The sequence below is a fragment of the Lepidochelys olivacea genome, assembly GCF_965140295.1.
Source record: "Lepidochelys olivacea isolate rLepOli2 genome assembly, chromosome: 24".
In the NCBI taxonomy this organism is placed as follows: Eukaryota; Metazoa; Chordata; order Testudines; family Cheloniidae; genus Lepidochelys; species Lepidochelys olivacea.
In genome coordinates, this window is record NC_140434.1 from 189,786 (window position 1) to 453,005 (window position 263,220).

General features: G+C 47.1%; 6 protein-coding genes and 1 long non-coding RNA gene across 13 annotated transcripts; 2 read left to right on the top strand and 5 right to left on the bottom strand.

Moving 5' to 3' along the window:
- Positions 1-3,074: 3,074 nt before the first annotated feature.
- Positions 3,075-33,179, bottom strand: DAP3 (death associated protein 3). Of its 2 annotated transcripts, none has more exons than XM_084613307.1 (14): positions 33,049-33,179; positions 30,423-30,484; positions 29,111-29,157; positions 19,939-20,061; positions 18,497-18,598; positions 15,604-15,712; positions 15,264-15,356; positions 14,649-14,779; positions 13,901-13,981; positions 13,295-13,453; positions 11,000-11,059; positions 8,280-8,369; positions 7,585-7,702; positions 3,075-3,477 (listed from the first exon to the last, which is right to left on the bottom strand). In XM_084613307.1, exons 3-14 carry the CDS (start codon positions 29,150-29,152, stop codon positions 3,392-3,394), a joined length of 1,194 nt encoding a protein of 397 aa, XP_084469433.1. In that variant the 5' UTR covers positions 29,153-29,157; positions 30,423-30,484; positions 33,049-33,179; the 3' UTR covers positions 3,075-3,391. The 2 variants fall into 2 exon arrangements, with proteins under 2 accessions (XP_084469433.1, XP_084469432.1); XM_084613306.1 differs by having other exon boundaries at positions 33,021-33,176.
- A 230-nt stretch (positions 33,180-33,409) lies between these two features.
- Positions 33,410-189,276, top strand: ASH1L (ASH1 like histone lysine methyltransferase). The gene is made up of 28 exons (XM_084613398.1): positions 33,410-33,577; positions 60,366-60,888; positions 94,312-99,007; positions 119,860-119,961; positions 124,812-125,550; positions 129,314-129,493; positions 152,229-152,323; positions 158,218-158,291; positions 159,876-159,921; positions 160,173-160,281; positions 163,960-164,166; positions 164,822-164,968; positions 166,058-166,166; positions 166,348-166,509; positions 166,705-166,799; positions 170,323-170,480; positions 171,602-171,754; positions 172,212-172,266; positions 172,370-172,502; positions 173,083-173,331; positions 173,767-173,853; positions 174,491-174,581; positions 181,832-181,970; positions 182,301-182,473; positions 182,853-183,019; positions 184,309-184,349; positions 185,130-185,431; positions 187,029-189,276. Exons 2-28 carry the CDS (start codon positions 60,466-60,468, stop codon positions 187,118-187,120), a joined length of 9,024 nt encoding a protein of 3,007 aa, XP_084469524.1. The 5' UTR covers positions 33,410-33,577; positions 60,366-60,465; the 3' UTR covers positions 187,121-189,276.
- Positions 138,763-153,260, bottom strand: LOC311512266. 5 transcript variants are annotated; one of them, XR_014709434.1, is made up of 6 exons: positions 152,989-153,260; positions 147,308-147,481; positions 143,324-143,479; positions 142,319-142,765; positions 139,470-139,544; positions 138,763-139,255 (listed from the first exon to the last, which is right to left on the bottom strand). It is a non-coding gene; the product is annotated as an uncharacterized lncRNA (long non-coding RNA). The 5 variants fall into 5 exon arrangements; XR_014709433.1 differs by lacking the exon at positions 143,324-143,479; XR_014709435.1 differs by having other exon boundaries at positions 142,319-143,479.
- A 7,220-nt stretch (positions 189,277-196,496) lies between the features above and the next one.
- RUSC1 (RUN and SH3 domain containing 1) lies at positions 196,497-219,736 on the bottom strand. Of its 2 annotated transcripts, XM_084613967.1 has the most exons (11): positions 219,650-219,736; positions 214,988-216,628; positions 212,283-212,876; positions 208,912-209,010; positions 201,918-201,994; positions 201,417-201,591; positions 200,964-201,069; positions 200,308-200,354; positions 198,771-199,830; positions 197,984-198,112; positions 196,497-197,242 (listed from the first exon to the last, which is right to left on the bottom strand). In XM_084613967.1, the coding sequence occupies exons 2-11, from the start codon at positions 216,543-216,545 to the stop codon at positions 197,074-197,076; spliced, it is 4,014 nt and encodes a 1,337-aa protein (XP_084470093.1). In that variant the 5' UTR covers positions 216,546-216,628; positions 219,650-219,736; the 3' UTR covers positions 196,497-197,073. The 2 variants fall into 2 exon arrangements, with proteins under 2 accessions (XP_084470093.1, XP_084470092.1); XM_084613966.1 differs by lacking the exon at positions 212,283-212,876.
- An 840-nt stretch (positions 219,737-220,576) lies between these two features.
- Positions 220,577-224,269, bottom strand: FDPS (farnesyl diphosphate synthase; the record flags this gene model as incomplete). Its single annotated transcript, XM_084614030.1, is given in 10 exon segments — positions 220,577-221,064; positions 221,442-221,576; positions 221,663-221,740; positions 221,979-222,051; positions 222,428-222,516; positions 222,877-222,999; positions 223,152-223,232; positions 223,380-223,520; positions 223,960-224,118; positions 224,120-224,269. Coding segments are annotated over 10 exon segments (1,230 nt in total). The 3' UTR covers positions 220,577-220,863.
- A 2,582-nt stretch (positions 224,270-226,851) lies between these two features.
- Positions 226,852-232,461, top strand: PKLR (pyruvate kinase L/R). The gene is given in 12 exon segments (XM_084613057.1): positions 226,852-227,105; positions 227,431-227,610; positions 228,159-228,250; positions 228,706-228,837; positions 229,095-229,281; positions 229,547-229,817; positions 230,494-230,644; positions 230,909-231,061; positions 231,261-231,427; positions 231,763-231,797; positions 231,800-231,943; positions 232,210-232,461. Coding segments are annotated over 12 exon segments (1,626 nt in total). The 5' UTR covers positions 226,852-227,098; the 3' UTR covers positions 232,317-232,461.
- A 3,630-nt stretch (positions 232,462-236,091) lies between these two features.
- HCN3 (hyperpolarization activated cyclic nucleotide gated potassium channel 3) lies at positions 236,092-261,997 on the bottom strand. The gene is made up of 8 exons (XM_084613241.1): positions 261,151-261,997; positions 246,023-246,452; positions 245,639-245,800; positions 244,101-244,319; positions 243,563-243,709; positions 243,202-243,442; positions 241,362-241,526; positions 236,092-240,737 (listed from the first exon to the last, which is right to left on the bottom strand). Exons 1-8 carry the CDS (start codon positions 261,552-261,554, stop codon positions 239,593-239,595), a joined length of 2,913 nt encoding a protein of 970 aa, XP_084469367.1. The 5' UTR covers positions 261,555-261,997; the 3' UTR covers positions 236,092-239,592.
- Between the last annotated feature and the right edge of the window lie 1,223 nt (positions 261,998-263,220).

Below are 263,220 nucleotides of genomic sequence, written 5' to 3' on the forward strand. Positions count from 1 at the left end.
ACATCTCCTCCCTCCAGGCCGCCTACAGCGCCAGCCCCTGACACCCCCGCCCGCCCCGCCTGAGACATCTCCTCCCTCCAGGCCGCCTATAGCGCCAGCCCCGTGACACCCCCGCCCGCCCCGCCTGAGACATCTCCTCCCTCCAGGCCGCCTATAACGCCAGCCCCGTGACACCCCCGCCCGCCCCGCCTGAGACATCTCCTCCCTCCAGGCCGCCTATAGCGCCAGCCCCTGACACCCCCGCCCACCCCGCCTGAGACATTCCCTCCCTCCAGGCCGCCTATAGCGCCAGCCCCTGACACCCCCGCCCGCCCCGCCTGAGACATCTCCTCCCTCCAGGCCGCCTATAGCGCCAGCCCCTGACACCCCCGCCCACCCCGCCTGAGACATCTCCTCCCTCCAGGCCGCCTATAGCGCCAGCCCCTGACACCCCCGCCCGCCCCGCCTGAGACATCTCCTCCCTCCAGGCCGCCTATAGCGCCAGCCCCTGACACCCCCGCCCGCCCCGCCTGGCCTGAGACATCTCCTCCCTCCAGGCCGCCTATAGCGCCAGCCCCTGACACCCCCGCCCACCCCGCCTGAGACATTCCCTCCCTCCAGGCCGCCTATAGCGCCAGCCCCTGACACCCCCGCCCGCCCCGCCTGGCCTGAGACATCTCCTCCCTCCAGGCCGCCTATAACGCCAGCCCCTGACACCCCCGCCCGCCCCGCCTGGCCTGAGACATCTCCTCCCTCCAGGCCGCCTACAGCGCCAGCCCCTGACACCCCCGCCCGCCCCGCCCCGCCTGAGACATCTCCTCCCTCCAGGCCGCCTACAGCGCCAGCCCCTGACACCCCCGCCCACCCCGCCTGGCCTGAGACATTCCCTCCCTCCAGGCCGCCTATAGCGCCAGCCCCTGACACCCCCGCCCGCCCCGCCCCGCCTGAGACATCTCCTCCCTCCAGGCCGCCTATAGCGCCAGCCCCTGACACCCCCGCCCGCCCCGCCTGAGACATTCCCTCCCTCCAGGCCGCCTGTAGCGCCAGCCCCTGACACCCCCGCCCGCCCCGCCTGAGACATCTCCTCCCTCCAGGCCGCCTATAGCGCCAGCCCCTGACACCCCCGCCCGCCCCGCCTGAGACATCTCCTCCCTCCAGGCCGCCTATAGCGCCAGCCCCTGACACCCCCGCCCACCCCGCCTGAGACATCTCCTCCCTCCAGGCCGCCTATAGCGCCAGCCCCTGACACCCCCGCCCGCCCCGCCTGAGACATCTCCTCCCTCCAGGCCGCCTATAGCGCCAGCCCCTGACACCCCCGCCCGCCCCGCCTGGCCTGAGACATCTCCTCCCTCCAGGCCGCCTATAGCGCCAGCCCCTGACACCCCCGCCCACCCCGCCTGAGACATTCCCTCCCTCCAGGCCGCCTATAGCGCCAGCCCCTGACACCCCCGCCCGCCCCGCCTGAGACATCTCCTCCCTCCAGGCCGCCTATAGCGCCAGCCCCTGACACCCCCGCCCGCCCCGCCTGAGACATCTCCTCCCTCCAGGCCGCCTATAGCGCCAGCCCCTGACACCCCCGCCCACCCCGCCTGAGACATCTCCTCCCTCCAGGCCGCCTATAGCGCCAGCCCCTGACACCCCCGCCCGCCCCGCCTGAGACATCTCCTCCCTCCAGGCCGCCTATAGCGCCAGCCCCTGACACCCCCGCCCGCCCCGCCTGGCCTGAGACATCTCCTCCCTCCAGGCCGCCTATAGCGCCAGCCCCTGACACCCCCGCCCACCCCGCCTGAGACATTCCCTCCCTCCAGGCCGCCTATAGCGCCAGCCCCGTGACACCCCCGCCCGCCCCGCCTGAGACATCTCCTCCCTCCAGGCCGCCTATAGCGCCAGCCCCTGACACCCCCGCCCGCCCCGCCTGAGACATCTCCTCCCTCCAGGCCGCCTATAGCGCCAGCCCCTGACACCCCCGCCCGCCCCGCCTGAGACATCTCCTCCCTCCAGGCCGCCTATAGCGCCAGCCCCGTGACACCCCCGCCCACCCCGCCCCGCCTGAGACATTCCCTCCCTCCAGGCCGCCTACAGCGCCAGCCCCTGACACCCCCGCCCGCCCCGCCTGAGACATCTCCTCCCTCCAGGCCGCCTATAGCGCCAGCCCCTGACACCCCCGCCCACCCCGCCTGAGACATCTCCTCCCTCCAGGCCGCCTATAGCGCCAGCCCCTGACACCCCCGCCCGCCCCGCCTGGCCTGAGACATCTCCTCCCTCCAGGCCGCCTATAACGCCAGCCCCGTGACACCCCCGCCCACCCCGCCTGAGACATCTCCTCCCTCCAGGCCGCCTGTAGCGCCAGCCCCTGACACCCCCGCCCGCCCCGCCTGGCCTGAGACATCTCCTCCCTCCAGGCCGCCTATAGCGCCAGCCCCTGACACCCCCGCCCGCCCCGCCTGAGACATCTCCTCCCTCCAGGCCGCCTGTAGCGCCAGCCCCTGACACCCCCGCCCGCCCCGCCTGAGACATCTCCTCCCTCCAGGCCGCCTATAGCGCCAGCCCCTGACACCCCCGCCCGCCCCGCCTGAGACATTCCCTCCCTCCAGGCCGCCTATAGCGCCAGCCCCTGACACCCCCGCCCGCCCCGCCTGGCCTGAGACATTCCCTCCCTCCAGGCCGCCTATAGCGCCAGCCCCGTGACACCCCCGCCCGCCCCGCCTGAGACATTCCCTCCCTCCAGGCCGCCTATAGCGCCAGCCCCTGACACCCCCGCCCGCCCCGCCTGAGACATTCCCTCCCTCCAGGCCGCCTATAGCGCCAGCCCCTGACACCCCCGCCCGCCCCGCCTGAGACATTCCCTCCCTCCAGGCCGCCTATAGCGCCAGCCCCTGACACCCCCGCCCGCCCCGCCTGGCCTGAGACATCTCCTCCCTCCAGGCCGCCTATAACGCCAGCCCCGTGACACCCCCGCCCACCCCACCTGGCCTGAGATATCTCCTCCCTCCAGGGCCGCCGCAACCCGCCAGTACCACAGAACATGTAGCCAGGAGAGCGAACAGCTGGAGACTGCCCGCAAGGCCCCTGCTCATTCAACATCAGACAGCACAGACCTACACCGCTCTCCATTTATGGTTGGTGCAGCCTCATCACAGCTTCTCCTAGAGAAACCCTGACAGGGTCAGTTGCAGAAGCCCTGCCCCAGCCCTGTTCTTTCCCCCTCTATCCCTGCAGCCTCTCCTCGGCTGGTGCAGAGCTCTCCTCCTCACCCAGCTTTTCCACAAAGTCTTTCCCTGTCAGGGCTGGGAAAGACAGCTCAGTTCTTTCTGCATAGTGAAGCAGCCAAGGGGACATATGATAGAGCAGGAAGAAGAGCTGGTTATCTTATTAAAAGCCAGCAGTGGCTGCCAGCAAAGATGCCTTAGTGTTAGAGATAAGCAGAGATCCGTTCCAGCTGCCAGGGGTTGGAGTTGCTGAGAAACAGCAGTTCCTTTCTCCCTTCTTCTGTTCTGGCTGAAACAAACAGAGAAAAGGAACCCTGTCAACACCACATCATCAAGTTCTTCAATTGTGTTAGCATTCCAATGTACTGGCCTTGAAAGCTTTATTAAAAAATCATAGATTCAAAGGCAAGAAGGGACCACTGTGATCATTGATGCCCTGTATAACACAGCCCCATCCAACTTCCCCACAAGAATTCCTAGAGCATTTCTTTTTCAAAAACATCCAATCTTCATTTTTAAATGGTCAGTTATGGAGGCTCCACCCCAACCATTGTTGGTACAGTGTTTCAAATTATCCTCACTATCCACTATTTGCTCCTCATATCTGGTTTGAATTTGCCTAGCTTTTACTTCTAGTCATTAGCTCATGTTATACTTTTCTCTGCTAAGATTGAAGAGTCCATTATCAAATATCTGTAGATACTTACAAACTAATCAAGTCACCCCTTAACCTTCTCTTTCATAACCAAATAGATTGAGCACCTAGAGTCTATCATTATAAGTCACATTTTGTAATCTTTTAATTGTTCTCATGGCCCATCTCTGAATCCTCTCCAATTCATCAACATCCTTGTTGGATTGTGGACAGCAAAACTGGATGCAATAGTTCATCAGTGGTTCCACTAGTGCCAAACACAGAGGTAAAATAACATTGCTACTCCCACCTGAGAGCAACTCCCCCTCTTTATGCAATCAAGGACTGTAATGGCCCTGTTACTCACAGCATCACAATGTGAGCTCATGTTCAGCTGACTATCCACTACAAGGCCCAAATCTTTTTCAGTCACTGCTTTCTAAGATTGAGTCCTCCATCCTGAAAGTATAGTGTACATTCTTGGTTGCTAGATGCTTACATTTAGCCATCCTCAAACACAGTTTGCACCTAGTTTACCAATTGATCTAGATCTGTCAGCAACCTGTTACAGGCCTTTGTCGCCCCCATCACTCCCACTTAGTCCTAATAGTTAGCAATTGGCTTAAAACCTGAAGCAGGTGGTTTTATATCCCTTCCAAAATTTGGCAATATTAACCATAACAAGAATATCCAAAAGTTATCAGTGTTCAATCCCTCTTTGACTCTTGCTAATTCTTGAATTCCACAGCTAGTTCTGAATTTGTCACCCTTCACTTTTACTGAATAGCTGCTGTTATGAAACAACAGAAGCTCCCACTCTACTGTTGACTATTTTTTATTAAAATACACTCCCTCTCCCCCTTATTTATCTCCATTCTAAGATAAGTGATCCCCATCTTTTAAATCTGCCTCACGTGTATTTTTCCAGGCCCTTGATATAATCAATTACCCTTCTTTCAAAACCATCTAATTCTACAGTATCCTTTTTGTGTTGGGATGATTAGTACCACTCACAGTATTCCAGAAGAGACAAACCATTGACTTATAACATATTTTCTGAATTAATCTCCAGCCTATTCCTTATGCATTGTAACAGTTTGCTTTTTAGAGCACAGCTGCAGTTAGCCAAGCTCTTCATTAACTACCCCAGAATGGTGTCCAGTCCAATTTTTTTTGAGTTGATACTGTTCATTTAGAATGCTGAAGGTATCTGAGTAGTTCAACATTCTGCCTACTGTAATTTATGTTCCTAATGAAGCTAATAAACAGGGTTAGATTTCCAAGTTTTGAACCTTGTTGTAGCGGTGTTGGTCCCAGGATATTAGAGACACAAGGTGGGTGAGGGAAGGTGGTTCAATAAAAGATTTTACCTCACCCACTTTGTCTCTCTAAGTTTTCAACCTTGTCATTGAGCCACACTGGTTTATTTCAGGCCTTATATTGTTTTAAGTAGCATCCATGCCATATCTAAGAATTTCACTTCCTTTGCTTTTGACTTTAGGACCTTTTGTCTAGTTTCCTCATTTTAGTGCAGTCTCCCTTTCTAAAGTTTAGTGTAGCTGTGTTACTTTGTTATCCTACATCCCCATAGGATGGTAGCCCTCAGCTTGACTGTTTTTCTTGAACCCACAGTCCAGGTCGATGACTCCTGTGTCTGACCAGGAGTTGGGAGGAACCCGGGCCCACCCTCTACTCTGGGTTCCAGCCCAGGACCCTGTGGAATGCAGCTGTCTAGAGTGCCTCTTGGAACAGCTGTGTGACAGCTACAACTAACTCCCTGGGCTACTTCCCCACAGCCTCCTCCCAACACCTTCATCCTCACCATAGGACCTTCCTCCTGGTGTCTGATAATGCTTGTACATCTCAGTCCTCCAACAGTTTGCGTTCTTACTCTCAGCTCCTAGTGCCTCTTGCTCCCAGCTCCTCACACACACACACACACACACATCACAAACTGAAATGAGCTCCTTTTTAAAACCCAGGTGCCCTGATTAGCTTGCCTTAATTGATTCTAGTAGCTTCTTGATTGGCTGCAGGTATTCTAATCAGCATGTGTGTCTTAATTGTCTCCAGAAGGTTCCTGATTGTTCTGGAACCTTCCCTGTTACCTTACCCAGGGAAAAGGGACCTACTTAGCCTGGGGCTAATATATCTGCCTTCTATTACTCTCCTGTAGCCCGACCCTGTCACATATTCCTCCTTCCCCCCCCAACACTATGGGGTTGGGCAACTTGGGACATCAGGCAGTGTACTCAAGACAAGCCATCTGCATTGTCACGGTGGCTTCCAGCCTGGTGTTGTATGGTGAATTGGAAAGGTTGTAGGGTCAGGAACTCTCTTTATTTCGCTGCATCCACTGGAGGGGTGCATGGTTGGTCACAAGGATAAACCGTCATCCCAGAAGGTAATAACGTAGTGAAATGGGCCATGGAAACACAACTAGGCACAATTTGGATATCTCATTCAGCCAGCGAAAGTCATTACAAAACCTAGTGGTGCCATCAGGTTTGGGAATCAACACAATCAGGCTTGACCACTGACTGTGGGACTCTTCAATGACTCCCAGCTCCAACATCCTTTTTACCTCTGCTTTGATCTCTTCCCTTTTTGCTGCTGGAACCCAATAGGGCCTTAAAGTGACCTTTGCCCCAGGGTCTGTGATAATGTGGTGATATGCTTTGATGGTCCAGCCTGGTTTGGTTGAAAACATGTCCTGGTATCGGTTGATGCCAAGAACCTCTAGCATCTCCTCCAGACTCGGGGACCCAGTTCGTAACCACTTTCGTGCGAGATGGATGAGGTCATATAATTGGGAGCGCAGAGTTTTGTTTTCCTGGTACCTCCACTCATGATATTGCTGGGCCTGCACTGCGGTCGTTACCCCAGATCTGGCCAGGATCTCTGCTTTCAGCTGGGGTAGTCTGCCGCAGCCTCTTCAGGCAAATCATAATAGGCTTTCTAGGCCTCCCCACACAGGAATGAAGCGAGGATGCCAGACCACTGTTCTTGGGGCCAAGCCTCCCGCAGGGCTGTCCTCTCAAAGGCCAGGAGGTGTGCCTCTACATCATCCTCCCGTGTCATTTTCTGTAGCAAATTGCTGGCCCGCACTACCTCCTCCATTGTGGTGAAAAAAAATAAAAATAGACACCCCCCCACACACACCCTCCTTCTTCCACCACGCTGTGTGCACCAAATCCCACTTCTTACACCAGTTGTGACAAAGTTCCTCCTCTACCTTGGTGAGTCTTCCGCTTTTTGGTGGATTTGCTCGCCTTGGCAGCAGGGAAAGGGGACCTACTTAGCCTGGGGTTAATATATCTGCCTCCTATTACTCTCCTGTAGCCATCTGGCCCGACCCTGTCACAATTGCAAGACACAGCAATGCTATTTTCTATTTAATTATAACCCACAAAAGATTACCTTCATTTCAGGATCTAAATATGACCTTTTAAAAAAATCCATTGGGAAGAGAAGGTTTATCTTTGATAAAATGTGCATTTCTTTATGCTTGGTGATAATGTGTATGTTTATTATGAGGGCAATGTAAGATCTAGATTGTCCCTTTTCCTTTAAATTCTTAGATTTTTTAAATACAATAGGTAGCTTTATTATTAGCACTTAAACCAAGAAACTTGTTTTTAAAGCTAACAGCTGGAATAATGGTATGAAGGGCACAGAGCTCATCTTTCTCTGTGATGGAGATGGAAGTTGAAATACTATAGCTGTCTTCATTCCTTTGCATGGGAGGGGGGCGGAACTCACCTCTGTCATGTTGAAGCCACTTGCGGTCAAGGTAATATTGATAACAGCTCTCAAACTCTCGCTGACTATAGTTGGAAACCCGGATGGGAATGAAAGGGTCCAGTGTGTCGAAACCCTCCTGGAAGGGAAAAGTGAAACTGTGAGGCAGACAGAATGGTCTGAGCTGCGGAAGGATAAGGCACAGCCTAGCCATGAGGAAGCTCAGGTAGAACTGCTTCGAAAAAGAATAGCTCTATGGTTCATGTAACCCAGGAAAGCAATTAAAACACAGAGAATAAGTGAACTCTGAGATACTCTGGTTATTTGTGCAAAAGGGGGCTAGTGAAAGAGCAAAAAGGTGAGAATGAGAAGTCAAAAAGCAGGAGCACTGGGGCAGACTGGGCTGGACAACCTGTTTCACTATGTTCGGAGGAAAGTTCCCCCCATCCCTTTCACACACAGGCCAAGCTGAAGAATGAGACTATGACAAAGTTAGATAAAGAGTGTAAGGAAAAATTTGAGAGATATGGCGGTTGGTAGCCACACTGTAATAGGGAGTCTGAGCCAAGCATAAGGGACAGCATGCAAGAATGACTGAACAGAGCAAGAATGATTCAGCTCATCATATCTACTGGGGAAGTAGGTCCCAAACCAGTATTCTTATTTCTGTTGCTTTACATGTACCAATGCAGAGGAAGACAGAGGCCATAACTCACCTTTCCCAGCAACTCGTGGGGCAAATAAGCAGAACGTGGTTTGAAGAGAGAGCCCGTCTGGCTAAGAGTGGTCACAATGGCACCTCCATTCTGAAACACAGAGCTGGATTAGAAGGAGTCTTAGGTATAGGACATACACCTCACCTGTCTAGAATCATTATCCTGCATTTTCCTTCTGGATCCTGTAATTACCTTCAATCCCAGCTTCTCCTAGGCAATGTGTGGAACAGAACAGAAGTACTGGCTGTGAAGAGCACCCACCTACTCTTGTCCCAGCAGGATGCAGTGCAGAGAGCAAGGAAGAAGCACTGTTTCCTGTGCAGCTCTTCCCAGGAGATAGTGCTGAATGGGACAGAAGCACTGATTACAGAGACTTCAGGATGGGAGTGAAGTAACTATAGGATCTCCACACTACTCAGTGGTTTGAGCATTGGCCTGCTAAACCCAGGGTTGTGAGTTCAATCCTTGAGGGGGCCATTCTGCCTCAGGCTGCTCTCCCAGCCAGCAGCACCATCTGCTACCAACCTACCCCTCCCTCCGTGAAAGCAACGGCCGACAAAGTTTCGGACCTCTACTGGGAGAAGCTGGAACTGAAATAGCTTTTTCACTGAGTGGCACTGTACAGAATCTGAGAAGAGGCTATGATGGTTTCCCAGTCATTCCAGGCCTGGCCACTATGAGCAGACATTCAGCACAAAAGAAAAAGGTAACTGGAGGCGATAAAGCAAGGGTGGGCAAACTACAGCCCAGCCCATGAGCTGCACCATGCGGCTCAGCCCCATTCTAGCACTCTGGCCAGGGCACCGGGTTGGGGGCTGGACCACGCGGCTCGGCCCAGCTCCAGTGCTCCAGCCCGGGAGCTCGGTTGGGGCCACACCACATGGGTCGGCCCCGCTCTGGTGCTCCAGCCGGGGCGCTGGGTTGGGGCTGCACCACGCAGCTCGGCCCTGCTCCAACACTCCTGCTGGGCCGCAGGGTCAGGGCCAAACCACGCGGCTCCCAGAAGCCGCGGCATGGCCCTGCTCTGGCTCCTACGCCCTCCAATGGGAGCTGCAGGGGCAGTGCCTGCAGATGGCAGAGCGTACAGAGCCGCCTGGCTATGTCCCTTCTCCAGCTCCTACACGGAGGCATGCCACTGCTTCTGGTAGCCACTTGAGGTAAGCACCTCTCAGAGCCTGCATCCCCTGAGCCTCTCCCCATGCCCCAATCCCCTGCCCCAGTCCTGATCCCCCTCCCACTCTCCAAGCCCCTCGATCCCAGCCTGGAGCACCCTCCTGCACCCCAAACCTCTCATTCCCAGCCCCATCCCAGAGCCCACACCCCCAGCCAGAATCTGCACCCCTTCCTGCACCCCTGCCCCAGCCCTGATCTCCCTCCAGCCCTCCGAACCCCTCGGTCCCAGCCCAGAACACCCTCCTACACCCCAAACTCCTCATCCCCAACCCCTATTTTGTGAGCATTCATGGCCCGCCATACAATTTCAATTCCCCTATGTGGCCCGAGGGGCACAAAGTTTGCCCATCCCTTCGATAAAGTGAGGCATCTGTTATGCAGTCAAGATTGTTTAAACAGCTTTCAATTGAAACATCTCTCCACCACACTCTTTAAAAGCTTTTCCTGTAATACATCTGTCAATGAAAGGAAGAAATGGAATAAATGTAAAACTACTAAACAGAGGTAACTCCCCCAAGTGGATTGCACTCTCAGCAAATTTGCGGATGATACTAAACTGGGAGGAGTGGTAGATACGCTGGAGGGGAGGGATAGGATACAGAAGGACCTAGACAAATTGGAGGATTGGGCCAAAAGAAATCTGATGAGGTTCAATAAGGATAAGTGCAGGGTCCTGCACTTAGGACGGAAGAACCCAATGCACAGCTACAGACTAGGGACCGAATGGCTAGGCAGCAGTTCTGCGGAAAAGGACCTAGGGGTGACAGTGGACGAGAAGCTGGATATGAGTCAGCAGTGTGCCTTTGTTGCCAAGAAGGCCAATGGCATTTTGGGATGTATAAGTAGGGGCATAGCGAGCAGATCGAGGGACGTGATCGTTCCCCTCTATTCGACATTGGTGAGGCCTCATCTGGAGTACTGTGTCCAGTTTTGGGCCCCACACTACAAGAAGGATGTGGATAAACTGGAGAGAGTCCAGCGAAGGGCAACAAAAATGATTAGGGGTCTGGAACACACGACTTATGAGGAGAGGCTGAGGGAGCTGGGATTGTTTAGCCTGCAGAAGAGAAGAATGAGGGGGGATTTGATAGCTGCTTTCAACTACCTGAAAGGGGGTTCCAAAGAGGATGGCTCTAGACTGTTCTCAATGGTAGCAGATGACAGAACGAGGAGTAATGGTCTCAAGTTGCAGTGGGGGAGGTTTAGATTGGATATTAGGAAAAACTTTTTCACTAAGAGGGTGGTGAAACACTGGAATGCATTACCTAGGGAGGTGGTAGAATCTCCTTCCTTAGAGGTTTTTAAGGTCAGGCTTGACAAAGCCCTGGCTGGGATGATTTAACTGGGAATTGGTCCTGCTTCGAGCAGGGGTTGGACTAGATGACCTTCTGGGGTCCCTTCCAACCCTGATATTCTATGATTCTAAGTCACACAGCTCTGTAAATTCCCAGTAGGAAGCCCCTCAGAAGGTCTCACTGCTCTGGACATCAGCATTTAGCTCTGAACATCGTGCAGTGACTTGCCAGCAAGCCCACAAATGCACTCACCCAGTCATTCACCACCATCTTCCTCAGATTGTGGACTAGCGTCAGTTCCTCTGGAGAAACCTAATGATGACAGAATGTCAGGTATAGCTGGCTAGAGAAATCACTGTCTCCCAGCTCCTCTGCCACCCATGAGGTTCCTTTGGATGCTTAAACAAGCAAAAAACCCCAGAGCACAACAGCAGCTTAACAGTGACTGCAGTGAAAGAACTATTTGGAGCTTCCTTCAGAGATGCCATTGAGATTTTTAGAGGCTGTCCGAAACACAAGCATGCACAAGAAGAAGGCAGAAGCTTTTCCACAGGCAGCCATCTGCCATGAGATCAGTTTCTGGGAATGGGATACTGGTAAGCTGATCCATTCCATGCCATACAGGCACTACTAAATTTGAATTCATTAGCCACATGGCAAACACAACATGAATTAATTTGATTAAGGCAATTATGTCACCCTTCTATGGGAAAAGTTACAACGGAGCACAATATTCCACCTATCAAGAACCTCAAAGAGCAGTTCTGAAGTCTCAACAGTCTACCACTATTAGTTACTCTTAGCCCTTCTCAACTCAGGACTTCCACTTGCTTTCCCTCTCTGTAGGCCTGGCATCATCCTTGATACCAGTCTCTTCTTCCACATCTCCTGTGTCAGCAGATCTAGTCATGTGCTAGACCCCACCCAGGCCCTAATCCCCTCTCACCTGGACTATTAAAATTCTTAACGTAAGAAGTCATACTGGATCACACCAAAGGTTCATCTAGCCCAGTATCCTGTCTTCTGACAGTGGCCAATGCCACATGCTTCAGAGGAAATGAACAGGGCAATTATCAAGTTATCCATCTCCAGTTGTCCAGTCCCAGCTTCATGCTAGTCACAGGTTTAGGGATATCTGGAGCATGGGGTTGCATCCCTGACCATCTTGGCTAATAGCCATTGATGGACTTATCCTTCACAAACTTTTCTAATTCTTTTCTGAACCCAGTTATACTTTTGTCCTTCACAACATTCCCTGGCAATGAGTTCCATAAGTTGACTGTGCATTCTATTAAGAAGTTTGTTTTAAATCTGCTGCCTATTAATTTCATTGGGTGACCCCGATTCTTGTGCTACGTGAAGAGGTAAACAACACTTCCCTATTCACTTTCTCCAAACCATTCACAATTTTATAGATCTCTATCATATCGCCACCCACCTTACTCATCTCTTTTCTAAAATGAACAGTCATGGTATTTTTAATCTCTCCTCATACCAAAGCTGATCCATATTCCTAATAACTTTTGTTTTTCTTTGTACCTTTTCCAATTCTAATATATATCTTTTTTGAGATGGGGCGACCAGAACTGCCTGCAGTATTCAAGATGTGTGCATACCATGGATTTATATAGTGACATTAGGATATTTTCTGTTTTATTTCCTAATAGTTCCTATCTTTTTGTTAGTTTTGTTTTTGTTTTTTTAACTGCCACTGCACACAGAACAGAGGTTTTCAGAGAGCGATCCATGACAACTCCAAGATCTTTTTCTTGAGTGGGAGCAGCTAATTTAGACCCATCATTTTGCATTTATAGTTGGGATTATTTTTTCCAATGTGCATTATTCTACATTTATCAACATTGATAAGGCCTCTCCAAATCAATGAGGCTACTACCCCCATCCCACCTTCTTCCTCATACTGACCTGGGTTCCTTTGCATTTCAGGATCCAATTCAAAATTGCCCTCCCTGTTTTTGAACCCTTATAGAATGTGACTCTCCTCACATCTTCTCACCTAGCATTGGTCCCCGTTCCCCCCTCCACCATGCCTTCACACTCTCAGCAGTGTAGTGTGAGAACATTTTCCTCTGCAGCACCTTCCACCTGAACCATGCTCCTTGCATATTTCTGCCTCAGTGACTCTCCAATTCCTTCAAAATCCAGCTTGGAAGCCTCTTGTTTGCTTATATCATGTAAATGCCTTCTTCCTTTGCTATTATTTAACATTGTCATTGTATTTAATCTCAAGAATTTTGGAGGAGCAGATTTATGAAAATAACTACACAAAATAAAGCTGTATATTGGCAAGGGTGTTGAGCAAAATGAATGCCCTCCTGTTCTTTATTGTGTGAAGTCATTCACTTTCATATTCTGCACTGCAGAATCCTCATTGGAGAGCTACAGTTTGCAGAATCCTCTGAGTTAGAGGAAGCTTTATAACTGCTAGAACTTAATAGCCCCGGAAACAATCATCCAAAGGTGGAACCAAACCCTCCCCTTAGGTTTCTCCATTTGTGTTAGCCACAAGAAAGGAAGGTAATTTCCTACAGCACTTTTGTCTTTCTTCCTCAGTGTTGTCCGTCCCCAGAGAGCATTGATTCCATCCACTGCCACCAGAAGTCTAAATGCACCAAGAGGACACTGCTGCTTTAACTCTTTCAGCACAACCCCCACAGCATCACTGGCATTCTTCACTCGCGTTAAACCCTACAAATAGATTGGTATACAACATTAGCAAAGGGAGAGAATGCAGGCCATGTGCAATCAGGAAGCCTTGGCACCAACTTCTCTATGAGGATCTAAAAGATGGGACAGAAGAGACCTAAGACTCTGTCCTCCCCTCCCAAAGGGGCAGCATGGTCTAATAAATAGATTGAGCATAGGGATAGGTGTCAGCAACTCATGAGTTCTAATCCCAGCTCTGACACAGACTGTTTGTGTGTCCTCCTTGAGAGGTCTAGTTCCATGCTTTGGTCTTCCCATCTACAAGGTGGAGATAACAACCCTTCCAACTTCCCAGGACTAATGTCTGCACAATGCTTTAGAAGCACTAAATATAGTTCTTCTCCCCCATTCCCTTCACTGGGCATCATGTCTCATTTTCATATTACTGACAGGTTCCAACAATACCATAGGCAATTGTCATTCCCTCACCTGTTCTACCACTTCACCCAGTGGTCTGCCCTTCTCAGTGCTTTCCCGTTTGCTCCACATATATGTCTGTTGTGTTTTTATCTGTAATAAAAGGAGAATTGGGGCAGGGGGTAGGGTAATTGAACGTAGATGGAGAGTGTGAACTGCCAAGCTCCCACTTCAGGGGCACCTCAACAAACCTGGGCAGTAGGAGCCCCCACTCCGCTCCAGAGGTACTGGGAAAGAGCTACAGAATGGCATTTCTTGGTGCAGCATCCCTCAGTGATATAATGACCAAAATCTCAGACTTCCCCCAGTGGTGGGACCCCTTTGCAAACACAGGGATCTTTAATGCATTTCCAACCCCACTGAAACCTACCTCCAAATAAACTACGTGATAAATGAAAAAAGAAAAGGAGTTCTTGTGGTACCTTAGAGACTAACAAATTTATTTGAGCATAAGCTTTCATGAGCTACAGCTCACTTCATCGGATGCATTCAGTGCCACAAGTACTCCTTTTCTTTTTGCGAATACAGACTAACATGGCTGCTACTCTGATATGTGATTAATAGTAAGTTATCCGATGTGAATGCTTATTCACTACCAACACAGGAAATGCTTCTCAAAAAAAATGAACAGATCCGTAGACCCCATTCCACTGGATAGACATTCCAAGTGAGGGAGCAATCCCCATGAAATTTCCAGGAGAAGCTGTTCTTGTAGGTTTTCCCTGGTTCCTAATCCAGGGACTCAGTAGAATTTACTGACCTCTTTTAAGAAGTGGTCATTTGAAGTTTTGAAATTCTTAAGCCAGGTAGATGCTTCCAGAGGCTGGTCAAACCGCTCTTTGTTATAGGAGGACTGCATAAGCTCCCTGCAATTCTTCACCCAGACGTGAGCTGTGAAGCAGAAACAAAACGAGACAAACAATTGTCCTGTTTAGTTAAGGGTAACTGCACGCTTTTTTTCTGGTCCTTTTTCCTAATTCTTCTCTATTCACCACAGAAAGCCACTATGCCATATAATGAGCATACCCCACCCTTGGGGAAATAGCCACTCAGCAAACACGCACCATGATTTATCAACAGCCTCCAAATGTAGCAGGATCCGTAACTCAGGGCACCCATACCAGATTGACTAGTTTGTAGTGACAGAGCATGAGGCTGATGTGCATGTGTGCACAGGGGAAAACACTATTCAACGCCTCTGTTTTCTTCTTTATGTTTTGCTCTTAATTTAATAACTTTTTGTATCCCAATCATGGGAAAACCATGATGAACAAAATCTCCCACTCTATAATGTCTTTAGCTGCTTTGCCTTCCCAGTAGGTTAGTTACAGCGCACAGAACATTACGCATTCAGAGGTATCACCAGGGTACTTACCATCTGGAATGTGTAAAACCAGCCAGTCCTGTTTTGCACAATAATGAATAGCATGGCACAGCGTCATTGTTTTTCCTGTTCCCTTCTCCCCATCTCCAGCATAAACTGTCAAGGAAAACCTCAGATAGAGTGTCTCCAGGCTATGGTTTTTTTGGGGGGTGCAGAAAAGCCTCTTTTTCCCATCTAACTATGTGAGGAAAAGGCATTGGTGGGGAAGGTGGGAGGCTGACCCATGCCACCCAACATGAGGTCAGAATCCCATCTCCCTCTCAGTGTGCAGGAAGCGCAGCTGCCCTTATTTAACCCACATTCTAGAGCACGGCAAATGAAGAAAGGATACAGATAACATATCGGATAGCCGGGTGGGCCAAGTTGGTGCTTTTCAGATAACCAAGGAGTTCTAGAGCTGGTTTCCGAACCATCAGGCAGCTTTCATTGAACGTCTTCATCTGACAGGAGACAGAATAGGAACAAGGAGCCGCATATAAGTGCGCATCAGCAGCTCCTACCCTGATTATGTCTGAATTATACAATAGTCTTTCAGGGCTGCAGTAACACCAGCCCTAACAAAACCAGTGGACTGCGCTATGTGTCACAACCCCTCCAGCTTGTATGATGACCTTCCTTGACTTTTTCTTCTCTGTCTTATTCAGAAGCACTTTCCTGATAAGTAACCTACAAAGTAGATGATCAAAATGGTTCCTTCTGGCCTTGGAATCTATGAATTACTTCCACATTAACATGTTACAGAGATTAGTTTAAAATTCAAACTTACTACTAATGCTATAGTAGAACTAACCAGCCTGAAAGTCCCAATCTCATAGGATCTGCCAAGATTGGAACAGACCAACTTATTTTGATATACAATATATTCAAAAGAGCACCTATCAAGGGCTATAGGCATCTTTGCCAAAAATTAAACAATCTACTCCCTGTCTGAGGTCAGAAAATTACCAGCTACGCTAAACAATACCTCTGTCTACCTGCCTCCCCAATGCCTGAGTAACCAGACGGAACTTGCAACATGCCCTCAAGTCCAGTATCCAGTGGCCAATACCCAAAGCTTCAAAGGAAGAAGATAACCACCCCAGTCCTCAAGTCCTCCTGCCTTAATGCTCCTAAGGCAGTCATGCAATGCTGCACATGGTAGGAAACATTTCCTTACAACCCTTGAAGTGATCAGAGGATGTCTTGAGGCCCAAGATATTCATACTCCCTAGCCATGGCCCTGTATAGCTCACAGCTTAAATTCAGCAGCACTCTGCTATGGCAGACTGGAAATTCTGCAATAGCTGCATTTAAATTTCAAAATTAACATTTTAAAATAATTAAATATGAAATATATGCAAAACTCCCACTGAATTCAGTGGGGCCAGGATTTTACCCCCAATTCCATGTTATACAGAAGTGTAGTTTGTTTTGATGTGTCAGATGTTTTTTCTTGACAGTGCATAAATTCATATCAGAAGGTTGGGGAACAGAGAAGGGAAGCTTGAGATTTTGGCCACCTGACAGTGCCATTTGCATCTTTTGGCAGCAGAGAAGGCATGAGAAGCACTTTGGAATTGTGGGCTATGCTAGTTTATAGTGAATGTTTGTGTGGTCATCTTTAAGTTTCACAGTCAGCATCTCATTAAGATGTATGGGACAGTTTGCACCTTTCCAAGGTATTGTTTCAGGCAGTTGGCACACTCAGGAAGACAACATTGCTTTGGTTACATTTGGTTCCCATTTCTAAGGTTTCCTTCATAACCACAAGCACTGGAAATTTTTATTTTAAATAAACACTTAGATTATGGAGCACAATTCTGCAGTAAAGGACGACTTGACAGCAAATTTTGCAATCCTGGAGTATATGGGACCCTGTTGCAATCTTAATGTTATCCTATCACAACATTTATACCAGTTGCTGAAAGTAAAATGATCAGTGAACTCAAAGTTTTCCCACTTCAGACTACTGTGGTCTCTATTTCATTTTTTATTTTTCCTTGTAACACATCAGCACTATGACTAGTGGCAGATGTCCCTTGACAAGCACACAAACGTAATTCAGCTGCATGTATGTTGTTATAAGCTACATTATCTGGGGAAGAACCATTTGCCTGAAAATATTTTGAGAGGATAAATATCAAGTGAAGCTCACAACACTGCCTCAGTCTAGCAGAATAATTTCCTTAAAAAAATTATGTTTATGTTGCATGATTAGAAAAAAAAAAGTTACCCAGTTGGAGACTTTTCTCTGCATTTATTTAATTAAAAAGCTTGAATTTAAATTTAATTCTAAATAACCAAGACAAACATAAATGGCAGTCTATAATGAGCTTTAATTACTACTGGTTTTCTGAAAAGAAAAGAAACCTGCCCAGATATTTAACTTAGCCTTTAAAAGGCCACAGTATGTAGTTTACATAAACCATAAGGTTTGTAAGGTACTAGGTTGCTGTATGATGTTGGGAGCACATACATTATTGTCTGCACTCAGATACAATCAGGAACAAGAAGGGCTCAACAAATAAACCAAAGCCAAGAAACTGATATTGAAGCACATTACAGCACAGCGTGAAGAGAAAAGCCATGGAAGTGTTAAGGGGAGGAGCCCCACTGTGCTCAAGCATAAGATGTTTCACTGAATTTCTTGGAATATTTTAACAGGTGGCGTTAGATGCCTCATTTCCTTGTCATTGGTTCATTTACATTAATAATCCACAGATCATTTCTGAGTCCAGAAATGCATTTTAAACAGCATGCTATAGCTGCAGAGTAAACCCCACCAGTCAGAGTGAGATCTGTGTCAGAGATGGAAAGAAAGAGCAAGGTATTTTTTGCTGATCTAAAGCCATTTTATAAGCAAGTCTATTTTACACAGAAATGACACCATTCAAGTCCCCAGGAGGGGTTGTGCTCAGACAGTCTGGACCCATAGCACATTATAGACTCAGAAGTTAGAGACTGAGGAAACTTAAATCACATCTCAGTAATCTCCACTCCCCAGATCTCTTCCACTATGCAAAGCAAGATCAATCTTCTCTCAACCCAGCCCCCTCCCACAGAAGGATCACTCATGGCTGTGTGCCATCACTGCCAAAAGAAAATCCAGCTTTCTATTGACCCAAAACAACTGTATTCGACTCAGTGAAGGTGCCTCAGGAATGTGGCTCCCTGCTGATCCTCACATCACAGTCTACACATCCAGTCCTTCCCACATCTCCCCAACCAGTGCTGAAACAGAGTACCTGCATTTGGAAGCGGTAGGGCAGTCCATGTGGAAACACCACCTTCACCTCTTGGAGGGGGATGCTGTAATGCTGACCCTCATGTTGCTCTGCATGGTTGGCCTGTGAAGTTAAAATACAATTGTAACAACCATGGGAGGCTGAACTCTAGATGAGCCATCTCATCTGTCTGTGTACAGAGGTTCCCTTAAGAGTGAGGCAGTAAAGTACCACCCAGGCAGAATAATCATCAAATTACTCAGAGTCAGAATACACCTGCTTCTAGGTTTTATTTATTTAGCACAGTGGTGGTCCACAAAATGGTTTCTTTTACAGTGGTGAAGCATACACAAGTCTGGAAGCAGCAGTGCTTCCTACTAGCTATAGCATAGTCCAGGGTGTCTCCTGGATTTCCAATTTTTTTTTAAATTAGTTTTGATCTAGACAGGTCAATCATACCTCCACCCCATCAAGATATTATCTGGGGATACATATAGGGACCAGGGCTGTTAAGTAAGAAGATGCCATTTTTACAGTCTCTTTTGAGAGTTTAGCTTTCCTGTTGTCACCTCAGTGCTGTTTAGTGAAATTTCCCTGTAACCAAGTATTTTAACTTCTAGAGGAAAGTTGTGGAATAAGGTGCGGAGATGAACCACAGGAGAATCTGTAGCTTAAGAAGTGATCCACAATATGGACAAGCTTGAGGAACATGGATTTGATTAATTAAGAAGCATCGGCTGCTGTTGCCAAATATATATCAGGCATGTGCAACCGGAATGCTGAAGCCAGTTGCTTGGCAACATAAATCCTAGACCTAGGACAGAGCAGACAATTCTTGCCATCTGGGCTCTTCTGTGCAGTCTATAGAGATGCTCTGATCACATGACTGGATCATCTGCATGCTGCTGTTTCCATAGAGACCTCAAAGGAATCAGCAGTGCAAGAGACTCCAATTACAGAGGCAGTGGAAAAGCTCCTCAAAGGCTTATTTCATTCATTCATTTCACTTCATCTTGTGCTTGAGAGAGAGAGAGAGACACTACAGCTGGAATTATAAAGCCGGTGGGGTGTGCTTAGTTATTTTTTCCCTTAATAACCAATCTGGGGAAGTTAGTCAGAAAAGAATGACCCTGAAGTTGAAATTAATAGTGTCTGATGCCAAGTTTTCACCCACATCTAAGCTGCTACAATACATGGCCCATTTCATTTCTACAGCTGCAGAGAAAGAATCAATACATGTTCAAAGGGGATTTCAGAAAGGGTCTTGGCCCTGTTTTGAAGGTTTGTTATTCACACCCTACAGGAGCAGGGCATGGTTATTATGAAAAACTACCTACTCCCTTCATTTCCACTCATAAGTAGCATGTGATCTCAGTCAGTGGGTCCAGGGTGCCCAAGAACAGACTCTGACGCACTTAGGGTACTGGCTAGTTGACATAATAGTAAATATGGTAGTAACTCACCGGGTTGCTCTCATTGGTGCGGAATACTGCTCTGGGTTTCTCTGCTGGGATTTGGGCATCCTGATTAACTGCAGCACTTAACCAAGCCCTGGCACTGGCATGGAGAAAATATCCAGAATCCAACTACAGAGGAAAAACATTTCTCAGCAATTGAAAGATCATAATTACATGCAAAAATCCAGTTATCAGTTGTAGCTTTACACACGTACTAGACACATCAGGGAAGAGTCAATGTAACATGCCCTACTCTGGAAGTAGGGGTCACAGCAATTAGAATACATAGGAAATTCATTGTGTAAAGCTCAATGTTATGTATAGCTGTACTGCAAGTTCAATTGCATCTTTCTAAACCCCTTCAATTCACTTAAGTCCATCTGCCACCCTTACAGAGCTGAGCTCTCTACCTAAATGAGTTATCCCATTAAGTATCACAGGGGTAGCCATGTTAGTCTGTATCCACAAAAACAACGAGGAGTCCAGTGGCACCTTAAAGACTAAACAGATTTATTTGGGCATAAACTTTCGTGGGTAAAAAACCCACTTCTTCAGATGCATGGAGTGAAAATTATAGATACAGGCATAAATATATACTGGCACATGAAGAGAAGGGAATAACCTTACAAGTGGAGAACCAATGTTGAAGGCCAATTCAGTCAGGATGGATGTGGTCCACTCCCAATAATTGATGAAGAGGTGTCAATACCAAGAGAGGGAAAATTGCTTTTGTAGTGAGTCAGCCACTCCCAGTCCCTATTCAAGCCAAAACTGATGGTGTTAAGTTTGCAAATGAATTGTAGTTCTACAAAAAGAAAAGGAGTACTTGTGGCACCTTAGAGACTAAAAAATTTATTTGAGCATAAGCTTTCATGAGCTACAGCTCACTTCATCGGATACATTCAGGGTACAGATGTGGGGACCTGCATGAAAACCTCCTAAGCTTACTTTTACCAGCTTAGGTTAAAACTTCCCCAAGGTACAAACTATTTTACCTTTTGCCCTTGGACTTTCGCTGCCACCACCAAACATCTAACACCGGTTACTGGGAAAGAGTTAGTTTGGAAACGTCTTTCCCCGCAAAATCCTCCCAAATCTTACCCCCCTTTTCCTGGGGAAGGTTTGATAAAAATCCTCACCAGTTTGCATAGGTGACCACAGACCCAAACCCTTGGATCTTAAGAACAATGAAAAAGCATTCAGTTTCTTAAAAGAAGAATTTTAATAGAAGTAAAAAGAATCACCTCTGTAAAATCAGGATGGTAAATACCTTACAGGGTAATTAGATTCAAAACATAGAGAATCCCTCTAGGCAAAACCTTAAGTTACAAAAAGACACAAAACAGGAATATCCATTCCATTCAGCACAGCTTATTTTCTCAGCCATTTGAAGAAAACAGAATCTAATGCATATCTAGCTAGATTACTTATTAAGTTCTAAGACTCCATTCCTGTTCATTCACTGAATGCATCTGATGAAGTGAGCTGTAGCTCACGAAAGCTTATGCTCAAATAAATTTGTTAGTCTCTAAGGTGCCACAAGTCCTCCTTTTCTTTTTGCGAATACAGACTAACACGGCTGTTACTCTGAAACCCATAGTTCTACAGTTTTTCTTTGAAGTCTGTTTTTGAAGTTTTTTTTGTTGAAGAATGGCTACTTTTAAATAGGTTATTGAATGCCCAGGGAGATTGAAGTGTTCTCCTACTGGCTTTTGTATGTTACCATTCCTGATGTCTGATTTGTCCATTTATCCTTTTACATAGAGACTGTCCAGTTTGGACCATGTACATGGCAGAGCGGCATTGCTGGCATATATCACATTAGTAGATGTGCAGGTGAATGAGCCCCTGATGGTGTGGCTGGTGTGTTTGGGTCCTATGATGACGTCGCTAGAGTAGATATGGGGACAGAGAAGGCAACAGGGTTTGTTACAAGGATTGATTCCTGGGTTAGTGTTTCTGTGGTGTGGTGTGTAGTTGCTGGTGAGTATTTGCTTCAGGTTGGGGGGCTGTCTGTAAGCGAGGATTGGCCTGCCTCCCAAGGCCTGTGAGAGTCGGTGATCGTGTTCCAGGATAGGTTGTAGATCGTGGATGATGAGCTGGAGAGGTTTTAGCTGGGGGCTCTACGTGATGGCCAGTGGTGTTCTGTTATTTTCCTTGTTGGGCCTGTCCTGTTTTAAGTGACTTCTGGGTACCCATCTCGCTCTGTCAATCTGCTTCCTCACTTCTCCCAGGTGGGTATTGTAGTTTTAAGAATGCTTGATAGAGATCTTGTAAGTGTGTGTCTCTGTCTGAGGAATTAGAGCAAATGCGGTTGTATCTTAGGACTTGGCTGTAGACAATGGATCATGTGATGTGTCCTGGATGGAAGCTGGAGGCATGTAGGTAAGTATAGCGGTCAGTAGGTTTCCGGTATAGGATGGTGTTTATGTGACACCACTTATTCGCACTGTAGTGTCCAGGAAGTGGATCTCTTGTGTGGACTGGTCCAGGCTGAGGTTGATGGTGGGGTGGAAATTGTTGAAATCCAGGTGGAACTCTTCAAGGGCCTCCTTCCCGTGGGTCCATGATGATGAAGAAGATGTCAATGTAGCGTAAGTAGAGTAGGGGCATTAGGGGACGAGAGCTGAGGAAGCATTGTTCTAAGTCAGCCATAAAAACGTTGACATACTGTGGGGTCATGTGGGTACCCAGAGTAGTGTGCTGACTTGAAGGTATAAGTTGTCTCCAAAACTGAAATGGTTGTGGGTGAGGACAAAGTCACAAAGCTCAGCCACCAAGTGTGCTGTGGCCACATCAGGGATACTGTTCCTGACAGCTTGTAGACCATCCTCGTGTGGAATATTCGTGTAAAGAGCTTCTACAACCATGGTGGCCAGGATGGTGTTTTCAGGAAGATCACCAATGCATTGTAGTTTCCTCAGGAAGTCAGTGGTGTCTCGAAGATAGCTAGGAGTGCTGGTAGCATAGGGTCTGAGGAGAGAGTCCAAATAGCCAGATATAGATAATAGCGGTCCTTAATGGGAGCGGACTACATCCATTCTGACTGAATTACCTTACAAATGGAGAACCAATGTTGAAGGTCAACTCCCTTCTCTTCATGTGCCAATATCTATCTATGCCTGTATCTGTAATTTTCTCTCCATGCATTTTTTACCCATGAAAGCTTATGCCCAAATATATCTGTTAGTCTTTAAAGTGCCACCGGACTCCTGGTTGTTTTTATCTCATTAAGGACAGCTCAAGAGCACAGTGCAGCCATTAAAGTCTTATAGCTGAGAAGTTCCTGCAAGGTTTCTGCCTACAGTGATGAATGGCAGCTAGTACCTTGCAAATTCAAGCTGCCTAGTAATCCATAATCGCTTCAATTACTGTGGGATTAATGCAGCACTGCCCACTATTTGGTATTTATAATTGAACTCATTGCATTGATTTCCTGGATAACTGTGTCCCAGCATACAGAATTTTTCATTAAAACAGAACTATGAAGGAGAAACAAACAGCCAGCTGAGCGAATACAAGCTACTCTATAGGAAACTCATGAAGCGTGCCTGTAAATCCTAACCAGAGAGGGCAGGGGATTAAGGGTAGCAAGGAATAAAAAGAAGAGATTTTAGTAGAGATTTAGATTTAGAAGAGATTTTCTGCGGAAAAGGACCTAGGGGTGACAGTGGACGAGAAGCTGGATATGAGTCAGCAGTGTGCCCTTGTTGCCAAGAAGGCCAATGGCATTTTGGGATGTATAAGTAGGGGCACAGCGAGCAGATCGAGGGACGTGATCGTCCCCCTCTGTTCGACATTGGTGAGGCCTCATCTGGAGTACTGTGTCCAGTTTTGGGCTCCATACTACAAGAAGGATATGGATAAATTGGAGAGAGTCCAGCGAAGGGCAACAAAAATGATTAGGGGTCTGGAACACATGACTTATGAGGAGAGGCTGAGAGAACTGGGATTGTTTAGTCTGCAGAAGAGAAGAATGAGGGGGGATTTGATAGCTGCTTTCAACTACCTGAGAGGTAGTTCCAGAGAGGATGGTTCTAGACTATTCTCAGTGGTGGAAGAGGACAGGACAAGGAGTAATGGTCTCAAGTTGCAGTGCGGGAGGTTTAGGTTGGATATTAGGAAAAACTTTTTCACTAGGAGGGTGGTGAAACACTGGAATGCATTGCCTAGGGAGGTGGTGGAATCTCCTTCCTTAGAAGTTTTTAAGGTCAGGCTTGACAAAGCCTTGGCTGGGATGATTTAATTGGGGATGGGTCCTGCTTTTGAGCAAGGGGTTGGACTAGATGACCTCCTGAGGTCCCTTCCAACCCTGATATTCTATGATTCGAGTAGGCCAAGGTGAAAGAAAATGTTGAAGGTGAATGTAGAAGCTGAGCTCAGAGATAACACAGTGAATAAATTGTCCCACACACTCAGGGCAGAGAGGCTGAGGAGAGGCCAAAACAAAGAGAAATGAAAACCTGCTTAAGTATTACAGACAGCAACAGTTGCTGTCTCCAACTCAAGACACAAAGAAAGCAGTTTCCTGCTTTGCATTCCTGTACAGTCCATTTGTTCCCCAGCACAGATGAGAGCAGCACTATGTAAAGCCAAAACACCAAGATTTAGACACAGAACAGCTGCTTTAATTCCACATTGTTTCATGCAGCTTTTCTGACATCAGCATTTGAGAGTCTTACGTGGGGTCACCTGAAAGGCATCACAGGGCTTAGAAGAAAGCAGAACACTCAGATTAACCCACATCCAAATTAAATATGACTGTGCTCCTGATTCAGCATTTCAGGTCTCTCTGCTTAGGGAAGGAACAAAACCAGTTTGTATTCTCCACTCTACATATTTAACTAACCTTAGTAATAGCGGGCATTATGCAGGTAAGCACCTCCATGTTTATACCATCAATCTTCAGGTTTATCATCATATGGCTGGTGGTCTCTATTTGCCCCAAGGGTGCCCTTTTCTCCTTAGCATCACACAATTTGGAGAGATGTCTCATTTGGCCATTATTTACTTATTTATTAATTTTAAAAGATTTTCTTTTCATCTAAAGATGTATGACTTATTTTAGTGCTTGTGAGAGCAAGGAACTAAGAGCACTCACTTGAGTTAAGCAGTGTCAACAACTGGGGCTGTGAAAGTACCTTTCCCTGCTCTGCTAGTACACCTCAGGCATGACCTGGTATAACCCCTGCAGTTCTAGTCCTTCCCATCCCCACAACCTCCCAGTCTCTGCCAACGGTACCTCAGTTTCAACTATCTACCGCTCATGCTGTTTCGGTCCTGACTCCCTCCCTCACAGCCCTGCCAATGCAGCTCAAGCCTGCCCTGCAACATCCCCTGCTTCTCAAATATGCATCTCTCCTGCTGAGACTTCAAAGAGCTTCACAATGTGTGGCTGATCAGTGATGTAGACAAGTCAGGACTTAGTAAACTGGGTTCAAATCTTGGCCTGGGTCACAGAAATGAAAAAAGTTATTGCACTAGCCTGCTATTGACTCCCTCCCCGAAAGCACCACAGATTCCCCCTCCCCCACATCCATCATTGCTTGAATGAAAGCCAAATTCTAAGCTCTCTATAGACAAGCCAGGATAACCAAGACCTTTTGGCAGACTTCCTGCTCCCCATCCCACTCCTCCCAATGCCTGCCCACATAAGTCTTCCAGTAAACAGGATAAGATATATAGCTCATCTCAGGAATTTGGTTCCATTTTTACACAGCTTTGAGACCAGGACTGCTAATTCCACTTTTCCTAAAGCGAAATCCCACGGCCTCAGTAAAGCTTGGATACTACATGAAGTGAAGACAATTCTCTTTGTCCCAAAGACACATGATCCAAAAGGCATGAGATAGCATGATGTATTTCTTAGGATCACCTGCACAACATTCCTCGTTCGTCACACTGCTTTGGCAGTTTCCATTTAGGGACTCCTTTCTGCACCATCCCATAGATGCAATTTTTAATATACCTGGACACAAAGTCCATCTAAATATGTTAGAATGGATAGACAACCAAACTACAAGCCCCTTGAGTGATGGGTACCAATCTACCCCAAAACATAATGCAACAGCTCTAACTACTGTCCTAGAACTTTAAGGATACACATCTGCATTTTCTGAGTTCACTGCAGTTTATTGGTCAATTCGATTTTGCAAAACACTTAAGTGATTAAACTAAAACATGCCCAATATTCTACAATAATTCAACATCAACAAAATCAAGTCTTCAAACTGTCACTTTGTTCCACGTGAAAATAAACATTTTCAGTCTCATGTTCAGAAGGAGTTACCATTGGCGAAGAGAGAAAATCAACAGTAACTCACTAGGCATTGGACTACCAAGGGTTCCTTTTCCCCCAATCTACATGTAATGATGCTCCTGTATGGGAGCAACAAATGTCACTCAGTCCTTGGAACTGACAGATTCTTATGTCACAGACAGCAAACGAGCCAAGAAGAGGGACTGAAAGATTGCCAGTTATTGTTTGTATTTTCCACAGCATGCATCTGATGAGGTGAGCTGTAGCTCACAAAAGCTTATGCTCAAATAAATTTGTCTCTAAGGTGCCACAAGTACTCCTTTTCTTTTTGCGAATACAGACCAACACAGCTGCTACTCTGAAACCAGTTATTGTTAGGGGAATTTTAAAGCTTTATTTTTATTTTGTACCATAAAAGGTTTACTCCTAGACCACCGTTAATATACACACTACATGCCTTGACTTTTTAAAACAACAAGGCACAGCTTGGCCCCTTATAGTGGGGGCAAGAACGATGATAGCTCACAACTTCACCCTCAAGGCTGTAAAGCTATTCACATGGAATACTTGTGTATTCATATCTTCAGTTCATCATAGGATCTCATTTAATTAATTTTGAAAAGCAGGTATGTAAATTGAACAAGCTGTTCAAACACGATCTCAACATAATTTATCTCAGTCCTAGCAAGTGGCATTTATATTAAATTGCTGTCTGCCAGAAGACAGTAATCTAACTCAAACCTCTTAAATGGCAAGCCACCTACAACCATGCTAAATCAAGAAGCCAAAAGCCATAAGGTGGAGCTGTTTCTATATGAATCCCTGCATCTCACTTGCCATGCACTTATTCAATAAATCACCATAAAAGCGATTCCCTACATTCTATGCAGGTCTCAGTGATAAATATTGCACTGCACAACAGGAATCTTGTCTCCGGAAACAGTTTGTATATTCTCCCTCTGCAGCACAGGAATGATACAGTTCTTGACAAAAGAGCATTTAGAAGTCATCTCAAAAGAGGTCACCCTGATATAAACAGAACAAACAACTAGAAGACCCTCTTCACGATTCACCCCAGATGGGCAAAGCTAATGCATTAGTATTGTGTTCACAAAACTGTAGATTTTACATTTTGAGGTAGTGCACTAGGTCTTTAAATCCTGCTCATTGTTTGTATCCCCAGACTAGTGTACTGACACACATGCTGAGTGTGCAAGTGTAATCTTTGAGCTAGTGATGCAATGGAGTATTTAGTGCAAAACAGACAGACTCTGGACTCTATCCATAAATAGGCAGGGCTGTGGCACTAAGCCCCCTCCTTACTTCCCAGAAAGGCAGAGATAGCAGTAAGGAGGACCCCTAGCAACTTGGATGAATCTTCTTGGGTAGGGTTGGTGGGCCCACTGCACTCTTCTCCTCCTGCTACACAGAGTCCTTTTCTGGGGTGGCATTGGCATTTCCTTAACCACCCAGCACTGGGTCTTGGAGTTAGCACCTAGTTGAGATGCACAGAGCAGTTCATACCTCATTTTTTCATGCTGTCTGTACTCTGGAAGGAATTGTTGTCTTGGTTTTATTTGGTTCACATATTCAGGCTTTTCTTTGCCATCACAAGGGCTAGAAACTTAGACCCGGTATTTTTTCCATATAGTTGTGTACAGTTTGGTGTAGTACCAAACTTCACCTTTTCGGCTAGGGACAGTACTTTTTACCAAAAGTTAAAGCACCTAAGCAATATAACCACCTAATATGGATGAGTTCTATTGGTATGAAGGTACCTTTATACCAGTGTAACTGCATCCACGCAAGGAGGGGTATTGCTTGCTTTAACTATACTGGTTTCAAGCAGTTCAATTGGTACAAAAACTTCATGTAGACAAACCCTTACTTTTTTTCAAAAAACAGCTTAGAGTCTGATGTAACTTGGCTCCAGGAGATGGGGACCTTGATATGGGCCTAAAGTGTCTATGCTTCAGTCCAGCCCTGACTTTTAAATTCCTAGTCTACACACAAGCAGGTAAAAATCCTACAATTAAACCATAAATTCACAAAACTTTACAGCTTGAAAACAGGCAAGATGAACTGCCGTTATAATCCATTTGCATTCAGAAGCTGGGAGCCTGCTTCCTGGCCACTTGGAACAATTTAGGGTTGCAGGTTTGCTGACAGATGAAGTTACATTCCTCAGTCACAGAACATTTGAGATTTAAAGGCCATAAGAGCTGCTGGAAGGTAGTCACATGACTAGACTGACATGCAAAAGGCTGTTATTCTGAGGGTTAAATCTTTCTGAAGACAAAGGCCCTCACAACTGTGCTGCTGTTTGCCATAAAAGGGCCACAGAACCAATTTAATTGGCCCCCAGGGACAAAACGCAGAACAGAAAGTCCCCAGGGACAAAACCCTAGCAAACGTAAGGTCATTAAGATGACCCCATGATTCTACTTCTGACAGTGACCCAAGGATAGGGGCATGCCAGGCCAGAGCAGGACCACATTACTCTGCACTTCAGCTACTTTAGGCAAGAGCATGACCCATAAGTGGCCCCCTAGAGTTGTTCTGAGTCACACAGGGGGCAGATAGGCTTGCAGCCAAGCCCAGAGGTGTAAAGAGCATACAAAAGCCATCTTTGCCCCATCTTTACCCGCCTTCTTGGGCCATACCTCCTCGGGAGGCACAGTAAAGAATCAAGGCCATCATCAGTAGTGGATCTTCTTACCAAGGGTAGTGCTGCTCAATGTTCTTGAGAAAGGATGACTTTAGTGCAAATCCAGCAGATTTTCTGTTTTCAAAATGACTTATATTATGCAGTATAATGTGAAAAATAGCATTCTGGACCCTTTATAGTGATAATCATTCCAGATCTCAAGACGGAGATCCAGCAAAGGATATGCTTCACAGAGCCAGTGCAGGACTCACCTTGGGCCCCTGGCAGATCACTCCTTTCACACTTCTCAGCATTATCCCTGCAGAGACAAGAGTGGAGTTTACTCACAGCAACTCACAATATCTGATCTCTCCTATCAAGTTGTCAAATGCGTGTCTTAGGAACTGTAATCAGCCATGGTGTCTACAGTGTTATTGTAGCCCTGCTGGTCCCAGGATATGAGAGAGAGAGAGAGAAAGTGGGTGAGGAAATATCTTTTATTGAACCAACTTCTGCTGGTGAGAGAAACAAGCTTTCGAGCTTACAGAGAGCTCTTCTTCCGTCTTCTCTCTAATCAGTCATGCTGTGAGCCTGTTCCATGAAGAGAGAATCCTAGTGAGCTCCCAAGAGAATAAATGAAGTCAGGTTAACCATGTATCCAGTTGGGCATAAATTATTTCTTATGTCAATGAGAATGAAGAAAAACTTTGCACTGTCTCCTTCTGGCTTTAGAACTATTTGCAAGCAATTGATTTTCCTTTACTCAGAATCCTATGTCCACGCTCTTCAAAAAGTTAGCTAAAAATGTCAAATATCACACAAAAACTTGATATGTAAGCATCTCCCAAATCCCAAGGTGAAGGACTTTGGGAAATATATGATTTTTGTTTAGTGTCAACTATACCCAACATAGAGGACAAACTGTTTCTGCCCAACGAGCTTACCATCTAAATAGATAAATAGGATTCTGACAAAGCATCAGGTGGTGTGTATGTGCTTCACAGCAGTAAAGGAGGTTATTAAAACAGCAGCACTGCCTTGGGGGACAGCATAACAGTTACATCTAATGAAGAAGGATATTTTGCAGAAACATTTGCAATAAGCACCATACTTGATAAGTAGCTTTAAAGACTGAAAGCCTAGGTCTTGCGCTCAGCTATCTTGAAGGATGGATATTCCCATTTCCTTATGATTTTAACAGGCAGACTCAAAAGATGATCCCCTTTCTGAATAAGGGAAGTCAGTTTAATATTACTAGATAGTATGAAGCAGAAATCGTGCAAGACAACACTAGGAGACATAGAAAGCTTCTCAATTCGCTCCTGCTCCTCCATCTGTCAGAGTTTGTTTCTCAACAGCTAGCTTTGGTTACCATGACAGAAGGAAAAGCAGCAAAATGCACAATAGACAGATTGAGGAAAGAACAGAGGGTCCCAAAAATCAATCAGGATATTTGTGCTCAAGGCTGTCTTCATAGCACTATCCTAAAGGGCATGTGAGAACACAACACAAAATGTAACAGATTTAAAAAACCCTGCACTTGTGAGAAGTTATTATATAATACATTCAAAGCAAGACACCAACCTCTCAGGAGTGGATGACTTTCAGGAACCAATAGCTGCTGATCTTCCTGTGGTTAACAGCTTCTGCACAGAGGAAACACAAAAGCTAATTTATGAAGGAAGACAAAGGTTACTAACTGGGTGGAATCGTATCTGGAATTCTCATTATGCTGAGGAGGAAGGAAAATAACTGAACACTTAAGGAAGGATGACATTAGCCTTGTAAAGAGGCGCTCTGATCTCACACTGAACAATCAGCAAGAAACAAATTTAAAAGAGCAAGTTTTTGTTTTGCCACATAAAACTTGCTGAAATTCTTAGCTCATTCTACTCTCCAGCACATAGAATGATAACAAGACATTGGTGAGGAACAGAAAGGAGTAATTCAACTTTTTCACAAGAGTTTAACCCCTTTGTCGAGGAGTCATGAACTTCTCTACTATAAACAGCTATTTCACGGACTTGTGCCTGGTCTTATTAAAATAAGGACTAAGTTCAAAAACAACCCAGGATGCTACTCGCATTCTGCCACTGAAGAAACCTGAATTCAGTCTTTTGAGACTACTTTCAGAGCAGCAGCATTAACTGTGCTACTTGGAAGCCTCCTCAAGTCATAGAGAATCCATCTCAAATCGGGCATAGTTTTGAACCACCATATATGTGAGTGAGTTTGTGGGGGGGCGTGTCACAGAAGATCATTACAAGGCCCTACACCAACTACTGCTGGTTCTGGAGAGCAAGAGGCAGCTCACTGAGACATAGAATTCAAGGCCAGAAGGGACCATTCTGACTATCTAGTTTGCCCTCCTGAATAAGATAAGCCAAAGAACCTCACCCAATAATTTCTGCATCAAACAACTTTTATTTGAGCTATTACATATCTTTTAGACAGATATCTAATCTTGATTTAAAGACTTCAAGTGATGGAGAATCCACCATGTTAGTAGGTAAATTGTTCCTACGGTAGTTACCCTCACTGTTAAAGTTTGCACCTTATTTTGAAATTGCTTGTGAATAGTAATTTTAAAAAGTAAACAGCAAGAAATTTTGGAGGCATCTCAGCCACACAATTAATTTATCAGTGAAAACTCTCTCTATGAAGTAGCCTGAAGGTTACATATACAAGCATCTTCACCTCAGAGAAATCCTAATCTGGTGTCTCCCTCCCTACATTAATCTGAAAAACAAGATTCTTTAGAAGCTTTAAAAACTGGATGTTTAGTACTGGTGTATTTACATTTACCATGGGGATTCAAGAACCCCAAAAGGAAATGATATGGCAGGAGAAGCACAGTGACTTTCCTTCACACACCCTCCATGGCAGATTCACATAGTGAATCTCCTCTCTCCCTACACTATATTCTCTACCCCACTCACATCTGCTCTCCCTCTGCTCCTCCCCAAATATCTCTTTACCATACTCTTCTAATGTGTCCCATCAATCTCTCCCTCTCACACTACCCAACATGCACACACAAAGGTTTCAGATATCTCACAGGCAAAGAATAAAAAATAGCAGTCTCAGACTGTTGTAAAAAATGGTGGCTGCAATCTACCCAGAGGGCAAGGAAAGTGAAAATGCCGACAGTTCTGCCAAGGTACCGTTCCCAGATCCTACTATAGCTTCACCTTTCTCCAGTGACTAGCTCCAGTGTTTAGTCTATTCAGAGCTTTCACAGGTTGCAGCACAGAGTGATCAGACTATCAGTGTCACTGCTGCCCATAGAGGTCCCAAAAGCAGCAGCAAGAACTGAAGATACTGGTTAATTTTCAATCAGTGGCCACTTGGGAATCATTGAGCATATCCACTGCTGTGTCTGTTATGAATAGGAACATTGAGTCAGCCAAATTGCAAAGGTTCTTCAAAACACCAAAATCTGAGGCTTTCAGATTTGTTGGGGGTGAAGGCCCTTTCAGAAGAGTGGCAAAGGGATACTGGGACCCGAAGGTTCATAGCATTTGGAGGGAAAAGGTGGAAATTACTGAGAGGGCAACAAGGAAGACACATTAGGAGCCAAATATAACTGACAAGTGGCAGGTGTGCCAGAGTTCACACTGTGAGTCAAAGCAACAGCATGGGTGGACCAAGCTGGGATCCAGTGAGACTCCAAAGGGCAACACTACTGGGTGGGGGAAGATAGAGAAGAGGTCATAGCAAAGGGAAGATCCTGTAGAGAGTGAACAAATATAAATGGGGGGTAAAAGCAAAAGACACCATGAGTGAGGGCCGGGGTAGAGGGCGTTAAACTTGGCGCCCTGCCCCCCAAAGCCACTAGCCCTCAGGTTGGGGTCCCAGCTCCATTGTACCGATGGGTGTTTCTGGCTCGCTCTCCCCGGAACTTTCGGGAGCCCGTAGCTGAGGCCTCTGAAAACTCTTGAGACCCAGCACTGCCCCGCCACGCCGGAGCGGTGCTGCGGGCTGGGCGGCTGCCTCCCTGGGCCCCTGACAACCGAGCCGTCTTAGGACCCCATTCGCGTCGCCACGGGTTCCGCAGGGGCAAGTACACGCTTCATCACCGTCCCGCGAGCGTCCCCAGCCGGGGTGGTGGCAGCCCCTCCCCAAACGCGGGGGAACCGCGGGATACAGCTGCCCGCGTGCCGGAGGGCCTCTCTCGCTCACCCAAGCACAGGACCCCGCGAGGCCTCACCGGCAGATGGGGACCCCGCACAAGCCACTAGACCGCTCACAACTCTCCCAGCGCGCCCCTGGGCGCCGCCATCTTACACGGGAAGAAACGGAAGTCATGAAGGGATCTGCTTACTACGGATGCTCCGAAAGGTCAAACCAGCAAGGGGAACAAAAACGCGCGGAAATGGGGAGCCGAGTTCTCTGAGCCCCGCCCCCAGCAGATTAAACCCGCCCTCAGCCTCCCCCGGCCCTGGAAGGGAATGGGATCTGCAGAGGAGGCGGGGCCCAGCAAAGCAGGGGGTGTGTCTGCTGGGGGCGTGGACAGGCGCGAGGAGGGCGGGGTACGAGGCGCTCGCTCGCGCTGAGGTTGGAGCTGCCGCTGGCGCCTGCCGCCGCCATTTTGGTTTCGCTGCTTCGGCTCTCTGAGAAGGGGCTGAAGCGGCGGCGGGCTGGTCCGGGTCCCGCCCTGGCCCCGTCCGTGAGGGCGGCCGGGAGGATGCGGCGCGGAGGAACCCGGCCCCGGCCTTGGCCGTATTGTCGCTGACACGGTGAGGAGGGGGTCGTGTCGGACTGGGCCGGGCGGGGACCGGAGCCTCCACAGGCCCGGAGACCGGGGGGGAGGGGAGCCTGGGCAGGGGGTCCGCGTTAGGGGCCCCGCCCCGTCCCGTCCCCGATAAACAGGATGCTCAACAACCCACGCATGCGGCGCCCGGGCCCTCACCAGCCCCCTCTCCTGGGCCGTGGATACGTACGGGGAATCCCTGACAGCCAGGCCTGTGCCTGGGGGCGGGCGAGAGGCGGGGGGATCCCTGACAGCCAGGGCCCGTGCCGGCGGGGGGCGGGGGGGCCGTGCCTGGCGGGGGGTGGGGGGGGAATATCCGTGACAGCCAGGGCCCGTGCCGGCGGGGGGCGGGGGGGCCGTGCCTGGCGGGGGGTGGGGGGGGAATATCCGTGACAGCCAGGGCCCGTGCCGGCGGGGGGCGGGGGGGCCGTGCCTGGCGGGGGGTGGGGGGGGAATATCCGTGACAGACAGGGCCCGTGTCGGCGGGGGCTGGGGGGCCGTGCCTGGCGGGGTGGGGAGGGGATATCCCTGACAGCCAGGGCCCGTGCCGGCGGTGGGGGGGGGGAATATCCCTGACAGCCAGGGCCCGTGTCGGCGGGGGGCGGGGGGGCCGTGCCTGGCGGGGGGTGGGGGGGAATATCCGTGACAGACAGGGCCCGTGTCGGCGGGGGGCGGGGGGGCCGTGCCTGGCGGGGGGTGGGGGGGGAATATCCGTGACAGCCAGGGCCCGTGCCGGCGGGGGGCGGGGGGGCCGTGCCTGGCGGGGGGTGGGGGGGGAATATCCGTGACAGCCAGGGCCCGTGCCGGCGGGGGGCGGGGGGGCCGTGCCTGGCGGGGGGTGGGGGGGGAATATCCGTGACAGACAGGGCCCGTGTCGGCGGGGGCTGGGGGGCCGTGCCTGGCGGGGTGGGGAGGGGATATCCCTGACAGCCAGGGCCCGTGCCGGCGGTGGGGGGGGGGAATATCCCTGACAGCCAGGGCCCGTGTCGGCGGGGGGCGGGGGGGCCGTGCCTGGCGGGGGGTGGGGGGGGAATATCCGTGACAGACAGGGCCCGTGTCGGCGGGGGGCGGGGGGGCCGTGCCTGGCGGGGGGTGGGGGGGGAATATCCGTGACAGACAGGGCCCGTGTCGGCGGGGGCTGGGGGGCCGTGCCTGGCGGGGGGGGGGAGGGGATATCCCTGACAGCCAGGGCCCGTGCCGGCGGTGGGGTGGGGGGGATTATCCCTGACAGCCAGGGCCCGTGCCTGGCCGGGGGGGGGGAAATATCTTTGACAGCCAGGACCTGTGCCTGGTGGGGGTATATCCCTGACAGCCGGGGCTCCTGCTTGGGGGGCCGGCTAGAGGTGGGGGAGATCCCTGACAGCCAGGGGCCGTGCCTGGTGTGGGAGTGGGAGATGGATATCCCTGACGGCGAGGGGCTGTGCCTGGGGTGGGGGAATGAGAGCCCGTGCCTGGGGGGGGGGGGGAGATCCCTGATAGGCAGGTCCCATGCTTGGGGAAGGCAGAGGAATATCCCTGACAGCCAGCCAGCCCCCCCGTGCCTGGGGCTGAGAGAGATTCCTGACAGCTGGGGTCTGTGCTTTTAGGGGATGAGGGAAATCCCTGACAGCCATGCCTGAGTCTTAGGGCGGGTGAGGAGATTCCCTGACCTCCAGTCCTGTACCTTGAGGGGGGGATCCCTGACAGCCAGCCCCACCCCTGGTGCATGGAGGGAACAGGGAGATCCCTGAGAGCCAGGCCCTGTGCCTTGGGAGAGGGAATCCATCACAGCCTGGCTTGTGTGTTAGGAAGCAGGGAGTTCTTTAGTAATCAGGCTTGTGTGAGAGTATTTAGGTCAGTTAGCTGTTCATGTGGCCATTCAGTTTAATTAGGAGCCCTTTGGTAGTAGGGGTGGAAAGCAAGTGCCTTTCATGGAAGTGCCCACAGTCTCACATTTTTTTTATTGGGGATGGATCAGTAGTCAGATTCAGAGTCATCCAGTTCTTCTCATCTGCTCTGGATCCTCATTGCATTAGTCTGACTCTTCCTGGGGGTATGGCCTTGGATTGGGAAATGCTGTGTTTGGAGATACAAGTATCTGGGGGAGTGAAATCCCTGATGGGTCTGTATTTGCAAGGGAGATCCCTTACAGGCCTGTGTTTAGGGTGGGGGTGAGGAATCTTGGATAGGTCTACATTTGGAGGGGTCGGGGAAGGGGATCATTGACTTTCAGTATGTCTACACTGTAGCTTGGAACAAGCCTCCCAGCCTACAAAGACACACTTTCGCTAGCAGAGCTTGAGCTGGCGCACTAAAAATAGCGGTGTGGATGTTGTGGCTTGGGCTCTCAACCCAATAGGCTTGAGAGCCTAAACTCCAGCTCGAGCTGCAACGTCCACACTGCTATTCACATGTTAGCTCAAGTCCTGCTAGCAGAAGTTTGTCTGCCTGGGCTGGGAGGCTTGCTCCCAGCTGCAGTGTAGACATACCCATTGAGGCTTGTAAGGATTCTTGATAAGGCCTAAATTTGAAGTCCTGTTTGGGAGGAAAGGGATCATTGATGTTCCAGACTTTGGCTGTGGGAACTTCGGACAGTCTGTCCCATGAGTGAAGAGAGGGTGGGTCCATGACAGCTCTATATATCTGTGTGTTTCTAGTGGAGAGAAATCCCTGGGCCAGCCTGTGTCAGAAGGGATAAGAGAGATGGCTACCTGACATTCTAGCCTGTGTTTAGGTTGGCAAGATTAATCCTGGGCAATCTGTTCTATTTGGGTTAACAAGGGGAATCGCTAAAAGCCAAGCCTGTGTTTGGGAAAGGGTAGGTTCCCAGCAAGGTTGCGGGAAAGTGGCAGGAAATCCTCTGACATTTCAGCCGGTGTTTAGCTGGGAATGGGGATGTCCCCTCCTTAAACCTGTGGCTGGTGGCCAGGGAAACCCTAATAGTTTATCCTATGTTTTAGACGAAGATGCAAGGGGCTTTCTGACCAACTGATTTGGATGCCAAGGATCCCGGACGGTTGTGCCTGTATTTGGCAGGAATTCTCTTCCATGTTCAATTAGTTTGGAGATGGGGATTTCTTTTGGGAAGCCCTGTGTTTCAAATGTAAGATCACTAGCAGAGATGCCTGTGCTTTGGGCAAGGGAGATGAAAATCCTGACAGGTCAGAACGATGTGTGGAATACTTGACTTTAGCTTGTATCTGAGGTGCAGAGAGCGGGATCCTGGCAGTAGGACATGTGTTTGAAAGGGACTGGGTGGCAGACTGATAGGCGAAGCTCATGCCTTAGAAACTCAACTTGCGCTGGAGGTAGACTTAGTCTATGAACTCTCCTGCATTAGATAAAATGACCACAGAACTCCATGCACAACCCGTCTTAGGCTTGGCTTTCCCTCAATAAACTTTTTGTGCACGGAGAGACAGGCTCACAACACACCTACTCTCTCACACATACATTTAAAAAAATAAACTGATCAGACTATTTCTCCTATTGTCAGAAAGCGTGTGGGAGAGAGATTTTCTCTTTTTAAATATTTGAGGTGTTCCAGTACGATGGTTATAGGGCAGTGTAAGTAACTAGGAGATCCATGAGGATCAAACCTGTGTTTGGAGAAGGGGTGACTGTTGATGGTCTGGCCTGTATTTGAACATGGGTGGATAGGGCAATCAGGAGTCAGGAAATATTGTGATTCAGAGGTTGGTTCCCTAACAGTTCATAGATTCCAAGCCCAGAAGGAACCATTGTGATGATCTAGTCAGACCTGCTGTATAGTACAGGCCATAGAACTTTCCCAAAATAGTGCCTAAGCATATCTTTTAGAAAAACAGTCTTGTTTTAAAAAGTGATTGAAACTCTACCATGATGCTTGATAAGTTGTTCCAATGGTTAGTTACTCTTACTGTTAAAAATGTATGCCCTATTTTCAGCCTAAGTTTGTCTAGCTTCTACTTCCAGCCCTTGGATCATGTTATACCTTTCTCTGCTAGATTGAAGAGCCCATTATCAAATATTTGTTCCCCATGTAGGTACTTATAGACTGTAATCAAGTCACCTGTTAATCTTCTTTCTTAAACTAAATAGATTGAGCTTCTTGAGTCTATCACTGTAAATCACGTTTTCTAATCCTTTTATAATTCTTGTGGCTCTTCTCTGAACCATCTCCAATTTATCAACATCCTTCTTGAATTGTGGACACCAGAACTGGACACAGTATTCCAGCAGTGGTTGCACCAGTGCCAAATACAGAGGTAAAATAATTGCAGCTGAGTTGAGGACAAGACATGGAAAATCGCAGAAAACTAATAATGGACCTTTATTAATAGCGGCAATTTGGAAAAGCCAGAGTAGACCTATTTGTTTAAGAAAAAAATTGCTGGAATGATATATAAAGGCTCCAGTATTATGTTATGCCTACAGATTTTTTTGATAACCAGACATTTTGCTGCAACTATATTACATTCGTTTAACAAATAAAAAGTGACCAGTACAATATGAAATTCAGAAGACTAAAAGTTTTAACACAATTGCTATAGAAAGTCCAAGTCTAGTCATTTTAGCCTTTTACATTTTACAGGTATTTAATGTTAGTGCAGTACTAATTGCATACTCAAAATGTATGCAAAATTATGGAGTGTGCAAAGTAAGGTAATTAAAATCAAAAGTGCAGTAGAAGCCTAATATTGTAGGATCCACAATATCACAAATGAAATAGGGCCTTAATTATAATTTATGCTCATAAATGAACAATTCCTTTCCTCTTGTTTGTTGCCCAGGCTCCTAGCTTTGGTTTATAGGCTATTAAAGAATTTCTTCTCCATGTCCTTAGGTTGCTTGATTAATTATGTTCTCATCATCTCGATTGTTGTGCTAAGTACTCATATCTTCCCTCGTTTTGCCCTCCCTCTTTGTTATTAGTTTAACTACTTTACTCTAGACAGCCTGTCCCCAAGAAGATTGGTCCCCCTTCTACTCAGTTGGAGGCCATCCAAACTATACATCTGTCTCTCACCAAAGAAGATGCACCAATATTTCACAAACCCAAAGACCTCCACCCTACATCACTCACTTAGCCAGTGCTTCGCTTTCAGAATTTTCTGCATTCTGTATTCCTTTGCTCATGGGACAGGAAGGATCACAGAGAAGTTCATTTGGACATTCTTTTTCAGTATGCTTCCGAGTTCCCTAAAGTCATCTGTGATCTGCAAGATAACCCATGAGGCAGCTAAACCTGTATTTGAACAAGAAGGAATGGATCTTAGTCTGTTGGGCCTGTTTGGCGAGGGGATTTTACTCATGTTTATGAAGGGGTGGGAGCATGTTAACAGTGTATTGTTTTATTTTGAAGGGATGGAGTTCTTACTTTCTTGGTCAGTGGCAGATTTTATGGGACTTTTTATGGGGGACTGCTCAACAGTATGGTCAGCAATTTGTTTGTGGAGTTGAGATAGGCCCTTTGACAGCAGAGCCTGTGTTTAACAGGGTTGAGGGGCTCTGTGGTTTCTCCTAAATTATGTGGGAATTCTTGGGATGGATGGACCACAGAATGGACCACAGCTGCATATTTTAATGGGGAAATGCACTATCTGCTATGGTCAGTGGAAATGTCCCTTTCGTTATCCTTCAAATAAATCCCCTTTGTTCATGATGGGGATGGATCATGATGATTACCTGTTCTGTTCATTCCCTCTGAAGCACCTGGCATTGGCCACTGTTGGAAGACAGGATACTGGGTTAGATGGACCATTGGTCTGACTCAGTATGACTGTTCTTATGTGATGGTTATGGATCTGTATAGTCATCTAGTCTTTACTCTTATCCATAATCTTTTATTTACTAACTGGACACTTTAGCTGGCCATGTCAGATTCCACAGAGAATTCACCCTGCCTTTTCAGTAGCCATGGAAGGGGAAAGGGGCTGTTGCTTGTATTATTTCTGAGACAGGCTGTTATTATACATGAACCTGGGCTCATGGTATGTGGATGAGGTGAATTAAGTTCTTTGGAGCAGGATTGTCTCTTACTCTGTGTTTATACAGTACCTAGGAGTAAAGAAATGCCAGTGTTAGGGTTGCTCATGCAATCTTAATTCCTCCCCCCCCCCCCCCCTTTGTAAAGCATATATTACAACACAGGCCAGAATCTTCAGCTCTCCTAAATCATAGTTAGACACCTAAATAGAGCTGGCCTGATTTTTTTTAGAAGTGCTTTCTACACTAGTTGCATCTGCGTAGCCTCTTCCACTGTGTGTTACTCTGTATGTCTGTCAGATAGACAAGCAGTAAGTCATTTATATGCAGGATGTGTAGTGAATAAGGGAAGGATTCCTGTGGAAACATTCAAAATATCATTGCAAGTATGTTGTTTCAGTAGAGGTTAGATTTATTTCTAATCAGATCAGTTTTGTTAAAAGGATTTTGAATTTTGTTATAAGGTAACTAAACCATAAAAAATAACAGTTAAACCAAATGGTGCTTGTGTTGAACTTCTTTGTAATACTACAAGAAATATTCTAATCTCTCTTCAAGAAGTGAAGAGAGCAGAAACCAGGATCTGTTCTAGTAGATATTAGTGTAGAATGAGTAGTTCCTTTTTTTTAAACTTTTTTTAAACTTTTTTAAAAACACATTAGCTTTTCTAAGATGTAAATGTAAGAAAACATCTCTTGTGTTGGTGGTTTTTTCCCCAGTTTTAAAGACAAATATATTCCAGAATATTTCAGTTCCACTTGATTTCCTCCTGGGAGCCAACAATTGTCTAAAAATCAGTTAATATAACATTAATACTGAACAGCAAAATCCATTTAGTTATGCTTTATAAAAAGGAAGACATTCTCAGTTCAGCAACTAACAAACAATGAAACTATTCATGTCTACAACTCTTATGAGTGTATAGAAAGTAATTTAAACAATTGACATGCCACAGGGCCGTTGATACAAATCATGATGCTGTTCCGATTATGGAAAATTAAATGTAATATATTGCTCCAGAACTTCAATGCTGTTAAGTAGAAATTAATATCAGGTGGAATGTAGACAGCATGTTTTGCCCCACAGTTGGAGAGAGGCAGAATTACACCATGAGCCTGATTCTCTTATCCTAACCAGGTAATGCTTCTGATCTTAAAGCTGGTTAAAGTTTGGTAAATTGATCCTCTAGCCTAACACCTTTAGAAAACAAAACCTGAATCTTTGTTCCTAATTTCCATATTGCAACCTTAGTTCTTGTTCAGCATAACGAAAGGCATTCTCTTTGCAGTATAGAGAGAATTCAAAGTGAAATATTGTTTTATTGTTTCTGGTACATTACCCTTCATAATGCGGGGCATAAATAATAAAGCTGGAGTTAAGGTAGTAAATATGTATATCAATAATTAAAGGGTGGTGAGAGAACTTAACTATGCTGTATTTTTTTTAAAAAAAAAGTGAACACTTTTTAATTAAAAATCGGAAACACAAAGGTAAGGTAGCCCAAAGAACCTTAAATCAGCTCTCATATTCTTCTGCCCGCTCTCTAGAGCCCAATAGCATGAGATGGTCTTATGTTTGCACTCTGTACATCTTCATCATCTAGTACAGGGGTCAGCAACCTGTGGCATGTGTGCCAAAGACTGCACGCGAGCCGATTTTTAATGGCACGCTGCTGCCTGCCTGCTGGGTCCCAGCTGCCGGCCGCGTCAGCACTCCCTGCCGAACCCAGGCCGGGACCCCGGCAGGCAGCAGCGTACCCTTAAAAATCCTGCCCACCCCGGCCTGCTGTTCTCCGCCAGCCCCCCCACCCCTGGCACAGGGGCAGGGTGTAGAAGCTTGGTCCTGCCTGCTGCTGCTGCAGGGCAGGCAAGCTTCCACCCCAGCCCCCCTGCCTGCCCCTCCTCCTCTCCCTCCCTGCCACTGATCAGCTGATGGCCCTTGCAAGGGCGGGGGAGAAGCAGGGCCTCAGTGTACTCGCTGCTCCGGGGAGGAGGCAGAGAAGAGGTGGGGATGGGGCCTTGGGGAAGGGGGGTGGAATCAGGGCATATCCCCTCCAGTCCCCTGCCGTGAGCGGCTCTGGGCGGGGGGCTGGGAGCACCCCCACGACCCCAGCCTACACCCCCAGCCCTCTGCCCTGACCCCTGCACCCCCCTCACACGCACCCCCCTCACACACACCCCAGCCTCTGCCCTGATCTCTGCACCCCTCACACACCCCAGCCTCCTGCCCTGACCCCTGCACCCCCCCACACACCCCCAGACCTCTGCCCTGACCCTTGCACCCCCCACAACCCCAGCCTTGATTCCAGAACCCCCCACACATACCCAGCCCCCCCATGCCCTAACTCCTGCACCCTCCTCACACACCCCCAGCCCTGACTCCTGCACCCCCACACATACCCAGCCCCTCACACCTCGTGCCCTGACTTTTGCACCCCCTACATTCTCACCCCCACCGTGAGCACCAAATGGGAGCTCCTGCACACCCCCCCCCCATTCCTGCCTGCACCCCTTGCACCAAATGGGAGCTGCCCAGGTAGGCACTCCACACCCAAACCTCCTGAGCCCCCTCCCTCATTCTAGCTCCTGGCCAGACCCTATACTCCAACCCCCAGCCTGCTCCTTCACCCCCAGCCCTGTGCTCAGCGCACTCCCACCCTCAGCTCAGTGCAGACAGAGAGGAAGAGAATGGGCTAGAACCAGGGAAAAGGTAGGTACCCACTCTATGTGGGCAGGGCCGGGATCCCAGACCAGCAGCGTGCTGAGCATGGCTGGCAGCCGGGACCCTGGCTGGCAGAAGCCGGTGGACGGAACCCCAGATCGGCAGCGGGCTGAGTGGCTCAGCCCACTGCCAGTCTGGGGTCCCAGCTGTCAGCCCCACTCAGCCCGCTGCCGGTCTGGGGTTCTGGCTGCCAGCCCCTTGCCAGCCAGGGTCTCGGCCACAGGCCCCGCTCAGCCTGCTGCCGGCCTAGGTGAATGGAACCCCAGGCTGGCAGTGGACTGAGCGGGCCAGCAGTGTAAGATCAGCATTTTAATTTAATTTTAAATGAAGCTTCTTAAACATTTTGAAAACCGTGTTTACTTTACATACGACAATAGTTTAGTTATATAATATATAGACTTAGAGAGAGAGAGAGACCTTCTAAACCATGTTAAAATGTATTACTGGCACACACAACCTGAAGACTTGGCACACCACTTCTGAAAGGTTGCCGACCCCTGGTCTAGTATATAAGCCATGAACTCTCATTAAGCATTCTAATATGTGCATCACCCACCACATGTGACACCTATGAAATCATGTCATATTCTGTAATGCATCCTTAATTGATAAGACAGTGAAATTAACATTTCAACCCTTGTATTTCATATATACACCATAGACCTATCCAACCCTCATTCTGTCTTTTTAGTATAATATTTAACTCCTATAGCATTTCTTATCTGTAGACTATATACATATACCTATTTTACAGATGGGGAAACTGAATTAGAGAGGTAAAATTTCTTGCTGAAGGTTGCGTAGCAGGTCATTGGCACAGCCAAAAAGAATACAATTCAGGATCTCCTGACTTCCAGTTCAGTGATCTAGCCACTGTTTCACACTGCCTCATACAAACTAGTTAATGCGCTTAAATACGTAAAGTGTTCTATACCCTGTTGAAAGAGAAGTTCTGAATAGAGAGGGCCATGAAGGAGAATCTCAATGGATAAAAGTCCCATATAATAAGAATAGAAATATAATAGTGGGGGTATAAGAGCTGGCTTCTGGATCAGAATAGTGATGGTGACATAAGAATGTTGACAGGGATTGGAGGAGGTAACAAAATCTACAATAATGTCTGGTGACTTGAACCATCCAGGAATAAATTAATTGAACAATGTAGTTGAAAGCTTCATAGTACTACAAGCTATTCCTTTCTGAAGTAAGAGGTTATCGATGCTTCTTTTTTATAAAGTAAAAATTCCATAAACTCAAATGTAAAATCACAGAAACTACACATACCCTAGAACAAAAATAGAAAGGAACAGGTGAGAAAGAGCATGATTAAATGACAAAGTATAAGAGTCTTAAACAATTATCTTATCATGATTGTGGGCCATAAGTCAGCATTCATCGCTCTGGTTTAACATAGTCATGTTTGGCATACCGGATTAATGTATTTACTGTTGCTATTTACTTATCGTATTATGGATGTACACAAAGGCCTTGATCAGGACGTCGTTGTATTAGGTGGTGTGCAAACCCATAGGAAAGGCATGTTCTCTGCTCTGAAAAAGTTTACTGTCTGATTTGAAAAAAGACTTCATAGTGAGTAGAGCAAGCATTGGGAGAGAGAGCACAGATAATGTAGGTAACATCACATGGTTTCATCAGATAGTTACCTGCACAACTTTTAATTAAAAATATTTGAACTTTTTAAATAAATAAAAGCTATCATTCATTGATTTCTTGTAGGGGTCACAGGAGAGGTGGGTATTAAAAAGGGACTTGAAAGAGGAGAGGGTAATGGTCTTGTGGATTCAGTGATGAACAGGGTGGATCGATTTAAAGAACTGATTTTAAATATGATTTAAGTCGGCAAACAGGAAACCCTGATTTAATTGATTGTGTTTTGCATTTGCACATTTTAGTTATTTTCCTAATGAAATGCTGGGTCTCATAGGTTGGTAACCATTAAAACATGTTCATGTAAAACTAAATATAACCATTAATTTACACTAATTTCTGTGCTTTGTTAACCAGGAGGAAACACTGTATCTGTACACATTTATTTAAGTGATTATATAGCTTAACATATATTTATTGAGTTCTAAATTTTTACATTTTTATGATAAAAATGGTGAATTATGTATTTCTTATTTGCTAGATGTTTAATAATTTTTACTTATGACTTATGTCAGACTACTTTGGATGAAAACTAGAATGCAATTAAAAATTGCACAAAAACAGCATTTTACATTTATAAGTTAAATAAAACTACCTCAAATATGCTGGAGACATAAGAAGAAAAATGTATCAGAATGTATTTATCATTTAAACCTAACAGATTTATTAAACAAAGGAAGTGTTATTTGTAGTTGGAGAATTACACTGATTGTTTATGGTTACCTGTGTCTTTGAATGTTTTTAGAATTAGTAGATTTTATTCTGACACCTAGTGTTTATTCATAGAAAGAGGAAAACAAGCTTTCCTGCTTTTCCAGCTTCTACCTGGTTTCTTAACTTTGAATGAACTGGCCGTAACTGAACTAGCTGAATAAACTGAAATGAAGAAAATATTCTGTTTGCGCATACAGAAAAGGCTACTGCCAACAAAAGCTTAGCCAGTGATTTCCAACTAGATATCAAAAGCTTAGCCAGATATTTCCAACTAGTTCAGCGGTTTGATTTTCTTTAAAACTTTTGCACCAAATGTGCACTGCTTAATATTTTTTTATTTAATTTGAATGATTTTATTAGATTGTAATAAGTTTAGGTCTTAACATAGGTTGACATCATTTCAAATTAATTTTAAATAGATGTATTTTTTAAAAAAAGTGTACTTAAAATTTAAATTGGAATTTTTTATTTTATAAAAATCTGATTTTTAAAAAAACCATTGATATTTATCCACCCTGTTCAGGGAGTGTTCTACGTGTAAGGAGAAGTGCAGAAGAAAGCATGGAGATGTTAGTTGGAGAAGCAGACTAAAGGGCATATAAGCTGGCATCGTGAGGCAGAGAAGGGGTACAAGAGCAGACCAGGAAGCATTGGCAAAGTTTTATGTAGGGGCTTGAAGGCAGTTACATGAATCTTGAATTTGATGAGGTGAAGAAGGGAGGCCATCATGGGACTGAATCACTGGGATTCAAATAAATGAAAACTTCGGTCAGATCAGGTTAGGCAAATGATCATCTTGAATGGTGCATTTTGTATGAATTGCAGAGGGATTATGTGGGTGTCAGGGAGGTCAAAAAGGAGTAGATTGCAGTAATCAAGGCAAAACGATGAGTGGTTAGATGAGTTTTTGCTATCTGAATAGAAAGGAATTAACTGAACGCATCCGATGAAGTGAGCTGTAGCTCACGAAAGCTTATGCTCAAATAAATTGGTTAGTCTCTAAGGTGCCACAAGTACTCCTTTTCTTTTTGTGAATACAGACTAACACGGCTGCTACTCTGAAACCTGAGTAAATAATAGAACCTGGCACGTGTTCATGAGTGTCATCAATTTTGTGAACTTGTTTAGAATATGGTTACTAATTTTGTTGTTGCTAAATCAGGTTTCAGTCCATTTTTCCTTCAGCCTCTAAATCTGAATGTGAACTTTACCCTGGTCTTGCCAATTGCAAGCTTAGTGTGATTGAGCTTGATTCTTCCTACCCTTAAAAAAAAAAAAGAAGAAGAAAAAGTCTTGCTATTTTGAGTAAATGTGGAGCCAGATGTAGCAGCAAGTGACAAAGTGCTCATTCACATCCAGCTACAGTACAGTAAGATTTCAATCACTTAAAAAAATTGTTGATTCTTTTACAAGCTGGTGGATTCAACAAATTTCATTTTAAAGTAAACAGCTGTAGAGAGTTGGTGGTATTTTGCACAGTGTTCGCTAGGAGAACAGAGAAGGAGAAAAAAGCACTCGGGTGGGCATAGAGCCAAGAGATATGTGTTACATGGAGTTTCCATAGCATTCTGTACTCTAACTCTAGATAGTGAAAATTAATGTGTTTATCTTAAATCTATTTATCCCCTCTCCAAGTTTTTATTTGCATATCAATATGTAGAAAACATCACTTTTAGAGGTACAGTTTGGTTTTATGTCTTGAATATAGGGACTGCAGCCAGGAACTCCTGAGTTCTAATTCCATCTCTACTGTTGACTTGCTATGTGGCCCTGGGAGAATCACAAGCACTGTCTACTTTCCCCATCTGTAAAATGGGGATAATACTTATCAATTTACTTCCTGTGAGTGGCTTGAGGATTAGTTAGAGATGCTTTCAACTTGACTAATTTGAAAAAAATCTAGTTTCTAATAGACAGCCCTTTAAATAGCAGTTTAGAATTCAGAAAAAAAAATACAAGGTTTTTCTGCCCCCCTGCTGATTTTATAAGGCTCTTTTGTGAAAGCCTGAGATCAGCATCATCAAAGATGCCTTGTTTGGAAGAAATCTTGGGATTGAAAAGCTTTGGCTGGTAGGTGCTTGGATGGAGCAAAAAATACTTCCTGCCTCTATTTTAATAGCATCTCTTATGGATTAACAGTGAGAACAATTGTATAGGTAATAAGAAGCTGAAGGTGGAAACCGTCCTTAAACAAGGATGAGGGACCGAAAGTCCCATGAAAGCATTAGAAAGTTTAAATTCAGTAATTCAGGACCCTGCAAGGGGGAAGGGTCCCAAAGCCTGAGCCTGAACTTCTACACGTCAGTTAAACAGCCCCTTAGCCTGAGTCCCACAAGCCTTAGTCAGCTGGCATGGGCCAGCCTGGGTTTTTAATTGCAGTGTAGACATACCTTGAAAGGTGTTGTATCTCCCAAGAGTTCCTTGAATAAGCACATTGATGGGGCTCCATAAAATTAAAAAAAAAAAATCCAAACGTTTTTTATCTCCAGTTTCGTATATGGCACAGGATTACTCTTTGGCCTCACTAAATGTTATGTCCTTGTGTGTGTATTTATAGAATAGTTTATCCAAGGTCTCACAGAAAAGTATAAAATTCATGGCTCTGTTATTTAAAGGTAACTTCTGTCTCTCCAGATAGCAAGAAAAGAGGGCTAGAATCCAAGCTCCTATATCCCCTTCCCCCAAAGTGCATGAGCAACATTTGCAATGTCAGAACCTAAGAGATGCTGAGGAGTTGTACCCATTTTATTGTTCAGAATAAACTGAGGATTGACTGAATGTTAAATAAACCAGTTTGCAAACAAGACAATTAATAAATTTAGTATTCAAAATCCATTGTTCTGACCATAAATCCATCTGGTTATTAGCATCAGTGAATCTCCAAGATGTTCACTTACATTATATCTCCAGTGTGCTCAGCAATATTCATTCTTACTTTAGTTCTCAGCATGTCCACTATTATGCTCTGCTCTTTGTTCTGGCTAAATATTCAAAGATCTTAACCAAAATTGTGGGTGAAAGCAGTAGCCCTAAAGAAAGAAAGGGATTGCATTAGTGTCCTGTCTGTGTAATTGACTAATTCAACCTTCATCATATCCAGCAGCACTAGCAGTAATCTGAACTGTCTAGAATTTATCCACAGCCTAGTTCTGGTGCACAAAGGCTCTTTAACCCCACGACAGAAGATGAACGTCTTGGGGTCACTTGAGTATAACTGTAGAAATGATCTGTCTACAGAATGAGCAAAATTAAAAAGAGAAAAAATTGTTTCTTCTTAGAGGGAAGCTAGTGATCTTTGAAATATTAGTGTCCTGGGCCAGGTTACATTTTAGGGCTCTCTTGCTGTTCCTTTTAAGAGAGGGATCTCAGTTTCCACAGAACTAGGATAAGATCATCCTTTCCAGGAGGATCTCCAGCTCTCATCAGCAATTGTTATGGCATGTCACCATGTTCAGCTGAGAGGCATTTAGAATGGGAGATATTCATAATGGAGGCCAGTATCTCAGGCATCACCAGCTCATCCACAGCATCTGCCAGGAGCTTTCAGGTACTCAACATGAGTTGCAGGAAAGTTTGTGTGTTCAATACCCCAAGTCCTGGCTGATTTTCTTTAGGGTCAGTGAGATCACTGTTATCAATTTTCTTTGCAAATATAGCTTCCTATATTGTAGTTGAGGATTTGCTAATCAGATCCATTAATTGTAAGCTGGCACATGAAGAGCTGAAAAATAGATACCTTACCTGCTAATTGTCTTTCTGTAGCAGTAATAGCCAAGTACAGAACAACCCATCATGGAAAAAATTGCAATTTGGGTACTTTATAAGTTTTGATATAGGCTCTTAAACTGCTTACATTTTGTTTGTTAGATGTTTGTGGTTTGCAGCTCACATAGCTGTAGAGTATTGAAAACAGTTTGATGCATTTATTTTCCAAAGAACAAGTGTTTGGAAGGCTCAGCTGAAGAAAATTAATTCTAGAAATTGTTCACCACTAGAGGGCCTCAGAAAAGTTATGCCTATAGATGGTTACTGCTGCTTGTTCAAATGAACTAGCAAGTCATCAGTTTAGAAATGAGACATGCTCAGTGTAGGAAAAATAATTACCATGAAGATTTTTGTCTAGTAACTGTTGTGGTTTAAATATTTCTGCTGTATTTTCTCATCAACTAACACTAGTTTCTGTTGGTGAGTTGAACATTCTCTTAACCTCTGAGTAGATTTCAGTGCTTTGAAAGTGGAGTATGTTGCTTCCTGTCCAGTCACATTTCAGTGTTTTCTAGCTGTTCTAATGTATTATTTGGATTACGGTAGTGCCTAGAGGCTACAGTTAGAATCTAGAGCTCAGTTGTGCTAGGTGCTATACACACAGTAAAAAGCTATTTCCACCCCAAAGATCTTACTGTCTTAAAGCAAGTTGTAAGATTAGGGGTACAAACACTTTCCACATAAAGTATCTTTCGTCTTCGCAGAATTGGATTTTTTTATAATTTTGACTGATATAGATGTGTTCAAGCATTTTTTTCTATTTTGATTTAAAAATTTTGCAGTTACACAAAATTATGGGTTTTGAGCATTTTTTTTATTTTGATCTATTTAAATTTTCGGTGTTGTGGGCAATTATGGGATGATCCTACAATAATTATTTAATGACAGTAGACGTTGAGATTCAAAAAACTTTATAGCCATTAAAACACGAATTGTCAATATCACATGTCAAAATACAGAAAGTAGATATCCTTAACTCAAACTCTAAGAAATTCTCAAACAGTGCTTTTCTTACTTTACCTATCTGTAAATTTTGATGATTACCTATGAAAATACTTTTTCATTGGTTTGTATGTGTACGGTGAAATTGACCTAGAAAAATCTAATCCTTCCAAGCCTAAGTATCTTCCACATGAGCATCTGAGTATCTTTCACATAACATAGAATCATAGAAGGTCAGGGTTGGAAGGGACCTCAGGAGGTCATCTAGTCCAACCCCCTGCTTGAAGCAGGACCAATCCCCAATTTTTGCCCCAGATCCCTAAATGGCCCCCTCAAGGATTGTACTCACAACCCAGGGTTTAGCAGGCCAATGCTCAAACCACTGAGCTATCCCTCCCCCTACTCATCAGTAGGAATGGTCAGATCTTTAGTAGACTTATTCATAGATTCCAAGGCCAGAAGGGGCCATTGTGATCATCAGTCTGACTTCCTGTATAACACAAGTCATGCATCTTCCCCAAAATAATTTCTAGAGCATATCTTTTAGAAAAATATTCCTTTTTGATTTTAAAATTGCCAGTGATGGAGACTCTAACCACTGGAACAATTTACCAACTGTTGTGGTAATTACCCTCACTATTAAAAGTGTATGTCCTATTTCCAGTTTGAATTGTGTAGCTTCAGCTTCCACCCATTGAAGTGTTTTATTCCTTTCTCTGCTAGATTGAAGAGCCCATTATCAAATATTTGTTTCCTGCGTAGATAATTACAGACGGTAATTAAGTCCACATTAACCTTCTCTTTCTTAAGCTAAATACATTGAGCTCCTTGAGTCTGTCACTGTAAGGCATGTTTTCTAATCCTTTAATCGTTCTCTTGGCTTTTCCCTGAACCCTCTCCAATTTATCAACATCTTTCCTAAATTGTGGACACCCGGATAGGACACAATATTAAAACAGTGGTTCTACCAGTGCCAAATACAGAGGTAAAATAACCTTTCTACTCCTACTTGAGATTCTTCCGTTTATGTATCCAAGGATCACATTAGCCTTTTTGGCCACAGTGTTGTGCTGGAAGCTCATGTTCAGCTGATTATCCACCATGATCCCCAAATCTTTTCCAGAGTCACTGCTTCCCAGGATAGAATACCCTGTTGTGTAAATATGGCCTACTTTTTTTTTCCTAGTTTGTGCATTTGTATTTAGCCATATTAAAACATGTATTATTTGCTTGTGCCTAGTTTACTAAGCAATCCAGATGGGTCTTTTTTAGTGATGTGTCCACTTCATTATTTTCCACTCCCCCAATTTTTGTGTCATCTCTCATCTTTATCTGTGACGATTGTATGTTTTCTTCACTGATAAGTGTTAAATAGTGTAGGGCCAAGAATCAATCTCCGCAGGACCGCACTAAAATTACACCCACTCTATTTCCCATTTACAGTTGCATGTTGAGACCTATCCGTTAGCCAGATCTTAATCCATTTAATGTGTGACATGTTGATTTTGTATCACTCTGGTTTCTTTATCCTTGTCCTTGACTCTGCTAGCCATAGATTTTGATGAAGTGAGCTGTAGCTCACGAAAGCTTGTGCTCAAATAAATTGGTTAGTCTCTAAGGTGCCACAAGTACTCCTTTTCTTTTTGCGAAAACAGACTAACACGGCTGTTACTCTGAAAAAAGATTTCTCCTTGTGTCCTTTTGCTTTCCCTCCAAATTTATTATAATTCCTTGTTTCCAGTTTATATTAATTGCTATCAAATTCCCCTGTTTTCCATTTGTTATATATATTTTTTTTTATTTTATAGATGCTTTCACTTACACTAAGCCCAATTATTTTGGGGTTTTTTTTAACCCATGAGGTCTTGTTGCTTGATCCTGGCTTTTGGAGCATGTAGTAAGATGTTCTTAAACGGTTCCCAATTATCATTCACAGTTTTCTCTTTAAATTCTTTCTCCCAGCTGATTTGGCTTATAATTGTTTTCAGCTTTGTGAAATTTGGATCTTTTAAAGCACCAAGTATACATATTACTGGTTTGCACTTTATTCTGTTTACATGTAATAAAGTCATGATTACTTGCTCCTAAGCAACCACTAATTTTCAGTTCTGTGATCAGTTCTTCTTTATTTGTCAAGATGAGGTCTAATACTGAGTTCCCTTATGTTGGGTGCAGCACTTTTTGAATTGGGAAATCTACAACTTTTAGATATTCCAAGGACATTTTAGTGCAGACAGAATGGGACCTTCAGTATATGTCACTCAGATCAGATTCCCTCATAATGAATCTTTTATTCCTACACATTACAGATAGGTGATTGAGTCATCATGTTATCTAGTATGATTTTTGGTGGTCCCTAGCAGACACCAGCTAGTATCCCATCTTGGTCTTTATCTGTTAGAACATTGATCTATAGGCATTCAGGATTATTTGTTTCTGAGTCGTTTGGTGACTTGGAAACAGGCAGTGCCATTTTTGACAGAGTGCCAGTTCACCTTGCCTTTTGCCCACTCGATCCTTCCTAAACAGGTTATATCTAGTGATTTTAACATTCCAGTTGTGTAGATCTCCTTATCTGTCAATGATACTAACTAGGTAAAATTTGATCTGGTAAAACTAGAAAAACTTTAGAGATCACTACAGATGTTTTCTGTCTGTCTTAAGCTTTTCTGTAGAGGCTATCTGAATAATATCTTACCATTGAGCAGGTAAGTTAGATATACATTGTTGTCCATTTTGAACAGTAACTAAGAGTGTATGCTCCAGAGAACCTTTTCTGGCTCTGCAAAGCACTGCTTGGTGTGGTTCTTTCCCTGCTCCCAGGCCCACTTTCTCTCTTGATTTTGATTATGGTGGGAAAAACTTTAGGGAGTAGGCTGGTCTTCCAGTATGTTTGAAAAGCAGTCAGACTTTGGCTTCTTTTCTGGTACCTCATCCCACTTGATCAAAAACATGCTACCTCTGATTATCACACGTTTTGAACTAGATTTTGTTAGCTGTGTAGTTCTCAGAGTACAGCTGTCTCGCTGAGTCATGGGTGAAAGTGTCAATTTCAGAGGTAACGTAGTCCTGATTCAAAAATATTTTGAGTATTAGCGCTAGGGTTTGAATTATCATTGGAAGTGCAGTGGGAACCAATGAAAGAATACAGAGCAATGGAGTGATGTACTCTCAGCCCTGGTCTACACTAAGAGTTTAGGTCGGATTTAGCAGTGTTAGATCGGTTTATCCCTGCACCCGTCCATGCTACGAAGCCATTTTTTCCGACTTTAAGGGCTCTTAAAACTCAGTTCTCTACTCATCCCCAACGAGTGGATTAGTGCTGAAATTGACCTCGCTGTGTCGAATTTGAGGTAGTGTGGACGCAATTTGACGGTATTGGCCTCTGGGGGCTATCCCAGAGTGCTCCATTGTGACCGCTGGACAGCACTCTCAACTCAGATGCACTGGCCAGGTAGACAGGAAAAGTCCTGCGAACTTTTGAATTTCATTTCCTGTTTGGCCAGTGTGGTGAGCTGTTCAGCACAGGTGACCATGGAGTCCCAGAATTGCAAAAGAGCTCCAGCATGTGTCTGATCGCTGTATGGGGAGACGAATCTGTGCTATCAGAACTCCATTCCAAAAGAAGAAATGCCAAAATATTTGAAAAAATCTCCAAGGGCATGAAGGACAGAGGAGATCACAGAGACCCGCAGCAGTGCCGAGTGAAACTTAAGGAGCTTAGGCAAGCCTACCAAAAAATCCAAGAGGCAAATGCCCACTCGGGGTCAGAGCCCCAGACATGCCACTTCTATGATGAGCTGCATGCAATTCTAGGGGGTGCCCCTATCACTGCCCCTCCCCTGTAGGTGGACTCCTGCAAGGGGGGAGTCTCATGCAACAAGGATGAGGATTTGGGGGATGAGGAAGATGATAGTGCACACCAGGCAAGCAGAGAAACCGTTCTCCCCGTCAGCCAGGAACTGTTTATCACCTTGGATGCAATACCCTCCCAACCTGGGCTCCCGGACCTTGAAGGCGGAGAAGGCAGCTCTGGTGAGTGTACCTTTGTAAATATAATACATGGTTTAAAATCAAGCGTGTTTAATGATTAATTTGCCCTGAAGACTTGAGATGCATTCGCGGCCAGTACAACTACTGGAAAAGTCTGTTAACGTGTATGGGGATGGAGCGGAAATCCTCCGGGGACATCTCAGTGAAGCTCCCTGGATGTACTCCCAAACCCTTTGCAAAAGGTTTCTGGGAAGGGCAGCCTTATTCTGTCCTCCATGGTAGGACACTTTACCACCCAGCAGCACGTAGTCTAAAATCATTGTATAACAAAGCATGGCAGCGTATGGTCCCGGTGTTTGCTGGCATTCAAGCAACATCTGTTCTTTATCTCTCTGTGTTATCCTCAGGAGAGTGATATCGTTCATGGTCACCTGGTTGAAATAGGGGAATTTTATTAAGGGGACATTCAGAGGTGGCCATTTCTGCTGGGCTGTTTGCCTGTGGCTGAGCAGAAATCATCCCAGCTGTTAGCCATGCGGTGGGGGGAGGGGTGAAGCGATTATCCCAGAGAGTGTGGGGGTGGGGGGCGTTGGGTTTGTGCTGCACGTTAACCCGAAAACTGCAGCCCCTCCTTTTAAATGCCCAACCCATTTTAAAGAGCCAACCCAACAGGTGTTTGGTATGTGAAATGAGGGGGGTGCTGTTTGAAACCATTCCCACATGTTAGGAAGGTTAAAGAAGCCAAAAGACTGTGGCTTACTATGTCTGCCTGCAAGCTGAATTCTGTTGCCCGCCAGCCCTATGTGTGTGATCTTTCACACCATACTGGCAGGCCCGCGATATAAGAGGCAAAATGCGACCTTGTAAAGAAAGCACACGTGCTATGTAATGTTAACAGCTTGGTTCACCATGAAAGAGTGTTCTCTAAAATGTCTTTTTTTTAAAAACTAATCTCCCTTTTTTCCCTCCCACAGCTGCAAATGTTTCAACGCTCCCCCTATCATCTCCATCCCAGAGGCTATCAAAGATTAGAAGCCAAAAAAAAAACGCACTCGCGATGAAATGTTCTCTGAGCTCATGCAGGCCTCACACGCTGAAAGAGCCCAGCACGATGCATTGAGGGAGACCATATCAGAATCCAGGAAAGCACAAAAGGAACACGAGGAGATGAGGGGTGAGCGAGAGGAAAGGTGGTGTCAGCGTGATAAGAGGAGGCAGGATGCAATGCGGAGGCTACTGGAGGATCAAACTGATGCTCCGGTGTATGGTTGAGGTGCAGGAAAGGCAGCAGGAGCACAGACCGCCGCTGCAGCCCCTGTGTAACCAACCGCCCTCCTCCCGAAGTTCCATAGCCTCCTCACCCAGACGCACAAGAACGCGGTGGGGGGCCTCCGGGCACCCAACCACTCCACCCCAGAGGACTGCCCAAGCAACAGAAAGCTGTCATTCAATAAGCTTTTGAAGTGCAGTGTGGCCTTGTCCTTCCATCCTCCGGTCCTCCTCCACCCGGTGCTTCCCTCCTCCCCAACCCCTCCCAGGCTACCTTGACAGTTATCCCCATATTTGTGTGACGAATTAATAAAGAATGTATATATTTGAAACAACAATGACTTTATTGCCTCTGCAAGCGGTGATCAAAGAGGGGAGGGGAGGGTGGTTGGCTTACAGGGAAGTAGAGTGAACCAAGGGGGTGGGTTTTCATCAAGAAACAAACAGAACTTTCACACTGTAGCCTGGCCAGTCATGAAACTGATTTTCAAAGCTTCTCTAATGCGCAGCGTGCCCTGCAGTGCTCTTCTAACCACCCTGGCGTCTGGCTGCGCGTAATCAGTGGCCAGGCGATTTGCCTCAACCTCCCACCCTGCCATACACGTCTCCCCCTTACTCTCACAGATATTGTGGAGCACCCAGCAAGCAGTAATAACAATGGGAATATTAGTTTCGCTGAGGTCTAACCGAGTCAGTAAACTGCACCAGCGCGCTTTTAAACGTCCAGATGCACATTCTACCAACATTCTGCACTTACTCAGCCTATAGTTGAACAGCTCCTGACTACTGTTGGTGCCTGCGTATGGCTTCATGAGCCATGGCATTAAGGGGTAGGCTGGGTCCGAAAGGATAACTATAGGCATTTTAACATCCCCAATGGTTATTTTTCTGTCTGGAAAGTAAGTTCCTTGCTACAGCCATTCCCACAGACCAGAGTTCCTAAAGATGCGAGCGTCATGTACCTTTCCCGGCCATTCCACGTTGATGTTGGTGAAACGTCCCTTGTGATCCACCAGTGCTTGCAGCACCATTGAAAAGTACCTCTTTCGGTTTATGTACTGGTTGCCTTAATGGTCCGGTCCCAAGATAGGGATATGCGTTCCGTCTATCACCCAACCATAGTTAGGGAATCCTATTGCAGCAAAGCCATCCACTATGACCTGCACGTTTCCCAGAGTCACTACCCTTGGTAGCAGCAGCTCAGTGATTGTGTTGGCTACTTGGATCACAGCAGCCCCCACAGTAGATTTGCCCACTCCAAACACCTGTAGCTGTCTGGCGTGCAAGCTTCCAGAGAGCTATCGCCACTCGCTTGTGAACTGTGAGGGCTGCTCTCATCTTGGTATTCTGGTGCTTCAGGGCAGGGGAAAGCAAGTCACAAAGTTCCTAGAAAGTGCCCTTATGCATACGAAAGTTTCGCAGCAACACTATATAGTCCCACCAGTCTGTACTTGTTTCCCAGGTCCAGAATCGGCGTTCCATGGCATGAGCCTGCCCCATTGCCACCAGGATGGCCAAATTGCTGGGGCCCATACTTTGAGAGAAGTCTGTGTCCAAGTCTTCATCACTCTCCTCACCTCGCTGCCGTCGCCTGCTCGCCTGCTTTTGCAGGTTCTGGTTCTGCATATACCGCATGATGATGCGCGTGGTGTTTAGAGTGGTCACAACTACTGTGGTGATCTGAGCAGGCTCCATGCTCGCCATGGTATGGCGTGAGCAGGAGAGCAGAGTAGCAGCGGGTGGATGACTATGCTGACAGCATGGAAAAAGGCGCAAAACGATTGTTGGCCGTTGCTTTCACGGAGGGAGGGGTAGGCTGGCAGCAGACTGTGCTGCTGGCTCGGAGAGTAGCCTGAGGCAGAATGGCCCCCTCAAGGATTGAACTCACAACCCTGGGTTTATCAGGCCAATGCTCAAACCACTGAACTATCGCTCTGCCAATATTCCAGGTAGGACTGAATCTCCATTAGACAAAACTTAAAGAAGAGAATGGCCTGAGTCACTCCCATTTGTGTGCAGGCGCCCCTGACAGACCTCACTGAAGTCTGCCAGGAGCACTCATGTCTGCCCAGGCGCCCTGACCGACCTGACCAAGGACGGCCAAGAGCACCCAGGAGACAACGAGGATGGCTACTAGTCATACTGCACTATCTGCTGCCACAAGGCAATGAGCTGCTATTGTGTAGCAATGCAGTCCCACGTCTGCCAGCACCCAGGAGATGTACGGTGACGGTGAGCTGAGTGGGCTCCAGGCTTGCCGTGGTATGGCGTCTGCACGGGTAACCCATGAAAAAAGGTGTGAAACAATTGTCTGCCGTTGCTTTCACGGAGGGAGGGAGGGAGGGAATGAGGGCCTGACGACATGTACCCAGTACCACCTGCGACAATGTTTTTTGCCCCATCTTTGGGCACTCAACCCAGAATTCCAATGGGCGGCAGAGACTGCGGGAACTGTGGGATAGCTACCTACAGTGCAACGCTCTGGAAATTGACGCTAGCCTTGGTACTGTAGACATACTTCGCCAACTTAATGGTCTTAAGTGGGGACCCACACAATCGACTGTATAAAATCACTTTCTAAAAATTCGACTTCTATAAATTTGACCTAATTTCGTAGTGTAGACATACCCTTAGTGGATTATCTCAGTAAGAAGGTGGGGTGCTATGTTCTGCCATCTGGAATCTGCTAGAGCAAGTTGGATGGATTTTGCCTGTAGCACAGCCAATCATGGAAAATTCAGTTCCCTTTGCTGCAGCTATTGTATCAAAGTATCTCTTTTTAAAGTAGTGGGAGTGTGGAGATGAAAGTATAGAGATGACTGTGGCTATATCCTTCTTTGAGAATAAATAACAGTTTTGTAGCAAGCTGAAGATGAAAGAAGGCCTTTCTTGCCACTGTCACTAATTGATCATCATTAAATCTGCAGAGCCCCAATATTTTATACTATTTTGAATGGAGGGCAGATGACAAAAGTGAGAGATCAGTGCTTGGCCAGTTCCTTGACACTTCCCTTTTCCCACCAACATCGTTTTAGTCTTCTTTGTACAGCTACCAATCAGTCAGTTGAACGTGTCCCACAGGCATTGGGATGTCTTTTAAGATGGAGTTGTTGCTTTTGTTGTAAAGGATAGTTTAAAGGTGGGTGTCCTCAGCATATTGTTGTCAGTATAGCTTGTGTATCTCATAACCTCTCCAACTGGTCTTATATAAATGTTGAGGGTGAGTAGACTCCTGCCAGACTCTGCAAGTGAGAAATCTTAGGGAAGGGGATCAGTTGCCCTTAATGCTATTTGGGTCATGTTCAAAACCATTGTAGTGTTGTGTTATCTGTTGCATTTCTGTCATGTAAGAAGGTCAGCAGCGCCTTGTGATCAACTACAAGAACACTCATTTTTTCATGGTTTGTGTGTATAAAAAGATCTTCTGTACTTTCCACAGTATGCATCCGATGAAGTGAGCTGTAGCTCACGAAAGCTTATGCTCAAATAAATTGGTTAGTCTCTAAGGTGCCACAAGTACTCCTTTTCTTTTTGCGAATACAGACTAACACGGCTGTTACTCTGAAACTTGTGATCAACCTTTGAAACTTGCTTTGGTAGCTGTAGTTAGAAACAACCATTTTCTATCATTTTGTATTGCATAGTGGAATAGACCAACACAGAATATTTGAGAACGGGAGTTGTGTGTTCCATTTCCTTATATTGGTAAGGAGATGAGATGCCAAGTCTTGGAGAAATTGAAGCTTGTCAAGTTGTTTGTGCGTATGGAGTTAGAAGAGTCCAACATGTGGTAACGAAAATTAGAACCAAAGAAAAAGAACAACATGATCAGAATGTATGTCTGAAAACCCTAATTCTTACATTAATGCGTTTGTTGTTGCTCTTTATCTCGAGGAAATAAAATTATTGGATAAGTCAAATATACAGTAAAGAAATTCAAATTTGGAGTTTTTAAACCAGGATCCTGCCATCCTTCAGATATTTCCTGGTTGTTAAGTTCTGCACGTCCTTGAATAGTAACAAAAAGAGAAACACACACAGTCTTCCTTATCCCTATAAAAATGTGTTGCCTTTCCATTTGCTTTTCATTGCTTCTCTTGTAGCATACTCTAAAATAAAATTTAAATATAACTTCTCTTACAATTCCCTGTCCTATTCAAAAAGGATATGGATTTTACTATTCACTATGATTATTCTGTGTAAATGATAATAAGCAATGTGCTCTAAGAAATGTTTTTGAGTTGAGAATGACCTTTCATAATTTTTCAGTGATAGAGCACTTGTAGTGACCATTCCAACTACACATGAGAAACTTTCTAGAACCTTTCTCTTAATTCTAGTCTTATGAGAGAGAACTGAGTTAGATTGATATGTTGGAGATGGAATAGAGGGATAGGCTGAGGGAAAACAAAAACTAAAAACATACTTACTGGGCAATAAGGCAACTAGTTTTTTGTTTTTGTTTTTTTTAGTGTGTGAAAATAATTCCCTGACATCTAATAGAAAGCACTATCTCAAGTACTATTTTAACCCCAGGGTCATTTCTGTTTGATGTGATTGGCCTTCAACTTAGTCAGTATGTGTAATTTATTAAATGCAAAGTTGCTAAGAAAAAAGACTGCTTGATTGTTTGGCGCAGTGAAAGTTGCAACTTGTAGAAACTTGAAAGAAAGCAAATCTGATCAAATTTCATGGTGGGAGAATGTTGCCATGACAACAGCCTTTAAAAGTGTTCTGCCGTTTAAAGGTATGTATGTATGTATAAATATGAAGAAATACTAATGGGAAATAGTCCTTTCTAGAACAGAAAATATTTATCAGCTCTAAAAGAGAAGTTATGTTTCTTGTGTTTATAGTCTGCAAGTGGAACCATAAAATGTTACCTAATTTCTTGCAGATGATTAAACAGTAAATAATGGTATTCTTCTACCATTTTACAGTGGGTGGTAGTTCTGAGCTGCCATTTAGCAGATTTTCTTTCTGTCATAATCTCCAACACAATCAGGAACTAGTGTCTACTTTAGAGTTTGTGTCTGAGCCTCTGGAGTGAGCAATGGCTATGTTGTCTGTGAATGAATCTGTGCTGAGTAGAGACACCTCATTAGCAGTTGTATTAGAAGTGGAGTTGGCTAGAAGGCAGAAAACAGTTTTGAATGGCAAATCTTACCATTAAATGTTATAACTGTTTCCTGGTGTTTGTAGGAAATAAAAACAGACTATCCCATTATTTTCCCCAGTCTTGAGACTTGGATTTTTGAATAACAACTGAGATCAAAAGTTGCCTATTACTCAAAAAAAAAAAAAAAAAAAAAAACCTGGGGTGAGATTTGTGGATGGAAAACTGGGTAGGTATGTGCTTCCAGTTTTACAGTGAGGCTGTAGGGGAGGAGTGGGTAAGTGCCAGTGATAGGAAAATAATTTTGACATTGGCTGTATTTGTTCAGGAGTTTTCAATTGAAAAGGCCTTATAGGACCTACAGTTGCAGGCCTTTAAACCAATAATCAGATTAAATTTTACTAGCCGATACCTAAAAACTCTCTCTTGACAGAAGAGAGCTGGTAGGTTCCTGCTGTAGATCAGCGGAGATTTGGGAGTTTTGTCATACCCTCTGAGTGTATCTGATGCTCATTGTTTGGAACTTTTGTCTAGAAATAAGCTTTTTATGTTTGCTTTCTGGTCATTAATGATAAGAATGTTTCATTAATTTCTTCTTTAAAATAAAAGATTTATTCTATTTTTTGTGTTTCTCTTACAGTGTAAAAGATGTGGTTGCAAGTTGTAGAAGAGATTTTTCTGTGGAACATACCTCTGTAAACCTTCCCTAAAATCCCCTGAAGGCATATACTGCACCTGTGATGGACCCTCAGAATACTGCTATGTTAGGGCTGGGTTCTGATTCCGAAGGTTTTTCTGGGAAAAGCCCCTCTGCAGTCAATACTGACATAGTGATAGGCAAGAGAGAAGTAGATCTAAAGAGTAGCACCAAGGAGGAAGAAGATATTAAGAAGAAGAACTGGGAGGGGAGCAACACTGAGCCTGGGAAGAATGAGGGCCTGACTGATGCACAGCAACAGTTTTCAGTGAAAGAAACAAATTTTTCAGAAGGAAATTTAAAATTGAAAATTGGTCTTCAAGCTAAGAGAACTAAAAAGCCCCCTAAGAACCTGGAGAATTATGTGTGCCGGCCTGCCATAAAAACCACTATCAAGCAACCAAGAAAGGCATCAAAGAGTGGGACAATGACAGATGAGAAGAATGAACATTGTCCTTCAAAACAAGTGAGTAGTGTTTATATACTATTAAATGGTTCCCAACTCCTAGATTAACCTGAGAGGGGTTGTATGTGCTATTGGCCAAGTTACACCCCTGTATAAAATACATATCTGAGGAACTGTCTTCATTCTAAAGTCTGGTTATGGTCAGAGAAATGACATCTACCCATTTCATATTTAATATCCACTAGTAATTTCCAGGTCAAGTCAACTCAAAATTACTAATCTAAACAAAGTTTTTCTGTCTCCATCACAAGATCATGCGGTATGTTGACTGCTTCGTATATCATTACCAGTAATGAAGACTCTGGTCTCAGAATTTAATGACCGTTCTGTTGATGATGTTTGACTCAGCAGAGAACTCATTTTGCTCTTCATTAACTAGTTTAAGCAGCAAAGAGTCCTGTGGCACCTTATAGACTAACAGACGTATTGGAGCATAAGCTTTTGTGGATGAATACCCACTTCGTTGGATGCATGTAGTGGAAATTTCCAGAGACAGGTATAAATATGCAAGCAAGAATCAGGCTAGGGATAACGAGGTTAGCTCAATCAAGGAGGATGAGGCCCTCTTCTAGCAGCTGAGGTGTGAACACCAAAGGAGGAGAAACTACTTTTGTAGTTGGCTAGCCATTCAGTCTGTGTTTAATCCTGAGCTGATAGTGTCAAATTTGCAAATGAACTGAAGCTCAGTAGTTTCTCTTTGAAGTCTGGTCCTGAAGTTTTTGCTGCAGGATGGCTACCTTTAAATCTGCTATTGTGTGTCCAGCGAGGTTGAAGTGTTCTCCTACAGGTTTTTGTATATTGCCATTCCTAATATCTGATTTGTATCCATTTATCCTTTTACGTAGGGACTGTCCAGTTTGGCCGATGTACATAGCAGAGGGGCATTGCTGGCACATGATGGCATATATTACATTGGTGGACGTGCAGATGAATGAACCGGTGATGGTGTGACTGATCTGGTTAGGTCCTGTGTTGGTGTCGCTGGTGTAGATATGTGGGCAGAGTTGGCATCGAGGTTTGGTGGATGGATTGGTTCCCTGGATGCCCCATCATCTCGGGCATTGGCACTCTCACTGAAGGACTGTCCGGATATGTGGACTCTCTACTCAGGCCCTCCACCACTAGCACTCCCAGCTATCTCCATGACACTGCTGATTTCCTGAGAAAACTACAATGTACTGGTGATCTTCCAGAAAACACCATCCTAACCACCATGCATGTAGAGTCTCTCTACACAAACATCCCACACACAGATGGAATAAAAGCTGTCAGGAACAGTATCCCTGATGATGCCACAGCACAGCTGGTTGCTGAGCTCTGTAACTTTATCCTCACGCACAATTATTTCAAATTTGGTGACAATATATACCTCCAGACCAGTGGCACGGCTATGAGCACCTGCATGGCCCCACAATATGCCAACATTTTTATGGCTGACCTGGAACAGCGCTTCCTCAGCTCTCGTCCACTCACGCCCCTTCTCTACCTATGTTACATTGATGACATCTTCATCATCTGGACCCATGAGAAGGAGACCCTGGAAGAATTCCACCACGATTTCAACAGCTTCCACCCCACTATCAATCTCAGTCTGGACCAATCTACACGGGAGGTTCACTTCCTAGATACCACGGTGCAAATAAGTGACGGTCACGTTAACACCACCCTATACCGAAAACCTGCCTACCTTCATGCCTCCAGCTTCCACCCCAGACACACCACACGATCCATTGTCTACAGCCAGCGCTTAGGTACAATCGCATTTGCTCCAACCCCTCAGACAGAGACCAACACCTACAAGATCTTCACCAAACATTCTCAAAACTACAATACCCACACAAGGAAATTAGGAAACAGATCAACAGAGCCAGACATGTACCCAGAAGCCTCCTGCTGCAAGACACGTCCAAGAAAGAAACCAGCAGAACTCCACTGGCCATCACGTACAGTCCTCAGCTAAAACCTCTCCAACACATCATCAGTGATCTACAACCCATCCTGGACAACGGTTCCTCACTTTCACACGCTTTGGGAGGCAGGCCAGTCCTCGCCCACAGACAGCTTGCCAACCTGAAGCATATTCTCACCAGCAACTACACACCGCACCATAGTAACTCTAACTCAGGAACCAATCCATGCAACATACCTTGATGCCAACTCTGCCCAAATATCTACACCAGCAACACGATCACAGTACCTAACCAGATCAGCCACACCATCACCGGTTCATTCACCTACACGTCCACCAGTGTCATGTACGCCATCATGTGCCAGCAATGCCCATCTGCTATGTACATTGGCCAAACTGGACAGTCCCTACGTAAAAGGATAAATGGACACAAATCAGATATTAGGAATGGCAATATACAAAAACCTGTAGGAGAACACTTCAACCTCACTGGACACATAATAGCAGATTTAAAGGTAGCCATCCTGCAGCAAAAACTTCAGGACCAGACTTCAAAGAGAAACTACTGAGCTTCAGTTCATTTGCAAATTTGACACTATCAGCTCAGGATTAAACACAGACTGTGAATGGCTAGCCAACTACAAAAGCAGTTTCTCCTCCTTTGGTGTTCACACCTCAGCTGCTAGAAGAGGGCCTCATCCTCCTTGATTGAACTAACCTCGTTATCCCTAGCCTGATTCTTGCTTGCATATTTATACCTGTCTCTGGAAATTTCCACTACATGCATCCGACGAAGTGGGTATTCACCCACGAAAGCTTATGCTCCAATACATCTGTCTATAAGGTGCCACAGGACTCTTTGCCCCTTTTACAGATCCAGACTAACACAGCTATCCCTCTGATGAGTAACTAATTTGACTTTGTTGTAGTGTTTACACTAGTAAAAACTAGTTTTTGCTGGTATCCTAAGTGGATGTGACCAGAGTAAGTAGCAGTACCATTTTTAGTCTCTTGCTTCCACTTAGTGACAACTGTGTATTTATACCACGCTCATCACTATAGTAACCGGATTTGTATCCCCTACTAAACAATTATTTTAATGCTTAGCTCCTAGCCATTGATATTGCTACTCATTAGTCAGTGTTTGGAAAGGAAAAAGAACAATGGATCTGATGGAATGAAGACTTACAATGTACTGCTTATAATTCAGTAGCACCCAAAATGTTCTAGGTGTTTTACAAATATGAGAAGACAGCCCCTGCTTCAAGGAACTCTTGTTCTGATAAGATGTGCAACGAGAGCTACGGTAATAGATGGGATAAATACGATGAGTGGACAAGGGTTACAAAAATAAGTGTGCATGATTACTATCTTTTTTTTATGTACACATCTTGTTACAAAATACATTTCCCAATATGCATAACAATTTCTCCAACCAACTAAAATGCTATTCTAGAGCAAAGTGCCCCTTTTCACTGCCTCTCTTTACTGCTTATCTAAGGCCGTGATTCAGCAAAACATTTCTGTGGTGCCTACATTCTGTTGAAGTTTAAAGTTAAACATGGACTGAAGTACTATGCTGAGTTGAGGGCCAAGTCCCTCCCCTCAAACCAACCCTCCTTAAATACTCATCTCCCCTTATTGCCAACCTCCCTAACTATTCACCCTTCTCTTTATACTCCCTCAGCATCCTACCACCATCTACCCTCACACCACATGGCAACCCTAGACAATTTATCCTGATAATATGCCACAACTCTTCCTACCAGTCAGCTCCCTTCCTCAACACAAGTCCCCTGCTTTCCACATTGCTGCTGCCCTAGGAAGCTCCCAAGACTGAAGGGTGTTCCATTTCCCTATCCTGTGCCCTCCCCAGCTAAGTTGCCTGTATAAACACACAGCCAGCAACATCTATCAGGCAGAACCACACACTGGAGGTGGCAGAATAGAACTCTTGGTCATGTGGCATTAGGGACCTGATTTTCTGCTGGCTGACACACCCTCCCCCATTGACGAGATTGTCACACTTAAGCACATTCTCAACTTTAAGCGTTTGTCCTTGCCCTTAAAGAATAGATACAGTGTAATAACAGTAGTGGCTGAAATCTCCTTCCTTCTCCTCCAGACTAAATCACGCAAAGTGTTTCATGTACAAAGCAAAGGCAACATATGTTTTTTTCCACTGTGTTTTGCTGGGCAGTATTCATTTGTTTAATCGGTGTGAACCTATTGCACGTCAGAAATTACTTTGTCACTGGCTTATTAAAAACCCCACTGCAAATAGCATAAAACTTTTTTTTATTTGTTGTCAGGCCCCTTGGATATTCACTGCATGGGAGGAAGTAGGAACAAATTTCACACCAATGTGTACTTCTGTGAATAATTCTAATATTGGATATAACAATATTAGGAAAGATAAAAATGGATGACTTTTTAAAAATAAACTCAGATATTTTTACTTAAATAGAATACATTTTTCTTATTTAAAATAAAACTTTTTAAAAATTAAATTTGAAATGACGACGACCTGTGTTAAGGCCTAAATTTACTAACTGTGTTAACTTCAATTTAAAAAAAATTGTATTGCTTGGATGTTTTTTTCAAGCTTCATGTTTGCTGCTGAAGTTTTAAAGAAAGTCAAACCACTGAAGTGGTGGAAGTCACTGACTAATTACCTGGAACCTGAGTTTGTTGAAGTGCTAACCAGCTTTTGACAGCAGTAGCCTTTTCTGCAGTGCAGAGAGAATATTTTATTCATTTCAGTTTATTCAACTAGGTCAGTTTAGTGACCACTTCAAAGTTGAGACACTGGGAATTGAAAAAGCAGGAAAGGTTATTTTTCCTTTTCCAGTATGTGAAGGTGTGAAAGGATCAGATCTATTAGTTCTAAAATCTTGAAGGATAAGATGATCAGAAACAATCAGTACAACTCACTAGTTACAGATAATACTTCCTTTGTTTAATAAATCAGTTAGTTTTAAATGCCAAACATGTTTTGATAAACTTTTTTCCCTTTATGTATCAGAACATTTTAAGGTAGTTTTATTTAACTAATAAAAGAAAAAAATTAAAATGCTGTTTTTTATTTCGAATTGAATTGCAATTTCCATCCAAATAGAGCCTGAGACAAATCATAAGTAAAACAATTATCGTCATCTAGTAAATAGGAAATGCGTCATTCATCATTTTCTAACATAATAAAAATGTAAAAATGAGGAATCCTAATGTATGTTAAAGTTGCTTAAATAAATGTGTTCATCTTCCTGGTTAGCAAAATGAAGTCCCAATTTTAGTGTAAAGACTATATTTTGTTGCAAATCCATGTGGTTTAATGATTACCAATCAATGAGAATCAACCTGTCATTAGGAAGATATCTAAAAAGTACAAATGCAAAACAAGACTAAAACTGATGATTTAAAATAAGGCTTCCTGCTTGCTGATTTAAATCATGATTAAAATGAGGTTTTAAATCACTTTAATTTGAAGTCGATCTACCCTGGTGTATAATTTCCACATTCCTGAACTCTAGTTGCAGATCCAAGACCATATTGTCGTGCCACTAAAGTTATCACTAAAGCCACTGAAAATACATGCCAAGGAGAATGTAAATGTAGAGTATCTATATATAAATGCCAAACGTTTGTGTGTGTGTATGTGTATATATATATTTGAGTTGTTTGAATAAATTACTTATAGTGCACAGTTATGTTAAGTGCTACATAGAAAACACAAGACAGGTGCATGCCCTAAAAGTCTAAACGATTGATTTGACAGACAAGTAGGGATAAAATATACCTAGAAGGATAGGGATGAGGAAGAAATTGGGTAACAAAGATGATTCCCAGTTTATCAGTTTAAACAGACATACCTTGATAGTTCCAGATTTTTTTTCACATATATGAAAGTTTCAAGCTTTCATTTTAAATAAAATTTATATTTGTAGACTTTCTGGTTGCAAAAATAGCTACCCAATTGCAATGCAGTGCTGTCTTTCAAGGTCTGGGGACAGACTAGATAATAGCGTTCAAAAATTTGAATTGTCTTTTTCAACACAATGGAGCGGTAAATTTGAAAAACAGTGATGGGCAAGGTAAATAGTAACATTAATTATTTCACTGCTAATCATTTTAGTGGAAACATCCTGCTAACATTTTGTCACCTGTGCTTGGATTTGTTTGAAAAGTCATTCCACAGGAATAAAAATGCAAACTTTAAAGAAGCCCATAATTTAATGTATTCTTGCTCCCCTGCATATAGTAATCGGGGAGATAGGGGTGGGGTGAGAAAGATGATAATCATTCTAGGGGGATTTGAAAGAGGCCCAGGAGGAGGGGAGGATCCCAAGCAGGGAATGAACAATCTCAGTGACATGGTTGATATATTTGTTGTTTTTTATTTTAAAAAAAAAAAGAAAGAAAAGTTTTAAATTAGTTGGTTTTATGTAAATATTTTCAATGGGAGCTATTTGTTTTTACAGTTTTAAATGTAAAAGCATAAAATGCAGGCCCTGACTTTTCCTTCAAGATGGCTCCCAGGTGCAATATTACCTTCTACCCAAGAAGGGCAATGGGCCCAATAACTTCCGCTCAAGTGATATACTCTGCTAAATACTTCATTTGATGATGAAAAGACCAGGATTAATTATATTTAAAAAGTGACTTAAAATTACTGCATCTCTCTGTCCTTGTGTAGGCTGAGCAGGGTTAGATACATTGGAGCTGCACTGGTGGTGAATATTGGTGGTACCATTATTGTAAGGGTAGACAAGGCCCCAGTACCTGTTAGCAACAGGTGCAGCTGTGATGGTATTGATAACAGTTTAACTGCTATAAGTTCCTTTACAGTCTTGTGTCTCGCACTTTGAAGGGGGAAAACCTCCCCGTCATAATCCATAAAACCACCGCCTTATCTTCTTTCAAGTCCTTCCATCAGATTCTTCTCTACTATAATAACTACAGAACACTGCCATCTGACTATATCTAACTAGATGGTGAACTGAGACTAATACTTATTATGCAAAACGCATTAGTTTTTCTGCTTTTCCTCACCCCACCCCCAAAATGTTTCAACTACGTGCTATGCCTTGTCAGAAACCTAGACTATAAGCACTCTGGGACAGATACTGTCTTTTTACTACATATTTGCACAGCACCTAGCACAAAGGGTCTCTTATCCTTTATTGGGATCCTTAGGTACAACTATAATATAAAGAATAAAGAATAAAATGCTAATGGAGGCAGGAATAAACCCGTTTTTAACACTGTCAAGAAGAGTTACTCCAAGCACATGTACTTTGCATTGTGAAAAAATAAGATGCAGTAGTAAGAAAAGGTACAAGATTCTCAAGCCTTGTCTGTGCTATGGAAAAATCTTTTGGCATTTTTAACAGCCTGTTGATTATACCCAGGGTTTACAGACAGGTTGGTAGTTGCTTCTTGGCAACAGTCCCTAAATTCTGTGGCAACATTAATTTATTTTGTTACCATGAAATACTCTTCATTTGCATCCCTTCCACCCCCATACAAATAGACACAGTTTATGGCTGACAGTTGAAAATACTTCAAAGTAAAATTCACTATGATTTTCTTCCACAGTTTTTATTTTTTGATAATGGAGTTTTTTGCTGTGCCCTTCAGGTGGCTTGGCTCCATTCCCCAGGCCTGCATTCCCATGTTGTTGTCTTCCAGGTGAACTGGCTCAGAATGTCCTTCCTCCATGTGTACCAGAGAAGGAAGGAACTTGTAGGTGGCTTCAGTGGCTCATCACCCTGGTTCTTTGACTGTTGTACAGTTTAAAAAAAAAAAAAAAAAAGCTAGGGCTTGTCTGTGCTATGCAGCTTTTAGCGACAAGGCTGTGTCCACACAGTCTTGTCGCTAAAAGTCAGAGTGTGTAAACGCGCGCTGTCAGTAGTACTTCTAGAGTGCTCCTGCCGACAAAGCAGTGTTCACGCTGCCACTTGCGTCGGCAAAACTTTTGTCTTTCATGGGGGGGTTGGGGGGAGCTTTTTAAAGTACCTGTGAAAGACAACAGTTTTGTCAACAACGTTGCAGTGTAGACAAGCCTCTAGACAGTGAGAGAGTACATAGGTGGAGAGTCAAATCAGAAGGATTGCAGAGACCACTACTAAGGAAGAAAGAGGCATCCTACATAAAATGTGTCTGGCATTCTCTTAAAGCTCTGCCTTTGGATATCACCTTTCTCTACACGTAAGACTGGATCATCCAGTGCATTTGATCTAACATCCCTCAGGTTTAATTGATGTGGGTTGAAGAGGGTGCATTTTCTATGAGGTGTGGAATTTGCTCCCACCTCAGTTCATCATAGGCTGAATCTGTGGATCTTCAGGTCGTGCTGCAAGGCCTATTTGTTCTCCAGGCTTTTCCTTGGAAAAGGGATACATTTTGATGGGAAGTGGCTTATTTAAGAGTTTTGAGGTAAGTTGGTAGAATTTAAAGATTTGTTTGAATTTATTTTTTTAAAAACTTGTACACCCAGAGCTTCAGGTGTATTTTTAAAACAAAAAAGAAAACAGTAAAAATGGAATAAATAAAATACATCTCTGAAAATTAAGGGCTTGAAGTGAATGTCTTCATTTTAATATTGTTTTAATTCAAACTAATTTTGATGCTAACACCTTGCCCCTTTCCAATTTATTCCAAACATCATGTTAGATATCAAATTACCTCAAAATTAGGAATGCACACTAATGACAGTGGACATGGGATAAAAATCTAAACACCGTGAAAGCCTGTCTTGAGCACTTTCCATCCTATGTCAGAGACCTGAGAGGGTCTGTCTCTTCAACACTTGGCAACACTTTGTTTGGCTTGTCATTCCTATAAAGTAGTATTGAAATTAAACAGAACATTTCCTGCCATGCTAAGCCACATTAAAATAGTGTGTGGAAGACCTTTTTTTATTGTTAAATGTGGAAATGTGTGTCCCTTTAAGTTAAACCATTGAGCATAAACAGCAGTGTGCCCTTCCCAGTTGTTCTCCAGAGCAGATAAGAACCATTTTTCTTTTTTTCTCTGGTTTCCAAAGGATTTTTTTAAATGGAGCTTGTGCTTTTTGTGCTTCTACGATAGGTAAAGGTCTAAACCCTTTTTTATAATGTCTGTGTCTGTCTTTTTATTAACACTAGAAATATAAGGAATGTGTACAGTGTTGTAGCTCCATCAGTCCCAGGATATTAGAGAGACAAGGTGTGTGAGGTAATATCTATTGGTGAGAGACAAACTTTTGAGCTACACAGAGCTATTCTTCAGGTCTGGGTCCAATACAAAAGATATTACCTCACCTACCTTGTCTTTCAAATATAATGTAATTTATTTCTAGTCTTTCCTTTTTTTTTGCTAAAAAATGTGTTGGTCATAGAAGATGTATGTTGGTAGTTTTTACACCTTAATTGAAACAGTGGAAGTGCTGAATCTTTATCAAAGGCTTTCTTTCTCTAGAATTTTTAGCACTTAAAGTAAAGGAAAACAAACACAAACCAGATTTTTAGATTGCCTAACTAAAAATTTCTTCCCCTCTTTTCCCTCTCAATTACTTAATGTTCACTCTCTGCTCTAGTTTTCCAGTAAACATAGATATGTCTTCACTGCATCATTAGCTCAAGGTATATCTTGAGGGTTACCCCTAGCCGGACGCACATCCACACACACACAAATTGCTAGCTCAAATTAAGTGCAGCGTTAAGCTCAAGGTAGCTAGCTTGTTGGATGTGGGGGTGGTGTTTGAAGCTTGAATGCTGCTGAAGCTTGTGAGGACTCAACTGTAGAGTTTTCCAGCTTAGGCAAAACCTGAAATTTTAAAGTGTTTAAAAAACAAAACAAAACAAAAAACGCTTTCAAAAGTCATCATTATGCATTATAAGGAAGCAAAAAAGAAAACCTATCCAGGTTTTTCCCTTTCAAGTCCATCCTTGCTGTGTTTACTTGTAACTCATCTGCAAATAAAGGCAAATCTTACAGTTTTGTTTAAATGTCTAATTTCATACTGCTGAGGAATTGGGTATGAAGACATGTTATAAACATTCTTCCCATATAAAGAGCTGATGTTCTGAGATACTACAGTAAAACCTCAGAGTTATGAACACCAGAGTTACAAAGTGACCTGTCAACCACACACCTCATATGAAGCTGGAAGTACGCAATCAGGCAGCAGCAGAGACAAGAGACACACACAAAAAAGCAAATTATAGTATAGTACTGTGTTAAATGTAAACTACTTTTAAAAAAGGGTGGGGGGGGATTAAATTTTTTTTGACAAGGTAAGGAAACTGTTGTGTTTGTTTCATTTAAATTAAGATGGTTAAAAGCATTTTTCTTCTGCATACTAAAGCTTCAAAGCTGTATTAAGTCAATGTTCAGTTGTAAACTTTTGAAAGAACATCCATAATGTTTTGTTCAGAGTTATGAACATTTCAGAGTTACGAACAACCTCAATTCCCAAAGGTTTGTAACTCTGAGTTCTACTGCAGTGGTCTCCAAAGTGGGGTGCGCGCACCCCAGGGGGTGCGCAGCAGGCAGAGGTCCTGGACCTTTGATTTTTCGGTGGCACACCTGCAGCAGCTCTTTTTTTTTTCCTTCCTCAGAGCTGGCTCTGGGGTGCGTGATTCAAAAAGTTTGGAGACCTCTGTTCTACTGTATTAGGTTAAGCTTGGATAAAGTGTCCTTGTTGAGTCCTTTTTGTTCTGTCAGCTGTCTTACATACAGTTGACCACAAAGTGGGCTGTAACAGGTGGCTGGAGGCTTTCCTTAGTCCTGAGGTTCTAGGTGGTAGTTTGGGCAGTTCCTCTTTATCCTGAGATCTCTTTTCATGGGTGGTTCTGCAGCATTTCATGCTGTTCATTCCTGTTGAATGTTTATATGAAATTACTAAGAAGGTTATCATGGAATCATGGACTATGGTGTCTTTTAATATGCTGAAGGCATCCGACTCTGCATCTCCATCTCATCTGAACTGGCTGACACTGGAACAAATGACCTGAGGTCTAAATTAAATTGTTGGATGAGGGCCAGTTCACTGAGGCTCAACCCTGACGAGACTGAGATAACATTAGTAGTTTGGGGAAAGCAACATGAAGAGTTGTCAAAGATTACATCTGCACCCCTGATTGAGAGGGTGTGGCAGCTATTTGTTACAGTAGCGGTGACCAAGAATTTAATCTGTTCTTGACAAGATGAGTGCTACAGTTTTTCATATGTAGCCCTTGCTATAGTCATGGATGCCTCAATGGACCTATATTGTGAGGACATATGTAAGTTTAAGATACCACACATTTTTATTAAGCCATATGCCACTCAGCACATTGCATGAGTTCTATGTAATCTATATTCTGTTACTTTTGGGGTGGAGTTGAAGGTACTGATTTTTAAGTAGACCTAGTCGCTTGAGAGAGTGCCTCTCTCTGTGAGTGGAGCTGTTGCATTTGTGAGCAGTAGAGGCTCTTGAGCTACAACTCTTGTTCAAATGGAAGAAGGATGTTGGCAGGGCTTTCTGTATGTGGAGGTCTTTGGCTCTGGAATTCACCTGCTTGGTTTACCAAAGCCCACATTTGTAAAATTTCTAGGCATATTTCAAAGCCTGTGTATTTTTCTAGGCATTAGGTGACAAGGGTGGACTGAAAGGGGGGGGCAGTGAGATGAGGTTACTGTCATTGTTTTTTGTTTGCCACTACAGGCCTCCATAATAATAGCTTTCTGATGCTTACCATATTCCTATAAAAATTTGTTTGTTTTGAATTAAATTTAATCAACACTGTTTCCTTACAACAACACAAATATTTAAAACTATGGAAGTCATAAGCAACACAATTCCAATGTCCAATATTCAGCAACACAATAAGACCTTTACATGGCAATGTTACAATTTTGTAGTTTGTTTGCTCTCAGTGTAGTGATTTAAAAGTAATGAACTAACGTGTGTCCACATGACTTTATGGCATTTCCATTGTTGATCATTGTATCCACGTAGCTCGGCAGCAGCATCCATTAGCCATTCAGCATTACTGGGCAAATATCGCATGATGCACTGTTCTGCTGCTTTGCTCTGTTTTTTTTCTTGTGGGGCATACCAGAAACTATAGGACATGTGGAATTTGAGGTCCAACTAACAAACTTGCATGATTCCTCTCTTGTCATCCATTCCATTTTGCCAGCACCATTTTCATACTGATGTCAGGCAGCATGGAGGATCCAGTGCTGAGCACCATGATCATGACCGTCATTAATATGAACAGAATGATGTACATGCATTCTGAGTTGCTCAGGTGGATCAATTTGGCTGTCCAGCTTTAAAAGAGCTGTTGATGCTGCAGTGGTATGGCTAATGGTAGAGGATGAAATTGAGCATTTGCTTCTGCAGAGCATATACCTGGAGCACCTATACTCAGTGGAACATCACTTCTGGGCTCGGCCAACTATCAGTGACTGGTGGGAAAGCATAGTGATGCAGAACTGGAATGACTAGCAATAGTGACATAACTTGCTGCAATATCCCTAGGAATCTGTGCAGAACTCACCTCTGAGTTGCAGCAGAAGACTAACATGAGCTCTCCTTAATATGGAAAAGCATGTTGCCATCATCATCTGGAAGACTGCCACTCCCAGTTACTACTGGTTGGTAGGGAATCCAGTTTGATGTGGGTAAATCAATTGTTGGGGGTGCTGTTGTGGAGGTTTGCAATGCTATGAGGAGAGTGCTGTTATGTTATGTCAAAGCGTGGCAGTGCACAGGAGGCTATTGATGTATTTGCACAGATGGGATTCCCAAACTGTATTCGGTTTGTTGATGAGATACACATTCCTATTCTTTGCACCCCGCTCCAGACCAAAGACTTGATTAACAGGAAGGGGTATTTCTTCATGGTATGGCAGACTTGCTTGATCATTGTGGAAGATTCACCAGTATTAATGTGGAGTGATCTGGAAAGGTCCATAACGCAAAAATATTTAAAAATTCATGCCTGTCGTCTTGAATAAGCAAGGGAACTTTTGTTCATCAGAACACTGAACATTATGGAGTTATGCTTCTTCCTGTCATTCAGCTTACCTTTTGAAACGGCTGGACGAGTTTAGCTGTACATGAATTACTTTTTTAAGTTGTTAGAAAATTGCACTGGAATGGCAGGGGGGAGGGGGGAGGAGGAGTGACAGTGCTTCTTTGTAACTGTGTAGCAGGAGCAGTGCTTCTTGTGGACTTTCCAGGTGCCCTGACATGGGTGCTGGTTTCCTGGCAGGGGGGAGAAGTCTCCACCTCTGCGGCCCACTGTAGCAGGGCTCTGTCACACCAGTTAATTGTCCCTTCAGTCTTAGCCCCTCCAACTCCCACACTGGGGATAAGCCCTGAAAAATCCTGAAATAAAAGGCAAACTCAATTCAATACTGGGCCATCCCCCATCCTTCCAATGAGGTACCCCTCTATCGCCCTTCAGACTCGTCTCCCAGACAGTCTCTTATTTATGCATCACTCACTCTTGGTCTGACTGCTCCGGTTAGCAGGTCCATCCCTCTGAAACTCTGCAAGCAAAGTTCCTTCAGGCAGAGAGGCAGAGCTCTGTCTTCTTTCTTGGCCAGCCCTCCCTCAGATGAGCCAGGCTCTCTCCTTTTATTCCCACTCCATGCTTGGCATTGGCTGCAGGCATAGTGGGGTGGGGCGAACTGGGCCCATACACTCCTCTTAACCCCGACTCTGCTGGTGTGGGGCCTCTGCCCGATCACATTCTTCAATAAAAATAAAGACAAACAAAGAACATAGTGCAAACTTTTAATAACACCGTTGTTAAGGTATTGCAACACTAAGGAGTGGTCTAAAAGTCCTGAAGATCATGTGAGTTAAAGGATTCTCATTCTCCATCTCCTGCGGGGTTCGATGTAGAGGGAAGGACCTGTAATTAGGTTGATTGAAATGACAGTCCCAGTATGGTGTATTCTCCACTCTGTGTGACATTGGAACGTTGAGGTATAGTGCTTGATCTTTGCATCAAAAGATGCTTCATCGCAGCTGGCTGTGTCTGCATTGACTGCATCATGTCCCTCTCCAGGGCCATGTGCTCCAGAAAACCTTCCCTGCACAACTCTGCCTTCATCATGGCCCTCTGTTTTGATTGAAGGTAATACTTAATGGAAGAGATCGTTTATATCATTTTGTTTTTCTGACAGCCCCTCTGTGGGTGACAACTTCCCTCTTTGTACAATTACAGATGTTAAGGGAAATCAGAAAAAAACATGGGAGTGGAACAATAAGTACCTGGTAGTCTCAAAGCCAACACTGATAAAATTTCTTTTCCCACAATTTTGGAATGCCAGTCCCATCATCTCTTCCCACTCTGTGATTCCTTTTAAGATGGTTTTCAAACTTATTTCATTAATATTTGAGGCGTCTGGCATTATATTTAGTTTTCAGGGGTGCCTGAAATTTGTAGGGTGGGTGCCTGGAGGTATATTTTCATTTTTTATAGTTTCCTTGTGGACTGTAGGGTCGATGGCCGGGTGTATGTTTTCTGTTTTTAGATGGATGGGGGCAGGTTAGTAATTGCACGAGGACCTCTGCAGGCTGTCTTTATCTTGAATGACATTATGTTTAGCCAAATCACCAGGAGACAGAGAAAGTTCCTGTTCCAAAAGGCAGTGGGCAAAAGGAGAAGATATGCATTGCTGCCATTTAAATGGATGGTTTCTCTGCAGCGGGTGCAAGATTGGAAGGGAACAAACATACTATTTGGGGAGCCCTAATAGAGCTGCTTTGCCAGGCAGTGTTTGAGCAAAAATTGAACACTATCTTTTTGTCTTGAATTCTCTTTTATTACTCCTTTAGATTGGCTTAAAGTGTACTGCAAAGTAATAGAATTCTGCTTTAAGTACTCTGTATCCAAATATATTATAGCACTTTACAATATCTGCGTTTTGAATGTCTCAGTAGCCTGATTTGAGGCATTTACCTCTGAACTCTATGAAGTTCAGTAACACCTGAGTGCACTAATGAAACATGAATCACTGTACCTTTTCTCTTTTTTTTGTTTGTTTGTGGGGCTACACTAAAGATGCTTTATATGTAGTATGTTTCCTTTCTTAACACCTGTGGTGCCAACATCCTGAGCAAGGGAGGCCTGGGGTGGAGAAAAGGGAGAGCAAGCAGAAAAAGTCTCAGTAAAATTGTCAGACACCTAGACACCCTTGTTGCGCAAAAGTCAACATGGCTTCTGTAAAGGGAGATCATGTCTTACTAATCTATTGGAGTTCTTTGAGGGGGTCAACAAACATGTGGACAAGGGGGATCCAGTGGACATAGTGTACTTAAATTTCCAGAAAGCCTTTGACAGGGTCCCTCACCAAAGGCTCTTATGTAAATTATGTTGTCATGGGATAAGAGAGAAGATCCTTTCATGGAATGAGAACTGGTTAAAAGACACGGAATAAAGGGTAGGAATAAATGGTAAATTTTCAGAATGGAGAGGGGTAACTAAAATGATTAGGGGTTTGGAACGGGTCCCATACGAGGAGAGATTAAAGAGGCTAGGGCTTTTCAGTTTGGAAAAAAGGAGACTAAGGGGGGATATGATAGAGATATATAAAATCATGAGTGGTGTGGAGAAAGTGAATAAGGAAAAGTTATTTACTTGTTCCCATAATAGAAGAACTAGGGGCCACCAAATCAAATTAATAGGTAGCAGGTTTAAAACAAATAAAAGGAAGTTCTTCTTCATGCAGCGCACAATCAGCCTGTGGAACTCCTTGCCTGAGGAGGTTGTGAAGGCTAGGACTAGAACAGGGTTTAAAAGAGAACTGGATAAATTCATGCAGGTTAAGTCCATTAATGGCACTTAGCCAGGATAGGTAAGGAATGGTGTCCCTAGCCTCTGTTTGTCAGAGGGTGGAGATGGATGGCAGGAGAGAGATCACTTGATCATTACCTGTTGGGTTCACTCCCTCTGGGGCACCTGGCATTGGCCACTGTCGGTAGACAGGATACTGGGCTGGATGGACCTTTGGTCTGACCCAGTATGGACATTCTTATGTTCTTAATGGGGTTTTCTTCTATGCGGAAAAGGTACTGGTGGCTGTAGGGTTAGATATAAAAGAGAATTTAAAAAATGAAGTTTCAGTGGCACAGCTGCCCTGGACAACATATTGGGAGGGAGTGGGTTTAAATGCATAGCAAGTGGAGAGGGTCTTCTAACTCTGCCCGAGTTGGTGCTGAAAATCCCATACCAGGAAAAAGTAGTTTAAATTCCCCAAAGTGGTTGTATTATAGTACAACCCAATTCTTAGTGGCACAGCTTTCCTCTGCAGCAGTTTCAGGCAGGGTGATGGTAGAGTTCTTCTCCACAGAGATTTCAATATGGCTGTCTGCACTGGATTCTTGTGCATTGTCTGTATCAAGCGAGTCCTGTAGTTCTTGGCTACCATGATAAATCTCCTCCTGGTTGGACAGCATGGCGTTCTTGAGGTCAAGCAAGTAGTTGGCAGTATTACTGGGCACTTGCCATGTGGGGTGGGGTGCTATCTATCACATCACGTGGTGGCATTGCTTTCAAAAATGTGGTGCAATTCCTCATAATATGAGCAGGTAGCAGTGCCATTACTGGAGGTCCTGGTCCCTTATTCCAGACCTCCTTTGCTTTGTCTTGGCACTGGAACCAGCTCTGACAGTGCTCGTTCACCTTTGTTTTCTCTGACTGTGCCTTATAAATGTCTGCTTTACAATGAGGTTTACTCAGATGGAACTGGATATGTAGGTCTCCAGAGTCCAATCAAGTCTGGGACCTCTGCCTGTGCCCACATGGAAGCATGAGGGCAGCATGGCTGCTATCATCAGTATGTGATCTCAGTACTGTCTGGTATTGAAAAGGGGCATTCCTGTCTGCCTGCCAGCATTTAAACAGAGATATTTTACATTAAGGCAAGATGCCCCTGGAGCAGTGGAGAGCCCAGGTATAAGACAGGTCAATCAATGTAGGTGTGAAGTAGTGCAGTTTGGGATACTAGCTGGAGGACTGCCAACAGCACAGTAGTTAGAAATTGGTCCACAAACTTCAGAGCAAATGAAGTGACTGCAAAGCATCTGAAGAAGTGGGTTTTTTACCCACGAAAGCTTATGCCCAAATAAATCTGTTAGTCTTTAAGGTGCCATCGGACTCCTTGTTGTTTTTGCAAAGTGGAATTACTCTTGTTCCAAGGAGGAGTACATACTGTGACCTAAGATGCTAAATAAATCGCTTTGAAAACCATTTTTGTGTGGACACAAGGTGCTGTAGTATAGCTATTTACTACAGCAATGGAAGGGGTTTTTCATCAGAGTAGTAAGTCCACTCCCTTGAGGGTTGGTAACTAGATCGATGGAAGAATTCTTCCATTTGACCTAATGGTACATACACCATGACTCACTTAAGAGATGTAGTTAAATCAACCTAGGTCGATTTTTCACACCTCTGAGTGACCAAACCTAGATCAACCAAAGTTTTAGGTGTAGACCAGACCAAGGCCTAATACTCGGAACTCCATCTTAATTCAACAATGCCATCCCCTTCAGTGCACTCAAAGAAGTGAAAATTGCTCTTAACTTTTATCTTCCAATGCTACATTTCATAACGTAATGACAACTATAGTTTTAAAATTTCAGTTTTAGCATTTTCACCTATGATGCTGAGAATAGAAAGGTGACTTACATACTCAGAATTTCTTTTTTCAAAAGCAAACTTCTATATATTTGACTTTAAATCAGAATTATGTAATACATATTAGAAAAAAACAAATATTGAAGTGTACACAACACACCTACAGAAATGCAGAATGTAAGAGAAAAAATTGAAACTATCAGCAGATTCAGGAAGTAAATATTGTGTTGCTTTACACTTAGGTTTTCTTCACGAACATGACTATAAACATTTTAAAATGAAAATTTAGATTCTTGAAGCAACCATTTGACAAATATTTGACAATGAAAATATTAGTTGGCTATCACTGCAAGTTATTCATACTGTTATTAAAATAGTTATTCATACTGTTAATAAAATATGAACACATTAAAGAGTACCCTGTGTCTTTTATCTTGCTACAATACCTAAATTAGTCTTTTTCGCATATTGGAAATGAGAAATATTTTTTCTCTTGGGATCTTATTGGGGTTATCTAAAGTGATTATAACTCATAAACTAACATTTACTTGAAAATTCTCAGAAATCATTTTGAACATTTAGAATAAATGTTGTAAATTTGGACTGGGTACACTTTATTACTCATTCATAGGGGGTTTAATCTCTGCTTTAAATTCTGATCTCAGTGCAACCTTCAATTATGGAGCCACTATTGCATAAAAACATAAGAATGGCCATACTAGGTCAGACCAATGGTCCATCTAGCCCAGTATCCTGTCTTCCAATAGTGGCCGGTGCCACAGGCTTCAGAGGGAATGAACAGAACAGGGAAATTTGTCAAGTGAACCATCCCCTGTCATCCAGTCCCAGCTTCTGGCATTCACAGTTTTAGGGACACATAGCGCATGGGGTTGCATTCCTGACCATCTTGGCTAATAGCCATTGATCCTCCATGAAGTTTCCTAATTTGTTTTTGAGCCCAGTTATATCTTTGGCCTTCACAACATCCATTGGCAATAAGTACCACAAGTTGACTGTGTGCTGTGTGAAGAAGTACTTCATTTTGTTTGTTTTAAACCAGTTGCCTATTAATTCCATTGGGCGATCCCCTGGTTCCTGTGCTATGTGAAGAGGTGAACAACACTTCCCTATTCACTTTCTCAACACCATTCATGATTTTATAGACCTCTATCATATCCCCCCTTAGCTGTCTCTTTTCTAAGATGAACAGTCCCAGTCTTTTTAATCTTTCCTCATATAGAAGTTGTTCCTTACACCTAATCATTTTTGTTGCCCTTCTCTGTACTTTTTCTAATTCCAGTATATCTTTTTTGAGATGAGACCACCAGAACTGCATGTGGCATTCAAGGTGTGGGCATACCATGGATTTATATAGTGGCATTAAGATATTTTCTGTTTTATCTATCCCTTACCTAATGGTTCCTAACATTGTTAACTTTTTTGACTGTTGCTGCACACTGAGCAGATGTTTTCAAAGAACTATCCATGATGATTTCAAGATCTGTTTCTTCAATGGAATGGCTAATTTAGACCCCATGATTTTGTATGTATAGTTGGGATTATTTTTTCCAATAAAGCCTTTCCAAATCCCACGTATCCAACCTCCAGCATGTGCAAAATGAGGCTACCCCTTCCTACCGTCTCCCTCATATTGACCATTTCTACAGTGTCCAGTCATCAGCATAGTTTACAGAAGTTTCAGGGCTCCTCTACACAATGCTAGTTGCCAACAGCCCATAGGCACCATTTCAGCAAATAGGGATTTCTGGAATTTATATGGTCGGGCATAGGTGCTGGAACTAAGGGTACTGGAGGTATTGCTGCTGCACCCCGTGGCTTGAAGCAGTTTCCATCACATAGGGTTTACAGTTTTATTCAATGACTGTCAGTACCCCCACTATAAAATTGTTGTCAGGAAGATATTCCTGCACCAGGGGAATTGTTAGCTGGCCGGGGAATGGTTAGCTGGCCAGGCAATCCCAAAAAATGTAAAGGGACCCTACGGGGACCAAGAATCTTGCCTATAATGTTAAGAATTCATAACACAACTATTTTTATTTAATACAGGTAGGAGTGTGTTTTGTAAAATTAGCTGCTGTACATGTTTGCTGACATATTGGAGACCAAAATCTGTCTGTAGACTTCTGTGGAACACAATGGAATGAACAGCACAGGTGGTAAATTCAGTGAAATTATACAACCCTAAAGAAGCATGCTTTACATCCCAATGCTATTTTTACTTTCTATTGATAAAACTGCAAATGGGCACATATTGTGTGGACCTTAAATTTAGATTAGCAAAGACCAGTTTAAACTGCATGAAGAAATAACTATTCTAAGAATTCACATCCAGTTTAAGCAATGTGTGGAAAGTCATAGAGTCAGGTAACTCTAAGAAATATTTTAAGTCTTTATTAACAAATTATTTTTATATATAAACACACACACACACACACACACACAGCCTTTCAAAGGTTCTACTTAATATTTTTATAAACAGCAGCTAAAATATTTCCAAAAGCAAGAAGTGGAAATGTTAGCATGAACGTTATCATCATCATACCTATATCTTATATAGAGCTTTTCACCAATTCTCAAAGCACTTTACAAAAGTCAGAAACTCAGCTTACATTTCAGGAAGATTTTATGTAGAATAGCAAATGCTATTAGCCACAATTTTCAGATTCAGTAACAAAATCATAGTGGTTTATTTGAGCGATGCTGTGGCCTAGATGATTAGGCAATGGCTATGGAACCAAAAGATCTGTGTTGTAATCGTTGGTGTGGTGTTGAATTTGCTATATTTTTAGAACTTTTTTATCAGTATTTGAAATTAACGTGGCTGTGAGTGCGTGTACTAACTAAGATATGTAGTGACCGTGCATGTTTTCAGGTGAGCACTGAATGAGGCAAAGCTCGTCAGAAACCATTATTAGCTGCCTGCTCAAGCTCAACATGGATGAAACAGCTCTTAGTCTCCCCACCCCACTCCCCGAAAATCCTCCCCACTACCTCCTTTCTCAGTCACCATGGACAACATCAACATCCTGCCTGTTTCCCTATTAGAATAGAAAAGCATAATTTCTTAGAACTACTGTGTCCTTCAAGCTCTTTCCTGAACACCTGTATCCTGCAAGCTAAAGAAATGCTTTTTTAATTTGTGCCTCTGTACCAAAGCACAATAATTTTTCTTTGTCTACGTAAAAATTCAGTTTGAGGTTTCAGATCCAGTATAGACTTCATCTAAGATTATTCTATCTGGCTGCCAGGGAGGAAGTTTGGTTAGGCTTGGAGTTTTTAATTAAAAAAAAAACAGATCTAGATTAAATTAAAAATTATACTGTGCTTTTTTGGGACTGGATGAAAAATTATTTTAGTTTAATTTAACCCTTGGCTATAAGTGTTTCAAAACAAATAAAAATCCTCAAACCCAACACCACCCACACCAAACCCAAACCAGATTATATAGATATACATATTATAGAGGTACCGGAAAGTATCATAATGCCATGAGATAAACCCATGGTATGCCCACACCTTGAATACTGCATGCAGTTCTCATTGTCCAATATAAAAAAAGATATGTTACACTTGAAAAAGTACAGAGAAGGGCAACAAAAATGATTAGGGATATGGAACAACTTCCATATGAGGAGAGATTAAAAAGACTGGGACTGTTCATCTTAGAAAAGAGATGACTAAGGAGGGCTATGATAGAGGTCTATAAAATCATGAATGGTGTGGAGAAAGTGAGTAAGAAGGGTTTACCCCTCAACATAACACAAGAACCATGGGTCACTTAATGAAATTAATAGGCAGCAGGTTTAAAACAAACATAAGTACTTCTTCACACAGTGCACTGTCAACCTGTGGAACTTGTGGACAGAGGATGTTCAGGCGAAAGGTATAACTGGGTTCATAAAATTAAATAAATTCATGGAGCATAGATCCATTAATGACTATTAGCCAAGATGGTCAGGGACTCAGTGCCATGCCCCATGTGTCCCTAAACCTGTCACTGCCAGAAGGTGGGCCATGGGATGGATCACTTGATAATTGTCCCATCCATTCCCTCTGAAACATCTAGCACTGGCCATGGCTGGAAGACAGGATACTGAGCTAGATGTATTGTTGGTCTGACCTAGTATGGCCAGTCTTATGTGCTTATGACCATCTAGTCTCACCTCCTGTATAACACAGGTCACACTGATAAATGCAAAGTAATGCACTTTGGAAAGCATAATCCTAACTATACGTATAAAATGATGGGGTCTAAATTATCAGTTATCACTCAAGAAAGAGATCTTGGTGTCATTGTGGATAGTTCTCTGAAAACATCCACTCAATGTGCAGCGGCACAGAATGCTGGAGATCATTAAGAAAGGGATAGATAATAGGACAGAAAATATCATGTTGCCTCTATATAAACCAATGGTACACCCACATCTTGAATACTGTGTGCAGATGTGGTTGCCCCATCTCAAAAAATATATATTGGAATTGGAAAAGGTGCAAACAAGGGCAACAAAAATTATTAGGGGTATGGAACAGCTTCCGTATGAGGAGAGAGTAATAAGACTGGGACTTTTCAGCTTGGAAAAGAGATGGCTATGGGGAGATATGATTGAGATCTATAAAATCATGACAGGTGTAGAGAAAGTAGATAAGGAAGTGTTGTTTACTACTTCTCATAACACAAGAACTAGGGGTCACCAAATGAAATTAATAGGCAGCAAGTTTAAAACAAATAAAAGGAAGTATTTCTTCACACAACGGACAGTCAACCTGTGCCAGAAGATGTTGTGAAGGCCAACACCATAACAGGGTTCAAAAAAGAACTAGATAAATTCATGGAGGATAGGTCCATCAATGGCTATTAGCCAGGAAGGGCAGGAATGGTGTCCCTAGCCTCTGCTTGCCTGAAACTGGGAATGAGCAACAGGGGATGGATCACTTGATGATTACCTGTTCTGTTCATTCCCTCTGGAGCACCTGGCACTGGCCACTGTCAGAAGATAGGATACTGGGCTAGATGGACCTTTGGTCTGACCCAGTAAGGCCGTTCTTATAGAACTTCCCTAAATAATTCATAGAGTATATCTTAGAAAAATATCCAATTTTGATTTGAAAATTTTGAGTGATGGAGTAGCCATCATGACTTTTGGTAAATTGTTCCAATGGTTAATTACCCTCACTGTTAAAAATTAAAGCCTTATTTCCAGTCTGAATTTGTCTAGCCTGAACTTCCAGCCATTGGATCGTGTTATAACTTTCTCTGATCTATTGAAGAGCCCGTTATTATTTGTTCCCCACATAAATACTTTTAGACAGTAGTCAAGTCACTCCTTAATGTTCTCTTTGTTAGACTCAAAGAGCTCAATCTGTTTATCTTATAACTATAAGTAATGTTTTCTAATCCTTTAATCATTCTCTTCTCTGAGCCCTCTCCAATTTATGAACATCCTTCTTCAATTGTGGGCACCAGAACTGGACACACTATTCCAGCAGCAGTTGCACCAATATATAGAGGTAAAATAAACTCTCTGCTCCTACTCGAGATTCCCATTTATTCATTGCAGAATCACATTAGCTCTTTTGGCTACAGTGTCTCATTGGGAGCTCATGTTCACCTGATTATCCATCCTGACCCCCAAATCTTTTTCAGAGAAACTGCTTTCCAGGAAAGAGTTCCCCATCTGGTAAGTGTGGCCTTCATTCTTTGTTCCTAGATGTATACCTATACATTTAGCCGCATATTATTTGCTTGCACCAGTTTACCAAGAGATCTGGATTGCTCTGCATTAGTGACTTGTCCTCTTCATTATTTACCACTCCCCCATCTTTGTAATCTGAAATCATTATCAGTGATGATTTTATGTTTTCTTCCACGTCACTGATAAATGTTAAATAGCATAGGGCCAACAAATGATCCCTCTGGGACCTCACTGAAAGCACACCTGCTCGATGAGTATTCCCTGTTTACAATTGCATTTTGAGACCTATCAGTTAGCCAGTTTTTAATCCATTTAACATGTGCCATGGTAATTTTATGTTCTAGTTTTTTAATCAAAATGTCATGCGGTCCCAAGTCAAACACCGTACAGAAGTGTAAGTATATTATGTCAACGCTGTTACATTTTTTTGATGAAATCACAAGTTTGGAGGATAAAAAGGTATCGGGTTAGTTTGAAGGCTCTATTTTCCATGAGCGTACATGGATTTTCATTAATTACATTACCCCCTTTAAATCTTTAGTAATCAAGTCTCATGTCAGCTGCTCCACTATCTTGCTAGGAATTGATGTTAGGCTGAGAGGCCTATAATTACCCGGGTCATCCCATTTACCCTTTCTAAATATCGGCACAACACTAGCTTTCTTTCTGTCTTGTGGAACTTTCCCCTGTGCTGCGAGACTTACTGAAAATCAGCATCAACTGTCCAACAAGCTGCCCACCAGCTCTTTTAAACTCTTGGGTGCAAGTTATCTGGACCCGCTGATTTGAAAATATCTAACTTTATTAGTTTTTGTTTAATGTCTTCTGGAGATCCTAGTGGAATGGAAAGAATGTTACCACCCTATGATGAGACGAGATCTTCTGTTTTCCCCCAAATACAGAACAGAAATATTTATTGAATACTGCTGCCTTTTCTACATTATTATGGATAATTCTACCTTTTCCATCTAGTAATGGACCAATACCATTTTTAGGATTCTTTTTGTTCCCAATATATTTTAAAAATTCCTTCTTATTGTCCTTAACTCTGCTGGCCATAGATTCCTGCTTATGTTCTTTTGCTTTACCTGTCAGTTTTCTACAATTCCTGACTTCTGGTTTATATTCATTACTATCAACTTCCCTTTTCTTTCACATGTTTTTTTCCTATCTAATCAGTCTAGCTGTCTTTTTTTTATAGCTGCCTTAACTTCCCCTCTAAACCAGGTTGTTTTTTTAACCATCAGAGCCTTCTTCCTCAGTTGTGGGATTGTGGCTTTTGGGGCATCTAATAAAAAAATGTTCTTAAATTATTCCCAATTATCAGTCATATTTTTCTGATTAAATTCTTCTTCCCAGCTGATTTGGCTTATAATTGTTTTCAACTTTGTGAAATTGGCCCTATTAAAGCACCAAGTATTTATATTATTGATGTGGATTTTATTCTCCTTGCACTTTATAAATGTGATCAAGTCATGATCACTTGTACCTAAAAAAACAGGAGTACTTGTGGCACCTTAGAAACTAACAAATTTATTAGAGCATAAGCTTTCATGGGATACAGCCCACTTCATTGGATGCATAGAATGGAACATATAGTAAGAAGATAGATAGATATAGATATATACACACACACATACAGAGAAGGTGGAAGTTGCCATACAAACTGTAAAGGAGGACTTGTGGCACCTTAGAGACTAACCAATTTATTAGAGCATAAGCTTTCGTGAGCTACAGCTCACTTCCTCAGATGCATATCGTGGAAACTGCAGCAGGCTTTATATATACACAGAGAATATGAAACAATACCTATTCCCACCCCACTGTCCTGCTGGTAATAGCTTATCTAAAGTGATTTCCAGCACAAATCCAGGTTTTCTCACCCTCCACCCCCCCACACAAATTCACTCTCCTGCTGGTGATAGCCCATCCAAAGTGACAACTCTTTACACAATAAAAAGAAAAGGAGGACTTGTGGCACCTTAGAGACTAACCAATTTATTAGAGCATAAGCTTTCGTGAGCTACAGCTCACTTCCTCACGAAAGCTTATGCTCTAATAAATTGGTTAGTCTCTAAGGTGCCACAAGTCCTCCTTTTCTTTTTGCGAATACAGACTAACACGGCTGCTACTCTGAAACCTGTCTTTACACAATGTGCATGACAATCAAGCTGGGCTATTTCCTGCACAAATCCATTTGTGCAGGAAATAGCCCAGCTTGATTGTCATGCACATTGTGTAAAGAGTTGTCACTTTGGATGGGCTATCACCAGCAGGAGAGTGAATTTGTGTGGGGGGGTGGAGGGTGAGAAAACCTGGATTTGTGCTGGAAATCACTTTAGATAAGCTATTACCAGCAGGACAGTGGGGTGGGAATAGGTATTGTTTCATATTCTCTGTGTATATATAAAGCCTGCTGCAGTTTCCACGATATGCATCTGAGGAAGTGAGCTGTAGCTCACGAAAGCTTATGCTCTAATAAATTGGTTAGTCTCTAAGGTGCCACAAGTCCTCCTTTTCTTTTTGCGAATACAGACTAACACGGCTGTTACTCTGAAACCATACAAACTGTAAGAGGCTAATTAATTAAGATGAGCTATTATCAGCAGGAGAAAAAAAACTTTTGTAGTGATAATCCAGATGGCCCATTTAGACAGTTGACAAGAAGGTGTGAGGATACTTAACATAGGGAAATAGATTCAATATGTGTAATGACCCAGCCACTCCCAGTCTCTATTCAAACCCAAATTAATGGTATCTAGTTTGCATATTAATTCAAGCTCAGCAGTTTCTTGTTGGAGTCTGGTTTTGAAGCTTTTCTGTTGCAAAATTGCCACCCTTAAATCTTTTACTGAGTGGCCAGAGAGGTTGAAGTGTTCTCCTACCAGTTTTTGAATGTTATGATTCCTGATGTCAGATTTGTGTCCATTTATTCTTTTGCATAGAGACTGTCCGGTTTGGCCAGTGTACATGGCAGAGGGACTATTTAACATTCCAATCATGCAAATCATCCCTTCAAATTTCAGTAATACCAACTAGAGTGAATTTATGCTCATAAATGAGCAATTCCAGTTCATCTTGTTTGTTACCCAGACTCCTATAATTTGATGAATAGGCAGTTAAAGATTTTTTTTCTCTTCATGTCCCTAGGTTGTTTGATTAATATTATTCTCAGCATCTCAGTATTTTTGTGCTGAATGCTCATATCCTCTGTCTTTTTACCCTCCACTTTTACTATTAGTTTAATGCCCACTTAACTATTCTAGTCAGTCTGTCTCCGAGAAAATAGCAGAGGCCATCCAAGCTATACATCTGCCTTTCACTATAGAAGGTGTACCAGTTTCCCACAAAACCAAAACCTTCCTCCCTACAACACTTACCAAGCCAGAATCTGCTATTGTCTATCTTCCTTTTTTCGTTTGTTTTTGTGTTTATACAGCATCTAACACAGGGGACTCTTAGGCGCTGCAATAATACAAATAATTAATGGGGCAGTGCCACTTCTTAACTTTTATTAATAATTTAGTGGCCCCTTCATCGCACTTACTTAAGGCTTTCGAAAGTTGAGGCGGGGGAGAGAAGAGGGATTCCAAAACAAAAAACTTGTTTCAAAAAACAGTTGTGGTTGCTAAGTAAGAACAATGTTACGTCATTTACAAAACTCGAGCAATTATTGGTAAAGAAAGAGAAGTTAAGTGTATCCTAAATCTTACACTCCTCACGTAAACATACATATTATTCTTATCAAGGATAATTAATTTTCATTGCTTGCTGTAGTTTAGTATTAGGTAATCATGCATGCTTATTGGACAGCTTCAGTGTGGACATCTCAGCATGATTTAAAGTTATTAAAAATAAAATAAAAGGGAAGAACATATAGGCATAAATGGCAGTCCCTAAACAAGACATCCAAGATAAGGTGTTTGTCTGTGAATGTCTCCTGTTAGCTCTCTTTAGTAAAGACCCTTAGTATTATACCTAGGTAATTTGTTAGTTAGATCAACAGGAAAATAAGAAATACTTCATTGAGTTATAAATCCCTATTTGCATCCATTAAAAACAGTGCAGACTTTTCAACCACAATATGCAACAAGAGGAAGTGAAATGCTAAATCAGCTGCATGTGGGCCAGCTTAGAACTGCAGAAACAAAAAAAAGGAAAGCAATAGTCTGGATCTAAATCTATAGGGCTGACAGTGAACCTCACCGAACAAACTATTGCACCTTTAAAATGCTTTACTCATTGAAAGCACACCCTACTACTGTGTGGTTGGTCAAACCAAGAGAAGTGAGCTTTGGATTACTCCTTTTCCATTTAAGGGAGCATATGCTTCCACACTGTTATTTTGGGAAATAAGAGTGGCACCTTGTTTAGTCTCCAAGGCTGTAGACAGATCATGGCTGCCCCCACAGCTGTCTATTTTGTGTGTGCAAAGGAAAAAAGCTCCTCTGAAATGTGAAGCCTCAGTACAATTTACATAAGATTGCAGCTGCCATGGAAAAGCTGGGCTCAATGCCAAACTGTTCTCTATATTACAAAAATCCTTCTAGCACTAGTAGCTTCCAAAGCAAACAACTGAGTAGTACCTGGAGGCATCAACCCTCTGAAACAGGAGGGCCTGGAGGGATCTGACCTAACAGGTTTTTGCTTTAGAAAGGACTTTAATCAAGAACACATCGCTGCTTTGTGGAAGACTGTTTGATTTCTGGAGTCACTTCTTGGGCCAGCAGGGCAGTGAGCATTGTGGAAAGTGACATTCAGCTACTGGGGCCTAATCTATGCAGAGAATTTTAGACAATTCTCCCACCCGTGATCTACCACAGGTACTAGCAAGGATCTAAAAATGTAATGTAGGCTGACCACAGACATATATACTGCCATGTTGTCTGACCTACTCTGAGCAATGTTTGATGACATGGTTATTTGTCTATACTAGCATTCACAACATTGCTGGAACTGTTGGAGTTGGACTGATACTGGATTAATAGTGGAAGACTTACCTAAATTATCAATGTAGAGACAGCCTGGGAGGCAGTTTGAAGACAGGTCTGCAACCAAGAGGTGGGAGGAAGTGGTAAATGAGTCTAGTTTCTTTGGTTTAGTATTGATGGGCAGTGAAGAGGTTAAAGTCTGCAACATTTCAGGAAAATCAGAAACTCTAATTGTGCCTCCAAAGATTATCTGTATATGTTTTAGGTGATGATTAAGATCGAAGTATTTGAAAATAGTAAAATATCTAGTTCTCCAGTTATTATCAGCTATATGTATCACTTTTGAATTCAAGGGTCAAAGGGCTGTCAGCAGCTTGCCTACAGTCCCCTCTTCTAAAATGAGGGAACTGTAGTTAATGGGAAGGAGGTTGGACTGTCAGTCCAGAAGCAGCTAGGATTAAAAATGTCCTAGCCACTGAGGCTACCAGATCTTTGAACTCAGGATGCTTTTTCACATTTGCTGTATTGTCACTGGTGGCTGGTCCCCCTTTACATCACCCCTCTGCTATCACTGTGACCCTTCAGGTGCCCATCCTCACTATCTCTTATCTATTATGTTTCTCATTAATCTTCCCTTCCTCCTTTTCCATTTCCACCTCCCTCTCACTTAGCTTCCCTTTAGGCACTCCTGTCTCTCACTCCTGCAACTTCTCCTTCCCACCACGCCCCTCTCACACTTCAACCCTAGTGCTCACACACAAACTCCTACCTTTTATAATATAAATTAAACAGTTTAAAACATATCTTCAAAGAAGACAACATTAAATTCATTAAGATGGTTGCAATACTTCCTATGCAATCATACAATCTTGCTATTGCAACCCTTGTCCTCCTCTCACATTCCCCATGCCCTTGTTCATCATCTTTAATCAAATTATAAGAACTTCAGGGCAGGACCCGTGTGTTTTTATGTGTCAGGAAGGCAATTTACCACACTTTTGGGTGCTGTGAAACAAATAAGTAATGAGTTATGAGAAACTAAATCATAAAAATAGATAATTGTTCAAACCTTAGTAATGGTATATGTTTATAAGCAGAAGGAGGACTCCCTTTGATGTTGAGAGATCTGTGAAGTGAAAAGCCTTATTACTTCAGCGGTATTCCCAGGTTCATCTAGGAACATTTTAGAAATCACTTTTTTAAATGATCAGAATTATTTAATTTTTTTTAATCCTAGCTTTATTTGAACACCAGACACTCTTGTTGCAGTAAAGAAGCTTTAGGGATTCAAAATATTTTGATTGGCTGAGCTCCTAAGTAATTGATAATGGAGAAAGGTGATGAAATATTGTCTTTGCAGTTCAGTTGACTGTTTACATAGTTCAGCAAGTTAATCAGTCAGACAATAGCATGTGAGTGATTTATTTTTATTTAGATAAATCACTTGATGTCACCAACCCTCAATTATTTAACATTCTAGAGCAGGGGTGGCCAACCTGTGGCTCGAGCCACATGCGGCTCTTCAGAAGTTAATATGTACCTCCTTGTCTAGGCACTGACTCTGAGGCTGGAGCTAGAGGTGCCAACTTTCCAGTGTGCCGGGGGGGGTGCTCACTGCTCAACCCCTGGCTTTCCCACAGGTCCTGCTCCCACTCCGCCCCTCCCTTGAGTCTGCAATGCCCTCGCTCCTCCCCCTCCCCCACAGAGTCTCCTACATGCCACAAAACAGCTGATCGGGAGGTGTGGGGAGGTGATGATTGGGGGGGCTGCTGGTGAGTGGGAGGTGCTAAGAGCCAGGGGTGAGGGGAGCTGATGGGGGGGCTGCTGACGTATTACTGTGGCTCTTTGGCAATGTACATTGGTAAATTCTGGCTCCTTCTCAGGCTCAGGTTGGCCACCCCTGTTCTAGAGAATATGGTAAACAAAGAGCTGTTCTGTTGATCCAGGTTATAAATGTTGCCTTTCATAATGGTTTGTAACTACACTAGCAGCCTATTGATATAGAAGGCTCCTAGGGAGACAAAATATTCTCAATATCAAGATGTCTCTGTTAACTGGATTTGTTTTATTTGATATCCAATGAACAAAATGAAATTGGTTTCCAAAACGTGTTTGTTAAACCAGATATTTTCTGTTAACGTACCTGTGATTAAGTGATTTTTTTTTTGAACTGTAAAATTCAAAATACTTGGTTTCCAAACTAGGACAGAGGCCTGGTTTCTCGAGTTGCAGGCAAAAATACAGATTTCTTCCAACCTCTTGTCTTTAATTCAGCAGTAGTTTCAGTTTATTTCTCTACACACACACACACACACGTTACATGTTACACGTTTGACAGTTATTGTCTGTGGGCTTGAAATATGCACTCACCCAGCATGAGGAAGAAGCTTTTCAGGGTGAGTGCCATCAATTTCTGCAGAATCTATGCTCATTTAAAAACAAAGCTTCAAGATCTTGACCACCCATCCCATCAAAGACTAGTTTGATCTGCATCTTTCTCCAAGAATATATTGCAGGCAGTCAAAACCTGAGCACATCCTTTGGGACTTGGTCCAAATTAGTACCTGACTTGAAGAGGACAGTTCGAGTTCTTATAGTTTGAAACAACTTTTCAAATGTGACCTGAGGGTAAACTAAGTGCAATGCTGTTTTCCTAAATCTGCCAACAGACACATGAAGTATTTACTGCTGCTTAGAGCTTTTTAACCTGGAACAAAATGAAAATTGATCAGCCTTCTCCATTTTCACTGCTGCTGTTCAAATCCTTTTTGGAAAATATTCCAGTTTTGTGAAACTGACAAGAATTAAATCAATTTTGCTACAGTGCTACTTGAGAAAGCTCTGAGTTGAACCGCAGTAGAGGCTAGCTCTGGAACTATTCACTGAGGAGCAGGATCTATAAGAGAGAGTTGGGAGAAGTGTAGTGTAGCTGAGGCACCTTTCTGAAGAAAACAAGAAGCCCTGGGTTTGAAGGAGGGACACACGCATATATAGAGAGAGAATGAGAATGTGCACCTTCTCCCTTCTGATGGTCAGAGAGTTTGCGATTTATCACTCTTGCTAGCCAAAGACTTTTACAAAATATGAAGCAAACTGAGCAGGGTCCTGGGACAGTATCTTGGTAAGATTTCTAGTATATTTCCGTATCCCAGCAGTTCAGGGAGGCAGGGATTGCCTCTCATTTTGGTTTTGCCCCAGACAGTGAGGTCTCAAATATTTCACTGTCTAGTAAAACTTCCAAGCCCTATATATGGGAGCATGGGTGGGTGTAAGAGGGAAGAGATTGATAGGATACATTTGAAAAGAGAAGCACAGCATGTAAAGAGATATTGGAGAAGAAAGGAGAAACATGAAATATCGGGTAGGAGTCAGAGTCCACAAAGTAACAAAAGGGAAAGAAAGAGAGCTATAGGAGGAATGGAGAAAAAGAGAGACGGAAAAGAGGAAATAGACTATTGGCTAAAATTTTTGAAAATAGGAGCCAGAAATTAGGCTCCCAAGTGTCAGTGGACTGGGTCATAGGCAGTTAGGCCTAATGGTCAGAGTCCAAGTGCCAGAGACAAGGGGCAAGACAGAGTTGAAGTCAGGAATCAGAGTCGAGGGTCAGGACCAAAGTCAGAGCCCGAATGCAAGAGCCAGGGGTTGAGGTGGAGTCATAATCAAAGCCGAGGGTCAGAGCCGGATTACCAGGAGTCTGTGATGGCAGAAGCAGAGCTGGTTCTGAGATAGGAGCAAGCCTGGGTGCAGAACAGGGTCTGGGCTAGAGATGTGGAGGAGGAGGCTCGGAGAGACAAGCTTAGGGAGGCAGAGACCCATGGGCATGTGCATTGAGCAGCCAGAGGATAGCTGCTGCTCTTAGGTTTAAGAGCTGGCCTGCTGGCTTCCTCAGCCAATCAGGCAAAGTGGTCCATCAGGCAGCCTGGCTGGCTCATTAAGGTATCAGGAATACTGAGCAGATGTGGCTGAGGGCCTTACTCCTGACACCAAGTCCGTATATAGGTGCCTTAGTTATGGGATTTTCAAAAGTGCTTAAGTGAATTAGGAGCACAAATCCCATTGACTTTACATGAACATAGGAGCCTAAATTTAGACTCCTTTTTTTAATCAAAATTTTGGCTGCTGAAGAATACATAAAACAGTGGGTGAAGCCACATAAGAACATAAGCCAGGAAGGGAAAGAAGATCTATCAAAAGCATGAGACTGGAGTAAGTGAGACTGGTCAAAAAGGACACTGCTAATATATTACAATACACTCAATTAACATCACTGGTATATCTCAACAATTTTGTTTTGCAGTATTTGAGCAGCTCTATTGCTTGTCACCTCCTGTTCACCAAATAATATTAAATGAATTATGGTGACATTTAAATATATTCAACAAATATTTTTTCTGCTATTTGGCCAGCCCAAGTTAGTTTTGTAAAATTTATTAAATACAAAATTGATTGTCAATTAAGTACAGTAAAAATAAACAGTATACAATTTTTGTATTAATTAAAATGTCAGGGAGGATAGTGTTGGGTGGGCATGGTAGCACCAATATTTTTCACCCTGGGTAGTAGGCTTAATCTCAGGCCAGTAGGTATCAGGTAAGTTTCTTCAAGCCTTGTACTTACTACTTCATTACCTGATAATTATAAGGAATGAGTGTCCGTTCCTCCCCCAGCTCCCAATAGAAGTTAATACATCTCATGCATTTCTAGGGTCGCTATTGGAAGTGGTATATAAAAGATGAAAATCCTCTGTAAGGAAAAGGTTAATTTACTGGAACATCTCCAAAAGATTTAGTGATGTAATGGATTATTGTATTAGTGTAGCTTTTCACCTCTAGAGACTAGGTTTCAAATATGGTTTGAGCCACAGCAGCAAATAATTTTGGTAGTCTGTAGTCCTCATTTTTCCAGTGCACAAACCACCATGCAGTTTGGTATATTTTAGCGCAGTTAGCAATCTGCTGTGATGAAAGCCCATCACCATTCCAATCAGTAGAAGAGATTAAATTACTTGGACTGGGTGCTGCGAAGGTGTGTGGGTGATAGTTGTTTTATAAAAGCTTGTACATGTCCACTGAAATGTGTTCTTTTAAAAATGATACAGTCCATTGAGATGCAACTCTCATTCACAGTGATCCCTTATCAAACAAGCAGTGATTAATTACATCAACACTATAGGGTAGTATGATTAGAGAAAATTTACTTTTGTTTTTATTTGGTTTCTAAAGTATTTTTCTTATTTAAACTTTTAGGACCCTTCAAAGTTTTGCAAGAAATCTGGAGAAATTGCAACAGTTGAATTCCGTGCTGAGGAAGACATACAAGGAGAAACAAGTCCTGTATCAAAGAAGCTTTCTCCACTACCCACTGAAATGACAGATTATGTAACGTCAGCTCCTTCTACTCTTGTTGGTAGCCGTGATCCTGACTTGAAGGATAGAGCACAAGTTAATGGAGCAACAACTGTAACAGAAAAATTGGCTCAACTTATTGCAATTTGCCCCCCCTCAAAGTCTTCCAAAACAAAGCAGAAGAAGCCAGGAACTGGAACTGTATCTGGGTTGGTTAAAAACTCTGGGAAGAAGCTACCAGGAACTGGAACTGCAGCTGGACTGGTTAACAAGGACTTAGTAAAGAAATTGCCAGGAACTAGCATTGCTGCTGGATTGGTTAACAAGGACTCAGGGAAGAAGCCACTGGGGACTGGCACTGCAGCCATATTGGTTAACAAAGACTCTGGGAAGAAGCCACCAGGGATTGGCTCTTTAGCTGGAGTGATTAACAAGGACTCTGGAAAGAGGCCACCAGGGATTGGCACTCCATCTGGATTAATTAACAAGGATTCTGGGAAGAAGCAGCCAGTGACTAACTCTGTGGCTGGATTAGTTAATAAGGACTCTGGGAAGAAACCACCAGGGATTGGCACCCCAACAGGATTGGTTAACAAGGAGCTGGTGAAGAAGTCATTGGGGATTGGCACCCCAGTGGGATTGATTAACAAGGAGTCGGGGAAGAAGCTGCTGGGGATTGTTACCCCATCGGGATTGGTAAACAAGGAGTTGGGGAAGAAGCTGGTGGGAATTAGCACCCCAGCAGGATTGATTAACAAAGACTCTGGAAAGAAGCTGCTAGGGATTGGCACCCCAGTGGGACTGGTTAACAAAGACTCTGGGAAGAAACTGCTGGGAATTGGCACTTCAGCAGGATTGATTAACAAGGACTCTGGAAGTCTGAAAGCTGATTCTCTCTGTCCTGCCTCAGAGCCCTTCAAGCTTTCTTGCAGTACAAACCTCAATAATCTTGAAAGCCATGAGACTACAGATTTACTGAAAGATAATATCAGCAGTAAAACTTTTGAGAAACATATTATAAGACAGAATAAAGACAATATCTTGGAAAAGATTTCAGTTCGAAAAGAGGTTGCTGGTATAGACAAAGAAATATTTAATGAAGGAACCTGTATTCAACAGGACAGTTTCCAATGCAATGAAAAGGGGACTTATGAAACATCTAAGCATGAAAAGCAGCTTCCAGTATATTGCACTTCACCAGACTTCAGGACAGGAGGAGCTTCAGATGTATCTACAGCAAAGTCCCCATTTAGTGCTGTCGGAGAGGGAAACCTCCCATCACCCTCACCCACAGTATCTGTTACTACCTTAAACAGGAGCCCCACAGCAACCTCCTCTCCGTTAGCTTCAAATCCATCACATATAAGTACCACCACAGCAGATCTCTTAGAAGGAATTTCTGAGCAGATTGGGAAGACTCAGTTTTCTTCTGACAGTACACTTCTGAACCTGAATAGATCATCGAATCACAGTCTGAGCACTGATTTTAAAGGTGTGGATAAAGAATTAAATGATTCAAAAGCCACACACACAGACACCACAAGAACTAATCCTTCCATAGGGAAAAAAAACAGTCTGACAACTGAATCAAATGTTCATGCTACAATCACCTCTTCAGTGGTTAGCTTCACAAGTTTGTTTAATACCAAACAGTTTCTAAAGATTGGTGCAATAACTGCATCAGGGAAACCTTGCCAAGGAGCTGAGGACCTGAGTGCTACTCAGTCAAAGTCTTTAAAGAAAAGAAAAGGAAGGAAACCACGATGGACTAAAGTGGTGTCTAGAAACATATGTCGGCCTCCAAAGGGTCTAGAATTAGAAAGGTCAGAGCTTTTTAAAAACATTTCATGCACTGCACTATCAAACAGTAGTCTGGAGCAGGCTAAGTTCTTGAAAAATATAGGGTCAACTTCATTTATAGAGCATGAATTTGTCAAACATCAGTTGCCAAAACTGAGCAAATCTAGCAGCGGACAGTCTCTTGCTCTGTTAACTGAAGCTGACAAACAGACTCAAAAATTCTATAGTACTCACAAACAGCCCTCCAGTGTGTGTGTGTCAAGTGACATCTTACCAGAAATTTATAAGCCCAAAAGAGGAAGGCCTAAATCAAAGGAGATGCCCCAGCTGGAAGGTCCCCCAAAGAGAACCCTAAAAATTCCAGCATCAAAAGTCTTCTCAGTGCAGTCAAAGGAAGAGCAAGAGCCTCCTATTCTGCAGCCAGAGATAGAAATTCCCTCCCTAAAACAAAGCTTAACAGGACAGACTTTTCCTAAGAAGAGAGGGAGACCTAAAAGACAGATCAGATCAGCTGTTAAAATGAAACCACCTATTCTGTCTGTGGCATCTTTTGTTGCTACAGATAATTCAAACAAAATGGAATCTGAAAGTGATCAGCAATGTAGTGGGGATTTTTTTGGGAGGAAGGACCAGGTCAGCGGTCCAGAGGAAGCTCAGAAAACTCTGTGTAGCATGAGAGACGTTGAGGTAGAATCAGATAGAAAAGTTACCAAGAGAAGTAATGGGCAATTAATGAAAACAATTATCCGAAAAATAAACAAAATGAAAACTTTGAAGCGAAAAAAGCTTTTGAATCAAATCCTCTCTAGCACAGTGGAGCCAAATAACAAAGGGAAAGTGCAATCAAAACTCCACAATACAGTGTCAACTCTTGCTGCCACATTTGGTTCAAAATTAGGCCAGCAGATAAATGTCAGCAAGAAAGGAACCATTTACATAGGAAAGAGAAGAGGTAGGAAACCTAAAGCTGTCCTAAATGGTATTTTAACTAGTAATTCTGCCAGTTTAACTGTTCTTGAGAATACTACCCAGCAAACAGCGGGGACAATACTGGGACAAGTACTTCCTCCTTTGCTGCCTTCAGCAGCTAATAATTCAGAGGTTCTTCCATCTCCAGTGTGCTCTCAGTCTTCTGCAGCAAGTGGGGGGCAGAGCCCTGTCAGCAGTGATGCAGGATTTGTTGAGCCCAGTTCAGTGCCATATTTACATATACATTCCAGACAAGGAAGTGTAGTTCAGACCCTTGCAATGAAAAAGGCCTCCAAAGGAAGGAGGAGATTATCTCCTCCTACTTTATTGCCGAGCTCTCCTTCTCACTTAAGTGAACTGACATCTCTGAAGGAAGCCACTCCTTCACCAATTAGTGAGTCTCACAGCGATGAGACAGTTCCCAGTGACAGTGGAATAGGAACAGATAATAACAGTACTTCAGACCGAGCAGAGAAATTCTGTGGGCAGAAGAAGAAAAGACATTCATTTGAACATGTTTCCCTCATTTCCCCTGAAACCTCAACAGTTTTAAGTAGCCTAAAAGAAAAACATAAACATAAATGTAAGCGTAGGGGTCATGATTACCTCAGCTACGACAAAATGAAAAGACAGAAGCGAAAAAGGAAAAAGAAATATCCTCAGCTCCGAGGTAGGCAAGACCCTGATTTTCTTGCTGAGTTAGAGGAACTAATAAGTCGTTTGAGTGAAATTAGAATAACCCACAGAAGTCATCATTTTATACCCCGAGACCTACTGCCTACTATTTTTAGGATAAACTTTAATAGCTTCTATACTCATCCAACGTTTCCTTTAGATCCTTTGCACTACATTCGAAAACCTGATTTAAAGAAGAAGAGAGGCAGACCCCCCAAGATGCGGGAGGCTATGGCAGAAATGCCTTTTATGCATAGTCTTAGTTTTCCTCTTTCCAGTACTGGATTCTATCCCTCTTATGGCATGCCTTATTCTCCTTCTCCCCTTGCAGCTGCTCCAATAGGATTAGGTTATTATGGAAGGTATCCTCCAACTCTTTATCCTCCACCACCTTCTCCTTCTTTTACTACCCCACTGCCACCACCTTCTTACATGCATACAGGCCATTTGCTTCTTAACCCTGCCAAATACCACAAGAAGAAGCATAAGCTTCTACGTCAAGAAGCCTTCCTCACAACTAGCAGGACTCCACTCCTCTCTATGAGCACCTACCCCAGTGTTCCACCTGAAATGGCCTATGGCTGGATGCTTGAACATAAACACAGACATCGTCATAAACATAGAGAACATCGTTCTTCAGAGCAACCACAGGTTTCCATGGACACTATAACAGCTAACAGCTCTTCCAGAACAGTCCTGGAATCCTTGAAGCGCTACAGATTTGGGAAGGAGGCTATTGGTGAGAGATATAAACATAAAGAGAAACACAGATGTCATATGTCTTGTCCACACCTTTCACCTTCAAAGGGTTTGCTAAGCAGAGAGGAACAGTGGGTAAGGAGAGAGCCTTCGGAGTCCAATTCCTTAGCATTGGGATTACAGACACCATTACAGATAGACTGTTCTGAAAACTCTGCAGGTCTGTCCTTGGGAGGATTTACCCCTAGCTCTGAGCCAGCTACCAGTGATGCACACACAAATCTTTTCACAAGTGCAATAGGCAGCTGCAGAGTCACTAACTCTACCAGCACTAATGGACGTAAAAAATTAACTGACGGCCCTGGACTCTTCAGTGTACAGGAGGCTTCACTCAGCCGACCTCTCAGAAAGGACCCATTGCCTTCTATTGAAAAGGCACTACAGCCACTGTCAGGTAGGAGAGCTTTTTATGCTACCTCCCTTCTTGTTGATGGTATTACTATATTATTGTATTCCATATCTAATAAAATATTTTTTAAAAGGTTTGGTGGCAAAAGTTACATTGGCTTATAAAAATTTTCCTATATTAGGAATCTACACCTCTACCCCGATATAACGCTGTCCTTGGGAGCCAAAAAATCTTACCGGGTTATAGGTGAAACCACATTATATCGAACTTGCTTTGATCCACCGGAGCGCGCAGCCCCACGCCCCCCCGGAGCACTGCTTTACCATGTTATATCCGAATTAGTGTTATATTGGGTCATGTTATATCTGGGTAGAGGTGTGCCAGTATAATGGGGTTCTGAAATGCTGTTTGTCACTTTGAGCATCTCCACTGGTTTGGAATACTGTCCTATACAGTACTGGAAACTGTGTATTGTACTGTCTTATGCATGGAGACACTATCAAGATTACCTAAGTGGAATTTCACACAATCCTTTATTACTGTTTTGCTTAACAATACTATCATTATGATTAAGGATGCACTTCCATTATAAGCTCCTATTTTTGATCACTTTAACTTTCTGGGGAAATAGTTCTTTGGATTGAAATTTCTCGTGCTTCATTCTAGTCTAAAAGTAAAGTGTGTTGGTTTTTTTGTGTTTGTTTAATTTGGTAAAATTTTATTTGGCTGGTTTTGAGCTAGCCAGTAATATGCTTTTTTGCCCCCATGCTGTAAGAAAATGTTCAGATTTTTCTTTACTCTTAATAACTCAGTTCCGTTTTTAAAGTATGGTAATAGTCAGAAAAGTAACTATATAAAATTAGTACCTTTTTGTACAACAGATCCTGTATCCTTTTGTGTTCATAAATCATATCTACTTGCTTAACCAAATAAAATATTTTTTTCTGTTTTACTCTCCATGGTACTATAGAGTCAATGCAGTTATGGGAGAGTCAGCTGGATTCTTTAATACTCTGTGCATCGACAGAATCGTTAACTAAATTCCATTGCAGAATCTTTATTACTCGTGACTAGGCAGTTGGTGTGCTTTGACTGCTGCTTATCATAATAAAGTCTCGGTTACTTTGTGCTTCCATCTGTTTTTTGTATCCACCTGTTGTGTCTCATATTATATTTAGGCGTTGTCTACACTGGACTTTTGTTGGTAAAACTTCTGTCATTCAGGGATATGATTAAAAACACCCCCCGAACGACAAAAGTTTTACTGACGAAAAGCACCGGTGTGAACAGCACTTTGTCAGCAGGAGAGCTCTCCTGCTGACAAAGCTATCGCCTCTCGTTGGGGGTGGAATTTTTTTGTTGGAAGGAGAGCTCTCTCCTGCCAACAAAGAGCGACTGCACTGCGCATCTTTTAGCAGCATGGCTGTAGTGGCACAGCTGTGTCGCCAAAAGATGCATAGTGTAGACATAGCCTTAAATTGTAAACTCTTTGGGACAGGGACTTTCATTTGGTTACATGTTTACCGTGCTTACTACAATGCAGCCTAGATGCCTGACTGGGGCCTCTAGACCAGAGGTGGGCACACTACAGCCCGTGGGCCACATCCAGCCCACAGGACCCTCCTGCCTGGCCCCTGAGCTCCTGGCCTGGAAGGCTAGTCCCCAGTCCCTCCCCCGCTGTTCCCCCTTCCCCGCAGCCTCAGGGTGCCACTGGCACAATGCTCTGCGTGGCCGGGCAGCACAGTTGCAGAGCTGTGGCCTGACCCGTGCTCAGGGCTGTGCGGCTGTAGTGCCGCTAGCCATCGGTGCTCCAGGCAGGTAAGTATCTCCAGGTAAGGGGGCAGGGGGTGGAGGGGTTGGATAGGGAGCAGGGGAGTTCAGGGTGGTGGTCAGGGGGCGGGGGTATGGATAAGGGTCGGAGCGGTCAGAGGGTGGAGAACAGGGGCCTAGATGGGGCAGGGGTCCCGGGGGGGGGGCAGTCAGGAATGAGATGGGGGGTTGGATGGGGTGGTGGGGGGCAGTCAGGGGTGGGGAGTCCGGGGGTGGTCAAGGGACAGGGAGCAGGGGGTGGTGGATGGGGCAGGAGTCCCAGTGGGGGGCCGTCAGGGGACAGGGAACGGGGGGGTTGGATGGGGCAGGAGTCCCAGGAGAACCGTCAGGGGGCGAGAAGTTGGGGGGGTCAGATAGGAGGTGGGGACTGGGCCACGCCTGGCTGTTTGGGGAGACACAGCCTCCCCTAACCAGCCCTCCATACAATTTTGGAAACCCGATGTAGCCCTCAGGCCAAAAAGTTTGCCCGCCCCTGCTCTAGATACTATTGCAAAATGATAACAGTAATAATGATGGTGATGCATGAATCAGGAAGAATACATCTTAATATTAATATTCCAGGTTGGTTTGCATAACTGATAAGTTATCTAACTATATTTTTACTTATAACTTGAGCAAAGTTGAAGTGAAAGCTAACATGAGACAATAAACAGAGAATCCCGTGATGGCATTTTTACTGAATTACAGTTCAGAATATACGTGTACACTACAATTTTCAAACCTGTTTACAATGGTGTTGTAGCCGTGTTGGTTCCAGGATATGAGAGACACAAGGTAGGTAAGGTTTCAGAGTAGCAGCCATGTTAGTCTGTATTCGCAAAAAGAAAAGGAGTACTTGTGGCACCTTAGAGACTAACCAATTTATTTGAGCATGAGCTTTCGTGAGCTACAGCAGATGAAAGCTCATGCTCAAATAAATTGGTTAGTCTCTAAGGTGCCACAAGTACTCCTTTTCTTTTTAAGGGTTAGATTGTTATGCAAAAGAGACTTGAAGTGAGCCATTAAGGGATACCAGGCAGGTGTGTGTTACAGATAATTGTAATGAGCCATGAAACCAGGGTCCCCATTAAGTCCATGGTTTTTAGTGTCCAGCAGCATTATGAACTTAAGTTCCCAGAGTTAGGTTTTGAAGGTGGTGGTGTGCAGGCTTACTCTGAGGGTGAATATTAAAAGATCAGATATGGAGTGATCACTTTGTGAAAAGTTTTTGCCTACAGGTGATATTTTCTGTCTTATTATCTGTCTCTTTTCTAATGGTTCCTAACATTGTTAGCATTTTTGACTGCCACTGCACATTGAGAAGATGTTTTCAGAGAACTATCCACAATGACTCCAAAATCTCTCTTAAGTGGTAACTGCTAATTTAAACCCCATCATTTTGGATGTATAGTTGGGATTATTTTTTCAAATGTCCATTACTTGGCATTTATTAACATTGAATTTCTTCTGCCATTTTGTTGTCCAGTCATCCAGTTTTGAGAGTAAGCTTTAGATTTAATTATTTTGAGTAATTTAGTATTGTCTGCCAACTTTGCCACCTCACTTTTTACCCCTTTTTCCAGATTATTTATGAATATGTTAAAGAGCACAGGTCCCAGTACAGAGCCTTGGGGGACCTCGATATTTACCTTTCTCCGCTATGGAAAACTGACCATTTATTCTTAACATTTGTTTTCTATCTTTTAACCAGTTACTGGTCCATGAGAGGACCTTTCCTCTCACCCCATGACTGCCTACTTTGCTTAAGAGCCTTTGGTGTAGGACCTTGTCAAAGACTTTATGAAAGTCCAAGTACACTGTGTCGAATAGATCACTCTTGTCCCCTTGTTTGCTGACCCCCTCAAATAATTTTAATAGGTTGGTGAGTTGATGTAGGTGCGGTGATGGGTGATGTAGATGCACCCACATAAACAGATTGGATGTACCACTTTAGATGGTAGAGCAGTGGTCACGATGTGTTTGTTGACCACATGTCTGTAAATTTAACTTGTAAAGAAGATTGCCTCAAGCTAAACTCCTTATTATCTCTAATCTGGAGAAAATGTAGAAGCACAAAAACAAGATATGTCTCATCTTCAGGTGCTGGGATAGAAAGCACCTTGTTTTCCAGTACTGGATAGAAAACAGAGACTGTTATATTAGCTAGAGCAACCTTTCAAGTTTTCCAACAAGAAACTACTCAAACAGACAGACATTCTTTTGAAGCTGCTTGTAAACATCACAAGCTGCAAGAGCTCCAGTGTGTTCTAAACTTCTGTCTCTAAGGTAAAAATGGAAAACTGATTAAACAAAGGATCCATTTGATTGGTCTCTCCAGAATCCAGGATCCACTTAAAGCTACAACCATCGCTAATCAGCTGCCTGAAAATGAAATGAACATCACAGCTTTAGATGTACCAGCAAAGGCCATTATGAATAGTGTAAGTAATTGGGCCCTTGCAGCGCCATTATGAACTGGTGTACTGGAAGAGATTCCCTCTTGAAGGAGTCATGGAGAATGCAGTTAGGCCCAAGTAGCATATAGTCAGCCTGAAATATTGCCAATGGGCAGGAAGAGGCAAATTAGATTTCTCATGTATTTCAGGAATAGAAAGTTGGCTTTCATATGAAGAAAGGCATCAACAGGTACAGCATGTAAAGGAATAGAGTAGTGATTAATCATAACTTAGTTAAATATTTACTACACAAGTATATATAGAACACATGTTGGGATAGTGACATTAAGGTTTTTTAAATTGTCAATGGAACTATTTCTTTTATACCTCCTCCTGTAAAAGACAGTTGCCTTAGTTATGAGTAAAATGATATAGTCTCCCTGGAAGTGAAAAACTATATAAACTTATTTTAATGACTTCATAGCTTTTCTATACATAAAAATAGCATAACTTCAAAATCTCGTATATCTTGCCCTTCTACAGCTATAAAAGTGCTGTGTGTGCCACTGGAAAGGGAAGGTTTCAGAGTAGCAGCTGTGTTAGTCTGTATTCGCAAAAAGAACAGGAGTACTTGTGGCACCTTAGAGACTAACAAATTTATTTGCACATAAGCTCACTTCATCGGATGCTCACGAAAGCTTATGCTCAAATATATTTGTTAGTCTCTAAGGTGCCACAAGTACTCCTGTTCTTTTTGGAAAGGGAAGATTTTCATCTTTCCAGTGATATAAAGCTCTCATTTCTAGCTCTGCTGGGACAAAAATATTAGCTCTTATACCCGTCACAACTTCAGGACTGAATATTGTCCATTATGGGACTTGGGAGGGTGGAGGCGGGATTCCACATTTGGAAGGAAAAAAACTAGTCATTTGTTTGGGAGGTTGAAATTTTTAAAATGGTGGCTGTTTGAAGCTGCTCAGAAGCTTGAAATGTTAGGATAAAGAAAGGTTTCAGAGTAACAGCCGTGTTAGTCTGTATTCGCAAAAAGAAAAGGAGTACTTGTGGCACCTCCACTCCATACGGCTAAATGCAGTGCCTTGCATAATGACAGGTTTCAGAGTAACAGCCGTGTTAGTCTGTATTCGCAAAAAGAAAAGGAGTACTTACAAGTACTCCTTTTCTTTTTGCGAATACAGACTAACACGGCTGTTACTCTGAAACTAACACGGCTGTTACTCTGAAACCTGTCATTAGGCAAGGCACTGCATTTAGCTGTATGGAGTGGAGGTGCCACAAGTACTCCTTTTCTTTTTGAGGATAAAGAAAGTTTCTATGCAGTGGTGCACGCTTCTGCACAATTAGTGAAAGAGAGAGTGCATTTAAGGAGTCTTGCTTACTTGCACATATAATATGTTGAAAAAGTAATATGTGATCCCTATAATAAAAGACTACATTGTAATACATATATATGGAGGGCAGAGTTAAGGTTGCACAGGCAACTTTAATATTGTTGATTCTTGTCTTTTGAATACTGTGCTATGCAGTATAGAAGTGCTTCCTTTTCTGCCTCCAGCAAGGAACAAAATTGTGGTAATTTTTAAAAAAAAAATGAAAAAGGTAGCAAATGGAGTCTTAGGCTAGCAAAAGTCAAAGCTCGTTGCATAGATGTGTCTCATCATTGGTTCTTAAGTCGTGGAAAATAATTTTTAAAGAAAGGGCAATAGAAATATGATTGTGTGTGTTTCATGCCAATGATAGGGGATATTTTTATCTTATATTTATATTTATATTTTAGCTCACTGGGTTGCTGTCTTGCAGGAATTATATTAGGATTAGCTGTTAGTCTCTGTGTTTGTTTAAAAAGTATATCTGAGTAAATTATATTAATTGTTTGAAGCACGTGTTTGTGTTATGACTCAGTGATCCAATTTAACCCATGTAAAATGCCAGATACCATGATGATTGGTAGTGTATTCATGTGTAATAATAATAATTGTGACTTTCCTAGCTCTATATTTCAGTTTATTAAAAATATTTTAGTTACACAGGAACTAACCTTATGTAGCTCTTCCTGCTATTTATGAAGAAAGCTCCAAAATGCTAAGTCATCAAGGGGTTAAGTTTAAATATGAGGAGTAGAAAACTAGTTGTGGTAGTTAGTGCAGTTCTGGGAATTTCCTGAGGAATTCCATTATGGTGAATGATCTGACTTGGGTTTTATGAGAAACAGTCTAATTAGAGGAAAAGTAGAGACATTTTAGGTTAAAACCTGCTGGTGCAGGCTCTGAATCACCCTCTGTCTTGTAGTGCATATAATTGGTGAGTCAGATTAAATGTATTGCTTTCAGTAAGTGTATTTCCCACAATTGGAACCAGCTGTTTTTATTGTTGAACCAGCTTTTAGCTCAGCATTCAGCTCATTCACAAGAAGCTTCTAGTGCTGCATATCAGCAGTGTGACACAGCAAAGGCCTTAAGAACTGCATCTAGGAACAAGCTCCATAATCAGAGTTTTATGAAAAGATCAGTGTCAGTTTCATGTTGCTTTTGCCTTTTTTACCATCACAGGAGTATGATTCTGAAACACCAAGTATTCATAAAAAGCTCAGATTTGTATACAGTACACTTTAGAGACAATAAGGTGGAAGGAAGGGAAAACCTCTGGTACAGTAAAGGGAGTTCATTTTATTAAAGCAGATGTAAATTATGTGCCACAGTGGAGAGAAGATTGAATCAGAGCAGTTAAAATGACTGGTAGGAAGTGAGAATAATAGCAGGGAATGCCTTCTAAAATTGTAGTAAATGGTCATTGGGGCCAACCACAATATTGTATTTTAGACTATCCACTCCATATGGTGTAATTCCTACTGGAATAGTCTTTTCATCAATCATACAAGGTTTGTGTCCATCCTTTGAAGCTATTAACAGGTGTTTTCATCATTCTGGGATGTTACTGATACCATAAGTCTTATAGGATATCTAGTATCAGTGGCATCACAGATACATGCATTCTGGGACAACTAGTAAACCAGGAAGTGTCAGGATTTCACAGAGGATAAAAAGAAGTTTTCAAAAGGTAAGTTAAAGCTTTTTGTTATACACTGCTTTCTTTCTGTGGTTAGCAGAAACATTCAGCACATAAACCCATACTAACTCAAAAATCACCAGTCCTTTGCAGTTCACCTTTAAATGACAAGACTAGAGTATGGCTTGGACAGTAAGGCTGTGTCTCCACTGCAGTCAAACACCCACAGCTGGCCCATGTTATCTGAGTCGGGCTTGTGGGACTTGGGCTACTGGGCTGTAAAATTGCGATGTAAACACTCTGGCTGGAGCCTGGGCTCTCGGACCCTTTGTGGGGTATGCCATACCCTAAGGATATGTCTACACTGCAGTATAAACCTTCGGGTTAGTAAAACTCAAGTTAGCAGATCTTGGGTTTGTTAATCTAGGATTTGAGTGTCTATACTAATTTGTAACCTCAGATTAGGAGTTGTTGAACCCTACGTCCCAACTGGGGACTCAGTGTCTACACTGATTTATGTGGGCCCGAGTCCAACCACTCATATCCCAAACTTCCTAGCATCTTTCCAAAATGGGGCCATTCTGTTTCTTTTTTTATGGTGCAGTGCGGGAAAACTTGACTGTCCACCAAACGTGAATGTCCACAGGACAAAGAAAGTGGGATTTTGGGATACTTTTGCTGGACTCCCAGAGCACAAGTCTACACTACTAAGCAATAGGAATTGAACTCTGGATCCTGGCTTGACTCAGTCTTGGACCTTCAGCTCCTGTGGGATCCTGGTACTCTGGGTCCAAGTCCTGGGTTAGCATGATTTGCATATAGAGAGAAGGGGGGCTGGGCTTGAGCCTGAGTTCAAACTATGGGCTTACATTGCAGTGTAGACATGCCCTAATTATTCAAAGCCCCCATGTTCTCATTTCAGGGTATGTGTACACTGCAGTTAGAAACCCACAGCTGACCTGGGCTAAGGAGCTATTTAATTGTGGTGTAGATGTTCAGGTTCAAGCTAAGATCAGGCTCTAGGACCCTGCAAAGTGGGAGGGTCCCAGAGCTCAGGCTGCAGCCCAAGCCTGCTCCACAGTTAAACTTCCCCATAGCCTGAGCCCTGTGAGTCTGAGTCAGCTGGCATGGGGGTGTCTAACTGCAGTGTAGACATACTGTTAGCGATACCACTTGCGCATCAGTTCCTAACAGCTGGGAATGCATTGCAATAAAGTTATGTAAGTAAGCCAGATGATTGTGCTTTGGGCTAACTTCCAGCAAGATGTACATAGTCTTCTAGTGTTCCTTGTAGAGAGCCTCTGTAGGGTTACTTTGCATCATAGAAGAGAGAACAGCCCGTCTGTTGTCTACTTGATACCTCACTGAAACTTTAGGATCCAGAAGAATATACTCATCCTTAGAACTCTGGCCTGAGATATTGAGGAAGAGTATATTTATAATGAGGGCCCCCAATCTCCTTTACCACAAGCGCCATCCCCTCTTTATTTCCCCATTTTGTTTTCACCTCTCTAAAATAAGGTTTTCTTCTAATCTGTCCCAGTCTACCTCCCACCCTGATGACAGTTGGAAGACAAACATGCCCCTCTCAAGGGGCAGAAAGGTTCATACTCTCTCCCTGCTTGCACACACGTGCTGGCCTGCCTCTTTACAAAGAGCAAATTCTGGTCTCCTTGTCATCATCTTCGTGCTGCCAGCTTCTGCTTTTGACAGTTGACCCCCTGCTGTTTGTTTTGGCGTCTGGATTTGTCAGACGAGTGAGGTGCCAATAAGGTAGGTCAGGCCAGAGGATGCATGAGTACAAGTCTAACTGGGTTTCACAGTGGGCCTGAGACCAGGCCTAGCACTTTTTCATCAACACAGTTTCTCCTAGTGTCCTCCCTAATTCCTTAAGAAATTGAGTTGTCCACAAGTGACATCCAGCTGTGCATTTGATTTGTTATTTTCCTAAATTGAACAATCTGGTCACAGCTATTGTATTGCTCTTATGCCTCTTTTTAAAAAGTTCTGAATTTATCTCTTTTCTGGATATTATTTTAAGGCATAATGTTATTTAGAAAACTCCCTTTGTTAAAAATAAACCATTTGTTCACAGTCTTTGTAGTTTGTTAAATATACTCTAATCTGATTAAGACACTTTTATGATTAATCTGTTCCTGGAAGAAAACTGCATCCAAAAGTACTTTCACTATCTATTCATCGAAAGGAGAATCTGCTTTTTCTATCATGCCTAGTTAAGTTTGAGGTTTGTAAGCCATAGTCTGGTGTATAAAACACGCACGTGTTCCATATGGAAGCTGTTCTATACCTCTGATAATTTTTATTGTCCGATCTTCACCTTTTCCAATTCTAAAATATCTTTTTTGAGATGAGGTCACCAGAACTGCAGGTAGTGTTCGAGGTGTGGTCATAACGTGGATATTGATAGTGGCAATTATGGTATTTTCTGTCTTCTTATCTATCCCTTTCCTAATGGTTCCTAACATTCCGTTCATTTTTTTGGCTGTCACTGCACATTGAGCAGATGTTTTCAGAGAACTATCCATGATGACTCCAAGATTTCTTTCTTGAGTGGTAATAGCTAATTTAGACCCCATCATTCTGTATCTATAGTTGCAGTTGTCTTCAGCAGTCATTCCCTTTGTCTGACGCTCAAAGAGTACTATTAACCTGGAAGAACAGGTGGAGGATTACTCTCTCCCTGTCCATTCTGGAGTAAGTAGACTCTATAGTTTCTCTAATGTAGGAACATATAGATCTGGTCACTCACAATGTATTTGGGCTGCACAAATTTCCCAAGGAAAAGTAGTCCACATTGGGTCACTGTCCCAAAGTAGATCTCTCTGTGGTGTCAAATTCAACCCCTGCCTATGGTTATCATACCTTCCCCATAGTGTCATAACCTCATTCTAAATCAGTTTCTCTCTCCTGCTTCAAGCCTATGGCTAGCAAATTCTTATAGCACCTAATCCAAGTTCATTAAAGCTCCTGACCTCTTCTAGTAGCTGTCAAGTCTGACCAGAGTGCAAGCGGAGGATCACAGGGACAGATTTTCAAAGAGCTCAGTACCTAATAGTTCTCATTTAGGGCACCTAAATCAGCAGTCAGGTTTTCAAAAGAACTTAGTTCCCAGTTAGGTACCTTTTTTTCCAATGGAATCTGCTGAATTCTGAACACTTTTGAAAATATGGCTCACAGGCTTTATCTGCTCTTATCTATTCCTAGTCTCAGAACTGTGCTGTCCTTCCTCCCTAAGGTGATCTGTCCCTTGCACACTGGCCAAGAAATTTCCTCCCTATTTTCTGTCCTAACCCCAAGAGCATTATAGAAATGTGCAGGTTTTCCCTTGGCATATATGAAGCCTTCAGTTTGTGTGAGTACAAGATTAAGACAGAGAGAAAACCTGAACTCCTCTTTTTATGGTAGCAGAATCCTAAGAACAGGCTTGCAAGTCTCCAACGGTATTATATTCAAATGGATTGGGTTGTGCATTTCCAAGTCTTGGAAGATTTCCTATCTATGAAAATTTCTAACCTGCTGTAGCAGCATAGTGGGAGGAGACAAGCAGAGGCTTCCAAAACTCTTCATGATCCTGATTGCCCGGCTGCTTATTGCGAATTTGGTCATCTAGAGGAGGACCCACTCTCACTTACTGGTTATTGTCGCAGAACACAGGCAGAAAAAGTCCACAGCGAGAATTTTTAAAAAAAACTATTTAGAACCATTTCCTCTCATATTTCTTATACAATGTATATTGGGTTAGCTGTCAGGTTATATCCAGGTTTCAGAGTAGCAGCCGTGTTAGTCTTTATCCGCAAAAAGAAAAGGAGTACTCGTGTAGCTCACAAAAGCTTATGCTCAAATAAATTTGTTAGTCTCTAAGGTGCCACAAGTACTCCTTTTCTTTTTGAGGTTATATCCAGTTATCTCTTCTTGGAACCTGTGTCAGTTTGCCCTCTTTTAATTGAGAAATTTCTCTTTTGTCCTTACCTGAAGTCTGCAAGTGAAAGAATTTGGCTACCATTTATGTGATTCAGATTCTTAGGTTCTGTCTGGAGAGCACTAAGGAGCCAACAGAAAAGTTGGATTTATTTTTATTTTTATTTGGTCTTGATTCTTCTAAGCAGTGGCTGACCGTATCTGCATGTTACATGTAGATGGATTTATTCCTGTGTTTGTAAATCTTTTTGGATGTAAGAACCTGTTCTCAGTTTATGGTTGAAACCCATGCTTCCAAATATATTTCTGCCATTTGCTTAAGGAAGTTTCTTTAGATGAGACATTTGTAAGCCAGTTTTACATAAAAGTTGCAACACTCTTCTTACAAGTATATGGGCACTTTTTTATTAAGTCTTTGACAGTAGTTTCTTAATGCAACTTTACTTTTTTACAGTTATAATTTAGTAATTATTGCTCATTGAATACAATGACTGAGAAAGTGTTTAAGAAGATTCATGGTAAACAGCATGCTTGAGTACTTTGAGAAAAAAAAAATTTAGCCTTTCACCACCAACTATAGATTTACATTATATTATTATTTTTATTATTTATTTTTAATGTAATAGTGCTTAGGAGCCCCACTCATGTACTTCTGTACAGATACACGACAAGAAGACTGTCCCTGTCCTACAGAGCTAGCTTGCCTCTTAGGGTATATATCTACACTGAAATCAAGAGATGTCATTGCAGCACATGTAGATACTGATCGAAGCTAGCTTGAATAACAATAGCAGTGAAATCATGGCAGAACAGGCAGTTACAAAGGCTAGCCCCGTCTACCCATAAATTTGGATACATACTCTAGCTAGCTCAGGTATGTCTACATGTGATTCAGTCACACCTCCCAGTTGCAGTGTAGACATATCCACAATCTCTCAGTACTACTTGAAGATCGCACAGCCACCATTCATAACTGGCATATTGGCTTTATCATGGCAACATAAGATTAATCTCCATCTTCTATATTATTACAAATCTAGTAATGTAAACAGTGTGTGGGTGAAATCTTGGCCACATTTGAGTCAATGGCAAAACTCTCATTGACTTCAGTAGGACAAGGATTTCACTCTATATTTAATTACCTGGAGTAATTCTTATTTGTAATAAGGTCCACAGATCTATGGCTTTGCGTACTCTATTCTGTGCAGCCTTGGAGGCTCCATCTCTGAGAAACCCTCCAGATTTCATCTGCCTTTCCAGGTACAGTCAGGCAGACCAGCGCCTCCTGTTGAAGAGCATTTGTAAAGAAGAAGAAGAAAAAGGAAAAGAGCTTAAGATCTCCAGGCCGATAGGGGTTTGCTTTTATTGGCAGAGAGGATTCCCTGTCTCCTCATTTGCTGGAAACTTCCATGCTCCCTGCTCACCCACACCGAGTGCAGCATGGCAGAGAAGGCTGAGAGGGGAGAACCAGATGTTTCCTGAACTTTCTCTGCTGATTAAATGCCTGCATGGAGATCTGTGCCTGTTCTTTGAAGACCCAGATCTGTCTCAGGTGCTCAGACAGGGGTAGGATTCTCAGCAGCCTCCTCCTCTGAGCAGGAGAGCTCCCAGGAAGCAGTGGCAGCACCTCAGCGACAGCAAAATCCCCCAGGCCTGGCACAGATGACAGCAGCAGGCTGTCTTGGGATCAGCAAGCAGTACTGGCAGCTGCTCCCCATGTGGAACCACAGTATCAAAAGGCAAGGGAAGCTTCCTCTCAACCACTGGAGCCCACATTCACAGCCCTGTGTGTTGACCTTGAAGCAACTGCCCAGTCCCACCCCCATGCCGCTACAGCAGCAGGAAACTACTGTACTGTCAAGGATCCAGAGACAGAGCAAGGAGAGCCTGGTAAGAGGCCCTTGGACCCAGCTCCTTCCTCCATTCTATAGCATGCCCACTGCCCAACCCTGCAGTGGCTCAGGGTGGATTATACCCCGACAGCAATGTCAGCCCAATGCTGTCTTCTAGTGCAGCAAATGGGTCAAGGACTCCCTTTGAATGTTCAGGGTTGAAGCCTGGTGTCTTTGGGGTGGCCACCCCTGTGGGCTTAACCTATCTCCAGGCCACATCCAGGAATCTCCCTTAAACAAAGCCTGGGAGCTGGGAAGTTGCCTTCTGGACCCAGTCCAGCACAAAACTGTTTCTCAGGGCAAGAAAGCCACTCAAAAGAATAACCACAAGGTCCTGCTACCTTCCAGGGAACCATCAGTTTGAAATTTCTCTCCCTCCTGAGGAGGAGGATGATCAAGGGCAGTCGTAAGAAAGAGGTCTCACAGATGTTCAGACCCTTCTAGACACCCTAACATAAAGTGCATACACACACACACACACAAGAGCCCCTAATTCTCTTCATCTACTGAAAAATCTGATTTAGGGGATTCCTCTAGGAGGCCCTCTGGAGGCACAAAGTGTAGTCTGTTTCCCTCAAACTGCATAAGTCTGCGTGATGCAGACAGCCTGATAATCCTCAGCACCTTGCTCCTTTGCTCATTTTCATGGAGTGCAGCAGGGCAGATAATCCTCAGTGTCTGGTTCCATTGGTCACCGTCATGAAGGGCAGCAGGGCAAAAATCCTCAACGCCTTGTTCTCCTGTTCAACTTCATGGACTGTGACAGGGCAGATATTCTTCTGTACCTAGTTCTCTTGCTCACCTTCATGGAGTGCAGCCCAGGATAATCCACCAGCATTTAGATCCCCTGCTCTCCTTCATAAAGTGCAGCATGGCAAATCAATGCAAAAAAGACCAAGCCATAGACATATTCTGTTTCCTCTAGGCATTCATACACACAACCCCAAAAAGGAAATTCTCCCTGCTTAGGGGAGTAAGGGTAACACACCAGATCATAGCTAATTATCAGTTAATAAAATCCTGCGGGGGAACACCACACACAAAGAATAGTCGTACTTGTGGCACCTTAGAGACTAACAAATTTATTTGAGATAAGCTTTCGTGAGCTACTGCTCACTTCATCAGATGCATTCAGTGGAAAATACAGTGGGGAGATTTATATACATAGAGAACATGAAACAATCATACACACTGTAATGAGAGTGATCAGGTAAGGTGAGCTATTATCAGCAGAAGAGCGGGGTGGGGGGGATCTTTTGTAGTGATAATCAAGGTGGACCATTTCCAGCAGTTGACAAGAACATCTGAGGAACAGTAGGGGGAGGGGGGGGGAATAAGCATGGGGAAATAGTTTTACTTTGTGTAATGACCCATCCACTCCCAGTCTTTATTCAAGCCTAAGTTAATTGTTTCCAGTTTGCAAATTAATTCCCATTCAGTAGTCTCTCGTTGGAGTCTGTTTTTGAAGTTTTTTTGTTGAAGAATTGCAATTTTTAGGTCTGTAACATTTGGGGACAACGTATACCTTCAAATCAGTGGCGCTATTTCCCCATGTTTATTTCCCCCCCCCCCCCCCAGTTCCTCAGATGTTCTTGTCAACTGCTGGAAATGGCCCACCTTGATTATCACTACAAAAGATCCCCCCCCCCCCCACTCTCCTGCTGGTAATAGCTCACCTTACCTGATCACTCTCATTACAGTGCGTATGATTGTTTCATGTTCTCTATGTATATAAATCTCCCCACTGTATTTTCCACTGAATGCATCCGATGAAGTGAGCTGTAGCTCACAAAAGCTTATGTTCAAATAAATTTGTTAGTCTCTAAGGTGCCACAAGTACTCCTTTTCTTTTTGTGCATACAAACTATGACACGGCTGCTACTCTGAAACCTGACACGAAGAATAGACTTTCAGGGAAAGTGTATTGTGAACTACAATTATCTCTGCAGATGCCTTAGACAGGCTATAGCTATGTATCTCTGGTCATGCACCCAGTGAATGTGTAATAGTGGAACAGGGATTTCTTGTCAGATCTAAAAACTGGAAAAGCATTGGGCTGTTGTCTTCAGCTGCCACTGCAGGTCGCCATGTCTTAAATATTGGATTGTCATTTTCAGCTGTTGCTGTGGATCACCAGGTCCTAATGTCCTAGTTATTGCTCTTTTCCCACTATTTCTTCTATCCCACATGTCCCCGGACTTCATTCTATGAAGCCAGAAGGTTCCTCAGAATGCACCAGTCAAAATTTATCCTGGTGTCACTACCAAAGATATATGTGCCTTTTCCCCTGGTGGTGAAGTACTCGTCATTTCTAACTGGGAAAATTTTTTACCTGAAAGAATGGCCTCCTCACTATACAGGCCCTTTGTAGGCAGCCAGGTCCAGGCAGGCATAATCTCCGCCTCCTTCAGGCATAAACACTATCAAGGGCATCTGGCCAACAAGAATAAATATATAAACAAAAGAGAACTGTTATCTAACACCCCAAGGCAGGGGTAGGCAAACTACAGCCTGCAGGTGACATCCGGCCCGCCAGCCGATTTAATCTGCCCTTGAGCTCCTGCTGGGGAGTGGGGTGTGGGGCTTGCCCCGCTCCCGCTCTCCAGCTGGGGAGCAGGGTCGGGAGCCGCTTCGCGCAACTCCTGGAAGCAGCAGCATGCCCCCCTTCTGGCTCCTATGTTTAAGGTCAGCCTGGGGGCTCTGCATACTACCTCCACCCCAAGTGCCGCCCCCGCAGCTCTCATTGGCCGGGAGCTGCAGCCAATGGGAGCTGTAGGGGCGGTGCCTGCTGACGGGGAAGCGCGCAGAGCCCCCTGGCCGCACCTCCGGGTAGGAGCTGGAGTGGGGACATGCCACTACTTCCGGGAGCTGCTTGAGGTATGTGCAGCCCGGAGCTTGCATCCCTGAGCCCCTCCTGCGCCCCAATCCCCTGCCCCAGCCCTGATCCCCCTCCTGCCCTCCAAACCCCTCGATCCCAGCCTGGAGCACTCTCCTGCACCCCACGCCTCTCATCCCCAGCCCCACCCCAGAGCCTGCACCCATAGCCAGAACTCTCACCCCCACACACACACTCCTGCCCCAGCCTGGAGCCCCCTCCCGCACCCTGAACTCATTTCTGGCCACACCCCAGAGCACTCACCCCCCCATGCCCCAACCGCCTGTCCCAGCCCTGATCTCCCTCCCACCCTCCGAACCCATTGGTACCAGCCTGGAGTACCCTCCTACACCCCAAATCCCAGAGCCCGCACCTCCAGCCCAGAGCCCCCTCCCGTACCCTGAATTCCTCATTTCTGGCCCCACCCCAGAGCCTGCACCCCCAGGCAGAGCCCTTACTCCGTCCTGCACCCCAACCCCAATTTCGTGAGCATTCATGACCCGTCATACAATTTCCATACCTAGATGTGGCCCTCAGGCCAAAAAGTTTGCCCACCCATGCCCTAAGGGTACGTCTACACTGCAAAAGAAAAAGGAAAAAAAAAAACCTCTGTGATAGCGTGTCTCAGAGGCCAGGTCAACTGACTTGGGCTCCTGGGGCTTGCATTACCGAGCAACAAATAACAATGTGTAGATGTTCCAACTTAGTCTGGAGCTAAAGCTCTGAGGTCCACCCCACTTGTCGGTTTCAGAGCCCCAGCCCAAGCAGGAATGTCTACGGTGCTGGTTTTAGCCCCATTATGCAAGCCCAAGTCAGTTGACCTGGGCTCTGAGACTTGCTGCTGCTGATTTTGCAGTGTAGACACACCCTGTGTGCCCTGCAGAGCTAACATGGGCAGACAGTATGGCAAGTATGTTCTCTGTCAACCAATTAAAACATTTGCACAGCCTAGGAGGTTTTGCTTGAGGAATAGTCAGGGCATACAGACAGCCATCCTACATCTCCTGCAAATGGGAGCAATTGAACCTGTCTCCACCTCTTCAGGAGAAAAAAGGCCTTATTCCATATTGTTTCTCGTTTTAAAAAAATCAGAAGACTACAGAGCAGTTCTCAACGTCAGGTATCTCAACAGATTAAAAAATAAATAAATTCAAGATGGAGACCCTAAAATCCAAACTAACTGCCATCCACAGAGGGGGCTGCATGACATCTGTAAGATGTCCGAGAAACTCAATTTGTCAGTCTCACAGGTGCTGCTTCACCTTTGCTCTTGGAGCACAACATTACCAATACAAGCCCTTGCCATTTGGTTTGACCACAGCACTGCAAGTGTTTACACAAATGCTGCTAGTGTTAATATCAGCCATCAGAAAGGAAGGTTCCAGTCTCCCCCTTTCTGGGTGACCTCCTTTTCTGAGCCTCAGTCAGTCAGATGGACTGTACTGTCATAGCAATAAGGGCTGCAGAGCCATGGTTTTGTGAGAGTCAGTTTGCAGTCTCAGCATATTCACAGTCTGAGTGGGAACAGTAACTGTCCTCTACAAATTGCAGGAAACAAATGAGAAGCAGACACATCTTATTAAAATGGTCAACTTCTCAAGGGGAGAGTATCCATTCATATGTTTCTGTCTCTTCTGGGATTAGTGGTCTCCCATATGGATATTCTTAGTGCATCAGTGCTCACATGAGGCCGCTACAGAACTTCATTTTATCGCTCCCTCAACTGTCTCTTATCCACTGCTCAACTAAGGTATATCACGCCAGGAGAATTCCCAGGTTGTTCATGAAGGGACAAAGATTGTCCAAACAATAGCACAAGCATACCATAAACTGAGGAGAGCTCAAGGCAATCCAGTATGGTCTCAAGGCTCTGCTCCCATCTCTGGACTTACCTCAAGTGCTGATCAGGATAGACAACAGCTCAGCCCTGTCATACAACAACAGATTAAGGGAACAAGGTCTACTGTCCTTCAAAGAGAAACTCACCTCCTGATGACTTGGGCAAAGGAGAATCTGCAGTCAATTCACTTTTTTCTTATCCAAGGCAAAACTGAATGCTACAGCCAACTGGCTCAAGAAGCAAAAGCTAGAACATCCAGAATGAAAACTACACCTTAGAGGTGTTTCATCTCCTGGTATACAATGTTACTCTCTCAACAATAGATCTGTTTGCCTCCCACCTGAATTGCATGGTTTCAGAGTTATTCTCTTAGGGCATGGCTACACTAGAAACTTCAAAGCGCTGCCATGGGAGTGCTCCCACGGCAGCGCTTTGAAGTGCAAGTGTGGTCGTGCGCAAGTGCTGGGAGAGAGCTCTCTCAGCACTCCGGTAATCCACCTCCACGAGGGGATTAGCTCCGAGCGCTGGGAGCGCGGCTTCCAGCGCTCGGAGCCTGTCCACACTAGCGCCTTGAAGCGTTCAGACTTGCTGCGCTCAGGGGGGGTGATTTTTCACACCCCTGATCCAGGAAGTTAGAGTGCTATAAAATGTAAGTGTAGACAAGCCCTTACTGGTGGGATCACAGACCCAAGGCAACAAAGGCTTTGTTGTAACTATGGCCGAAAGGGACTCTTACATGCCTTCCCTCCCTTTTTATGTCCTCAGAATTCTACAGAAGATCAGGAGTGAAGCAGAACTGGTAATTCTGTTATCCCTATTCTGGCCAAGGAGGCCTTGGGTCTTTGATCCCCTTCACAGGGTATAAAGATCACTCTTCTGCCTTCCATCTAGAAGAGATATGATATTACACGGGCCAATCAAAATCCAGACAGTCTGAGACTAGCTGTCTGGTTTTTGGACAGAACCTCTTAAGTCAGAGGTAACTCAGAGAGGTAATATCCACTATTTTAGCTTCCAGAAATAAATCTACTCAGTGTATTCAAGGGCATGGTTGAGCTTTAACCATTAGTCCCAGGTCAAGCGTCTGACCCCTCCTTACCCCCTCTCACCTGTATTGGTACCACAGATTCTCGCATATCTTCAGAATAGACTCAGGTTAGACCTGACAGTTCAAACACAAAGATCAAGGTGCTACTTTGTCTAGCATCCCCTGTGCGGTAGATAACTGTTGAATTTTCATCATACCCAGTTATCCAGCATTTTTCTTATGAGAGCATAATCTCCTCTGCATCCTCCTGATGTGCATAAAGTTATTTTATGGAATCATACCTGGTTCTGAATGTTGTCATAGGGCCTCCATTTGAACCACTCGTGAAGGTATCTTATTACTTTCTAACCATTAAAATGGCTTTGTTTCATGAGAATTATGTCTGTTTGCAGGGTGTTTGAGTTAGGAGCTCTTTTCCTGGAACTTCATTACTGCATGTTCTATAAGGCTAAAGTGATACTCAGAACCGACCCTGTCTTCATAATCAAGACTAACTCCAGGCTCCCTAGAGCACAGGAAATTGTTCTTCCCTCTTTCTGTCAAGTTCTGTCACACTCCAAAGAGAAATTGTGGCATACTTTGGATGTCCAGAGGTCTCAATGTATATATTCACTACAGAGCACAGGTCAGAATGACAAACACTTCTTTAATGCTTTTTATCCACTGTTTAGAGGGAAAGAAGGCTTCAAAATCCTCCCTTCCAGGTGGCTGAGATATTGTATCTCAGAGGCGTACAAGTCAAAAAGCCTAATTGCATTTTCCAATATCAGAGCTCACTGCCTCAGAGCCAAGGCAGCTTCATGGGCAGAAAGACCATATGCCCCATACAAGAAAATCTGTAAACCAGCCACCTGTTCATCTATTCATGCCACCTTTAAAATTCTACAAGTTGGACATCCAGTCATCATCTGATGCTGCCTTGAGTAGATGGTGCATCTACTGTAGCATCCTTGTAACTATTTGGAAAAGGTTATTCCCTTTCACCTCTGTGCATATCTGTATATAGTTCCCTCCTGAGTGAACACTGCTATAAAATCCCAGTGTCATGGATCTGGGGACCTCATTACATATAAGAAAAGGAAAATATATCCATGTCTTACCTGAAAACTACCTTTCTTAGAATAATGAGGTCCACAGATTCAATCCACACTAAATGGGCTGTTAAGTGGGGAAAAATACTGACTTATTATTTGGCACTCAAAGTTTGTTATTCATTGAATTCCTTGCTCTGCAGAATTCCTTGTTCTGTTTAGTCTTAATGACTCATTTTCCTTACTGATATAGAGTGCTTAATTTTTCCTAGGCTATGGAAATGTCTCAACTGGCGGTTTCTCGGCGGTGGAACCACACCTGCCCTGCCTCTGATTGACAGGGTTGGTCTGCCTCCAAGGCTGCATAGAGCAGAATACCCAGTGTCCTGGGTCTGTGGCCCTCATTACTCCAAGACATGAAATATTCAGCTAAGACATGGATAAAATCTGTTAAATATTTCACAGTCTTATGCAGGCAGCTCATTTATGTTCATTAGAATTGTAATATGATTTACCTTATTATTACATATTATTTTTGGAGATTAAGTGCCAAATTTCTAAGTGGTCCTCTACCTAGCCTTCTCTTGTGCTTGTGCATATAAAGCATTGAACTTTGCAGATACAGATAGCTCCACTCACTTTAAAAATGCAAACTGTATGTACCCAGAGATGCAAGAATTCTTCTAGTCTTGTTTATTTTCCTGCAAAGTGAGGTGTTGGGGGAGTGTGTATACTGTTGCAGATGTACAACCATGAGCTTAAAAGTAGGCCTTTAATCGGAAATACATATAGTAAAAGTTAGTTTAATTGTAAAACAGCCCCCTCTTTCTAGGAGGGTAGTGTTTTTGATTGTTACTAATCATCGGACCTGAGAAACTCTGCCCTTCCCCACTTGCGTGCCCCATACAAACAAGTGTTATTTCTGGTAAAAATTGTTACCCTGCTTTAAACATTTGACATCTGGAATGTGTTTCATTGGCATTTCTAGTTTTAAGTTAATTTAAGTTCTCTTGGGCTTTTGTTTTCTCTTCTCTGCTTTTCAGGCACCCTGCCAGCACAGGACAAGCCCTCCCAGAGGCAGACGGAGAGCACAAATTGCAGTCCTTCCAGAAAGAGATCTACTTCTGAGAGCACATCTTCTACAGGCAAGTAACATTTGCTCTTCACCAAGGTTGTCAGGATAGATACTAATGCTGAGGTCTGCACTACAATAGATAGGGAAGGCAGCAGTTCAAGAGGACACCTAACCGCACTAGTACCTCAGCACACAGATGCTGGGCTCACCCACCCCAATAGAAGCTTTCAGTTGTGTCCCATGCCCTTTCTTAAAGCAGGAGTTAGTGTTGCAAAACAGTTTCTGTTGTAGCCCTTGCTTTTGGTTGGGCCATTCCTCTGAGATGCTGTCATCTTTGGGTCTGGAACTGGCCGTACCTGTTCTCTGTACAAGGCTATTTCCTTTTTAAAAAAAAAAAATTAAAAATGAAGGGGAAAAAAAGGGCAGAACAAGATCGGCCATTATTAGTGAAAGAAGAGAGAAAAAGTGCATTTTCCTTTATCTGACATAAGGATGACACAAAGACTTGACACTTCTGTCTCACCTTTATGTATACTTTCCCTCTAATGGGGTGACTACAAAATAGTTCAGTAACATTTCTCCTGGAAGACACCAATGAAGAATAATTCTACTTATTGAAGTAAGGGGCACTGGAAAGTTTAATAAATCATGAGCAATGATGCAGCCTCAGTCACCCTCTTCTCTGATCAACCATTCATACGCTCTCCTATGTGGCAAAAGTGTACAGTGAAAATCTATAAAGCTACCAACCCTTCTTCAAAGCTCACTGCCTGCATAATGCATACAGAAAACAGCAAAGTGATAACATCTTGGCAGATGGCAAGGTGTGATCATTGCTACAGAATGACTAAGAACTGTGCACATCCTTGACTAAGAACTGTGCACAGATTTGTGACCCTGTCTCCCTGTTACCCTGGCTTGTTTGTCTCATCCACTTGTCACTTCTTGTGTTTTAGATTATAAATAGGCTTGGGAGGATTAGATTTTTATTGGTAAATGTCAATTTGAGTGTATACACACAAACCAACAAAAAAATATTTCTACTGATATTAATCAAAATGTACGGATAGGCAAAGTAAGAAAAATGCTTCTTGAGAACTTGAGATTTTTATTTAAGGATATTTACTTTGTCAGTGTCATCATATACAATTCATCAATAATGATTATAAAGCTTTAAGGCTTTGAATCTCAGTGTCTACTGTCATTAAATAATAATTATCTGATTTCCCCCACAATTTCTCACAACTGTGAAAATTTAAATAGATGAAAATTTTAAAAAAAGCTTAAAAATAAACATTGATATTATCCATTGAAATTATAAAAAAATAAAAATAGAATTCTGCCAAGCTTCGTAATAAGTGCTTTGGGTAGTGTACTATCATTTATTGTATGCTTGTATAGTGCCTATCACAATGACTATATACAATATTTAACAATATAATTGTTAAATAATATGGTGGTGAGCACCTTGAAAATCCAAAAACAGACTATGTCAGTATGTAATTAGATTAGTGGTATGGCTGTTGTTTGCTGTGTAAATTGGATTCAAGTGCACTTATGTAAACTGGTGGTATGGCCATATGCAGTTGATTGACAGCATTCATCATCTATTACAACATAAATTGGATTGGTGGCACAGCCATCCGTCGTTGCAGAAATTGTTGTTATTTTTTATGATTTCCAAGGGTCCACAAGGTGCCAAAATTGCTCAGATCCTTAATTTAAACAGAGAAATTTGAAGTTGTTTTTTTTTAGCATATTCCTGTACAGAGCAAAGATGTTCCATTTGACTTGTTTACACGTTCATTTTAAAGAGACAATTAAAAAGTTGATTTAACCCACTGGCACAAGTCTGTGTACAGGAAGACATTGGAAATTCAGGATATCTCTTGTGCAAGAAGAGTGCAAGTAGAAAACTGAATGGCAAATTTATCATCGCCATAAAGATGAAGCTGCTAGGGCTTCTAGTGTGACCATTTCTGTCTTTAAATTCTTTGTAGATCATGAGCACATTGTGTATTTCAATGTTTTTGTCATAGAAAGCGTCTTTGTTAGCAAGTGCTCTAGGCATGCATGACCAGTGCTGCAGCTGTCATTGGGATCATACACTTTGTCTGATCCTTTTTGGATTAGTTTCAAAACAGGAACACCAGTTCAAGGACGGACCATCAAATGACACGTCTGAAAATGTGTTGTATTGTGTAGTTTGATTATCTTCAGTTAGTGCAGCTGTTTACAATAGCTCAGTTTACTAAACAGATGGTGTGCTTATAAGGAATCCCAGAGACATTCCATTTCCTTAGCATTTTTTATCTAACAAGTTGTAACAGAGCTAAGGATGATTTATTTGTTTTTAATATTGCATCTAAAATTGAAAGCAGACAGTGTGAATCTTCCCCTTGTTTCAGTGAGAATGAGGTTTCTAAGAGTTCACAGTTGACCCTAATAGCTGTGACCTAACCCGTGTTCTTGTATTTCTTTCTAAACACCTTTAAGAAGTGATTTGGTCATAAGAAAATTTTAGAAGTTGAATGGCCAGTTCTTTCTCATTTAAGTTGCCTTCTATCTCTGAAAATTATTGTCACTTGTGTTTGTAGATTTGTTACTTTGAGAACTCAGCAGTGTGTGCAGTTTCATTAATATTCTTTTTCTTGTCTTCTGAGTATTTGACTTGGACTGGTGAACACAAAGACTTATCTTCAATTGTTTGTGTCTTATCTGTCAGCTAATGCAGTGGCTCTCAATCATTCCAGACTACTGTACTGTATTCCCTTTCAGGAATCTGATCTGTCTTGCGTACCCCAAGATTCACCTCACTTAAAAACAACTTGCTTACAAAATCAGATAAAAAATACAAAAGTGTCACAACACACTGCTACTGAAAAATTGCTTACTTTCTCATTTTTACCATATAATTATAAAAAAAAAATCAATTGGACTATAAATATCGTACTTATATTTCAGTGTGATACTTGAGCCTGTTTTTCTCTTGTGAGACTTGTCTTTCTGGGAGCCAGTGAAGCGACAGCAACAATTAAGTTTTTCAAAATATTGAGTCTGTTACTACTCTCAGGGCCAGCATTGGGGCTGGCAAGCAGGACATTTACCTGGGGCCCTACGCCACAGGAGGATCCGCAAAGCTAAGTTACTTGGGCTTCGGCTTCAGCCCCAGGCCAGGGGGCTCGGGCTTTGGCTTTCTGCCCTGGGTCCCAGCTAGTCTAACATCAGCCCTGCCAACCCCATGAAAATGAACTCACGACCCACTTTGGGGTCACAACCCACAGTTTGAGAACTGCTGATATAGTATATAGAGCATCATAAACAAGTCATTTTCCGTATGAAATTGTAGTACTGACTTCGCTAGTGCTTTTTATATAGCCTGTTGTAAAACTTGGCAAATATCTAGATGAGTTGATGTACCCTCTGGAAGACCTCTGTTTACCCCCAGGGATACATGTACCCCTCATTGAGAACCACTGAGCTAATAGACAATCTCCCTCCTGCCAGAAAATACAAACCTTGTTGACAGCAATGCTTCATGGTGTCTTTCCTTTAAAAGTTATGCTTACACCAAAAGACACTCTACTGTCTTACCTGCCAGCTGTTTAAGTAGATGTAATCTCAATAATTGGCAATAATTACTGTAACATTTTGTAAATGCAAATTTGTAACTGAAATATATTTATGAGAAGACTAAGAGCATTCCTGTTATTCCATAGAGAGCAGAGTTTCTTCTAATAAATCTTATCTGTAAAAACCAACAGGGCATCTTTGGGAAATAGTTCATTTAGAACAAATCCTTTCTTATACTGCATAAACAGCATGGCTGATCTGGAACTCTCTCTTCCAAGTAACAGTGTAAAGATGAAGATGCAAAGCACATAGAATAGCATTCATGTTGTTTAAAAAATAAGCTAAGTTTGTTTCCTGTGTAAATGATCTTGCTGCTTTCTCCAGGTATTCCAGGTTATTTCCTTAATGCACAGTCAGTGTCATTAGCAGTGTAGCTAATGATTTGAAATAGTGCTTAACATTTGATCAGCATTTAAATTATGTGTTCACAGAATTTCTGAGAATGTTGTTATTTGTATAGGAATTGATCCAACTGGGGAAAATTTGTTTCTGAACCCAACAATAGCAGTCCTTTTTCCCCAGTGTTTGTGATCCTGAGTCCTACCCAACTTACTTTCCAGGGCATCCTTGGTGTCCAAGTAATTTTTCTTTATTTAAATTCTAATATATTGGATTCTGCAGGCAGTTCTGGAGACAAGATTCCAAATGCTGATCACCATCTAAGCAGGGGTAGGGAGGAACAGCTATAATTATGATAACGGTTTGGATCATCCCCTTTCATGGTACTTTACAAACACATACAAAGACATGATCCCTACCCTGAAGAGCTTACAATTCAAAGCCCCCCAATCCTGAAAACACTTTCACACTTGAATTCATGTGCACAAGTGTTTTCAGGATCAGAACATAAGAAGAAAAGTGGCATACTCTTAAGCACTTTACTGCTGCAGACTAATGCATCCTTCCAGGCTTTTTTTTAATTGACAATGCCTTTATCATTCTGCCCTGAAAGAAACTGAAGAGGGAAAACAAGGTGTGCTGATCTGGTTAGATCAAAGAGAAAAGAAAAATGTGAAAGAAATTCATAGGACAGAATGCAGGTACCCCTCTTACTTCCATCCCTAGTCCTCCTACCTAGTAAGACTTTGTTACAAAAACAAGTATCTTTACAATGTGTAATTATTGGAAGCTTTATTATAAGAAATTAAAATTTGGCAATATCTCCTTAGTATTTTGAGATCAAGGGGGACATGTAGCCATTGTAATTTGTTTTAAACCTCATAGAATTTAGTGATGATCATAACTAAAATCTGTTCTAGTATGCTTATGTTTATTTGTGTTTTCCAGTGATTGGAATACCCACACGAGGAGCAAAACTGGGGATTGCTGTAGATGATTCAGTGGATAGTTTACTGCAGCGCATGGCACAACATGACAGCCAGGCTGCACTGGACAAAACCATAGAAGCAGTCATTGCAAATGTATCTGTTCCACCTTCAGCTAGCCCTGGTCGAAACCACAACAGAGAGAGAGTCCTGGGAAAACAGGACAGTCTGTTAGTTCCAGCAGTTCCAAGTGACTCTTGCAATGATGGCATCTCACTTCTTTCAGACAGATTACCAAGCAGCTTCTCCCCACATCATCTGAAGAGAAGTGTGGTTGAAGCTATGCAGCGACAGGCTAGAAAAATGTGTAGTTACAACAAGATTTTGGCAACCAAGAAAAATCTGGACCACGTCAATAAAATTCTAAAAGCCAAAAAGCTGCAAAGGCAGTCACGGACAGGGAATAACTTTGTGAAGCGCAAGCCAGGCAGGCCCCGGAAATACCCACTACAGGCTGTAGTTTCAATGCAGGCTTTCCAGGCGGCTCGGTTTGTCAGTCAGGAGTTAGAGGGAAGGAAAGAGAGCAACACTTTACACCTTGGACCTGATACTATCACAGATGTAATCGAAGCTGTAGTACAGAGTGTGAACTTGAATGCAGAGCACAGAAAAGGGTGGAAGAGGAAGAGATGGCTTACAGAGGAACAGGCCAGGAAAAAACAGAAGTCTGTACCAGAAGATGAGCAGGAGAGTAATAAAAGGTAATTCCTTTACATTTCTGTACCTTCAAAGAATTGGCAATTGAAACCTGTAGGAAATGTGTTTCTCCAGAACTTCAACTATTCCATCCCCCATCTTACATACACTGCTAGGTGCATTTCTCTGACAGAGGGAATCGATTCAGAGGGAATCAGCGTGTGCTATTTTTAAGTTATAACTTCTTTTTAAATTTTGTTTTTTGTTAAAGTGAATTTAGTGTTCATTAAAAGTGCTAAATCAGTAGCCCTAATATCAAAGTAATTTTCTTCTCTATAGTACTGGAGGCAGCAGTAGCTCTGTAGGGAGAAAGCTTGGTAAATTTGGACTTAGGAGACCTGGGTTAAATTCCTGGCTCAGCCGTGGATTTCTTGTGTAACCTTGGGCAAATTACTGAATCTGTGTTGTGCCTCAGATTTACAAATAGGATAAAACTTGCCTCTGAGGATAAAATTAATTAATGCTTTCAGATATGATGATGATGAAAGCCATATAAGTACCTAAATAGATACATTTCCCATTCATTGCTCTACCAGTGTGCTTCAGCCTGGACCTGGAGGAACTGCCATTAGGGAGTTAGGTTTTCAGATTTTTAGAAGTAACTTTTGTTTTGGGGTGCCTCAATATTAGGGTGCCAAATTTGAAAAACCTTAAAGGGACTTGATTTTCAGAAGGGGGGTGCCCAACGCTTTCTTAAAATCAGCACTCTTTAAGGTATCTCAGATAGGATCTTTAAACTATTGAATATGACTCACCAAAATGAGAGGGCATCTAAAGTACAGTAATTCTAACATTCAGACTTGCAAACACTGGATACAGAAAATCTTGGAGAAACCTATTCTCCTTTTGGGCTTGTGCTTCAGATGGAGCAATTAATGGAAATTATTTGTCTGACTGATTAGCAAAGAATATTTTTAGGCTATTGTAATTATAGTTGACAGTTCAGGTGACAGAAAGGTTATAACAAAGATTGTCCCTACACCACCCAGTGAAGAAGTGAAAATAACAGTTCCATGCATCAGGGAGGTCTTTGACTTGAATTTTCTTCAAGTGTGGCATATGCCCAATATAAATTAATATATAAAACCACTACATTTTGTGTCAGTTAAGGACGATCTGTATACGACATACCCAACATAAAACCAAGAAGCAAAGAAAATTTAAGGCATACACCTTACCACTAGAGCAGTCACTGTACATCACAGACAATGAAGTGATAAGCTATGATGATGACCACAAATATAACTCTTCCCCAAAAGGAATACCACTTTTCCAGTACCTCCTTCCCCAAACTTACCACCACAAACAGACCACATTTGCCTCAAACTTTTCCTTACTCTCTATTCTGCACAGTTCTGGAAAATCATGCCCACTTATGTTTGGGGAAGAGGGTGCTGGAAGGCGGGCATAACCCAGTTTCAGATGCAGGGAACATAACTGGGGGCATATGTCAAAAGGTAGTTTTACTCCTTTCCTAAACTGCTCAAAAAGGTGTCCACATACTGCACTGGACAGTGGAAGTAGATAACATAAACCATTATTTTCATCAGCTAACTGCAGAAAATAAAGATTAAATTATGACAAATAATGCTAATAATTGTTTGTGTTTAATTAACTACAAATTACATTTACCCCAGACCTCCAAACTCTCATTGTAGAATGTTAAAAATGTGTTTTTAGTTTTTATCCTAGAGGGGCCCAAATTATCGTGAAACTTAGTAATGTGAACTTTTTAGGCCAATTTTAAACTGATTAGAAACCAAAAATTAACAGATGAATTTTCTGAGGATTTTCAAATATAAGTTTTATACAGAAGTTATGTACAGAAAAATTGGGGCAGATATACTGTCTTTTTCATACAAAAAAAAGAGGTTGAACTCTTTTTTAAGTGCAAAATAGAACCCTGTCATAACCATGGCACTTCAACAGCTCCACCTAATTCCTTTATGTGGGAAAGCTAAATTCTACATCAGTTAGTCTTCACCAACAGAGGGACAAATCTCAGTGCCATCTCTGTATCCCTCAGTAAGATATGAGTAGAACTTTCCCCTCACTGGTCCAGGATGTGTTGGCCAGGCAGTATTTACTGTTAGCGTTTGTATATAACACCACAGATCACAAGTTGCTCCTTATTTGATTCTTAAGGTAGCAAGACTTTGCATTGCTTAAAATAACATCATAAGAATGGCCGTACTGGGTCAGCATCTGCTTCAGACATTCATTAGCTAATAATTCAACCTATGCAGCAGCAAGCTGCCATTCTTACTTTTACAATAGCTTTAGAAACAAAGCTTAAAGTAGTCTATATTGTATGGGGTTGCAGACCAAGCCCATCAAAATAGAGAACTCTGAAATGGGTCAGGTGTGGATAAGACCATTATGAGCACATCTAAATTGCACACTCCTTGTGGTGGTGAGTGGAGTACATACACTGCGTGCCCTTTAGTCCAGGTATAAATAGGAACGCTGTGGGTATGTACTCTACGCACCCAAGCAATGCCTCACCTGTCTATACTGCTGTTTTTAGCAATGTGATGTCTTGCTGCCTCCCCACTGCTGGAGTCTTTCTCTGCCACAGGGAAAGGCTTCAGCAGCAAGGAAAAGACTCTGGGAGCAAGGAGGCAGTGTACAAAGGCTCTGGCAGCTTCCTGCTGACAGAGCCTTTCGCTGCTGCCTCCACCTTGCTAAGTCTTTCCCTGATGTGTGTAGCTAGATACTGCAGCATGAGTGCAGCCTGCTTTTCACCACAGCATGTAGCAAAAAATACCCTACATACCAGTGGCATGCAGTGTAGACATACCCTATGTTTAATACCCAGTTTTTATAACAATTGAATATTATTCCATCATCAGGGCATTTCATAGAGACTACGTCAAGCCCTGTTTAGAAACTAAGGACCTGATTATCCTCTCAGGGTACGTCTACACCATAAATGAAGGGGTGTTTGCAGCACGGGTAAGTGTACCCACTCTAGCTTTAATCTAATTGGCGTAAGTAACATTGTTAGTATGGATGTGGCGGTGCAGGCTTTGGTGGACATTCTGGGTATGTATTCAAGTTCCTGGCCCACCCTGGGTTCTGTGCCGTTGTGTCTTCGCTGCTACTGTTACCCATGCTAACTAGACTAAAGCTAGCATGGGTATGCCTACCTGCACTGCAGTCACACCTTCATTTGCAGAGTAGACATACCCTCAGTTACACTCACCAACACGGGGTTGTCCCATTGACTTTAGTGGAGTCACTTCTGATATATATTAGTATAAATGAGAGAGAATCAAGCCCTAGGTTTTCATGACTATGAGGAAAATAATCATCTTAAAATTCTGGAGGAGTGCTGAATAACTTCCTCAGTTTGTTAACAAACAGCTTACTGTTTCCAGAACCAAAAATGAATTTACGTTGAAATGAAATTAGTTCTAAAGTTTTAAATATTTCTCTCTGTAGGCTGGAGAAATTTAGTAACATGGTGTGAGCATATGTGCCTATTTGTATATACATGCACAGACTGCTAGACACTTGTTTATGATTATACATATATAAAACAGATATTTAAGTTACTTTGTGCTTTACACTCCAATAAAGTTGATTTCTTGTTTTTGTACAAAGTTAATTGTTACTTGTAAAATATCCTGTCTCAGTTCCAAAAATTGGCAAAAAAAAGTTTTAATATGATAGTCATCTGGCCATTCAGAGACTTCTTTGTTGGGCTTCTTTGTACAATATAGAATAATACTGGTGAAATAAGTTCATCTTTACATTTTCTTCCAGCTTTTCTGAGACATCAACTGAATCACCTAGTCACCTCGAAGCCATAGGGAAGGCACATGAATCTGAAAACACTGAGCAGCATTTGCCTACTTTTACCCAGCGTGAGAAAAAGGCTCCTAGGCCCCCAAAGAAGAAGTACCAGAAGGCGGGGCTGTACTCTGATGTGTACAAAACAACAGAGTAAGTAGTACCAGTGAAACGCTGCTGTCTGATATTCCAGGAAACTCTCTTCTTTCAACTAGAACCTTGAAGAGCTGCTACTAATATGCAGCTGAAATAAAACCACCAACTTAATTCAAGCCTGTGAAAAATTACATGCATGATAATTATCAGAATCTGACCCAGTGAAGATTTAAAATGTAACCCCAGTCAGAAAACAACCGCCAGCAATCTGAAAGTGTTGCTGAGTATCAGCCTTGAAGAAGGTAAGACAGCTTTATTCAACAACCTAAAAGATCATGACAATAAAGGGGCTGGCGGAGCTTAAGATACTCAGGTACTGAGCACAGTGTCAACATAAAACGGGCCATTAGTTGTCTTGCTTTTATTGATTTATGATAACACAGTCATCTTTAGTGTGACTGGCTTGTAAAGTGAGGGAACTTCATGTTTTACCAAAGATGCATCTCTGCTTCCTATTCATTTTATAGATAAGTGCTGTTCATCTGCTTCTTTCTATATGTGATGTTTAATGTAAAGAACTGAGATTTTTAAACTTTTTTTCACAACATAGCTCACAACTTAATAGAGAGATTGTTTCATGGACATCTCTCCTCCCATTTCTGATTGCATGGACCGACTTCCCCTCCCATTTGTGATCATATAACATCCCTGCCACAGCTACAGCAATTGTTTATGTTAGTAAAGTATTGTATTTTTAGTTTCCTTTGAATGGGATTTGGCAGATGGAAACCAAGAGGAGGGCAGGCATCATGTGACCAGTGAGCTCTCCATAGACAATTAGCAAATGCCTCAGAGACTACAGTGAGACCTGCTGGTGTATAGTTTAGTAACTGTTCCCAGTTACATCTCTTTTCACATTAGAATGTAGTTATTTGAGCAAGACTGTAAGAAGAAGCTGTGAGGTTCTTGTTTTGACCAAAATGAGACTGCAGTTGCATTTTTATTCAGCTGTTGTTTGTTAGAAAGCACTTCCTCCCCGAGCTGTGGTAGTGGTACTGTCCTTCGGATGTTCTGTTTCTCAAGATGAGAGTCTTTTCTGAAATTAAGCGTTAAATGTCTAGTTGTCTGAGCATTTTTGTTTACAGTAGAATATTCCCACTGGAGCAGATAGACATGTTACCATGGCTGAGGAACTGAGAATCTTTTTTTTCTTTGTAATAAAATGTTAATGATCCTGCCAGAAGCCTACCCAGACAATTGGAGCACTCATTGCAGGTGTGGTGGGCAGACATGTCACTTTTCAAATTTTAATTAAAAGTTCAAGTGAATATCTAGATTTATCAGAATTGGGCATGAATGTAGAGAAGTTCAGCGCAAAGTCTATATACTATTACTAACCCCGTAAGCTCTCCAAACACAATGTGATGGGGTGTATAGACCCCACACTGATGACAAAAGTGCCAGAGACGCCCTATGTGCAGGAGTAGCCCTGCTCCTCTGGCCCTGTCAGTTATGTATTGTAGGGAGCAGGCCTTTAAAAAAGAGGAAACTGTAGTCAGCAGGGGAGAGAGATCACCCTGAGCAGGAAACTGAAGCCACAGGGGGAACTACTGTCCAGGAGATCTCCATCCAGGACCTGTGGGGAGCCCAGCAAACTCCCATGGAAAGCCTGACAAAGTGGGCCAGATTCAGCAGCCCAGCTGGAAGGACTCCTTGCAATCTGCTGCGCAGATAGCCCAGAACTAAGAAGGTACTGTTGGCCCCAGGAAGAAGTTATTCTTGGGTACACTGAAATACTTAATTTTCCTTTTGAGTCCCCATCAGAAGAGACTTAAGAAGGCCTGCAAAGGGCATGGTTCCCCCTTACAAGGACTAAGAAACAGGAGCCTATATATATGTCCACCCCCCACCTTGCATGTAGATAACTGGGCATGTCTGGCGTCTCTTACCCTCTGGGGGGAAAGCTAAGGAGATTCTTGTACATAGTACTTAGACCTTGTGCTGGTCCTCTGCATTGGGGCAAATTTCACTCTTAAAGCAGTGTTGATGAGCTCCAAAAGATAAATAATAATACCTAGTACTTAATAGCACTTTTCTACAGTAGGGACCTGATTTTCAGAGATTCTGAGTACTTGCAGCTCCTGTTGATTTCATTTGGAGATGTGAATGCTTAGCACATCTGAAAATCAAGGCCTATGTCTCAAAATACTTTACAAAGATAAGTAAGGATTATTATCCCGCTTTTGCAGATGAAGAAACTGACTGATTAAGCATTTATAAGTGTGCTTGTCACTATAGTATCTAGAGTGGTACAGAGGAGTTAGGTAACATGTTTTAAATCTTCACAGAGTTCCCCACTTTAAGTCCTGTGCCAGGTCTTTTGACAGAAATAACATTGCTGCCACGCAAGGCTTCAAGGCTTCATAGGTGTAGAGTGGAAGAAATATGAACCTTAAGAACTCCAAAAGGGATGTGGAGAAATTCCTTGCTATGGTGGTTTATTAATACTGATATTTAGAGCCAGTTTTTACATTCTTTCTCACAATGAGTAGGACCTTATTCCATAAGTAGTCCCATTTGTATCAGACTGCTCATGAAATAAGATATTATTCAGTGTGCATAAAGATAGTGGTCTCTGGCCCATAATAATCATCTTAAATTTTTTTTTAAATCGACTGATTAAGTCAGTCACCAGTCTCTCTTTAAACTGTAAAGAGACCGCTTTGACTGTCGGTGCCATAACTGACTGAAAATGATGTAACTGATCTGCATTGGCTGAGTTCTTTGCAAGTGGAATGTATTACAGGATGCAGCCTAACAGGATCCTTGAAGTCAGTAACTAATTATTGTCTCTTGGACTGCATACCACCATTTTAAAAAATTACTGCTAGTATTTTGCATATCATAAGCTTCTACAAGACTGAACTGTAAACTGAAAAGTTGTTCTTTAGTCCCATGCAAAGCTAAAAAAGAATCACTTATATCTGTCTTTTAAACAAACTTCTAATGTAACTGTCAACATGCACAAAATAATTAAGAAAATCAGGGTGTATGAAAATCACTGTAAGACATAAATGTGATATATCCCCTTCACAACCCACACCAGAGATTCCTGACTATGATCCAAGTTAAAAAATCCATGTCTCTTAGGCACATCTGACTTTCCTGTTTTTACTTAGAGACAGATTGTGAGCGCCTCACTAACATCGGTGAGCAGTTATTTATACAAATTCATTGACTTCAGTGGAACTACTCGTGAGTAACTTCTTACCAGTGTGAGTAAGGGGCTTGCAATCTGGCATCTAGTATAATAGTTTTTATTTTAAAAACCACTGTGGTTTATTAAATTAATAGATTATTCCATGTCTTGGAATGATGGGACTGAATGTAATAGTAAATGGAAATGGTCCACAGAGAAGATACTCATACGCTAAAGATCTTTTCATAACCACCTAATTCCCTTTTACTGCTGTCCACTGTAATGTCCTAAATGGATTTCCCATTCTTCTCTCCAGTGTATTGTTCCTCCTTTTTTTCAGAGGGGCAACCATGGAACAATTTATCACAATATTTTTATAAGTTATTTGCTTGAATAAATATGATCACCAATTCTATCCCAGGACTAAGCTTCACCCATTTCCCTTTCTGCTACAGTAAAAGTGATTAAAGGAGGACTGACATTAGGGTGACACGAGTCACCTGAAAGTGGGCTTTGTATGATCATTTCTATTGGTTGGCCCTCTTTTCTCTTCTTTTTTTTTTTTTTTTTTTTTTTTCTTTTTTCCCATCCCATCTCTGCTTGCTGGCTGAAACTTGAGACTTGCTCCTCCACTTCCCTTTTGCAAGTTAAAATCGTAAGTGGGAGAGGAATGATTCTCAACCCTTAGCCAGTAAACCAGTATTAATCAAATTATTATAACAGTTTAGTAAGTCAAAAATTGATAACAATCCAATCTTATTTTCCACCTCTTGGGCAGGCATGAATTATCATTTGGAGTTGTTGCATTTATCATTAACGCCTCTATAGCTACTATTTGGTGTTTCATTAAAAATCATAGAACTAGTAGTTGGGGAATGAAGAGCTGTTAATACGTGTTCTTCTAGGTTTCATGTAATTTTACCCATACCCATATTTTTTTGGCTGTAAAAACGTCATGGTTTGGGAGCAAGAATGTAACTGTTATAATGACACAGCACCCTCTAGTGATGGTACAGTTAAGTGCTTGTCCATGTTTCCAGTAGAAGCCACTGTCTGCATTCTTACTTTTTTCCAATGTGGTATCGATCACTTATTCCCTTTTGCTCTTTACATTATACAACTTCAGATGTTTTGGAACCTCCAAAACTGGTTTCCCACGCTGCAGTGTGGGAGGACAATAGCAGTAGTTGCAGCTCTGCTGAGCTTTGTCATTTCTGTTTGGAGCCTCTCCTTGGATCAGTTATGGGCCAACAGCTAAAAGATAGCAGAGAAAATGTTTGTAGTGCCATTGAAAGCTGTAGCCTACCATTGCAGGGGTAAGGTCTGCATTCATTTCTCTGCCTCTGCTGCCTATGCTTAGGGAATTTGAATTATATAGGTTGCTACTGTAGGATCCCACTCTTTCAACTCAACTAGGTGTAAAGGTTTTCTTACAGTAGGCTGAAGGAAGCCCAGATATGCAGTGCAGTGCATCAGTGGAGCATGAACCCTGGGAAAAGAACCAAGAATTAAAGGGATGCTGTCTAAGATCTACCTCAGCTCCTCTCTATTTCCTAGGGTGGTTTTACTGCCTGGGATAGCAAGTTTGGTATTAGTGTACAAGTGGGTTTTCCCCAGTCTTCAGCTAATGCTGGAAAAATAATAAAGGCTTTTTGCTGACGAGATGCATCCTGATTTGATATGTCCAGAAAGCATAGGCTTGGAGATCTTATCTATATTGGGGCTCATTTGGAGTCTTGCAGAAGATGAGAACCTAAGGCCTCTCCCTCCTCAGAGAAAGGGGATACTTGCTTCAGATTTTATCGGAAGCTCCCAAAACTTTAAAAAGTCTCTGAAAATACAACATGCATTACTCTTTACAGCCTCATGAGACCGATAAAAAAGTAGTTCAGTGTGTGCCTGTGCAAGCCAGAGGCCTTGAAAACAAAGGAAGATTATGGAGGCCAATCATTGCTATTCACCCAACAGGGGCTTTTGTGGAGGAGTTCAGAGTCTCTCCCATCTTCCGTTCCTAATTATATTTAATAATTGTTCTAGCTCCTGGGGGAAAATAGTTACTGTGGGATACCTCTTCTAATGGAAATTTGGAGTCACTACCTCATGCAAGAGATGTTCTTCCTACCTCGGGAGTAATGTTCCTCTGGGGATAGTATTGAAAATATATAAATATTAACTAATAGAAGCCAAGATTCTAAGGTCGGAATACATGTTGGGTCTACAATTTTCTGGCTTTTTGTTATGTGCCTGCTGGTTTCTTCGAAGTTGCATAATACTCTTGGACTTATTTATTGCCTTGTTCAGGACATTATGACAGACAGGAGATCTCTTCAGCTCATGACATGGATAACAGAGCTATCATCCAAAATAAGAACAATAAACAGCTTTTCTCATCTCTAGTGGAAGTTCTGAGTTAAGGTCTGATGTATATAGCATATCTTAAAGATTGCTATCCTACTCTGCTTGAAAAAGGTTGTTGCTATCTTTCTTGGCCAAGATTTTTAATAGGGGCAAGTTGCAGATTTCCCTCATTGGGAATATGTGTGCTCATGACTCCTCCTTTAAATTGTTTGTTTGCAGAATTGCAGCCCTCCTCAGTTTTAGTTTCTTGTCCCCATGCTCCTGGGGCAATTTCCTTTTTTGGGAACAGATGAAAGAATGCTGTGATGGACAAATGGCTGTGGGCAGTCGTCTTGTGACCCTGCCAGCCATACTTCCAGCTGCACAGCAGTAGATCATCTTCTTGTGGTGCTGCCCCCACAGCTGTTTTGCCCAGACCAAAAGAAAACATAACCTCCTTTTAAGTCTAAATAAATTCTGTGAAAGCTTAACTGCCCCATGAATTTTATTTTAAGATTCACTTGTATGTCTTTAAACTATATAATACTGCATCACAGTCTTCATGTTTGTGATGGCAAAGCTTTACTTTTGACCAGAGACTGAAGTTAGATGGTGTAATGGTTTGCACTCACCTCATGCAAGAGCCCCCTGGTTGAGTGCATTTGTGCCTGCAGTTTTTCCTCCGCTCACGGTGCCTCTGTCAGCCGCTGCACTTGTCAGGCAGGTCTTTGGTGACTCAGCCCTCTAGCTGAGTCACACTCTGTCATGTACATAACAAACAAGCCCCTTCCGGGGTACACGGTCCAAAACGTCCTTAAGCACTGGGCTCAGTCTTTAACAGTCCAACAAGGCCCGTCAGGGTACCCTCATATGGTCCAGCTGGGTTGCAAGGTTCCTACTTTGGTATTGAACAGCCCTCCTATGGCTTCCTCCCTGGGGGCTCCTTGCATCTCCTTGAGTCCTCAGTGATCCCAGCCTTCCTGCTGAGCCATCCCTCTTGGACTCACTTCACTGACCACAGCTCCCTGCTGAGTCATTCCCTGGGTTGCCACAGTTCTAATTCTCTTCCTTAGGGCGTAGCCACTTCCCCTAGTGTCTGGAGGGTGGTGGGGAGACCCAGCCCCACCCACTGCTCCGGGTCGCAACCCTGGGACCTTTTAAGTATAGCAGCCTCATGCTCTGTCCCTTTATTAATTGCTGCTCTATGGTTCCCTGGGCCACTTCCCTGTAGCCCATCTTTGAGTCCCAGCAGCCAGCCAGCAGCTCCTTCCTTGCTCCCCTGGTCCCTGCCAGTAACTACCTGCTTAGTCCCAGGAGAGAACCAAGAGCTGTTCTCTGGCTCTCACTGTCCCTGACAGCAACTAATCTGTCCAGCTTCTTTCAGCCCCTGCAGCCAGCCAGGAGCACCTCTTGATCCCACAGTCTGACTCTGTCCCTCAGCTCCTTTTATACAAGCCTGCTGGACCCGGATCGGCTGATCCCTGCAGCCTCTTTCCTGATTGGCTGTGTCTGATGCTGCCTCTCTAAGCAACTAGGAGGACCCTCTCCACTACCCTTTTCTGAGGTAGTTTGGTCTCCAGCAGGGGCCTCAGGGCCTAGTCCACCCTGTCACAGACTGTCTGGAGCACTTGCTCATGCCGATTCCATTCTAGGTGTGTGCGTGCCCATGTGCATAGTTGGAGATTTTTGCCTTAGCGGTATCCATAGGGTTAGCGGTAGCACCCTCTTGAGTGTTCATGTGTTGGTATATTAGGCACTGCCAACCCTATGCTCTTTCAGTTCCTTCTTACCACCCATGATGCTTGGTCGCGCCTCCTTGTCTTGCATCACAAGAGTGTTAGCTGTTCTTACAGTCCATTGTTCAGTCTCCTTTGTTCATAGTTGATAGGTACTTAGACCTTTAAGTTAAGTGTTAGAATAATTGTTTAGGAGTTAGAATCCCAGCTGAGACCTTGCCTGAGAATGGGGCATGTCCCGGAATGAGGCATGTCCCGTTCCACAGGGTTTAAGCCATGTTCATCGTGCAACCGGCAAATGCCCATTAGTGACCCCCGCGAGAGCTGTTTAAAGTGCTTTGGGGGAGTCCCACAGAAAGGATAAATGCAGGATCTGCAAATACTTTTGCCCTCAAACTCTGAAGGAGCAGGATATCCACTTGAGGGCCCTCCTGGATGCTGCGTTTCATCTGACCTCGGAGCCCTCTAGATCAGACTCTACGCCCAGAATCTCAGCGTCAGCACGCAGCGCACCACCGGCACCAGAACCCTCCCAGCACCGTTCCCCCTTCTCGGTGCCTAAGAAGCAGTTGAAGTCGACTGGCCCGCCAGCACCGCAGAAAAAGGGGGCTTTGCAAAGGACCTGTGTCAGGCCACGTGCCCACCTCGGAGCTGCTTGGGAGTATCGCTGCAGTGGGGCCCCCTAGTCCAGCCAGGGTCCCATCCCCAACTCCTGGGAGCGGCAGGGAGTCCCAGCCCCTAGTAGGGTCATCTGTGCCCGAAGCGGGCCCAGCAGCCAAAGAGGAGGCAGGCCAATCAACACTGAAGACGCCAAGCCAGGCAACAGACCTGGCCAAGGCCCCGGCATCTATGGGTCGGTTATGGGATTGCCCCCTCCCTGATCACTGGACTGCAGGCATCGGTCCCCATCACCCCGGCCTCGGACCCTGGCACCGCAGCCTCAGTCCCAGATTAGAAGACACAGGTCCCTGATGCCAAGGTCTCCGCCTGCAAGGCACGGGACACTTGAGTCGTAACACCAATTCTCATACCCATGGTACCGTCTGGCCTCTTGCCAGAGTTCACCACTGTGCAGATCACCATTGCCTAGGCAGTCTCCCAGGCATCAATTTCCCCCCGGTATGGGATCATTCCTGGTCACAGCACTGGTCTCCAGTTCCCCAGTATCGCTCTTCGGGCAGGCACCAGTCATCACCTTCTCCTTACCGGTCGCCAATGAGGGTCAGTTGGCAGACTCAGGCATCTACAGCTCTGCTCTGGTCACTGGAAGGGCAATGGTCTGAGCCTGAAGGGAAGCTCAGTCCCTCACCTATAAAAGGCAGATCACTACCGGCCCGCAAGACCAGCATGGCTCCTACGGCGATGGTGGTGTGAAGGCAGGGGCAATGGCCCGCTCAATGGCAGTACTGAAACCCATGGGGTATACCTGTTATGCTGGTCCCGTACTGCCACCTTTCCTCCCAGGCTGCATTGGACAAGCTGCCCCCAGCACAGCCAGCACATGAGTCGGAACACAGTACTGAAGCCAATGTGCAGGCAACACAGTGGGCCCCAACGCCCAAGGAGCCACTCCTGGAGAAGCAAGGGGAAACTGCTCCTTTCCCTGCTGTGCAGTCATCTTTGTCGTCTCCGGACAAAGCGGTGGCTGGCCCCTTGCAAACGAATAGCCCCTCCAACGACTTCAAGGAGCACCAGGCCCTGCTCAGAAGGGTGGCTGCCAACCTGAACTTGGAGGTCAAGGAACTGGCAGAGGAGTCAGATGACCTCTTTAATGTTAGACCCTCCTCCACCCCGGCCCAGGTTGCATTGCCGATCTACCCAGGGGTCATTAAAATTGCCACATCTGTATGGCAGACCCCCTCTTCCATTCCACCTACTTCCAACAAGGTAGAAAAGAAGTTCTATGTCCCCGCAAAGAGATTTGAGTCCCTGTACACCCACCCTCCAGCAGGATCTCTGGTCGTGTCCACTGTCAATGAAAGGGACAGGCAGGGACAGGTGAGTGGCACGCCAAAAAATAAAGATGCCAAGAGGCTGGACTTGTTTGGCAGGAAAATTTATTCGACAGCCAGCCTGCAATTTTGGGTGTCTAACTCTCAGGCCCTGCTAAGCAGGTACAACTTCAACCTGTTGAATTCCATCAGCAAGGTTAAGGAGAGCCTCCCACAGGACCGAGCCCAGGAGTTCACCGCCTTGGTGGACAAGGGCAAAGCAGTGGTGAGAGGCACCCTTCAGATGGTCTGGGACACTATGGATTCGGCAACCAGGGTAGTCACCTCTGTGGTGGTCACTCATGAGGCACAGCTCCTGGTTATAGTCCTCTGAGCTGTCCTTTGAGCAGAAGATGCAAACTACCTTTCAGGACCTTCCATTTGAGGGAGCAGGGCTCTTTTTGGAGCTGACCAGAGCATGGCTTCATGGCCTTAAAGACTCCCGTGCCACCCTCCATTCTTTGGGCCTTCACACCCCTCAGTAGGCTAGAAAGCATTTCCGTCCCCTGTCACCTCTGCCTCCATCTTGGTCCTGGGATGTCCCCCGGTCCACCTCCTACAGAAAGAAGGACAGAGACAAAGGATTTAAATGGCGTCACCCTTTGTCTTCCCATTCCTCCGTCTAGCCTGGGTCTTCTGGCCAAGGAAGCCAGAAGCAGGTGTTTTGAGGATGCCCCTGAGGACGGTGCCCCAGTCACTTCCCAGGATCCACCCCCCTACTCTTTCCTCAACCGCCTGTGCCCCTTCCGATCATCCTGGTCGTGGCTGACCTCGGACCGTTGGATGCTCGACGTAATATCTTCGGGCTACACCCTGCAGTTTGCTCCATCTGTCATGACCGGGGACTGTTGATAAACGAGAAAAAAATCAACCTTAATGCCTGTAAAACACATAGAGTTAATTGGAACGGTCTTCGACTCTACTCAGGCCAGAGCCTTCCTCCCTGAAGCTCGGTTCCAAACCAGCAGACATGATCTTGTGCATGCAAACCCAGCCTCTCACCAGTGCTCGCACGTGCCTACGATTGTTGAGCCACATGGTGACCTGCACTTACATGGTCCGGCACACATGGCTCTGCCTCAGGCCCCTGCAGGCATGGCTGGTATCAGTCTACGTCCCTAGCAGACACAGTATGGACATTATGGTCAGGGTCCCAGACCACACTGTAACGCATGACCGGAAAGGGTTAGGGTTAGGGTCCCGCAGGATAAATGACTCAAATTCAACCCTTAAAGACATATGGGGAGATAATGTTGTGTTTTTGTATATTTACATATATATTGGTAATGGTCAACAATGTAATCAAACAGTCCCTGTCTATGCTGTATTCTGTTAATTCAGAGATCAAGAGGACATCTTAACATTTAAATAACTGGAAACATAGGATATCATCTCTCTTTGAAATCATCTGTGAAGGGTGGAAAAACAGGCAATTGCCTTATGTTAATCTGTGTGGATAATTACCGATGATGCTTAGGAAATGGGTCCACTTCAAAGTTCCCATGAATGCCGATTGTTCGCCGAAGGACTCCAAGCTGTCAAAGAAGGCCTGAAACTGTGTAAAAAATGGCGTGGGTCCTGATCCTGTTTATCGCAGATCTGCTTGAGGTTTCATGCAGCGGAAGCCTAAGCCATAGGGACTGAGATCCCAGCACTGACTGGACCACCCTGAATGTAAACATTGGACTATAACCTGTGTACTATTTCTGAAAAAACTCTTTGCATCTACAAAGCTCACCATCTCTGCTATGAATCTGAATCTCAAGATTGTTCTCAAGTCTGTATGTATACTGATCTTTTAACCATACTCTCTTTTCTTTTTTTAATAAATTTTAGTTTAGTTAATAATAATTGGTTGTAACCACGTATTTGGGTAAGTTCTAGAATATTCATTAACCTGGGAGGTAATGTATCCGATCCTTTGAGATTGGTAGAAGTTTTTTATGTGATGTATAAAATTTTCAGTAATCCTCCTCATATTTGACTTGGGTGTCTAGGTGGAGGCCTACGGCTGGGTTACTGCAAGTGAACTGTGTTGTTGGCTTCTTGGCAACCAGTGAGGTAATATAGAAGCTGTTTTGTGCTGACTTGGTAAATCTAAGTATTGGAATATTACACCAGCTGAAATATCCAGCTTTGGGTATTGTCTGCCCTATTCTTTGCAGTTCACCCTAATTGAGTGACCTCAGTTGGCTCCTCTGGGACTCCGGTCATACACCTACTGTCATCACTCACATGATGGCAGAATCCTGCATTGGTGTTGGAGGGGGTTCCCTTCACAGCTCCATCCCCATCCATGACCCTCGTCTCCAGTGCCACAGACCAGGTGTGGGGAGCCCACCTGGGCTATCTCAGCATGCAGGGTTGTTGGTCGAGTCACGATCACTCCCTACATATCAATGTCAGGGAGCTCAGAGCAGTTTGACCTGGCCTCTCAAGCCTTCCTACCTCACATAAAAAGCAGGGTAGTCCAGGTCCTGACAGACAATACTGCAGCTGTGTTCTGTATCGACAGGCAAGGTGGGACCAGGTCATCTGCACTTTGCCAGGAAGCCCTCCAGCTCTGGAACTTCTGTGTACAACACGCCATCATAGCCGCACACCTCCCCGGGGCGAGGAATGCCTTGGCAGATCGCCTCAACAGGATCTTCTTGTCTCACCACGAATAGTCCCTCCATCAGGAGGTGACCAGCTTCATCTTCCAGAAGTAGGGAACTCCCTGGGTGGACTTGTTCGCGTCCAGACAGAACAAGAAATGCAATGTTTCCTGCTTGATTTGGGGGATCGACAGAAGCTCCCTGTCAGATGCTTTTCTGCTCCCGTGGTCAGGGGCTTTTTTATACGCCTTCGGTCCGGTGCCGCTGATTCTCGGAGTCCTCATGAAAATCGAGCAGGACAGGGTGACGGTAATTGTCATATCACTGGCCTGGCTGCACCAGCACTGGTTCGGCACGCTGCTGGACCTCTCGGTGGTTGCTCTGTTACGGCTGCAGCTCAGGTCAGTCCTGCTGTTCCAAAACCACGGTAGTCTTCTGCATCTGAACCTGGCGGTGCTGCACCTGATGGTGTGGCTGCTGCATGGTTAAATACAGAGGAGCAGGAGTGCTTGGTTGCTGTCCAGCAGGTCCTTCAAGGCAGCAGAAAGCCCTCCACCAGAGTGACCTACCTGGCCAAATGGAAGCGGTTCACTTATTGGACTTATTGAAAAGTATTCAGCCCGACCAGACCTCGCTCCATTTGATCCTGGACTACCTTCTGCATCTCAAGTTCCAAGGCCTGTCCCTTTCATCTATCAAGGTCCACTTGGCCGCTATTTCGGCCTTCCGTCCGCCACTCGAGGGTGGGTCGGTTTTCGCCCAGGACATGACTGCCAGGTTCCTCAGTGGTCTCAAGTGCCTTTACCTGAACGTCAGGGACCCCGTTCCACAGTGGGACCTGAATCTTGTGCTGTCACGGCTCATGGGACCGGCCTCCACCCGCTGGGTCTCCGAGATTAGGGCACTTACCTCGGAACCGCCTTACACAGTCTTCTACAAAGACAAGGTCCAGCTGCAGCCACACCCGGCTTTCCTGCCCAAGGTGGTCTCACAGTTTCATATGAGCCAGGACATTTACTTACCTGTCTTTTTTCCAAAGCCGCATAAGTTGGAGGAGGAGTGTAGATTGCATTCCCTAGATGTCAGGCAGGCACTAGCCTTCTTCATTGAAAGGACCAAGCCATTCTGCAAGTCGACGCAATTGTTCATCATGGTGGCCAACAGGATGAAAAGTCGTCCAGTGTCCACTCAAAGAATTTCTTCTCGGATCACTCCCTGCATTTGTTGCTGCTACAACCAGGCACTGGTGCCACCTCTGGCGATTGTCACCACCCACTCAACCAGGGTGCAAGCATCATCAGCAGTTTTCCTAGCCCAAGTGCTTATCCAGGACGTCTGTAGGGCAGCCACCTGGTCATCTGTCCGCAGGTTCATGTCCCATCATGCACTTAGCAGGCCCAGGATGAGGCTGACTTCAGTAGAACAGTACTTAAAGCTGCTAAACTCCGAGGATACTGCTTGTGAGTCACCTACAATGGAATTGACATGAGGAAGCACTTGAAGAAAAAATGGTTACCTACCTTTTTGTAAATGTTCTTCGAGATTTGTTTGTCATGTCCATTCCATTACCCGCCCTCCTACCCCTCTGTCGGAGTTGCCAGCAAAAAGGAACTGAGAGGGTGTAGAGTCGGCAGCACCTAATATACCACTTGAGGGCGCTACAGCCGACCCTATAGATACCACTAAGGCAAAAATCTCCGATGACTGTGCACATGGTCGCGCACACACCTAGAATGGAATGGACATGAGCAACACATCTCGAAGAACAACAGTGACAAAAGGGTAGGTAACCATTTTTTCTTTTACTTTGATGATTTTCCCCTTGGTGTAACAGAATGTAGCTACAGGTTTCTTCAAGTTTCACTTTGCTGCCTACAGAGTTCTAACCCCTGGGAAGTAAGGGAAGACAGTAGTGGAAGAGAGTGAGGAAGGAGAAGAACAGAAATGGAGAAGTTAACAGGTTAAAGACCATAAAGAAGGGGAGTAGGAGTAAAATAAAACAGCATTTCTGGTTGCATTACCCTTACCATCTGACTGGGAGTAGCGGGGTTCTAGAGGCCTCACATTCAACCCTTGAAGATCACCAAGTACTTCATGCCAGACTACAGCAGCCACTCTGACTAACTACTGCTGATGGCTTTTAAAGAGAGTCCCATTTAGTCCACTGCTGAGAAGAATGGTAACTGCAAGGTAGAAGGTGCCAAGTATCAGAGGGGTAGCCATGTTAGTCTGTTTCCACAAAAACAACAAGGAGTCCGGTAGTACCTTAAAGACTAACATTTATTTGGGCATAAGCTTTCCTGGTTTAAAAAAACACTTCTTCGGAACTGGGGTTTTATACCTACGAAAACTTATGCCCGAATAAATCTGGTAGTCTTTAAGGTGCCACCGGACTCCTCGTTGTTTTTGCAAGGTAGAGCTTTTATATTTATATCCACAAAGAAGCAAACCAAATTGTGGGAAGGGATGATAGCGAGAGGAATCCTCCCTTCTCTACCCCGATTATATTTTTACTTAGCTATCTGTGAAAAAGCCATTTCCACAGAGTCCCATCAAAGCTTTTCTGTTGTAACTGTCATGGGGAATCATTTCCCTGGTGACTGTAGAAAAGTTATTTGGGCCCTAATCTAGTGCTCATGTCTGTGAAGGAAAATGGGTGTGGCATGTGCTGCCTGTTTGGAGAGTCCCCAGTCTGTAATGCTCGCCTTCAGCTAGAATAGTTCTTTGTACTCACTGGGGGAAATACTTCATAAAGTGTAAGGCATAGAAATAATTAGATGCTTGTCCTCATCAATAACATGCAGCAGACTGGCTCCAGCAGGCATTTGTATCAGTGACTGTGAGAACACAGTCAGCTCTGCACTGGGAATTCCTACTGCATTTACCATCTGTACTGAGGTTTATCTGTTTACTAAACTTCCATCTTTGGTCCAAAAAGAAAACTGACTCTTCCCTGATAAAACCATCTCCACAGAAAGCAGCCCAGTTGGCACCCAGGGAACCCTACTTTTGCGTTTCTGAGAGGCCATCATTTATGAAATGAAAGAGAGAAGCCTTCCCATAAAGATCATTGATAAAAACAAAAACAAAACCTTCATTTCCTCCCACAAACTCCTACCCAACATAACTCAGTGTCTTTTATCGTCCCAGTGTGAACACATGGGCATGTTGCTGTTGACTTATGCAACACATTCCCCTGATGTATGGTGTTATGAGACGTTCCTTTGAACTCACTTGTACCGTATTTATGTTTATAAAATATGAATCTTAACTCCCATTATATGTGGCTTCTCATCTTTGACTTTGTGTTTAACTTTCCTTTTCATTAAAATTCACCCTTACCAAGATAACACATCCAGATCTTACACCCTTTCCAAGTCAGTAGCGTTTGCACCTAACGTTAACCCTTTAGAAACTACAGAGAAACAGGCACATATTTTTATATAAGTAAAAATTTATCATCTCCTTAGAGTATCCTCCATTTGTGTGTAATATCTGAACTGCCAAACCAGAATTTCATGAAGTCCAATATCCAGTCTGTATTAGTGGAGAGTACCATATGCTTCAGAGGAAGGGCTAGAATCTCTAGAATCAACATTACAGAATAACCTGCCTTTAGGAGAAGTTTCATAGACTTTAAGGTCAGAAGGGACCATTATGATCATCTAGTCTGACCTCCTGCACAGTACAGGCCATTGAATCTCACCCACCCACTCCTGTAACAAACCCCTGACCTATGTCTGAGCTATTGAAGTCCTCAACTCGTGGTTTAAAGACTTCAAGGTGCAGAGAATCCTCCAGCAAGTGACCCGTGCCCCACGCTGCACAGGAAAGTGAAAAACCCCCAGGGCCTCTGCCAGTCTGCCCTGGAGGAAAATTCCTTCCTGACCCCAAATATGGTGATCAGCTAAACCCTGAGCATGTGGGCAAGACTCACCAGCCAGACACCCAAGAAAGAATTCTCTGTAGTAGCTCAGATCCCACCCTATCTAGTGTCCCATCACAGGCCATTGGGCATATTTACCGCTAATAGTCAAAGATCAATTAATTGCCAAAATTAGGCTATCCCATCATACCATCCCCTCTATAAACTTGTCAAGCTTAATCCCTTGAGGCCAGATATGTCTTTTGCCTCCACCGCTCCCCTTGGAAGGCTATTCCAGAACTTCACTCCTCTGATGGTTAGAAACCTTCGTCTAATTTCAAGTCTAAACTTCCTGTTGGCCAGTTTATATCCATTTGTTCTTGTGTCCACATTGGTACTGAGCTTAAATAATACCTCGCCTGATGTTTCCCAAGTCCAGATTAGCTTTTTTCACAGGCTCATAGTCATCCTGTGATCAACCAACACTCTGAGGCCCTTCTCCTCCTCTGTTACTTCCAAGTGATGCATCCCCAGTTTATAACAAAAATTCTTGTTATTAATCCCTAAATGTATGATCTTGCACTTTTTCACTATTAAATTTCATCCTCTTACTATTACTCCAGTTTACAGGGTCATCCAGATCTTCATGAATGATATCCCAGTCCCTCTCTGTATTGGCAATACCTCCCAGCTTCGTGTTGTCCGCAAACTTTATTAGCACATTACAGTGGCTTCTCATATAGAAGTCTTTCCAGGCCTTTAATAATTTTGGCCTTCTATCTCTTGTACCCCTTTAATTTCTACTGCATCCTTTTTGAGAAATAGTTGACCAGAACTGAACACAGAACTAGAGATCAGGGTATGCCATCTATTTATATAATGGCATCATTACCTTTTTCAGCATTAATTTTCTGTTGCAACTTAGCATTTTGTTTGCTTTATTAACCACCACTGCACTTTAAACAGAAGCTTTCACTGATCTGTGCACACTGGTGTTCAGTTGTTTTTCCAAAATGGTTACAGTTAATTTAAAGCAGTGGTTTTCAAACTTATTTGATCGCCCCCTCCCTCAAACAACCAATGAAATTGTTACATGCAAATTATCTATAGGGTAAGGATGGTAATTGGTTGAGTTACCTTTGATATCACAGTGGTCTAAGCCTCTTGGCATGGCATAGCTGCATGCCTTATTGTAGCTGAAACCCCATGCTGTCTCAGGGTGTTGATTGTAAAGTCAAAATGGCTGAGAATTTAATAATTTGACGGTAACAGAATGCAAATCTCAGTGATGTTTGAACAAGATGATAAATCTAAAAAGCAGAGCTCTCAACCATGCTTGTAGCTGTTTCCATCACTTCACACTGACTCAACAGACATTCTAGGCTTCAGAGTGACACACCTGGAATCTTTATATACAGATTTTAAAAACACAGGTTCTAGTCTGGAACTTTGGGGCACCCCACTGCTAACTTTTGCCAGGTTGAAAATTCATCATTTATCCCTACTCTTTTTATTTTCTGACTCTTAGCCAATTTCTGCTCACTGACCTATGCCCACGTAGCTTCCTGAATAGTCTCTTGAGTGACTTTGAAGACTTCTCGAAAGTCCAGATAAATTGTCATGCAGTCCTCCTTTATCTATTATTTTGTTGACACTTTTCAGAGAATTCTATTATATTGGAGAGACATATTTTTTCCTTATTTAAGCCATGCTGGTTTGTCCCTATCCTATTATTTTTCATGCAGGTGTTTTATAATTCTGTCTTTAATTATCCATTCACTCAGTTTTCCTTGTACTGGAGGGAAAGCAGGGTATATTTTCTACCCTCCGCTTGTCTGGCACGGCAGCTTTTTTTAATGAAAAATTGCATATTTTTGTTAGGAACTCAGACCCTCCTTAAATTCCTTGTACTCTCGTTATTTTACCTGTAAAAAACTGTGCATACCTGTGGCACTATATAAATAATAAGAAAATATACTGAAACTGTTTGACTTTTGTATTTTCATATTAAATAATAATAATAATAATAAACATGAATAATGCTTTGCACTTATAAAGCATTTGCACCTTTCATCCAAGGATCTCCAAGCATACTAAAAAGGTGGGTAAATATATACCCATTATACAGGTGGGGAAAGTAACTCACCTTTTGCAGGTCCTCTTTAAGAAGTTAGTGGCAGAGCCACTTGCATCTTTATTTTATATGATGTTTGATACAGTAAAGATCCTTGGTGATTGGAGGAAAGCAGATGATATGCCAATTTTTGAAAAAGCTTGCAAGGAAGAGGCTGTTAACTGCAGACCAATAACTGAATTCTGTCTGAAAGAACATATTGGAATGGTTTATTAGGAAAGAAATTGTGCATCACTTAGCTGAAAATGCACACGTTCAATATGAATATATCATATCAAACAATACAGTATTTGATGTCCAAAGACTCACTCGTGCCTTTTAGGCTGTAGCCTGTGTGCTCCAAGGGATCATCAGGTAGCATTTTGCCACCAAGAGGAGTTTTATGTCTCTTGGAGCTCCCCATGCTCGAGGGAGCAGTATGTGCTCAGCTTGACTAGTGTGCAGAAAAGTGAGTCCCCACATCTTTTAGCTTGGCTGTCACCACTGGTGGTGCTGCAAGCAGTAGTCTTTGCAACTCAGGGAAGTCCATGGACAGCATTGTGTCTGGGTTCTGTTCAGGGGATGAAAAGGTTGGGGAGGCTCCTGAACATAGGTGCTGTGGCTGGTCACAGTCTTGCCCCAAATGAAATGAAAACAGGAGAGGTAATTGTCACAATGGAGGCTAAAATTATTTCACTGGGTAATTGTGATGTGGAAGATATTTTTCAGTCTCAGGAAACATGCATGTATATGAAGATATCTAACCAAAATATGGAATATTCATTATAAGTTAGATGACAGAGAGAAAGAAAGTGGGTGAAGGGTGGTGGTGTGTAATACTCATGAATGCCAGAAGAGAACCAACATGATGTTAGGCTACATACATCATAAGTAAATTAGGGAAATGTGGTCTTTAGTGAAATTACTATAAGGTGGATGCAAAATTGGTTGAAAGACCATACACAGAGTAGTTATCCAGTGGTTCACTGTCAAACCTGGGGGACATATCAGATCACAGGGGTTTGTCTTGGGTCCAGTACAATTCAGTATTTTCATTAGCTGCTTGGAGGACTGGAAGGGACCTCAAGAAGTCATCTAGTCCAGTCCCCTGTGCTGAGGCAGGACCAAGTAAACCTCCTAAACAATTTCTGACAGGTGTTTGTTCAGTCTGTTCTCAAAAACCTCCAATGATGGGAATTCCACGACCTCCCTTGGAAACTTATTCCAGAACTTAACCACCCTTATAGTTAGAAAGTTTTTCCTAATATTTAACCTAAATCACCCTTGCTGTAGGTTAAGCCCGTTACTTCCTGTTTTATCTTCAGTGGACATGGAGAACTATTGATCACCATCCTCTTTATAACAGACCTTAACATATTTGAAGACTTTTCTCAGGTCTCTTCTTTTATCAAGACTAAACATGTCCTGTTTTTTTAACCCTTTCTCGGAGGTCAGATTTTCTAAACCTTATCATTTTTGTTGGTCACCTCTGGACTCTCTCCAGTCCATCCACATCTTTCCAAAAGTGTGGTGCCTAGAATTAGACACAGCACTCCAGCTGAGGCCTCACCAGTGCTAAGTAGAGCAAGACAGTCCTCTAGTGTCTTACACACAACACTTGTCGATACACTCCTAAATATTAGCCTTTTCCACAACTCCTTCACATTGTTGACTCATTCAATTTGTGATCCACTGTAACCACCAGATCTTTATCAGCGGAACTACCACCTACCCAATTATTCCCCGTTTTGTAGTTTTGCATTTGATTTTTCCTTCCTTAGTGACGTACTTTGCAGTTGTCTTTATTGAACTTCATGTTGTTGATTTCAAACCGGTTCTCCAATTGTCAGGGCAGTTTTGAATTCTAATCCTGTCCTCCAAAGTGCTTGCAACCCATCCCAGCTTGGTGTCCTCTGCAAATTTGATAAACATACTAACTACTCCATTATCCAAGTAATTAATTATAATATTTAATAGTATCGGACCCAGGACTGACCTCTATGGGACCCCACTAGATACACCTTCACAGTCTGGCAGCAAACCGTTGATAACTACACTTTGACTGTGGTCTTTCAACCAGATGTGCACCACCCTGTAGTAATTTCACTTAGGCAACATTTCCCTAGTTTGCATATGAGAATGTCACGTGGGACTATGTCAGAAGTCTTACTAAAATCAACATATAGCACACTGACTGCTTCCACCTTATCCACTAGGCCAGTAACACTGTCAAAGAATGATGATGTAGAAGCAAATGCATACATGAGTTTGAAGCAAAGTTGGATATATACTCGGAATTAAGTAACAAATGTAAGTGTATCTAGAAGGTAGAACAATGGACTCAGAGTGATGGTACTTCAGTTCCATTCCTGGATCTGCCACTGATTCACTGTGTGATATTGAGAAAGTTGCTTAATCTACCCGTGCCTCAGTTTCCTTGTCTATAGGATGGGGATCATACTGATTTTTTCTCAAGTAATAAAGTGCTTGGATGAAAGGCCCTAAGAGCAAAGTACAATAATAATATAAAAGAGGTGGAAGAATGGTTCTGCGCATAAGGCGCTGCTTTGGGACTTCATGTTCACTTCCCTGCTCTGCCATAGACTTCCTCTGTGACCTTGGCAAATCACTTAATCTCTCAGTCTCAATTCTCCATATGTAGAATTGAGTTGTTAATACTTTTTCCCACCCTTTGTTTTTTTATTTATTTAGATCCTAAACCTGCAAAAACTCTTGCACATGCTTAACTTTATGCATTCAAATAGTCTCATTGACTTTTAGCAATTGAGGGTACTCAACCACTGGAACAGATTACCAAGGGATATGGTAAATTCTCCATTACTTAAAATCTTTAAATCAGGGGTTGGCAAACTTTCAGAAGTGGTATGCCGAGTCTTCATTTATTCACTCTAATTTAAGGTTTCGCGTGCCAGTAATACATGTTAACTTTTTTAGAGGGTCTCTTTCTATAAATCTATAATATATAACTAAACTATTGTTGTATATAAACTAAATAAGATTTTAAACTGTTTAAGAAGCTTCGTTTAAAATTAAATGCAAATGCAGAGCCCCCCGGTCCGGTGGCCAGGACCCGGGCAGTGTGAGTGCCACTGAAAATCAGCTCGCGTGCCATCTTTGGCACACGTGCCATAGGTTGCCTACTCCTGCTTTAAATCAAGATATATGCTCTAATTCAATCACGAGTTGTTGGACTAGGTGCAGGAATTCACTGGGTTAAATTTGATGGCTTATGTTATGCCAGAGGTCAAATAGATGATCCTAATGTTTTTTTCTTACCTGAAAATCTAACTCTGTTACTTGCATGAATAAAGTTAAGTACATATGTCTTAGAAAAATCAAAGCCTTCAACTATAAACTCTTCAGCACGGGGAGTGTCTCATAATGTACAACACCCAGCATAACAAGTCCCACATCCAAGTTGGGGTATCTGGCTGCTATTGTAATACAGATAATAAATAATAACTAAATGAGTGAATATACTTGCCGAATAAATACACCTTCTGTTAGATAAGAGAGGGTATTGACAGAAAGGGCTGAAGAAGGAGTAGAACCACTGGTTTTCTCCATCCATAAATCCTCTTTCTAGCCCTCAGAAATTCTTATTGGCTGTTGTCCCTTTAAACTCTGTTATCAATGTCAAATTGGGTTTTTTTTAATTGATGACTAAACATTCCATTTTCTGATTCAGTACCCTTTATATACTGTGCCATAGTATGTTGTTTAAAATTTTTCTTTAAATAAAAGTAAGAATTTTTCTGTCCCCCTGCTCATGTTTAGATGGGCCTGGTGAGTATGCCTCAGACCTACAATACCAAATGTGCACAGGCTCACTTCTTTCCCTCCCCTTTTCCTCTGCTGGTTGCTGTCTGTTTAGTTTCAGCACTTCTGCTGTTTTACTGGTTAACAAACTCTTGAAGGGTTTGGAGGAGGACATATGCAGTCAACAAAACAGTGAAACTGACTATACACAAAATGCTATCAAATGCACTAAGTGAGCAAACTGAAAAAAGCGTATATTATTTTATTTAATCTCTTACCTTTTTTGTTCTAGTAATCTTGGACATTATTTATAACAACTGTAGGTACAAATATTGAGATGGAAATGTGATTTTTTCAAGTCGATGTTTTCCCTTTCAGTATTGTCCACAAAGAAATTATACAATTAAAAATAATTTTGACCATTAGTCTTGAAACAGGTAGGTTAGATCTACTTGGAAAACATCTTGGAAAGTTGATTTAGGCTTTTGGAGTTTGTATCTTCTTTAGTCCATGTAAATATGACATGTAAAAATAACCTATATGAGCCCAGGTTACAATTTTCAAAATAAAAGGAGTACTTGTGGCACCTTAGAGACTAACCAATTTATTAGAGCATAAGCTTTCGTGAGCTACAGCTCACTTCATCAGATGCATATCGTGGAAACTGCAGCAGACTTTATATATACACAGAGAATATGAAACAATACCTCCTCCCACCCCACTGTCCTGCTGGTAATAGCTTATCTAAAGTGATCATCAGGTGGGCCATTTCCAGCACAAATCCAGGTTTTCTCACCCTCCACCCCCCCACACACAAATTCACTCTCCTGCTGGTGATAGCCCATCCAAAGTGACAACACTTTACACAATGCGCATGACAATCAAGTTGGGCTATTTCCTGCACAAATCCAGGTTTTCAAAATAGTATGCCTAAAGATACCTACATTCCTATTTAGACACTGAAATACAAGTGGCCTGACCTTCAGAAGCCCTGAATCCCAGAAAAGGCCTGATTTTCAAGAGTGGTAGGGGTCCAGAAAAGTGGTACAGACCATTACTGTCTGACAGACTAGAGGATTAATACCTTCATTAGCATAGAAAGTGTTGTTTTCACAAGTGATAAAACTCTTTCTCACTCTGGCTTTCTCTGCTTCTTTCTGCCTCTCATTCTCAGCCCAAAGAGCCGCCTGATCCAATTAAAGAAAGAGAAGCTGGAGTACACTCCTGGAGAGCATGAACATGGATTGTTCCCAGCTCCTATTCATGTTGGTGAGTACTTCATATATGTTTTCTATTGCTGAGAATCAAGTGCCACTCCTCAGGTTGGGGGTTAAACTTTTCCATTTAGATTTTCTGTTCTCTCTCTCTCTCTCCTTTTCCTCTCCACTTTTTTCTGCCTTTTTCTTGTAGAGTCACTCATTTCCCCTGCTCTTTAACTGTCAGAAGTCATACTTATTCACTCTGTGCTCTGTGAACTGTCTTTAGTCTAACAGTTCAGACTGAAGGGCACTCTGTGTGTTAGGTTTGTTTTTGTAGAAATGGCTTTGTAGCTGTTCAACAACCAAAGTTTCTTGTCCCCAAAATTGTATCAAACTCATTTGATTCAGACTCTGAATGCTTTCATCATTCAGAGGTCTATGGGAACAAGATGGACTATATGAGAACTACAATAAAAGCTTCAATTATTTTTTGGATTTTACTGTTTGCAATTTTTCTGTTTACTCTACATTGTCAAGATCTTAATCTAGTTTTCATACTGGTTTATCAGTCAGAAAATAAATGTTACTCTTTAAACATTATATACTTTGCTTAAATGTTGTACAATAATTTTCTTTTCAAAGCAGTATTAAAGTAGGATGGAAACCAGTAAAATAATGAACACCTGTTATATCTCTAAAACAAAACACAAACATTAATAAATCCTTCCCACATACCTGTGAATGTTTTTAGCTTCCACTTTCTAGATGAGGAAAGGGTAGATACAGAGAGGTTAAGTCACTTGCTCAAAGTCATACAGGTTGAAATTCACCTTTGTGCAGAAGGCAAGTGCAAGACGTGCATCACTTCAGTCCTATTTTGAGAGTTTAAATAAGACTTAAGTGATGGGTAGGTCTTGTGCTGACTCTCTTTCACAAAGGTCAGTTACCCCCCAATGTGCTAGTGGTAGCGTTAGGATTAGAACCCAACAAATTCCTGGCTCTTAGTCACATACTCAGACTACAAGATTATACTGCTTCAAACTAGTTTATAGTTTGACATTAGGACTTCCAGACTGAGGGCTTTCACAAACAGGTCACTTCCCAGTATAGCAGCAACCAATCTAAAATTACTTTTGAACACAATTGTCTAGAGCACTAAGCAGAGCACATAGGTTACTCCTGAGGGCATTCTGCGCCAAAAAAAATAAAGTTCTGTGCACAATATTTTTAAATTCTGCAAATTTTATTTGTCAAATAAACGTGGAGGCTCCAGCATGGCATTGGGAAGCACAGGCCACTGGCTGGTGATCACAGGTGATCACGGGCCCTTGTTGGAGGGTTCTGGGTGCAATGGTAATAGGACTTTGCAGGGGGGGTCCAGGTGAAGGTGGGTGGTGCTCTGTGGGGAGGGGAGTCTTGGTATAGGGGGTATAGAGATTGGCTGAGGGAGTCTCGATGTGGGGAGTTCAGATGCTGAGGGAGTGAGACTCAGTGGGGTGGGGATCCAGGTGCAACTGGTTGGGGCTTGGTGGGGTGGGGATCTGGGTGGTCCAGATGCAGGGGGAGTGGGGCTCATCACGGGGTTCTGAGTACAGGGGGTGAGACTCAGCAGGAGGGTCTGGTATGAGGGGGTTTGGATGCATGGGGTTTGGGCAGATGGGAGAGCAGCTCACTGTACAGGGATCCTTCCCCCTGCAGCTGAGGAGCGATGGGTGCAGGATGCAGAGGAGAGGGGAAGTTTGCAGAGCTTTCTGCATACAAGCGAAAAATCTGGGTGTGGGTCTAACCCGGCCCCAGATGCCATGCAGGGGAAGAGGAAGTCCAATCCTCCCCAGCCCAGTCCAGACTAGCAGCTGATCCCGGCACAGGGTAGGAGCCACCAGCCTGGTATTCCCCAGTTCCAAGTGATTTACCTCTCTGCCAACTGCCCTGGGCACACAAAACATACTGTTGGAGAGGGTTGCATGACCGTTCTTGTGGCTTCCCTTTGCTTCTCCATCAGAAAATCATTTTTCTGCAGGGGAGCAAAGAAATCTGTGGGGGGACAGGTTTCAGAGTAACAGCCGTGTTAGTCTGTATTCGCAAAAAGAAAAGGAGTACTTGTGGCACCTTAGAGACTAACCAATTTATTAGAGCATAAGCTTTCGTGAGCTACAGCTCACTGATGAAGTGAGCTGTAGCTCACGAAAGCTTATGCTCTAATAAATTGGTTAGTCTCTAAGGTGCCACAAGTACTCCTTTTCTTTTTGTGGGGGGACATAAATTCTGCACGTGCGCAGTAGTGCAGAATTCCCCCAGGAGTAATAGGTGCAAACTCCCTGTGTTCTATTGATTTGTATTACAACATTACACTGGGAAAAGGGGTTTGTAGGGAACTTTGCATTGTTCAGACAGAATGTTTGTGCCACCAAATGTTTTTGTTTGATTAGAATGTCTCCTTTAGCCAAGCACTTGTGTGTTGTGTTGTGTTGTGGGTTAGCTTATTTAATGAAACAGCAGCTGAAGGATATGACAGATCTTCATGTGTAAATCAATAACCATGAACTTTTAAGAATTCAAATTTCAGAATTAAAGGTATTAACAAGAAATCTGTGAACTTTCTCAATAAATTCCTCCTTTTTTGTTAGTTCATGTGGCTTTGTCCCACAATTGAACTGTCTCCCTAGAGGCTCAGGTTTAGTATGCAATGCAATGATCCTGTTCTCTTTTTTCCACACAAAGCCATAACCTCCAGTTTATTTGTACCAGCAGACACAAACAAACTTCTGCAATAAAGATAAGGCAGCTTTAATTACTCTGTATTGGGTAGCTGGAGAGTGGTATAACTACAGAATAGTGTTACAAGGTTTAATTCTCTGCCAAATAACTTTTCTAGTGCCTGCTTAATGAGGGCTGGAGAACGTTCCATATTCTCCAGGCTCAGTGCCAGGGCACTTGAAAGGGCCTTTTGTTTCACTCAGTGAGGTCATAGAAGTGAAAGCAAATTCCCAGAAGATTTAGCTGTTTCCTGGAACCTGCTAAGGATAAAAAAAAGCTTTGAAAATAAAAACTAATTTAAGAGTAAGTTGTAAGGAAAACATTACAATTTTTATTTTCCAGTTTTCTCAATGATGGAGGTATGCATTTGAATCTAAATGAAACCACAGAAATTATTGCTAGAGGAACATGAAAGGGCTTGATTAGACCCAGGAAAGCCAGGATGTTTGGGCATTGGGCTGACACTTCATCTATATTCACCCCTTTTGGTTTCAGATCTGTGCAGCAGTATCCCAACAAATGACAGGACAACATTTTAATCTTAATTTAAAAACTCCTGGTGTTTGCAGTATCAAACCCTGACACTTGTAGAAGCCAGGTTCTTAATGGCAGAAACTCTATGCACACCAAGAAATTGAACTATTGCTGAAAATGTTTTTTCAATATCATGTCCCCTTGAAACGTTATTAGGAATGGCCTTGTCAAATCTACACTTAACATTTAGGCCACTGTCAATACCAGTTCATGGAAACCGATTATTGAAAGTCATTTTCAGCACTCGTTCGTATTCTTAGGGTGTAATGGGCTTAAGAATTAGTACATTAGACCCTAATGGATTCTCCTGACCCCTCTGGTCTATTGTGTAAATTAGGCTTGTGGAAACTTTTTGTATATATTTGTTATCTGTGCTAGATCATTCTAGTTCTTTGGGCACAGTAATGAGAATTAAGGAGAGAGTATCAAACTTTATTTGAGATTTCCTAATTAGAAGTTACTGATGAATAATGTATGAGACAGTGCTTCTCTCCTCTAGTCAGATAGCTGTTTTCCTTAGTAAGTCTCCTTAAGTAACTTCATTTCTGGAAGTTACAACAGATTTGTACTGTGTAGTATCTGTGTCCTCTACTAACTGTTTGACACCAACTTTTGAAATAGGAAGGAATATCTCTTACACAAAAGCAGTGGGATGGGCTGTAGATACCTCTCCAAAAAAAGAACACTTGTACAACAGGTTTTATTCAGGTTTCAGAGTAACAGCCGTGTAAGTCTGTATTCGCAAAAAGAAAAGGAGTACTTGTGGCACCTTAGAGACTAACCAATTTATTTGAGCATAAGCTTTCGTGAGCTACAGCTCACTTCATCGGATGCATACTGTGGAAAGTGTTTTATTCAGGTCACTTATACTGGTTAGGAAAGAGGAAGTGATATGAAGATGTGGAGCTTGGAATCAGGAAGCACTTCATATATACTGGAACCCTGCACTGCATAGGCAGATACAATTATTTTTAGAGATCTCCTTGTTAAATTATGCAGCATAATGCCAGTAAAAGAGCCATTCACTGTCTCATTGGTTAAGAAATCAAGTCTGGGCAGAGTTCTGGAATTCTTGTCTAGATACTTGAGAACCAACCCAGCCACTGTCTCGTCTCTCTTTACAAAATGTAGTTCAATGCAAACTGTTCAGTCTCTTCCAGCCTCCTCCTCTCTTCATTGTATGATTTAGTAAATCAAAAGTGCTTAAAGAATTCCTCTTTTCTTCCAACATCTTTTTTCATGTCCTATAATAAACAGTGTACGCATAGTAATTATGCTCAGTTTGGTAAAATAAGTAGGGGGAAAATGATCCTTCCTGAGAAAATATAAAGTAAAATAGATTGAATGCTTAAGAACACTATTCATTTTCTACTTGCCATATTTTTAGTACACCCACTTGAATTGCCCTCCTAAGTGCTGTATACTGGGAGCAAGGGGAGCACTGAAGGGGACTCAGATGATTCTTAGGAGCATCCAACTGAGTACTTTATCAGATGACTTGGTCAGATTTTCCAGAAGAATGTGCAGAAGGGAGAGTAACAGTTGCTTGTTTTACAGACATCTCACATTGATAGGAAGTACATTTTTAATGAGGATTGGCAAAATAAATTCTCCACAATGTTTCTCTGACATAGAGGGCAGGGCTTCATGGATCAGAAAAATTTCACTTTGAGTCAGGCTGGGAAAAAATCCAGGATAGTCCCACCTTTTGGAAACTTAACTGAGATCCCATTTCAGTACATTCATAGGTGGGGGGAGGGAGGGAGGAGAGACTCACCCTCTACATACTAGTACATTGTTTGGGGAAAGGGGATTGTGAAGAGCAAATGCCAGAATGAAGTCCTGACCGAAAAGCACAACTTTGGAAATTGCAAGTGGAAAAGATCTGTTACTGCACTCTTGGGTCACCAGGACCCCACTCTACATAGTGTCCCAGTAATAACATTGAGATGTTACAATGTGAAAAATACTGCAAAACCAGAGTAGGTACCTTCTTGGGGAAAATAGATTTTTGAAGATTAAAAGGCAAGTCTTTTTATATCTGTAAAATGTATTCTGGCCTTCAAAGTTGCTCGCTTTACAATGACCTCTCCTGTGAGAACCCCCGCAGAGATCTTGGCATTGTTGTCAGGAGTTTAGCTGCAAACATCAGAGTTTTATGATCTCTCTAAGGTCAGTCATCAAAGTACAGTTTAAGACCCCTCTCCACAGAAAGCAGAGTGCCTTTCCCCTCTCACCTTCCCCAGCAAGCCAATCTTCATATTTGGAAGTACAGTTTATGTGACCCCACTTAAGAGATTAATGGAAAAGATCTGTTACTGAACTGTTGGGTCACCAGGACCCCACTGTACACACTGTCCCTGGTAATAACATTTAGGATGTTATAATGTGAAAAAACCTCATTCAATACCCATAAGAATAAACCTATCTGTGACACTAGAGGAAAGCCAACAACACCAGCATGTTGCGATGCTTTTGAAGGATTCTTTACTGACATGTTTCCTGTGTTGCCCCTAATAAACAAAATGTTCTTTGAGGATTTCTGCTATTCTGCCTTTTACTATTTTCAGAGATTTGAGGGGCTCTGTCAGAATTTGGGCTCTGTGCCCATTCATGATCCTCTTTCCTCATGAGTATACGTGAATGAGTGACATATAATCAATTTTGTTTCAGGGAAGTATCTGAGACAGAAGAGAATAGACTTCCAGCTGCCGTACGACATCCTCTGGCAGTGGAAACATAATCAGGTACAAGACAAAAATGTTACTAAGTGCCAAGATTGCATTCAGAAATTCTAGAAAGAGACTAGGGTTCTTACACCACAGCTACAGTAACATTTTCTGAATATTGGTAAATATTCATGTTGACATTAATGAGAAAAAATAATTTGCATATATATATTTAATGTGGACAATTTCCATTTTCCCCTTCACTGCAAAATAGCAGCAGTCTACTGAGTTTCTGAAAAAGCCCATCTTTAATTTTGCTATGGACTTTTATTTTGGAGGCCTGCTTACTTTTTATAAGGATCTTGTTTTAGACGCGCCTCAGGAGAATTCAGATGTACTGCCAACAGCACTGAGAAATTTCAGGCCTTGTTTTTCTTGAATCAGTCCCAGCAGAATGGAATTTATTTTTTACTTGCAAGCTGAAATTTTCATATTGAGGGGTGTGCAGAGAGTGTTTAACAGTTACACACTTTAAAGATCTTTAAAAAGAATGTAAGCCTAAAAATGGGATTTCTTTTCTTTTCCTTAACTGAGAAGTCTCCACCAGTGATTTAACACAGGCAGGGTAAATCCATCTCCAGCTCTACAGCAAGAAATGAGCTCTAGGAGATGTAATCTCGCCATGTAAGTGAGCTAAACAAATTCCCACGGTAGTGTGGCTGCAGGTGCTCATCAGAATACCACCAAAGTCTAATCTTAAAAAAGTGAAAGCTGTTGACATTCTACTTGGGGAGAGTTCCTGGCTTTGACTTTAAGATTAGCTACCTCTATCAATATCTTATCTATATTATAATATTACCTAGTTAAAAATGGTATGCACTCCTCATGCACCTAATATCTGAACACTTACAGAATCATTTTGTTATATGATGTCTGAGACAGTTGATACTGAAAGGGGCTACTAGTGCAGTACACACAGAAAGTGAATTGTAATTATTCTTTTAAAATACAATTAAAAGGAGAAGCAATTAATGTTACTATATATTAAATTATAAGCTGAAATCCAGTTCTGTAATAGCTTATGTAGAAAATATGTAACAGTGGGAACTCCGTTTTATCTCCTGTCCTCTCCTTATATATAGCAAATTATTCTGACTAAAGGATCTGCATTTCCCTTGGTTCCAGCCCAGAGATCTTGGGCCTGAGTTCTGATTCCCCCTCCTTACCACTGTACTGAGTATGAATATACTGCTCTACCACAAGAGCAGGTGCCCATACTCAAAGTTATTTTAAATAAGTATTTTTCTCTGCAATGCTGAGGGAAATATTACTATCCCAAAAAGCTATGTCTGTTTCCATAGATGTTCTGTTTGACTTTTCCTGATTGCTGTGTCAGACAATATGGAGGAATAAACCATGTTGGAAATTTTGTTCAGTGAGCTCTCTAAATTTAGGTATTTTTTATTCAGATACATTTTTAATCTCTCCTCTGATGTGCGTACACAGAGAAATAGCCTGAGCTGATCTTTATGCATATATTATCCAGTAATTAACATAAATATATACATATGAACAACATGCCCATCATTTTCCTGACACTTCTGAATGTCAGCTTCAGTTGTTCAGTGTATTAAGTAAGAATTTTCTTTTTCTTCCTTTTAGTTGTACAAAAAGCCAGATGTCCCACTTTATAAAAAAATCCGTTCTAGTAAGTAACTTTATTAATTATTATTATTTATTGTATTTATTACTTTATAGTGGGTGTCATTATACATGTGCCTTTCACTAAGCAGTGTAAGTATGGAACTTTGACATGACTTCCTCTCTTCCACCACCCCTCTGTTCCATAAAAGACTGGCCGTCCACCTTCTTCTCAGGTTTCTATCATTGGGGTGAAAGCATTTCAAATAGCTGTTTTATTCTGGAAAAATTATTTCTTTTCCTTTTTTCTTTTTCCAGACGTCTATGTAGATGTTAAGCCTCTTTCTGGCTATGAGGCCACCACCTGCAATTGTAAGAAACCAGATGATGGCAATGGAAAGGGCTGTTTAGATGACTGTCTTAACAGGTAGGAAATGTGCTGATTAAGCAGAATAAGGGAATTCCCCTGAACAGGCTAATCCCCATAAACTGATACTATTTGAAAGTTAAAGAGATGTGCTGGGTGTGATCAGAAGCTCATCAGTCTGAAATGATCCCAGTACAACAAAGTGTGGATACAGAAGCATATAGCATAGTTTCCTTTACTAGCTACCGCTTTAATAATAAGAGAGCATGCTATTTCTTTCCCTTCCTCAGGCAGGAAAGCAGTCTATTGGGCTGTGCTTGAAGCTTTCAAAGACCCATGTTATTCCATAGACAATAGTAGAAGCCATTCTTTTGATGTTTCCTTTTGAAGAACTTTAGTTTGAGGACTGGAAGGAATCTCTCAGTTGTTCTGAGGTCATATCTATGTTCAGAAAAGAGCAGTTGCTGATGGAGCTGGAAATGGATGACTCGGGAGGGAAGGGAAGGTATGAAGAAAGAACAGGAATCCCATGAGGAGAAGAGACACGGAATGTAGTAATTATCACAAAGAGAAGAGCCAGGAAGAAAGTAAGAACAGAGACACGTTATAGGGATTTTGGATTCCATTCATGACTACCCAGAACAGTTCTCTGTAGGGAAGAGCATGACATTTCTTCAGTCTTAGAGACTAGTAATCAAATAACATCTTAGACTAATTTGCCATTTCATTATGATTAAATCAACTTTGCTTATGAAAGTTCTTCAGCTCTTGTGTGCTAAGCACAGCTCTAGTCTGCATAATCATAGAATCATAGAATATCAGGGTTGGAAGGGACCTCAGGAGGTCATCTAGTCCAACCCCCTGCTCAAAGCAGGACCAATCCCCAATTAAATCATCCCAGCCAGGGCTTTGTCAAGCCTGACCTTAAAAACTTCTAAGGAAGGAGATTCTACCACCTCCCTAGGTAACTCATTCCAGTGTTTTACCACCCTCCTAGTGAAAAAGTTTTTCCTAATATCCAACTTAAACCTCCCCCACTGCAACTTGAGACCATTACTCCTTGTCCTGTCATCTTCTACCACTGAGAATAGTCTAGAACCATCCTCTTTGGAACCACCTCTCAGGTAGTTGAAAGCAGCTATCAAATCCCCCCTCATTCTTCTCTTCTGCAGACTAAACAATCCCAGTTCCCTCAGCCTCTCCTCATAAGTCATGTGTTCCAGACCTCTAATCATCTTTGTTGCCCTTCGCTGGACTCTCTCCAGTTTTTCCACATCCTTCTTGTAATGTGGGGCCCAAAACTGGACACAGTACTCCAGATGAGGCCTCACCAATGTCGAATAGAGGGAAACGATCACGTCCCTTGATCTGCTGGCTATACCCTACTTATACATCCCAAAATGCCATTGGCCTTCTTGTCAACAAGGGCACACTGTTGACTCATATCCAGCTTCTCATCCACTGTCACACCTAGGTCCTTTTCTGCAGAACTGCTGCCTAGCCATTCGGTTCCTAGTCTGTAGCGGTGCATTGGATTCTTCCGTCCTAAGTGCAGGACCCTGCACTTATCCTTGTTGAACCTCATCAGATTTCTTTTGGCCCAATCCTCCAATTTTTCTAGGTCCCTCTGTATCCTATCCCTACCTGCCACCGTATCTACCACTCCTCCTAGTTTAGTATCATCCGCAAATTTGCTGAGAGTGCAATCCACACCATCCTCCAGATCATTTATGAAGATATTGAACAAAACCGGCCTCAGGACCGACGCTTGGGGCACTCCACTTGATACCGGCTGCCATCTAGACATGGAGCCATTGATCACTACCTGTTGAGCCCGACAATCTAGCCAACTTTCTACCCACCTTATAGTGCATTCATCCAGCCCATACTTCTTTAACTTGCTGACAAGAATACTGTGGCAGACCGTGTCAAAAGCTTTGCTAAAGTCAAGAAACAATACATCCACTGCTTTTCCTTCATCCACAGAACCAGTAATCTCATCATAGAAGGCGATTAGATTAGTCAGGCATGACCTTCCCTTGGTGAATCCATGCTGACTGTTCCTGATCACTTTCCTCTCGTGTAAGTGCTTCAGGATTGATTCCTTGAGGACCTGCTCCATGATTTTTCCAGGGACTGAGGTGAGGCTGACTGGCCTGTAGTTCCCAGGATCCTCCTTCTTCCCTTTTTTAAAGATGGGCACTACATTAGCCTTTTTCCAGTCGTCCGGGACTTCTCCCGATCGCCATGAGTTTTCAAAGATAGTGGCCAATGGCTCTGCAATCACAGCCGCCAATTCCTTTAGCACTCTCGGATACTTTAGGTTACCAAAGAGGTTATCTTTTTTAAAAATGATAATTTCATTAATTTTCCATTGTTCCTGAATCTAAACGACACCCTATCTCCCCAGTGCTCCTGTCCCTCACAGCTCTCCTGCCATTCAACAAAGTGAGATTAGAAAAAATGAAATTTTTCTAAGAATTTATTTAAATTTTCTAATGTTTAATCCCAGAAAGTGTGAAAAGATCAGGTCTTCCTGTTCAGCATAACACATCCCCCAAATGAAGCATCTGCAGTTTACTCATCCTCCTTTGAATATTGTCATAGAGTCCACTGCCCTTTCCAGTTCAGGCCTGTATTACAGCATAACTAGAAGAATTAAAATGGAACACTGTACCAAAAATGTTGTTGTTTATCATCCCAGAAGCAGAGCCAATCCATAATCTCCTTCTCAGGATTAAAACCATAGCATTCTCCCAATGGATCATTCAACAAGGTGGGGAAAAAATGTTGGCGACTCTGAAAAAAACAGGTTGCACAAATTTATAATAGGTATCCAGAGATTAGTGTAAGGGATTTCTATACCTTTTACTAGCCAGTCAAAATGCAAGAGATATTGAACCTGATTCTTTTCTCCACGATGTGACTTTGTTGAAATTGCACACCAGCTAAACTGACATAAAAGAGTGGAGAATCAGGACTGGACTCTGTTGAAATGCTATACATAAATTATGCCACGTGCCCCTGTAAGAAGCATAGTAGTGGTAGAGCTGAGCAGGAAATTCTTTTCTGATCCTGGGAAGATTTTTCAAAATCTCAAAAAATTCATCCCCAATCAGAACTCAAAATTCAAATCTCAAAAATGTTTACAAATTAATCTGAAAAAAAAACATTTTAGATCAATCAAAATGTTTAATTTCAGTTTCGACCTTTTTATTTAAACAAGACAATTGTATTATAATTAGTTTAACTTTTGAAACAAAAAGGCATTTTGAACCTATAACCATAAGTTTTCATTTTGAAAATATTGAAATGAGACATTTCCAGATTTTCTAAACTTGTTTCCAAAAAATTTTTGAACTGAGAAATTCACTGAAACCAGTCCTTTTCCAGGAACAATTTCTGTTTTGATAGATTGCCATTTTACAACCAAAAAAAGCTGTGTCAAAAATTCCTAGTCAGCTCTAATTAGAGGTTTTTTTGGCTCTGCATCTTCACTTGGATGTGTAGACCTACAAACTTCCATGTGATAGACAGCTCATTGTATTGCTACTTCTGAGATAGGAACTGGGACTGAGATAGTATCAGTTTTGTGACAGAGGAAGGAAAGGGTATCCCATTGTCAGAGATTTGGGGAAAAGTGACCCCTTTAACGGGATTTACTGCATGTTTTGCTTTGACAGCAGCTCTCCATGTATGTTTACCATTTTCTTTTAGCTTGTTTGTCTTTGATTTTAGGATGATCTTTGCTGAGTGTTCCCCTAACACTTGCCCTTGTGGTGAACAATGTTGTAACCAGCGGATTCAGCGGCATGAGTGGGTGCAGTGTCTGGAACGTTTCCGTGCTGAAGAGAAAGGATGGGGTATTCGTACCAAAGAGCCCCTGAAAGCAGGACAGTTTATCATTGAATATTTGGGAGAAGTTGTTAGTGAACAAGAATTCAGGTAGAAACTTGTAATTACTGTTTCAAATGGCAGACTCACTAAGTAGCTCTGAGAACACGTTATCCCCTATAGGGAATTAGTTACTAAGTATGAGGAGGGAAAGAAGGGACAGTATTTTTCTATCCACTAGCACCAGGTAGAACCCATAGAATTTATAATTTTAATCAATAAACTTTTCTTCAGTCAAACTGAGAAAGGTGATTAGCCTCTGCAACATAGTGCCTGCAACATCTGTTCTGTAAATGCCCAATGCCACAAGTGAATATGAATTTGATACAGAAACAAGCTCTGTACAGGATTCCAATTGTACTTGCACAGTCCTCTTCCACATGCATGAGACAAAGATGAAATCTGTACAATTAATTTGCATAACACGAGACAGCATGGTCTGGAGGGAACAGCTCCCAAATTCTAATCCCAGCTCCGTCATGATCTTGGTCAAGTACGCTGCCCTTGTCTGTGCTTCAGTTACCTCATCTGTAAAAACAGAGATGACAATGCTTATCCTCTATCTCTGGATGTAAATGTAAAGTGTTACAATTGTCTCTCTAAAGCCACCTCCCAGAGTTCCTGCACACTCTATTTCCATAGTAACTATGTGTCTGCTTTGCTTTGACAGTTGGAATCACAAGAACTTTCCTGTGTTGCTTTCTAGGAACCGGATGATTGAACAGTACCATAATCATAGTGATCATTATTGCCTGAACTTAGACAGTGGGATGGTGATTGACAGCTATCGCATGGGCAACGAGGCTCGATTTATCAACCACAGCTGTAATCCTAACTGCGAAATGCAGAAATGGTAAGAAACAAATACTCTACATGCTGGACCTCTGGCTATATCCGTGGTTAAAATGTAGATAGGATGAGCATCTTAGAGAAGTTGGTCTCGAAATAGGGAAAAGATGAGTTGGGCAGAGATTGAAACAACATCAAAATATTGACTAAGGATCTTGTATTGTGTAAGATTTGTATTGCTGTCAGGTAATGTCACATCTGAGGCAGGCTGCTGTCCTACATGGATCTAAATAGTCTGTTCTGGTATGGAAGCTCCTACATTATGTATGTCATGTTGTTATGATATAATAAATCATTAAGACTAGATGGTGCAGTAAAATAAATCCATATGCTTTTCCCCTCTGGCAGTTCAAATGTATTTGTGAGTTAGGATAATAGTAAAATAGTCAGAATTTACCACTATCTGTGACCACTATTCTCTACTTAGGAAAGACCCTAGTGTTAGGATAGCAGGAAATACAGCGGGTAGGGATTGAGTGTATTAGCAGAGATTTGCAGGGGTGGCTTTAAACTGGAATGTTGGGTGAGCATAATAGGCTTTATAATAAGGATAGCATGGTGTGGAAGCTTGCCGTGCTTGTCTGTACCTAGTGCAGCTTTACCCAGTGCTAATTAGTTTTTCCTTTATATGAACATGAAAATTCAATACAGAAACAATATGGAAAGTAATATTATTAATAGATATATTCAATGATAATGTGAGGTCAAGTGTTAGTTTCTGGTTCAGAATGAAGCCCTGAAAATAAGTGAATTTTGGTGCGGGGGGGTGGTTTTTTAATTTGTGGTGCCTCATGTGATTTGTGACTCCTCTCACTTTGAAGCCACAATTTCCTGCTCTTTGTAAGTGAAGTATACATTTAATGTTCCTTGAAGGGCTTTGTAGGGAGAGGGATAAGCAGGAGAGAATGGTAAAAATGAGGAATGTTTGGCTCAAGGCCCGATGAAAATGCTGTTTCCCACCTCTCAACGCTTGCACTGTGTGGACAAGCCTAATTTTGCCCCAGCACCAATTCTTTTGGCCACCACCTCCAGACCTTGCGGCCCCTGTACGATGATAAAAGCCAGGACATTTTTCATTATATTTTCTCTACAGGTCTGTTAATGGTGTCTACCGGATTGGGTTGTACGCACTTAAGGACATGCCTGCTGGTACAGAACTGACTTATGACTACAATTTTCACTCATTTAATGTTGAAAAACAGGTGAGGCTCGCACTACTAAACCTAGATGAGTCTCACAAAAGATGAACAATTCTGTGCAGATTAGGGGTTATTAATAAGGCCACACTGTGCTATATGTGCGTGAGCTGGTATTTGGTAATACTGACAGATTTTTCCATTGTTGTGATTTTATTAAAAAATAATTCTTCTTTTTACTTCAAAGCAACTCTGCAAGTGTGGTTTTGACAAATGCAGAGGAATAATTGGGGGCAAGAGTCAGCGAATGAATGGACTCTCAGGCAAAACCACCCAGCCTGTAACCACACACAGAAGGCCTGGACGATCGAAAGAGAAGAGAAAGTCAAAGCACAAACTAAAGAAGGGGGTGAGTACTGTAGCCAAGTCTTCTTTCATAGACAGGTTATAGGGAAGTCAGTTTGTTTCAGCCAGACCAAGGTGAAGCATATTTGTTATATATGTGCATAGAAAACTGGAGAAACAATGTTCAGAGATTGTTACTCAAATGAATTGCCATACCATTTGTCCTTGGTTTTTCTCACCAGAATTATCTATTTTACAGAGGGGCCACATTCCAGAGGAGACTAGTGAAAGTGTGAACACACCAACCAGGTTGACCCCACAGCTTCAGATGAAGCCCATGTCCAACAGAGAAAGGTAAGGAAGGATTTCAGTGTTGTTTTTCTCCCTGGCAATGCAGGATTGCTGTAAAATCAAAATGAATCTTTTCTCCATAAAATAAGGCATCACAGAATGTCCAGTTGAAGAAGAAGGGGTGCTGGGATCTGTGTTAAATAGATTAAATATTAGGATCTGTTGTGGATCAGATAGGATCTGTTGTCCTTAATCTGAAATTGTGGCATTGGTCTTAGAACGGCCTTTCCAATCGCTGTTTTAGAATGGGTCATTACTAGTGGGGTGGAGAATGCACACACTGCATCAGTGTTCACATTGCTCCTGGGTAATGTGTTACTAAAAGTTACTCCTGGAATCAGGCACACCTGTTCAGACCAGTGTGGAATGCCTCAACCTGCTCTCTGTTTCTGCTTTGCTAAGAGCAGATCCCCTGCCAGAACAGCAGCAATCAACATGAAGTGCTGGTTTGAGTGGAACCAACCACACAAAGGTTCTTCCTGTGCAACTAACAAAATTCATTGCATTAGTATGGCTGGCAATGAGTAGAACAGGGCAGGCAGCAGTTTGGCCTGATGCATTGATTAAGACCTCTTTAGAAAGGAAAATAGTAGGGAGAGAATGTGTAATGTTTTTTATGAAGCATATATTAAAAGTGGGGAGAGATGTGCCAGGAGAGCAAGTTCTACACCTTAGCATTGTTCACCAATACAGTGGTGGAACTGTCAGGGCACAGATTACCATCAGGATGAGGGTGTAAGGATCCATGGAGTAGAACCTGGGTCTGAAGAGCCTGGGACAGCTGACATTCCCACAGTGCCACCAGGGGGCCATTCAGATCCATGGCCAGGGAGCACTGTAGAGAGTAGGCACCGCAGGAAGTACTGCCCAAGGGACCCAGAGTGACAGTACCCTACGGCCCTCTGCCAAACGCCCTATTTAACCCTGGAGGGTGCCCCAGGAAGCTGTCTGACTTTGGGCCTGCTGCAATTCCAGACCTTACCACAGCTTCTGATCTGTGGTCTCTGATCCCAGCATGACTCTGACCCTTGCCTCCTGACTCCAGCCTCGTACTACCTGCAATCTCCAGACTCAGACTCCAGCTTGGCTTTGAGTCTGACTTCAGCCTGGTACGATCTCTGGTCTCTGACCCTGGCCTGACTTTGATCCTGACTCATGCTTATTGAACCTGGCTCTAGTGATTCCTCCAACCCTTGTTCATGTCCCTGACGTGTGGACCCCAGCCCAGCTGTGATCACTAAGCCAGACTGCCTGTTCCCCAGTCCCTTACAGTTTGCTCAGATCCACTTTCTGACCCATTCCACAGACCAACAGGACCACCTTAAACTCAGTCAACTACTTCTTCAGGCAGTCAGCATAAATAACGCAGGGTGGCAGGCATGATGTGATGTCAGCTCTTAGACCTTTTGGGCAGTCAGTAGCTGCAATCTGCAGCAACTGCAAGTGGCAACCAAGCTATAGTCCCTAGTAAGTGGAAAGGAAAATAATGGCCCCTTGCTGGGAATACATGTGTTTCTTGGGTAAAGTTATCATAGGGTAAATACTGGTAAGTGCACAGCCTGTACAAATTATGCTGCTGAAAATCAAAGCTGTGTAATGTAAATAACCTTCCTTTTCATGGAAAGAATGTGACTGAAAATAATGAAACCTACTTCATAACTTCCAAAGATACCCCATTGTGAGTGGGGACACAAAGGAAAAGAGACCCTCCTCATACTGATGCTCCTTACCCAGAAGCTAGAATTCTGTCTTTAAGGTAGTCCCTCCAAGAGAGGCTATCAGGATTCACAAAGCAAGATAATAGAGTGACTGATGCAGGACTCAATTAATAAAGAATTAAAGGAGGATAATATAATTAATGTCAATCAACATGGGTTTATGGAAAATAGATCCCATCAAACTAACCTCATACCTTTTTTTATGAGATTACACGTTTGGTTGATAAATATAATAGGGTTCATATAATATGCTTACACTTTTGTAAGGCATTTAACTTGGTACCGCATGACATTTTGATTAAAAAATAGAAAGCTATAAAATTAACATGGCACACATTAAATGGATTAAAAATGACTAAATGGATAGGTCTTAAAATGTAATTGTAAATGGGGGCAGTCACTAAACGAGTGTGTTTCTAGCGGGGTCCTGCAGGGGTCGGTTCTTGGTCCTATGCCATTTAACATGGTCACTGATAAAGTTTGCAGATGACACAGAAATCGGGGCAGTGCTAAATAATGAAGAGGACAGGACACTGATACAGAGCAATCTAGATCTTTGGTAAGCTGGGTGCAAATAAGCAATATGTGGTCTAATATGGCTAAATGTAAATGTATACATCTAGGAACAAAGAGTGTAGGCCATACTATAGAATGGGAGATTCTATCAGTAACTCTGAAAAAGATTTAGGGATTATCAGCTGAACATTAGCTATGGCCAAAAGAGCTAATGTGATCTTTGGATACATAAATAGGAATCTTGAGTAGAAGTGGAGAGGTTATTTTACCTCTGGTTTTGGCATTAATCTGACTGCTTCTGGAATACTGTGTCCAGTTCCAGTGTCCACAATTCAAGAAGGAGATTAATAAAGTTGAGAGAGTTCAGAGAAGAGCCACAAAAATGATTAAAGGATTAGAAAAGTATCTTCTAGTGATGGAGCTCCTTGAGTCTATCTGTTTAGTTTAACAAAGAGAAGATTAAGGGTCGCCTTGATTGCAGTCTAAAAGTACCTACATGGTGAACAAATATTTAATCAACAGCTCTTCAGTCTAGCAGAGAAGGGTATAACACTATCCAATGGCTGGAAGTTGAAGCGAGACAAATTGACTGGAAATGAGCTGTAAATTTTTAACAATGAGAGTAATCAACCATTGAAACAACTTCCAAGGGCCATGGTGTATTTGCCATCACTGTCAATTTTTAAATCAAGAGCAGTTGTTTTTCTAAAAGATCTGCTCTAGGAATTAGTTTTGGGAAGTTCTCTGGCCTGTGTTATATAGGAGGTCAGACAAGTTGATCACAATGGTCCTTAGAATCTATGAATCTATAACCGTGTTATCAGCAATCTGATGTGTTTAGGAATTATCTCTCCAAGAGGTATTACAGGGGTGACAGAACAGAAACTTGAGGGATGCAGCATTTCAAACTCTTCATTGCTGGACATGCACTTACTTATCATTACCATTGTCACTAATAAGAACCACACTACTGGAGGGCAGTTCCAGACACACCATCATCATCACTTATTTACCATTTCAGTAACACATGATCAGCCATGTCAAAAGTCACCAAGAAAACAAGCCTTAGACTGTCATGAGCCCATCTGAAAAAAAGGGCTCCCATCACTACCTCAGTTGGAGTTCTGGCGTGCTGCATAATAGATGATATTAACTGATTAATAGATTAGATCCCCACAGTACTTCCAAATAGATCAGGGAATATCTAAGCTGTTGCCTTCTTTCTTCTGCTTCCAATAGTCAACATTAAGACAGTGAGGTGATTTGAAAATGCATGTTTTTAATTTTTGCAGGAATTTTGTGCTAAAACGTCATGTTTTTCTGGTACGGAATTGGGAGAAGATTCGGCAAAAACAAGAGGAAGTGAAACATGTCAGTGACAACATCCACTCTGCATCATTATATAACCGCTGGAATGGAATCTGCCGTGATGACGGCAACATCAAATCTGGTGAGGCCTGCACAGTCTCCTGCTGTTACCTCTTTCTTCTGGGGGACCTAGTCAAATCACATTGGTATGAAAGTTTACAGCCATGGATAATTCAAATCAGTTCACAGATCCAATAGAAAGTTACTACCAAGTCCAAATAGGTTTTCAAATACTGATCGGGGTGTTTATGTACAGATCTGTTTTCAGTGTCACTCTGAGTGAGGAAAAAACTCCCTCTACAGGCATATTTTTTTATTCTTCTTCTTTATGAAGTTTTACATTTTCCTCTGAAGCATCTGGTATTGGCCATTGTCAGAGCCAGGGACTGGACTGGATAGACCGCTGGTCGATTCAGTACAGAAATTCCTGTGTTCCCGTGCAGGATCCTGAAGGCTCACAGCTCCTACTGGAAATGTTATTGTTCATTTGGAATTCCTGTCCCCTCTCCCCACAGGTGATTTTTCAGAGAAGGAGAAACCTGATGTAGCCATTTTAGGGAATTGGCATAACAGCATAAATAATGCAGGGCAGGATTGGTCCTTAATGAGAAGAGAGCTGCTCAGCACCTGCAGCAGCAATCCATGCTAACTCTGAGAGTTCTCATTATCCTCATAACAGTGAGGATCTCTGAGTTTAGGTCTTTGGGAAACAAGGTTTTCTGGCTTGCCATCTGTTATGGGGATGGGACATGTGGCGGCCAAAGGAAAGCTACAAACCCCTCTCCAAAACACCACTCCATTCAGAAGATCAGATCCTACCCTCAGTTATACCCATGCAACCCCATTCCAGCTTTTGGCTCCCCTCTGGCGGCTAAGTGAGAAATTGGGACCCACATGCCTTCGTTCACATTCCCTAGTTTGTTCTGGTTCCTTTTTTCCCGCTCTAGCAACACAACGTAGCCATAAATCCAGCTTAGCTGGCTAGAGCAGCACAAAACAGCCAGAGACTACCAGTGAATCTGACCCTTTACTTTTTATTGTAACCCAAATCAGTGTCAATGCTAACAGGAAATATGCTTCTGAACTTGGTGCAGGAGAGGAGACACCATCTGGCGTCATCTTAAGTATTCAATTTGAGAAGGACATTAGTTCCTCTTGAGGTAGAACTTCTGTATAAAGGTTGTTCTTTGTCCGTTCTTTCAGATGTCTTCATGACCCAGTTCTCAGCCCTGCAAACCTCCCGTTCTGTGCGAACACGGCGCTTGGCTGCAGCTGAAGAGAACATTGAAGTGGCTCGTGCTGCACGCCTTGCACAAATCTTCAAGGAGATATGTGACAGCATCATCTCCTACAAAGGTGAAGCAGACACTCTATCAGCCTGCATTGAGATCTGATCACTCTTCAGAACACAGGGATGAGGGTCATCAGAGCATAACGTATTAAAGAAGAATATATTTATTTCAGGACTTCAAACAACCCCTTCTCCATTGCCCCTGATCCTACCGCCAGCTCCACCCTCCATTTCCCACAATCTCTTCTCCTGCTACCACAGGTGGGGCTGTCCTACAAAAGTTATTTTGTATAGATTCAGCTCTATGATTCAGTGTGCAAGATGCTGCTGCAGTGTGAACTGATCTTCAGTGCTGTACACATAAAGAGTACCCAACAGCCAGTTCCTTAAAATATCCAACAATTCCTGTTCCCTGTGTCTGAGGGTGAAAAAGGGGCTCTCTTTAGACTGAGTTCACTGTTTACATCTCTTGTTTAATTCTGATATGGCAAAGCACTGTTCAACTCTGTGCTTCCTTTACAGACTCTTCCAGGCAGGCTCTCGCAGCTCCACTGCTGAACCTTCCTCCAAAGAAAAAGTAAGTTCTTGCTTCTCAGACCAATCTGTAATTTTATTCTAACCGGTTTGTGCATCTTTGACGTGTTGGTGAAAATGACACTATAGATTCCCTCCTCTTTTAGAAATGCAGATTACTATGAGAAGATCTCTGACCCCTTGGACCTTGCCACCATTGAGAAGCAGATCTTGACTGGGTATTATAAAACTGTGGAAGCTTTTGATGGGGACATGCTGAAGGTCTTCCGGAATGCTGAGGTGAGGATGCCAAGCCGTAAAGCTACAGCACAGGCACTGTGGGTGTGGCCTGAATTAATGGTCATGGCAACAGAGGTTCTTGCAACAGAGAGAGAGAGAGAGAGAGAGAGAGAGAGAGAGAGAGTCATATAACTCTCCTCTGACAAGGCAAGTGAGTGCAGAGAGATGACACTGGTAACTTGTTCCCTTCACCCTGCTCTCTCAACTTGTTCCAGCTGCATGGTGCCAACAAAGTAAAGGCTTGTGAATAGTGTGCATCTTTCCAGCCTGAAGAGACCAGGGTGCTTCTCAAGGGAATTAACTTGTACTTCAGGGGCATTCAGGGATAGCCAGGGCACACGCACCTGCCTCTAAGTCATATGGGGCAGGCCCCAGAGGTACACAAGAGCTGGCTGGGCAGGGACATCTGACCCAGAAACATATGGCAGTAGGTAGAGTGAATATATCTACCCCAGAGGTACATGAGGCTAGCAGAGCAGGCCATCTCCCAAGAATGCACGCTGAAGTGGGCAGAGTGGATGAATGTGCCCAAGGTAGGGGGTGTTTAGAAGAGTGAGTTGCTTCTTTTGTTTGTATTCAGAAATACTATGGCAGGAAGTCTCCAATTGGACGTGACGTGTGCCGACTACGGAAGGCATATTACAATGCTCGCCATGAAGCTTCTGCCCAGATCGATGAGATTGTGGGGGAGACAGCAAGCGAAGCCGACAGCAGTGAGACGTCCATCTGTGAGAAGGAGAATGGGCATGAGAAAGATGAGGATGTAATCCGCTGCATCTGTGGCCTTTACAAAGACGAAGGACTCATGATCCAGTGTGACAAGTGCATGGTGAGGGGGAACAAAAGGGAGAGGGAGTGTCCAGCTCCACCTTCCCCATGGTGAATAGTTACTATATCCACAGCTTCCACACAGCTGATACGGCAGAGTCCCACTTCCAGATCTCCCTTTTCTCTCCAAAGAGAATTTAGCACTGCTGTTTCCACACAGGAAATGCAAATAAAATGACTAGAGATAGGAGCTAACACTTATGAAACAGCCAGCAATACATTTATTTCGAGACGTTAAAACTTCAGCAATGATTAATAAAAACCACAGCATACGGATCTTATTATCTTTTATCTGACAATATGTGAAATATTTCACAGAAAGCCCTGCATTTCTTTTTGGTTGCTTGTTCTTATGCTCTCTTAATCTGTCTCATGAGGAGATGTGTTTTATTTACAAATTATAATCCATGTCTTCTTAATCGGGATTTCTTTGTAGGTTTGGCAGCACTGCGATTGCATGGGTGTAAATTCTGATGTTGAACACTACTTGTGTGAACAGTGTGACCCTCGATCCGTGGACAGGGTAAACTATTTTCAGTTGCTCTTGCTCTGATGTAACAATCACAAACTGTAATACTTCTTGCATTTAAATTATTGCATGTGCCAATTAGCCAGAGTGTAACTAATCTATGGAGTTAATAAAGAATTAACTCTTGTTGCTCTCAGCTTTGTGCTGGCCTGCAAATAGTGTGGGATCAGTTCACAGTTCTCTCTCTTGGGCTAGCAAAGGCAGAAAGCAAGCTTCTGAAGCAACGCATGCCAGGTTTTATCAACTGCAACAATAATCAAGTTGGGAGCAGGTTAGTAGCCAGAATCCTACATCTCCTACCCAAGGAAAAGAGAAACTGCACAGAAGAGTTTCCCCTTTTTCCAAGGCAGAAGAGTCTGGTTAGGCCAGTATAGAATTGTGAGGCCCAGAGCTTTTGACAGCTCAAACATGAAAGGAAATGCGCACCTGAGGCTCTCCAGCTTTACATTACAATCTCCTTGAGTCCTCTTTAATTCTGTTAAATATTAATTCTTATTCTGTGTCCAGCTCTACTGAGCATGTCCAAAAGTGCAGCATATATGGTTGGCCTCTGCCCCGGTGCTGGACAGATTGTAAATGATGTAATGAAAGGGTCACCCCATCTCACCAGTTCATTTCTTTCTTTTGCCAGGAGGTCCCCATGATTCCTCGTCCCCATTATGCCCAGCCTGGCTGTGTTTATTTCATCTGTCTGTTACGGGATGACCTGTTGCTGCGCCAAGGTGTGTGCATTCTCTGTGACTGCTGTGATTTCCATCAGAAAGGAAGATACAAAGAACACTCTGGTTTGACCTTGATTCAAATATATGCATCTTTCATATGAATATGAAATCATGCTCTTAGCTATTACACAGGTGACACATAGTGAGGAGGCTGAGATGATACAGACTGATTGATGGGTAGGCATTACGTTTCTTTAGCAGAGGCACGAGCTTCCTTCTGGCCAAAGAGAGAAAGCTGAGGCAGCTGCTGGGAGTTAACAGGAAAGAGCAAGTCCAAGAAGGAAGGCATGGGCTCAGACGCACTTTGGTACCAAGCTGAATAGATCATAGGACCATATACGCTGGACACGGAAAAGACCTATTAGATCATCCATCCCCTCCTCTGCTCCTCACAGTGTATACTTCTAGTAATTGTTTCAAAGCCCCAAGCCCTGTAGGGGTCAGATCTCATAGAGGTCTCTGTCAGGAGACTTTTCCTGATATTGAACCTGAATTTTTCTTTTTCTTAATTTCACCCCACAGATACAGACAAGGTTAGAAAGAGATCCATACAATATAAAGAGAACTGATCAAGAATGAGTTAAAAACCAGTTGGTATGTTTATTAAGGGGTGTGGGGGGATGGGAGACTTTTCAGGAGACCAGGAGCAGTGCCTTCTCCATCCTTTGTGTGGGACTCTGGAATGCTCATTTCCTCAGCCTTTCTTAGAATCCCTCTGCAGCAACCATCTTGGCCACACCAAAGACATTTGGTTTCCTCTTTATGTTTTGGTTTCTGTCATTGGGTTGCTGATTGGGCTTCTAGGTTTGTTCCTTCTCTTTCTTCTCTGTTTCAGCTAGTTTTTTGTCTTTTTTTAACACCCAGAGTCTTATTAATGTACTGAACCAATCTTGAACCACCCATTCAATACAGAGCTGTCAGAATAACAGCACGGCACAGATTTTCCAACATACAGAGCTAGGAAACTCTGCAATTGGAGTTGTACTCTGTAGAATGAACAGAAACTTCCATACCATAAATTCACCAATGGCCTGAGATTTGCACAGCTCTTGGGACACCCCAGGGAGCAAGAACAGTGGCACAGAGGCTGTCCCCTTGCACTCTCACAGCTGCAAACTGCCTTTCAGGGCTGAGGGGGAGTTATTCCTGTTTCATCTATGAGTAGAATCATAGAATATCAGGGTTGGAAGGGACCCCAGAAGGTCATCTAGTCCAACCCCCTGCTTGAAGCAGGACCAATTCCCAGTTCAATCATCCCAGCCAGGGCTTTGTCAAGCCTGACCTTAAAACCTCTAAGGAAGGAGATTCTACCACCTCCCTAGGTAACGCATTCCAGTGTTTCACCACCCTCATAGTGAAAAAGTTTTTCCTAATATTCAATCTAAACCTCCCCCACTGCAACTTGAGACCATTACTCCTCGTTCTGTCATCTGCTACCATTGAGAACAGTCTAGAGCCATCCTCTTTGGAACCCCCTTTCAGGTAGTTGAAAGCAGCTATCAAATCCCCCCTCATTCTTCTCTTCTGCAGCTCCCTCAGACTCTCCTCATAAGTCATGTGTTCTAGACCCCTAATCATTTTTGTTGCCCATCGCTGGACTCTCTCCAATTTATCCACATCCTTGTAGTGTGGGGCCCAAAACTGGACACAGTACTCCAGATGAAGCCTCACCAATGTCGAATAGAGGGGAATGATCACGTCCCTCAATCTGTTCGCTATGCCCCTACTTATACATCCCAAAATGCCATTGGCCTTTTTGGCAACAAGGGCACACTGCTGACTCATATCCAGCTTCTCATCCACTGTCACCCCTAGGTCCTTTTCCGCAGAACTGCTGCCTAGCCATTCGGCCCCTAGTCTGTAGCGGTGCATTGGATTTTTCCGTCCTAAGTGCAGGACCCTGCACTTATCCTTATTGAACCTCATCAGATTTCTTTTGGCCCAATCCTCCAATTTGTCTAGGTCCTTCTGTATCCTATCCCTCCCCTCCAGCGTATCTACCACTCCTCCCAGTTTAGTATCATCCGCAAATTTGCTGAGAGTGCAATCTACACCATCCTCCAGATCATTTATGAAGATATTGAACAAAACCGGCCCCAGGACTGACCCCTGGGGCACTCCACTTGACACCGGCTGCCAACCAGACATGGAGCCATTGATCACTACCCGTTGAGCCCGACAATCTAGCCAGCTTTCTACCCACCTTATAGTGCATTCATCCAGCCCATACTTCTTTAACTTGCTGACAAGAATACTGTGGGAGACCGTGTCAAAAGCTTTGCTAAAGTCAAGAAACAATACATCCACTGCTTTCCCTTCATCCACAGAACCAGTAATCTCATCATAAAAGGCGATTAGATTAGTCAGGCATGACCTTCCCTTGGTGAATCCATGCTGGCTGTTCCTGATCACTTTCGTCTCATGCAAGTGCTTCAGGATTGATTCTTTGAGGACCTGCTCCATGATTTTTCCAGGGACTGAGGTGAGGCTGACTGGCCTGTAGTTCCCAGAATCCTCCTCCTTCCCTTTTTTAAAGATTGGCACTACATTAGCCTTTTTCCAGTCATTCGGGACTTCCCCCGTTCGCCACGAGTTTTCAAAGATAATGGCCAATGGCTCTGCAATCACAGCCGCCAATTCCTTCAGCACTCTCGGATGTAACTCGTCCAGCCCCATGGACTTGTGCACGTCCAGCTTTTCTAAATAGTCCCTAACCACCTCTATCTCCACAGAGGGCTGGCCATCTCTTCCCCATTTTGTGATGCCCAGCGCAGCAGTCTGGGTGCTGACCTTGTTAGTGAAGACAGAGGCAAAAAAAGCATTGAGTACATTAGCTTTTTCCACATCCTCTGTCACTAGGTTGCCTCCCTCATTCAGTAAGGGGCCCACACTTTCCTTGGCTTTCTTCTTGTTGCCAACATACCTGAAGAAACCCTTCTTGTTACTCTTGACATCTCTTGCTAGGTGCAGCTCCAGGTGCGATTTGGCCCTCCTGATATCATTCCTACATGCCCGAGCAATATTTTTATACTCTTCCCTGGTCATATGTCCAACCTTCCACTTCTTGTAAGCTTCTTTTTTATGTTTAAAATTAATTTTGGGTGAATTGAAAATATGCTTTGAATTTTGGGTCCAATTGAAAATATGCTTAGAACTTAGTCATCTGAGCCCTGGCTTTGCAGACAAGCTCTCCCTGTGTCCAGAGGTCAGTGAGGAAATGCATTTGAGCCACAGCTCTCCCCGCCACCGATCTGGTCATGTTTCTACTTCAGGATGCTCTAAGAGGTGAGAGTCATGTACAGTAGATGCTGGAGTTGTTCTACTCTCTCCCTGTGGGTGGCAGAGGGGACTAAAGTTGCTTCTCTGTCTTTAAAAGCTGAAACTTTATTAATTTAATATGTCAAAGCTTTTAAACATTCTCATTTGCTTCCCAGTGTTCAGCTGGGTAGCCTCTCTCAGCATGGAAGGTTTGCCTCTCAGGCCTTTTAATAGGAAAAGGTGGTGTTCCCTGAAGAAAAGCCCTTAACTCCATGTGCCAAAGGGTTTAAAGAGAGGCCTATGGCAGCAGGGCATATGTCAGTGCTACACAGGAAAAGAGAGCTTTCATTTTTATGTCTATCATTTCTTGACATATTGCAGTGTGTGTGTGTGTATATATATATATATATATCTTAGTTACTACGGTGATGGGCAGCAGTGTAAATCCCTGAAATAGATTTGGGAGGAGGAGTCTCAGAGCCCCTTTTTAATATGTACAAATTTGACAAATGATCTATTTAACTTTTTACATTTTTTTAATGATCTATTTAACTTTTTTTTTTTTATTTTAATCCTAAAATTGACTGAAAAGGCCCAGGGATCCTGAAATCTTTCAGGTCTTCATGGAACTTGACTTCTCAGACTACAGCCCTAGTTGTCTGGCATCTCTTGTGTGAAGCTTTGGAAGTAACCAAGGCACAGGCTGAACCTACTCTGAACTGAAGTCGGAGAAATTAGCTGAAAAAGCTATTTTTTCCCATCCCAGATTATATCAGTCTGTGGGGAGAATACAAATGGATAGTGGGTTTTGCAAACAAACACCAGTTTCTGTCTGCATGTAAAAAGGGTTCAGCTTTGCAGGGCCACACACAGAACCACTAATTGTCTTGGGCTGAAGAACTTGCTCTCCTGGGGCTTTCACAGCTTTTCATTCATTGTGAATGGATTCAAATACAGTTGGAAATATCTTTTAAAATATTGCACATTAAATCCTGTGGCATTTTGAATAACGCTGTGCATTTCTCTAGCATTCTCGCTTGCTCTGAGTTCTGGGCCACACTCACTTCCCTACTGTTTCTTCCTTTCATTGGTAAAGAACAAGCAGAAGTTCATGGAACTGTCCCATGGTTACACTGAGCAAAGAGTCACAATTCTCAAGAATGTTCCCTTTGCTTGGCCCTCTTTAATCCATTTCCCCTGAGCTGCATGCATCTCTCAGGAGCTTTACTCCTGTTAGAGTTCTGAGAGTAGTCAGAGCTTAGTGCTTTTTGGATCAATGATCTACTTTCTCATCAATTATCTGTTCTCTAGGTAGTCTAGAGAACATTACAGTTATGATTACAAATTTGAATAACGTTTTACTAGCCAAATCCTCTTTTGCGGTCAGTCCTACCCCCTATGATAATTTATTTTTATTTTCTCAAATGTTGTAGACAACAGGGAGGAACTCTTTATTAGACCTTGTCCTAACAGATAAAGAAGAACGGATAACTGAGCTAATAATTAATAGTAGCTTAGGTGCACATGACCATGACTTGGTTGCATTTATAATGTGAAAGCAGAATAAAGCGCACAAGTAATATATATACTTGGTACTTTAATGGGGCGAATTTCACAAAGCTGAAAACAGTTATGAGCTCAATCAGCTGGGAGGAAGAATTTAATCAGAAAAATGAGACTGATAATTGGGAATCATTTAAGAACTCCTTACTAGATCCCCAATAAAACACAATTGAGGAAGAAGGCTGTGCTGATTATAAAAAACAATCTGGTTTAGAAGGGAGTGAAGGCAGCTGTTTTTTTATAGATAGATTATAGATATAAAATTGGAAAAAAGGGGAAGTTGATAGTAATGAAAATAAATCAGGAGTTCAGAATTGTAGAAAATTGATAAGGGAAGCAGAGGGACACAGATAGAAATCTATGGCCAGCAGAGTTAAGGACGATAAGGAGAAGGGATTTTTTAATATATAGGAACAAAAAGAATACTGACAATGGTATTGATCCATTACTAGATAGAAATGATAGAATAATCATTAATAATACAGAAGTGTTCAATAAATATTTCTGTTCTGATAGAATGTGTCATGAAGAAGACCAAGGCAATCTGACCCTTGTTCACTGGCTCTGCATTAGTTGTATTTTACTCTTTCAGAATTAAATATGGGGAAAAAACATGATATAGTCTCATCATGTGGTGATAGCACATTATTGTCAAACAGAAGCTACTGCAGTTAAACATTTTAAAATCAGCAGTTCCAGATAACTTGCATCCAAGTATTTTAACAGGGCTGGTTTAGGAGCTCACTGGACCATTAATGTTGATTTTTCAATAAGTTTTGGAGCATCAGGAAAGTTCCCGAAGACTGGATAAAAGCTAATGTTGTATCAGTTTAACTGATCAGTTGTATCAGGATAAACAGGATGACCCAGGTAATTATAGGCCTGTCAGCCGGACATCAATCCCTGGCAAGACAGCGAAGCGCCTGATACAGGGCTCAATTAAAAAAGAATTTAAAGAGAATAATGTAATTAATGTAAATCAACATGAGTATATGGAAAGTAGATTGTGTCAAACTAACTTGATATCTTCTTTTGATAAGTTTACACGTTTAGTTGATAGAGGTAATAGCATTAACATAATATACTTAGACTTCTGTAAGGTGTTTGAGTTGGTGCTACATAATGTTTTGATTAAAAAACTAGATTAAATTAACATGGTACATATTAAGTGGATTAAAAACTTAACAGGGAATCTTCATCGGTCAGGTGTGTTTCTTGATTTGGGATTGGTTCTTGTCCCTATGCTTTTATCAATGACTTGGTAGAAAATATAAAATCCTCACTATAAAGTTTGCAGATAACATAAAAATTAGGGGAGTTGTAAATAATAAAGAGGACAGGTAGCTGATTCAGAGCACCATGTATCTCTTGGTAAACTGGGTGCAAGACAAAATATGTGTTTTTAATATGGCTAAATGTATACATCTAGGAACAAAAAACATAGGCTATACTTACAGGATGGGGGACTCTATCCTTGGAAGCAGTGACTGAAAAAGATTTGGGGGTCATGATGGATAATCAGCTGAACATGATCTCCCAGTACAACGCTGTGACCAAAAGGGCTAATACGATCCTTGGTTGAATAAATCGGAGAATCTCAAGTAGGACTAGAAAGGTTATTTTATCTCTGTATTTGGCGCTTGTGTGACCATTGCTGAAGTACTTTGTCCATTCCTGGTGCCCACAATTCAAGAAGAATGTTAATAAATTAGGGTTCAGAGAAGAGCCATGAGAATGATTAAAGGATTAGAAAACATGCCTTATAGTGAGAGATTCCAGGAGCTCAATCTATTTATGTTAACAAAAAGATAATTAAGGGGTGACTTGAGTAAAGTCTATAAGTGTCTACATGGGAAACAAATATTTAATTATAGGCTCTTCAGTCTAGCAGAAAAAGGCATGACATGATCCAGCGGCTGGAAGTTGAAACTAGACAAATTCAGACTGGCTGTAAGGAGTAACTGTTTGACAATGAGGGTAATTAACCATTAGAACCATTTACCCAGGGTCATGGTGGATTCTTTATCACTCACAATTTTGAAATCAAGAGTGGATGTTTTTCTAAAAAGATATGTTATAGGAATTACTTTGGAGAAGGTCCATACTTGTGTTATACAGGAGGTCAAACCACTGATCACAGTGGTCCCTTCTGGCCTTGGAATCAATGAATCTGTCGTCACATTTGGCTGGGGACATAAAATTCAAGTTATGTTTCATTCTCTGCTAGTAGAATGTGTCATGAAGAAGACCAAGGCAATCTGACCCTTGTTCACTGGCTCTGCATTAGTTGTATTTTACTCTTTCAGAATTAAATATGGGGCAGCTGTGTCATGTTATTGTTTTAACTAAACCAGCCACTTCTCTGTTTTTGGGCCACTGTGTCAAATGAGACATTCTTTACAGGATGTGTCTCTTCTGCCTATTGCCAGGTGACTGCGTATATCTGATGAGAGACAGCCGAAGAACTCCAGATGGGCACCCTGTCCGGCAGTCCTACCGGCTGCTATCCCACATTAACAGGGAGAAACTTGATATCTTCCGCATAGAAAAACTTTGGAAAAATGAAAAGTATGTTCAAGGCATCTTCTGCACTCAAGACATTTTGGGTATCTGCCGAAAACAGAATAACTTGTAATAGTCTTCTTTAAAGAGTGTAAAGAAAAGGTTATTTTTATGTCACAAGATCTAGAGATCAGACTGGAATTATTATTGGTATTTGCTGAAGGGGTAAACAAGAAAACACAAGGCTCATTGGTGTGACCTTGTCTGTGGTCATAACCAATGCTAAAAGGGCAATATAGATAATTCAAAAAGAGTGGTGAGTATAGGGCATAAAGTGAAGTCAAAACCACAGCTCAAGGGAAATAGTCTCTCTCTCTCTCTCACACCTTTTAACAGAGAGGAGCGGTTTGCATTTGGTCATCATTATTTCCGTCCACATGAAACCCACCACTCCCCTTCCCGAAGGTTTTATCACAATGAGCTGTTCCGGGTGCCACTGTATGAGATTATCCCCTTAGAGGCTGTGGTGGGGACTTGCTGTGTGCTGGACCTCTACACCTACTGTAAAGGTAAGCAGGCTTTACTCGGTGAGAAAATAAACACATTGGGATTTGTCTTTCTCCACATACAATAGAGAATGCTCCCTTCCTCCTCTTTACCCTTCACATCAGCTCTCCTCAGCCCCACCTCCTTGCATTTTCCTTTTCTACTCATTACTTTTTTCATATATTGTAAATGTGGATGGGTGTGTAGTGGGATTAGAGCAAGGAAGTTTCTTTCTTAAAATGAATTAGAGATTCCCCTGTTTGTTATGAATCTGAATTGAGTAGAACAAGTGTAGCTGGGACCTCAGTGTAAGTACGCACAATACATCTCTTTACCATAGTGTATGCTGTTTGTTCTTGTCCTGGAATGCTATATGCACTTTGGTTTTTGCTATAACTGCAGGGAGGCCAAAAGGAGTGAAGGAGCAGGATGTGTATATCTGTGATTACCGCCTTGATAAATCAGCCCACCTCTTCTATAAAATCCACCGGAATCGCTATCCTGTCTGCACCAAGCCGTATGCCTTTGACCACTTCCCCAAGAAACTCACACCCAAGAGAGACTTCTCAGTAAGTGTCTCTTCTCATGACCTTTCAGCTTCTTAATATAATACAGAACACAGTCTCGGAAAACTGTTGCCTCCCTGCTTCTGAATGAAGCCTGGTAAACCAAGGAGAACTGACATGTAAACATTACACTCAGACTGGATAGAAAGTTGATCAGAAAAGAATCTGAAAAGAAAATTGATTGCAGGCAGATCATTGCCAATTCTCAAATGCACTTAGAACGAATGGAGATGTGCAAGGCTGAACATCCTGGTTTCCAACAGAAACCCCAGTGCTGCTTTCACCAAAGACATTCCTGGCTAGAGAAAACTTGAACCTTGACTCAAGCAACAATTCAGCAGTTGCAGAACATTTTCATATTTCAATGAACTTCACAGAAAATAGCCCCACAGTTACCCTGTCTGTGCTGGCTTTGTACCCCTGGGCATAAATATTAATAGTAACATTATTAACATTAATTTATTTAGAGACTTGCTCCCTGTCCCAAGCCGCTTACAGTGTAAGCACGTCCCACATTCTGTGTCTAACTATCCCAAGCCCATTGCTCTGCTAAAAGTTGTTTTGATTAGTCAACCCTAAACAATGGTTCTCAATAGAACAGGCGTAATTTCAAATTTCTCTCTCTCCACTCCATCAAATTGCATATCATTGACCTTCAGCACTGAAAATTACATGTCTTTTATCAAGAAGAGAACTCCAGATAAGCTGCCAGACCATGGAGTGTGGTGCCCCTCCCTATCTCAAGCATTGATAACTTCACATTTCCCTGTCTCTCTCACTCACCACCCCGCTCCCTGGAAGTACTAGCTGCTCCCTGTACACACCCCTACCTCTAGCAGTGTCAGCAGCTTAGTCCCCCAAGCTCAGAAGCACCAGACTTGGCAGAGCTTTCATAGCTGAGCTTGTTTCTCCTCCTCAGGAGCAGCGAGCTCTTGTATATGATCTAGAGATTCTATCCATATTCCCACAGAGGGAAAATCAGGCTTTCTGAATAGCAGTGTTTTAAAGCAAAATATCCCACTGGTTTTGAAACTTACCCAGGTGACCTAGAGGGCTACAGTGTTGAGAGAGGAGTAATAGGGGCTGGTGCTAAGGGGTGATTAGCTCTCTGCCTGCATCCTGTATTTATCATGATGGGTCACAATCCCTTTTCCTCAGCCACTAAAGTCCAATGCATGAGGCAGGCCAGCTCTTCCTTCTACATTGGTTTTAATTTGTGATATTTTTATACTGTCCAATGCTTAGTTCTTAGTGCTTTGTTTGTTTAACTGTGACCTTTATTATTGTTGTAGCCTCATTATGTACCAGACAACTACAAGAGAAATGGAGGCAGGTGAGTCCTACCTACTGAGTTGTTCTTTAGTGAAAGAGATGGGATAGTTGTTTTTATTTGTAAAGCACCCATGCCCTATCAATACCCTTGAGAGGCTGTAAAAACAGAAAAGCGAAGTAATTAAAAAACAACCTGCTCAAAATTCAAACAGATACGAGTGTGGGGGAATGGTAATAAATATGGAGCCAGCAGCAATCCTCCTGAAACACATTTGCAGAAAGAGATGAGGGTTAGGTGCTCTTGAAAGTGGGCAGAAACGGTTTGAGACATGTCATGGGAGAGCGTAGGGCCCACCACTGCAAAGGCAGAATAGCCACTAGAGATCCCTGAGCAGAGGGTGATGCAGATTGACATCAGGATGAGGCTCAGAGATTCCACAGTCTTATGCCATTTGGGGGGTTAAAAACAGTAGTCAAGACTGTTGAAGATTAGAGAGCAAGTTCTCAGTGGATCATGAGCTTAAGCACTTGGAAAAAAAATTTTCAGGGTAGGAGGAGAAATATGTTTTATTTTTTAAATATGCAGAAGTTACGCGGGAAATGCGCAATAACATTTGCAGTTTTGCAAGGTAAGCTAATGCTATGGGCATTGCCTCTCATGCTTTATAATTATGGTGTCTGGCTGCAGATTTCCCCTCCAAGGATACTACTGTATGATTGGCTCCAAACCATAGAAAATTCGTAAGCCACTCCACAGCTGGGGTTCCTGACTCATTGACAATTGACCTTCCTGTCAGGTGTGTCCAAAACTAAGATTTTTACACCTCTCTCTCCCTGCTAGATCATCCTGGAAGACGGTCCGCTCAAAGCCACAGATCAAAGACCTGAACCAAGAAGAAGATCCTCTTCCACTCATTGAGGATGTGCTAGCAAGCCAAGAACAAGCTTCAAATGAGATGCGTAGCCTGGAAGAGCCAGAGAGAGAAGCAGTCTCTAGTGAAGGCTGTGAGAATGATAAAAAGGTGGAGGAAAGTAACTCTGTCACAAGGCAACTGTGCACTCCAGAGGAAAGGCGGCATATTCAGAGAGAGAGACTTAATCAAATCCTGCTCAACCTCTTAGAGAAAATCCCAGGGAAAAATGGTGAGCAAGCACCCCTTCTGTCAGTACACTGCAATACAGTGATTTCCTCTCTAGGTTTGTTTTTGGAGTCATGCATGGCATATTAGTAAAGCAAATGCTTTTAACTGAACTCATTGCTACTGGACATGATTTTGTGTCCAGTGTTCTCTGCACAAATGTTTCCTGTTAGCCAGGATGGGCAGGAATGGTGTCCCTAGCCTCTGTTTGCGAGAAGCTGGGAATGAGCAACAGGGGATGGATCACTTGATTACCTGTTCTGTTCATTCCCTCTGGGGCACCTGGCACTGGCCACAGTCGGAAGACAGGATACTGGGCTAGATGGACCCTTGGTCTGACCCAGTAGGGCCATTCTTATGAACAGGGCCCTACCAAATTCACAGCCATGAAAAACACATCACAGACTGTGAAATCTTGTCTTCCCCCATAAAATCTGCTTTTATGTGCTTTTACCCTATACTATACAGATTTCACAGGGGAAACCAGTGTTTCTCAAATTGGGGGTCCTGACCCAAAAGGGAGTTGCAGGGGGATCGCAAGGTTATTTTAGGGAGAGTCGTAGCATTGCCACCCTTACTTCTTGCACTGCCTTCAGAGCTGGGTGGCCAGAGAGTGGCAGCTGTGGCCGGGTGGCCAGCTCTGAAGGTGGCGCCCTGCCAGCAGCAGCACAGAAGTAAGGGTGGCAATACCATACCATGCTACCCTTACTTCTGCGCTGCTGCCTTCAGAGCTGGGTGGCCGGAGTGTGGCAGCTGCTGACTGAGGGCCCAGCTCTGCAGGCAGCAGCGCAGAAGTAAAGGTGATCAAGACCGTACCTGCCATCTTTACTTATGCACTGCTGATGGTGGTGACTCTGCCTTCAGAACTGGACTGCCGGCCAGCAGCTGCCTCTCTCCACCTGCTCAGCTCTGAAGGCAGTGCCGTCGCCAGCAGCAGCGCAGAAGTAAGGGTAGCAGTACCACAACCCCCCATACAATAATCTTGCAACCCGCACTTCCACACAACTCCTTTTTTGGTCAGGACTCCTACAATTACAACACCATGAAATTTCAGATTTAAATAGCTGAAATCATGAAATTGATTATTTTTAAAATCCTATGACCGTGAAATTGATCAAAATGAACCATGAATTTGGTAGGGCCCTACTTATGAAGCATTTGCAATTCCCACTAAATATCTGAGTGAAATCTCCTGTTAATAATGAAACAGGCATTTATATAGGACTTTTTCACAGCCCATTGTCATTACTAATTATTCACTCCCTCCCTCCAGTGAGATAGGTAGTTTAATTATTATTGTCTCTAGTTTACAGATGAGAAGATTGAGAGAAAGGCACGAGATTGAGGGCTGTATCCAAAGCCCTTTGAAGTGAATTAAAGGACTCTTATTGACTTCAGTGGGCTTTGGATCAGTTCTTTAGAGACGTGCCCTATGCCTTAGAGAGAGTTTACGTAAGACCAGAATGAAAGCCTAGGAGTTTCTGTGCTCAGACCAGTAGACCACACTTCTCTGTCATGTTACATGGATTAATATTAGAGCATCTGGTACAATGAATTGTATTGTATCAGCTCCTTACTAAGAGCCCTGTGGTCTGTTGCAGCTATTGATGTCACTTACCTGCTGGAGGAAGGATCAGGAAGAAAATTGAGGAGGCGTACTCTCACCATCCTGGAGAGCAGCTTCAGGAAGTGATGTTCCAACAACAGACTGTGATCTGGAGTCCACTACCAGGTCTGCTAGAGACTGACGGGGAAGCCCCCTCCTTTCTGTACACCAACCAAGAAGAGGAGGGTAGAAGAAAACTGACATAAATACAGTTAGCACTTAGAAGTCTGAGCAGGCAGGTGGCCCTGTCTTGCTCTGCAGTGCTCTTATGATGTGTGTGTTGTTGGGCGTGCCTTGTATTGATGTTAGGTACTGAGAAAACCTTGTGATTATTTGTCCAAGATGGTCAGATTTAATTTATTTTTGCTTAATGTCCCCACTTGGAGGGAAAAAGGGGAGAAAAATAGAAGGGTGTGATTTACTCTGATGAGAATATTCCCCATATAGACCAGTCGTCCTATGATTGTACAAGATACTGTTGGCACTGCCAGTGGTGTGTACCAATGTATGAAGTCTGTAGGGAGGGTGAAGGCCCAGTGGATTAAAATAAAGGCTGCCATAAAGGAGCGGCCTCAGATTTGCACAAGTTCAGAGGGGAAAGAAATGTACCAGGATGTATAAAAGGTTCACCGTGAAACGGCCAGTGCCCAGATGCTCCTTTGATCTGTAGAGAGGAAAAGCCCCCAGTCAGCTCAGAGTGAAACGAGAGTTGGTTGTTTGAAGCACTTGTTGTTCCACATCCTGAAATGGGGGTGTGTAATTTTTCACATTTTTTCTGCAGATAAATTTTATAAAGCGAGTCAAATCCTGACGACGCCATTGCTGTTGGTTTTTTTTGATAAGCTGTGGTTCTTGTGTGTCCAATGTGTTGTGCAAATTAAAATCTGTTAAAAGAAGAAAAAAAAAGAAACCTTCACTACATGAACCGTCAAGCAGTATTCAGAGCGAGTATTTGTTGTGAACTGTAGAATATATCAACTAATAACACTATTCTTGTGTTCTAACTGTACAGCTTAAAACGTCTGTCTCTTAAAGAGACAGTGTATTTTACCACTCCCTCTCTCTGCCGTTATGAAAGTATTGCTGCCAAAGACTACAGCCAAGGCGCTAACTTTTCACTGCATGAAATTGTGATTGCCATAGTTTGCCATAAACTAGTGCTGTACTGGGATCCCCTATATTTCAACATGTAACCTTCCCCAATAGCCAGTGCCGTGAAGCTGTCATCTGTCTCTGGGTCAGGCCCTGCTAGTGGCAAAGGGAGGGGGCAGTAGGCATACACTGCCCCTTTAAAATAGCTTTGCTTTTTTGTCTTTCAGACGTACATATGCATATACAGTCCTGTTTTAGATGTTCTTATAAGAAAAACCAGTTTTTAATGTGCCAAGTTGTATATATCTGCTGCGTGGATGTAAAGCAATACGGTAGTTACATGTTCCTTTTTAATGGACCAAGCTTGTCCTAATGTACATTCTTGTTATTATTATAATTATTATTTTACTCTTAGTGGAACATGACTCATTCCATTAACTTTTATGTGTTGATTTAAAAAGAAAAAAAAGAAAGGAAAAAACCCTTTGAGGAAAAAAATATTTTATTAAAAAAAAGAAATAAGAAAATAGTTTGGAATATTTTCTTACTGTAGAGAAGCACTGTACAGTACCAGGAACCCTGAGTATAAAATACTCGTGCGTGTAGTAGGAATATCGCATGTCCAAAATTTTGGGTTGTCTCATTTAGTTAATAACAGAAATCATTGTCTCAAACGGTGTTAAACACTAAAAACTTTTTAAAAAATAAAGTGCGTACAGAAGCAAGACACTAGCTCTGTCATTTTATCTTTCTTTTGTTGAAAGACTAAACAAAATGTTTTTTAGACAATCAAATGTTAGGTAAGTGCAAAGAATTGTTTTTCTTACTGGTGTAGAAATTAATGACTTTTTTTATTTTTTGGTTATTTTATAATAATGAGAAGACCAGTGTGTCACCAGGATCGCTGTTTTAAGACCAGGAAGCACTACGTTATTGCAAATAGATATGAACTCTTAGTCTGCATGGGTGTAGGCTGTGTGATTGCTGAAAATAAATGCTGCTAATATATTTCCTTTTTACAAAAGCATATCTAAATAGATCATTGTTTTGATGTTAATCTTTGTAAATTATGTATTACCAATTTTAACATTGGATGTAATTGCATAAAAAGCCTGCATCTCAATCCTGAGAGAGTCTAGTATTAAATGGAAAAACTTTTCCTATTGATGACTTGTGGGGTTTTTTCTTTCACACATCCTTGATTTCACGTTTTTGCCTCTTTGTCCCAGCAGCTCCTGTGATGTGTTCAAAGTCTTACAGCCTTTTTTTAAATTGTATGGCTGCCCCATCTCCTTTGAATATCACATTGCCTGATCACTGTTGGCAAACCGAGCAGATATAGTTGTGGTGCTGTTGTTTTTCCTGCTGCTGTACAGCCTGTAGTAGAAAGGATGCTGACAGCATGTGTGCAGGCCCTGAATACACCTTGATATGAATCACAGTGGAGGTGCAAAGAGCCTAAATCGAGCTGCAGCACAAGGCATCCAGTATTAGGAAGCAGAGGGATGTATAACCTTGATTGCACATTTTGGCAGGTTGGTATGAGTCATTAAACCTATAAATATGATGCCCATATCCAAATCCCCATATCCAAAATCAAGGGGAATCGTATGCCCTCAGATCACTGCCCCAATTCCTGCTAAATTCTCTGTATCAACGCTATTAACCACAAACTAATCTCAGAGTGGCACCATATCCTGCATATTCACTGCCACTAATATTAGATCAGAGGGAGTGCCAGATAAATACACTGACATTGTAACAGTTAACCATGTTCCATATGAAAGGAAATAGCCAAAAAAACAAAGAGGTGATTTAGGAAAGAATAAGAGACAGTTGGAGTCCCTTGAAGCATTCAGCCTGGCCAAGTACTACCACCCCCTTATGGGCCTTTTGACTCTCCTCAGGAGAGTCCGGTTGCATTGTCAGACACATTGTGAGTGGAATGCACGTAGGAGACAACACCAAAAACCCTTAGAAATCACATTATTTGGGTCATTTCTAATAACCTGACCCCTGCCTCTGGCTTCCTCAAGACTGTACTAGGTCCCTTGTCGCATCTTTCCTTAGAGGTTCACCTGGGAGTCAGTCCACTAAGCTCCTCCCCCTGAGGTTGGGACCCTGACCTTCCAAGAAGGCTGTTCTGAATCCTTTGAGGTGCTTAGCCTGTACTCTGCTGCAGATGGAGGAGGTGACATGAGACTCAGGTCACTATCCTGCTCTGGTAACTTAATGGCCTCTAGAGCTCCCGTATGTTCAGGAATTCTGTATTTCACAGGAAAATGGAGCAGTCACCAGGAACATTTTGTTGTCTATTTGTATTGGTCGCCCAGGACAGAATGGTTTCTTGCCAACTGCTGTAACATAACATACAGAAACATAAGCAAACTGATATGGGAGCCCAGCCCCCGGGCTGACTCTGTATTACCTTTAAAATGCTTCATCTGACCCATACATTTGCATTCATTCCCTCCATGCTGCAGACATCATCTCAAGGGCTGTATTATTAAACAATTAATTGAAAAGCACCTGGATTCATCTCCTGCCAGGCTCACCCCATTTCAGAGTACAAAGACAGCTGTGGAATTCAATCATACATATGCACAGCACATGCAAGCAAAATAACATTCCAATTAAGATGCAGTGTCCCTTGTCTGAGGCTAAGAATTGCACAGAGAGCTAGAAGTCAGAACAGAATAAAATCAGAGCCCTTTATCCTGTCATATAGAACAATAACCAATTACCAAAATATTGGCTCATGCTATTTAAATGTCATTTAAAGGGTTTAAAAGTGTCTCTCTGGCCTAGAAGGTCATTCAGAAACCCACTAGCAGGAAAGCGGGGTCCTAAGAATAGCTACTATCAACTTTCCAAGTCAGAAACTGGGCTAGTGTGCACTCGGTGTTGCATCCACAGCTGGGATGGGAAATGCCAAGTCAGTTAAGTTTCCAGTGCTGAACATACCATGCCAAGAAAAGGAATGAACAAACAGCATTGCTTTAAGGTTACACCACTTCCATTACTGTAACAATACCTGGCTTTGATGGTCTCCCAGACATGAGGACACTTATGTACAAGGCAGAGCTTGAGGGGGCTAGGCTTATCTCAAACCCCAACAGCAGGAAAAGGCAGGGCTGATGCCAGGATTAGACAAACAAATTTCCAGCTCCAACTGGCAAATGATATTTTGGCAACAGGAGTTAATATATTTCAGATTAGAGCCCACTTAAATGCTACTTGACTTAGAACTGAAGAAAATCTTTCACCAGCATTTCTGGGTCAGGATCTCCTTGGGGATGAACTCTGAGGGATAGTAATTCTTATGCCCAGTTATTCCACCTGAAACAAATTGGAACCTTGATTAGACCTAAAACAATTGAAAAACTCTGAATCAAAGAATATGTGCCTGATCATGGGCATTGGAGATGCCCTCATGCCCCATTCAATCCAACTCTTTAATATTCTGCCAAAGTGAATAGACCTGGTCAGTGCAGATGCCACGCATAGTAACTGCACATGTAATATTTGTGATCATTAGAGGAATCAAAGACTTTAAGAGTGGCCTCATGCCATCTGTTTTGGTTTGTAACAGTCCAGGATAGGTGATTCAGCCTTTCTGAGGTCATTTCTGGCTTGCCTAGGGGGTGCTCACAAAGAAACTCGTTAAGCCATGGAGAGGGCTATGGGAATTTCTTACTGAGGAAGCCTACTTCCTCCTGTGGTCAGTTGACTGAAAGAATCCCAGATTAATTGTGCTTTGCTTTTTATGAGACACCACCTTGAAGCGGGTTTTCCACAGGCACCAACTCAAGCTTCACAATTAGGAGTAAACCACCCATTTATATTGGCATACAACCCACCTTTTAATCATGTTTCTGTATAGTGGGAAGGGGAGGGTACACAGGCCCTCACTGGCAACTGAGTCATGTGCCAGGACTCAAATCCCAAACACTGAGGCAGATGTCCAGTGACTTGGGGTGTCTCTTCTAATTCTCAGCAGCATGTGTGATATTTGTCCTCCAAATAAACTATTGGAAATGCTCTCATAGTCCTGTGGGGCAGGTACCATGGAGTGAGAGACTGGCTCTCAGCAAATGTGTATGTTTAATCAATTTGCTGCTAAATACAAATGGCCAACAGTTGAGTGTCAGGCCCAGGACCACCTGGGAAAGCTGAAGAGTGAGGCTAGTAGAGACAGTACTAGGGACCATGAATTCCTGAACTCTGTTTCTAGCTCTGACACTGACTCATTCCTTGTGTGTGAGAGGCTTAAATAATTAATGTGTGATCAAGGCACTTTCACACGCTGGCCTGTTGCCCCCACACCAGCTTTGAGAGTAGCTTGTTATGCAGCCCATGGGCCCTGGGTGGATCTTGCTTGCATATCTTCTATAGCAGGTACTCTGAGATCACCCAGGCACAAAGTATGCTGCAGACAACCAAGTGCCCAAGACACATGTACAGTGGTCTCAGCATGTCAAGAATGCAGTGTCCTTTGTAAATGGGAAACTCAATGACTCAGCAGGGCTATTGTGTTGCCTTGTTGATTGTGTTAACCTCCATGTCACTAGCACATCGCTGCTTTTCCCAAGAGATGCAGAGCTATCATAAGGTGGAGTGGAAGTACAGTCATTGTTGCGGGGGAGAGTCTGAACTGCAGTACCCTGCATGTCTGTCCCCACCATCCCATTCTTGCCAGTATCACCAGTCAGCCATAGACTTCTTCCCCTGCAGGAGACAAATGGAGGAAGTGCAGTCCATTCAGGAAAGACATTTGCTAGCAAGCCAGCATGACAGAGCAAGCAGGAATGGAAGTAGGGGGCGGCTGCCTGGCCCCAAGCTATCCCCTGATGGATGCCCTCAGTGAGCTTGTCCCTTCCCAAAAAGAGCCAAGTACCCTATCAGCCCAGTAGAAAGTCCAGAGTCCGCTATCCCTGGGGCAGGGAGAGGTGCTGCCACAGGAGATATGGGGAAAGTGTATCACATAGCTGCTGCTGTGGGAGCAGTGCCTTGGTGCATGGAGTAATAAAGAGATATCTTGGAATGAAGGAGGGAGGGAAATAAAGCCAAGAGCATAAGAATCCAGGAGATGCCCAAACCCTAGCTAATGTGGCTCTGGGGAGATGCTGAGGGATTGAGGATACATATAAAAGGGATGGGTCTGCTTACCCTTTTCTCCTGCATGTTCATGACAAACAACATCTAGTTTGTTGAGGAAGCCAGGGTCGGGTTAAGAGATTGGGCTGGAACTCTGGTGATCATGGTTCAATGCCCAGCTCTGCTACTGACTCCTTGTGTGACTTTGAGCAAGTCACTTAATGTCTGTGTCTTTCAGGCTCCCATCTGTAAAATGGGACTGTTGCTGCTTGTGGGCGCCCACTCTGTCTAGCTGATTTTTTTTAGCCTGTAAGCACTTTGGAGCAGGGTCTGTCTCTCACTGGGGCAAGGGGGGAGCAGCACCCAACACACAGGGGCCTTTGCAGCTATGCGCACTAAAAACTAAGAGCAGGAATGAGTGGCAGAATAAGGAATGAAGATAAACCAGGGGGTGACACTGGAGGAGCTGTGGGGTGGGGAGCAGAGGCAGCCACCAAATGTGTGGACTAGATACTGCAGGGTGTGGGACTTTTGTCATGGGCTCACTGCATGTGTGCCTAGAGGCCTGGGTCTCCTGTCTCTCTTGTGCAGGCTCCAGCATGCTTTATTTCTGGTACTTGACTTATATGAGAAAGTCAAACGTTCCTCCAGCCACCAAGAAGTTGAGACACAGGGCCAGACAAACAGCATGAAGAGACAATGTGCCTCATTGAAATCAGCATCTGCTGCTAGGACCTGAGCCCTGCTCATTCCTTTGCATGGGGAGCAGATGCTGCACCCCTGCCCCTTCCAGCCTTAAATAAGAGCTACATGGATAGTATAACTCACTGGCCTGGCAATGTGGGAGGCGGGGGGTGGGTGGGAATCATCTCAGAGACACTTTTGGCCTTTTCTGGAATGGTCAGTTGTGAAGCTGAATATGTTGGTCATGTTCAAACACATAAAAGCAACTTCCCTTCACCCCACACAAAAGAAAAACCCATCAGCTCTTTCACATGCTGGTCCTCTCATGTCAGGTAGGATGCCCATGCTGCCTGCACCCTACCAGGCTCCCTGTGACACTGTGCTAAAGACCAGCTGGCATGAGTTTGGGAGCAACCTCACTTAGCATAGTCTCGACACATCAGTTCCTCCCATGGGTGTGACAGGACTGGGGGGGGGGAAGAGGGGCGTATTTTGTCCAGGCTTCCTGAACTCCTCCCCCCCATGTTGGGTCAGTGCTGCACTCGTGTTCGAGTAGCAGAAGATAGTCTTAACAGGTGACAGGGCCAAGCATGGGGACAACCCTCACAACCTAGAGGACGGTGGTGTGAATGGAGCAGTATACGCCCAGCTGCACAGAGGAGGCTAGAAGGAAAAGGTTTAAAAAAAAAATCCAAATTCTGGATCCCACTGGCTCAAAGAGCAGCTGCACATTAGAATTAACGCTTTGCCAGCTGAGGTCAGCTTTGACTTCTGAGCAGCCACCAGCAGTTGCATGGTGCTGAGGGGGGAACATGAAGCGCTACAGCCCCCTCAGCCAGGCTTGTGCCCGGGCACCATGTTTGGCCCCTGCTAACCTGCTCAGCTTGCTGTGCTGGCTCAATCGAGTCTTAGGGCATGCCACTCCGGTCCCCTGGGAGCAGGCTCAATAGGTGGACCAGCTGCACCAGGAACCAACAGTCTTTAGGTGGCTTATCACGTGGCTGGGTCAGGGCTTGTCCAGCACTGGGCCCGTATCATTTTGCATACCCCAAGCCATGAGGAAACATGTTACAGATATGCCTGTTATATTTTCCCTTGTGCCTAGATTCACACTCTTGGAGCAGCCTGCACAAGCCATGCGCTTCCCTCCCCGCCGCGCCGTCAACCCTTGCACTTCACACCCTTCAGCTCGTTCCCGTCTAGGATGTCATGGCCATAGTTTGTGGCGTATCTTTCCCTGAGGTATCTCTGTCCAAGCACATCCTTGCTTTCAGGGGTTTAACCCACTTCCCTGGCCCTGTGCCATAACTGGCACCCCCTTGACCACATCAGGTGGAGCCATCAGTCCACACAGCTAGCCCATCACAGTCTCTTTCAGCCCAGGTGCCTCAGCCCAGCCCCAGAAAGGTTACAGCTAAGAATAGACAAGCAATGTGGCTCTCATTAGGGCAAGCGATTCCATCTGGGGATGCAAGCCGTAAACAGCTCCTGCTCTGCATGCAGCACTCTGGTCGATTCCCTACCGCGCAGCCCGCTGGGACAGAGTCCAGCAGGGACCAACTGTGAGCGCCTTACAAGCAGCACAGCACCTTTGGCCCCAGCAGGATTTAGCCTGACATGGGACTGTCTAGAAAAAAAAAACCCCACCAAAAACCACAACTGCCCAATCCAGTGCCCCCGATTCCCTGGGTTGTACGGAGCTCGGGCCTGTGGGGGAGGGCAAGGCAGAGCTGTCTTCCCATGCAAGGGCCTCTCTGGCTTCATTTCAGAGCTATGAGGAATTTCCATTGCTCTGACGCTGCTCTGCGGGTTCACTAGACCCAAACAGCAGCTGGGAAAGCTGCAGCCTGGGGAGTACAGAGCAATTCTTGAGCAAGTGGCAACTGCGCGTCCCAGCCAGCACTCACACCCTGCCCCCCGCAGCTCCCTGAGACTCCCCCCCCCCAACCAATAGCCACCCACCTTTGTCCCCCCCATCCTGCCCGCCCCTCCCAACCCCTGCCATGTACCCCCATTAGCCTCCACACCCCAGCTATGTAACACCCCCCCCCACACACGCTGCTCTTACCACTACCCCAGCCTCCCCACCCAATCCCCCTCCCTGTGACCAGGCACACACTACCCCACACTTCACTCCATGTGCCCCCCCCACACACACACACACTGGGGTGACCAGATGGCCCCATTTTATAGGGACTGTCCCGATATTCAGGGCTTTTTCTTATATGGGCACTTATTACCCACCACACTCTGTCCCAATTTTTCATACTTACTGGCTGGTCACCCTACCCCCCCACACCCCACCCCCACCACACACCCTCTTCCGCTGTCCAGGGTCTGTGGGGATCCCACTTGGCCCTTCTGTGGGTGTGGGTAACACACTGGGCTGCAGGGTGCTTATGCCCCCTGCTGCCCAGAATGGCAGCGCAGCCCTCGAGATGTTTGTGCACAGAAAAGTGGAACCCTGGCTCCGAGAGCTCTGCGTCGCAGGGCCACAGGTTGGTCGCAGGGAATGGTGCCACGCGCTCCTGGAGCCTGCCTGTGGCCTGAGCGCCGCACCGGGGTTTGCAATGATCCAGCAACAGGTGGCTGTGTTTCGGGTGCACCTTTTATTTTTCCCACATTCCTGGCCAGACAGTGTTTTTTGTTCCTATGGTCACAGGTATTTACATGGTGCTGGGGCTGAGCCCCCGCCGCTGAGGGCCCAACTACTCCCCTGCTCCAGCCTGGGTCTGGAGGGCGTGGCGGGGGAGCGGGGGAGCAGCACGCGGGCATGCTGAGCTGACGGGAGGCAGCAGGAAGATATATACTCAAGTGTGATTACTACACAGGAGCAGAGGGGCACAAAAAGGCAACAGTTGAGCCAACACACACAAGACACACCAGGACCATTGGGATGCAGGGGCAGGGCTCAGAGCGGGAGGTGCGTTAACAGTGTACTGCTGCAGAGAACTGAAGCATGGGGGGACAGGGCCCCGTCTGGCACTGCTGGGCACTGCTGTGAGGATGCATCCCTTGGCTAGAGCCTGCAGCTTGGTGCAGAGAAATGACACCAGGGAACCCTTTGCTCTCGTGGCCAGGAACTTGCCCCCCAAAGCTGCTTAGGGAAATCACAGGGTCATGGCCCTTGCCCTGGGGCCGGCAGATGCTTCATGCAGGATTCCTCCTCATAAAATCAGGGATGTGTAGCCAACAGGAACTAGGCCAGCGTTGTTTCCATGGCAACAGCGGATCCAGTCCTCATCCACTGTGGCTAGGAGCTGCAGGATGTCCCCTCTCCTGAAGCTCAAGTGATCATCTCCAGCCCCAGTGTGGTCACACAGCGCCCGCACAGCCCTGCGCAACAAATGGGTTAGGGTTAGGGGCTAGACCCACAGGGGGGCAGGATGGGAGAGAGGGGAGGCTATGGGTCAGGGGCACGGTTGAGGGTTGCCAATTTTGGGTGGATGTATTCCTGGAGATTTCATCTTTAATGAAAGATTAATCTTTAATTCCTGGAGACTCCAGGCCAATCCTGGAAGGTTGGCAACCCTATGCCAGACCCTGGTGGGGTTCTACACAGGGAGCATGGCTGGCAATCTACGAGGGGGGTTACACAAAGGGCGAGTGACCTGCAGTCCACAAGCCAGGAACAAGGCTCCAACAAGACTGGGGTGGCAGGTGCTGGCCCATGACCAGACATTGTGGAGTGACCTGAGACAACAGATGCCCTGTCGTACCCAGAGCCCCAGCTGAAACCAGGAATCCCAGAGGGGAAACGCCAGGGACCTCAGTCCAGATGTCTCCCAAGGCCAATTAGACAAATTCAGTCAAGAATCCCCCTCACAAACCCACTGTGCAATTCGGAGACCTGTACTAGAAGGGGACTGCAGGCTGGAATTGAGAGACATTGACAGGGCTGTGCATGAGGAGGCAGGCCAGGGCTGAGCAAGCAGGGGCTGCAGACTTGAAGGACGGTGTGGAAGAACACGGGACCTGGCACCAACCCAGCACTTTTGGGAACTCAGAAATCCATCAAATTCTTCAATCCACCCAACCTCAAACACTGGAATCCACCCGAACCCCACCCCCAGCCACCTGTGCAGCTGGAGCGCGTCAGATGCATTCTTCTTTCGGTGTTCCTGAGGCCAGGCCTTCTCAGAGGGCCCCCCCTTCAGAACCAGGGCGAGAACGTTCACACTGGGAGGCAGCCAGCTGGAAGGTCTCCTGCCAGAGAGCAGAGGGAGTCACCAGCCAGTCTGAGAAACACCTCAATGGGACTGAGACCGGAAAAGGCTCACAGATCTCCATAACAAGAGCAAAGGGGGAGGGGGGTGGGCAAGATCCCCAAGTGTAGCCCCCCCAACTAAAACACTGCAAGAAAGAGTCACATTTTCAAAGACTGTGTCCGAAATCTGGAACCCCACTGTAACATCCCCGCCAGGTCCTGTATAAACTGTCCTGGCCCCATGGGCGACGCTGGGGGAACGCGTTGGGGGAGAGGGGAAGAGGTGTTATTGACCCAACAATATTGGGCGTTTCTTCTCCTGCAGCAACATCCCGGGTGGGTTTGGAATCGGGCAAATGACGCCAAAGGCTGAGCAAGAGGCCTGAATGTCTATCAGGGAAATGGACCAGAACCTGCTCCTCCACGGGGCACCGCACGGAGCAGCCCGTAGCCCCTCCCCTGGGGGCTGGTGCCAGTAGAACCAATAGCACCCTGGGGCCTGTAACTGAGAAGCTGCTAACGCCCCACACTGCAGGCTGTTTGCTGCATACAGCCTAGAAGCCAAGCCACAGATGCAGGGCATAGGCCATGCCACTGCCCTGAAGAAGGGGGAAGCCCTGCAACGGCTCACCCTGCCCCACCCCACCAGGCACTGACCTGGATTTGGCTGCACTGGTCTCCGGGCCAGCGGGGAAGCCTCTGGCAGGTGGACACGTGGCCCCGAAGAGTCGGCCCAGCCAGTTAGGGCGGATGGGGGAGCAGTCCATGTTCAGGGTGGGTGTGGCCTCCTGGCTCACATCAGGGCCCGGCTCCTCGGACAGAGGCAGGCATCTCTTGCAGGCAGAGGGCTCTGGTGGCTCAGTCTCCCTGGGGCCTGCGCACCCCTGGGCCCTGGCCTGCAGTGGCAGCTCTTCAGCATGAGGAGCCTCCAAGCTCCCTGCCTCGCTGGAGGGCATTGGATCCGGAGCCTCAGCACCTCCTTCCCCAGCTCTGGGCTGGAGGGGCTGCAGGGCTGTGCCGCTGGCCCCCTCCCCTCCCTGAGCACTGAACTCATTTGCGGAAGCCTGGCTGGATCCACGGGGCGGAGCAGCTAGGCTGGAGCTGGTGTCCCCTGCAGCCACCCGCAGCTTCGTCCAGCGGGTGACGGGGAACCTTTCCTTCGTGGAGGCCTGGCTCAGCTGCCCCCACCAGCTGCCCTGCCTCTCTCCTGTGTCCTGTGGGACTGGCTGCTGGTGTTTCTCAGGCTTGGCAGGACCCTCAGGTCCCAGAAGCGTCTGGGTGAGCTGCTCCCCCCACTGCAGCACCTGCTGAAATGTCTGCTTCAGGGAGATGCCCGCCGGGGGGCTAGGGGCTGATTTGGCGGCTGCTGCGCTGTACTGGGATCTAGCGCTTTCCTCTGAGCCCACCAGGGCTGCCCTCACGGGGCCATCAGGGGGCAGCTTGTGCTCTGGGCTAGCACCACTGCGGCCTTGGTCCCGGCCCTGTGCGGGAGCAGCCACCAGGGCAGGGCCAAGGGGGTGGCTGGGGGGGGAGTCCGGCCTGCGGGGCAGGGGCCGCACATCCACGGGCACATGGTGGTGCTCGAAGAGCAGGTCGAGGTGAAAGGTCAGCACAGAGAGGGGCTGGACGAGGAGCAGCAGCTCACGGGCCAAGTGTGGGAAGGGGCCTTGGCTCAGGGAGAAGAAGGCCGTGGGCAGGTAGAGAACAGAGATGACACCTAAGAGACACAGGCGGGGTGAGATGGCACCCCCCACCCACAGAGCCCCTCCTCCCCACAGAACCACCCCACAGAGCCCCTCCAACCCAACAAGCCCCCCATCTCACAGAGCTCCCCCACAGAACCACTCTCCAGAGCCACCCCACCCGACCGAGCTCCCCCCCACAGAACTAATCCCCAGAGTCCCCCCACCTCACAGAACCACCCCACCGAGCCCCCCACCTCTCCACCCGGGGACACCAGCCTGGCTCTCCTGGGTCTGTCACTAGCATCGTGGGGCTGGGGCGGGGGCGGGGGCGGGGGGGACGACGACTTCCATCTGTACTTCAGCAAGCAGCCTGCCCGGGATCCTCCTCCCTCCTCAGCTGGGGCACAGTAGTGGGAAAGGACTCCTGTGTCCCATTAAAGGAGCCCCAGATGGGCACTTCCCTAGGAGGGCTCACAGCACCAGAGCTCAGCGAGCCCACTGCTCCCTACCTGAGCTCTTCTGCAGGTGGGAGAGCCACAGCTCCAGCTGCTTTATGCTGAGCGAGACAGAAAGGGTCCAAGTTACAACTGCTCAGAACGACAGCCCCAGACTGGGCCGTGCCAACAGCACTAAACTGCCTGACTCGTGCCGGTGTCATACCAACAGCGAAGCTTCTGGCGCCATGGTGCCCTGAACCAGGCCTGAGACTGAACCTGGGTGCCTCACTTGGCAGGCGCTGGCATCAGCTCCTTCCCCCATCTGCCTGCACCCCAGCTCCCCTCCCCTGGGTCAGGGCTTCCCATCTCACCCTGAATAACAGTCCCAGTGTTCAGCTGAGAACAAATGTAGGCCCGTAAACATGAGTGAGGCCATGGGCATGAGTGTGAGCGAGTGAGAGAATGGCAAAAACTGAGAGAGAGCACACACACCCACACACGGGAGCACCGTGAGCACGAGGGTGAGAGCAAGCATGAGAGAGTGCACGCCCACGTGAGAGTAAGTCCAGCAGCTGCAGGCCGAAGCACAGAGAAGGGCTCCGAGACACCAGAACCGCCCCCTTCCCAGGCCCAGCGGTCCCCCCGCAGGGACCATCCTGCCCAGGGAGCCCAGCGGCTCTTGCGGCTCTCCGGGGGGGGGCAAAGCAGTGCCCAAGCCTGGTACTTACTTCAGAAGGCCGAGTATGAAGGCGTGGAACCTCTGCCTGCTGCTGCGGAGGGGAGCCAACTGGGACACCTGCCAGTACAGCGAGTGCAGGGGCCGAGTGCCGGGGCCTGTAGAACACATGGCACAGAGTTACTCAGCAGCCGTCCCCCCGAGCTTGGCTCCTCTCCCTCCCAGAAGCCTGGCGTGAAGTGGGGGGCCCTGCTCAAAAAGCAGCAGCATCATGGAGGGCAGCAACCCAGCCACGGCAGCATCAGGCCAACGAGAGGCCTTGCGAACAGAGCCCCAGTCACCTGCATCTCCCGACATACTGGTGTGTTGGAGCTGGAGGCACCTGGCCGGCTCTTCCCACGTGCTCCCTGGGGCCCTGGGCTTTACCACGCTATTCAGCAAGGGGAACAGATGGTGTCTCCTGGGGCCAGACTAAGCCCCCTCCAGCAACACCCTCCCAACCTACCCAGCTTGACCGAGGCCTCCACCACGCTCCAGGGCGAGCTCCTCCTCTGGCCTGTGATGATGTCCTTCTGGAAGGGCTTCAACCCATCTGCCACCAGGCCATAGAGCGCCGGGCACAGGGTGTTCAGCAGCAGGTAGCTCACATCTGGACTTAGCCGGCTGTCGCCCAGCTGCGTCTGGGCAAGGAGAGGTGCGGATGATGGTTTGGAGTGGTCGGGAGACAGCAGTCATGTCCCTCGCACTCCTCCCCCAGAGCCAGCAGGGCAGGGATGGTGGGTTCCCTCTGCCTGGGACACCGCCCATGTTGCTTCCAGCTCCCAGCATTCATGGCACATGAGATGCAGGCCAGGGAACAGGGATGAGCTCACGATGCCCACATAGCCCCACCCACGCAGCCAGCAGAGAGGGGACATGACCGAGCTACTAGGCAAGGCAGAAGCTGAGCCTCTGCCACCGGACCCATGGCCCAGGCCAGAGACCCCACCCCTGCCCAGAGCTTTACCTTCTGCACCAGGCTCCTTGCTGTGCTGAAGTGAGCAATGAGCTTCTCCACGGAGGCGCTGATGGCAACCAGCAGGGCTGGGACAGAAAGAGAAGGGACAAGTCAGGCCTGTGCTGAGTCGCCGCACCAGGTCCAACCATGTGACCCCGCAACAGCTGCACCTGATCCCATGGCCATGGAAAGGGAGCCCTGTTTATCTAGGGCTGGATGGCATCCCTTCATACAACTGGCCCCTGCCCTGGAGCACCCCCTGCTGGCTGGGACAGGGATAGCGCCTGTCCCCTGCAATCTCCACCGGACTGTTCCCTGCAGTGCCCCATGCTGGCTAAGGCAGGGCACATCCCCTCTCCTCTGTGAGCCTCCCCCATTCTCCACAGCAACCCCTGCTGGCTAAAGCAGGGATAGCACCTGTCCCCTGCAATCTCCACAGGCCTGTTCCCTGCAGTGCCCCGCTGGTTGGGACAAAGTTCGGCCCCTCTCCCCTGTGAGACTCCCCACCCCATTCCCTACAGTACCCACTGTTGGCTGGAACAGAATCGAGGCACAGAACCTGGGCCCCTCGGGGTGGCTCCAGCTGCTTCAGCCTCTGGGTGAGTCTACTCAGACCTTGGCAGTGTGCCTTCCCCAGCTCCAACCCGAGCTGCAGCTTCCACACCGCTATTTTCAGAGCGCTATGCAATCCCACGTCTGTCGCCCTTGGTGGGCAGGCTCACTGGTGAGGTCTGCGTAGATGCACCAGAGTTGCTGGGGAACACAGGGCATTGCCATGGGAACCGTCATCTCTAGCAATTCTCCAGAGTCTAAGAATAAAGGTGCAAGGGAAACTGGCAGTTACCATGGCAACAAGCCCAGGATGGAAATGTTTGCTACAGAAGATTAAAGGTGTTTGTAGAATCCAGGGCCTCCCCCACCAACCTACCCACCTGGGGCCCCAAGTTTTCAGGCTCAACAGCACCACCTGTTGGAAAAGACTGGGAGCATGATCCCCAAAGACTCCAGCCTCCAGGAGCTCCCCACAGCCACACCTCCATCTCACAGACAAGAATGGCTCAGCCAGAAAAGTTACCAAGAGGGCAGGATGTTACTCCATAAACCCCCAGACCTCTAATCTCCCAGCCAAAGGGAGAGCTAGAAAAACTGAAACTGCAAATAAGGTGCAAATTTGCAAGGGCAAGGGGATTGCACAGGGCAACAACTCCTAGGGGCAGAGGGTTCCCTGGGATGCACCTGGACCCTTTGGGTCAAAATTGGGGGTTTCTCAAAGACACGCTCTCGCTACCCCCCATTACTGGCTAGATGCAGGAATTGCTGGATGGAATTATCTGTCCTGTCATGCAGGAGATCAGCTGGAGGAGCAGAATAAGAACGTAAGAACTGTCACACTGGGTCAGAACATGGTGCATCTAGGTCAGTATCATGTCTCCAGCAGTGGCCAAAGCCAGAGCTTCAGGGGGAGCGTACTGAACAGGTCAGTTGGAGTGATCCACCCCTGTCTTCCCTCCCGGTTTCTAGTGGACAGAGGTTTAAGGTGGCCCTGAGCATAAGGCTGCATTCCTGGCCATCTTGGCTAATAGCCATTGATGGATCTATCCTCCATGAACTGATCTAGTTCTTTGCTGAACCCAGTTGTACTTTTGGCCACCACAACATCCCCTGGCAATGAGTTCCACGGGCTAATTGTGCATTGTGTGAAAAGTACTTCCTCTTTTTTGTATTAAACCTGCTGCCTATTAATTTCGTTGGGTGACCCCTGGTTTTTGTGTTGTGGAAAAGGGTAAATAATAGTTCTATAGCCCCATTTTAAATGGCATTCGTGATTTACAAACCGCTGTCATAGCCCCCCTTTCTCGCCGTTTTTCCAAGCTGGACAGCCCTTGTCTTTTTCGTCTCTCCTACTATGGAAGGTTCCATAGCCTTGGTCATCTTTCTGCCTTTCTCTGAGCCTTTACCAGGCCCACTACATCCTTTCTGAGAGGGGCAACCAGAGCGGGACATGTGTTCAAAGTGCGGGTACACCATGGATTTATACAGTGGCATTATGATATTTTCTGTCTTATTTTCTATTCATTTCCTAATAGTTCCTTTAGGTTGTAGAGGAGTTTTTAAACTGAGGGCTGGGGGAAAGCAGACAGGTCCAGAGGAGCACACGGTTTGGACAGAGACATCCCTTAGGGGAGGATTTACTATATCCTAGTAAAGAGGAAAGGCTAGAGGTTAATAAAGCACTGGTAGGAACTAAAGAGAAAAAGTCAAACAAAAAAGAGCCCCATTTAATTACATCACATGAAGGCAGACACCTAAATATTGACAAATATTATAAGTACTTATTATAAATGCAAGAAGTCTAAATACTAAGATGGGGTGAACTTGAGTGCCTGGTATTAAATAAGGATATTGACACAACTGGCATCAAAGAAACTTGGTGGAACAATGATACTCGATGGGACACAGTATTACCAGGGTACAAAATAGATAGGAATGACGGAATAGGTCGTGCTGGTGGGGGAGTGACGCTGTATGGGAAAGAAAGCATAGAGTCAAATATAACAACAATCTTAAATGAGCCAAACTGTACCATCGAATCTCTATGGATAGAAATTCCCTGCTTGAATAATAAGAGTATTGCAGTAGGAATATACTACCAACCACCTGACTAGGATGGTGACAGTGACTGTGAAATGCTCAAGGAGGTTAGAGAGGCTACAAAAACAGAAAACCCAATAATAATGGGGGATTTCAACTGACCCCATATTAACTGGGTCTCTGTCACCTCAGGACGGGACGCAGAGATAAAATTTCTGGACACCATTAATGACTGCTTCTTGAAGCAGCTAGTCCTTGAACCCACAAGGGTAGAGGCAATTCTTGATTTAATCCTAAGTGGAGCACAAGGTCTGGTCCAAGAGGTGAATATAGGTGCGCTGCTCAGTAATGGTGACCACGATGTAATTAAATTTAACATCCCTGTTGTGGAAGTGGAGGGAAATACCAAAGAAAATCACCGCAATAACATTTAGCATTTAAACAGAAATGAAAAGGAATAGTCACAAGGGTGAAATGCCTGCAAGCTGCATGGAAACTCTTTAAAAACCACCAGAGAGGCTTAAACTAAATGTATATCCAAACAAACAACACAATAAGAGGACCAAAAATATACTACCATAGCTAAACAGCAGAGTAAAAGAAGCAGTTAGAGACATAAAGGGATCCTTTAAAAACCAGAAGTCAAATCCAAAATAGAAAGCAACTCCAGCAAGTCAAGTGTCAAAGTATAATTAGGAAAGCCAAACAAGAATTGGAAGAGAAACTAGCACAAGACACAGAAACTAAGAGCAAACGTTTTTTTAAGTACATCAGAAGCAGGAAGCTTGCCAAACAGTCAGTGGGCCACTGGGTGATCAAGGTGCTAAATGAGCACTCAAGGAAGACAGAGCCGTTGCAGAGAAGCTAAATTAATTCTCTACATCAGTCATCACCGCAGAGGATGTGAAGAAGATTCCCACATCTCAGCCATTCTTTTTAGGTGACAAAACTGAGGAACTGTCCCAGATTGAGGTGTCGGTAGAGGAGGTTTTGGAACAAACTGATAAACTAAACAGTAATAAGTCATGAGGACCAGATGGTATTCACCTAAGATTCTGAAGGAACTCAAATATGAAACTGCAGAACTCCTAACTGTGGTATGTAACCTATCACTTACATCAGCCTCTGTACCAGATGGCTGGAGGGTAGCTAATATAAGGCCGATTTTTTTAAAAGGTTCCAGAGATGATCCTGGCACTTCAGTACCAGGCAAATTGATTGAAACTATAACAGAGAGCAGAATTATCAGATACAAAGATGAACATAATAGCTTGTGGAAGAGTCAACACGTTTTTTTTGAAGGGGAATCACCTCACCAATCAATTAGAATTCTTTGATAGTATCAACAAGCAGATGAACAAGGGTGATCCAGCCAACACAGTGTACTTGGACTTTCAGAAAGCCTTTGATAAGGTCCCATACCAAAGGCTCTTACGCAAAGTAGGCAGTCATAGGATAAGAGGGAAGGTCCTCTCATGGATCAGTTACTGGTTGAAAGATAGGAAACAAAAAGGGTAGGGAATAAAAGTCAGTTTTCACAATGGAAAGTGGTAAATAGCGGGGTCCCCCAAGGATCTGTACTGGGACCTGTGCTCTTCAACATGTTAATTAATTATCTGGAAAAGGGGATAAACAGTGAAGTGGCAACATTTGTAGGCAATACTAAATTACTCAAGATAGTTAAGTCCAAAGCTGCCTGTAAAGAGTTCCAAAGGGCTCTCACAAAACTGGGAGACTGGGGAGCAAAATGGCAGATGAAATGCAACATTAATAAGTGCAAAATAATGCATATTGGAAAATATAACCCCAACTATACATTCAAACTGATGGGGTCTAAATTAGCTGTCACCACTCAAGAAAAAGATCTTGGAGTCATTGTGTATAGTTCTCTGAAAACATCTGTTCAATTGCAGCAGCAGTCAAAAAAGCGAAGAGAATGTTTGGAATGATGAGGAAAGGGATAGATAATAAGACAGAAAATGTCCTAATGGCACTATATAAATCCATGATACACCCGCACTTTGAATGGTGCCTGAAGTTCTGATTCCTCCATCTCAAAAAGGATATATTAGAATTGGAAAAGGTGCAGAGAAGGGCAACCAAAATGACTAGAGGTCTGGAACAGCTTCCGTATGAGGAGAGATTTAAAAGACTGGGACTGTTCAGCTTAGAAAAGAGACGACTCAGCGGGGACAGGAGAGAGGTCTATGAAATCATGGCTGGGGTGGGGAAAGTGAACAAGGATGTGTTATTTACCCTTTTGTATAACACAAGAACTAGGGTCACCCAATTAAATTAATAGGCAGCAGGTTTAAAACACACACAAAAGAAAGTACTTCACACAACACACAGTCAACCTATGGAACTCATTACCAGGGGATGTTGTGAAGGCCAAAAGTATAACTGGGTTCAAAAGGAATTAGATAAATTCCTTGATAATAGGTCCATCAATGGCTATTAGCCAAGATGGTCAGGGGCACAACCTCATGCTCTGGGTGTCCTTAAGCCTCTGACTGCCAGAATCTGTGACTGGACAACAGGCGATAATTGTCCTGCACTGTTCATTCCCTCTGAAGCATCTGTCATTGGTCATTGTCGGAGAACAGGATGCTAAGATAGATGGACCATTGGTCTGACCCAGTATGGCCGTTCTTATGTGAAGACCGATGCAAAGAACTCATGTAGCTTCTCTGCAATGACTGTGTCTCCCTTTTAACGCCTTAGAGGGACAAGGTGGGTGAGGTAATATCTTTTATTGGACCAACATCTTTTGGTGAGAGACCAGTTTTAATACCTTGGTCATCTACTGGCCCATTGCCTGTTTGGCAAGCTTTCTGCTTCTGTTGTACTTATCAAAACTCTTACTTTTAGTTTCTGAGTCTTTAGCAAATAGCTTCTCAAATTCTTTCTTGGCCTGCCTTCTAATACCGTTACACTAACCTGTCAGAGTTTGTACATCACCCTATTAGCCTCCCTAGGATTTGACTTCTAAATTTTAAAGGATGCCTTTTTGCCTCCATCAGTCTTCATTACTCTGCTGTTTACACAGGGTGGAATTCTTTAGGTCGTCTTACTATCTTTCTCTGGTGTTTTTAACTAGTCCCCAGGATGCTTGCAGGCATTTACCCCTTGTGACAGCTCCTTTTACATTTCAGTCTAACAAGCATTCTTGTGTAGTTCCCCTTTGTAAAGTTCAATGTTACTGTGAGGGGTGTTCTTTGGTATTATCTCCCCTACAAGGATGTGGAATTTAATTACATTATGGTCACTATTACCGAGTGCTTCAGTTATAGTTACCTCTTGGACCAGATCCTGTGGTCTACTTAGGACTAACTCAAGAATTGGATCTGCCCTTGTGGCTTCCAGGACTAGCCGCTCCAAGAAACAGTCATTTATGGTGTCTAGAAATGTTCTCTCTGCATCATGCCATGAGGTAGCACTTACTCAGTCAATATGAGGATAGGTTTCAGAGTGGTAGCCATGTTAGTCTAGAACAGCAAAAACAACGAGGAGTCCTTGTGGCACCTTAGAGACTAACAAATTTATTTGGGCATACGCTTACAAAAGGTGCCACAAGGACTCCTCGTTGTTTTTAATATGAGGATAGTTGAAATCACCCAGTGTTATTGCACTTTCTGCTTTTGTGGCTTCTCTAACTTCTCTTAGCTTTTCACAAGAACTGTCACTGTCCTGGTCAGGTGGTCAGTAGTATGGTTCTACTGCTATACTCTCTTTAGTCAAACTTGGAATTTCTAACCAAAGAGATTCCATGGTACAGCTAATTTCATGTCAGATTTATGCTTTCTGTAACATATAGTGCCACTCCCGCAGCAGAGTGACTTACTATGTCATTCCTACATATTTTATATCCTGGATTTCCGTGTCCCATAGATTATCTTCATTCCACCAGGTTTGATGATGCCCGTTATATCAACATTGTCCTGTAATGCCAGATACTCTGGTTCACCCACCTTAGTATTTAGACTTCTAGTATTTGTATGTAAGCACTTGTACATTTTGTCAATATTCAGTTCCTTGCCTTCATGTGTTAGATTTAAATAGGATTCTGTTTCATATGACTGTTCCCCACCTGGACTTTACCAACTTCTTTCTTAAGTGAATAGCTCCTACCGGCCTTAAAATCGATGCATCTCTAACAAAAGTATCACCCTGCGGTAGGAGGGGAGTTCCAGTGGCCTGAGGTCCCAGCTGGCATAGACAGTGAAAAACTCCAGGTCTGAGGCAGTCTCCTTGGCTCTGGTGTCCCAAGGGGCTGGGCCTGCTTGTGCCTTTGCAAAGCTGCTTTGGAAATTAAACCAGGCCCCCTCAAGAATGGGACTTTCCCACCCATCTGGATTCAAAGAGCATGGAAGGGACCCCCTGCACAGATTTTGGGGTGGGCGAGAGTTACCTTTCTTTTGCTCTCTCAGATGGTCATAGGCTCTGTCTGCATTTGCCATCCAGTGCTGGCCTGTCCCTGGAACACCGGCAAAGGATTGAGAATGTCTGACTAGAGAGAGAAAGAGAACCTAGTCAGTCAGTTGGCAGGGGCTCTGTGGCAAGACGTCACAGGGACCGGGCACAGCATGCCCTGCCTGGGAGCAGACACCACAATAGCCACGGTCACTGGTGGCTGGCAGGGTCCTTCCTCATAAGCCTTTCTATAAGCCAGCCATACAGCTGCACATTCCTGCCAACGGGGCTGCATCCACCCAGACTCTCCCTAGGAAGGGGGACGGTCCCTCATTCACCCCAGTCTCACCTCCCCCTTCTCATGGAGTCCTGGGTGTGCTTAGCTAGAGCGTACGGAAATGAGGCCAGGTCGGTGTCAGGGCCAGGACTGGGGAGGAGAGCAATGGAGTAGTCTGCACGGTATGTTCCAGGTTACCCGCCAGCGGCTCAGGGAGCCCAGCCCTGAATGGGGACGTGCAGTGTCCAGACCCCAATCCCCAGGCCAGAGCAAAGGGCTCGGCAGCTAGAGATGATGGGAAGCTGATCAGAAGAGATTTCCCAAGGTGGACAAAGCTGGAAACATCCCTGGCAAAGGAAACCTGTCCCAGCACGGCCCCTGGCGCTGGCCCCTAGCTCCGGCCCTGGCACGGCCCCTGGCGCTGGCCCCGGCATGGCCCCTTGTGCTGGCCCTTGCCAGCCAGGTTTCCTGACCTGCTGTGCACATGGAGCTTGCCAAATTTCTTTCTCTATGGCCATAGCCTCCCTCCAAGCTTGGAACACTTTCCCCAAGGAGTGGTGAGCCCAGGACAGCTGCCCAGGGATACAGCCCTGCTCTGGGAGCCTGTAACAGGCCCTGTAAGTGAGTCGCTAGATACAGACCCCTGGTAAGCAGCTGTCCCTGTGTGAGAGGAGTTGGGAGTTCAAGCCCAGCTCCCAGAGGGGCAGGGGCTGGAGGTCACTGCTCCCTGCAGGGGCATCCAACAAACCCAGGCAAGAGAGACCAGAGGGAGGCCTAGGAGGAGGCAGGGTCTGGGATGGCAAAGAACTGCTCCTCACTGAGCCTGCACCCTGCTCTAGTGTTGTGGTGACTCAGAGTGGGTATCCATCTCTGCCCCAGCGCAGGAAGCTTGGGGGTCTCAGTCGTGGGGCCCTGCCCTGGTGCTGGGAGTTTGGAGGGGACACACTGGAGGGAACCTGCCCCAGGGCTCGGGGTTCGGAGGGGGAAACAGCTGTAGGGAGCCTGCCCCAGGGCTGCGGTTTGGGGCGCTGAGCTGGCAGGCAACTGGGCACAGAGGCTGCTCCCCGCCTGCCAGGCCCCAGGAAGTCACTGCCCAGCCTCAGCCGCGCAGGGGGCGGAGGAGGCTGGAAGGCAGGGGCCTGGGCAGGGGGCAGCCGAGGGGAGAGGCTCCCGGCCGGTCTGGGACTCACCTACAGGCGCCCACCAGCCTGGGCAGGGACAGTGGGACAGCAGCTGCCGGGAGGCCACTATGGGGGCGGGATGCCAGAGCCCAGCTGACTGGGGCTCTCCAATGGGGAGGCAGCAGGGCCCCAGTGCTGCGGGTTCAGAGGGGGCAGAGCCCCGGGGCACCCGCCCCTGCCCCAGTGCTGCGGGTTCAGAGGGGGCAGAGCCCCGGGGCACCCGCCCCTGCCCCAGTGCTGCGGGTTCAGAGGGGGCAGAGCCCCGGGGCACCCGCCCCTGCCCCAGTGCTGCGGGTTCAGAGGGGGCAGAGCCCCGGGGCACCCGCCCCTGCCCCAGTGCTGCGGGTTCAGAGGGGGCAGAGCCCCGGGGCACCCGCCCCTGCCCCAGTGCTGCGGGTTCAGAGGGGGCAGAGCCCCGGGGCACCCGCCCCTGCCCCAGTGCTGCGGGTTTGGAGGGGGCACAGCCATGGGGCACCTGCTCCTCCCCCAGGGGACGCAGCCATGGGGCACCCATCCCTACCCCAGTGCTGTGGGTTCAGAGGGGGCACAGCCAAGGGGCACCTGCCCCAGTGTTGGGGGTTTGAAGGGGTCACGACCATGGGGCACCTGCCCCTGCCCCAGGGGACACAGCCATGGGGCACCCATCCCTACCCCACTGCTGTGGCTTTGGAGGGGGCACAGCCATGGGGCACCTGGCTCTGCCCCAGTGCTGGGAGTTCGGCAGGGTCACAGCTACAGGGCACATGGCCCTGGGCTCCACCAGGCAGGTCTGGAAGAGTGACAGGGCAAAGGACAGCAGGAGAGAGGGAATGGGGCAGAGGGACAGACAGACGGACAGAGAGATGGAGGGGAGAGTGAGTGAGCACCACACCCTGTCCAGACCCCAAAAGGCAGGTGCGCAGGGTCCCTTGGCACAGAGTCTAGCAAGATCCCCCAGCCTAAGCCGCCTTCCTGCTGCTCCAATCCCCCCTTGGTTAGTCATTGAGATACCCCAGGGTTGCCTGGGGAGTGGGGGCCATGTGCCCCCAGCCCCTGTCATGCACACACACCTGGACTCTCACACACGCGGGGTTTCTGAGCTTGTAACACAAGAAATGTGCGGCGTGTCTGAGCTCTGTGGTGACCACACAAGCCAGCCAGGACGGGGAGTGGGGCGTTAGCAATGCAGTGCCTGAGGAGAGCTCCCCTGCTCCACGCCCAGGCACACTCTGGGGGCAACGATCTGACCAAGTTACTCGTTGCTAGCTAGGTACCCCAGAGCTTGTCAGTAAGTTTGACTCTCAGATAAACAGCTTGGGGCACAAAGGAGCGGAGCTGAGAAGGCCAGGGAGCCCCACAAACATCCCCAGCCCTTGGAACGAGCCTGCAAGATGGCCCCCCTGGCCTGCCTGTGGTACTTCTCGGTCCCTCACTGCTGTGGTATGCCAGTGCCTCAGAGGCTTTAATGGTATCATATGCCCTGTGTAACAGCGTTATCCCCACTCTCCAGATGGGATTGAAGGCCCAGACAGGTGAGGTGACAGGGAAATTAAACCTGGGTCCCCAGAGCCCCATGCTTGTGCCTGCCCCAAGCCATAGGCCATCCTTCCTGTCTTTGTTGCAGCCTTCCCCTGGGTGCCTTGTTCATAGCACAGAGGAGCAGCCCTGCCTACATCAGTACACAGCCCCCAGAATCCTTCTGAACACAACCCTGTGTGCGGACCCCCAGGAAGCTGGCTCCCATACACTGCCCCCGTCTACTATGCTCTGCTCTCCTGCATTGTCCCATCCCCACTAGGCATCCCCTCTGCCCATCTCCCTGGCGTCACTTCCCATCACCATGCACAGCTGCTTCCTGGGTGCCTGGTCCCAGGGCAGAGAGGAAGAGCAGGTGCTCAGACTGCAAGCTAGGAAAGGAAACGGGCGGCTTACGTTGCTTGGGAGGTCTTGGATTCTTGGCCCCTTTGCTCTGCTTTCGCTCAGGAGACACTGCCCCAGAGCATGCTCCAGCCTGACTATGTGCACATGCCTCTCCCCTGGGGCAGCGGGCTCTGGACACCTCCACGCCGAGTGGCAGCTCTGGGACCTGGTGGGAGGGGAAGGCCATAGTTGGGAAGGTTCTGCTTCTCGGGAAGAGTGGGGAGAAGAGCACAGACAGGTCTGGGCTGTCCAGGAAAGGCAGCACTCCCCGGTGAGGGGGGGAGTAGGCCCCTATGGGGGACAGGCGGATGGGGAGCAGTTCCTCTGGGGAGAGGGTGCCCAAGACTGTCCCCTTATTGCTGGCCAGGAGGCAGACTTCATCACAGGACAAGGTCTTCAGCGTGGGGTGGAAGGACGGGGTGAAGAGGGCAGGAGACTTCAGCTCAATGCTCTCCAAGCTGGAGTTAAGGGAGGGGATCAAGGGCAGGGGAGGCGCCACCGGGTCCGAGCTGTAGTAGAGAGGCTTCCCGTCGGCCGAGAAATGGAAGAGCAGAGGCTGGAACGGCAGCATCTGAGGCCTGGGGCAGCGAGAGAGGGGAGAGCCAACTGCAGGCGGGAACATTGCAAAGAAATGCAACCAAAACCAGGGGGGCACAGAACACAGTGGGGGATAAGGAGGAGTATGGGGGCATGGAGAACACAGTGGGGGATAAGGAGGAGTATGGGGGCATGGAGAACACAGTGGGGGATAAGGAGGAATATGGGGGCATGGAAAACACAGTGGGGGTTGAGGAGGAATACGGAGGCATGGAGAACACAGTGGGGGGAAGGGGAGAGAGGCAGAAATGTGGGCATGGAGAACATGGGGGTGGAAATCAAAGAAACCAGGAAGCATGGAACAGAAAATGGACAACCCCCCAATAAATCAGAGTGAGCCATTCCCAGGGGCAGCAGCAACAGGGTGGCAGGGTGAGGAGAGAGAGATGGAGAGACAGTTAGCTCAGAGGAATCACAGCACACACACACCAACTTCACAACCATGACGACACATGGCCACGCCTGTGCCCTCTGTCACCGCGCAGGCCCCAGCCTGGCAGTGCCCCACCTCTGCACTGGGAAAGGGTCTGTGGGAGTCCAACCCCAGCCCCTGGGAGGTTTCCCCAAGAGAACAGGACAGAAGGAGGGAGGTGCTGAGGGCCAAGCAGCTGAGCATGATGGAAAGATGGAGGCAGCCTTCAGAGGAAGGGAAATTCAGTCCTGGTCTCCCCCAGACCCAGAGTCCTGGGGTGCCCTTCTCAGGGAGCCGGGAGTCAAGGCTGTGGCTGTCCCCCCAACAGAGGTGTTCCTGCACTGCCAGGACTTGGCTACTCGGGCACAACGCAGCAGCCTGATGGGCCAGTAACGCCCACTGCTCTCCCTAGAGATGCCCTCTGCTTGGTTTGCTCAGGGTCTCTGGAGCCAGGAGCTCCTGCAGCAGCCACTGAACCAAGGGCTACTCCTGCCAACCCACAGGAGCCAACCGAGTACCAGGAACCACCCACCCCAGGTAGGGAGCAGGGGGAGAAAGAAGCTATTCCCTGCCACTGAGAACAGCCGTAGGAGTCTGCCAACTCAAGGGCTCTCGGGGACCTTGGCTGGAAGCAGGGTTTAATGCAGGGCCCAGCTCTGGTATCAGCATTCCCTGCACTGCTCTGTCCCCCACCCTGAGCCATTCCTCATCGCCTGCCCCTAAGAAACCCCCTTCAGCCCCCAGATGGAAACACCCACCCCACTGAAAGCCCATTTCATCTCTCACCCCAGAGCAGTGTGCGACCCCAGTAAAGCCTCATGTCCAACAAGTCAGCCAAGTGCATCTCCGATGGTCCCTGGGCAGAAGCTGCTCAGGGATCCCACAGGGCTCAGGGTATCACAGAGCTCTTAGACTGGGGCAGGACTCCTGCATGCATCAGGCTCCATCTGAGGGAACCTGGGCCAGGCTGTCTCCCCAAGTCAACACACAGGGAGCCGCAGATGGATCAGCTGCTTAACCCATGGCCTTGGGTTTTGCCTGCTGCCTGGCTCAGTGCATCCCTCTCCTCCTGCAGTCAAACCGGCTCCAAGCCCTTTATGCACAGGTGTGGTGAGCTGCAGCACACTGATAGAGGAAGGAGAATGCAGCAGGGAGGGAGGGGAATGTATGCGAGGAGCAGCTAGGACAAGGAGGGTGAGGGTGGGATTCCTTCTCCCAGCACAGCAATCATCTGCACGGCATAGCAAAGAACTAGCCAGCTCAGTGCACAGATGCAACATGCATTCACCACCACTTCACTCTGCCTACCTGTCCCCTAAACCTATTCCAGCCCCACCCCAGTGCCTCAGCCCAGCCCTACAAACCCATTCCAGGCACACCTAATGCCTTCTGCCCCCGCCAGGACCCTGCAGCTCACCCCAAGCCAAAGCCAGTTCCACATCCCCCAGCCCTGCAGCCCACCAGGAATGGGGCAAGAAGAGCAGCAAGAAGAACGGCAAGTGGAGAGAGAGATGGGGTTAGTGATGGAGATGGGGATGTGCCAGGATCAGGAGGCGGAAACCCTGTATTAACCCCATGGGGACTCTGCAGCTCTGTCCCCAGGGACACATGCCTCCATACATGGGGAAATGCCCCCAACCCCAGTCCAGTCCTGGGATACCCCTGTAGCTGAGGAGGGAAGTGCCTTGATAGCAGCTGGTGCTCTTACCCTCCTTGCAGGCTCTGTGTCCTCTCTGGGCCTTCCCTGACACCCAGGGACCCCCCTCAGGTCCGCCGAGCCTCCGGCCCAGTGTCTCCTTATCACAGCCAGAGCCAGGCATCTTTCTCCTCAGGACGTAGCCCTCCAGGGGTCGCCCCCCTTCCTCTGTGTCACCCGGCAGCCCAGGCCGAGACTGCCTCCTCTGCTGGTGGCTTTCCGTGCGTGCCAGGAGGTGCCCGCTCCACTGTGGAGCCGGCCCCCCGTCGGGGCCCTGGAGCCTGCTGCCAGTGGGGGTGTCTCTGCCCGTTGCTGCTTCCTGGGGCTCAGGCTGCTCCTGGGATGCTGCTCTCGCTCCCTGCTCCCAGGCCAGCTGGCCCTTCTGCTTGTTGATGGCACTGCGGTACCGGAGCTCCCTGAACGTGGTCACCTCCCTCTGGCTGCAGCTGGGGGGCTTTGGCTGCTTGTCGGGCTGCAGCTGGTGCCCAGGCGGCTCCGGACACAGGGTGCTGCAGCAGGTGAGCTCGTTGAGGGGCGGCAGCTCCTTGTCGGGGGAGAATACAATTAGCCAGTCACTGTGGTCCTTCTTGGCCTGTGTGGGGGATGGCCCAGCCGTGTTCCTCTTCCGCTTCTGAGCCAACTCATGGAACGAGGTGACGGTCTTCCGAGTGGCATCTCTGCACTGGTCTACCTCTGTTGGGACAGGCCTCTCCACTTCGCTCCTGTTCAGCACCTGCAGCCCTCTCTTAGCCCTCGGGGGCACTGGAGGGGGAGCCCTTACTGAACTGTTCAGACTGGGGCCCCGCTTTCCTGGTGCTAGCACAGACAGACCAGATGGCTGGATGCTTAGGGCAGGCAGGGCATTGCAGTTGGAGTCCAACTCAGCACAGACGCTGGTGGGGAGCGGCTCTGCCATGGTCCCCTGCCCATCTCTGCTGGGAGAGTCAGCGTCATCAGACGGGGAGTCAAGCAAACTGCTGCTGCACAGGCTGTCTGGGGTCTCCCGGGCCCCAGGATCCGGTCGCTCTTGTACCTGGACGTTGAGGTTAGCATCTCTCCCATCAGACGGTTCCCCCTTGTCAGTCAGTGAGGGAGCATCATGGGCATCCTCCAGGGGGACGATGTTTGGCTGATTGTCAGGAGATAGGGCCTCTTCACCGGGGAATGCCTTGCAGTAAACAGAGACTGGTGTGTCATCCAAGCTGAAATCCGAGCAACTGCTGACAGAGGAGGAAGCCGGGTCTGAAGGGGAAGCCGCCACCTCCTCCTCACTGTGCAGGGAAGGGAAATCTTCCAGGAGAGGCTGGTTCCAGAGATCTAGCGTCGGGGTCTGCTGCGCGTGGGACTTGCAGCACCGGCACTGCATGGAGGTGTTGTTGGAGTTGGCATCGACTTGCTCCAGGGCACCACAGTTCTCCCGGCAGTCGCTGCAGCCTGTCTGGTCTCCCGGAGCCATTGTGACAGGGCCCTCCTGGAGCTCAGGTCGACGGGAGAGGTGCAGCCCCAGGGAGATGTGCTGCAGGTGGATGTGGTTGAGGTTGCACAGCAGACCTTTCTTCGGGGACAGCATGGTGCTGGCTGGCAGAGCCTGGATTCCTCAGCTCGTCACAGACCACCACAGGCACGTCGCTCCGAACACCCAGCTTCAACTCTCTGCAAACAGCAAAATAGTTTGTCAGTCACTGGAGCAGGCAGGTTATCAGCCAAATGGGCATGCACCAGAGGGACCAATTTATGAGGAGAGAATTAAGGGGCAGATCTGGGCAGCTCAGCTAAAGGGATCGACAGCCTCATGGCCCACAGATACTAAAAGGGCATGATGGTCCTTGATGGAGTGTAGATTGCTACAAGGGGTCACGGCTGGGAGAAATGGGATGGAGTCAAAAGAGAGGAAGTTGAGGGCAAGTAAATTCCCAGACAGTGAGATGGATCCAGTCAGGGAATCATCTCCCATTGTGGGGGGGGGGGTGCTGAGAGCCCCATCGTCCCTGGACAGGGAGATGGGTCTGGCTGGGAATTGACTCCTCCTTGGCTTTGGGCAATGTTGTAAGGTATACAGTCTTAGGGAATTGCCCTGCATTTCTGGGCTGGGTAGAGTCTGCCCTCAGTTTCTCTGGCCCTGGGAGCTGTTCTCTGGGGTTTCATATCACATGGGCTATCAGCTCTGTTACCTCTGCCAGGTCTGTCAGCCAGTGTCTCACCAACGCAGAGTCAAGGAGATGATACCTTTGAAGGCTCAGCCTCGCTGTCAGGAAGGCTTCTGGGCTGTGTCAAAAGGCTCCCCAGCATCAAGAGGAGAGCAGCCAAAAGGCCGGGGTCACGTCCGGGGAATTGCTTGGCTTTGCCCCCACACATGGGCAGGCATCAGAAAAATGGACTGCAGGGATAGCAGCCGCAGGTCACATTCCCTGCCCCGCCCCAGTGCCAACAGCTGCTCCTGACCCGAGGCCTCTCTGGAGGCTTCCCCGTTCCAGGTACATCTGGTTTCAGTCTCAGCTGAGGCCATTGCACTGAATCTACCAGGAGCTCACCCTCCACTTCCTTTGGTCCCCCCCACCACTTCAGATGTCCATGGCTGTCAGGGCTCTGTATCGAATGGGGAGTGCGCATGTGTATGCTGATCTCTGAGGGACCTCGGAGAATTTTGCAGCACGGCAATCGCTGACCCTAGGCCACAAGGATAGTTTTGCTAAATGTTTGGAGGAAGCATCACTGGGCAAAGTGATGCTGTAACATCCTAGCAGCCAAATGGTGATTTGTTCGTTCCCTCCACCCCACCCCCAGTGGCAGCCCTGCCCCTGCTGGTACCAACCCCCCATGTATGATCTTGGAGAGAGGGAATTAGAGCATTTCAGGCTACTTCACCCCACCAGCACAAGAGGCAGCCAGTCCTGCCTCCGTTCCTGTCCTGTCCCCTCCCCATCTCCATCTCCATCTCCCTGGTCATCAATAATTCACAAGGAGGGATTTGTTCTCATGACAACCGCTATTTCCTGTTACGTGGACCTGCCCTCTGCACCATGCCCAGCCCTGCCACACCCGGCTCTGCCTGGCCATCCAGGGAAAGGGGGATTCCGTGGCTGGGGCGAGCCACAGGTGGAACCTGAATCAGCTCTGGCCTGATGGATTTTCTTCCTGCCTGGTGGTTACTGCATCTCCAACAGACTCACCAGCCATGAGTGGGAGGGAGACCCTCCAGGAACAAAGAGCAGGGACCGGCTGGTTTGGGGGAGAGGTGGGGCCTTTCCCCTCTGGGGACACTGGCTTTGATCCAGCCCTGGTGGGAGGCACCATGAAACGAGTTGGAGGATCTCAGACCAGTTCCTTACAAGCCACGTTTCACAATCCAGCAATCCTGTGCTATCAGTCTCAGCAGGCAGAACCCGGGGTTGAATGCACCCTAGGGACATGACCCCTCCTTTGACACCTAAGAGGCCTGGGGCCCATTGGCAGGTGGAACAAGGACAGAGGCTCAGGCTTGAGGGGCTGCTGGCATCTTTGCTCAGCCCCAGACCCCCTCACTCACTACAACTGCTGTAAAAATAAACCAGAGGTAGAGCTCTGTGCTCCTCACTGCAGTCCCTGCCGCTGGAGGGGAGTCCTGGTTGGAGTAGCTCTAGAAAGTCCTACTAGGGTCCAGCAAAGACTCCCAGCTCATCACACAGGCACCAGAAAACATTCTGTTCCTCCGATATGGGCAGAGGGGGGTGTTACCTTGTAACCTGCATGCAGCCTCTTCAGCCTGTCCCAGTCCCCCCTTCTCTGGCCTGACTGCATCCATCTTTTTGTTCTGTTTGCACATCACACAGCACCAGGAGGAATGGGGGCATAGCTGGGGCTCCTAGGCACTGCACAATACCAATAACAAGACTAGAAGGGCCTGCACGCAGCCTGTAGGTGGTGAGGTCTTTAGGAAGCAGTTACACAAGCCCATAGCCTGTGCTCAGTTGTGTGTGGGGGGGTGGGAGGCTGGTCTCAGTGCCAGGGAGCTGCTGCTGCTCTGCTCCAATGGGTCCTGTAACCCTGCCAAGCAGAGAGAGGAGGATGGCCTCTCCAGCAGGGAGGGAAGGGAGTAGTCCTGCTCTGGCCTGGCCTGCTGGGCTTTGCCTAGAAAGGTCAATGTAGTCCCCAGGTGCTGCCTTCCCGCCGGAGTGAGGGGGTCACCACCCAACTCCTCCCCAAACCCCTACTAAGGGCACAGCCGCTGGGGCTGGCAATTGGAGGAGGGCTGGAGCCAGGCTCCGACCGGGGCCACTCCCTGCTGAGCCTGGAGCGACTGCAGACAACCCGTGGTGGGATGCACTCTCAGGGGAAAGGGGATGGGATAGGAGTGGACCCGCAGCAGGGACAGGGGGGCCTCCGCGCTTGCTGTGGGGGAGGGAAGGGATCAGCTGCAAAGCGCAGAGATGTAACAGGCTGGTGCTGGAGAGGGGTTACCACACCTGTGCTTGGCTGGGTGTGTGAGACCCCCACTGGCCACTGCAGCTCCACCAGGGTGCTGGGGGGGGGAAACAGGGGACCGGCCCCCAGAGGGGTGTAAGTCCTGCACCTGGACCAAGGGGTTCCCACTGCAGCTGGGTGCTGCCCTGGCAAGCAGGTGCAGCGGGCTCCCTGCTGGTGGCTGGCAGCGCAGCCAGGCTAGAGCCTGCTCCACACCCACAGGGGGATGCTCACCTCTCCTAGCTGCAGGCAGTGCGTGGTTGCCTAGCTCCTGGGATGGCTCTGCGGCTGGAGGGGACGGGGAAAAGAGGCTGCAGCAGCTCCGCTGAGCTCACCAGCTGCAGGGAGGAGCCAATGATGGGTGATCCATCCTCCGCCAGCCTCTGCCATTAACCCTCCCCGCCCCGGGCTGCAGACGCCCTCATGCCTGGACTAATCCTCCACAGCCCGCCCCACACACACTGCAGAAATACCTTGCACTGGCTGCAAACCCAGGACCTGCCTGCACAAGAGAACCTCCACCACCCCAAGCCCCCTGCCCCCACAAGGAAACCAGAGCTTACAACCCACCAGCCTGGGATCTGTCCCTCCACCCTTAGGACCTGCTTTGCTCATTTGTCAGCTTTTACTCCCTGGGAGGCTAGCCTTTGCATGCAGGTGTCTCCCAAGCAGCCTGCTCAGGTGGGATGAGAGCAGATGCTTTGGACAAGCCTTTTACCAAGAGGCTAGATTAGAGACGCTCCCCTTCCCCAGGCCCATCTTGCCAAAGAAACACAAGTGGTGCAGCTAGGTCAGGTTCTATAGCAGTTCCCCATCTCATAGAATATCAGGGTTGGAAGGGACCTCAGGAGATCATCTTGTCCAACCCCCTGCTCGAAGCAGGACCAAACCCCAATTTTCACCCCAGATCCCTAAATGGCCCCCTCAAGGATTGAACTCACAACCCCGGGTTTAGCAGGCCAATGCTCAAACCACTGAGCTATCCCTCCCCCATCATCATCATCTCTGGGCCAGCTGAGCCCCTTGGGACCAGATCCCATGTCCACCCCAGGCCAGATGGCCAGCAATACTGCTCACAGCAGGTGAGCAGGCAGGTGTGTTGGTGAGAGAGGCAGAGGCTCTCAGGGCAGGGTGTGTCCCCATATTCACACAGGCAGCCGCTACAATAACTTATGTTTATTCATACAAATGCTTTGCATCTCTGCTATAACAGCTGATCTGTTACATGGACAGTGGGCTTCTGTCCTTCACTCCAACATAAGACAGCAAGGAACCATATCAGATGCTATATGGGTCGCCATCCCCAATGGAATGCGCACAGGGAAGGCGTCACCTTCCCCTAAGCAGATGAGTTTACAGAGTCAGCTCCCATGCCAGAAGCTGGGCCTCGTGGAAGGAGGCCTGTCAACGCCTTTCCTGTCACAGCCCTGAGGAGCCAGCCCGCCCTGTCATTTCTGACGCTTGTAGATCTTCTGGGCCAGGCCAAGGAAAATTGCTTTGGGGAGGTGGTTGGCATGTTTCTCAATCAGCTCCTCCAGGCGGCAGTAGCTGCTCTCCTCACACTCGTGGTAGGCTGTCCTCATGCCCACAGTTTCATACAGCTCCTTCACCGTGGCCACCTTCTCCGGCTCCTTTTGCCCATAGTTTTCCTGGAAGCCAAGGAACAGGGTCAGACAAGGCCCAGCCTGGAATGGAGCTGCTGGCTGCCACAACCAGCTGCACCAGAAGCCATCACCTCCCCCAGTTTTGGGATCTGCGTCCTCCTGTCATAGGGCTCAGCACTCTTATCACTAGACCCCCAACTATGAGCCTAGCAGCTGTCAGGGTCTGATTGGCAGGACTTCTCGTGCCCAGTAAGCTTTTTCAGATACACATTAGGGTACAGAACTGTACCCCTTCTCCACCAACAGGTTCATGCTACGGGAACAAAGCTGGTGCCAAGCTGGCAGCTGGTACCTCAGGGTCAGGACTGTTTTCCACCTGTGCCAAGCTGCCTCCCCACCCTCTAACCAGCTGCTGCTGTTACCTCCAGGAGCTGCCTCTGCTCTGGCGAGACGCGGTGCAGGCACTCCACCACCAGCCAGCTGCACTTGTTGTCCTGGATGTCAGTGCCAATCTTACCCGTCAGGTTTGGATCCCCAAAGCAGTCAAGAAAGTCATCCTATGGGCAGAGAGCCAGTTACAGGCCTCCTCACTGTGAGCTTCCCAGAGCCCAGGAGCACCCTGGGGCAGGGAGGAGTCTCCTACCTGGATCTGGAAGAACTCTCCCATCTCCAGCAAGATGGCTTTGGCGTTGGCATGCTCCTCCTCGCTGTCAATGCCGGCCTGAGAGATGGGAGGGGCTGAGACACTTGCTGGCATATTCCAGCACCTGCATCTCCCAGCCTGTTATATCTTTCCCCACCACTTTTCTTCCCTACCCCACTTCACCGATCCTCAGACATCAGCTCCCCTCCATCCCAGCCTCCCACCCACACATCCCCACTCCCCTGGTCAGCTCACGCCCCATGGCCTCTCCATTGCTGCTTGAACCCACGTAACCAGCAGCTGGAGTTACACTCACCATATACATAGCAGCCGCAACCGGCAGGTAGAAGGAATAGAAGGCCGTCTTGTATTTAACGATTGCCTTGTACCTGTCAGACAGTATCCACACTCAGTAACGCTGGCCCCAGGTCAACTTAAGTCTCTGTATCTGGTCTGCACAGACACTGGGGTCACTTCCTGTGGGAGGGGCCGGGTACAAGTCCTGCTCAACAACAGGGGAATCAAGTGTCCCTTCTCCAGCTGGTTTGGAGTGATAAGTTGCTCCTGCAGGGCTGTCCCCAGAGCCCGATGGGCCTAGCAGAGAGATGAGCACCCCTCTCTGACCACCCCAAAGCTAGACAGAGGTGCCCAACAGAACTCTGAAGTGACAGGACTATTTGAGAGTTAAGGTCACCTCTCAACCTACAGAACCCAGGACTCCACTCCTCCCGCACTGGGCAGGATTCTTCTGCCCCAGCACCTCACCTCTCCACAGTGAAACGACTAAGATCAACGTGGCCAGATGGAGCAGTGATGAGGTCCAGTGTCTGTCCCAGCTCGGTCTGGTATGTGGTCTGGGGACAAGAGATTTTATGGACCCAACCCTACATGATAATTTTCGCATTACTCTCTGAGAAGAGACCCAGGAGCCACCTACCCCAGGCAGCACATGGGGAGCCTGAGTGCCCGCCCCCTCACCATCACTAAAGAGAGGGGGCAGGAGCTGCCATCTCACTGTCACTGCCCCGCAGGCACTCCCCTCCAATGCTGCAGGGATGCAGCCCCAGGGCAATGCACAGGAAAGGCAGAGACTTTCCAAGAGCAAAGCAGAGAGACCTGAACAAGGTCTGAAGTGCCTTTGAGTTCGGTGGGGTGGGGGTGACCCAAGAATGGGAGTAGATGGGAAATCTTGGGAGCACAGGGACCAGCCCCACCTGCAGGAAGAGCTCAAGCAGGTGCACGTAGTAGGGCTGCTGCCGGCAGTATTTCTTCAGCAACTGGTAGATACAGGACTCGAGGAGGAAGGAATCATTCACAGCATCCAAACCAATTCCCTCCTGCAACAGAAGAGGGACATGTTATATCAGCAGGCCCACTCCCCCCACACTTTCTAGAGACTCCTCAACCTCTCCCCCAATACCCCAGGCATCCCACCCCCATGCCCACCCTCCCCAGTGCCCCCACTCAGACCCCTGACAACCTCTATTACCTTCTTATACCAGCAGGGTTGGCCACGTCGGGTGAGTGAGAAGTCCATAATGTCATCAGCCACCAGTAAAAAAGCTTGGAGCTACAATAAAAGGAGTTATAAGATAAACTTGCACAAGGCCCCATTACGGGGCTTCTGCATCCCCAAATCCCACCTTGACACTGAAATGCTGCCCCAATAGGAGCATCTTCTGCTCCAGATAGAGCCCAATTCACAGCACCCACTAACCAGCTCGATGCACCAGCCAACGGTCAAGGCACATTGGAAGCTTTCTGGGTCCTGCTGCTCTGGCCCCACCAGCTCCCGGAAGGCAGCCAGCACTGTCAGGCCCCGGTTATACTTCCCACCTGGGGCGTTGTATTCCAGAATCTGGAGAGGACACAAGGGGAAAGGAAGCTGTGCAGTCGTCCCAGGAGGACCCCATCCCACAGCTCCCTGCCCACGTCTCCGAGAGGCACAAAGCGCACCTGCATTGTGCGCCCTGTGAGGAGGAGTCTGGCCCCGGTCCAGGGGGGTGAGGGCCCTGCCTCAGCATCACAATCAACAGCTAGGGACCGACCCCCCTGGAGAGCAAGGGCGAACGGAACGGAACCGGCCCAGCGAACCTGCCCGCGGTCTGACACAGCAGCTTGGGGGAGGGGCTCTTCATCGCAGCCAGACGTTCACTCTGAAGCCTACAGACGGCAGCTGGAAGTGCCGGCAGCTGGAAGTGCCAGCAGTGTCCGCGCGGGCAGAAGCGCCCAGGGCCTATGTGCCCCCCAGGCGCGCCCTGGCCCGCGGCCCTCGAGCCCCGCGGCCCCCGCCTCACCTCCTTCAGCCGGGCGACCGCGTCGCCCACCTCGGGGTGCCGGAGCCCCTCCGCGGTGAGGTCCCGGAGCACCTGCGGGAAGAAGCCCACGAAGACCGCCCTGTCCGCCGCTGCCCCAGCCCCGCTCATCGCGCTGCCTGCAAGAGCCGGGTCCAGCGGGGCCGCCCCGCCCCGGCCCGGCCCCCACCTGCCGCCGCCCGGGGCGGGACCCGCCGGGCCGCGCGGCACGCTGGGGCTTGTGGTTCTCGGCTGCCAGACGCCCGCGGCAGCCGGCGCCGCTCCTCCGGCCACGAACTACAACTCCCGGCATGCCTCGGGAAGGGAGCGAGGCCCCGTGGCGGACCATGGCAGGCGGCAGCGCTCATTGGCCAGCTCCATCGTATGAGGATGGGCTCGGGAACTCTGAGCCAGTAGGAGGGTGAAGGGGCGGGGCTACCCCTTAGTGGGCCTTGTGATTGGAGGAGGCTAGAGGAGGGTTATGGGCGGGAACCTGCAAATGTTAACCCTTTAGATTAGGGTGTGATGGGGAGGGGCGTTGGGTGTGATGGGGAGGGGCTGAGGGGAGGGGAGTTGGGTGTGATGGGGAGGGGAAGGGGGCAGAGGGGAGGGAAGTTGGGTGTGATGGGGAAGGGAGCGGAGGGGAGGGGGTTGGGTGTGATGGGGAGGGGGCGGAGGGGAGGGGGTTGGGTGTGATGGGGAGGGGAAGGGGCGGGGGGGTGATGGAGAGGGGGTGGAGGGGAGGGGAGTTGGGTGTGATGGGGAGGGGAAGGGGGCAGAGGGGAGGGAAGTTGGGTGTGATGGGGAAGGGAGCGGAGGGGAGGGGGTTGGGTGTGATGGGGAGGGGGCGGAGGGGAGGGGGTTGGGTGTGATGGGGAGGGGAGGGGAAGGGGCGGGGGGGTGATGGAGAGGGGGTGGAGGGGAGGGGAGTTGTGTGTGATGGGGAGGGGAAGGGGGCAGAGGGGAGGGAAGTTGGGTGTGATGGGGAAGGGAAGGCAGCGGAGGGGAGGGGGTTGGGTGTGATGGGGAGGGGGCGGAGGGGAGGGGGTTGGGTGTGATGGGGAGGGGAAGGGGCAGAGGGGGGGTGTGATGGAGAGGGGGTGGAGGGGAGGGGAGTTGTGTGTGATGGGGAGGGAAAGGGGGCAGAGGGGAGGGAAGTTGGGTGTGATGGGGAAAGGAAGGCAGCGGAGGGGAGGGGGTTGGGTGTGATGGGGAGGGGAAGGGGCTGAAGGGAGGGAGTTGGGTGTGATGGGGAGGGGAAGGGGCAGAGGGGAGGGGAGTTGGGTGTGATGGAAAGGGGCTGAGGGGAGGGGAGTTGGGTGTGATGGGGAGGGGAAGGGGGCAGAGGGGAGGGAAGTTGGGTGTGATGTGGAGGGGAAGGGAGCGGGGGGGGGGGTTGGGTCTGATGACTGTGAGGAATTTGACCCTTGAGCGTGGCAGGGGTTGGCAGCCTGTCTATACTAGGACTGAGATTCTGGGCTGCACCTCCAGTAGGCACAGCGGGGGGGCTAAAGTGTCTGTAAGGGATTCTGAGCTGCTCCAGGAGCTGAAGAGGCTCCCAGTGCCAGACTCTTTGGAAGCCCCCATAACCCCTCTCCTCCCCAGGCCTGATTGTCCAAAGGGAGCAGCAGTCACCTGCCTGGACAGGAAGCCAAAGGAAGGGTGTTGTGGCCCTCCCCTGGGAGCAGGAACAGGCAGATGGGAGAATCAGTTGACACCTACCCAGAGAGGGAATTGGGCTCTCAGGACATATACCAGCATTGGGGGGGGAGAGGGGGAAAGAGATGTGTGGTTCATGGGGCAGGGATTGAGGCTGGGAGTTGCTATAACTGGGACCGCCCCCAGCACTGGGCTGAGCCAATAAATTGGGTTTGGGTTAGGGTTAACCGTTCAGGAAGAGTTTCAGAGTAACAGCCGTGTTAGTCTGTATTCGCAAAAAGAAAAGAAAAGGAGGACTTGTGGCACCTTAGAGACTAACCAATTTATTTGAGCATGAGCTTTCGTGAGCTACAGCTCACTTCATCCGATGCATGCCATGGAAACTGCAGCAGACTTTATTTATACACAGAGAATATGAAAAAATACCTCCTCCCACCCCACTGTCCTGCTGGTAATGCCCCCAGCTGCTTTGGATGCTGGAGGGACAGTGCCTGGGCCAGGGAGCAGCAGGGAGGGGTTGAGAATGGGCGGCTCAAAAGGAGCTGGCAGAGAGTAAGGAAACATCTGCCACTTCCTCATTTTTCACTTGGGCTTCACCACAGAGCCGCTGGGAAGGAAACGCAGCAGCAAAACCAGAGCGAGGTGGGTGCCCCAGTTGCGGTGCAGGCAGGTCACCCCTCCTGTGCAGACTTGCCAGGGGGCAGGGGAAGCACAGACTGCAGCCCCTATCCTGGCAAGGGCCCTCGCCCTTGCATCTCTCCTCCTGGGGATGGACCTTGGAGCTGGGGCCTGACTCTCCCACAGTGCAACTCCACTGGCTTCCCCTGGCCTATTCCTAGTCACCCCAGGCCCACCCCTCCTTCTCTAGGGTGGGGGGCACGTCTATTGGATCCAAGGAGTATCTGTGATGTTCTAGTGCCATAGGACCATTAGTAATAACAGTGTCTGAGATAGAAATGCCAGGCCTTGCCTGTCACCCCGTGGCTAAGGACTGGCCCTGGGCCCTTCGTATTATCCCAGCTGGGGCAGACTCCCAAGTTCCCACTGAGACTGGAATGGGCGCAGTCTTTCTGTCCACACAGACTCCGGCTCTGCGTCTTTCTGTCCTTGTGGGGCCGCAGGTGGGGCGGATGGTGCAGGTGCCCAATGACAGATTTGAGGGGTTGGGTGGGAGTATCTGGTACCCACAGCTCAGGCCCCAGGGTCTGGATATTGTTATCAGACTGACAGCAGCTCAAGCCCCTGTTCTATAGGGGTGTGCAGCTTGGGTGGCATCCCAGGTGGTGCCGCCATCTCCTGGGACTGGGTAATGGCCTCTCCTGTGCTGTCAGTCAGCTGCAGGGTCAGCCTGGGTCTGGTGAGTCTTTAACTAGTTTATGCGACCTCTGAGCTGGAAGTGTCTGTCCCAGGGACACATGTGACTGAAGGCTTGGAGCCAGAAACTGGTGGGCAGGTGAGTCCCTGGGGATTCTGGATCCACAACATGGAAGGTGAGTCTGGGCCCTGCTCAGCAGCTCCTTCACTGAGTCCTGGGAAGCGATCATCCAGGGGCTCCAGAGGGCCAGGCCGGTGGGTCTCTGTAGTGTGAGTTCTAGCACTCAGGGAGCAGCAATGCTGTGAACACTCTGATCATGAGGCACAGCAGTGATCACAGGACACTTGGCAGGCGCCTTGATAAGGCTGTGCCACTTCCTGCCTGCCTCACCTGCGTGGGAGAGACCCAGGCAAGCAGCCTGACCCAGTGCCTGGGTTGAGGGCCCTTGGGAGAGCGCCACTGGCAGGGTCCTAACACAGGAGTTGTCCCTGTGTCAGCAGGTGCCGAGTTGAGGCTGCTTGTCAACATGGCCCAGCTCACCCAGGAGCTCAGCACAGCCTTTTTCCAGAGGCACCAGCTGACTGCTGCCATGGCTGACACCTTCCCGGAGCATCTCTGTTTGCTGGACATAGACTCTGAGCCCATCACCACCCGCAACACCAGCATCATCTGCACCATAGGTACCCACCCTCTCCCCCACATGGACTGCTGCAGCTAAACCTTGGGAGGACTCACAGCTGCAGCTAATGACCAGCAGGGGTGCTGGCTCCTCTAAGGCAGTGTTTCTCAACCTTTTCGATACCAGGGACCAGCTTGCTGCCTTCTAAAACTGTGTTAGGAGATGTCAGGGACCGGCGCCAGTCTGCGGGCCAGTCATTGAGAACCACTGCTCTAAGGGACACTGGGTTTGGATAAGAGTTTGAGGGACCCATCTACGGGGAGTGAGAGCAGGGTGACCAGACAGGAAATGTGAAAAATTGGGACGGGGTGGAGGGTAATAGGAGCCTATATAAGAAAAAGACCCAAAAATTGGGACTGTCCCTATAAAATCAGGGCATCTGGTCACTCTAAGTGAGGGGCACAGGTGAGCTCCTGGGGCATAAGAACAAGATGTGAGACACCTGCTGGGGAGGTGGGTTGGGAGGCACCTGCAGGGTGGGAGGGGAATGGATTTGGGGGGAGGCACCTGCCCATCAGCAGTACTTACCTGAGCCCCATGCTGTTAAAGGTCCTGCCTCCCGCTCTGTGGAGATGCTGAGGGAGATGATTAAGGCTGGAATGAACATCGCACGCTTGAACTTCTCGCATGGCTCACATGAGGTACGGGAGGAGGCACATGCCGAGCATCACATCACACCAGGAACCACCAGTCTCTCAGGATGGTGGTGGGATCTTGGTAGTGCAGTTAGGCAATATCCTGCACACTGGAGACAGCTGGGGAGCAATCCTGCCCTGTGACTGGCTGACAGTCCTGTCTGGTGAGGCTGGAATGAGGAAGATTGCTCATTCTGGGTTCCTGGGGGAAGAAGCTGGGATGGGAAATTATTCCTGCAGACTTGGAGGCAGACCCAGGATGGGGCCCACCCTGGGGTTAGAGTCCCAGAGGCAGAGCACAGAGACCCTGGGGAAAGGGGAGGGGTGGGGCAGGGTCCCAGGATGGGTAAGGATAGTGGTGAAGGTGCAGAGCCCCCAGGGTGGGGCAGGGTCCTTGAGGCCAAGGCACAGGGCCTTTGGATGGATTCTGCCCTGCAGATCCAGCCCTTCTTCTCCAACAGTATCATGCTGGATCCATTGAAAACATCCGGGAGGCAACTGAGAGCTTTGCCTCCAACCCCCTTTTCTACCACCCTGTGGCCATCGCTCTGGACACCAAGGGGCCAGAAATCCGCACGGGCCTGGTGAAAGCGGTGAGTATGGCAAGATCAGCAGCAAAACGGGGTGCGGGGGTCTGCCCAGCTCTGCTGCAGAAAGTGTCATTGGAGGGGTCAGGCAGCTGGGCATGGGGGCAGTGAGTGCTGGGGGTGGGGGTAGGTCAGAAGGCTTGGGAAGGTGACTGTGAGGGGCTGGTGCATCGTGGACAGGGCTGCGGTGAGCAGAGCTGGTCTAGCTGGATCAGGGAAGGCCTGGCTGTGATGGAGCCCCAATCCCATCCGTGCTGCTGCAGGGCGAGAACATGGAGGTGGAGCTAGTGAAAGGCTCTCGGGTGACAGTCACCACTGATGATGCCTTCAAGGAGTGCTGCGACCAGGCCACCATCTGGGTGGATTACAAGAACCTCCCCAACGTCGTCAAGGTCGGTGGGAAGATCTTTGTAGATGATGGGCTCATCTCCCTGCTGGTCAAGGAAATCAGTACGTCCCCTCACACTCTGTGGGGTTCTGCACTCGCTCCCAGCCCACGCTCCTGGAGTGTCTGTACTGCTCCTTGTTGCCCCCGCATGTCTGTGCTGCCCCCCCTGCCTAAGTCACCTGTCCCCTTTCCATGTGATTCCCTCACCCCTGCCCCTTCTGTGCCCCCTGTTGCCCCCTGGAGCTTCCATGTTGGCCCCTCTGTGCCTCATGCTACTCCCTTGGGCAGGGTGTCTCAGCCTGACCCTGCCGCTCTCTCTCTGGCCAGGTGCTGACAGCTGCATAACGGAGGTGGAAAATGGGGGGATGCTATGCAGCCGTAAGGGGGTCAACCTGCCAGGGGCGGAGGTTGACCTCCCAGCTGTGTCCGAGCGGGACATCCGTGACCTGCACTTCGGGCTGCAGCATGGTGTGGACATGATCTTTGCCTCCTTCATCCGCAAAGCCGCGGATGTGGCCGCCATCCGGGACGTGCTGGGCGAGCGTGGCCACGCTATCAAGATCATCAGCAAGATCGAGAACCATGAGGGTGTCAGAAAGTAACTGTCTCGTCTACCCTTCTGCCCCACCGAGTACTCACCCTCCCGTCCATTTGTTCCTATGTCCCACTGAGCACCCTGGCCACCCCATGTCCATCTCCCAGTCCTGTTTCATCCATCTGTTCCTGTGCCCCAATGGGCACCCACCCACACTGTGTCCATCTTGTCTGTCTGTCCCAGATGTCCATCTCTGCCCTGCATCCATCTGTCCCTCCGCTCCACCAAGCACCTGCCCCCTCATGTCCATCTCTGCCCTGTGTCTGTCTGCCCCTCTGCCCCACCGATCACCCTCAGCTACACACTGCACTGAGTGATCTGCCCCTTTCTGTGTATCTCTACATCCCCAGTACCTGGTGTCCACCTGCCCCCCCCACACACACACAGGTGAATTGCACCAGCTGGGTGCAGTCCCAGGAATCGGGCAGTCCGGAACACTGCCCTATCTGTCCACCTGTAAAATCGGCCATGGGAAAAAGAAACTCCTACTTGTGACCTCCTCTTGCCCAGAGCTCCTGACTCTCCTTCCTGCATACTAACCACTAGACTCACTGCTTCTGTTAACACTCTCTGCAGCAGTGCAGTACTTTCTGTGAGCTGGCTGGGGTGGCGGACACCAGGGCCGGGTATCTTCTGGGCCCTGCCCATAGTGCTGAGCCTGGCTCTGTCCTGGCTGCAGGTTCGATGAGATCCTGGAAGCCAGTGATGGGATCATGGTGGCTCGTGGGGACCTGGGCATTGAAATCCCAGCAGAGAAAGTCTTCCTGGCTCAGAAGATGATGATTGGCCGCTGCAACCGTGCCGGGAAGCCTGTGATCTGTGCTACGCAGGTTAGCCCAGTCCCCTGAGCAGCAGGAGCTGACGTGGACGGAGCCGATGTGGACAGACCCAACTCTGCTGTGCACAGCTGGGGACTCCAGATCCTGCCCCGCCAGGTCTGGGAGACTAGGCAAAACCCCCAACCCCTATATTTGTGTGGGAGCCCTGGACACTGGGAATGCTGGGTGAAGTGCTGGTCTGGCGCTAGCGATGAGGATTAGGCCTCATCATCATGTGAAACATGTCCCTGACGTCTCCCTCCCTTTCCCCCACAGATGCTGGAGAGCATGATCAAGAAGCCCCGTCCCACCCAGGCAGAGAGCAGCGACGTGGCCAATGCTGTGCTGGATGGAGCTGACTGCATCATGTTGTCAGGAGAGACGGCCAAGGGGGCCTACCCAGTGGAAGCTGTGCGCATGCAGCATGCGGTGCGTACCTTAGAGAGATGTAAGAGCACTTCAGCTTGGCCTCTCCCAGCAGGAGGCGCTATGGGGAGAGGGATGGAAGTGTGGCTTTGGAGGGAGCTCCCAGCTCTTGGCCCAGTCTCCCCCAGCAGGGCATACTGAAGGGGGGTCGGGTGTGTTGGCTGTAGTGAGATCATTCACCAGCTGCTTGGTCTCTCTGCAGATTGCCAGGGAGGCTGAGGCTGCCATCTATAACCAGCAGCTGTTTGAGGAGTTGCGCAAGGTCACTCCTCTGAGCCAGGACCCCACCGAGGTGACAGCCATTGGGGCCGTGGAGGCATCCTTCAAGTGCTGCGCTGCGGCCATCATTGTGCTGACGGCTTCGGGCAGGTAAGAGGTGAAGGGCTGGTTCTCCTGGGATGGGGGCTGTGCTCTTGGAGAGAGCGTGGAGCCAGGCTCCTGTGTGGAGGCTGTACCTTTGAGGGTGCCCAGGGGAGGGGGCAGCACAGAGGAGGAGACTAGTGGGTCGGAACCTTCCCCTTGGAACAATGTGTATCACTAATTCCTGGCCTGTTTAGCACCCTTTCTGCAGGGAGCTCACGGCGCTTCCAGATCTCACAGACCTGAATGGAGACAGGGCTATCCTGCATACCAGGCTTAATCCAGGGAGCGAATATGCGGATTGAGGCTGTTTTGCTCCTTTTAACCTCCCGCCTTTCTCACAGGTCTGCACAGCTGCTCTCCCACTACCGGCCTCGTGCCCCATCATCGCCTTGACACGGAATGAGCAGGTGGCATGCCAGGCACACCTGTATTGGGGCGTCTTCCCTGTGCTTTATCGGGGGGTACAGCAGAAGGTGTGGGCAGATGATGTGGATCGCAGAGTGCAGTTCAGCATAGAGATGGGTAAATGTGACCCTCCCCACAACACCTGCCTAGCCCAGCCAGCTCCCCTCTACCACATGCCCAGCTCAGCCTTTCCCCCAGTGCCCAGTCCCAACCACTCCACCCAGCCCCCAGCAATTCCCGTCACGCCATCTGTCTGGCCCAGCCAGCTTCCCATCCCCCTGCTGCTCCATGGGGACCCCCAGGGCCACCTTGCCCCCGCTGCTCCTGCCTGACCTTTCCCCAGCCTGCTCTCCCCTCACTCACCAGCTCCTTCTCCTCCCCAGGGAGGGTGCATGGATTCCTCTGCTCCAATGATGTCGTCATTAGCGTGACAGGCTGGAGACCTGGTGCCGGCTACACCAACATCATGCGGGTGGTGAAGGTAGCGTGAGGAGCTGCTGGGAGAGAGGGGCTGGGGCAGATGCTTCCATCTCCCACACTGGAAGTTCCCTGCTCCTGCCTCTTCACTCCATGCTTTGGCCCTGTCTGTACCACACAGCTTCCAGGCTTCAGCCAGTAAACCTTCCCACCAGGACTGCTTCCCTGGCATTATTGAACCAGCCCCCCAGGGGCTCTGTGAATACATCACCAGCATCACCACAGGGACCGCCCCAGACCCAGAGGAAAATGAGGGAGGAAGATCCTAGACTCCAGAACACAAACTCCCCTCACCTATGTCCTCCCAGCTAGGATTCTGCCACTGCCCAGGGAGGCCCAACCAGGAGCTGTTGTGGCTCCTGGACCCCTTGGCAGCATGGGGGACCCTGGATGGGGTGGAAAGGGGGCAGCTGGGGTGAGGATGATGAACACAAAGGCATGGGAGTGGGTAGGGTGTTTGGCACTGGGGACATTGTGCTTCACCAGCTGAGGAGCTCCTGCCCCAGGGTGGGAGTCGCCCTGGGCTGAGACCTCAAGCCTACGTCACCCCGGCTCTGATTCTGGGGAAGTTATCAGAACTAGCTCCTTCCTCCCACACCTGCTGGAAGAAGCCTGTCCCAGCAGCTGTGTCAGGCTGTGGAACATTGGTGCTACCAGGGCCCTGCAGCATGTTCAGGCATCTGCCCCTGGGGGCTTCCCATGTGGCCAGGATCCTGCTGGGATGTGGGGAGGGGGCTAATGCTGGGGGACGGCTAGAGGAGGTAGACACTCCCCTGGCCCTGCTTCTGAGCAGCCAGAAACCTGCTCTTTCCCCAGGAGGTCCCTCTGCTGCAGGTTCCCCAGGGACAGCTCTAGCTTCTGTGATGGGGGTGGGGCTGGTGCTGGAAGTTTCCCCTCCCTGGGATCAGAGAGCAGCTGGGCTGGTGCTGTAGCACCCACCCACCACCCCCCCGGGTCACTCACCCCATGCGTTTCTGCTCGTGCCCATGTGCTGATTGGCAGTCTCCCTGTTATCTGCCTTGATCTGCAACTAAACTCATTTTAATCAATCTCTGCCCAGCTCCCTGTAATCCCTTTCACCAACTGCTGCTGCTCCCAGAGGCACTGGGCCCCTAAAGTTAAATCCCACCAATCCCACTTCTCCGTGGCCATAGCAGTGCCGGAGGCTAATGACCATGGAAGGCTCCTGGCTTCCAAGGGACAAGCTGATGGGACAGAGTCCCTACTAATTGCTGCAAACCCAGCCTCCTTGAGGCTGCATCTAGCCCACCCCAGGGCCAGGCTCTGTGGGAGAGCGCTGCAGGAGGGGGAGCTGGGCTGCTCGCTCTTCTGGGCTACAGGGGTTTGGGCCATGCTGGACTGTACCACTCTCCTCTCTGGACTGGGGCAGACAGGGCCTGCCCCTGGAGCTGCTCTCCCTTCACAGCCACTGGGCAGTCCAGGGGCTGTGATTAGCCTGAGCTCTGCTCTGTGGTGCCTGACCCTGTCACCCAGGCAGATGGAACTGGTGAGTAAATCTGAGCTCTCCCAGCATCCGGACCATATGGGCAGAAATGACATTTCTTAGCAAATGCTCTTTTCCCTTCCTCCGGCCTCAGTGCATGCAAGAGAACAGCCTAGACAGAGCCCTGCTCTGCTGAGCCCTAAGGACCTGCACCCACAAAGCCAATCTGTGCAGGGGGGGCCAGTGTAATTTCCCACCTTTTTATGGGGCCCAAAGGGTTAACTGTGATGTGGTTACTCATAGTCATCTCCTGGTGGAAGCCCCCTCTGGAAGCAGCAAAGCCAGGAGAGCAGCCCTGTCCCAGCCCCAGGGGCCAGGCTAGGTAGGACCTGTTCCAATTTCTATACAATGGCCCAGCCCTGGGGCTCCCAGCAGGTGCTCCCTGCACTCCCTCTCTCCTTGGGCTCATGGATGAGGGAGCAGAAGAGCCCTGGTGCAAGGTGCATGGGTGAGCTTCATGCCCGTGAGAGCCAGGGCTCTAAGGGGCACAGGCCTCACATGCACCTTGCTCCAGAGGGATTCCCAGCCCCAGCAAGGGGACCCTCTCCCTGGCGGCTGTCAGTGCCACTGACCATCATCCACACAAACAGCTGGTAGGCTGCAGCGCTGCCCCTGGCATTCCCAAACAGGGACCCAGGGATGCAGGGAGCCCAAGGCCCAGAGTCTAAGATGCTCAGAGTCAGCATAATCTGAAATAATCAAATTAACGAGAAACCTGCTAATCGGGGCTGAACTCCTCCTGTGTCATGGAGCCTAATTCCTGCACAATGAGGGGCTGCTGCTAGCGCCTCCAGTGAGTAAATGTCCTGGGGACAGACGGACACAGGGGCACCTGCTGCCCAGCCCTATTCCCCCCCCCCAGGGGGTAGACAGACACTGCTGTGCCTCAGGGGCAGTACTGGGAGTCCCAGCTGGGCATGACTGGGGGCCAGCGCACTGTGCTAGAAGCCTAACTGGGGACTGACAAGGCACTGCTGCAGGGAAGCTTGCAGCCCTGGGCACGGCTGGGGAAAGCGTGCAGCATTGGCATTCAGCTGGGCACTACTTTGAGGTCACTCCTTCTGCTTTTCCCCATCTTGAACTGGCTAGTGGGATACTGTAAGGCTGCAGCAGCTGCCTGTGGATGGGCTCAGATCTATACCCCAGGGCAGGTCCGTGGGGCTTGCCTTGGGTTTTGGCTGGATGCTGCACACGCCGCAGAGGGTTCTGTTCCCTGCAGAAATGTTCGTTGGCTGCAGGGGTGCCTGGATCCCCAGCAACAGCCCATTGTGCCCTGTGTGACCTTGATTTAATCTGCTTAATGCCTAAAGTCCAAGCTGCAATCAGGCACTATCAACCCTCCCTCCCCCCAGTTAATAAATGGAAGAAAGATTCTAAAGATTAAATACTAATCCCAAAATAAAGCGGGGGGTGGTGGTGTCCCAGCTGCTGCTGCTGTGTCTGTGGGGGAGTGTTTGCTGCCCGTTGGGGAGTGGGTGATGTATGTGTGGGGGTACGATGCAGCCAAACCCTCCTCTCGGCTCCTAGGATGGAAGTGGGGGGCCAAGTGCAAACTGCTGACTCAGTACGCTATCCTTGTTTTAAAAATCCACCACAGACTTACCCCAGTCAAGCCGCCCCTTCCCCCAGCTCCCTCTGTTCAGCTAACATTGGCTGCCTCCTCTCTGTGTGGTGAGAGCCTTCTCCTCTGCAGTGCCTCCTGTCCAAAACAACTGTGCTGGCCTATCAAGGCCCCACTGAAATCTCAGGGAGAGCCCAGCTTCTGTCCCCATCTCTCTTGGTCTCTCTTTTTGGCCTTGCCTGCCCCTCTGCCGCACAGCTTCCTGGCTCCAATGAGGGCTTGGGGGATACAATTTTTCCGCCACCCCCATCTACAATCCTCTCCCAGTAGCTAGATTTTGCTTTGCCATTGGTCTTGGGAAGCAGCATTGTCCGGTTTCATTGCAGTCCCTGGACGAGCCCAGGCATCATTACAATTTCATCAGGGTTGAAGGGCTTTGAGAATTACCCTGAACTGCCCCAGAGAGCAAGGCAGACTCTGAACTGCCAGCACCAAGGTGCCTGCACAGGCATTGCCTGAGCAAAGGGCACAAGGGGGCTGCCTTCCCTCTGGCCTGTTGTCACTAATAGGCACCATGACCAAAGAAGTCACGGGCGGGAGGACATCTAGAGCTGTGACTGCTGAAGAGCAGGGGCTAGGGGCTTTTCTAACCCCAGCCGCAGGTGATGGGTGGGTAGCATTTCACTGGGCCGCAGCTGCTTTATTGACAGAGGTGCAGTTAGATGCCAGCTTGGAGTCACTCTTTATTATTTAAATCTGTTATGTACAACGACTGAAAATTGAAAAACGCTTTTAAAGTCTCTGCAATATGAAAACTACAAGCTCTGTACATCGACTGCTGTGAGTGCAAGAGTGAAGGATCATGGTCTTTGGTGACTAGACTTGCACACACGTGCACGCACACACACACACACACACACACACACGCAGGGTGCTTCTACTGTGGCCTTTCCCCCAGCCTGATTCCCCTTGTTGCTAATATGGGCGGGAGTGACAGCCTCTCTCTAGGGCAGAAGCTATGTCCTGCTGCATCTAGCCCTCCCCCACCTCCTTGGGGTGACACAAACAGACACAGCTGCCGTGTTTGTAACCTTGCTTAGAACAAGGCCGGGCAGCACAGTGGTACTGTGCTGGGGGTTACCCAGAGCACCGTGAACACTGGCACGCTCAGTAGCAGGGCTGCCCGGGGTTAGCAATGACGGGAAACCTGCAGGGGAAGAGCCGCAGGGTGACACAGCCGCACAGAGCACGGTTTCCTCTCTGGAAAGACCAGAAAGGGTCCAGGCGCTGTGGAAGGAGGGCCACAGCTCTGCAGCTGCCACCTGGGCCAGCCCACACCTCAGCACTCTTCCTTTCAATGGAATCCTACCACAATTGCTACAAATGTCTCTACATTACGTAGTGTAAACAAGAAGATCCTGGAATGTTTGAATCTAAGCGACCTGACTGCAGGCCCCTTCTAGAGGAGCTGCTGGGACAGACACACGGGGCCAAGTGGAGGGGGGAGGCAGGGACAGAGGAAAAGGACACTCAAGTCCATGAGAAGAAGGCAGTGCTGAATACTCCCTCCAATATAGGCATCCAAGTGATTCCCACTGGACTGAACTCCGCCAAGGGCTGAGCTCCCCCTCCTCGTCCTGCAGTGAAGACTCTGGTCCCAACATCCCAAAATACGAATGGAGAGAAGAACTGAACAACTTACCTTTAAGAAATATTCTATGAAAAGAAACCCTAGCCCAACACCGTGCCTAGCCATGGCTGGGTCTATCGCCTCTAGCACAGGTACCTACAGGGCTGAGCTTCATATTGCTGACACTGTCAGTGCTCCCAGAGCAGGGACGACAAGGAACAATTTTCCTGACTCTGGTAGTGGAAAGAAGAAGCTATACAGCACAGCAGAGTTTGGGGGGGGGGCACTACTCTAACCCGAATCAGTAACACGTTTGGACCCGAAAGCAACACCATCAGCAGAATTCAGCTGCTTAGCAGAGCCACGACTCGCACACACATTGCTAACTACTGGTTCCTGGAGAGGGGCAGCTCGGGCTGAGCCGGGAGACTCCCCGGAAATCCCAACCCTTCTGTACAGGGACGCAGAATCCTCCCCATGGGGAGGCTACAAGTGAAGGAAGCAACATTGCTTTGAGCTGAGATCCAGACAGTGACTGGGGCGTGACTGACTGGCATGGGGAGGGGGAGTGTGAGCATCTCCTTTGCAATCTCCCTGGAGTCACTTTAATGCTGATGAAGAACATCTTGGACTGACTTCCAGAAACTGGGGGTGGGTCTTTAGCAAGACTTGACCATAGACAGGGGGTGAGGACCAACCCTTCCCCTTACACTGAACTCCCTGGGACAGTGCTGCTCACTCAGACTAACCCCAGGCAATGGGGCACCAGCCTCCAAGGTAAGAGGAGAGAAACCCCCTGGCCCAGCTCTCCAAGACCCTCCAGGGGTGCAGGAGCTAGCAGTCAAGAGCAGAGGTAGCAAAACTCTTTCCAAGTCCCTTCCCACAAGAGGGGAGCAGAAAACAGTCTGGTCTGCTAAGAATACACCCAGTGAGAAATGCACATCTCGGTGTGATGCTGAGAGCCCTGAACTACAGCCCCTGCCCTTAGCCTGTGCTCCCTGCCTCAGTACAGTGAGGGGACAAGACCCAGCCAAGGAGGCCCTTTAGTCAGATCCCTGGGTCTGGCTGCCCCAGGGCTCCCAGAACATCCATCAGAGCCTGTCTCATGGGAACACACATCACCTTTGGCAACCCAGCATAGGCCCTGGGGGATCTGGGGACATTTCTATGCAGCTTTTGCATTTCCAGGCCTGGCTCCTTACACTGAGGGGAGTTGATTAATCTTCTCCTGACAACCCAGGGATACCATGAACAAGCCCCTCAGGGCAGCCAGCACTGGGCCTATGTCCTCAGAGTTAGCCTCCTCGACTCCAGGGCAGGCCAGGAGCTGTGAGGTCAAGGGAACCCACCAGCTCAAATCCAGCCCAGACCGTTACAGCCAGGACAGCCCTGGCCCACGGCCCCTTTCTACAGGGACCATCTGACTATAAAGACCAGGTGATCGGAGGGGTGGGGGATGAGACATGCCTGCTCCCCGTGCCTCCCTTCCCCAGGGAACTGGGTTCTCTAGGGCTAGACGAATTCGCATGAGCTCCAGCTTCACACATTTAAAGTTACTCTATGGGAGAGATGGGGCAGCTGAGATGTGTTCACAACCAGCAGTGACTTGCCAGGCCTCTGGGGACAAAGGCCACATGTATGAGGATCTGTGTGGCCTCTCAGACTAGACCAGCTGGGGATAAGAGGGAGAGAGGGGAGACACCTGGAGTCCTGGGGACTCGGAGCTGCCTGGGACCACAGGGTGCTGGATGGATTCATCTTGGCTTCCTGGGTTGGCCATGGTAGGCAGTGCCATGGGGCCCCAGGTGTCCTACTGTGGGTACAGAGGCTTGGAAGCTGGAGTGAGGGGGATTCCAGGCTCTCAGGAACCCCCCATCTCCTCCCGCTCTGACCCCCCAGTGCAAAGGCCTCTCCATGGGGTCCATCTCCCCCACTCTGTCCCCGGCTGTGGGTGAGGGGAAAGGTCTTATCCTGGGGCTCTGGCCCTATCCCCCTCACCCTGCCTCCCCTACAGGGCAAAGGCTTTAAGCGGGCCATTGTGGGGACGCATCTGGGGGCTGGGAGAATTTCCTAACAGAGAAACATGAGTGGGAGGAGCCCCCGAGTGCTTTCCTGACGCTGCTCACTGCGGTGGGGCCTATGCCCTTCAGGGCAGGGGCTGGGCCCCTTGGGAGGGGGTGGAATGAGGGGATGGGGCAGGGCCCCATAGCAAGGTTTGTGTCCCTGGGAGAGGCAAAGTGAAGACAGCACTGATGGACTCAGCCCAGCCCATGGCCCCCCTGCCCCCTTGCTGTGGGGTGCAGAAGAGGCTTCCTGTCGTCAGTGGAGTCAGGAGTATCCCAGAGTGACCCCAAGGCAGAGCCTGCCCTGCAGCCAGGCACATGACTCAAGCAGAGTCCGTGTCTGTGGTAGGTGGTCACCCCTGGCCATCTCCTCTCCTTGCCCACTCAGCCTCAGCCCTGGGTGGGGGCTTTGGGGGAGGCTGTCCCCCTTTCTCCCTGCCCCAGCTCCATGTCAGACACAGCCCCAGGAGCACAGCTCTCCAGAGAGTCCACTCCTTTCTCTCCCCCACGCTTGGCTACAGCGCTGGGCTCTCACATGTTGGACGGGAGTTTGGGCTTCCCACTTTCCACCTCAGGGCTGAACGCCACGGAGCCCTTGCGGGAGGGGCCTGCCGCATGCCTGGGCGTGGAGACAGGAGACTGCGGCGTGGACGCTCCACTCACGGGCCGGCTGGATTGGACTAAAGATCCGGAAGGCATCTGCTGCGGGTGTGCTGGCTGACCTGGAACCCCAGGGGGTGGCTTGGTGAGGAGTCCAGCTACCGAGGGAGATGACCTGTGAGCCAGGTTCCCTGCTGACTTCCTGCCCTGATGGGAGGAGCTCCCGTCTGCTTGCTGGGTGACTTTATTGGGGAGGGATGGCTGAGACGCTGACAGGAGCCGGACGTCCTGTGTGAGCCTCCCAATAGGTAGGCCCTGGATGCTCCTGTGCTTCACCAGCTGCTGCGGCTGCATCAGCAGCGAGATGTGGGAGCCGGTGGCTCGGGACAGGCTGTAGTGGAGAGTTCTCCCTGCTGGGAGCACCTGCTCAGAGCTGGGGGATGGACCCCCTGCTGGCTGCTGGAGAAGTGACGTGGAAACTGAGGTGCCTCGGGACTTGGAGAGCTGGGGTTGGGAGCCCGTAAGGGGCTGCTTTGCTATTGCCAGGGGCTCCCCCTTCTGCACCAGCCTTGGCTGTGGCAGTCCCACATGTCCGGCCTTCGGCCCCCCGCTTTCCAGAGGCGACTGGGACTGGACCATAGGGGATGAAGGGGAGTTGGCTGCAGGCGTCTGCAGGTGGGGCTGTATACTGGATGGGGAGCTCACTGAGGAGGGCCGGGAGCCCCCCAGGCTGGGCTGGGACCTGCGCGCTTGCCTGGTGAGCAGGGTGGCCTCAGGCGAGAGCGGGCTGGAGATAGAGGAGGGTGGCAGGAAGATGTGGGCCTGCAGGCTCTGCTGGTGAGTCAAGGCAATGGCCACGTTGGTGGTGGCAGCTGCCGTTTGCAGTGGCGCATGCACCAGGGGCTCCCAGATCACCGGCTTGCCACTCAACTCCCGGCCCACCGCCATCTGCTGCAGGTCCTGGATGTTGTGGGCCATATCCCGGTCATGCTTGACGATCTGCTGGATCATCTCATTGTTCATGGCCCCTGAGCTGTGCTCTGCTCGCTTGCGCAGGAGGATGGAGTTCTTCTTACCTGAGGCGCAGAGAGAAGACACAGGGTCACCAACACTTGCCTGAGCTGTGCCCCAGGGCCAGGGGCACCATGGGAGAAACAGGCAGATAGGAGCATCCCCACCATCTTACAGATGGGGAGGGTGAGGAGCGGGGGGATAGAACCCAGGAGTCCTGGCTCCCTGCTCCTACCAGAGGGTTATGCTGACACTAGCGATTTTCTTGGCTGAGTGTCTCTCTAAGGCTATGTGAGAAGGGCGTAGACCTGGTGCCCTTGGGTCCCATTTGCCCCCAGGGCCAGCAGCTAGTCAGGTCGGCCCTCACCAGTAAGGACTGCAAGGGGGAGGCAGTGAGAGGTGGCTGAGCTTGGGGTGTGGGAAGTAACATATAGACCCTCCTTGTGAACAAAAGCAATGCCATATAGCAGGTCCCCTTACCTCCTAATGGGGAGAGGGAGGAAATCCCAGAGCAGGGCTGCCCAGCCCAGCCCCAGAGGAGGCAGGGAAAGAAATGTCCCTGACATTAGGGGCCCAAGGACAGGGGAAGGCGGTCGGGGAGTTGGGGGTACGTGCCAGGGCAGCAGCTGCTTGGGAGCAAGGAGATTCGCGGGGGTGGCTGGCATGCACTGGGGTGGGCGGTCCCTCACCAATGCGGTCCAGGCGGTCCATGGCCACGGTCTCGAAGGCCCTACGCATCATGGGGTGCTCCTCCAGCACCTCGTTGAAGTTATCCACCGAGAGAGAGTATAGGCGGCAATAGGTGTCGGCACGCACGCTGGCTGTCCGCCTCCCCCGCGTCAGCAAGCAGATCTCTGTGGGACACAGAGCTCGGCATCATGGCTACGGTCACCTCCCTGCTGGCATTGATCTCTAAAGCTGCCACAGGCCGCGTCTTTACTCCCTGCTCTGGCAGCCAGAGAAGGGGAGATGGTTACCTTGTCTAGTGCCTCTTATGTTACAGGAGCTTGTGAGCTGAATGAAACTGAAGCACGAAGAGCGGAAAGGACCAATCCCAGGCAACGCAACAGCCACTTACAGAGTTGGAAACAGAACCCAGGAGTTCTGTGCGGCATGGCCACAGCTTGCTCTAACCACTAGACAGCACTCCCCTTCCCCCGCAGAGCTGGGGAGAGAGCCCAGGAGTCCTGGCTCCTCCCCCATTCTTACCCCCACTGCCTTCCCAGAGCTGGGGAGAGAACCCAGGAGTCCTGGCTCCCAGCCACTCCTCCCCCATTCTTACCCCCACTGCCTTCCCAGAGCTGGAGAGAGAACCTGGGGACTCCGTGACACCCCCATATCCTCCTTTATACTTGATTGTGATCTTGCATATAAAGCAGGCTGAGAGAGGTATCAGGGAAAAGGTTCTGATGTAGTGAAAGTCATTTTTCTATCTATAGATGTGTATCATTAATGCATATTAAGTTGTGAGAATTGTGTTGTAGGGTGTAAAACATGCTGTAAATTGGGGAATCAGCCAGATATTAGCCCCCCAGAGACAACAGCAAGGAAAGTGACCAACTCCCGGGTGGGTGTCAAACAACCAGCACCAGCCATTGTCCAGCCAGGGAGCTACAATTCAATAACTCACCTGCATAAGGCCACACCAGGGGAATTGCTCAACCTTGCCTGGGGCCTCAGCAATGCCCATGAGACATGCCTGGCCTTGTATTCTCCAAGCACATGGGACTGAGGGTATAAAACAGGACACAGGGGCCCATGCTTCACCTTTTCTCCTCCCCCACCTATGCTGCAAGCAACAAGAAGACTTAAGACTCCAACAGAGGAGACTGGCCCAGATTTCAAGGGTGAAATCTGAGTACTATGAACTGCAATATCCAGTGGGCTGAGAAAAACTGCTTTATCTAGATATTGCCCAGTCTAATAGGGTTGAGAGTTTAGACTGCTTATATTTTCTTTTCTTTTGGTAACTAACTCTGAAATTTTGCCTGTCACTTAATACCACTGAAAATCTATCTTTTGTAGTCCATAGATTTGTTTAACTGTTTATCTTTACCAATGAGTTTGCCTGAAGTGTGTGCTCAGGTTTGCAAAGGTTGGTGTAGATCCACTTTCCATTGATGAAGTGGTGAACCAATTAATAAATCTGCATTGCTCGTCTTGAGCAGTGCAAGACAGTATATTCCTGAGGTACAGTGCTGGCAGCTGGGGGGAACGGGCTGGTGCCTTTCCTTGTCTGATTCGTGAGTGGCTCTGGGAGAATTCATGCAATCTAGCTGGGTGTGGGGCTCCATATGCAGTTGTGCTGAGTTATCACAGCACCTGGAAGGGTTCGCTGCTGGTCACTAGCAAGGCATTGTGAGAGACAGCCCAGGCTGGAGAGAGTTAAGGGGGCACAGAGGTCCCACGGTCCCAGGCTGCACCCTGTGGATCCCGTCACATCTTCATCCCAGCCCCCTGAGCCACAGATGCCCCCTCCCATCTGGGGAGTTGCATGGCTGTTTCCTTCCTGTCCCAGCCCAGCCTCACCCCCGAAGTAGGAGCCGTCGGACAGCTTGGTCTCCTTGTTGCCCTTGGTGAGGATGCTGACCACGCCATGCTGGATGAAGTACATCTTCTTGCCCACGGTGCCCTCACGGATGATGAAGTCCCCAGGCTGGAAAACCTCGAAGCGCAGCTTGGTCAGCATAGCTGTCACAAAGTTGGGGTCGGCGTTGGCGAACAGCGGCATATTGGCCACCAGGTTCCGGCAGTTAAAGTTGATGATTTCCTGGGAGGAGGGCAGCAGAGGGTCACTTGGAAGCAATATACCCCTTTGAGAGCAGCAACCCGCCAGCGACCACCACCCAGAGGGGGCAACGGGGCTGGCCCTGGCTCCAGGACTCCCTACCTCTTTGAGAGGCTCACTCAGCTCCCCCAGGATGTTCTCCTCATCGAACATCTTGCCCTGGTAGCGGTGCTCATAGTACTCATGGATCCGCTGGCGCGTGTCCCCGGGCAGCTTGTGGAAGGCCATGTACTGCTCCACTTGCTTGTACTGGAGGGACAGACAGAACCACTCATGCCAGGGCTGGAAACACCCAGATGGGAAGGGCAGGGGCTCCACAGGTGGGTGGGAGGGGGCCATGCCTGCGGCCTGAGCCCCAGGGCAAGAGTGAAGAGTGCAGCGTGGTGCCAGGCAGCCTCCAAAGGCCTGGAGCCAGGCAGCCCTGGGCCAGCTGTGCCGACACAGTAATAGAACCAGGGAAGAAGCGGGTAAGGAGCGGCATGGGTCAGGCAGTGTTTAGTGTTCATTCCCAGCTCATACCCAGGCCCGATCTCCCCTGCACCCACAGCACCAGCCCATCACCCCCCGCTTGCCTCAAGGCCTGCCCCTTACCACCCTGCCTAAGCTTTGGGGCCTGCTTCACTCCCCGCAGTGCACTCACCTTCTCCTGGTACTGCCGGCGGGAGGAGTCCAGCGACTGGATCAGGGCAGTGGCGTGGCCAATGAACATGGCGTAACAGGTGGCACCCACAATCATGCTGAGCATGGTGAGCCAGACGTCGGTCATCCCCTCCGGAGCCTGCTGGCCGTACCCAATGCAGAGCATGTGGCTCATGGCCTTAAACAAGGCATGGGAGTACTGCTTCCCCCAGGAGTCATTCTGCAGACAGGAGGGCACCTGAGCAGGCTGCAGCCGGGCTAACTCCTGCCACTGTAGCCAGGCATTTCTTTGACTTTGCAGCCTCTTTGTATCTCCCACCCCAGGGTGGGGGAAATGTGAACTCCCAACCAGCAGGGGAACAGGTCTGTGGCCTCACACCCCGGGGCAGGGCCCCGTTCCCCAGGGTGTGGCAGCTTCTGGGCTGATCTAAGGACCAGAGGTTTGCCCCCAGCCCAGCGCCCAGGGAGGCAGCAGGAGCCCCCACTGCCTGCTGTCTCTTGGCAGCTGGTGGGAGGGATTTCCCTTGTTTGTCGGATTTAATTAGTGGCAGAGATGTGCTGCAGCAGGGACAATCCCAGACTGAGAGATTCCCCTGTCTGACTGATGCCAGTGGGGCTGCAATCAGACTCCGGGATCGCCATCAGCCCCCCGCTGGACAGCACATGTGTGCATGGGTAATTAGCACAGGTTAAGAGTGTGCACATGGGTGTGTGTAAGAGTCTGCGTGTAGCAACGTGTGTGCCAGGGGATGCTCCCAGCCTGGAACATGCATGATGGTCTGGTCCGTGAGGTCTCCCAGGCTGGAGCCATCAGCATAAGGTTTATTTATCACCTGCCTATCCTTTTATAAACACTAAGCCTCCCCGACCCCATGCACACGCCACGATCCCCGTTACACAGACTGCAGCCCGGCTCTGCAAACTGCCCCAGTCTCTCACTCAGGAGATCAACCCCCACAAAGGCAGTTCTCCTGTTAGCCCTGCAGGGCCAGCCTGGCCTGGGGACAGGGGCAGGGAGGTCAAATTCTGCCCTCACTGACCCCATGCAGCCCATGGCCGCTGAGCCAGGTGGGAGGGGATCTGCCTTCCAGCACATTCATTGTTAACAGTGAGTGACACCGTGCATGTGTCATGGCCACAGTGGAGACTGGGATTCTGCACAGAGCCCATGGCCCTGGCCAGGGATTCCCCCCTTGCCCCAACCAGCCTGCTCCTGGGCACCGCTCCTCCGGGAGCCCACAGGAATACAGCTCTGTGGCGACAGTCTGGGATGGGGGATGGTTTTAACCAATTGCCTTGTAAAGTAAAGGATTTGCTCCTTATGTCCCACGACAAGCACCAGGGCAGTGGATGGCACTGCTCTGCCGCAGGGGTCTCTTAAACCAGAATGGGATGACAGGTGCTGAGGAGAGCAGAGACCACAAGGAAGGGACAGGCTGGAGCCCGACGGCCCCACCCCAGTGGACAGCAAATTCAGGGAGATACGGAGAGCCTGGGGATCTCAGGCTTCAGAGCAGAAGAGCCGGGCGGGGTGCTCACCACCATGTGATTGATGGCGACCCAGCAGTCCGCAGGGAAATCCTGCAGCATGGGCACCAGGAACTGCAGGCAGCCGTCCCAGTGGCACAGCAGCAGCATCATGCCGATGAGGTTAAAGATCCGCACCACAGCGCTGGCCAGGTCGTAGGTCATGTGGAAAATCTGAGCAAGGGGATAAGCCAGGAGAAAGACTGTGAAAAGCCAGCTCTCTTCTCCAGGTACTCGCAGCAGGGGACAGGGAGCCCCCAAATGCCCCTTAACCCCCCCCAAAGCCCCTCCCAGCCACAGGTCCACAAAATGCCCCTCCCCTGGCCAGGGGTTCTGAAGCCCCCCTTGATCCCTCCAGGCAGGGACCCCCAAATGCTTTTCCCCTGGCGGTCCCACCTCCTCCCACTGGTGAATGTAGCGGATGAGGCGGGACAGGCGCAGAAGGCGGAGCAGGCTGAGGATCTTGGTGAAGCGCACAATGCGCAGGGCCCGCGCCGTCTTGTAGACGTCGGAGTCCACCTGAGTCTCCAGGTCGACAATGAGGAAGATGTAATCCACGGGTATGGAGGAGATGAAATCGACCAGGAACCAGCTCTTCAGGTACTTCATCTTGATGGTGTGCGGGTCCAGGATGATCTCCGTGTTGTCCTCCACCACGATGCCCGTGCGGAAGTTCAACACCAGGTCAGCCAGGAAGAAGGTGTCCGAGAGCACGTTGAAGACAATCCAGGGCGGTGTGTTCTCATCCTTGAAAAAGGTGATGCCTACGGGCAGGATGATCAGGTTCCCCACCATCAGCAGCAGCATGATGAGGTCCCAGTAAAACCTGCGGGAGGAACGGAGAGCGGGCACGAAGCAGAGGACAGAGGAGCAGGGGAATGAGAAAGGAGATGGGAAATGGAGCCAGGGAAGGAGAAAGGGAGGGAAAGAATGAAAACTTCCTTCTAGTAGCTAAACCTGCATGACAAATTGGATCAGTTTAAACTGGAGAGGGTTCAGAGAAGAGCCATGAGAATGATGAACGGGCATGAAAACCTGCCTTACAGTGACAGAGCTCCATCTGTTTAGAGAGAAGTTTAAGGGGTGATTTGCTCACAGTCTGTAAGTACCTTCCTGGGGAACAAGATATTTGATCACAGGCTCTTCAGTCTAGCAGACAAAAGTCTAACATGAGCCAACAGCTGGAAGTTGAAACGAGACAGATTCAGTCTGGAAATAAAGTGCAAATGTTTAAGAGTGAGAGTAATTAACCATTGGGACAATTTACCCAGAGCTGTGGGGGATTCTCCATCACCAGAAATACTCAAATTAAAAAAACGGGCTGTAGATCCAACAGGAACCGATTTGGGGAAGTCCCATGTCCTACGTGACACAGGATGTCAGACTTGCTGATCAGCAAGGTCCCTTCTGGCCTTGGACTCTATAAACCCCCTGAAGATTGCGTGCACATGCCCCAAACAGATATAGAGACCGGATGTGCATGCATGGACACGGACACATATCCTCCTCCCACTGCCCATGCCCCAAACAGATATAGATACCGGATGCACATGTGCGTGCACACACACTTCTCCCCATTTGTCTCTCCACCTGGGAGGGCTGAGAGCAGCTTGTCATTCCAAGCTGCAGCTTGCCAGCCATCTGTGGGGGCGACACAACACGCCAGGCCAGACAGCTCTAATCCCAACTTTTGTGCCCCCAAACAACCAGAGCACAGAGGGGCTGAGTCTGCACCCAGCCCGAGATCCCAAGGGGAGAGGAATTAGCACAGTGGCAGGGAAGGAGAGAGAGAAGGCTCCAGATGGCTATGAAAGGAGCCGAGGAGCTGCTGAGGCAGCAAGGGATAGGGTGGCTGAGCCTGGTGGTACGAGCTGTGGAGGGGGAAGTTCTTGCCCCAACAGTGGGGAGATCCATGAAGGCACAAGACAGCCAAAGCTTGGTGAGAAGAGAACAGAGACCCAGCGTCTGAGGGGCTCTGTAACAGCACTGGTTACCTGCCAAGTGCATCTGATGGCCTTGAGTGGCTCTGCAGCACCCTGCCTCAGTTTCCCTTTCATTCAGTAACTCCACAAGGAGTATGTATCCTCCACCACCCCCACCACCCCATTGTGGGGGCTGGCCTCCCTCTCCACCTGGCGTCTTGCCCTGCTCTTTATCTCCACAGGAGTTCCCAGGCCTTTTCCATCTGCTTACAGCAGCCTCCAGGCCCAAACCCTCCCCCCTGCTCATCACAGCCATTGCCCCAGCGTCCTCTCCCATCTCCTGCCTTCTCCTCTTCACAAGAGAGCAGATCTGTATAGAGCCCGGCTGTCTTTGGTGCAGCTATTAACGAGGAACAGGTGGGCCAGATCCCTTCCCTAGCCCTGGGCTAGGCTCTGAAAACAGCAAGGGTGATTCTGACCCAGAAGGGAGAGGGTGGAGTGGCGAAGGGGTAACCTCGCTGTGCCCATGCTGCTGACCAGAGCTTGGAGAGCCTGGCAGAAGAGAGTTGCAATAGTCCCCGTGAAAGGGGCTGAAGGCCGGGGGGAGGAGTCCAGGAAGGGGGAGGCAAGGCCCCAGGAAGTGTTGCTGAGATGGTGATGGCCAGTTCTGACGGTGAAGGAGGAAGAGGAGAGCTCGGGTTCAAAGATGATGCCTAGGCTATCGAGAGTGGGGGCCTTATGGAGAGCCCCTGTGGAAACCAACTCTTCCCCCTGGGGAGGGTGTCAGGCTGAGTCCTGGCAGCCCGGGGAGAGGAGATCCCTCCCGTGGATGAAGAGGCAGGGTACGGAGACCCTCCCTGATGGTGCTTTACCCAACAGCAAGGAGTAAAGAGATTACACCTCCCAGCGTCCCCGTGCAAACCTTCGCTCCTGGCACCTCAGGCACCCACCAGGCAGGCGGATCAGGGTCATGGATGGGCAGATTGAGCCCAGAGGGGGGATGGGACTTGCACCCAGGGAAGCGGTGTCAGGGCTGGGGTTGGAGCTCAGATGATGGATTCTGTCCCTTTCTGTCTGAGATCATGGGGTTGAAGCTCAAGGATCAAAATTCCCTCTTCCCTAGCACCCCGCGTGCCTATTGTGCCAGCCCTAACTTCCAGGAGGGAGCTCGAGGGTGTAGCCCGTGGGTGTAGCTGGGGGTAGGGTGGAGGGAGGGGGAGGATAAAAGAGTCCCCACTGGGTTCCGCTTCTGCGCTTCAGGGCAATTTGCTTTTGCTGAAGTGCCCAGGCACAAGTGGCCAAGCACAGGGGGTCCCAGGTTCTTTCCTCCCCAGGAATTCTGGCTCTGGCCCTCCAGAGTGCCCCTGAGCATTGATGGGGGGCAGGGGCTTATCCTTATCACTGCCCACAGGGGCTTACAGGGTTTAGAATAAGCTCTCTAGTTACACAAGTAGGATGGGAGGGGCAGGGCTCCGGGGCCAGGAAGGGGGGCCCTGCAGCACCCTCTGGGTCAGGGTGAGTGTGGGTTCCCAAAGCCTGCCTCATGGTCAGAGCCGTGAAGAGGCTGGGGTGCTGAGCACAGTGTGGCCATGCAGGCAGAGATGGGGCTGAGGGCTACAGGAGATGCACCTTCCTGCCGTCCCTCTGTTGGGCTGAGGGGTGTCTGCAGCCAGCGCCCTCTCCGTGCCAGAGGGCAACCCGCTGCCCAGGAGATGGGTGAGAGGAAGCGGCACAAGCCACAGGGCCAAAGAGCCGCACTAGTCGGGAGAGTGACACCCCTTGCTGCGTCCCACCCAGGCCTGGGCACGGTGCTCCTCGGGTGCCAGAGGGAGTGGTTAGCATTCTGGCAGTTGATGCTGCAGGGCGTGCTCTGCGCTGGGCAGAGGGGAGACCCTGTATCTCCTATAGCACCAATTTTGTGCCTGGGCATCTCGGGCTGTGCTCTGGATTTTGGAGATGGGAGGTTCCTGCAATTCTCAGCCTGGTTTTTCCCCTGCTGGACTCACCTCCCACCATGTGCTACAGCCCCACTAACTCACCTTGGAGAGGTGGCCCAGTGCCAGATGAATTTACTCTGCAAAGCCAAGCTGCTCTGGGGAAGAGACTAGAATCCAGGCCTCTGCAGGCACATGGATGCATCAGGCTTTGCAGGCTGTGACCTCCACAAGGGGCCGGCCTGGCTTAATGGGTTCCTGCCCTGACCTTCCCCAGGGCCTTGGCTTCAGCCCTTACAAAAAATATTTAAAACCAGGTATAAGAAGATGCTGCCTCTTCCAGTGAATCTCTCAGGTGGAGCTCTGAGCCACTGAGGGGAAAGGCCAGCATCAGCAGAGAAGAGACTTCTGGGTACCGCGCTGGGCCTCAGGAGACCCCAGCTCTGCCACTCATCTGCAGGGTGGCTTTGGTCAGGGCCTCTGTTTCTCCTCTCAGCCCGTGTGTCGGGTCCATTCAGATTGCAGGGGCTCTGGGGCAGGGACAGTCTCTCATGTTGTGTCTGAGCAGCACCTGGCACAATGGGGCCATGATCTTGGTTATGGTCTTTAGGTGCCACCACAGCACCAATCAACCAAGCAGGAGTGCTGCATTCGCAGTTCCAGAGCCAGGCTCGGAATATGGCTGGGATCCAGGCAAAGGCTCTGAGAGGATCTAAAGGGACCTTTGGTTCGAGCAAGTCTTTTATTGAGGAGGAACAAGCAGCAAGTGGTATGAGTACAGAAGGACAGGTTCTAAACCCTCTGCCCCAGGCAGGCAGAGCCCTGCCCCTGAGTGTGGCCTTCGACCTCTGCTGCTAGTTTATTCATTTCAGTTCCTGGCTGCTGCCACCTGCATGCCTCCCCAAAGCCCTTTCTTCCCTGGAAAGCCAGGGAGTCCATGACAGAAACCGTCTTGCAGGTAGCCCCTGTCAATGTGTCTGGGACTCCAGCTCCCTCCAGCCACGTCCTGCCCCCATTGGGCTGGTCTCCAGCGGGACAAGCATCCCCCCACTATTGCTTTTATTCAGCTCTTGGGCCGTGTGCTGGTGGGGGGGTCCCCACTGCGAGACGGGGAATGCGCTGAGAACACTGCTGGTTCTGGAAGGTTCTGTCAACACCCTAGCCTCGGGGGAGGTGCAGAACAAGACTGGCCAGTAGCCAGGGGCTAACACAGTGAGAGAGCTTCACCCCTCCGCTGGCAGAGCCCTTCGCCAGTGCCCCTCGCACATCTCTCTTCTGCCTCTGTCCTGACATGCTCTGGCTCCCCAACCTGAATGCCCGAGAGTAGCTGGCTGTGTAATTTCATCCCACACAATGGCTGCCTCTCAGGCATGGAGGAGATTTCTCCCTGGGGCAACCGTGTCCTACGTCAACGCCACATTCAGAACGGGGGAAAGAAAAGAAACCCAAACTAGCTCCTCCCTGAGACAGACACCAGGAGGGAAGTGGAGAGAGAGATTAATCCCCCAGAGACACCGCCAGAAGACCCATCCACCCCACTCTTCTCTCTGACAGTGGCCAGATACTTCAAAGGAAGGGGGAAGAACCCCCATAATAGACTCTTTTAGAGGTTGGATTACACCCTAAAATTCTCTCTCTAAACACACTCAAGTGGGGCTGTGGATGTTCTCATTCTCCACAGAAATGTCTGACCTTTTTTAATCTTGCTAAACCTCAGTGAGCTCTTGTGTCAGTGAGCTCCATGGGTTAATCACATACTGCATGAAAAATATTTCCTTGGATCAATTTGGAGTTTGCTGCCTTTGAGTTTCATTGCCTGGTCCTTTGCTCTTGTTCTACACGGAGATAGGGAGGGGCCTGGCTGACATGCAGCATCACATCCATCGTGTTGTAAAACTCTTGCTTTGGTGCCACCACCTTATCCAGCCCCTCTCTAACCAAACACTCCTAACCTCGTCAGTCTCTCCCATACCCCATACCACAGCCTGCCCCAGCCTCTAACGCAGGGCAGGGCCCATCTCCCAACCGTCTGAGGGAACAATGCTTCCTGCTCAGGAGAACTCCAGCCAAGGGCCCAGTGTAAGTGTCACATGATGCTCATGGCGGAGGGAAGGGCTCTGCTCAAAAACCAAGGACCAGAACTTCAGAAAAGCCCTTGCCTGGCAGCAGAGACTTGGAAGACAAGGACACCAGCGGCTGGGCCTGTGCGCCCCATGCAGGGGGGACCATCCTGAAACCAACGGGCTTGGATTCCACCTGCTGAACCTGGCTGGTAGACCAGCAATTGGCACAGACGATTGCTCTGGAGGGTTTGACCATGCCAAGGACTCCACCTGCACATGCCAGGGAAAAAACACACAACCCAGCGCTCTGCACAAGCACAACATAAGAACGGCCAGACTGGGTCAGACCAAGGGTCCATCTAGCCCAGTGTCCTATCTTCCGACAGTGGCCAGTGCCAGGTGCCCCAGAGGAAACGAACAGAACAGGGAATCACCAAGTGATCCATCCGCTGTCACTCATTCCCAGCTTCTGGCAAACAGAGGCTAGGGAGCCCATCCCTGCCCATCCTGGCTAACAGCCATTGAGGGACCGATCCTCCATGAACTGATCTAGTTCTTTTTTTGAACTCTGTTATAGTCTTGGCCTTCACAACATCCTCTGGCAAGCTACACAGAGAGGGAGCCAGGCTCAGACAGGCCCACAGAGTGTGACAAACATACTCTGACACCCCATCACAGGTACACACATCCCCCTTCCCCTCTCCACCACGCAGACCTGGACCCTCATGACAGGCCCTGAGTAATGGAGGAGTCCACAATCATTCACAGGAAGAAATCAAGGGCAGTTTTGCTCCTTCCTCCCAGCCCCATGTGGCTCTTTTCCTCCTCTCTCTGCTGTAACCTAGCCAGCTCACACTCCCGCTCTCCCTGTGACCAGCAGAACTGTACCCAGCCCTCATGACCAGTGTCCGTATGGACGTGAGGTGTCTCTGGCGCTGTAGCCAAGAATAGTTTAAAGGAACAAATTAAAGTCAGAGCCAGAGAGCCCCCCGGTATCTGGGGTGCACAGTCAGGTGCCAACTCAGGTCACGGACAGTCCAGCCTCCTGCAGGGAGAAAGAGGCTTTGGAGAGCTAACAGTGGCGGGGCCCCAAATTTCCCTAACAGGAGAAACCAACAGTCAGAGCTGAGGATTAGCGCTGGTCACTAATGCCTCTCTGGGGGCCACGCTGTACGCTGGGTTAACCCTTTCCAAGCCACGACTCTGGGGACTTTCCAGCTGCAGTCAAGAGCTTTCCTCTGATTAGTACTTTGCTAGGAGTGCCAGCCCCGAAGGACTCTGGCTATGGAGCGGTTAATGTCATCTGCCCCAGCTCACTGGCCCCTGACAAATGCCATACATAAGCTCACTGAGCTAACCTTGACCTTCCTCTCCCAGTCCCCTCCTGCTGACTGCCCAAACCCACCTGGAGCCTCTTGTCTCAGATTTACCTTGTAAGCTCTTTAGGGCAAAGCCCGTCTTTTATTCTGTGTCAAGTAGCGCCCAGCACAATGAGGCCATGATCTCGATTGGTCTCAGCTGCTACCATAATGCAGATAATAAACAACATCAGCGTAATCCAACCTGGACAGCTACCTACCAGCCCCTCTGCATGTCACCCTGTCACCTTCAACAGGCAGAGCTGCAGGGAACATGACTTCACAGAAGCTGCAGCTTGTAAACGTGGGGCCTTCTCACTTACGCTGAGGCCCTTACAGGGGTGCAGATGTAACACATGGCTGCTGTATGGCCCTTCGCATTCTGCTGGAGCAGTGTAAAGGATCCTTAGCATCAATGAGAATCAGGGCCTCCGGGCATTGCCTGGCTCTGCAGGGGGACCCCTGGTTACACCTACATGTGAGCAGGCTACTTTCAGTTTTACAACGGAACTCAGGTGCTAGTCTTGTGCTGGGTCACAGTGACTGTGGCATAATTTTCCACTAGAAATTAACGTCTTGCATCTTCATCCCCCATAGAGAAAGTCCATCCTATGTGACTCAACAACGCTGTGACATCCAATTCCTTCCCACCACGTAGACATCCCAGTAACACCCTGGAGATCCCAGGGACATGGTGTGCCTGGACCTGCCATCACAAGGCCTACCTTCTTGCCACACACCCTGCGCTAAATGGTCACATTGCCCTTCCCAGCACATCTCCACCACCAGCCTGCACAGCCAGAGCCATTCCTGATGAGGGAGGGCTCTGCAGGCGCCCCTTCTGCTAGAGCTGGGACGAGAGTTAATCTCCTTGGATGTGGTGCGACTCCTCAGTACATTCACAAATTAAAAACAGCTCCTAGTCCACTGGCAAGAGAGAAGGGCTACTCAGAGGCAGACAGAAGGATCAGTCTTCCTCTATTGGGGGTGCACAGGTGCCCGGTGAGTGAGGTCGGTTCGGCCCAGCTACCTAGAAGCTCTGCCCTGTCCATACACGAAGCACTGCCAGGCTCAGATGGATGCATGAGTGAGCTATGCAAGAGGTTGCTGGAACACTTGGGACTGCAGGAGTAGGAGGGTTTGAGTCACTCCCAAGGGCTGAGCGTGGGATACCCTATGTCCTGCAGCCAGAGGAATTAGCCTGGGATTCTATAGGGTTGGAAAATGCTAAAGCAGAACGATTGCTGGGCAGCAGAAGCACATCCCGGTCAGTCCCCTGGCCTCTCTGCATGTTACTTTTAGCCCCTGCCTTATTGGAGAGTAGTGCAAGAGGGGAGGACTAACCATGTGGTGGACAGAGCCCGTCCCTGGAAAGTCAGGGACAGGAATCCTTCCAAGGAGAAGGGGCAGGGGATGAATTCTGGGCAGCAGGGGAGTTTCTGATTCTGGTGATCAGCTGGCCTCCCAGGGTCACACCGGGCCTGCCTGAAAGGGGTTCCCAAGAATAACAGAGGGATCACTCTAGGTGTGGCCTCCTTGGGGTAAAACCCAGTGGCCCAGTGATGCTGGTGAGTCTGGGTGCAGGGAAGGCTCATGATAGTGAGGACTTGGAAATAGAAACTTCCTGCACAGCAAAGCGAACGGCATTGGATTTGTGTCCTGTCAGTTCTTAGTCCCCAACTCCCCTACAGCTCCCCTACAGCTGCTGCCCTGCTCCCACCTGGAGGTAGAGGGACCCTGGTGACAAGACTGAGCTTCCTGAGTGGTCTGGGGAGGAGGGACCCTGGTGCCTGGCTTGTAGGAATAGCACAAGCTGCTGAGGAAGGGCCCCTCCAGGTTTCCTGGGGAACAGAGCCTTCCCCCCCACCCCGCCCTAGCTCACTGCCCAGCCATCCCTGGGATGTCACCCCCTAGCCTCCTACTAGCGCTGTAGGGCTCAGGTGCCCCAGCCTGGTGAGAGGACCCTGGCATCCGGGTTAGCCCCACATCACCTCCCCCGCAAAATGGGACCGGGGCTGCAGGCCCCAGAGCACCAGCACAAACAGAAGACGGATGCTCATGGCACGAGGGAGCAACCGCTGGAGGAGCAGAGGGTATGGGCCATGGGGGACAGGGAGGACAGACTGCAGCCCCCTCACTCCGCTGAGACCTCAACCTATGAGCCACCGGGACCCACCCCCGGGGCTGAGCAGGGCCCACTCCAGCAGGGGAAGGCCAGGCTTAGCCTGCAGCCTCGCAGTCAGCACCCAGGACAGCGCCAGCCCCAGGCTGGCAGAAGGGAGGACATGGCGGGGGAGCTGGGCAGACAGCCTTGCACGGGGATGGGCGGGATGCATGCAACCTGAGCGCCCTGTGGATCAGCTGGAGGACCGGGGCTTGGCTGGGGTCAGGAGGGGCAAGGGCCCCTCTCACCTGAAGTCGCTGTAGGGGTGGCTGGGTAGGGCCAGACTGGGCGGCTGGCTAGGGAGGATGGGGTCAGGGGGGCCGGCTAGCAGGTCCTTAGCAGGTGCCGGGGCCCCTCTCACCGGAAGTCGCTGTAGGGGTGGCTGGGTAGGGCCAGACTGGGCGGCTGGCTAGGGAGGATGGGGTCAGGGGGGCCGGCTAGCAGGTCCTTAGCAGGTGCCGGGGCCCCTCTCACCGGAAGTCGCTGTAGGGGTGGCTGGGTAGGGCCAGACTGGGCGGCTGGCTAGGGAGGATGGGGTCAGGGGGCCGGCTAGCAGGTCCTTAGCAGGTGCCGGGGCCCCTCTCACCGGAAGTCGCTGTAGGGGTGGCTGGGTAGGGCCAGACTGGGCGGCTGGCTAGGGAGGATGGGGTCAGGGGGCCGGCTAGCAGGTCCTTAGCAGGTGCCGGGGCCCCTCTCACCGGAAGTCGCTGTAGGGGTGGCTGGGTAGGGCCAGACTGGGCGGCTGGCTAGGGAGGATGGGGTCAGGGGGGCCGGCTAGCAGGTCCTTAGCAGGTGCCGGGGCCCCTCTCACCGGAAGTCGCTGTAGGGGTGGCTGGGTAGGGCCAGACTGGGCGGCTGGCTAGGGAGGATGGGGTCAGGGGGGCCGGCTAGCAGGTCCTTAGCAGGTGCCGGGGCCCCTCTCACCGGAAGTCGCTGTAGGGGTGGCTGGGTAGGGCCAGACTGGGCGGCTGGCTAGGGAGGATGGGGTCAGGGGGCCGGCTAGCAGGTCCTTAGCAGGTGCCGGGGCCCCTCTCACCGGAAGTCGCTGTAGGGGTGGCTGGGTAGGGCCAGACTGGGCGGCTGGCTAGGGAGGATGGGGTCAGGGGGCCGGCTAGCAGGTCCTTAGCAGGTGCCGGGGCCCCTCTCACCGGAAGTCGCTGTAGGGGTGGCTGGGTAGGGCCAGACTGGGCGGCTGGCTAGGGAGGATGGGGTCAGGGGGCCGGCTAGCAGGTCCTTAGCAGGTGCCGGGGCCCCTCTCACCGGAAGTCGCTGTAGGGGTGGCTGGGTAGGGCCAGACTGGGCGGCTGGCTAGGGAGGATGGGGTCAGGGGGCCGGCTAGCAGGTCCTTAGCAGGTGCCGGGGCCCCTCTCACCGGAAGTCGCTGTAGGGGTGGCTGGGTAGGGCCAGACTGGGCGGCTGGCTAGGGAGGATGGGGTCAGGGGGGCCGGCTAGCAGGTCCTTAGCAGGTGCCGGGGCCCCTCTCACCGGAAGTCGCTGTAGGGGTGGCTGGGTAGGGCCAGACTGGGCGGCTGGCTAGGGAGGATGGGGTCAGGGGGCCGGCTAGCAGGTCCTTAGCAGGTGCCGGGGCCCCTCTCACCGGAAGTCGCTGTAGGGGTGGCTGGGTAGGGCCAGACTGGGCGGCTGGCTAGGGAGGATGGGGTCAGGGGGGCCGGCTAGCAGGTCCTTAGCAGGTGCCGGGGCCCCTCTCACCGGAAGTCGCTGTAGGGGTGGCTGGGTAGGGCCAGACTGGGCGGCTGGCTAGGGAGGATGGGGTCAGGGGGCCGGCTAGCAGGTCCTTAGCAGGTGCCGGGGCCCCTCTCACCGGAAGTCGCTGTAGGGGTGGCTGGGTAGGGCCAGACTGGGCGGCTGGCTAGGGAGGATGGGGTCAGGGGGCCGGCTAGCAGGTCCTTAGCAGGTGCCGGGGCCCCTCTCACCGGAAGTCGCTGTAGGGGTGGCTGGGTAGGGCCAGACTGGGCGGCTGGCTAGGGAGGATGGGGTCAGGGGGCCGGCTAGCAGGTCCTTAGCAGGTGCCGGGGCCCCTCTCACCGGAAGTCGCTGTAGGGGTGGCTGGGTAGGGCCAGACTGGGCGGCTGGCTAGGGAGGATGGGGTCAGGGGGCCGGCTAGCAGGTCCTTAGCAGGTGCCGGGGCCCCTCTCACCGGAAGTCGCTGTAGGGGTGGCTGGGTAGGGCCAGACTGGGCGGCTGGCTAGGGAGGATGGGGTCAGGGGGCCGGCTAGCAGGTCCTTAGCAGGTGCCGGGGCCCCTCTCACCGGAAGTCGCTGTAGGGGTGGCTGGGTAGGGCCAGACTGGGCGGCTGGCTAGGGAGGATGGGGTCAGGGGGCCGGCTAGCAGGTCCTTAGCAGGTGCCGGGGCCCCTCTCACCGGAAGTCGCTGTAGGGGTGGCTGGGTAGGGCCAGACTGGGCGGCTGGCTAGGGAGGATGGGGTCAGGGGGCCGGCTAGCAGGTCCTTAGCAGGTGCCGGGGCCCCTCTCACCGGAAGTCGCTGTAGGGGTGGCTGGGTAGGGCCAGACTGGGCGGCTGGCTAGGGAGGATGGGGTCAGGGGGCCGGCTAGCAGGTCCTTAGCAGGTGCCGGGGCCCCTCTCACCGGAAGTCGCTGTAGGGGTGGCTGGGTAGGGCCAGACTGGGCGGCTGGCTAGGGAGGATGGGGTCAGGGGGCCGGCTAGCAGGTCCTTAGCAGGTGCCGGGGCCCCTCTCACCGGAAGTCGCTGTAGGGGTGGCTGGGTAGGGCCAGACTGGGCGGCTGGCTAGGGAGGATGGGGTCAGGGGGCCGGCTAGCAGGTCCTTAGCAGGTGCCGGGGCCCCTCTCACCGGAAGTCGCTGTAGGGGTGGCTGGGTAGGGCCAGACTGGGCGGCTGGCTAGGGAGGATGGGGTCAGGGGGCCGGCTAGCAGGTCCTTAGCAGGTGCCGGGGCCCCTCTCACCGGAAGTCGCTGTAGGGGTGGCTGGGTAGGGCCAGACTGGGCGGCTGGCTAGGGAGGATGGGGTCAGGGGGCCGGCTAGCAGGTCCTTAGCAGGTGCCGGGGCCCCTCTCACCGGAAGTCGCTGTAGGGGTGGCTGGGTAGGGCCAGACTGGGCGGCTGGCTAGGGAGGATGGGGTCAGGGGGGCCGGCTAGCAGGTCCTTAGCAGGTGCCGGGGCCCCTCTCACCGGAAGTCGCTGTAGGGGTGGCTGGGTAGGGCCAGACTGGGCGGCTGGCTAGGGAGGATGGGGTCAGGGGGCCGGCTAGCAGGTCCTTAGCAGGTGCCGGGGCCCCTCTCACCGGAAGTCGCTGTAGGGGTGGCTGGGTAGGGCCAGACTGGGCGGCTGGCTAGGGAGGATGGGGTCAGGGGGCCGGCTAGCAGGTCCTTAGCAGGTGCCGGGGCCCCTCTCACCGGAAGTCGCTGTAGGGGTGGCTGGGTAGGGCCAGACTGGGCGGCTGGCTAGGGAGGATGGGGTCAGGGGGGCCGGCTAGCAGGTCCTTAGCAGGTGCCGGGGCCCCTCTCACCGGAAGTCGCTGTAGGGGTGGCTGGGTAGGGCCAGACTGGGCGGCTGGCTAGGGAGGATGGGGTCAGGGGGCCGGCTAGCAGGTCCTTAGCAGGTGCCGGGGCCCCTCTCACCGGAAGTCGCTGTAGGGGTGGCTGGGTAGGGCCAGACTGGGCGGCTGGCTAGGGAGGATGGGGTCAGGGGGCCGGCTAGCAGGTCCTTAGCAGGTGCCGGGGCCCCTCTCACCGGAAGTCGCTGTAGGGGTGGCTGGGTAGGGCCAGACTGGGCGGCTGGCTAGGGAGGATGGGGTCAGGGGGGCCGGCTAGCAGGTCCTTAGCAGGTGCCGGGGCCCCTCTCACCGGAAGTCGCTGTAGGGGTGGCTGGGTAGGGCCAGACTGGGCGGCTGGCTAGGGAGGATGGGGTCAGGGGGCCGGCTAGCAGGTCCTTAGCAGGTGCCGGGGCCCCTCTCACCGGAAGTCGCTGTAGGGGTGGCTGGGTAGGGCCAGACTGGGCGGCTGGCTAGGGAGGATGGGGTCAGGGGGCCGGCTAGCAGGTCCTTAGCAGGTGCCGGGGCCCCTCTCACCGGAAGTCGCTGTAGGGGTGGCTGGGTAGGGCCAGACTGGGCGGCTGGCTAGGGAGGATGGGGTCAGGGGGCCGGCTAGCAGGTCCTTAGCAGGTGCCGGGGCCCCTCTCACCGGAAGTCGCTGTAGGGGTGGCTGGGTAGGGCCAGACTGGGCGGCTGGCTAGGGAGGATGGGGTCAGGGGGCCGGCTAGCAGGTCCTTAGCAGGTGCCGGGGCCCCTCTCACCGGAAGTCGCTGTAGGGGTGGCTGGGTAGGGCCAGACTGGGCGGCTGGCTAGGGAGGATGGGGTCAGGGGGGCCGGCTAGCAGGTCCTTAGCAGGTGCCGGGGCCCCTCTCACCGGAAGTCGCTGTAGGGGTGGCTGGGTAGGGCCAGACTGGGCGGCTGGCTAGGGAGGATGGGGTCAGGGGGCCGGCTAGCAGGTCCTTAGCAGGTGCCGGGGCCCCTCTCACCGGAAGTCGCTGTAGGGGTGGCTGGGTAGGGCCAGACTGGGCGGCTGGCTAGGGAGGATGGGGTCAGGGGGCCGGCTAGCAGGTCCTTAGCAGGTGCCGGGGCCCCTCTCACCGGAAGTCGCTGTAGGGGTGGCTGGGTAGGGCCAGACTGGGCGGCTGGCTAGGGAGGATGGGGTCAGGGGGCCGGCTAGCAGGTCCTTAGCAGGTGCCGGGGCCCCTCTCACCGGAAGTCGCTGTAGGGGTGGCTGGGTAGGGCCAGACTGGGCGGCTGGCTAGGGAGGATGGGGTCAGGGGGCCGGCTAGCAGGTCCTTAGCAGGTGCCGGGGCCCCTCTCACCGGAAGTCGCTGTAGGGGTGGCTGGGTAGGGCCAGACTGGGCGGCTGGCTAGGGAGGATGGGGTCAGGGGGCCGGCTAGCAGGTCCTTAGCAGGTGCCGGGGCCCCTCTCACCGGAAGTCGCTGTAGGGGTGGCTGGGTAGGGCCAGACTGGGCGGCTGGCTAGGGAGGATGGGGTCAGGGGGCCGGCTAGCAGGTCCTTAGCAGGTGCCGGGGCCCCTCTCACCGGAAGTCGCTGTAGGGGTGGCTGGGTAGGGCCAGACTGGGCGGCTGGCTAGGGAGGATGGGGTCAGGGGGCCGGCTAGCAGGTCCTTAGCAGGTGCCGGGGCCCCTCTCACCGGAAGTCGCTGTAGGGGTGGCTGGGTAGGGCCAGACTGGGCGGCTGGCTAGGGAGGATGGGGTCAGGGGGCCGGCTAGCAGGTCCTTAGCAGGTGCCGGGGCCCCTCTCACCGGAAGTCGCTGTAGGGGTGGCTGGGTAGGGCCAGACTGGGCGGCTGGCTAGGGAGGATGGGGTCAGGGGGCCGGCTAGCAGGTCCTTAGCAGGTGCCGGGGCCCCTCTCACCGGAAGTCGCTGTAGGGGTGGCTGGGTAGGGCCAGACTGGGCGGCTGGCTAGGGAGGATGGGGTCAGGGGGCCGGCTAGCAGGTCCTTAGCAGGTGCCGGGGCCCCTCTCACCGGAAGTCGCTGTAGGGGTGGCTGGGTAGGGCCAGACTGGGCGGCTGGCTAGGGAGGATGGGGTCAGGGGGCCGGCTAGCAGGTCCTTAGCAGGTGCCGGGGCCCCTCTCACCGGAAGTCGCTGTAGGGGTGGCTGGGTAGGGCCAGACTGGGCGGCTGGCTAGGGAGGATGGGGTCAGGGGGCCGGCTAGCAGGTCCTTAGCAGGTGCCGGGGCCCCTCTCACCGGAAGTCGCTGTAGGGGTGGCTGGGTAGGGCCAGACTGGGCGGCTGGCTAGGGAGGATGGGGTCAGGGGGCCGGCTAGCAGGTCCTTAGCAGGTGCCGGGGCCCCTCTCACCGGAAGTCGCTGTAGGGGTGGCTGGGTAGGGCCAGACTGGGCGGCTGGCTAGGGAGGATGGGGTCAGGGGGCCGGCTAGCAGGTCCTTAGCAGGTGCCGGGGCCCCTCTCACCGGAAGTCGCTGTAGGGGTGGCTGGGTAGGGCCAGACTGGGCGGCTGGCTAGGGAGGATGGGGTCAGGGGGGCCGGCTAGCAGGTCCTTAGCAGGTGCCGGGGCCCCTCTCACCGGAAGTCGCTGTAGGGGTGGATGATCCAGAACCCGGCCGATTTCACCCGCTGCTGCTCCAGCTCCACCGCCTTGTGGCTGCCAAACATGCGCAGCGAGAACTTGTTGACCGCGGGCTGCAGCATGGCCCCGAGCTGGCGCTGCACGAAGGTGCCGGCCAGCGCGGCGGGGTCCTCGGCGTCCGCCAGGATCTGCTCCGCCGCCTCCGCCTTGCCGGCCGCGGGCTGCGGGGCGGGCGCCGCCGCGGGGCTTACTGCGCGGGGCGGCTGGGCTGGCCCAGAGCCCGCGCTACCCTCGGGGCGCCCGGGGGCCTCCCCGTCCAGCACCAGGGGCTTGTCCCGCGGGTCGGCGCCCGGCGCCCTGCGCGCCCCGTCCCGGGGCTCCGTGCCCGGCGCTGCCTCCATCCTGCCGGGGAAGCGCCCTGCTCAGGTTCCCTTCAAACGCCCTTGCCCGGGCGCCCGGCCCGGCTCCCCTGGGCACATGCTGGCCGCAGCCAGAGCCGGCGGGTGGGAGGCGGCCGCAGCTCGGGGGCGCGGCGGGGGATGCTGCCGGGGGCGCGGGGATCCCCGAGGGGGGCGCTCCGCTCCGCTCCGCTCCCTGCCCCGCAGCCGGGCTCAGCCGCGGGCCGCGGGGGCCGCCGGCCGCTGCTCCCCCATGGCCGCCCCAGGGCAGGTGCCGGCGGGGCAGAGCGAGCCTGTTGCACACGCCCAGGCGGGGAGACGTCAGCTGGGCTCGGGGAGCCGCAGCTCCATCCTCCGGAGCGCGGGCAGGCAGCGGCGGCTCGGCCCAGCCAGCGGCGAGCCGGGGCTCGGCAAGGCCCGTGCTGCCCCCTGACGGGAGCCCGGAGACTGCAGCGGGGGGAGGTGCCGAGTGGGGCCCCGCCCCTGCTGGGCAGCGTGGGGGCGGCGCCCAGCCCCCGCCGGGGGGCACTTTCCGTGAAGGGGACTCTCAGCTTCCTGCTGTGAGAAACAAACCTCTTTCCATCCCTTGTCCTTGCAACACCCCAGTGAAAGCACCTATTGCAATTCTGGGGAGGGGAAAGCTTGGCTGAGCCCTGCCCCCCAACCCAGTCCCGCCCTGCACCCCCAGGCCAAGGCATCCCTTGGGCCTAGGACAGAAGACCATAAGACTGGCCACACTAGGTCAGACCAATGGTCCATCTAGCCCAGTGTCCTGCCTGCCTATAGTGGCCCATGCCAGAGGCTTCGGAGGGAATGAACAGAGAGGGCATCCCTCCTCTCCAGTCCCAGCTTCTGAAGTCAGAGGCTAGGGACATCCAGAGCATGGGGTTGGGTCCCTGCTCATCTTGGGTAAGAAACACTGATGGATCTGTCCCCATGAACTTGTCCAGTCTTTTCTGAACCCAGTTGTACTTTTGGCCTGAAGAACATCCCCTGGCAATGAGTTCCACAGGTGCATTGTGTGAAGTACTTCCTTAGGTTTGTTTCAAACCTGCTGCCTGTTAATTTCATTGGGTGACCCCTGGTTCTTGTGTTAGGTGAAGGGGTAAATAACACTTCCCTCTTCACTTTCCCCACCCTCTGTCATATCCCCCTTAGTTGGCTCTTTTCCAAGATGAACCAGTCCCAGATTTAATCTCTGCTCATACAGAAGCTATTCCATCCCCCTGGTCATTTTTGTTGCCCTTCTCTGCACCTTTTCCAATTCTAATGTATCTTTTGTGGGAGGGGGCAACTAGCCCCGCAGGCCATGTTCAAGGTGTTGGGTACCAAGGATTTATATAGTGCCATGATGATATTTGGTGTCTTATTATCTATCCATTTCCGAATCGTTCTGAACATTCTGTTTGCTTTTGGACAGCCTCTGCACACTAAGTGGATGTTTTCAGAGAACTACCCACAATGACTCCAAGATCTCTCTCTCTTGAGTGGTCACTGCTAATTTAGACCCCATCTATTTCTTCGCCTTTTGCAGGCTGCCATCCCACTTTACAACAGAAAAAAATTCTAGGTCTCTGTTCCCCTAAAGCTCCTGATCCTGGCCAGCCCGTCCGTGGCCCCACACAGATGTGCACGGCCCCACCAGTAACACATCTGAGCTCCACGGCTG

Excerpts from the sequence above, each read along its gene's own strand:
- ASH1L (XM_084613398.1), top strand. The coding sequence starts at position 60,466 with ATGGACCCTCAGAATACTGCTATGTTAGGGCTGGGTTCTGATTCCGAA. Across the intron at positions 158,292-159,875 it reads GGCAGTGGAAACATAATCAG|TTGTACAAAAAGCCAGATGT; the intron begins GTACAAGACAAA and ends TCTTCCTTTTAG. Across the intron at positions 164,167-164,821 it reads GTTAGTGAACAAGAATTCAG|GAACCGGATGATTGAACAGT; the intron begins GTAGAAACTTGT and ends GTTGCTTTCTAG.
- HCN3 (XM_084613241.1), bottom strand. The coding sequence starts at position 261,554 with ATGGAGGCAGCGCCGGGCACGGAGCCCCGGGACGGGGCGCGCAGGGCG. Across the intron at positions 245,801-246,022 it reads ACATTCACCAGTGGGAGGAG|ATTTTCCACATGACCTACGA; the intron begins GTGGGACCGCCA and ends CCCCTTGCTCAG. Across the intron at positions 241,527-243,201 it reads CGACGGCTCCTACTTCGGGG|AGATCTGCTTGCTGACGCGG; the intron begins GTGAGGCTGGGC and ends TGTGTCCCACAG.
- DAP3 (XM_084613307.1), bottom strand. The coding sequence starts at position 29,152 with ATGCTGAGAAGTGTGAAAGGAGTGATCTGCCAGGGGCCCAAG. Across the intron at positions 15,357-15,603 it reads GGCTATCCGATATGTTATCT|ATGGGGAGAAGGGAACAGGA; the intron begins GTATCCTTTCTT and ends TTTATGCTGGAG. Across the intron at positions 14,780-15,263 it reads GGTTTTACACATTCCAGATG|CTCACGTCTGGGTGAAGAAT; the intron begins GTAAGTACCCTG and ends TCTGCTTCACAG.
- RUSC1 (XM_084613967.1), bottom strand. The coding sequence starts at position 216,545 with ATGCTGTCCCCGAAGAAAGGTCTGCTGTGCAACCTCAACCACATCCAC. Across the intron at positions 201,592-201,917 it reads CAAGGAGCCTGGTGCAGAAG|ACGCAGCTGGGCGACAGCCG; the intron begins GTAAAGCTCTGG and ends CTCCTTGCCCAG. Across the intron at positions 198,113-198,770 it reads ACCAGTGCAGCCAAATCCAG|GAGACCTTCCAGCTGGCTGC; the intron begins GTCAGTGCCTGG and ends GCTCTCTGGCAG.